Genomic DNA, 210,000 nt, shown 5'->3' on the forward strand with positions numbered 1-210,000 from the left:
AAATTAAGTTCTCTATAGAAATTATAATAACATTAAAATGCTTCCAATGCATATTAAGAAATATATTCGACAAAAACTAATTTTTGAAACCTTTGACCTAGGACAAGATATTTTCGGTGATTTTTTATTCCTTACTAATTATGCTAAGGGGAAGCTATTTGCCAATTTTCATTCAGCTATCTGAAATTCCCCAGATTGCTAATTTTTGTTGCCTAATTTTAAATTTTTCGATTTTTCGCACCTTTCATTGCAATTTGATGACAAACTTTTTCATTTTGATTTTGATGGATTAGAATTTTCCTGAAAACTAAAGTAAACAGATTAAGGCCCAAATAGACTACGCAAGCGGCTTATCAAACATACTTTTTTCATTCGCACACACACACTACACAAACATTGCACGTGCAAACACCGATTTTTTCACATTTTTGTGGACTTGCAAAGATTTTTCTTAGAAATAGAATAGGATTTTGTTAAAAAATTATTAAAAATTTCTTTTTAAGTTTATTTTTATAAGCTCAATATTTAAGCTGTACTTGCTTGGGTACAATGGGACTACCCATGCCTATTTTTTCATATATCTAAATTATCTTTAAAGGATGTTTATGTCCTTTTTGGTAAAGAATTAAGAAAAAAAAATAAAATCAGTTCACATTTAGATTTTTTCATTACTTTTCCAAATATTGCCAAGAAATTGATGAAAAAGGAATTGATAAATACTGTTAGTTACTGGAGGATCTACCAGACAACATTTTTGGCGAATGGAAATTGTATAACACTAGTGCCAGTGAAGAATACAACCCATTTGATGAATTTAAATTAATTAATTTTAGCACAAATATCAATAAATTGTCGGAAAAGTCCACTGAATACGGTAATTCACAGGAATTTCAATACATTTCATACTTAATCAAATGGAAAAATTCTCAATTCTAATTGTTCGATTTTTTATGTAGAAATTTACCAAAATATTAAAAAAAATATTCAAATTGGTTTTAAAATTGTTTTTATTTATTTGTATTTGTACCCATATTGTCCCGCTGTACCCATCCATTTCCAAAATTTAAAAATTTGTTGTTTTTAAATTTTATTTTAAACTAATCCATAATAAGATACATTTTGCAACAAATAATTTAAGTTAATTGATCTTAAGATGGCTGGGATCTAATGGGTTAAGAATATAAAAAAAGTTAGAACATAACTTTGATTTTAATTTCAAACATAATATTGTATTGTCATTAGCTGTACTCACGACACCCAAATTTCAGCAAATTCGGGCTATGCGAATTAGTTTTTATTTATTTATTTTTATTTAATTCAGTGAATACAAGCCTATAAGGCCTAATACAAAGAATAATAAGAAGTTGGACTATGACATTGTTTTACAACAATAACATTTCCTTCTCTTCACAGACGAGTTCTGTGTAAATTCAACACACTTGTGAGAACTCAATTCTCTCACAATACTTCAAAACTTTTTCGCGAAAATACCGGGATAATAGGACTTGAACGACGTTTTTTCACAAACATAACTATTTTTTAATTTTTACACAATTTTATCGCATTTAAAAATCCGAAATATTTTTATTTTTCACAAACTAAAAAAATATTTTTTTAATTTTTTGACAATTAATTTTTGTGTGTTGAAATTATAATTGACAAAACAAAGTTGTATATTTTGGTATTGAAAATGAAAAAATTATTTAAAATAAACTTATTTTTTTTTTGCAAAAAAAGAGATTTTAAGTCCGAAAAATATATTTATTAAATGTTTACTGATTAGATGTGGACAAAATAAATTAAAAAATCTGCGAATGTAGAAATTTAAATGTTATTTATTTTTCCTAAAATTTTTATGTACGATTTTATGCAAGTATGTATGTTTGGAAAGTGTGGTGAAAGTGGTTGGAGCTCCAATACTAATACAAAAATTCTACCAATACATACTTAGAGTTAGGTACCGAATGACAACTCCTTTACGTACCAACTGACAAGCCCCAATTTCTTTATATTCTTTGTATTAGGCCAAGTATGTATTGGTAGATTTTTTTTATTAGTATTGGAGCTCCAAACACTTTCACCACACTTTCCAAACATACATACTTGCATAAAATCGTACATAAAAATTTCAGGAAAAATAAATAACATTTAAATTTCTACATTCGCAGATTTTTTAATTTATTTTGCCCACATCTAATCAGTAAAAATTTAATAAATATATTTTTCGAACTTAAAATCTCTTTTTTTTTTTTTGCAAAAAAAATAAGTTTATTTTAAATAATTTTTTCATTTTCAATACCAAAATATACAACTTTGTTTTGTCAATTTTAATTTCAACACACAAAAATTAATTGTCAAAAAAATTAAAAAAATATTTTTTTAGTTAGTGAAAAATAAAAATATTTCGGATTGTTAAATGCGATAAAATTGTGTAAAAAATTAAAAAATAGTTATGTGTTTGTGAAAAAACGTCGTTCAAGTCCTATTATCCCGGTATTTTCGCGAAAAAGTTTTGAAGTATTGTGAGAGAATTGATTTCTCACAAGTGTGTTGAATTTACACAGAACTCGTCTGTGAAGAGAAGGAAATGTTATTGTTGTAAAACAATGTATAGTCCAACTTCTTATTATTCTTGTATTAGGCCTTATAGGCTTGTATTCACTGAATTAAATAAAAATAAATAAATAAAAACTAATTCGCATAGCCCGAATTTGCTGAAATTTGGGTGTCGTGAGTACAGCTAATGACAATACAATATTATGTTTGAAATTAAAATCAAAGTTATGTTCTAACTTTTTTTATATTCTTAACCCATTAGATCCCAGCCATCTTAAGATCAATTAACTTAAATTATTTGTTGCAAAATGTATCTTATTATGGATTAGTTTAAAATAAAATTTAAAAACAACAAATTTTAAATTTTGGAAATGGATGGGTACAGCGGACAATATGGGTACAAATACAAATAATAAAAACAATTTTAAAACCAATTTGAATATTTTTTTAATATTTTGGTAAATTTCTACATAAAAATCGAACATTAGAATTAGAATTTTTCCATTTGATTAAGTATGAAATGTATTGAAATTCCTGTGAATTACCAGCGTATTCAGTGGACTTTTCCGACAATTTATTGATATTTTGCTAAATTAATTAATTTAAATTCATCAAATGGTTGTATTCTTCACTGGCACTAGTGTTATACAATTTCCATTCGCCAAAAATGTTGTCTGGTAGATCCTCCAGTAACTAACAGTATTTATCAATTCCTTTTTCATCAATTTCTTGGCAATTTTGGAAAAGTAATGAAAAAATCTAAATGTGAACTGATTTTTTTTTTTTTCTTAATTCTTACCAAAAAGGACATAACATCCTTTAAAGATAATTTAGATATATGAAAAAATAGGCATGGGTAGTCCCATTGTACCCAAGCAAGTACAGCTTAAATATTGAGCTATAAAAATAAACTTAAAAAGAATTTTTAATAATTTTTTAACAAAATCCTATTCTATTCTAAGAAAAATCTTTGCAAGTCCACAAAAATGTGAAAAAATCGGTGTTTGGCACGTGCAATGTTTGTGTAGTGTGTGTGCGAATGAAAAAGTATGTTTGATAAGCCGCTTGCGTAGTCTATTTGGGCCTTATCTGTTTACTTTAGTTTTCAGAAAATTCTAATCCATCAAAATCAAAATGAAAAAGTTTGTCATCAAATTGCAATGAAAGGTGCGAAAAATCGAAAAATTTAAAATTAGGCACAAAAATTAGCAATCTGGGGAATTTCAGATAGCTGAATGAAAATTGGCAAATAGCTTCCCCTTAGCATAATTAGTAAGGAATAAAAAATCACGAAAATATCTTGTCCTAGGTCAAAGGTTTCAAAAATTAGTTTTGTCGAATATATTTCTTAATAGCATTGGAAGCATTTTAATGTTATTATAATTTCTATAGAGAACTTAATTTCCTTTTGGTTGAAGAATATTTTTGCGAATCATTAGTTGTTTTCGAGCTATAGTGCAATATTTTTCCATTGCACTAATATTTTCAATCTTAATATAGATTGTATTAATAACAAATTAGTCAACATTTTTTCGTTTATTCATAAGCAGTTATTCTATGCTTATACATTGTTACACGTTTTATCTCAAATTCGCTCTATCCATAATTTCAGATAGTATCACAGGTCATATTTACATTGGAAACAAATTAAGTCGGTTGTCTATATTAGAGCTAGTTTAGGTCGTATTCTGATTTCAATGAAATTTAGTGGAAGTATTTGCCTGACTTTGTAGTATTATGTCGACTAATTTTTTTTAATTCGGACAGACGGACATTGCACATTGGACCAGAGGGTGATGCTGTCTGTGATAATGGGATATAACTGAAATCAAATATGTATTTTTAAGATTGGAAAATGTCATTGCAATGAAAAAATTATGCACTATAGCTCGCAAACATTTTCGATGTTATGCGAAAATATTCATCAACCAAAATGTAGGAAATTCAGTTCTCTATAAAAAATATAATAACAATAAAACGCATAATGCATAATAAGCGAGATATTCGCTAAAAAGTGATTTTTTTAACCTTTGACCCCCAATATCTCGCTTAGCGACACACGATATTTTTCGGTGACTTTTAATCCTTACTAATTATGCTAAGGAGAAGCTATGTGCCAGGTTTTTATTTAGCTATCTAAAATTCCGCAGGAAAACCCTTGTTTTCCTGGGCTACAAATGTATATAAAATAATTAAATTTATGTAATCCCAATATCCCGGGATTGTTAATTTTCATTTTTTTCATTCTTCAAATGGTTATTTTAGAAAATTTCAATAATGTGGGAGGGAACATGTGAAATTAAAAGTACACAATGTATAAACTCCCATTCAATTAGGAGAGTTTATACCTTACATATTACTTTTTGAATTTTCTAGAGTATTAATCATAGAAACTTGGTCTTATATATTTTAGAAAGTCTTCGCTTTCAACTTCCGTTCTATAAATATTGCAAAAATTATACTTATTAAAAGGTATGTATTTTTAGTGATTATGGAATTAACAATGTGTGCTCATTGTGTCGCATTAAAAAGAGAAAATTGTTTAATACTTATGTTTTTCATTTTATTTAATTCATATTCGTCTGTTTAACAAGTTTTATATGTCTAACTAGCTGTTGGTATATGGGAAACATTTTCTAAAAATAAACAAGTAAGAGTGAATAGAGAATCTTGTGTGTATGTTTGTATGTTTGTTTGTATGTATGTATGTATGTATGTATGTATGTATGTATGTATGTATGTATGTATGTATGTATGTATGTATGTATGTATGTATGTATGTATGTATGTATGTATGTATGTATGTATGTATGTATGTATGTATGTATGTATGTATGTATGTATGTATGTATGTATGTATGTATGTATGTATGTATGTATGTATGTATGTATGTAAGTATGTATGAATGTATATATGTATGTACGTATGTATGTATGTATTTATGCAAAAATGTTAATATAAAAATAGCAAATTACCGTTACCGGCACACAGTGCTCCCTAAATGTGACAAAATAGAAGGAGATGTGCAAAATCGGCCCAAGGATAACGGTACCACCCAGATATCCTTAAAAAAGAAAATGTGATTAAAAATTTATAGTTGTCGACAATTTTCCTATTCTCTTTGAAAGGGCCTTACTATGTTCTCAAAATTTTGTCCTGGAGTCAATATTTTTTTTTCCTTTTCGAAATTTGATATGTTTTGTATTTTATTTAAATATATTTAATCCTAAATTTCGAAATTCGATATGTTTTGTATTTTATTTAAATATATTTAATCCTATTTTCTCGCGTTATTGTGCTAGCTATATTTATCTTTTTTGTTATGACTTTTTTGCAATTTTTGCAAATATCAAAAATACCATAGCAAGAGATTGTAGGGCGTGAACAGATGTTAAGGAATATGATGTTATTTTTTTCGCGATCGTGAAAAAAGTTCCCGCACCAAAGGCGATGAAGTTTTGTATAAATTTTACTTTTCTATATTTTTGTCAACATTTTTGTAAAGAGAACATTGTTCTTTAAATCCTTGTTTGAAAATTTTAACAAAATAACAAAGGAAAGCATTTTAGAAATTGCTTTCGGTGCGGGAAGTTTTTTGACCGAATTGACTTTAAAAATAGCTTTATATTATTAGGACAGTATTAGCTTTAAGGCAGTGCTATGGTATTTTGGCAAAAAAAGTTATAACCCTAATGTACATTAGAGTGCTCCAAGCTTGTATGAAGGAAAAATAAATTATATTATATATTATGTTATATTGTTCTATGGGTTGTATAACAGTGTCATTCAAATAATGAGGCTGACAGGATAACGTTACCAAGTGCCGCAACGGCTCTGAATTTTCCAAGTCAATTTACAGGGGAACAAAATCGATTTTTTACAGTTTTTGCTCACCACTTAATGAAAACTTTGCACCTTATTGTAAAGGAATCGCAATGTGCACAGAATAAGCATTTCAGAAAGATGTAAAACACAAAAAATGGTTGAAAATTTTTAAAGTTATTGCAAGTTCCCAGCACATAAATTCGAAGTGTGACAAAAAATGTACTTATTTTTGAGATATATACCCCCTTATTCACAGAAAAAAGTTTCAGCATAAATATTATGAACTGCTTTCATTGACTAAAGTTAATAATATTTAAGAATAAGTTCCTAAATTGTATGAATTTTTTAATTTTTATATTTTTAAACATAATCTAGAAGCCTTGACTTAAAATATTAAAAATTTTCTTTATATTTTTCTGTTTGTTAAAAAATGTTTGAAATTTTCTTTAGAAAATTTTTTATTTCTTTATGATTTTTAGATTAAAAACAATGAAATATGCGCGTAACATGCAGCATTTTCTGAAGAATGGATGTTTAGCTATATGCTGTTTTTTTTATTTCATATTTTGTTTTCCAGCATTTTTATTTATTTATCATAAAAATACGCTAATATGTGATTATTTTCTAAAAAATGGAAGTTATTTATTTATTGCATTTTTGATGAAAATCAAAGAAATGAACAAAAAAACAAAAAATCTTTCATGTACAAATTCATACATTTATGAACTTTTAATATTCTGAATGAAAGTGGTTTGGGAAAAAAAAAGTCATGTTCGATTCATTCAATTTATTTCAAAATTCATTCCAAATATGAATTATTTTTTTCTGTGTTCACAAACAAACGGTTTATAAATTAGATTTTGTATGGAAATTTTGTTTTATAAACCTTTTATAAAATAAAAATTTTGTTTGTGAATAAGGGGGTAAAAAACATTTTCTTACTTAAAATATATTTATAATTACTCGAAATATTAAAAAAATTAGAGTGTCCTATAGAATTTAATATGTTTTTGTAATATTAAGTGTAAACTCACATTAGGGGTATACATAAATTTTGGCCTTGGCACCATGTATTAGGCCACTGCTGTTAAAAAACAATTACTTTCTTATAAATAAATCATAATCTGTATAAAATTGTCTTTCTAAAAATATATAAAAATTCAAAACCGATGGCAAAAGTTTTGAGATATATGCGACCAAAAATTAAATTTTTATTCAATATATACTTGTAAAAAATGGGCGTGGCAGCAGTCTTATAGCGCTGATTATTATGTGGAGCGTTTGGCCAATTATGTGCTAACTTTAACTAAAATTAGAACTCAATATCACAAAGATTTGATTAATGTCGTTCTAAAAGTGCCAAATGTTTCTGTGCATAGCTGAGAACAAGTTTGCGTTATCGTAAGACACATTTCGATTTCATGTGCTGTGAGACACGTTAATGGTCTGGGGAATTTGCAATAACTTTAAAATTTTTCAACCAATATTTCGTCGCCCGGGGATTTAAGTGCACTATATGCCAAAAATGCATTTCGAGTAAATCGATGTTGAAGTTTAACATAATTTTTCTCATTTTGTGATTTTTTTTACCATATGTTTGTTTTGAAATGAAGATTCTGAGGGAAATTTTTTATCTCCCGATCTCATCTACAACGGTATATTTTTTAACGGTAAAAACAATGCACATTTTCTTGCAAATATTTACACGTAGAGCATTAGAAAAGCAATAAAATACACCTAAAATTTTAACAAAAAAAAATTTATTCATTTACAAAACTATTTATTTATTTACAAAACTATTTATAATGTTGTAGAATAAACTCAAAAATATTTAACGGTGTTGGTAATTGATTTCGGGGAACGTTTTTTTATTATATTTGCTGTTTGGAAAGTAGGCTGCAAAATTGAGCTTTTAAATTTTATTGTAAATAATTATTTTGGTTATATTGAAGAAGTTTTATTTTCTTAAATGGAAGAACCGAGAAATGTAATTGGTTAGATATCTTAGAAAAATTCATAAAATCTGAAAATTGCATTTCTACAATCTTAAGTTTAATCTTATTTGTTTTAAAATTTTTCAAATAATTAACGAGTGACAAAATACTATCAATTTCTAAACGTTTCAGATATTGTCTAAAGCACTGTCGACGCAATCGACTTTTTGGATTTGTAAATGACCAGGCTCAGAAAATTTTTGAATAATACTTTTGACCTGTAAATGGTCTGACAAAAATTGCCTTTTATTATCAGAACAGTTCAGTATTGGCTATAAGGTAGTGCTGTGGTATTTTGCCGTCCAAAAAAGTAATAACCCTTAAGACTTTTTTCGATTATGCTGATCTTGTAGTATATGAACGATATATATTTATTTAGTTTTATTTGTAAAATACAACAGTATTCTATACATAAATAATTACCAAATAATTACTTATAACAGAAGAATATATTGAAAAATATTAGTATTAAACAATTTTCATATTGAGCAAAATTTTCAGCACAAATCAATTTCAAGATTTGTATTGAAATTTTGCTCTATATGCCATTAATTGGCGTATAGAGCAAAATGACACAAAAAAGTTCTGTTTTGACGGATTGCAGATTTGAAAAATTTGGGGTCGAAAACCTATAGAAGCGTCCTTAACTCAAAATTGTCAAAATGGCGTATAGAGCACTTAAACAACCGGGCGACGATTTGTGTTTTATATCTTTCCGAAATGCTTATTATGTGTACATTGCGATTCCTTCACAATAAAGTGCAAACCGTTGTGGCACCTGTTAACGTTATCATATCAGCCTAATTTTTTTTATGACATAGTTTACAACCCATAGAACAATTCTAGAGAGGGGACGGGTAAAATTCGCAACTTAGTTTTTTTGGAGCACTTTAGGTAATGTACATCCGTATACGCAGTTTATTAGCTTTTCATTGTTATATAAAACGTGTTATAAAGTACTTTATGTTTCATTCTATTTTAGATAAAATTTTTCAGTTTAACCAAAATATGAACACAATTTATCCTAAGCATCAACTTTTTGTTTGCTTGCTTTGTTAATAACGATGTTTATTTTGTTGTTTACATTGTGTTGCAATATTTTGGTAGCGTACATAGGGGTCTATAAATTCATATAAACTTTTTGAAAAACGGAAAAAACCGTTTCCGTAGATTTTATTGTGGATTATTATGTATTAATTTTAACGAATTATATATATTAAAATCTGAAAATTTCCCGAAAAATTATAAAATTTCGTCTATTTTGGTTGTTACGAAAAATTTCTGATATGAAATTTAAAGCGTCACTCAAGGACCTTTCTAATGATACCAATATTTCATATCTTTCCTTTGGAAGAAATATGAAAAAAATCATAAAAACCCAAAAAAAAGGACCTTTTTATCCTTTGATCCAGCTCACCAAATATTAACGCCGGGACAAAAATTTTGAACCTCTGGATACATATATTTCAAATTTATAAATAGTCACCTGAAATGCAAAAAGGGCGTAACAACCAAAAAGTTTGATATTGACTTCTTGATCAAAATACATGTTGTCGCAAATTTTTAGAACTCTATACCGAATTTTTTGACATGAAATTCGAAAGGGCCTAACATCAAATTAGTGATTTCCACAAGCAGAAAGTCTTAAAAAGCAACATAATAGACATTGTCTGGCGGCACAGTTATATTCAAACGTGTTGGAATATAATACTTGTAAGAAAATTTCGTTTTTAGTACAATAATAGTTTTCATTTAAATTATGTTATTATTGTCTCTCCTATAAAATTTAAAAGTGCATTTCAGGTGACGAAATTTGAGTTACTAATTAAATTAACTCATTCGTTCCCACTGTATTCGCTTGGGTAAAAAACAACCAGTTTTATATTGCTAGATTATCCATATTACTGAGTTTTTAGTAAAATTTGATTTTTGGAATATTACTTTAGAATCGGTACATTTACCGAATTATAAAGTCATAAATACATAACGGTAAATTTTAAATAATTTTTTTGTCAACAGAGTTTTTAAATTTTTCTATTTTTCGCATCTTTCATTTCATATATTTGAATGAATAAGAATTTTACTGAAAACTAACGTAAACAAATCAGCCCATTAGGATTTTATTAAAAAATGATAAAAAAAATATCTTTTAAGTTTATTTTTATAAGCTTAAATATTGGTGTAGTAGCTTGGTTGGGTACAATGGGACCACCCATGCCTATTTTATACCCTTCACCTTCATGAGAAGGGTATATATAAGTTTGTCATTCCGTTTGTAATTTCCAAAATATAATTTTCCGACCCTATAAAGTATATCCGAGACAACCTCTGAAAATTTCATAAAAAATAAGCAACAACAACACTGCTTATTCATTGCGTTGTGTATTTTGTTTTTTGATTATTTCGTTTCGTATATTTGAATGGCTGTGTGTTTCATTGCCATGTGTATTTTGTTTTTGTTTCTTGGTGTATTCAGTTTCGTATGTTTGGATGTCTGTTGGTTTTACTGCCTTGTGTATTTTGTTTTTTGCGTGTTGTTGTTTATTTTGTTTAGCTATTGCTATAATAATGATATAGTCGGGAAAATGAAATAAATTTAAATTTTATAAAATTTATACTTTTTAAATAAACTATGGTGAAGGGTATATAAGATTCGCACAGCCGAATATAGCACTCTTACTTGTTCATATACATATCTAAATTATCTTTTAAGGATGTTTATATCTTTTTTGGTGAAAAATTTAGAAGGCTTGTAGGTGCTACTGATTATCTTTATAATAAAATCAGTTCACCTTGTGATTTTTTCATTATTTCCAAATATTGCCAAGAAATTGATGAAAAGGGAATTGATAAATACAGTTAATTAGGATCTACCAGACAACATTTTTGGTGAATGGACATTGCATAACTGTAGTGTTAGTGAAGAATACATCCCAGTTGATGAATTCGAATTATTTTATTTCAGTACAAATATCAATAAAGTGTCGAAAAAGTGCACTGAATACGGTAATTCACAGGAATTTCAATACATTTCATAACTAATCAAATGGAAAAATTCTCAATACTAATTGATTCGATTTGATGCATGTAGGGAAGTACCAAAATATTAAAAAATAATTAAAATTGGTTATAATTTTTTTTATTTATTTGTATTTGTACCCATATTGTCCCGCTGTACCCATCCGAGAACAGCCAAAAAAAACCAAAATTTAAAAATTTTTAGTTTTTAAATTTTAATTTAAATTAATCCATAATAAGATACATTTTGCAAAAAATAATGTAAATTTATTGATTTTAAGATGGTTGGGATCTAATTTTCTAATTTTTATTCTCCAATATTTAACGATATTTGCTAAATTTTGGAATATTTAAAGAACATACAAAAAGTCAGTTTTACCGAAAATCGCAAAGAATTGCCAGTTGGAATAAAATCCCACTATATCCCACAGACAGATTCTTATAGTTTCATACTGGAAAGAGGTAGGACTTTTTTAAAGCTTATATGAATTTGGCAATCGTAAAGATATAAGAAGTTATACCAAACATCCATGTTTTACGTCCCCCACATTCATAAAATTTTTCTGTTTTTCTGGAGGAACTGTAGGTTACTTTTTATTTCGAAATTTAATGAAGGCGAAGTAACACGCCCAAGTAGAAATAAATATTCTCAGAAATGCAAGCTTTTTGCTGTATACTATGTTTTTCACTACACAATTTACAATTGTATTTCAGAAATTTCCATTCGTATTTCAGAATTTTTCATTTCAATTTCAGAAATTTTACATGAAAATTCCATTAAAAATTTCTGAAATAGAAATGGAAAATTCTGAAATACAAATGGAAAGTTCTGAAAGAGAATTTGAAAGTTCTGAAATATAATTAGAAATTTCTGAAATATAATTAGAAATTACTGAAATTCAATTGGAAATGGTGTAGTAGCTTTTCACTACTTACTCATTGATATTTTAGCTCATTATTTTAATATGGTGATGTCATTGTAGACAAGTATTTACTGCGCACACTTACAAGGTTAGTCAAATGTTCTCTTACTAAACCACTGCTTGCGCGTCAAATAATGGTTTTTACATCGAATTTTTTTTTATAAAACACAATTCTAAACTCGCAATCAAATAAAATGTGCAAACAAAATGACAAAGTCATAAGTAAAACATTTCGATGTCCTTTAAAAAGGAGAAAAGATCAGAAAGTGGAAAACTGAGTACACAGTTTTTCTGTATACGATCTCAGCTTTCAAACATATTTGGTTTTGTTCAAGTCCAAAAAGTAATGTTCAGTATTTAACTAACATTGATTGGTTGCGGCTTATGTAATAAAGCTATACAACAAAATTTATGTACACAGCTCAACTAAATTATTGGCACAGTAATTACATTAAACTTCACAATTGATTAATTGACATTATTGCCAGCGTTGCCATATAAATTTCTACAAAATTCTTGAAATTAAACAAAAAAATCTTTTTTCGCTAAGAAAATCTTCATTTTAAACAAATTTGGATTATAAAACTTAATTAATAACTATTTCAAAAATCACACAAAAAGTAAATTTTGTGGAAAACTTTATTAAAAATCTCTTCTATATGACCAATAAAGCAAACAAATGTTTAATGTGCTTTCTGTGCCATTAATTTAGTTCGTCAGTGTATATGGTAAAGAATGAAAAAGAATGAAATTTTCAAAGGAAAAATAAAAAATAGTTTTAATTTCCGGAGATTGTCTTCTTTCATTTGATACCCATATTGAAAACTAATGGATATATGTAATATTTTAATAATTTCTGTATCCTTCAAACTTTAAAGTCCTTTAAAAAGAAGAAAAGATCAGAAAATTGAAAAAAATGAAAACGCAGTTTTACTTTATAATATAAAGTAAAACTGCGTTTTCAGTTTTACATATAAAGTTTATATGTATTCTAGTATCATGTGTATATGGTCTCGTTCAAGTTATAAAGTAATATGTAATACAATATAAATAATACTTACGCTTTGAATATAATGGCGGTTTACATCTTTCCACTGCATTAGCACCGCAGTCCGAATTTGTTTCAATAAAATTCCGTAGCAATATTGAACTGCTCGAGAAATTGTTATTGCCATTGATACCGTTCGAAGAAGTGGTGGACAATGATTTGAATATTAGGTTTGGCATTTTATTTTGTTTGTGATCAATGCGTTCGTACGCTTGAAAGAGGGTTTATATGTGGGAGTGGGTCCTGATCCTAATAAAATTTGGTGAATGGATTTATTTTTGTATAAATTATATTTGTTTTGAATTTTAACGCGAGGTAACGATTTTAAGTGAATTATAGACGTAAATCCATTTTCTGAGGGATATTTTGTATGGGCTAGGGTGGGAGAGATGTGTGTGCCAAATTTCATCAAGTTATCTGGATGGACAGACTCAGAAAGCAATTCTGAGCAGATACTTTAAGAGCCAATATGTTTGGACGTTACATTCAGCAGCACAAACGCATAATACCCTCACCAATGTGGTTTAGGTTAATAAAAAAATAAAACTATGTAAAATTTTATTTCATAGTTTTACAGATGGACCCTTGTATTTTGTTGTTAAATCGCACTATTTAGAAGTTATTTGAGTTACTGATTACCAGGGCAACCAAAAATATGCAATATCATATTTTTTGCTGCGCGTCGTATGGACACACGAGTTGGCTATTTATCCATTTCAGACAATTTAACGAATTTTGGCATCGATTTATAAGAGCATATTTTTGCATATTTTGTTCTTTACAGCATATTTTTGCATATTTTAAATTTTACAGCATATTTCCGCATATTTTACTCATAATCGCAATTTTTTATTGCATATTTCGTTCTTTACACCTAACTTTTTCAAATTTTTAAATAAAAACTTTCAACCTTTTTTTTGGGAAATTAATGAATAGAAAATGTTTTTAAATTTTTTATTATATTTTATTAGAAATTAAAAGTTTAAGGCCCATTATTATAACTTGGCAATAACTAAAGATAGGATTTTATTTTTTGATGACACAAGAATTAATCAAGTTTAAAATGGTTGAAATCGGTTTACTACCGTACCCCTCGAATTGGCTTCTCGAGCTCAAAATTATATTAAATGTTTCAGTATCTCTACAAAAATCGGCACAACTTAGTTGCGTATAAATATAAATGTTACTGACAATTGTCGTAATGATCGGGCCTCATTTCATCCTTGCCCCCATACAAAGTCCCCATCAGAAAAGGTCTTGAAAGTCAATAATTCACTAGTATCACGATAAAATTCTGCATAAATAACTTTAATATAAACCTAAATCCCTCATTTATAAGGATAGGCCCATATTTACCCTTGCCCCCGTCAACAAATTGTTTAAATATTAACCTACTCACTGGTGTAGGTTATAATAAGGTCGGTCATGCCCGACTATATATTTTTTACTTGTTTGTCTTTCAAATATAAAATTTTATTTTAGAAATTAACAGCCTGTTTTTCTAAAATGAAAATTTGTATTCGTTCTTAAAAATAGCGAACGAAATTGGCTTTACGTTTTTGTAACGAAAAAATATATTTTCATGTGAGTGGCAACGAAAGAGCTTTATTTTTCCATATATTTTTGGTTTTTAGAAAATGAATTCGTTCGCTATAAACGAATGAAAAGTCAGAAATAGACGATAGGCAAAGGCCTTTCGTTTGCCCATAAAACAACGAAAATTATACAAAAATACGAAATAATATGTGGCCACTTGAACCTGAATACAATTTGCAATACAAACCTTTAAATTTCTTGAGACATACAAGTTTCATGTTGTTTTCAAAAAAACATTTTTTATAATTTAAATTTTTTTTGTAAAATTATTTTATTTTTGTTTATTTTTTTGGGTTAACACCAAACACCTTATTGAAAAAATATTTAAAATTTCAGAAATGAAATACGTAGGCAATAATGTTCTGTTACGATAGAAAAAGCTAATTTCATTTTAGACATTTTTAAAAGAAAACTTTCAAATGTTTTATAAAAACCTAATTTTAAACTTGATCGTAATAAAATGAAATGTTCGTGTGAGAACTAAATTGTTTTAGAAAAACAGGCTGTAAATCAATAGAATGTAAAGCAAAAGAATTAAGCATCTAAATCCTTTCCTATAAAATTACACAGGTCGACAAAATTTGAAAGAGAAACCCAGAGACCAAAGTTTACTTTTCTGAATTATTGAGCATCGCTTAATCTGAATCCAATTTCTTTGTCACATCGTGTCCTAAAAACTGAAAAATCCTGTTTTGGCCATATTAAAAACCTTATAAAAGAGGGAAGACACCTTTATTTATAAAATCCGTTATGTGATTCGAAAGTTCAATCTGTCGGTTTTAACCCCCGTATTCAGTATTTCAGACGGACATTTTATTATTAAAATTTGTATGAAAATTACTCAGTTTTTAAATATTTTTGAGTGCTTTTCATATTAATATTGAAAATAAAATTTCCGTCCGTACGGGAGTAAAATAAAAGTTTAAAAAATTGAGACAAATAAGTTTGTCATAGAATAAAGGCAACATTGAGTTTTTGTAAGTTTATGGTTGTTCCAAGCTTTAGGTTTACATATCTCGAAGAAACATGGATATATGACAGAGGTTAAACATTTTTTTAAATCGACAGATTGGACTTTCAGATAACAAAAATGGTAAAAACGGTGTTTTCATTTGGAAAATGGGAAATTTTAAGTGCATATTTTGTATATTTTTAGAGCATATTTTTAGTTTATAAGAGCATTTTTATGCGCATAAAACTATTTTTTAGAGCATATTTTTGGTTGTCCTGCTGATTAAAAACATGCATTTCTTTTTGACAATTGATACTTTCGCAAAGAGTTAAGTCATATATTATACGTATAACTAAGCTGACCATATGCCTTTTTTAGAGGACAATCATCTATTTTAACTGGCTGTCATCTTTAAAATGTATGTTCTCTTTCTGTCATCTATTTCCATTATATGTCATCTTAATTTTTAAAACCTTTATGAATATTTATTTTTGTAAATTAACACAAATTTTATTTATTCATAAAAGTCAAATAGCTTAAAATACCTTTATTAAACCATTGACAAATATAAGATTTTTATTGTAGGCTAACCCTACTATAAGCCAACAATAAGTTTTCGTTAAAGGTTGATAGCGAAAACTAATTATGATTTCTTTTAAAATAAAATCTAAAATTTATAATTTTATCGTTTACAAATTTGTAAATAAAATCTCAGAAAATTTTTAAAAGGTTATATTTTGTGAAAAAGATTATAATCTAGGTTATATTATATTATATATATTTCAATTGGCCAGCACTATTTTTAGGCAATTTGGAAATGCCTCTCTGTCAACCAAATGATGGCCAAAATCATTTTATTTTCCTTTTTTCATAGTGTAAATGTATGATAAATATAATGCTATATTAGTTATACATATGTATATGTAGAATTTCATGTCAAGTGACCTATTAGTTAGTACTATTGGATAATAGATCAGACACAAATTTTCAGCTGTAACGGTTAAGAACTGCCGGACTTAGAGGGGGTCAAATTTGGACATTTTGGTCATACAGGGTTTTATTCAAATGAGTGTAACTTTTCACCTATTGGTCCTAGCAAAAATTGTCCAACGGAGTTCAGATAGCTATTTCTTCATTCTTCCCAAAAATTTTTCTTTTTAATTTTTTTTTTAATATTTTTTTAATTTTTTTTTCAAAATGGGCCCTTTTATTTTTTTTGGTTAAAAGAAAGCATTATACAATTTTTTTAAAGGGCTTTATAGTCCCATAATGGGATGCGAGTGGGATATCTATCAAAAAAAATATTTTTTAACTTAAAAATAAAATTTTTTCAATATTTGCCACTTAATTTTCCTCTATTTTTTCAAAATGGACGTTTTTTTATAGTTTTTTTTACTTAAAAGAAAGCTTAGACCATCATTGCCTTTGTGCTTTGTGATTACTTAGTGGGATATACAGTGAATCAACTAAGTTTTTTGCCTACCTTTTTTTAAGAGAATTTTGTTCTTTGTTCATAAATAAAATTTAAAAAAAAAACGGCTAAAAAGTAAATTTATGTTTTCCAATTGAAAATAGAGATTGTGTAGAATGGAAAAACCAAGAAAAAAAATATTAAAATAAAAATTTTGGTGCATTTGTTGTTGCATTTTATTATTTTTCGTCAGAATTTGCACGTCAATAAAGTATTTTGCATATTGAAAATTCCAGTAATTTTCAAAAATCATATCCTTATTGTGTGAAACTGTGTAGTTATTTGCGTTAAAAATGTTTAAAGGGAAATAATGAGGCAATTCCAATATAAAAAATTAGTTTAGATTTTTAAAACAAGTATAAATCAATGAAATTCAATTATGAGATGTTTAATCAATCATTAAAAAATATAAAATATAGAAATTGATGAAATAACACAAAGAATTATTTAAAAAATCGCAAAATCTTTAACTGCCAAACTGTATCCAAGCAAAAACCATTGAAGTCCTCATTTATCTTCTCCAAAGTACATATACGAACTTTAAAGAACACTATGTTAAAATTTAGACCTCTAAACAGGCCTTAGGTTGCTTGGAAACAATATAAAGTGAACTATCGTGTGGTACAGGAAAAATACTTAATTTAGATATTTACAAATAGAGGCTGTTCTCATCACCTAAGATCCACAAAAGCAATATTTTTCAGCTAATACATACACTTATATATAGTTAGAACCCAAATCAAGAATAACTATCCAAATCCAACTACGCCTACTGCATTTTATTCATAAAATAATGCATTCAAAATATCAAGATTCTAGCATGTAATAGTTCTATTGTGGTATACGGTGATATCCCCATACTTAGAGTGGCTAGGATGGTACCAAAGTAAATTAATAAAGTAGCATCACTTGAACAGCTGACTATTTTTTTTAAACTAGATAAATGAAGCAAGTTGTCAAAGTTTGTTTTGAAAATTGTTAACATTGTTTACGTCGGCATTTTTAAATTGTGTTTTGCTATTTGTTAAAATTTGTGAAAAGTTGAAAAAGTTAATTAAAAGTGGTTTTAAAGTTTAAAAGTATTATAAATTGTATAATATATAATAATATAATTAAATCGTTAATATTTTTAACTTAAAAGTAATATTTTTTATTTATGTTTTGTTCACATTGTTGTTAAAGGAAATTTTATTTTGACATAATCTTAAATTATTCCAAAAACAAAATACATGTGGTTGTTGTAGATGTTGTTGTACAACAAGAGATGTCGCTACTTTATTAATATACTTTGGATGATACTTAGTGACAGCTTTATTGAATAAGAATCAATATTATACAATTCTAAATAAAATTCACTCAGTACTCCCCAAATAGATGGGGTTTCCGTAGTGTAGTTTTTGCTTATCAATACAAAATGACCAAAAACCCAGATTATTTTTGTTAAAATCTATAGATTTATACCCCACTAAAATTTTTTTCTAGGTCGAAATCCATTGATTTCCTAATTTATCATGTATCCAATTCAAAATTACTTATTATTTTCAAAATTAAATCAAAGAAACGATAGATTTCATATTAAGTCAAATATTGAAAAATTCTTATAGGTATATAGGATAATAAATCGGTTAAAAAATGTCCAAACTTTGTCGTTACACTACTAAAATATCTATAAAATGTTATTCTAATATATAGGAGTAATAAAAATATTAAATTTTATAAAACAATGCCTTAAAAATTAACAATACGTTCACATTTTATCAAAAATCTCGTTAATTAATATCAGAATTTTACTTTTTAATGTAGAAAATTAATATATAAGATATTCTTTAAAAAATACAACAAACAAATTGCTTTATTTTGCTAAAAATAATTGTTCAGATAAAGTTTTTTCTTAAAATTTATAAAATTTTACATAGGCAAATTACTTAACTGTATATGTATATAAAAATATTTTAACTCCAAAAGCAAAGTTTTTGAGTTAAAATATATTTTTTTTTCACATATGCCCCTTGCATCATACAAAGCTCTTAAAGGAAATGTTCTAATCTTTCTTTTGAGTAAAAAAATACAACTAAAACGTCAGTTTTGAAAAAATATGGCAAAATTAAGTGAAAAAAAATAATTTTTTTGATGGATATCCCACTCGCAAACGAAAAACTCATAAAAAAAGCAAAAACAAAATACTCAACGCAATGAAACCAACAGCCATCCAAACATACGAAACTGAATGCACCAAGAAACAAAAACAATATACACAAGGCATTGAAACACACAGCCATCCAAACATATGAAACGAATACTCAATGAATAAGCGTGTTGTTGTTGTAGCTTATATCAAAGCATGAAAAAAATTGTCTTTTTTATGAAATTTTCAGAGGCTGTCTCGGATTTTTGCTCATATCTCTGTTATTTATTGCTGATTTTAAATAGCGATCTTCTCGAAAGCATGTCTAACAGAATTATTGAAGATTTGGATCTCGCAGATATCTGGGGTCCTCTTAAAACGGATTTTAACAAACACACAGACGGACAGACAGACAGACGGACATAGCTTAATCAACTCCGCTACCTATAAGGATCCAGAATATATATACTTTATGGGGTCGGAAAATTATATTATAGAAATTACAAACGGAATGACAAACTTATATATACCCTTCTCACGAAGGTGAAGGGTATAATAAAAAGGGCCCATTAAAAAAAAATTAAATAAAAATTTCAAAAAAATGTTTTTGTAAAGAATGAAGAAATGGCTTTCTGAACTCTTTTGGACAATTTTTGCTAGGACCAATAGGTGAAAAGTTACACTCATTTGAATAAAACCCTGTATGACCAAAATGTCCAACTTTGACCCCCTCTGACTCCAGCAGTTCTTGACCGATAGAGCTAAAATTTGTGTCCGGCCTACTATCCCATAGTACTAACCTTGCACGGTGGTAAATTCCGGCCAAAAATCGATAACTTCTTTATTTCTTTAAATAAATAGCTGAAAATTTTCACAAATATTTCTTACAGGTAAGGTTTGTTTGGTACTGACAAAGGGCAAAATCGGTTGAAGATTTCGCCTAGCCCCCATACAAGTGACCCCACAGAAAACTCATAAATACGTTAAATATAAAGCAATTTTCATGAAATTTAGCACAAGACAGTTTTATGCACCCAGAAATTTTATAGTATGGCGGATATCAGATCATATTTGACCTCGTATAAGGTTCTTAAATGCTGATAATAGGGTTAAAAATACTAGTAAAGCAATGAAATTTGACACAAAATATTTTTATAGGAACCTAAACCTCTGACCAAATTTTCTGACAATCGGTCCATAATTGACCCTAAATACCATATAAGGTCCCCTTCAGATAATTACTTTAACGCTCATTACTGGCTTAAAAATATCTGAATAGCAATGAAATTCGACACAAACAAGTTTTATAGGAACCTAAATATGACTATCAAAGTTTATGAGAATTGGTCCATAATTGACTCTCCCCTATACATATATAAACATAAATATCAACATAAACAAGTATTACAGGCGGTAAAATCCTTCTGTCAAATTTTATTTAGTTCTGTCCATAATTGTTCAGCATTTTTAATAGACGAAGTCATAAAAATGCTCTAGTTACTAGAGTCGCAGGAAGTTGCAGATGAAATTTATAATACTTACTCCTGATATATAACAGTAGTAGATACAAAGTTCACTCAACTTCTTATAGCCCCCTTTTCCTTTTGTATGGTCTTTCAAAATTTGTTAATTTTGTCGCAAAATATTCGTTATTCGGATACTTTTAATAATATTTTTAAGTTGTTATATGTACAAGATTAAAAAAAAAAAAGATATATCATTTAACGTAAAAATCTTTAATTAAAGGAATATTGTGATTATTTTTTCAAAATACATAGAGAACTGGAATTGGCTGTCAACAAAATTACTCGAAAATGTTCAGAAGTTTTCACATGGGAACTAAATACGTAATTTTCTCACTTTAATAAGATTCATCTAATTCATCTAACTTTAATAAATTTCTCTCTTAAAATCTTTAAATTTGGTTTGTTTATATTTTAACAAAACAAATGCATAAAAATGGTCATAATCTTTTTCTGTAAAATATGTAAAAAAATTTTAACTCAAAAAATTGTTTTACTCTTTTCTTTTTTTATGTCATCTATTTTCATTTCCAAAATCTGATCGCCTTAGTATAACGCATTCCGCAACAACATCGAAGAAGTCCAACTTTTTTATATTATTTTCCCGAAAGATTAGCTTATATACTAAGCTCACCCATTTGCAATCGCAACAATATTTAATGTCATATTTCATCCTACTAGATTTATTTTTGATAATTGATTCATCTCAGAGTTTAATATAATTCCGTTTACGTTCAGATAACCAATAAATAACATGGAGCCATGTTTGGTCCAAAAAAAAAAAAACAAATTTTAAACGACAAAGTTTGACACATTTCTTCCTATTGTATTAAAAGGTCCTATGTTTTTATAGAATCCAATAATTATCGTTACTAGCCTTTTTGGTCTCATGATATCCAAGGTAATCGGTTTTATGTCCCGATTAAGAATTTAATGCTTTATCGGATAAAAAACTATGACATTGGATTTCTTTTAAATATACAAACGAAAATGGAATACAACTCTCGAAGCCGGAGCTTCGAAGTCTATTTTGGAGCTACTCGACCGCGTACAGGAGAGGTCGAAGGTACTTATCGGTGACAGTAGGGTATCCAACTCTATTGATTCACTGAAGCACCGTCGCAACGTGGGGTGTATTTCACAGGTCTATCGATACTACAATGGAATGTGTTCCTTTGAAATAAGGGAACTTGTTCCCGATACCCGTATATTCTTGCGTAATACACGTCTTTCTTCAAGAACACATCCATTTATGGTAGATTGGCCAGTGGACCGCACAACACACTAAAGGGAAAATTTATTCTTCAGCCGCACTGTTCGTATGTGGAATAAACTTCCTGCAGAGGTATTCCCTACCACTCTCCTTCCCACAACCTATTTTCCTAGTTCCAACACAATGCTTCGCATAAGTAGGGGTCATCCCCTGAGTGCTGGTCCAATTAAAAACAATTTATTTTTGTTAATAAATAATAAATAATAAATAAATTTAAAAATAAAATTTTAAATTTTTAAGATTAAATTTTGAAAAAAGAAACTGGAAAGTATGCTACTAAAGCCAAATTATGTAAAATTATGTTCTTATGGGTAAAATATGCGGCACAAATCGATGCTTAGCACGTTTTCTTTTTCTGAATTTTTATTTTTTGCTGGACTTAGCACATTTTCTTATAACTTTATCCTTACGCACAGGTTCTATTTTGAAGATAATTTGATACAAATATTTTGCTGTGTACTTCGGACGAAGTGTATAAAATTTTGTTAGTGTAGGTTCACTATTTCTTATAGCCCTCATACAAGCGGCTGCTCGAAAAAGAGATTAAACAGAAATAAACATGTTGAGAAGCTAGTAATCGTCATCAAATTTGGAGCAAGTTATTTTTTTGTATTGAAAAATTATATAGTAAAGAATGGCGGATATCGGACTTTATTTGATCCTTGCCCCTATATAAGATCCCCTTCAGAAAGCTCTTTTTAACTCTCATAAATCCATTAAACCTATCAGTATAGCGGCGCAGTGTTATAAAGCCATAGGTAATAAAGCCATATGTCCTTATTTCTCAATGAAATGAGAAATATAACCATATGGCTTTATTGCCTACACCCAAGTGCAATATCACCATAAACTAAAAGTAACCAAAGTGGAAATAACGCCATAACAGTGAAATAGTTACGGTTACAAATTGCCAAAAGAATCAGTTGCCAATAATTCCTCAAAATTCAAAAATGAAATAAATCCCTAAAAATACTTTTGGGAAGTTATTTCATTATATTACTTTTATATCACGAAATAAAAAAAATATATGTTTGATAGCCGGCCTTCGGCCGGGCGCCAGGGTTTTCTCCTCTGAGATATATTGGACACCGGCTTCGCTAAAAATACACTTTCCGTGTAACAAGAGCGTTCGACCTTAGGCCGGCTATTTAGGAAATCTTTACTAAGCAAAGCCGGTGTTGGACATATCATAGAGAAGAATGTCCTTGCGCCCGGCCGTAGGCCGGCTATTTAGGAAATCTTTACTAAGCGAAGCCGGTGTTGGACATATTATAGAGTTGTAAATTCTTGCGTCCGGCCATAGGCCGGCTATTTAGGAAATCTTTACTAAGCGAAGCCGGTGTTGGACATACCATAGAGAAGAAAGTCCTTGCGCCCGGCCGTAGGCCGGCTATTTAGGAAATCTTTACTAAGCGAAGCCGGTGTTGGACATATTATAGAGTTGTAAATCCTTGCGTCCGGCCGTAGGCCGGCTATTTAGAAAATATTTATTAAGCGAAGCCGTTGTTGAAATGAAAAAAATTAAATGAGCAATAACACCATAATGGTTTTATTTCATTCCTTACATGGAAATAAAGTCATATGGCCTTATTTCTCAATGAAATGAGAAATATAACCATATGGCTTTATTACCTATAGCTTTGAAATTCTATATAGAGAAAACTTTAATGAACTTAAATTGCATATGTATTTGACCATAGCTCCCATATAAAGTACCCTTGAAAAAATTACTCTAACGCTTATAACTGTTTTTAAAATACCAGAATAGTGATGAAATCCGACAGAAACAAGTTTTATGGGACCCAAACACTATTTACAACATTTTATGAGGATAGGGCAATGTTTGACCCTACCCCAACGACTTTAAAGCACACAACTGGCTTAAAATAGCAGTATAGCGATGCAATTCAACGTTAACAAGTTTTATAGGAATCAAAATTTCTTTACTACTATGACATTCGGTCCATAACTTACGCTATTCTCTATATCATCCCTCTTAAAGAAAATCAGTTTACTGTCAATATTTACTTGTTTTACTTTATTTTAAAAAAGTATTCCATGATTTCTTACTCAATTGAAGACTTTACAAACTACACACTATTTCCTAGACGTTGATGTACAAAATGATTGATATTTCCTTTTACATGACTAATTAATGCGTTTATAATAGCAAATTTTAAGGACTTAGTTAGCACTCTTTCTTTGTATATTTTTATTGATTTGAGGACTTAGCACGTTTGCATACCGGATCAAAAGTACATGTTTAAAGTATAAAAAAGGTATTTTTTTGATTATATCATGTGTATTTCAAGTTATACTACCATTCCGCATTAAAATTTAAATTTCTATAAAAAGTGAACTTGTTACGTTCGAGTACTAAGCTAACGATAAGCAATATTGATTTTTGTTTGATACAATGTTATATTTGTGGAATGTTATATTTTTAGAAAGCTATAAAATGTCCTAACCAAATATGTAAAAGAAAAATTTAAATTTGTTCTTTTACATATTTGGTTAGGACATTTTATAGGATATTGTGGAATGTTATATTTTTAGAAAGCTATAAAATGCCCTAACCAAATATGTAAAAGAAAAATTTAAATTTGTTCTTTTTGATGAAGCTAGAGGGCGCTAATTTCAAAGAAATTTTACGTCATTTTGACGATTTTTTTTGTTAATTTAACCAAATTACGATTGACGATTTGTTCAATATTTAATAAAAAAGTAATTTTTATAGTTATTTTATTAATCACATTATTAAAATTAAGTTCGTCTCTCATTTATGTTTTTAACAAAATATAACAGGAGAATAATGAAAAAGTATGGGGTATTTGAGAATTAACACAAAAATCAATATCAGCTGGGGCCAATACCGTTCACCCAGCTCCATATAAAACTCTTTAACGCTAGGGAAAAAGTAATTTGTATATTTCGTTAATCTACTTTTTTATAATCTATATGGATACATATACAATTAGTCATAAACTAGTTCTGGATAGTATTAAATTCTTCTATCTAATATCGCCAACAGGAAGTTACTTCAACTTTCGTAATACAAATATTAGCATCCTGATGAAATTTTAGATATGCTCTTCAGATGAAAATCAACATAAATTATTTGATTTAATAAATTATAGGCCCTAATCAATTTTTTAGATTTCAATTCATATTTGATCAAAGTCTTCACAGAAAATACTGTGAACGTGTTTTGAATTTTTTTTAATTTAAAATACAATTTCTCATATATGGTTCACAAGTAAATTTAGATTTAAAACGGCCTTAAATCTTGTAGAAAATATGTATACCAATCACTTTTGTGTTGGACCTCTTTCATGTATGACTAATTGTGTGATTAAATTGTTATAGAATTTTGTGGTTACGTTTTTTATTTCTTTATTTATTAGAAATTTATAAATAAAAAACATGTAAAACCCTAGTGTAACCACAAAAAATCGATGTCGAAATTTTGTTCGTCTTAACCCCACAGAACGATTCCCCGATTGAAAATATCTTAATATCTTATCTAGCCTATAAGTAGACTAGACTATAGACCAAACTATCGATTAGCCTATAGACTATACTATAGACTAGTGTATAGTCTAGTCTATAGTCTAGTAAAACTTCCTAGATTTTTACGATCACCAACTTCAAATAAGCTTAAAAAATCGTCAGTCCGCTTCCCAGTATGAAATTTTCAGAAGCTATTTGCCGGAAATAGTGGGATTTTATGCCAAATGGTAATTTTTTGCGATTTTCGGGAAAACTGACTTTTTGTTATAAATGGTTATTTTCTTTAAATATTCCAAAATTTTGCAAATATGGTTAAATCTGGAAGATTAAAAATTTTATGTTTGGATAGTAATTTATATATATGAATATATGCTTTATTTAATTAACAACCCAAATATATATTTTTGGTAAATTTTTAACTTATCTAGAAGTTTAAAATAATTATTCCATATCGACCCTATATTCAAAAAGTGCTAAATCATTAAAGTCTAGTTTTCAGGAAAGCAAAAAAACTATTTAATTCGTGAAATATTGCACTAAAAGACAATATTTCTTCCATAATACGTTTTTAACATACTTACTAATTCTTACCTATAAAAAAATTTAATATTTTGCACATTTTAGCGACTTATTTAAGATAGCACTTTTTGGTCGACAAAAAATAAATATTTGTTCTAAGTTAGCATGTTTTGTTCAAAGAATAGAACAAAAATTTCTTCTAATAATATGCGTTATTTTATAATTTTATGAAATGTTTTTTTTTAAGGGATATAAGTCAAACCAGTAAGTCCAATAAGATGCATTTATACCATTTAAGTAGAAAAACTCATGGCATATCTGCTTGTTTATTATTCCTTATTCTCAGTATAAATATTTTAAATTATGATAAGTTTTTGAATATAAAAAGTACCAATATTTTTTGAATAATACTCCCTAATTTGCACATTTAAAGACTTTTTTATAATCAAAATTCTAAATTGCAACCATAGAATATTATAGATTTTAGTGTTATAAACGATTTCTGAAATAACTTTACATTTTTCGAAAAAACATTATTTAAAGTCTAAAACTGGCTTTATATACAAAAATATAAATTATCATATCTTAAAAACTATACATTAAATTTATTAATCTTCACCTGTTTTGTGTTCAGCATGTTCATCTTGTTAATATACAAAATAAATTTTAAATAAATTTGAAGTTTTAAAAAATTTTGTAAAATTTGTACTTATTTTCTTTAATAAAAATTTAACTTTGATATTAACAAAAATTGTTGTTAAAAGTGCAAAAATTACTTTTTTGGTTTCAAATTTATACCAGACGTGGATCATGTATTGAGGAATCCTTTTGCATCAAAAACTCACTTTGCCCAAAATTGAGTTCGCACTTTTTGAATATAGGGTCACGATATATTGCATTTCTGTAAAAAGTTAAATTTCTTAACTATGTAAATTACAAAACACAGAAAAATATTCAATAAAGACGTTATGTGGACCTATTCCGTAAGTAAAAATTTTCTAGTTAAAAATTATGTGTACCTAATTTAATATTGTCAGATGTATTATATCCAAAATGTACTTAAATAAGGCGGTAAACTTAACACGAGTTAAGTGTAAGGCAAGATTTCTCGGCAGTTAATCTAAGTTTTCTTTTGTTATTTCTTTCAGATTATTATTTTTGGTACATCTCCCTAAATTCTCCGGTAAATGCTACGAGTTTTATCAGCTATGATTGGTTTTGCAGTCACTCAAGTGTTTCTAAAAATATCGTGGAGTTTGCCTACATACACACTTATAATTAAAAGGTTATATTCAATAAAAACATAATAATTATGAAAAATATGAGAATTTTTATTGGGGATGTTTTTTCACAATTAAATAAAAAGATATCGCAATTCGAAGTTTGCATTGTCAATGAAGCGATTTTTGATGTCTTAAGAAAAAAGTCTTTTGAATTTACTTAAATTTTTGCTCATTTGTCGAAACTTAATTCTAAAATTGACATCCGGTCATTTCCAGGGTTCCATATTTGATATTTGCAACATATGTAAATGCATGTTTTTTGTAGTGCATCGTACGGACTCTTGTATAAAATATTTACTGGTTTCAGACCAATCTAAGAATTTTGAGCATATTTTTGCAAATTTAGCATAATTTTACATGATATGCTAAATTTGCATATATAGTTTTATATTATTATATTTTTTTTTTAAATTCAGTTTTAAAAAAAAACCTTTTCGTTTGTAGAGCTTGAAACAGCAAAAAACATTAGTGTCATGAAATCTTATGTTATAGTTTTTTATTCGATAAATCAAATTTTAAATCGGACATAAAACCGATAACATTGGATTTCATGAAACCAATGTAACGTTAAATATTGGATTCTATGCAAACAACGATTAAAACTTCAGTTAAGAAGCTATTAAAAGAAATGTGTAAACTTTGTCGATTGAAATTTGTTTTGTTGTGGACCAAACGTGGCTTCATGTTAATTATTGGTTATCTGAACGTAATACGAATTCCTACTGATCTAGTTCTTTAAACTCTGAGATGAATCAATTATCAAAAATAAATATAGTAGGATGAAATATGACATTAAATATTGTTGCGATTGCAGAGGGGTGAGCTGAGTATGTACTAAGCTAATTTTTCGGGAAAATAATATAAGAAAGTTGGACTTCTTCGATGTTGTTGCGGAATGCGTTATACGCATAATATAAGACTTGAACTCTTTGCGAAAGTACTGTGAATTTGGAACTTAAATTTGAATTTCAAATACCTACGATTATTTGACTATTTACGCCAAAACGCTATGGATTTTCGGATGTTAATTTAATAATCAAGTTAAAATCTGTATATCACGTCGAAATTAAATTTTTTTATTTAAAATTAACTGGTTTAACGTATTGAAGACGAATAAAGGGTCACCTCTGTTTCGGAAATATTTTTTTAGTCATTAAAAACGAGAACACTTTTGCTTAGAATTTGGCCTACCAGTGATACCAGTATCCCTTATTTAATTGTAAGGCAGAGTATATTCAGTACATATACAGGAAATAAAAATTTCAAATCACGTAATACTTTACTTTAATAAAGTGATACAATAAATGTGTGGGACCTAGCTTCGTTCTGGTAAACAACTGAAAAAATTAAATTCAAAAAGTCACCAAAAAATCTGGGATTATTGAACGAAAATTGGATATTTTAGTATTTATGAAAAATTTATATATTTTTATTATTTTTATTTTTTAACATATCGTTAACAAGTCCTATTTTGTAGATTTTATAAAAACTTCATAACTTTTCTTGTATTTCACATTTTTAAATTCTGTAAGCGCAGTTTTCTTCTTAGATTTCTCCTTTTTTAATATCAGTTGTGAAACAATTTAAAAATAATGCTGTTGAATACTTATGCCGGTTTCTTTAGGACTTATCACGTTTTCTTTTTCTGAATTTTTATTTTAGCTGGACCTAGCACATTTTCTTATAACTTTTTCCCTACATACAGGTTCTATTTTGAAGATAATTTGATATAATTTCACACAAATGTTTTGCTGTGTAGATTCACGATATTATATTTGACCCTACCCCAACGATTTTAAAGCGCACAACTGGCTTTAAATGGAAGTATAGCGATGCAACAACGTTAATAAGTTTTAAAGGAAACAAAATGTATTTACTAACTACTATGAGATTCGGTCCATAATTTACGCTATTCCCTATATCATCCCTATTAAATAAAATAAGTTTTTTGGCAAAATATTTAAAAAGTATTCCATGATTTCTTACTCAATCGAAGATTTTACAAACTACAACTATTTCCTAGACATTGATGCACAAACTCTTTAATATTTCTTTTTAAATGACTAATTAATGCGTTAATAATAGCAAATTGTAAGGACATAGTACTTTTTCTGTTTATATTTTTATTGTTTTGAGGACTTATCACTTTTGCATACCACAGCAAAAGTACACGTTTAAAGTAAAACTAAGGTAATTTTTTGATTGTAACATGTGTATTTCAAGTTATACTACCATTCTGTATTAAAATCTCAATTTCTATAAAAAGTGGACTTGTTACTTTTGTGTACTAAGCTAACGATATGTAAGTATATAAAAGTAGGATATTGTTTATTTAAGTTTTTTTCGTACGGACCACTAGGGGACCGCAGACCCCGCAGACCGTTGCTCTAGAGAATATAAATGGGCAATTTCGTGTCATGTGACTCAACTCAAAAAATCAAAATCAATTGAAATTTGCGCCAACGTTAGTACTATTGGATAGTAGGCCAGGCACAAATTTTCAGCTCTATCGAAAAATTACGATAGCGTCTATTAATTTTTTTATGGGCTTTTTGTCTAGCGCATGTAAAATTTGATATTTGCAACAAAAATAAAAAAGTCATAACCCTAGTATACATAATAAATTTATTTTATATATAAACAGATTTATCAGCTATTTTTTATCTTTTAAATAATCTACGCATTTTGAAATCAACGGGATTTAAAAGAAATTACGCCCCTTTAAGAAATAATAAACATATTTTAATGTACATATGTATGTTTGTACATGGTAATATACTAGAGGATTTTATTCTGCCTTTTAATAGAATGTATTTTAACGAAATTAAAAAGTTAGTCACATCAGCTTTGATTTTATTGAATCTTTTCTTTCACTTCACAACAATATATTAATGTTTATTTTTTATTTAGTTAATAAAAACAACTGCAGAAGAGCCCGATCTCAACGAATTCATAAAAAGCGTTATCGCGTGCAAACAACTCAACAATAGAAATTTAACTGAAGCAAAACATTGAACATAATATAATATAATAATAATAAATAGAAGAAATTAATAATGTAGCCAGATATGTGGATTTGTCCCCAATTTGGGAATTTGAATTCACACTCGAGGAGAGATCTTCACATAGAAAATTTTGTAGTTGATGTCAAAGAATAATAAGAAGTTGGACTAAGACATTGTTTTACAACAATAACATATCCCTCTCCACATAGATGAGTTCTGTGTGAATTCAACACACTGGTGAAAGTCCATTTCATTTACCTTCTTACACATACAACACATTTTTTTGCGCATTTTACACCGTTAAATAGCCCGAAATAGTTTTATTTTTTGTAAACCGAGAAATATATTTTTTTAATTTTTTGACAACTAATTTTTGAGGAATTTAAATAAAACTAGAAAACAAAGAATATAAAGAAATTGGGGCTTGTCAGTTGGTACGTAAAGGAGTTGTCATTCGGTACCTAACTCTAGGTATGTATTGGTAGAATTTTTGTATTAGTATTGGAGCTCCAACCACTTTCACCACTGATTCCAAACATAGTTGCGTAAAATCGTACTTAAAAATTTTAGGAAATATATATTACATTTAATTTTCTACTTTCGCAGATTTTTCAATTTATTTTGCTTACATCTGATCAGTAAATAGTTAGAAAATATATTTTACGGACTTTAAATCTCTTTTTTGGAAAAAAATAAGTTTATTTTAAATAATTTTTTCATTCCCAATACCAAAATTTACAACTTTGTTTTATCAATTTTAATTTCAACACACAAAAATTAATTGCCAAAAAAATTCAATTTTTTTTTTGGTTTGTGAAAAATAAAAACATTTCGGGTTTTTAAATGCGATAAAATTGTGTAAAAAAATAGAAAAACGTTATGTGTTTGTAAAAAAATGTCATTCAAGTCCTATTATCCCGGTATTTTCGCGACAAAGTTTTGAAGCATTGTGAGAGAATTGAGTTATCACAAGAGTGTTGAATTTACACAGAACTCGTCTGTGAAGAGAGGGAAATGTTATTGTTGTAAAACAATGTCGCAGTCCAACTTCTTTATATTCTTTGCTATAATACTTATACAAAAATTCTACCAATACATTCTTAGAGTTAAGTACCGAATGACAACTCTTTTAGGTACCAACTGACACGCCCCAATTGCTTTATATTCTTTGGTTGATGTTTATAAAATAAACAAAAAACATAATTTTGTAAATTAAAAAAATCTAATTATATATCAATGTACATATCAAAGAATAAATAAGAAATGAAACTGTTGTCAAAAGTACCTAAGTCTACTGTCATCCGGTACCTAACTCTAAGAATGTATTAGTAGAATTCTCAAGTCAACATAGTTGCAAAAAATAGTATTGAAAAATATTGAAAAAAATTATTACATTTCAATTTATACTTTGAAAGGTTATTAAGATATTTTGCACATATTTTATCTATAAACATTTTATAAACACGTCTATTTGTTTTTTAATCTATAATATTGAAAAAATAAATTATTTATTTGAAATATCTTTTTCGTTTACCATACGAAAATTTACAACATTGTTTTTTTTAGTTTTAATTTCAAACAACAAAAATTCAATGTCAAAAAACAAAAAATATTTTTTTTTCGTTTGTAAAAAATATATTATTTTCGGGCTATTAAATGTGTTTAAATTGTGCAAAAAAATTATAAAATATAATGTTAAGTGATAAAAAATATTTCAAAGTGCTATTATCCTCAAATTTTCGCGAAAAAGTTTTGAAGTTTGGAGAGAGAATAAAATTTTTACATATGTGTTGGATTTACACAGCACTCGTCTGTGAGAAGAGCGTAATGTTATTGTTGTAAAAAAATGACAGCGTTTCACTTCTTTTTATTCTTTGGTACATATGTTAAAGCTGCCTACACAATGAGAGAAGTCGTTAGATTTTTATTTCATACCAAAACACCAAAACAAAATAAAATGAAAATTGGTATGATTATCAAAAAAATCAAATAGAAAATATATTTTGCTTTTACACTATCAGATTTGAAATAAAATGAAACTTCAATTTGAAAACATTGAAAGAAAAAACGTAAATTTTCATTTTGTTTCTGTTTTTATTTGAAATTTGTTTATGTTTTTATTTTCTTTTTCTTTGTTTAAATAAAAATAAAACTCAAATAAAATGAAAAAATCCAATCGTTTTGAAATTTTTCAAAAAATTTAAAAAAATCATACGATTTTCAATTTTCCATCCGTATTTTCAGTAAGTTTTATTACATTTTGTATCTACACTATAATATTTATACCCTACATCACTTTAGTGGGGAGGGTATATTGGATTTGTGCTGATGTTTGTAACATACAAAAATATTCGTCCTAGATGTTTTGATGACCCTGCCAAATTTCATAAAGATCGGGACCCATTTGACCCTAGCTCCCATACAAAGTCGCCTTCAGAAAATTACTTGAATGTCCCAAATTAACTTATAAACACAAATATCGCGATGAAATTCAGCACAATAAAATATTATGTAAATATAAATATATTCTCAAAATTTTATCGGGCTTGGTCCATATTTGCCCCTAGCCCCCATATAAAGCCTCTTTCAGAAAATTAGTTTTTCATCCATAAATTGCTTAAATGTATCGGAACAAGGGAATGTTGAAGATAAATGCTTTATTATGAAAAATAAATCACATTTAATATTCATAACTGGTGTAGGGTATCATATGGTCGGCCACGCCCGACTATACTTTCTTACTTGTTTTAATTTTATTTGAAAATTTTGACATGTCGTTTTACTGAATACTATTCCGACTCTTCCACAGCAGTACCTAACTCTGTGTGTTAAGCGCCTTGGCGAGAAATCAAATTGTTTGACTCAAACGGTAAGTTTTTTTATTGTGTTAGTAAAAAAAACTCACACCCCATATATACATGTGAGTTTTTTCACTAACACAATCAAAAAACTTACCGTTTGAGTCAAACAAATTTGATGTGTGGCCGTGTCGCTTTAGTGAAAAAGTACATAACTGTAAATGTGTGTTCCCTGCCAGCAATTTTGTAGTCGACTACGAGAAAAATCCGTGTCGCTTTAGTGAAAAAGTACATAACTGTAAATGTGTGTTCCCTGCCAGCAATTTTGTAGTCGACTACGAGAAAAATTCACTTCTAGTTTACTTTTACAGACTGACTATAAGCTAACTACAATGTAATGCAGAGCTGTCCCGAAATTTTGTATTTGGCAACGTAAAGAACCGACTTTTAAATACTAACTACAAGCTAACTATAATGTAATGCAGAAGTGCCAACTTTAAGTTAGTTAATAAAGAGTTACCTTTAAGCTAATTTTTTAGTAACTAACTTTAAGCTAGTTGAAAAGTCATGCAGAGTCGGACAATTGACTACTGCGTAGGACATCGCCATGTTAAAATAGTCAGTTGGCTCCATTAAAAATAATCCAACCATAACTAGTTGATGAAAAAGTCGGCTTTTAATGCATTTAAAGTTAGTTGAGTTGCTGGCAGGGCAGACACACAGATAAAACACATAAAAATATACATATATTTTAATATTTGTTTGAATTTTCAATGTTTGTAACAAAGAATAATAAGAAGTTGGACTATGACATTGTTCTACAACAATAACATTTCCTTCTCTTCACAGACTAGTTCTGTGTAAATTCAACACACTTGTGAGAACTCAATTCTCTCACAATACTTCAAAACTTTTTCGCGAAAATACCGGGATAATAGGACTTGAACGACGTTTTTTCACAAACACATAACTATTTTTTAATTTTTTACACAATTTTATCGCATTTAACAATCCGAAATATTTTTATTTTTCACAAACTAAAAAAATATTTTTTTAATTTTTTTGACAATTAATTTTTGTGTGTTGAAATTAAAATTGACAAAACAAAGTTGTATATTTTGGTATTGAAAATGAAAAAATTATTTAAAATAAACTTTTTTTTGCAAAAAAAAAAAAAAGATTTTAAGTCCGAAAAATATATTTATTAAATGTTTACTGATTAGATGTGGGCAAAATAAATTAAAAAATCTGCGAATGTAGAAATTTAAATGTTATATATTTTTCCTAAAATTTTTATGTACGATTTTATGCAAGTATGTATGTTTGGAAAGTGTGGTGAAAGTGGTTGGAGCTCCAATACGAATACAAAAATTCTACCAATACATACTTAGAGTTAGGTACCAAATGACAACTCCTTTACGTACCAACTGACATGCCCCAATTTCTTTATATTCTTTGGTTTGTAAATTAAAATTCTATCACAAAAAAAAAAAGTAAAATGTCAAAAATTATTAAAAAAAATAATTTTTCCGGTTTAAACGAAATTCAAGCAATTTAAATGTGAAAAATCTGATAAATACAATATTAAAAAAAAATATTTTTTTGTGGATTACAGAAATTCCGCGTAAAAATTTGACGTTTTTATATTGCCCACCAAGGTGTTGAGTTCACACATCACCCTTAAACATGTGGTGTAATATCGTGTACGAGTGAGTCGGACTACTTATTATATGTACTTTGTTTTAAATATTAATGGATAAAGAAGAATAAGGGGAAAAAAGTATGGATGTTGCGAATGGCAGTTTAGCGAATGTGAATGCAAATAGTATAATCCAAGCTAATTTAAAAAAAAATAATGATTGCATAATTTCTTAGGTAAATTTTTATATACCTAATAAGCCAGAATGTAATATTGAAACCAGTAGAAACTACTTACTTTTGGGGAATAACTTCTTACTTTTGTTCGACGTTGTCCAAAAAATAGTAGTTACCTAAAACAACAAAATATCCAGAAACTCTGCGAATAATGGGTACCCAGCAAAAAATATGTAGTATTTTCATCACACTAGTTACCCGAAGTGCTTCAAATTCGGGTGGAAAACCTATGAATTTTACATTAGCATATCATTGGAGGGAGGTTGTTTATTATTGACAACTTTGAACTACATCTAATCTTATTTTTTGAAACAGTAAAAATACTATTTGGATGTCAAAAATAAACCACATTCGCTCAATGACACTCTTATGTAAATTTCATTGGTTTTTCACCAAAATTTTATGTTTTTTATGTATGGCGAAAAATATATAATCAAATTTTTAGATGTGATTAGAATCACAGAAGAAAATAAAAATTAATTTCAATTATGAAATTGCTCATATTAATTAAAAAAGTTTTGATTTTGCTCTAATCATCAAAATGATACTATTGATTAACTCAAAATTAAAAATGTTAATTGGAAAATAAGTGAAAAAAAATCAATTAAAGGAGTATTATTGTAATTAATTTATGTAATTGGATTCGGTAGCATAATTCAAAAAAATGTTTAATGTATTTGAATAATTTTGTAATTATTTTTATTTCAAATATCCCAATTCAAAATTTAACTAAATTGCGAATAACAATACTCATATTTTTCCATAATTATGTATTTATTGAATATAACATTCAAATTATAAGTAATATAAATAAAATGTGTGTATGTATGCAAACTCCACGATATTTTCAGATACACTTGAGTGAATGCGAAACCAATCATAGCTGATGAAAACTCCTAGAATTTACCGGAGAATTTAGGGACATGTACCAGGAAATAATAATCTGAAAGAAACAACAAAATAAAACTTAATCTGGCGAGAATTCTTGAACTACGCTTACCTCGTGTTATGTTCATCGCCTTATTCGAATGCATTTTGGAAATAATACATCTTAAAATAACTTCCACAGAATATCTTCCTGGGGGCATGTTACCATGGTGAAGTCTCCATCTTGGTGTTATTGCAATATTCCGGTGATAAGAGGTGCTACCAATACCTCTAGTCTGCCGGGACTATAAACTGGTGATGATCAAATGTATTCTCGACATTTCCTTGGAATGATTTGACATCAGGTCGAACCAGAGCAGCATACAATCTGGCACTACGGGTGGCCAGTTGCCCGCAGGACTTGTCCTGGCTGGTCAGTTGGTTGAGGTTCCTTCGGGATCCACGTAGTGGCTGTGGTTTAAGTTCAAATTCATGGGGAGAGAATGTTGGTTTAAGGTCTAATATACCCTATGCCATATATGTGCTGTTGTCATCTCAACAGATGTCACTGGGTGATGTGACAGAGCAACTTATGCTGGATTCCTGAACCAGTTGAGTATTTCTTACTCTTTGCGTAGTAGGATGCCAGTACCAGGTTACACTTGGTCAACTGTCATTCCGTAGATTGTTCTTTATGATCTGAGAATAGAACCTATGCCCGAAAGGAGACTAGTCCTGATTTAGTAGACCTTTTACTTCAGGGAAGTTCTCGGTGCTGCTGCCATCTCAACAGGATGCATATTGTTTGATGATATGCGATTTATGGTTGAGGTCCACCACTCAACTTGTCGAAGAAATTATTGGGTTCGAATTGACTTTGGAAATTCATACATCCTTTGTCACATTATCTGACATACGGAGGGATACTGATTTATTGGCTGGGTATTTCAGACTACCAAATACGTCTCTGTTGTTGCCGAATCAACAGCGCCATCCTAGTAGTGTGGTTGCGCGGGCTTTGAAAGGTTAAAGAATGCACTGGAATGGGTCATAGGTTATTTTAAATAATGTAATCCTTCCGGTAAATCGAAAGATTGATTTCACCTGATGTTGGGATTGTCTCCCCTTCTATTGACTTTAGACCGGCGATTGCTCTTTCCTTATCGGGGTTTGCATCGGTATTGATCTCATGCTGCCTGTCATTCCGCAACGGGACTACAGCCAAGTACAAAAATTGCCACCTGAGTTCTTCATAGAAGGATGTAAAAGACCACCGTGAAATAAGGTCGTCAAAGCAGGTGTTCACATTAAGCACATAGGCATTCCCACAGAAATTATGTACACATATTTTAAAACTGGAATATTTTTACTTACGGAATAGGTTCCCAAAACATACATAGATGTGTAAATTTCCTTCCATTTCGTTTTTAAATTAACCATATAACAAATTTTTAGATAAAATAATAAAAAATTCTGATAAAATAGTTTAAAAATATTTTTTCTTTCTTATTTAATTTTTTACAAATGTCAAAATTTTCCAAATTTCAAAAAGTCTAATATTCAATAACAAAAACTAATTATAATAATTAAATTTTGTATTAAATTAAATTTTAATATTAATTAAAGGGTTTATTGATTAAAATATATAGATTTTTATAAAATAATGTATTCAATTAAAAAAATTAATCATTTTAATTTAAAATATAATTAAATTAATATTTAATACTGATTAACATCTTTATTGAATATTTTTTTTCTGTGATACTCATATTCTGATCATAATTACAAGAATAAAGTTAAAATTTCTCCCAGCCGCGACTTTGAACCCAGGCGTTCAGTTATTGTCAGTGTTTCTTAATCCAGCTGTTTACTCAGCTGTTTTATTATAATTTTGTGAACAGTTTTACAAAAAATATAAAACAATGTCATTTCGAAAAAAAATATTGGAATCAAGCGGGGTTCGAACCACCAACCTCCTGTTTGTTAAATAGACGTGCTAGACAATTAGGATATTTCCAAATTACTTTGCTTTATATTCGTTAGTACAGATATAATAATCGGGGCCTTTTTAATCTCTGGATTTATTTTGGATTAATTTTGTTACAAGAAAAAACTTATCTTATGTGGCTGAAATTTACTTTTGGTCATCATTGTCTGAAAATACACTGTATAAGCTAATATAAAACCAAAGAAAAATTAATTTTAGTCCAATTTGGATTTTTTAAATCCAAAAAAATAGTTGGATTTAGCTAATTTCAATATGTTAGTGCTTTGGAATTTTTGAATTCATAAATCGTTAGCTTAGTACGCAAACGTAACAAGTCCTCTTTTGAAAATTTTACAGGAGAAGCAAAAAACTTCATAACTTCTCTTGTATTTCATGTTTTTAAAATCTGTAAACGTAGTTTTTTCCTTAGATTTCTCCTTTTATAATATCGGTAGTAAAACAATTTAAAAATAATGCTGTTGAATATTTATAGCGGTTTTTTTAGGACTTAGCACGTTTTCTTTTTCTGAATTTTAATTTTTTGCTGGACTTAGCACATTTTCTTATAACATTTTCCTTACGTACATGTTCTATATTGAAGATAATTTGATATAATTTGATACAAATATTTTGCTGTGTCCTTCGGACGAAGTGTATATATATTGAAAAATTATATAGTAAAGAATGGCGGACATCGGACTTTATTTGATCCTTGCCCCTATATAAAATCCCCTTCAGAAAGCTCTTTTTAAATCACATAAATCCATTAAACCTATCTGTATAGCTTTGAAATTCTATATAGAGAAAACTTTAATGGACTTAAATTGCATATGTATTTGACCATAGCTCCCATATAAAGTACCCTTGAAAAAATTACTCTAACGCTTATAACTGTTTTTAAAATACCAGAATAGTGATGAAATCTGACATAAACAAGTTTTATGAAACACTATTTACAACATTGTAGGGCAATGTTTGACCCTACCCCAACGACTTTAAAGCAAACAACTGGCTTAAAATAGCAGTATAGCGATGCAATTCAACGTTAACAAGTTTTATAGGAATCAAAATTTCTTTACTAACTACTATGACATTCGGTCCATAACTTACGCTATTCTCTATATCATCCGTCTTAAAGAAAATCAGTTTACTATCTATATTTACTTGTTTTACTTTATTTTAAAAAAGTATTCCATGATTTCTTACTCAATTGAAGACTTTACAAACTACACACTATTTCCTAGACGTTGATGTACAAAATTATTGATATTTCCTTTTACATGACTAATTAATGCGTTTATAATAGCAAATTGTAAGGATTTAGCCATATAGTAGCATATAGGCGAAAGGGATTGTCAAAGGCCTAAGTCCCCTGTCAAAAACCTAACTGGTGAGAATGTATTAGTAGAAGCACAGAAGTAAGCACAGTTGTTCAAAAGGTACTAAATAATAAATGTATTTTTAATACGTTATTTTTTGTATGTTATTACTAGGATTTCATATACTAGTGAATGAAAATATTAGTTAATTAATATTTTTCAGAAGATATTTCATCTTAAAACGTATTATAAACACGTCTTTTTGTTATTTTTTCTGCACTAATGGAAAAAGAAACAATGTATGTGAAATACTTTTTTCATTTTCAATACGAAAATTTACAACTTTTCTTTTTTCAGTTTTAATTAAAATGAATGTCAAAGAATAAAAAATATTTTTTTTTCGTTTGTAAAATATAAATTATTTTCGGGGTTTTAAATACATTAAAAGTGTGGCAAAAAATAATAAATATTAAGTTTAAGTGATAAGAAAAACTATTAAGTGCTAATATCCTCAGAATTTCACGAAGAAAATTTGAAGTTTTGTGAGTGCGTTTAGGTCTATAAAGTGTGTTTTATTCTCTTAGAACTCGTCTGTGTGAAGAGAATAAAAAATTTTGTTTGACAACCCCTTCAGTTTCGCCTATATCCCTACTATATGGACTTAGCACTCAAAGCTCGGAAAGAATGAATTCTATTTGGAATTAATTCCCCTATATTTTTAATTCGGCTTTAAATTTTTGAATGTACCATTCTTTAAAATCATTCTTTGAATTTAAATTCTAAAGCTGAATTCCTTGGCTTTATATTCCATTGAATTAATTCCTAATAGAATTCATTCTTTATAGGAATGAATTCAATTGAATGATCATTCATATTTGTTTAATTCCATCTGTTACAAATTGAATAAAAGAAAAAAAATTAATTAAACTTTTAATATACAGAATGCTTTTTATAAAACAAAACTTTCATTCAATCTATTTCAAATTGAATGGTTGAAAAATTTTTAAATTCAATTTGTAAAAGATTGAATTCAAACAAAATTTATATCATTCCGAGGGAATTTAAAAATCAATAGGAATTGTTGAAATTTATTTTAATTCAATTTGTAACAGATTGAATGCAAACAAAATTAATTCATTCAGAAGGAATTTAACATTCTATAGGAATTAATTCATTCGAGAATTAATTCAACTACATCGAAAGCTTTAAGAATTAATTGTAGGAATTAAATCAAAGGTAATGAGTTTGAAGAATTGTTAATACTTTAAAATATATATCAATTTGAAAAAAAGAATTAGGGAATGAATTCTTTTAGAGCTTTGTTAGCACTTTTTTTTGTATATTTTTATTGTTTTGAGGACTTAGCACGTTTGCATACCGGATCAAAAGTACATGTTTAAAGTATAAACAAGGTAATTTTGTGATTATATCATGTCTATTTCAAGTTATCCTACCATTCTGCATCATAATCTCAATTTCTATAAGAAGTGAACTTGTTACGTTTGCGTACTAAGCTAACGAAATGCTATTGCCCTAAACTAACACAAAAAAAAAACTAAAAACCATTCGGTTCAAAATTACATCATATATTTGGAAAAGAGTAGACCAATGTATGGCAAAATTTTTAAATTTAAATCTTCTAATGCCTATAACTCAGAAATTATAAGAGGTGTTTTTTAAGACCTAGCTGAACGCTTTCGAAAAATATAAAAATCTTTGATATCGGATGGGAAACCAAAAAATGGCACTCGATTACTTTGAGCCCCCATAAACAATGAATAATATTACCTGATAAAAATATTTTTGATGAATTCTTTTTTAAAATAAACAAGTAGGAAAGTATAGTCGTGCATGGACGACAATATATGATACCCTAGACCATGAGTATATTTTAAAAATTATTTATTTTTCATGAAGGAACTTTTATGATGAAATTTACCTTAATTCCTATGTATTTAAGCAATTTATTGATGAAAAACTAAATTTCTTTATATGGGAGTTAGGGTCAAATATGATCCGATCCTCAATAAATTGAGAGGAGGAATGTATTTTTATATAAAGGTTAGTTCTGCTGAATTTCATCGCGTTACTAATGGTTATAAGTCAATTTTTGGACGATTAAGATATGTTTTTTTGGGCTAGGGTCAAACGACGGCCGATCATTACCCCTCTCCACTATTGTAGTGTAGGGTATAAATACACTGTATTCAATATAAAACGTGGCATTATAATTGTCGCCACTCTATATGTACATATGTATACTTGAATCGAATAAGGCATTGTATCAGACTTTTCATCCATATGTTGTTTTGTATTATACGACCACTGATTTTGAATAATACATATTTATATCTATTATAATATATTTAATTAATATTTTATTAATTATTAAACTATTCTAAAATATGGGTAATTGGTTTTTTTACATGACTCTTAAATATTTAATAAAATGCTACTGAAATTATTTAAATCGGAATACTTTTTACAGCTTTTTGTTTAAAAATGTTATGAGACCTAAAAATAAAATATTCTTGTAAAGTGTAAACTTTCACAATGCTATAACAAATTATTTTAAAGTTGATATCAAACCTGAATGTTTGTGGGGTTAGTACATAAACACATACAGATATGTCGTACCAGTACATAAACACATACACATATGCCTGCATAAATTCAAAACAAGTCTTAAAATATGTTGGGTTGTTTCTGTTTGTCTGCTAACAATTTAACGTCTGTTTGGTTGGGTTGTCTTCTGTACGTCTGCTTGACTGTGACTGTTTGTTGGACTGCTCTTGGTTGTACGAGTTTTGCTGCTAAATAAATGAATGAATAAATGGATGTTGGCTGGAAGTTCAGTGAAAATTGTTGACGACTTTCAGTTGAACATTAACCGTTGTAGCTCTAAAGTGATAAAATTTAGCGGTAACAAACATATTGGTAACAGTTCGTCTGTCTCATTCAACTCAAAGTGAAACTATCAAAATTTTACAATTAACAATCCATCAATAGTAATACATACATATGTATATATGTATGTATAATAAGACAATAATACAACTAAAATATAAAATTTATTTGTTGTCAATTAAGAGCAAAAGTCCTGCCTAAAAGTGATATAAAGAAATAATATTAAATAAATTATATTTTATAACGTTTGTTGTTCTATCCCTTAAATAATAAAAAATGTTAATTAAAAAGAATTTTAAAAACAAAACCAACGTTCCAAACTAAAGATACCAATATAAACAAATACATTAAATACAAATAAAAAAATAAATTTTTGACAAATACAAAAGGTTTGTTTTCTAAAAATATGTATAAAAAATAAAAATCTTTTACTCTCATATGATATCTGAAGCATGTACCATTTAAAGTATCTTTACATTAGTATTTACTGTTACTATTACTCACTGTCACTGTCAGTGTCATTGTTATTTTTTCTTTTATTTGTGAAAGTTAAGTTCAAGGATGTTAAACAGAAATGATTTGCAGAAATCGACTGCAAACTGTTAATAAACGTGTTAGTATTACATACACATATACCAGCTTACTAATGTACAGTGTCGAACAAAACTAAAGCGCGAATTTAAATTCTTAAAAAAGTAAAATACCTATTAAAAAGGTATTATTCATAGTACAAATCTAATCCCTGCCATTTGGTGTGCTGATTCCGAGTATGGAAATAAATGCATTACGAACAAATTTAGCGTGAATGACCACTTTAACTGGTGGGACCACGGCTCTGAAGGGGAATACGAAGTTTTGGCATTAAATTTATGTATTTGGATTTTAACAGCAAATAATTATCGTTCTAATAAGATATAAACCACAAAAATTTGTTAAAAATTGTAAAAGTTAATAGAAATTCCTCCGATCATTTAGTGTCACAAAACACTTAAATTAGAAATATTACAAAATTTTAGGAAATATTCTAATAACGCCTTGACATAACATTAATATATTGGTGTTAATTTAGTTTGAGTTTTTATCCTCATTTAATAGCGTAAACCGAATTCGAGGTATAGTCATAAATGGGAAACCCTTCAGTTTTCTTAAGCAAATTTTAAGAAAATCTCCATTGGCGGTACCTGTGATTAAAATTTTGAGGATTTCGGAGAAAGGATTTTTTTTAAATTTTAAAAAAACAGGCTTTATTATTTACTGTTATCCATTTTATATATAACTTTTTAAGAATATACGTACAATACAAGATAATAAGAAACATATGTACATATGAAGCTTTAGTAAAATCGAATAATGTTAACCCATAAACTGTGAAGATCAAGCACAAGCTATGCAATATTGGGAAATTTTCTTGAAACTATAGTGAAATGTTATTTTGATTTCAACCGATTTAAATGAAACTTAGGAAAAATATATAATGAAGACTTGTATTTATGATGACATCGAAAAAAATTAAATTCGAAACGTCATATTCTGGTGGTATTTTTAATAGTTTTAAATTTTTTTCGAATATAACTTTGAATTTTCGAACATTGTCATCAGATAGCATTACTTTTAGCACAATATTAAATAATTTTAAATATTGACCCGATTAATTCAGATTTTATCTTTTTTTCACAAATTCTCAACATTATACACGCTTGGCACTAAATAGACATCAAAGTGTTTATAATTTTAATAACATCCGTTGTCAAAGTATGTACGGATAGTTGTCAAATCAACAACAAAAATATAAAAAATATACGACGTTATTAAATCAACAAAGAAATAATAAATAATATATGTCGTTGTCAAATCATAAACACAGATTCGATCAACTGGCGGCGACAAACGACGAAAATTTTTAGATTTTCGTAGTTAGCCGCGGTTGGAAAAATGACAACGAAAAAGTCTAAGCTTTGGGATACATTCCCCAAAAATAGGAAATTCCATAAAATAGTATACAAATACCGATATAACTCGAAATTTAGATATTTTAATAACGATACTTACCTACCTTTTTTTAAGAAATAAAGGACCGAGCTTTAGTTTTGCCCGACACTGTATGTATATGTATACATTCACACATTTTCAAGTGTATATAAATATATGAATTTCAGATGCAGTGTTTTGTCAAGGTGAAGGTTAAATAAGATGCAATGTGCAATTGCTTGTGTATATACATATGTATATATGTATGTACATTAGGGTGTCCAGAGGAACAACTTTTTAAGAATCTCAAGTAGGTATACCTCTCAATCGATGCGTTTTAATGTACTGAACACGAGAAAAATAAAAATTATACTACAGTATAATTTTGAAAAAAAAAGAAATTGACACAAAAATTTCATAATTTTGATCTGATTATGGGAAAAATAATTTTATAGTTTTTAGATTATTTTAGGTCCACAAAATGGTTTTTAGTGGGTTTGAGAGGCATTTTACTTTCGCTTTTTATCGAAATAGTTATAGTTTGGTCCCATTCAGATATTTTAAGATTATTTTGGAATATGTGTATTTCCTAGAAAAAATTAGTGCACGGGACCCCCTACATACATACAAGTCAGTCGTGCACAGAGGGAAAAGGAAATATACACGCCTGGTACCAAATTGACACCAAAGAGTTTATAATTTTTAAATAACATCCGTTGTCAAAATATATACATACGTACGACAACACTATGTAAAGCTCACTATTGGCAACGGATTGCTTGTCAACAGTGAGCTTACCACGTTTGTTAACATTTAGACAACGGATGTGTATAAAATTTAGATTTCGACAACGAATTGTTGCAATGTTGTCAACGTTGCGTTGTCAACATTACATAGTGTTGTCGTACGTATGTATATACTTTGACAACGGATGGTATTGAAAAATTATAAACAGTTTGATGTCAATTTGGTACCAGGCGTGTATATTTCTTTTTCCCTCTGTGTGATAGATGGATATTTGAAAAATCTCCACGCTGATTGAAACAAATCCCTTTTTCCCTATATAGGGCATAATCTAAAAATGGTAAAGATGATGAAATTTGGTATTGAAAATGGGAAATTTCTCCCAAAATAAATTTTTTAAGTTGAAAAACCCCTAAGCTTTTTTTTGAGTAAAAAATAAATACAACAAAAACGTCCATTTTGAAAAAATAGGGGACATTAAGTGCCAAATATTAAAAAAAAATTATTCTTGAGTTAAAAAATATTTTTTTTTATTTTTATTATTTATTATTCTTGAGTTAAAAAATATTTTTTTTGATAGATATCTCACTCGCACTATAAAGCCCTTCAAGGAAATAAACTTTCTTTTAAGCAAAAAAAAGGGCCCATTTTGAAAAAAGTAACTTAAATTTTTTTTTAATTTTTAAACAATTAAGAAAAACATTTTGAAAAGGATGAAGAAATAGCTTTCTGAAAATTTGTGTCTGGCCTACTATCCAGAGTACTAACCTTGGTAGAAATTTCATCCATATTGGAAGACATCGATTTTTAAAGTTGGGTCACTTGACACGAAATTCCCCATATACATCCTATTTTTTAAATTTCCTTATGAATCAGTAATTTTTCATAAACTGAGGACTATTCTTTATCATTTTCAATTAAATTTTCCCCATTATAATGCCCATATACCCAATTAAAATTTCATCATAACCTAAACTTGTGCGTCGACAGGAATTTCCATTATTTTTTCTCTTCCTTAAGTTTTTGGAGGGTTTTTAGTGTAAATATCTGCGTATGAAGCGTTTTTAATGATTTGTGAAAATGTATAAATACTTTTGAAAAGAAAATAATTTTTGAAAACTGAGATTGTTGACTTCTTTTTGGATTTTTACCAAGAGACACCACATTTTTGTCAGAAATGTTTTAACTAGCTCAATCTATACACTTTAAGGAATAGCATAGGAATGATTTTTTGTTGCAAAATTACAAATAAAGTATCGAAATTTGCTTTTAATTCGAAGCATACTTAAATTTTCAGTATGTCTAAATAATATGACTATGGCTGTATGTATGTATATTTGACACCCAGGTTTAAAGAACTATAACAGAACAAAGGCGAGGACTATCAGCGCATGTTAAAATAGTTATTGCAAATGTCATATATCAGAAAATATGCTGATAATTAAAAAAGTTATTTTAATTTTTTTTTTAATTTCTTTCCAAACCCAAAATTTTGAAAAAAAAAAAATTGAAAAAAATTTCCTAAAATTAGAAATGATTTTCAACGCAATGCAATATAAAATAACTTAATATCTCAGTAGGTTTGAAAGGAGCTTTCTCGTATATTTTTATATCGAATCAAAGTACAATTTTGAAAAACTTTTTTTTTGCAAATTTTTTTTTCCGCCGGATTTGAAAATATAATTTTTATTATGTGTCATTATCAAAGAAATCTAAATATGCAAATGCATGTTTTTTATGGTGCGTCGTATGGACTCATGGATAAGATATTTAGACGTTTCAGACCAATTTAAGAATTTTGGCATCGATTTGTTAGCGCATATTTTACCCATAAGAGCATAAATTTGCATTCGAATTTTTAGAGCATATTTTGTGCTTTATTTTTTCATTTTTGTACATTTTTTTAAATTTTTGTTCAAAACTTTTTAAAAAACATTTTCCTTTCTGGAGCTGTAAAACAGCAAAAAAACATTAGTGGCGTGAAATCCAATGTTATTGTTTTTAATTCAATAAAGCATTAAATTCTAAATCGGACATAAAACCGATAACTTTGGATTTCACGAGACCAATGCATTTTTTGTTGATTAAAAAACTAGTAACGATAATTATTGGTTTCTATGACAACACCGATTAAAATGTCAGTTTAGAAGCTATGAATACAATGTGTATCAAATCAAAACTTACCTTTGCCCTAGAAGATTTTTAGCAATATTAGCCACTTTTTATTTAACTCCAACTTAAGTTGTCCCAAGATTTTGTTTTTAATTTTCCCTACAGTAAATGGTTATTTCCAAAGGAAAATAATTTATTTTTTAGAATTTGATGTCAATACATGCTAAAAAGGATAATATCCTGCGATATCCTTCGAAAACACTTTTTCTCATCAAAAATGACCAATATACGTAAAAATAAAGTGTGTGGTGAAGTCATATCCATAAAAAGTCCAGCGGTTTAGTTTTGTTCGTGAAAGGGTTAACCAAAACCACAAGACACGTAATGCTGGTCTACACAAGGAAACTTTTTTGGGAAACTTTTGATTTTGTGTGTGAGAGAAATAAATATGATTCTAGTCTCAATATTACAGAAAATAAAAAAAAAAAACAAGTAAGAGTGCTATATTCGGCTATGCTGAATCTTAAATACCCTCCACCAGCAAGCTACTTTTTATTGAAACCCATCTAACTATCTAATTTTTAGATAACTCGCCAAAATTTTTGTCGAACTAATTTTGATTTGGTTCAGAAAAATTTAGAATGATTTATCTATACAAAGAACATACTTATGTCGAATTTTATCCGGATATAATAATTTAATAACGAATTAAGTGGTATTAAGTGATTTTCAAAAGTTAACCTTATATGGGAGCTAAGAAAACTTATGGACCTTGGGCAAAACATGTTTGTGTCGAATTTTATCAAGATAGCTTTATTTGATAATGAAATATGTGCTTTTAAGTGATTTTTGTAAGTGGGCCTTATATGGGAGTTATGACCAATAATGGACCGATCCGTAAAAAAATTTTGTAAAATGATTTGTACGTACACAAAACATATTCAAGTCCCTATAGCTTTAGAATTCAATGAAATATATGCGTTTAAGTGATTTTCGGAAGTGGACCTTATATGGGAGCTATGACCAATTATGGGCCTATCCAGAAAAAATTTCGTAGAATGATTCATGTTTAGGCAAAACATATTTGTGTCCAATTTTATCAAGATAGCTTTACTTGACATTGAAATATGTGCTTAAAAGTGATTTTCGGAAGTGGGCCTCATATGGGATCTATGACCAATAATGGACCGATCCGTAAAAAATTTTGAAGAAAAATTTGTATTTGTACAGATTGTGTCGAATTTTATCCCGATATCTTTATAATTCAATGAAATATATGCGTTTAAGTGATTTTCGGAATTCGACCTTATATGAGAACTATGACCAATTATGGGCCTATCCGGAAAATATTTCGTAGAGTGATTTATATTTAGACTAAACATATTTGTGTCGAATTTTATCAAAATAGCTTTATTTGACAATGAAATATGTGCGATTAGGTGATTTTCGGAAGTGGACCTTATATGGGAGCTATGACCAATTGTGGACCGACTGAGATCTACGTTGGTAGTATGATTTCTGTTCATATTATATTTGTATGTACAAAATTTGGTGTTGATACCGATATATTTGATTGAGTTATTAACGATAAACTAATTTCCGGTAATATATACCTTTGTATGGGGGCAATAGGAAATATTGGATCGATTGTAAAGATTTTTAACATAATTGATCACTGCCCTAAAAAAATAAAGTGTGACAAAATTCATCGCAATATCGTTGTTAGTTTCTGAGAAAACTTCAAAAGAATTAGGAAAAAAAACGTAATTTTTTCGAGGTAGTCATAACTTTTTACGTTGTGAACCGATTTTGCTGATTTTCAATACCAAACTGCTTAGGATAATAATAAATATTTTGGGTGAATTTGGTTGATTTTCTTTACTTAGTTTTAACGTGAGCGTGTTTTACACAGACAGACAGACGGACATAGCTAAATCGACTCAGAATTTCATAAGGACCCAGAATATATATACTTTGTTGTTGTTTGTTGAATATTTCTTGGTGTTACACACGGAACGACAAACTTATATATACCCGGAGGGTATAAAAACAGTTGAAGAACGCAAAAGTACCAGACAGTGCCTTTTTATAGATTTTCATTAAATCAGGATGACGCATGTTTAATTTTCAATCAGAAACCAAAAAAATCGCATACAGATTTTTATACAATCAGGAAGCTGCGTGTCCAGTTTTATGTTTTTACGTTCAATATTATAGAAAATTCGAAAAGAATTAGAAAAAGAACAAAAAAGGATACTCTGGTACCTTTTTAAATTTTCATTCAATTGTGTTTACATATGTTTATATATTCAATATTTTAGAAAGCTCAAAAAGTACCAGTTGAAGTACGAAATAGTACCAAAAGACCTATTTTATTTAATTTGATGTTTCTAAGTTCAACATTATAGAAAATTCCAAAAGTACCAGTTAAAGAAAAAGTACCAGAAAATATTCCAGTTTAAATTTTCATTCACTCAAGTCTCTGATTGCTTAGTTTTATGTTTCTAGGTTCATTATAATAGAAAACTCAAAAAGTACCAGTTGAAGAACGAAAAATTACTAAAGGGCCCCCTTTTATAGATTCTCATTAACTCCGGGATCCACATGCTTAAGTTCATGTTTCTAGGATCAATATTATAAAAAACACAAAGAGAACCTTTTGAAGAACGAAAAAGTACCCCTTTTATAGGTTATCACTTAATCCGAGCTCTATATTCTTAATTTCATGTTTCTAGGTTCAATATTATATCAAAAAGTACCAGTTGAAGTACGATAAAGTACCAAAAAGTACCCTTTTATAGATTTTTATTTATTCCAGGCTCTAAATGCTTAATTTCATGTTTCTAGGTTCAATATTATAGAAGACTCAAAAAGTAGCTTTTGAAGAAGAACATGTTTAATTTCATGTTTCTTGGTTCAATATTATAGAAAATTCTTAAAGTACCTTTTGAAGAATGTACCAAAAAGTCCCCTTTTTTAGGTTCCCACTTAATCCTGACTACATACTTAATTTCAAGTTTCAGGTTCAATATTATGCAAAAATTCATATTTCTAGGTATAATTTTAAAGAAAACTCAAAAAAGTACGTTTGTAGAACGAAAAAGTACCGAAAAGTCCCTTTATTATTAATTTCATGTTTCTATTTCAATATCATAGAAAACTCAAAAAGTACCAGTTGGAGAATGAAAAAGTACCAAAAATATCACGTGTTCCAAATAACACCCCATTAGCATATTTAGTGTTTCTAGATCTAAAAATTTTATATAATTGGATCATTGTGTTTGAATTAAATCAAATTTCCCATTTTTATCCCTTTTTGTACCTTTTTCCTCCTTAACGAATTAAAAATTCTGTTCCAAAAAGTTGCAAATCGTGTTGGGAGCCCGTTATTATGTATTCATATATATAGGTTAATAAACCAAAAACAATGTTTTATGAAAAAAGTACCAAAAATAGGTACAATTTTCACCCCTTAAACGTCCGAATATCCAAAAAGTACTAAATTCATATTAATATTTTTTCGTTAGGTTATGAAGGAGTCAAAAATATTTTTTGTATGTTCTCTGGTTTAAAAGTACACGGGGTGCAAAAAAACTCTAATAAAACACTTTTTTAAAACAAATATTATCATTTTTTATAAATTATAACTTCGTTGTACTATTTTTTACTAATACTTATTAAAAGAAATTTATTAAAATTAGTTTTTTCACAATTAACAATTTTTCTTGAAAGAAACGCGACAAACTAAAGTAAATTGTAGGAAAATCGGAAGCAAATGCATGTTAATGCAAAAACAATCATAAATAGGGAAGAGTTTAATGGAGATTGAGAGTAAAACTTAGTGCTTTTAGCACTATTTGCGGTGCTTTTTGATGTATCAAACGCGGTCAATTTTTCTCATGGTGCCCTTTTTCAAAAAGGCACTATTGTGGTGCTTTTCTAATTTTATGACAGTGCATTTAGTGCTTGTTATAATATTTTAAATCTTATTTTGTGATTTTCAGGAATTAATTAAGTTAATTAATCTTTAACATTTTCTCTATAAGGTTAAGAACTGATAATTTTTTCATCGCTTTATGTGTACAACTTTTTGTTGGATCAGTTTAATAGTCCAGTTTTAGAAACCTAACATAACTCTTTGACGTAAATGGCACACTGTTGTTCCATTTTTTTGCATTTATTTTAAGTTTACAGCAACATTAACTTGCTATTTTTGAACAAACTAGGTTCTAATTGAATTTGAATTGGATAGGATAAATATTCTTCAAAACCATAAAATAAATTGTTGAAAGTATTCAAAATACGATAAAATAAGCTATGTATATTACTCACTCAGATCATTGAAATTAAACATTTTTCAAGAACTTGAAAAATGTTAATATGTATTTGTTTGTATTTTTAAACATCAGGCCAGATTTTTTATACAGAGATGAACAGTAAATTTTGACTGGTTTGAAGTGGTTTTGTTTAAAGATATATAGACTTTGCAAAAAAAAAAAAAAAAAAATAATATTTCATAAGTTTTGTACAATTTTACAATTTGGGTGTGGATGCATCGGTAGGCCAGTTGGTAGTGTGGTCTGATAGGCTATATCATTTTGAATGTTTAATGACATTTTACTATTTAAAAAAAAAAGAAGTTTCGAGTATGCCAGTCTTGTAATAAATAAGCAATATGATGTGCAATTTTTATTAAAATAAACTTTATTTTACTAAAGAAAACTTTGGTGCTTTTTTGTCCCTTTTCAGTTAGAAAATAACGCTTTTTTACCCCTTTTTAATTTTTTTCGCGCGCGTTTTGCTTGACCATTGTTGGCAACACTGTTTGCAGGCTTTGGCAACAACAATAACTAGGAGAGTTTGTTTACATATTTTTTAAAAGAGAGTTTAATAAAAAGGTAAACAAAGGGCAAATAAATAGTGTGTAATTTGCAAAAACAATTCCCAGCGGTAAATGAAACAAAGTACTTAGATAATATTCGATGACATCACACAGTGGGGCAGAATCGAAATTTTTTGGAAATAAATCTGGCATTTCTAAACGGCTGATCCGATCGGTATAAAATTTGGCGTGAGCGTAGCCAAGGAGTATTCGAGTTTAAGTTTTGAAGATGAACCCCGCAGATGCCCCAGGGACGGCGCTGTGGCGGCTCAAAGTAGGGTACCTACGACATGTAAAATTTTTAAACTCGTGGCATTTTTTCATCCAAATACAAAGATTTTTATATTTTCTGAAAGCGCTCGACGAGGTCTTGAAAAAACATGCTTGGACATATTTCTTATCTCTTATAATATCCGAGTTATAGGCATTTAAAAATTTAGTGATACAAAATTTACCATACCTTGGTCCGCCTTTTTTTGAATACCGGGCGTAATTTTTTCTTGTTAGTTAGACAACAAAATTTCCAATAATATACAAAAAATTTCAGATCAATATCATTTACAGATCCAAAAATATACGTTTTTTAATTTAAAAATTCAAAAAATTTTAGATTTTTGCCGTTTTTTTTGCCAAAAATGTGTCTTAATTCTTTTATTAATAAAATAAAATTTTCTTTAAGAACATATAACAATTTTATAGTTTTCTAAAAGGTATCTTTACGCAGAACGCTTTGGCGTAAAAAACTTGTCCTATTTTTTGAATATGTTGCCACTGCGTCCTTCCGAATATGACCTATTTTTTATCGAAACTTCAACTTTGGGCGACATGTTCTAAAATCCCAAAGCTGGGATCAGAAAACTGAAAGCAGTTTTGGAAACCTCAATCTTTTCTATTTACTCCAAAAGTATTTTCCCAGCCCTGAAAGAAATGTGGACCCTATGGGCAAAAAAGTAAAAAATCCCACTTTTGGGATTTTCATTCCTATTTTTGGGAATTGCGGGATGCCCTTTGACCTTTTCAATTTTTTTTTGCATTTTCTTATTTGAAATGACAAATTTAACAGGCGTTGAAAATTTCATTGAGTTTTATTGTTTTATTTGTTTAATTTCTAAAACTATGATTTATATCAAAATTTTAATAGGGTCGCAGATAGTCCATATTTATCCCTTAATATCTTTTTTTAGTTAGATATGGAAATTCTCGATTCTTTACAAAAATTTTCAAGCCAATATCTCAATTACATTCAAAAATATGTTCATTTAAACCTGTATCCTTTAATTTAATATTTTTCATATTTTAGTATTAAATATTACAGAACATATTTAAATCTTATATTTACCTATTTTCTATTTGTTTGTTTATCCTTATAATTGAAAGGTCCTATTATGCTTAAATTTTCAGAAATTTATAACTATTTTTTACCTAAATTTTTTAGACAGATCATTTCGTTCTGTTTCGTTTATGATCATGTAGGTAAAAATATACAGGTAATGATAATTTCGATTCATTCACTAATAAGAAATATCAATGACTGAATTACAGGTTATAGTAATATAGTCCTAAATGTTAATAGGTAATTGGTATATAATAGGTAATTTGTATATAAGTAAACTTCTCAGATTTTAAGTACCATATTTAATAAATCTACAATGAAGATTACATTAAAGTACGAAGAGTTGTGTTCCGTTTTATGGAGTGTATCTTCAAAAGGGCCAGAAAGAATTGAAGACATTTCAAATTATATAAAAACTACATGTAGTAGAAAAGTAGACAAAACAGGCATATCAAAAATTGAAAACTTTTTAAAACTTTTTGATGTAAAAAGTAAGTCTGTGGATGGAAATCAAAAGAAATTTTTATTAAAATTTTGTAGTTGGATGGAAACTACTACGGAAATCTCAACTTACAACACATCAACAGGAGCGCCTTGCAAGTCATACGAAGACTTATGTTCAAGGTCAAAAAAAAAGAGGGTCACACAAAAACATTTTTCAATCTCAAATGAGGAAATTGCTGATACATTTAACGAAATGCTGAAAAAAGAAAACCAATCTATGGATGCCGTACATATTGTAACTATTCTTCCTAATGCATCACCAAAACGACTTAAGCGAATTGTGGAAAGTATACCAACTCCAACATCACAATAAAATTTTACTGAAGAGGAAGCAATAGCGCTTATGTTGGAACTGGATCTCAGTCGAAATAAGTACCAAATATTAAGGAAAGCTCTGCATGAAAAAGGACACAATATATTACCATCATACAAGGCGATCCAGGAAAAAAAACAAACTATCCTACCATCACCTATTGCTGTTAATGATGTGGAAGCTTGTATTGATATATCATCTTTGCTCGAAAACACAGCATCAAGAATTGTGTCAGACTTTTCAGAAGACCAACTAAGGAAAATTCATAACTGTTATATTGTCTTAATGTGTAATTGGTGATGTGACGGTTTATCAGCACTTCCAGAATACAAACAAGCTTGTGGAAGTCGGACATTAGCAGACTACAAAAGTGTATTTATGTCATCATTAGTGCCATTACGAATTCGTTCATATTCCCTTAATCCATCATCGTCAAGCATCGGAAATTCATTTGAAGATATATGGATCAATACAACTCCGGGTTCAAAAAATTTTTGTAGACCCATTGAATTTTAATATATAAAGGAGTCAAAGAAAACAACAAAAGATTTAGTGGAATATTATATAAAAGATGAAATAAATGCACTGGAGCCCATTTGCATAAAAATAAAGGAATTCTCTATTAACGTATCATATCAGCTAAGCTTAACAATGATTGATGGAAAGGTCAGCAATGCCATAACAGAAACTTCTTCCTTCTGGAGATGCTCAATATGTAATGAGAAAAAGTCGCAAAATAATAATGAAGAATTGAAATAATGAAGAATTGAAAGAACTGAGAGCTGCGGAAAAAAGCAGAATCCAAGAAGAATTTAAAGTTCAGATGGGATTAAACATCGACAAACCACTTCCAAGTTGCGGTAGTACAAATGACGGTAATACGGCGAGAAGGTTTTTTCGTGATTTTGAAATTACTTCAAAAATAACTGGAATCGACAAGTAGTTGCTTCGAAGAGTTAACACTATTTTAATGGCACTGAATAGTAAACATAAAATTAATGGAAATCGATTTGGGGAATATACATCTGAAATTTCTAAATTACTTGTATCTCTGTATCCATGGAGGGAACTAACACCAACAGTACACAAAATATTGGGTCATGGTCAAATAATAATTGAATCGAATATTCATCCACTTGGAGAGTTAACAGAAGAAGCCCAGGAAGCGAGGAATCGAGATTTTAAGCATGTTCAACTATTCAGCTCAAGAAAATGCTCCAGGCAATCACAGAATGAAGATATTTTTAATAGTTTACTTCTATCTTCTGATCCTGTTCTTTCAACTATGCGAAAAAGATGGATTTGTTATGAAACTCTATCATCTCAAAACAAGGAAGATTTAAAGGACTTATATTACCTTCTGGATATGTATACCGATATGACAGATTATTTTATAGAAAATAAGTAGTGTTAGGAATTAACTATATAAGTAGGTTGTAAGAATTAATTGTATTATGTTTAAGATAAACAGTTCAAATAAAAAAAGCTATTATACTAACTGATGATATTGTATTAAATTGTGTTTTATATTTCGATGGGCGGGAAAGGTGGTTTGTGTGGGGTGATTTAGGTGTTGTTGTGCGTGGCTCATAATAAAATTATAATTTTTTTTATTGTATATACAATGTTGTAGTCTTTAATAAAATAATTAACTAGTTAGTTAGTTAGTTTGAAAGGAGGATGTATATACATCAAATCCGAAGAAATACACCTAGGCGTCTATCGGGCCTGTTGTGCGCTCCTTAACCAGTGCCTCAGGTGGGAATCGAACCCACCACCTCCGGTCTACCAGTCTAGAACACTAACCACTAACCTACCGGAGGCCACTAAACTAAATAATTAACTAAATAATTTTTAAAAATTGTCCAAATATTTTATTCAACACCAATACTAAAATATTACTTAATACTAAAATATGAAAAAGATGAAATTAAAGGACACAGGTTTAAATGAACATATTTTTGAATGTAATTGAGATATTGGCTTGAAATTTTTTGTAAAGGGTCGAGAATTTCCATATCTAACTAAAAAATGATATTAAGGGATAAATATGGACTAAATTGTTGTAGCTATCTGCGACCCTATTAAAATTTTGATATAAATCATAGTTTTAGAAATCTTTATTTATGAACAAAACTCAATGAAATTTTCAACGCTTCTTAAATTTGTCATTTCAAATAAGAAAATGCAAAAACAAAAATTGAAAAGGTCAAAGGGCATCCCGCAATTCCCAAAAATAGGAATGAAAATCCCAAAAATGGTTTTTACATTTTTGCCCATAGGGTCTACATTTCTTTCAGGGCTGGGAAAATACTTTTGGAGTAAATATAAAACATATTGAGATTTCCAAAACTGCTTTCAGTTTTCTGATCCCAGCTTTGGGATTTTTGAACATGTCTCCCAAAGTTGAAGTTTTGATAAAAAATAGGTCATATTCGGAAGGACGCAGTGGCAACATTTTCAAAAAATAGGACAAGTTTTTTACGCCAAAGCGTTCTGCTTAAAGATACCTTTAGTTATATGTTCTTAAAGAAATTTTATTTTATTAATAAAAGAGTTAAGACACATTTTTGGCAAAAAAACGGCAAAAATCTAAAATTTTTTGAATTTTTAAATTAAAAAACGTATATTTTTGGATCTGTAAATGATATTGATCTGAAATTTTTTGTATATTATTGGAAATTTTGTTGTCTAACTAACATTGAGTCCATTTGGTCCAAAATTACGCCCGGTATTCAAAAAAAGGCGGACCAAGGTATGGTAAATTTTGTATCACTAAATTTTTAAATGCCTATAACTCGGATATTATAAGAGATAAGTAGTATGTCTTTGTATTTGGATGAAAAACAAAAAATGGCACGAGTTTAAAAATTTTACATGTCGTAGGTACCCTACTTTGAGCCGCCACAGCGCCGTCCCTGGGGCATCTGCGGGGTTTATCTTCAAAACTTAAACTCGAATACTCCTTGGCTACGCTCACGCCAAATTTTATAACGATCGGATCAGCCGTTTAGAAATGCCAGATTTATTTCCAAAAAATTTCGATTCTGCCCCACTGTGCATCAGTATGATGTTCTAAGCGAGCAATGTTTGTAACATACAAAAATATTCGTCCTATACCCACCTTAAAGTATACCCACCGGCTCGTTTTCTGAGTCGATTAAGCTATGTCCGTCCGTCTGGCTGGCTGTCCATGTAAACATTGTGCGCAAGTTACAGGTCGCAATTTTCAAGATAATTGGATACAATTTGGCATACTCGTTTTTTTCGGCCCAAGGACGAAGCCTATTGAAAATGGTTAAAATCGGTCCATTCTTTCACCTAGCCCCTATACAACAGAACCCCCCGAAAAGGGCTTCTGAGCTTATAATTATGTCAAATATACCTGTATATCGATAAAAAGCGGCTCAACTAAGTTTTATACAAGCTTTGATGACCTTGCCAAATTTCATATTGATGGCCTCATTTGACCCTAGCTCCCATACAAAGTCCCCTTCAGAAAATTACTTGAATGTCCGAAATTAATATACTAGCCCCTCATATAAAGCCTCTTTCAGAAAATTATTAAGTAAAAATATTAAGTAACAAATGTATAATTTGCGTGCTTTTGAGATTTTACCGATGCCGTTTTGTATATTAAATTTATTATATTAAATAAGTATAATAAGTATATAAAATAAAATTTAATTTTTTTTCAAATCTGTATTGTTTTGAATCCAGCTTGAAAAGAAAGCTACACTAGCGTAGCCATCAGGAGCATTAGACCCACATCCACCAACAATGAAATTAGTAACACCAACTAGTTGGTTGTTATAAACAGCTGGACCTCCAGAGTCGCCATTGCAAACACCATTGCCGTTAGTGTGGCCTAAACATAAAATAGATGTTGCAACATTTCCAATTCTATGCTTACATTCGGCATTACTAATCGAAGTTAATGTATTAAATTGAAGAATTTGTGGTGTATCACCTCCTGTTCGTAAACGACCCCAGCCACTTGTCACAACTTTCACACCTGATTTCGGATTTTGTGTTGCCAAGGCAATAGGATGTATGCTTCCACTTGATTCCAAAGATTTTGACAATTTTACGACTGCTATATCGTTGTTAAAATTTTTATAATCTGGATGCACAATAACTTTAGATACTCCAACAATTATCCCACCAGAGTTTACATCTCTACTTCCCGCTCGTATTGTCATTATGGACAGTGGTGTGCTAAAATATAAAATTTTTAAATCAAGGTTATTCTGATTAAATTAGTTCTTACTTCCTAATAGTGCTTCCGAAACCTGAGGTAACACAGTGAGCGGCAGTCACTACATAATTTTTCGATATAATAGATCCTCCGCAAATATGGTAATTATATAGTCGCAGAGAAATCTGGTATGGAAACTGATTGTCATTTGCATTTAGTCCTCCAACTATACGTGGCTGAGGGAAGTATGCTAATGGTTGCTGCGTTATAGGTATAAAGTTGAAATCATCACCCATGTCGAGTTGTTCTGCAACCGCATTGCAAATCCAAAGCACGAGAATAAAATATTTAACAGAAATAATTAATTTCATTTTTTTGCCTTTCATATGCAAAGGTTGAAGTGTATAATCTGAATACTGTTGACAAGATTTTTTCATTTTGCTTTTATATTTAACTCGTAACACTTAGTTTCTTAATTACTTACTACTTTATGTGTAATTAATCAAAATTCTACAACAACCTAAGGTAGATTGTGTATCATATACACAAGGGTGGATAATTGAAACTAATTACAATAAATAATTTACAATTTATTTTTGTTTCCGAAGTTTTTACAAAAAACTATCAAACACTCTAAAACGACAAATTATTAAAACATACATATGTACATTAGGAATATAACTGATTTTGGCGAAATTTTTGGCATAGCACCTCTAGAGTATTCAAAACACCGATTTGTTTCAAATTCGAAAAATTGCGTTTCAAAAAAACAGGTTTCAAGTGTAAAAAATTATGTATAAATTTTCATAAAATAACACAAAGGCATTTTCAAATGTAAGGCGTGTAGGATATATAGAAAATGATTAATTGGACTGAAAGTAAAATTAGCAGAAATTAAAAAGTCTTGTATAAGAATTTCTCTAGCGATATCGTCTACATATATACTTAGATACAATTATTAGGAAGTTATTAGGTTGTACCAGACAAATAGACGATAGATTTCTCCATTTGTCTGATAACAACAGTTTTTTAAGATTATATGAATATACACAACAATAATTTTGTGAAATTATATACAAATTTTATTTAAAACTTTTGTTTACATATTTTTCCTAAAAACAATATTCAGAATCGTATTAAAGAAAAAATCTATTTTCAATTTTTATATTATGTGGCTACACTTGAACGACAAAAGTCAAAACAAAAAAGTTGTTAAATTTTCGTGTTTTTTTTTATATATTCCAGTTCCATGTTGGAAAAATCCGATAAAATGTTTGCTCATGGAGAAATGCGACTCTAACTTTCAACTTTTAAAATTACATTTTTCTAGTTACTAATATGGGCAAAATAATAATAGCCCAGGAAAATAAGGATTTTGCTGCGGAATTTTAGATAGCTAAATTCCTTAGCATAATTAGTAAGAGATTAAAAGTCACCAAAATATCGTATACGCCGGAAGAGATATTGGTGGTGAAAGGTTACAAAAATCCGTTTTTAGCGAAACCTCGCTTATTATGCGTTTTACGCGTTTTGATGTTATTATAATTTCTATAGAGAATTGAATTTCCTACATTTTGGTTGAGGAATATTTTCGCATAACATTAGTTGTTTTCGAGCTAAAGTGCATTATTTTTTCATTAACATTTTCAAATCTTAATATTTTTAACTCCAATAGAGATAATGTCGCATATTTTCTTTCTAATATTAGCTAAAAGTACATAATTAATTTCTGTTACATCCCTTATCACAGCATCACTCTCTGGCCCATAGTGCAATGGGGTCACAAGTCACAATTATGAATATAATTTGAAAAAAATTAGTTGACATAATCTACAAAATCAGGAAAATATTTCCACTAGATTTCATTGAAATCAGACTACGACTTCAACTACCCCACACAAAATGTATAGCTTACAATACCGACTTTGTGTTACATATTTTGAATTCGAAAGTGCTTACTTTACACAGGGTATGGCCGCTTCAGAATGACACACTAACTGATATACTTGGTTTGCGATATTGTGTGTAGATTATACTTTTTTATAATATACTTGTGTGTGGAAAAGTAGCTATTCCTACATTCTTACCAATATACCTTGTAAGTAAAATTGTTTCTACAGCACCTTTCTAGCTGGAATACATATGTTAACAGATATGTTAATAACATTTCCAAAAATATAAAAAATATTTTGTTGCCACGCCTAGAAATACCGCCCTTTTTGTTTTTCATATATTACGCCGCCATTTTAAGTCCGATCGTAACATGTCATATATCAATATTTATGGCTTGACTGTAGCTATATTTCACTCTTAGAAAATTTTTTAATTCGACGTGATATTCTATGCGCGAATTCTGATATCTCGGATCCTTCCCCAAAATCTAAAATTGTGGATATACTGGAATAAAGTACATTGAATTATACTAACTATTAGCTTTTAAAATGCTCACTTTTATGCATAAACACCTATTTTGTAGATATTTAAAAATGTTCAAGTATTTATCAACCGTTCTCATAACAAACAATTAATTTGCCAGGAAAAACAGTCGAAATTTTTTTAAATGAACTATATAAAAAAGAAATCCTTTTAATTTTTTCAGTTACAAACCATTTCAGATCCTACTTTCTTTCAAAATAGCAGAAAGTTAACTATGTATGTATATCCTACAGCAATATAGTGCTTTAGCTAAGTATGTCCGTCCATGTAAACCTTGTAATCAAACTACAAGTCGCAATTTTCCAGATAATTTGATGAAAATAGGCTCAAATATTTCATTTTACCAAAGGACGAAGTTGTTTGAAAATGTATTAAATCGGATCTCTTAATTGTGGCTTGTCGTTATTTCCCTCTTAAACACTTCCATTATGATGAAATTCTGCATGACTAACTCCTATATGAACATAAATCCCTCCACCAAATTTTGATAGCATCGGTCTATAATTGATCCTAGCTCCCATATATAGGCTCTTTCAGAAAATCAGTTTTTCATCAATAAATTGCTTAAAAAGTAATAGTATAAATGCTTTAATCACATTTTAGATATACTCATAACTGGTATCATATGGTCGGCCATTCCCGACTAATATTTTTTTATTACTTTTTATTTCAAGAACTTCTTTAAAAATATATAACTATTTAAGAAAAGTTAATATATCATTAAATAAGTTTATTACATTAGTTCAAATTTATTACAAATTACAAAATTAGTATAAACACTGAAAATTGAAAGAAACATGCCAGTAATTGTATGGTAAAAACATGAAATATTTTTATAAAGCATAACTCTTTAATTTTGCATAGATTTTTATAAAATAAAATGTTTATTTTTTATGTACCTACATTAATAAAAATAAAAAAATTTAATAAAATTAAATGCTGATTATCTTTCTTGTGATAAGAAGGATCCGAGATATCGGAAGTCGCGCATAGAATATAACGTCGAATTAAAAAATGTCTAAGAGTGAAATTTAGCTACAGACAAGCCATAAATATTGATGTATTATATGTTACGATCGGACTTAAAATGGCCACGTTATATATAAAAAACAAAAAGGGTGGTATTTCTAGGCGTGGCAAAAAAAATATTTTTGGAAATGTTATTAACATATCTTTAATCGTAGGGGGTGACTGCCTCAACTTTTTTTTCGACCCACCCTAATGTGTATTAAGAAGTATCTAAATAAGTATATTTTTTTAAAAATGCATGTATCTACAAATTTATTCATAAGTATAAGGCCTTTCTAATTATCACTAGATCATGAAAATAATTTTTAGCGATAAATTTTGCTTAAAATTCATCCAAACATTGAAATTGACATTTGTAGGTGGATATTAGTGTGATCGACTCGGTTTTTCATCCGGTTTTTTCTGCTTTACCAGTTTCGGTTTTTCTAAATGTTGATTTTTCGAATATCGAATAACCCGGTTTTTTACTTTTTATAAACTGGTTTCGAATACTTTTATTTGTTTTGTATTCAAAGATTACTTAAAATTTGAAGTAAATAATAATACAGCCCGTATTTTAAAAATATTGGAACTAGAGTATATTTTTCTTACATACCTTTTATTAAACTTTTTGATTTTCCTAATTAATTGACAAATTTTATTTGTAAAATTTATTAGAATATGTATACTGTTTGATAAAATTTTATCAATCATAAGATTATATTCCAATTGTTGGAATGCCTATGAAAATTGTCTAAACAGGGATTTTAGAAAAGGTGTCCCACTTTTTTCCATTTTTTTTTTTACATTAAAGAAAAAATGTAAATTAAACGTCTAGATCTAAAATGATAATCTTTTAACCTGTTAGAAATCAGTTCGGGCCATGTTTTATAAATCAATTTTAAACATAAACGTTAATTTAAATAGATTTTGTTGTTAATAATGAAGAACCGTTTTTTTCTGAATTTGAAAAATGTCAACCTTTTTTTTAAACGTGAAAAAATCTTGAAATAGAATTTTTGTATACAAAACTAATATTTGTGCCAAATTTTGTATCAAAAACTTAATTTGGTAATGAGTAATGTGCGTCTAAGAGATTTTCGTAGGAGGACCTTGTTATGGCCAATTATGGTCCGATCGTAAAAAAATTCCACAGTAACAATAATGTATATAAAGACAAAATTTTGGCTAAATTCTGTATCTACATCATTATTTGGTAATGAATATTGTGCATATAAGTTATTTTCTGGAGGGGGCTTGTAAGGGAGCTATGACCAAATATGGACCGATCGAGCAATATTTGTGCTAAATGTATGGATATCAATGTTCGGTAATGTGTTATGTGCGTTTGAGTGATTTTCGGGAGAGAACCTTGTATGGGAATTATGACCAAATATGGACCGATCGTTAAAAAATTTTAAAATAACATTTCTGTGTACAAAAATAGTATTAATTTTTTATTTATTTATGGATATCACTATTTGGTAAGGAGTTATGTGCGTTTAAGTGTTTTCCTTGTACGGGAGCTATGACCAATTATGGATTGATAGGAAAAAAAAATACAGTAATATTTCTGTATATAAGAGCAATATTTGTACCAAATTTTATATGGATATCTTAATTATACCCTACACTACCATAGTGGGGAGGGTATTATACGTTTGTTCTAATGTTTGTAACGCACAAAAATATTGTTCCTACACCCACCTTAGAGTATACCGATCGACTCAGAATCACTTTCTGAGTCGATTAAGCCATGTCTGTCCGGCTGGCGGTCCATGTACGGTCCTTGTGCGCAAGGTATATGTCGCAATTTTCAAGATATTTTGATGAAATTTAGACTATACGTGTTTTTCGGTCCATTATTTCACCTAGCCCCCATACAACCCTAACCCCCGAAAAGGGCTTTTGAGTTCATAATTATGTTATATATTGCAGTATCTCTACAAAAATCGGCAAAACTTAGTTCTACATACGTCTTGCTAATACTACTGATATTCGTAATTATCGGACTTTATTTGATCCTAGCCTCCATACAAAGTCCCCTTCAGAAAATAACCTAAAGGTCAATAATTCACTTATAAACACTAGTATCACGATGAAATCCAGCATACATAACTCTAATGTAAACGTAAAGCCATGTACCAAAATTTATAAGGATAGGCCCATATTTACCCTTGCCCCCATATAACCCCTCTTTAGAAGATTACTTTTTTCAAGAAATTGTTAAAATATTTCGGAATTAAGGTAAACAACTTAAATGCTTTATTATTAAAAATAATCCACATTTTTAATATACTCAGTGGTGTAAGGATCATATGGTCGGCCCGACTATACTTTCCTACTTGTTTAGTAATGTTATGTGCTTTAAGTGTTTTTCTGAAGGAAAATCTAGATCTAGAAAATTTCTCTTTGAATTAATTGCATTGACATACAATTTTAATTTTTTTAATTTTGTGAAGATATCAACATTCTAACGGAAGTTATCAACAATAAACTCATTTTCCGGGAATGTGTACTTTTGTATGGGAGGTATATGAAATTGTGGACAGATTCCGCCAATTTTCAGCAGGAACCGAGCTCTTGTGTAGAAACGAATGTATGATGATTTTCATGGAATTATATTGCATAGTTTTCGTGAAATGAATGTGTAAAAATTATTATTTTTTTAGTTGTTTTAAATTTTGATTCATAACTTTTCCCGATGTGAACCGATTTTGGTAATTTTTAAAACCAAACTGCCTAGGACAATTTCAATAATTTATTTCACTTCGTTTTTACGTGAGCGTGTTTTACACAGACAGAAGGGCGAACAGACGAACATAGCTAAATCGTCTCAGAATTTTATAAGGACCAAGGGTCTCAGATGAATATTTCTGTGTTAGTGTTACACATGGAATGACAAACTTATATACATATACCCTTATATATATGGCCCTTATACTACATACATACATACATACATACATACATACATACATACATACATACATACATACATACATACATACATACATACATACATACATACATACATACATACATACATACATACATACATACATACATACATACATACATACATACATACATACATACATACATACATACATACATACATACATACATACATACATACATACATACATACATACATACATACATAAATACATACATACATACTAGGGATGCCAGTCCCGAAATCCCGATCCCGAAAATCCTGGGATTTTTCGGGATTAGAAAATCCCGAATCCCGGGAATTTTCAAAATGAATCCCGGTATTTGTTACTAAAAATTGTTTTTAAATTCTTTTTTGAGCCATAATTTCATTCAATTCGCTTAAAAATTACGATCTTAGATTATTTTTGACTTATGCAGAACAAAATTCAGCACAGCTAATCTTGTACATTTTGAACCTTTTATTTTTTATAGTGGTATGATACCATATATAGTACATACAAATTTATTTTTTCATTTCGTCGTAGACCCAAAAAGCATACACATTCTTTGTCTATAGTAGACTCAAATTTGGACAAAAATTAACACAAGAAATCCTAAAAGGACCTCCTCTGAAAATCAATTTGATGCCAATATTAATATCAATACATTACAAGCAGCTATTTGATATAATTCACTTTTAAAATAGAATCGATTTGAATCTACAAAAATAATCCAAAAATTGTGTAATATTCAATTTCTGTGGCTTTTCGTACAAATTATCATATTTTTTTAAATTGATTCTCTTAAATGGAAAGCATTTTGTTGTCTGCGTATTATTTTGCAAGAAAATAATAAACCATTCCTCGATCAATTCATCATACCTTTTCAAATCGATTGATTTCAAATCGTTCGAATGCCATCACATACCGGAATATTTATTTTATTTCGGCACAGTCAAATATAAAATTTATTTTTTAAATGATATCTAGAAGGTTTTGCATTTCAAGCTTTCTACAAATCTGAGTAATAACGGTAAAGGTAAATTAAATTGTTCTGAATGTAGATAACATTTTCCAAAGAAAAGGTTCATTTATGATCTAAATACAACAATAATTAGAATTATCTATCCCTGCATTAATATATTTTCGTTAATTTTCATTGCAAAAGCAAGAAACCAACGACAACACAACCTTCTTCAATGACAGCTCATATGAGACTGAATTGTGTTTTCTATGCGTGTGAGTAGTATGTGTAAATTTTGTAACTGCCAAAATACACTGTGTATAGGAGTTGCTGATCGTGGATCTAAATCAGTGTTGCTCAAACACATACTACCATAGAGTACCATAGTTTTATTTGTGTTGGTAAAGCAGCAGAGAACAGAATTCAATTCAAAATAAAAGTATACTAATAAAATGACTATAAACTATAAAGTATATGCTAACTGTCAAATGTTTATTATGGATTTTGACAGCCAGCGTATATCAAAGTCTATATATAAAAAACTAACAACTGTTCTCTCATGTTCTCCTACATTAATTCGGCTTTCTCAAAATTTTGTTGTTGTATTTCTGTGTGTATTTTAAAAACGTCGCGTACAGACCTTGCTTCGACAAGTGCTGATCAGCAACTGATTTGATTTTGTTTTTCAAGTTGAGAGCAAACCCACTGATATTGCTCATTATAAAAAGAAGAAGAATTAAACCTATAGTGTATGTGTATCAACTTAGCGTCAGCAGAATTTTCTTACCCTATCACGCGTGCTATGTAATGGCAATCTTGCGCTCCTCTGATCTAAATTGATATTCGAAGGATTGAACGTTATATTTATTATACGCTACACCACTACAGTTGGGAGGGTATTATACGTTTGTGCTGATGTTTGTAACGCATACAAATATTGGTCCTACACCCACCTTAAAGTATACCGATCAACTCAGAATCACTTTCTGAGTCTGCCGTCGTTTGACCCTAGCCCCCATACGAACCCTTAAACGTCCAACAACTTACTTATAACCATTAGTATCGCGATGACATTCAGCATAACTAACCTTTATATAAAATTATTACATCCCTTTTCCAAATTTTTTGAGGATCGGCCCATATTTGACCCTAGCTCCCACATAAAGCCTCTTTTAGAAATTTTGTTTTTTTAGCAATAAATTGCTTAAATACATCGGAATTAAGGTAAAATTCAACAAATTTATGAAAAATAAATAATTTTTAAAATATACCCCTGGTGTAGGGTATCATATAGTCGGCCATATCCGACTATACTTTCCTACTTGTTTTTATTTAGGAAGTATGTAGTTACCAAATTTCTGAAATTATGATATTCTGAAAATTTTTATTTAAGAATTGGAATTAATTGGATTGCTTTAATTTAAATTTATCTTCTGTCGATTAATTTCCACAAGATTAAACAATTTTTTTCACAAACATGAAGATTTAAGATTTTCGTGTATAAAATAATTAAATTTATGTAATCCCGAAATCCCGAAAAATCCCGGGATCCCGGGATTGCAATTTTCAAAATCCCGAATCCCGGGATTTGTAAAAGCCAGTCCCGTTTGGCATCCCTAATACATACATACATACATACCTTTTGAAATAAGGTACAATATGTTATTGTAAAGTAAATACTCGTATTTTTTTTAGATATAAACAATTTTAATTTGTTGGACATTACAATTGCGTTAAGGGAAATAATAACTTTAACTACAAGTCAGAATGATTTTTTATCCAGTTAACATGATAATAAACTTTGGCATACCCATCAGGGTATGAAGAGCCACAACCACTATATACAAAGCCTGCAATTCCAACTACTTCTCCATTATATAATGCGGGTCCTCCGGAATCGCCATTGCAGGCGCCGTTATTAGGTGGATGAGCCAAGCAAATTAGGGAATCTGAATCCATACCAATTTTTTCTTTACAATCGTTGCGAGAAATTGCAGTTAGTTCGTTCCACTGAAGTTTTTGGGGGGAATCACCACCTTGTTTAATGCGGCCCCAACCGGAAATTGTCACTATCCCACCAACAGGAACTTCAGTTGTAGCCAATGGTATCGGTTGAATGTTGTCAGAGAATATGATGGGTTCTTCGAGGCGTAGTAAGGCAACATCATTTAAGAAATTGCCGTAGTTTTCGTGGGTAATAACTTCAGCAATCCTCATTAAAACCCCACCTTGAAATCGATCTGTAGTACCAGCACGAACTGTAAAAACACTTGGATCGTACCTTAGGAAAAAAGTTGTATATGTATAAGATATAAACTTAAACATTTAAATATATCAATTCTTACGAATAATAATTTCCCTCGCTATCACTTGTGCCTACACAATGAGCTGCAGTTAAAATAAAATTCCTGGATATTATAGAACCACCACACGTGTGTGAACCATTACGCCTTAAAGAAACTTGATGAGGGAATTGTCCTTCATGTGCGTTTTGACCCCCAACTACACGATTAAGGGGATTAGCTTTGGAATAGCAAACAAAAATAATGTAAAAAAATGGTAAAATCGAAAATTTTGACATTTTTAAAATGTTGCTTTAACTGTTTTAACTCGTTTTTTAATGTTTACAAGTATTTATATACCTATTGTTCGCAATCAATATCAGTTTTTCAAACTTGTATATCTATATCTAATCTCTAACCGTAGGTTCTGAAATAAAACTAAAATAAAACAACGTGACGATCGAAAATAAAATTGTTTGAATTTATTTTATAGACAAATTAAATAGTATGTGGTAGTAGTAGTGGTAATACATATCTATCTACTTTAAAACATTTATGCTTCTTTCCACGAAAAGGAATTTGATTAATATAATTACAAATCTGAATGTTGTTTAATCCAATCAATGTGGTAAAATACTTTGGCGTAACCGTCAGGATTTTTAGTTCCACAACCACCCACAACGAATCCTGCAACACCAACCAATTCACCGTTAAATGTAGCAGGGCCTCCAGAGTCACCATTACAAGCGCCGTCACCTTCATTGTGCGCCAAGCAAATAAGAGCATCAGATGACATGAATATCGATGTAAAGCACTTCAATTTCGAAATTGACTCCAAAGTATTCCACTGCAATTTTACGGGGCTATCACCACCGGTCTTCAACCGTCCCCAGCCAGATATTACAACATTGCTTGCAACAGGAACTTCAGAAGATGCTAGAGCAATGGGTTGAATGTTGTCAGAAAAAACAAGACTTGAATCAAGTTTCAGTAATGCAACATCATTTATAAAGTTGCCATAGTTCTCATGTACAATAATTTTGGCAACTTGTTTGACAACACCACCCATTAAGCGATTTGTGGAACCTGCTCGAATGGTAAATAAACTGGGATCAAATACGTGGTACACTCCATTGTCATCTTCAGTGCCTACGCAATGTGCAGCGGTTAAAATATAATTACGGGTTATTATGGAACCGCCGCAAGTGTGAGATCCATTACGTCTGAGAGATATTTGATGTGGGAATTGACCTTCAACAGCATCTACTCCACCAACAATACGGCCAGTTGGCTGAGCTCTGCTCAAAACCAATATACTCAAAGTAAAACATGTAAATATTGTTATTTTGCCCATTTCGTTTAAATGTTCCCACACTTTTAAAAATCTTTCTTTATATAGAATTTCGATGGAATGACCATTGCCAATCTAATCTTGTGGAAATTCTAAATTGATTAAAAACTTGATTAGTTTGGTAATTCCGTAATACCCTTGTACTTTTACATGTCATCTAATATATAAATTAACAGTGACAGCGATTTCTTAGTCAACTTGCCATTTTCACTGTTATGTAACAAGGTACACAGTATTGAGCCGCAGCATAATATGATACATTAGGGTGCCCTCAAACAAAAGTTGTGTTGAAATTAAAATTTTAATTATTTAAAAAATTCCTCCTTATTTTACTTAACTTGTTTATAAGTTTGTATATAACCAGTTCGTGTATACGAAATTTGTTGAAATTTTGTATTCAAAAATATGTACATATGTACGTACATCTGACAACAATCAAATATTATAAATAAAATTCGAAAATTCGGAGTTATGTTCGAAAAATAACTATAGTTAATAATATTTATGAATAATTTCCAAATTGGTATGAATTTTTCCAAATTTATAAATTTTTTTATTTTTCTATTATTTTTAGATCCGTAGTTTATAGGATTTTATTAAGAATGGATGTTTAAATATGATTGATAATGTTAATTTTATTTCAGCATTTGTGTTTCAATTTTTTTTTAAATCTTGAAAACTTCAATGTATTGATATCATCAATACAATATAGAAATAGATTAATAGACATTTATTGCATTTTTTATGAAATATTTAAATAAACAGAAACCCAAATATTACGAACTCTTAATATTCTGAATGAAAATAGTTTGGGGAAATAGTCACGACCGACGTCTCTGGAATTGCAATTTTTATAAGCAGATATATGAGTAATTCCGTCGTATTAGTAAAAATGAAACAATAACTACAAGAAGGTTATGAAAAACATGCAACTTATCCCGTGGAACAGTAATTATGTAACATTCAATTTAATAAAAAGTATAAATAATTTTAACCTTAGCATCAATTAGTAGAGCATATTTTCAAAATAAAAAATCAGTTTTATTTCGACTTATATTTAAATGTCGAACTCATTCGACATGACGGGAAATTTTTTGGTGTAAATTATTTATTTTTTGAATTTTTAAAATCTAATAAATCATGATCTTTTTTCCAGTTCACTGCCATTGGCACAAGGACAAACATTTTGAAACCCGTTTCCTAAAAATTAATAAAATTGTTGGGATCCGTATGGAAAATAGTCAATTTCCATACGGGCCACTCTAATATATTTTATTTCAGATTAATCCCATAGATAATACACTTGAATTTACTACTACTATTAATCAAACGATTAGATATATTTCTTTGATTACTTATAACTAAATGTACATACATACATACATGCATACATACATATGTATGTATGTATGTATATTTCCGATTAAAAATAAATACAGTCATAGTTGCATAAATTTAGACATTGAACATTTACGTTTTTGCAATAAAAAACGTCTCCAATACATTCCTTAAAGTGTACAGATTGCGTTAAAGTTTTCTTTAAAAATGTTTGTCTTTTAATAAAACCATGAAACAAGTCCAAGTCTCAGTTTAAAAAATTATTTATAAAAATTGTTTTCCATTAAAAAGTAATTAAACATTTCCAAAAGTCATTAATGGCGCTTCAAACTTAAAAAAACATATGCTTTGGGAAGTAGTTAGCAACTTCTCATTCCCTTGACACAATTATTTAAACAAAAAAAATAAAAAAGAAAAGTCATAAGTCCTGCCGAAATTTAAATGGGTATGTTGGCATTATAACTGGTGTTTCTAAATGTATGTACATTAGGGTTATGACCTTTTTGGGCGGCAAAATACCATAGCACTGCCTTATAGACAATACTGTTCTGATAAGATAAGGCTATTTTTTAAATCAATGCGGTCAAAAAACTTCCCGCACCGAAAGCAATTTCGAAAATGCCTTTGTTCGTTAGTTTTCAAAAATTATTTTTATAATTTTCATATAAAAGTATTTTATTTTCTATAACATGCAATATTATCGCGATTTGTTAAGATTTCCATACCAAGGATTTAAAGAGCAATGTTATCTTTAAGATAATGTAATATAAATGCAAAAATGTTGGCCAAAATATTTATTTTTCTCATATAGAAAAAGTAAAATTTATACAAAACTTTATCGTTTTTGGTGCAGGATCTTTTTCACGACCGCGAAAAAATAATATCGTATTCCTTAACTTCTGTTAACGCCCTACAAGCTCTTGCTATGGTATTTTTGACATTTGCAAAAAGTCATTACCGTAATATACTTATGTATACGACTATGGCTGTAAGTATATTGCGTATAGTGTGTGTACAGAAATTATTATCTAAATATTTATGATCGGCAATAAATAAGTTCTTTTTATGAGATACTAATCTATAGACATAAGTAGAAGAAATATTTGTGATTTTCATTTTATTTAGTTTGAAGACGTCGAAACAACAATGTCTTATTGGACATTTTTATTGGTGTCAAGTGTGTTACTGGGAATTGTACGACCAAATCCAATAACCAGTCGTGTTGTAGGTGGTCATGATGCTATTTCAAAACAATTTCCTCATCAGATCTCGTTACGTCGACATCATAGCCATATATGTGGAGGTTCCATTATAAGTAATAGATACGTTTTAACCGCAGCTCATTGTGTAGTTGTTCAAGGAACTGAGCCGTAGGTTTAAATATTCAATGAAAACAATAAATAATAACGTGGGTAATTGGATATTTTTGATTTTTAGCTATCCGGCTGAACATTTCACTATTCGCGCTGGCACCATTAATCGAATTGCTGGAGGTGTTATCATACCCGTTAAAAGAGTTTTAGTACATCCCGGTTATGCTGTTTACAATGATTTGGCATTGTTGGAATTAAAAGAAGAACTAATATTTTCAGATTCAATACAATCCATAGAATTGTATGACAGTGAAGTTCCTGCAAATTCGGACGTCGTCATATCGGGTTGGGGATTAACGGAGCATGCTGGTGCAAATTTGCCCATTATTTTGCAATGGTATACCGTGACAGCCTTATCTAAAACAAGTTGTGCAACAAAAATGGGATTCTATACTGATGCTTTGATCTGCTTGAACCACCCAACTGGTTCTGGTGCATGTAATGGTGATTCCGGAGGACCTGCTACGTACAATGGCAAACTTGTCGGAGTTGCTGGTTTTGTAGTAATTAAATGTGGCTCATCTAGACCCGATGGATATGCAAAAGTTGCCTATAATATTGATTGGATTAGAGAAAATATGATTTAAATTGATTTTCTTTTATACATACATTCCTACATAAAATAAATACATTTTAGCCGTACGCTCTTGATACAGAGAGAGTGTATTCTTGGCGAAGCCGGTGTCCAATATACTCCAGATGATATAACCCTTGCGACCGGCCGAAGGCAATTAAACATATATTTTTTTTATTTAAAAGTAACATAATGAAATAACTCCTCAAAAATATTATAGGGATTTATTTATTTTTTTAATTTTGAGGAATTATTTCATAATGAAATAACTCCCCATTTTAAATTTGAAATAATGCCCCAAAAAGCGAATTAAATCCCCAAATTTCGTTGTTTTTGCTTTCTGACATACATTTTTTATTTCGCCTGATAAAAGTAATATAATGAAATAACTCCATATAAATATTTTTAGGGATTTATTTCATTTTTGAATTTTGAGGAATTATTTCATAATGAAATAACTCCCCATTTCAAATGTGAAATAATGCCCCAAAAAAACGAATAAAATCCCCAAATTGCGTTGTTTTTGTTTTCTGAACAAATTTTTAGGGAATTATTATTTGGGGAGTTAGTTCATGACGCCAAAAAACTCACACGCAATGGTTTGATGAAAATCAAAACACTTTGTGCCCTTCTACACTAGGAAACTTTTTTGGGAATCTACGTAGTTTATTGTAGTCGGAAACTGGTTGTGTTATTCTTCTCATTCGTACAAAAACAAATGAAGGCAATTAACAAGTGATTTGTGCCGGATCACACAGGGAAACTTTTTTGGGAAACTTTTGATTTTTGCGTGTGAGAGAAAGAGAATGAAATATCAACCGTATCTTTTTCTCACACACAAATGCGGTAAAAAATAAAAATGAAATCTATGATTCTTCTTCAATGATTGCTGGAATAAATTACTATATGCCTTGTTTAAAAGTTATTAAAATACGAAAGCATTGACAAAAAAATATCAGAAAAGGAATTAATAAAATGATAAATCACCTGTAGTATCATAGTCCTAAACTTTGCGCCACGGCATTGTTTGACCCAACAGCGCAAAACACCGTAAAAAGCCAAATGGTGACAAAAATCATTACAAATCAAGCAGAAGAAAATGAGAAGTGCTCCAGAAATATGCGACCCAAAATAAAAAACAACTGCCAAAATTCCTAGAAAAAGGTCATGGCAGAGCGAGGAGTCAAGCTAGCTCATAACAGATTACAACCAGTTACTTACAAAGGACGAGCAGCAAAACCTATATTATGTCAGTCACTTGAATAAATTTAAATAAGAATAAAATGAAAAAGACATTTATTATACTTGATTTTTTAAATACATAATTGTTTTCATTCTGAAAATTGATAACATAGAAAGGAAATTGGGTTTTTTTCACAATAGGTTCAATCTTCACTCTAAGGGGTATATAGTCACGGTTTTAGGGACATTGGCTTCATTATCTCGAATTTAGTACTACTAACAAATTTTTTATTTATTATCAATTTGATGTACTATACGGACAAATATGTCAAACCGTTCTAGAGATATGGGTCGGCAAAGTCGCCAATCTGCCAAAAAAATCGAGATTTTCAAAACTTTGAGGCCCCAGTGGCACGTGTTAACATCTTTCAATCGTGCTCAAACTTTGGCAATCTTAAAATCTAACAAAATGAACATTTTAGGGGGATGCCCCCTAAAGAAATCCGATATCGATTTTTTAAAACCACCCTAATGTACATATGTATATAAATATATGAAATATATCGTGAGCCAATATTCAAAAATTACTAACCCAATAAAGTGTAGTTTTAAAGAGAACAAAAAATAAACTTTTAATTCGGGAAATATTGCACAAAAAGTAAATGTTCCTTTCATAACAATATATGTATATGTAGTTTGCATGTTTTAGATAACCCATTTAAGATAGCAGTTTTTAGTCGACAAGTATTTTTGCTATTCACCGAATGGAAACAATTCTTTGTTATTTTATAATATAATAAATATATAAATAAAAATTTTTAAAAATAATGTATGGAATGAAATATTAAGGGATGAATTCAAAATTATTCTACAGAAAAGAATTCGGTCAAAATTAATGGTATATAACAAAACGAAACAGTTTTTTTTATCAATCTAAATGGTTAAGAAATTGGACGATTTAAAATATTAATTATTTAAAACTTTTTAATTGCATTAGAATTATACATATATGTATGTACGTCAAAATATATTATTAAACCAATTCGTTTGTAATCCAAGAGGCATAATGAACGACATTACTGAAAATATCTGGATAACGGGATCCGCAGGCACCCACAATGAAACTGCTAACACCAATTAATTTATTTTTATAGACAGCACCATTGCCAGCGTCACCGATACAACTTCCCTTCTTTAAATCATGCGCTAAGCAAATTGTAGAATTGTCCTTTCCACTAAAGGCATCCTCGCACACCTCCTCGGTGGCAATAGAGAATGTAATTGTGTGAAGTTTATGGGATGATACATCAGATGATTGATCACCCCATCCAGCCACCTTAACTAATTCACCGGCAGTAGGTTCATCTGTGGATGACGTAGCTATATTTATCAGAGCAATGCGATCCGTCCATTCTAAACTCAATTCTAATGTCAAAACTGCAATATCATTTTTAACACCGCCGTAATTAGGATGTACCGAGACGCCAGAAATATAATACAATTTACCACCAGAAAATTGGTTTGTACTTCCAACACGTACAGCCAAACGATTTGGAGAAACTCTAAAATAAAAAAGAATATGATATTAATGATATTCATACTTATGAGACTATTTATTTACGTTTTATTATTTTCAACGACACAATGGGCTGCCGTTAAAATTGATCTATTTCCAATAATTGAACCGCCACAAATATGTGCACCATCCAATCGCACGGAAGCCACAAATGCGAAACCATTTTTGGAAGCTTCTTCTCCACCCCAAATTCGAGAAGTAGGTTGGGCCAATGTAGAAATGACAAAAATTCCTATAAGTAAAAATACTAAACGTGCTGACCCCATCGTGTTTTATTTGCTACTAATTTTAAATTGGGTTCCAAGTCTTCTAAGTACAATTATATAATATATTGCCCATTTAAAAAATACCGATAATACAATTGCCCAATGTTTATAAATTAACTAATAACAAGTTGTAAATACGTATATACATAAGTATATTAGAGGTGCCCAAAAATATCGATTTTGTTTGGACGGATCTTGTTTTGTTCATTAGTGTCTAAAACTAACAGGTGTTAAATTTTACCTCAATTAGGTAACAGGAACCTGTGGCGTAAATCTATTGAAAAGTGTCAAATTTGGTAATAACAAAATGAGACCAACGCAAACAAAATCGATATTATTTGGGCACCTCTCTTATGTAAATATAGTGCTAAATATAGTGCTTACCATTCATTTGCAGTAACATGGTAATAACTCAAAAACAAACATCAGCACAAACCCAATATACCCTCCCCACTAAAGTGGTGTAGGGTATAAATACTCTTTGGAGAAGCTGGGATTAGAAATAATAGGGATTTAAATATAACTAACGTGATTAAATAGTTTTTAACTAAAACTGTATTTAAATAATAAAAGTGGGGTTTTAATGAAAATTAAAAATAACTGTTTTGCATTAAATGTGAAATTTCTTAATTTGAAGCAATTTTAAAGTCATTATTTTTTATTAACAGATTGAAAATGTTTCCTATTCACCTTTTATAAATTGGAATATGATAGATATTAAACTTAAGAAAAGTAAAGAAGAGTTTTATATTCGGCTGTGCCGAATCTTCCCTTCACCAATCAATATTATATGTTTTTTCATTATAAATTTCACCACTACACTGCTATTATTAAACCAGTTGTGACCGTTAAAGTAATTTTCTGAAGGGGATAGGATCAATTATGAACCGATTTTCAAACATTTGGTAGAGAGAATTTGGCTTGTAATAAACTTAGTTATGTCGATTTTTTTTCGCTGTACTACTATTTTTAAGACAGTAAGCGTTTAAGCAGTTTTTTGAAGGGAACCTTATATGGGGAAAAGGGTCAATTATGGACCTATACTCATAAAATTTGGCAGAGTGATTTTGTCTTATAAGAAACATATTTATGTATTTCTATACTCGTTATTTCTATACTCGTTTTTTAAGCCAGTAGAGCGTTAAAATTATTTGCTGAAGGGTGTGTTGCAAATGGAATGACAAAAACAATATACCCCCCATCTTTTTTGATAGTGGGTATAGAAAAATCAAAATTAGATTTTATCAATCGCAAATATAATATTCAATGCTCTTAAAAATAGTGCTAACATTTTAATTTATTGCATTCCGATTAGGAGTTATTATGTTAATAACTTTTACTTGTGGGTTAATAATTTCCCATCAAACAAATGTTTTTTTTCATCATCACCCCCAAATTTAATAAAACTCCACCAAATTAATGTTTCATATATAGAGTTGCAAAGTTTCAAATCTGAACATTTAAAGTATCATCAAATCTAAAGGGTTAATGATAGAATTTTTGTTTCTGCACAATTTTTGTCAGCAAAAGCATACTTTGATTATGCGCAAAGAAAAAATATTTTTGAAAAAAGAGCATCTTTGGATAATACAAAATCTACTTTTAAGCTCATTCATATTGATTTTTCCTATAAAATCAATTATTAAGGCATGATTTTCTATCAAATCTGCGGTTTCTGCTCTGTAAAAAATGTCATTCAAAATCAGTGGTTTCTGGCTCTGATATGCAGTTAAAAGTGTTGGAATTAAAAAAAAAAAAAGATTATAGCACTGTGATCACTGATACAAAATCCTTCTAAAAAGTTATGATATCATATAAACGGGAAAGATTTTGTTTTTTGAAACGAAGCCTAATAATATATGTATATTAGGATGTTCCGGGGACAACTTTTTTGGAGGAATACCACTCAAACGATGCGTATTAATGTACTAAATACGAGAAAAATAAAAAATAATTTTTTTGAAAACGCTCAGTTCCCTACCAGCAATTGAAAATCTTGATCACAGTACAATATGTTCAAAAAATATTTTCTGCAATCTCTTCGGAATAGGTCTCAAAAATTCCATAATTTTGAACTTATCGCGGGAAAAATAATTAAAATTTTTGTTAGACTATTCCTGGTCCGCAAAACTACTTTTGTGTGTAACACAAAATATTCAAGAATATTTTAAAGGATTGGACTAGGAAATAATAACCTCAAATTACTTGATCAAAATTAAGCAACAATTTGTAATAATATTATTTTTATTATATACATATTTATATTATTTTACTTAATTTACATAACAGTTACGGCAAAACTATGAGAGGTATTGAGGTTATTCTTTTTATAGTCATAAAATAAAGTTATTTGAGTTGTGACTATTGTGTTACAAATGAGTAATATGTCGATTAGTTTTTGAAAATATTTTCTATTAATCTTATCTTATCTATTTTTAAGTAGTGTATACATACATACTTATGTAGGTATGTAGGTACTAATGAAATATAGTGAAATTGTTGATGTCACAATATGAATGATTTATGATACAAGGATGAAATAATGTGCTGACTTATCGTGATTCCAACGACTCAGACTCGGGAACTATTGGATATAGCGTAACGAAATTTCAAATGGTAGGAGCTGAGATGTTTTCAAGTTAATGAACAGTTGTAGGAGATCCATCGTAGGTGGAATGGGGGCTAGTGGGCCCCTCAAAATAATATTGTCAGAAAACAGTAGGTAAGGATTTCATGTTATGTAATTTCTAAAAATAATGATGCAATATTGTTTGTCTCTTATTTTCCAATTTTGTATTTTCGTTTAAAGGGAATTCCCCTTTTCGATCTGTTCTAATTGTTGATGGTTGTTAAAAAATAATATAATTTTGCTTATGATCAGGGATAATAGAGATAATCACGGTTAAACGATGCAAAAAAATTTAAGTCAATCCAAAATAAAATTAAGTCGATGCAAAAAAATGTATTTTTCCATCCCGGATAATTGATGTTTCCGGATAATCGAATCATGAATAATCAAGGTCCTACTATATTATGATTTTTAACCTTTCGTAAATGGTGTTCTAAACCCTATAGTCATTTTATAATTACAACTTACAACTGCAATTAAAATAAAGTTCTGCGATAATAATGGAAAATTTTTGTTTAAATTCTCTTTTGGCTTCATTGTCATGTCAAGGCAATTAAGATTTCCACCAATACAATTTCCAAACTCCCCAAATAACGATGCCGTTATCACCAATTTTAACGGTTTTAAGTCTGTTCCAAATTACTTTTTCACTAAAATGATGAGACTTTTTCACTAACAAAAACCTTAAATTTCGTTGTTTCCACTAGTTTCTATTAAATGAGGAGACTTTCACTAAATGACGAGACTTTTTCACTAACAAAAACCTTAAAGATTCGTTGTTCTCATATTCCATAAGGCAATTCTCCAGTTTCCACTAAAATTTTTCGAAAAAAAATTGATAAGAAACTCAAGAATCTTTATGTGGATCGACCCATCATCGACCCGCTCTTTACTGACTTAAAAATACTAGTATTGCAATGAAATTTGACACAAAAAAGTCTCTTATGATCCAAAGCCTCTCTACCAAATTTTGTGTGGACCGGCCCATAATTTTCTCTACCCCCCATTTAAGGTCCCCTTCAGAAAGTGACTTTAAACTTTATGTGGAATGGTTCATAATTGACCCTATCCCCCATATAAGGTCCCCTTCGAAAAATGACTTTAATGGTCATTAAAAAATACCAGTTTAGCAATTAAATTTGACATAAGTAACTCTCTTATGATCCAAAACCTCTCTACCAAATTTTATGTAGATCGGCCCATAATTTACTCTACCCCCCATTTATGGTCCCCTTCAGAAAATGACTTTAACGCTCATTACTGGATTAAAAATACGAGTAATGCGAAGAAATTCGACCCAAGAAAGTTCCTTGCGAACCAAAATCTCTTAACCAAATTTTATGTGGATCTGTCCATAATTGACCTTACCCCACTATAAGATCCCCTTCAGATAATTAATTTAACGCTAATTACTGGCTTAAAAATACGAGTATAGAGATGAAATTCGACATACCTAGGTAAGTTTCTTACGAGCCAGAACCTCTCTAATAGGGATGCCAAACGGGAATTTCGCATTCCCAAAAATCCCGGGATTTTCGGGAATTGAAAATACCGAAAACCAGGATTTTTAAAAATTAAATCCCGGGGAATTTAAAAAACTCGAAGTTTAAGTGTTTTTCCGCCGAATTTATACATTACAAAATATTAAATAAGAGAATTTTAATAGGTTTTGATTAAAAAATAAGCAGGGTAGGGTCATAAAATCTTAAACATTTCGGCCTCTTTTTTAATCGCTTTACATTATTCATTAAGTAATTTTTTAGACTTAAGATGACTCTACTAACTTAAAAGCTGAAATGTCAAAAATAAAAAGGGCAATAAATAGGCATGATACTATCGGATACCTAAAAATAACAAGTAAGAAATTATGATTTAGTTTTCATAATAAAGCATTTGAGTTGATTTGTACCTCGCCTCCGATATATTTATGCAATTTATGGTTAAAAAACAAATTTTTTAAAATATGCTTTATATGGGGGGTTTACCCGAAGCCCCCATATGAGCCGATCCTCATAAAATTTGGAGGATGAATTTAAGGTTACATAAAATGTATTTATGCTGAATTTCACTATGGCACTAGTCTTTTTAAGCGAATTGTGGACATTAAAGTAATTTTTTGAAGGGGGCTTTGTATGGGGGCTAGGGTCAAAAGAGGCCCGAAATTCAACAGGGTCTTCAAGGCTAGTATAAAACTTGGTTGTGCCGTTTTTTGTCGAGATACGAGTATATTAAACATAATTATGAGCTCAAAAGCCCTACTCGGGACAAACCCAATATATCAGAATCTATACTGGCAGTTAACCTGTAAACTTGGAAACCATGCAAGACGCATGGGTCTTCATAAGTAGGTTTTTATTCTACTATTCAGTACCTGGGATGGAAATGTTATGAATTGATAAATTGACCGAGTATACCCTTGTACCGCTGTATCTAGAAAGCACTGTATTCAAATAACTATTTTATTATTCTTAGTACTTTGAATTAATATTGAATTGATATTGATAAATTGACCGAGTATACCCTTGTACCGCTGTATCTAGAAAGCACTGTATTCAAATAACTATTTTATTATTCTTAGTACTTTGAATTAATTTGCTTTCCAAAAATTTCACAAAATACTTATGGAAGGCTTTCTGTATTAGTAAACACATACTAAGTATATTCATATTGTAATATGAAATAGAAAATGTTATTTTTGTCGGCAATTTATTAAGATTTTTTGAAAATTTATTTATATTTTTCGAGAGTTAGAAATACCGATAATAATAATATGTATGGGTATATGAGATTAGGCACAGCCGAATATGACACTCTCACTTTTTCCAATTAATATGCAATTGTTTTGCTCTATTACATTATTAATTAATATTTAAAGATTTTCCCCTTATTCACAAACAACATTTTTATTTTTTCCATACAAAATCTAATTTATTAACTGTTTATAAAATAAAAATTTTGTTTTTGAATAAGGGGGTTTATATTTACAAATTTAATCAACATATTGCTTTTATGTTCTGCATTATTATAAAACAAAATAAGTGACGGGTGAATACTCACTTTTGGCGCCTTTTGAAGAACAAAAAAGTAAAAAAAAAAACAGTTTTATAAGTTTTCATTTACTCCGGGCTCGACATGCTTAATTGAATGCATTAAGGTTCAATATTAAAGAAAATTCAAAAAGTAAAGAAATTAATAAAATATAAATGTAAGAAAAATTAAATAAAAACACTATGATGAGAGTACATAAGATTCGGCACATCCCAATACACCACTCTTATGTATACTAGGATGGGTCGAAAATAAGCTTTTCTCTCGGATCAACTTCTAATAGCGAAATTATGTTGTTGTATATTAACGTAAAATGGAAGACTATAAAATATTATTCAATTATTTTCAGGGTAGGAACCCGCGCATCGCCGCCAAAATATACAAATGCGTTTATATGGGAAAAAATTTCCCTTTTAGATTTTCCTAAACAAAATTATTGGCACACTTACCAACTATCTTAAAAATTAATGGTCCTACAATTTTTTTTGGTGAAATTGCCATTATTTTTACTTCCTAAAATGAACAATTATCTCGTGTTAAAGTGAAATGGTTAGTGTTCCTAAAATGTTCATAGAATTAACCTATTTTTTTTTTAAATTTCTGAACACTAAAAGAATTCGCAGAGTTCCAGAGTAAAATGATTCTTTTTTTGCATTACCAAGGCATGGATATTTAAGAAATGCTAGATTGTACTAGATATGAAAAATAGATTATTTCATTCGGAGAGTCATGCTGCATTTCAATAAAGCATTTTTATTTGAAAATGCAAAACATTTAATTGGTCATAGATATTTAAACAGATGAGATTAGAGAATAACGGTTCGGAGCGCACTGCAAAAGGCCAAGTACAATTGTCGGGTTGCTATTGGTATTTATATTTAGCTTTCACACATAGAAAAGTTGATATGCATGTGAAACTAGAGTCCATTTAGACTCTAAATTTTAGATAAATTCTGCATACTATTTTAATAATCAGCTATTATATCCTCATAAAAGGACTTCAAAGTTTAAAGGACTTACAATTTCAAACGAATATTTTAAATATTTATACACTCCCGCTCACTTAAATAGGTTCACTGTTTTGTTTACATTCAAATTAATTTTTTGCAAAAAATAGTGGACTAATTGGTTATATTAAAATTTTAAATAATAGCATAATCTCTTATGTATCACTAAATAGACAAACATTAGTGCAATACTTAATAACCGATTTTTAATAATTTTTTTTCTAAAACACTACGTTTTTTAGCTATATTTTTGGCTCATTTGAATAGCTGTTTCCAGTATGGCATTACAATTATTATAATTCTTACTAGATGAAAGAAATTTAAGCTCACATGTTTCATAATACGAAATTGCCCCCCACTACATCTCACATCCTCCACAGCAATGCAAACGACTCAGGTAGAACTCTTCCTTTCAAAAATCATTATTAATTAATTTTTTAAGATTTCTAAAGCCTTGGCCCTTCTTACAATTAGTTTTTCTGTAGCTAGGCTTGCTGTAACCACCCACTTTTTCTCTAATTTTTGCTATAGAATCACTTGACTTAGAGGCAAATTTTATGAAATCTCTTCTGTCCGCTTTTGTTTTGATTCTATATGTAGTTCCATTTATGTTTTCTTAATATTCAAACTGTTTTCTTATAAAATTGCGAATAACATTCTGAATTTGCCCAATTTTTTGCCAAATTCCTGTGATTTTGGACAGTTTCCAAAAACGCTTGAATTTTGTCCTTAATTAATGGCTTTTGTCTTTAGTTAATGGCTTACCGCAACCTATTTGTTTAAAATTATATTGTCTATATTCACAGACACTAGAATATGAATGGATTTGACTCACTGCCAGCAGTAAACTGATTTTATTCTGATTGAACCTAATCATGTGAGCCAAAAAAATATAGCTTAAAAAACGTAGTATGGTGGAAAAAAAAAATTATTAAAAATCCGATATTAGGTATTGCTAGTCTCACTAGTGATACCCAAGACATCATGTTATTATTTAAAATTTTAATATTACTAATTAGTCCATTATTTTTTGCAAAAAATTAATTTGAATGTAAACAAAATAGTGAACCTATTTAAGTGAACGGGAGTGTATGTACTGTATAATACTAATATTAGTATAAATTGAAAGCTGGGAAGCTATCTATATTATTTGTTGAACTCAGACAAAACATCGATAAATAAATTAAAATTATAAATGCTCTCATTTTGGAAACAAAAACTTGAGCTAACTTTTTAAAACCCTTTGGGGATTTTAGTCTACTGATGGTCTGCTTTCATTTCCCGTTGGTCTCATTCGGGAAAGATTTTCTTGGTGCACAGTGTAATTAAGTTTGTCAGTGTATTAATTTTTGCACCATATTATAACAAAATCGTAATATCAAAACAAAATTGGTTAAAAAAGTTTTGAGTAATTAAATTTCCCCCGAGAATTCTGTAGTTCTGCAGACACATAAAAGTAAATATAAGAAAATTTAGTTTAGTTTTGAAAAATTTTACAAAAAAATATTATGTTTACGCTTATAAGATTCATAAATGTGCTCATACGAATTTTTGTTCAAATTGGATAACGCTTCCTTGGTTTAGTCTATGGTCAAAAAAGGGCCATTGTTTTAACAGCATCTCCAAAACTCCATTTTCAAATTTTAAACAATTTTGTTAAATAGTATTGCCGTACCTACGATGTGAAGTTGAAGGATTTCGGGAAAAAGGCAATTGTTGTCAATAATTAAGTAAAAAAGATATTAATACAAATTGTTGCTTAATTTTGATCTAGTAAATTGGGCTTTTTATCTCACAATTACATCAATTATACTAGTATATCTTCTAAAACGGCAAATTTTAGAAAATAGTTTTTCATCAATAAATTGCTTAAAAATAATAATTTAATGGCAATTTGTTTCCTAGTTTTTACCACTTATGAATTTAACAATTCAAATCAATATATTTCTGGTAAACAAAAGGTTTTCCCAAAAATGTCATATAAAACTAAGGGAAATAAGGGATTGAATATTCTGCGGAATTCCCTTAAAAAACACTAGTCATTAGTGCCGGTTCATAAATTTTTTTGGGTAATTTTGATTTTGTGTGTAAGAGAAAGAGATGGTTAATATTTTTTTCATTCACACACAAAATCAAAAGTTTCCCAAAACAAGTTTGACCTGGTCCACACTAGGAAACTTTTGTTGAGAAACTTTTTCTTAATTCTCTTTTGAAGTTTCCTTAGACCTGGTCCACACTAGGAAACTTTTGTTGAGAAACTTTTTCTTAATTCTCTTTTGAAGTTTCCTTAATGTCCACACATAGAAACTTTTGTTTCAGAAACTACGTATTAATTGCATTGATTTGTTGTTGTACGAATGAGAAGAAAAACAAAACAAGTTTCCGAGTAGTTTCCCAAAAAAAGTTTCCTAGTGTGGACCGGCAGTTAATGTTCACAAATAGAAACTTTTGTTTCAGAAACTACGTATTAATTGCATTGATTTGTTGTTGTACGAATGAGAAGAATAACAAAACAAAACAAGTTTCCGAGTACGAGAAACTCCGTACCGCGAGAGAGATGAATGATATTCATTCTCTTTCTCTCTCACGCAAAATCAAAAGTTTCCCAAAAAAGTTTCCTGTGTGAACCAGCATTTACCAAAAATTTAAGATAACGTTGCCAATTCAGCGCTTTTGACGCTAGCTTTAATAACCCACAAGTCGCATTTTTTTCTTAGCGCTTTTTACCATTTCATTTTTAAAGAAATTAAAATTTTTTTAATAATATAAAATTATTCTAGTGGAGTAATAAAGATAAACCAGAATGAATTTGGCAAGTACACTGCTATAAAAATTTTCTAGATAAAGTTTCTTTTTCTAAATCGTCTTTATTATAAATATTTTAAAGATCTTTTAGTTAGATCTTTAGTTATTTCAAAACTAAAATAAGAAATATTCACTCCCATCGTGAATTTATTCTGGGGAATTTTGCAAAAATCTCTTTGACTAGTTATTGAGATCTTGATTTTCGATGTTAGCAATGAATCATTGAACAAGAAAATCGAAAATATTTGTATTATTGGAATGTTTTTTTTATTTCATTCTCGAATCAAAATTCCAAATATCGTTTTTTTACGATTTTGCTACTAAAAAGAGAGAAAGTTAATACTCTTCTATTTTTTAGCGCAAAAAAGTCCCACGCATTTCCATTGACAAGCATTTTCGCGATCCCTTACCATAAAAATAAATACAACAGGTATATACATATATTTTAGTAACAGTAAAACTTTTTTATTTTGCGTTGTAACAAACACATTTATGCTATGACATTGTTAATCCATGAACGATAGTAAGAAATTTTGCTGGATACATCTGGATATTTAGTACCACAACTTCCGAAGGAAAAACTTGCAACTCCCACTAATTTATTACCAGTAACAACACCAGCTCCATCATCCCCTCGGCATATTCCAGCATTTTCAGTGTGGTTCAAACATATGACTGAATCATAGCCGTAACCAGCTTGAAGTTCACATTCTGGGCCACTCAAAACGGACATTGTGGCATATTGAAGTTTATATGGAGATGAACCGGTTTCTTGCAAGCCCCAACCAGTAACAAATACGGAAGTTCCCTCTTCGATTTCATCATCCGTAGTAAGCGAAATTTTATTTATTTTATCATTGAACACCAGAGATTGATCTAATTTTAAAAGAGCAATATCGTGCAAGAAGTTTCCGTAAGAAGGATAAATAACAATAGATCTAATTTTTACAATTTGCCCCCCAGCAAATTGATTAACACTGCCAACGCGGGCAGTGACGCGTGAGCTTTCAATACTAAAAATAAATAAGAAAAATTAAACTTAGACCCTTATTTTATTGGGAAGGGTAATTTTTTTTAAATTAACTGATGCAAAATTGTGAAATATGTATTTGCGTAACGCCTCGTACGAAAAACTGAGTGAAATTGGAGTAAACATTTATACTTATTTGACTTATTCGAAAATCTTGCTATTAAAGGCATTAATTCTTAATTAAAACCCAAACAACAACATTTTCTATGAAATCAAAATGTATTAGTATTTACCCAAATTACAATTTCAATCAATTTACAGAACGGGTTCTTATCCAAATGTCCTCCACATACATCAGTTTTAAAGGCCTATAATAAAAACAACTTTAAAAATCTTACGATGTGGCACCTAACGATGATACACAGTGTGCGGCAGTTACAATAAATTCCTCATTTATTATAGATCCTACACAAGCATGAGCACCATCTACACGTATAGAAGTTACCCATGGATATTGGCCAGATGAGGCATCGGTGCCGCCTAAAATCCTAGAACTTGGTACGGCTTGTGTACACACAATGGTAAAAAGACCGAGAAATGCCAAAAATGTACGTTTACTCGCCATTGCTTTTAAAATCGAACTGATTGAAAAACGTTTCGTAAATTGTTAAAATCGCCAGTAGTTCTACAGTAGTTAAAATTATTTAGTATAATCAGTAAATTTATTGGATTCATTGATATCATAGTCAATATAAATTTTGTGCGCGTGTGTGTATTGATTAAAATATAAAATTCTTAAAAATATCTTATAATACAATAAAGATTAGTTTATGATTAAGAATAGTGCACAAATGATTGATTTAAAATAATATCATACAATACGTACATCATACATACATACATACATTCGATTGCGGTATCTGACTCTAAAATCACACTTTTTTATCAATATAACCTTTTAATTTATCAATATAGCCAATATAAATTGATAGTAAACAAGTAAGAGTTCAATATTCGCCTTTACCGAATCATATATACCCTTCACCATAGTGTGCTTAAAATATGTTTAATTTTATAAGATTTCAATTTATTTTTTACTAGCTATACCCAGTGTGCTTTGCTACCCTAAAAGCAATATGTATAAATAAAAAACGCGATTTTGAAGATTCTAACTACAATAGTTTTCAAGATTTACAATATATTACATATGAGAAATGTCAAGCAAATTATTGCATGTTCGCCTGTTTCTATCTATCTATCTATGAAAAATTTGAAGAATATAAGAGTTTCCAAGATACACGAAATTTTGTGATCAATTCACCATTGAAAGTCCGCCCGTTATTCTCTAAATGTTCCCATGAATGTCAAAGTTCTTCATGTAAAATTTGAAGATTCCTCATTTGAAGAATTTAGTTCCATTAGTTTCCCAGATAAACGAATTTTTATATTTAATTAATATGGGAGGTGCCGCTCCCCTCATGGGTAGTCCGCCAATTTATTACCCAAAATGTTTAAATGGATGTTAAAGTTATTCGTGCGAAATTGTATTTAATTTATATGGGAGGTGAATCGCCCCCTAATGCTAGTCCGCCTACTTTTTGTCCTAAACAATCATATTGAAGAAAAAGTAACCCATTACCTATTCCAGACATGCAGGAATACGCAGTGAAAATTTGAAGAAAATCGGTTCAGTCGTTTAGTAGTCTATGACGTTCAAATATACAAACAAACACACATTCATTTTTATATATCTAGATACATTTTCCAAATCTACCGTTACTTTAGCAATAATATAACATACAACAACAATTAATAAAACCAACCAACAACAACAATTAATAAAACCAACCAAACCAACCAATAAGCGTATATTCTTATTATCTTTTAACAGAATTATTGAAGATTTGTATCCCGAATAGTGATGCCAATCGGGACTGATTCGGGATTTTTAAATCCAGAAAAATATAAAAAATTCAAAAAATCTTAATAATTTACCGACAAAAATAACATTTTCTATTTCCTATTGCAATATGAATACACTTAGTAGGTGTTTACTTTCCAATAAGCATTTTGTGAAAATAAAAACAAATTATTTCTAAGTACTTAGTATAAAAATCTTTCCATCCCAGGTACTGAATAGTAGAATAAAGCCTACTTCTGAACAAAAGTTTCTTATATCTTATAAATATAAAATAATACCCATGATATACAAATTTACAATGGTTTCCAAATTTACAATTTGATGAAACCTAATATTTAGATAGTATGTGTACTGAAGATCCATACGAGGCTACATAGAGCACCTGTACTGCACCTATGTACTCATGAGACCATCCGTCTTGAGCTGAATATCGGATATATGGTTTTTAATGGTCAGTAGGAAAATACTACAGAACTGGTTTCAATTAATTATAGCCATAGTAATTCCAGCTTTTGCCAAGGTACTAGCAATATTATATTTAGTTATATCCCTTGTTCTCTAACCTAAATAAACTAAATCACATTTTACTCTCATAACTGGTGTAGGGGGTTATATGGTCGGCCTCGCCCGCCTATAATTTCTTACCTGTTATGTTTATATATCCGATAGTATTTATGCCTATTTATTGCCCTTTTTATTTTTGATATTTCAGCTTATAAGTTAGTAGAGTCATCTTAAGTCCAAAAACTTTTAAAATTGTCTTCTTTAATACTTTATAATGTATAAAATAGCGAAAAACACTTAAAAATTCGGGATTTTAAAATCCCGAAATTCCCCGCGATTTTGTTTTTTAAAATCCCGGTTTTCGGTACTTTCAAATCCCGGGATTTTCGGGAATCTGGAATTCCCGTTTGGCATCCCAAATCCCGAAAATATCTGGGGTCTTCAACGAATGTATATCAAGACATGGCGTAATCGACTCTATCTGTAAGGATCCGAAAGGGTCGGAAATTTATATTGTGGAAATTACAAACGAAATGACAAATATATACATATGAGCAATTATGAAAGTTTTTTAATTTTAGAGTTAAAAAAATCAAAAAAATTTTTTGATGGCACATTTAAAATATTTTGTGTAAATATAAACAGACCCTAATACGTGATGAATCCGTTCGCGTTAATCATTTTCATCGAGGGGCGCAAAAGTTATAGCGGTTTTCACTTAAATATTTAAAAAAATTCTTAAAAATAGTATTTATATATGCAATATTTGAAAAAAAAAATTGCACATAATTGTTAAAAATAATTAAAATTTAGCGCATTAAATACATGCCATAAGATTTATTTTAAAAAACACAGTAAGAAATTTCATTTCAGTAATTTTTTAACTTGTTGCTTATAGTTTTTGAAAAATCGCGAATTAGTAAAATTTAAGAAAAAACTGTTAATATCTGAATTCTACGAGCTTGATTTATAAGGGAATGCAATTAAAAAATTATAGTTTGAAAAAATTAAATATTTATAGAGTGATGCTTTTTGATGCTAGGTACATTTTTTTTGGCCCACAAAAACTACAATTATTTAACTTTTTTGATGCGCCCCAGGTTTACATTAAAGTATTAAGAAAACTTGCAAATGGTGATAATTTTGACGAATTTTGAGCATCATCCATGATGTGCCTTGGCAAAATGTGTTTAGATAAAAGTGACGTCTTTGTAGCTTACATGGATATTTTAAATACATTTATGATACCAAACCATTGTGTTTGTCATTACCTTCATGTCTCTTCATGAAATGTTTGTATAAGTCGATGTTTGCTATATAAAACCGCAAAAATAAAAAAATGAAATTTTGCAAAATTTTTAAAAAGTTCATAAAATTTTTGCATTCGAATATCCTCCGATTTTATATTTCAAAATTGTACCTAAAATATATATAAATTTAATGTTTTTATTCGATATAAGTTAATTGTTTTTTTAGAGGAACAAAGTTTATACCATATATATACTATATATAAATTATTAAAAAGTATTACCTTTCCAACGATGTGTAATATCTCATTTATTCATCCATTGAGAAGGATTAAGGATTAAAAGTCATAAATTATTTAAAAGAAATTTCTCATAAAAATACAAATTTCATTGCACAAAAAACATCTAACACAATGCACTTCATGAGTAGAGGTCCAAAAAAGATAAATTCTGAAAATCCTTTGAGTTCGCTTTTACGTCAAATATTTAATCAATGGACATTCTACCTCTATTCTAAAACATTGTAATTTTTAATTTTATTAAGAGTTTCATTGAATATTCTAAACACATCGATTTACTTTCAAATTATAAATAGAATAATGATAAAATATGTGAAAATCAGTACAAAAATCTTGTTTTAAAAAATCGTCAAATTTAGTGTTAAAATCGTCTAATCGTCAACAGGTCATTTTTGACACTGAAAATCGTCAAAATGACGATAAATCGTCAAATCTGGCAACAGTGCTTGGAACTTTATGAAATGACGGCTTTAATAACATGTTTATTATGGGAAGTTTTGCGAAAGTCCATAATTATTGAGATCTTGATTTTGGATAGAAAAAGGCACAATATAAAATTTTTTCACTAGTTTTCTTGCTTTTCTTGCTTGTTTTGTTGTTGAGAAATTCATATTACGTGTCTATAAGTGAGAATAACACAATGACCGCAATTGCATGTTTGGCCACCGTTGATGTACATATATCATAGTTAGGCCTTTAGTTTATCATTCTTGCCTATGTACTACATTTTTTTTGACTTTGCATTTATGTAAATATAATATTTAGCGCGTTTCGAACAGAGTAAGAAGAGAGTTCAAATTAATTTCTCTCTCGAGAGATATTAATTCAAGTGAAATAACCCAGCGGTAAATGAAACAAAGTACTTAGATAATATTCGATGATATCAGTATGACGTTCTAAGCGAGCAATCTAAGTACTTAGAGTGCAATATATGCGTAATCCAACATATCATGCACTTTAATTATAACATAGATGACGATTTAAGCAGAGAGTTAGCTGCCTTTTTCATGTTGTTTTTTGTTTTTATTTCTTTAAAAAAAAACTTAACTAAAGTACCGTTTTATTTTTCTTTTGTATACTACATACATGAAAAGAAGAATATTTTTGTTTCAGTTTAAAGTTGATCTTTTGTAAGTGACGTTGTGTTTTGTTAAAAAAGTTATTTTATTGTAAAAATTTAAAATAATTGTGGTGATCTAAATGGCAGAAACGGACTTAAAAATTGGGGTAAATGTACTTCATATATTCTAGTTTTAATACTGACAATTTCCTCTTGATTATTTACAGGATCTCTAAGGAAGATTACCGAAAGTTTCAAAAGAAAATTAAGATTCATTTCATTTATCTTATCTTTTATTGTTTAATTATATTTTTATTGAATTAACTATAATACATGTTTATTATTTGATGATCATTTTTAAATAAACTTGCATAATTTTAAAATAAATATAAAAAATATATATTTTTTCTATAACATAATCGGAAGACATGGTACTTTAACTTACAAATGCAAATAGGATTGTAATCTACATACATTACATTCTTATTTGCAAGCGTTTATAGGCGTCTCATTAACTTCGCTTAGAACTCCACACATAATGTAAGTGAAATATTAATTTGTCTTAATGATATTGTGGCTTACATTATAAGCGAGAGCACATCGATGAGGCAGCCTAGGACACTTTTATGTTAATTCTAAGTGGAAGAATAAGTTAAAGCATCACCACTGACTGCCACGAAATATCACTTAGATAAGCGAGTACATAATGTGTATTTTTACCGCTGGGAAGTTGTTAACTTTGTCAATATTTCTTTTTTCTCCTCAGTTAAATAATACATTTCTGAAGAAATATTTAACTTTAAAGAGCGGAAAATTAATTTATCTCACGAATACAAATGAGTATTTCGTGACTTTTAAGCGACATGGCAAACATCAAATTTGTTGACGCACATCAATTTGTTGCACACCCAAATGCACATTTTTATCATAAAATTGTTGTTTTTACCACCGCCATAAAACCGCTTTTTGGACACACATTTTTTGTATGTGAATTTGATTAAAATTCTATTCATTTTGATATCTCTTGTGAGAGAAATTAAAATAACAAAATGCATAAATCTCGCTCATTAAGTGAACACAAAAAATGAAGAGTTGAATTAAAAAATTGTTGTGGTGAGTTTTAAAATAAATCTCATGAAAATGAGTTGTAAACGAGTAAAAATAAATAAAATAGTATTCACGAGTGCAAAAGTTACCTACTCTGGTTTTGAATGGATGGTAGGCCCTTTTTGGTATAAAATAGTTGACAACGGTAAATTGGACTTACCGTTTAGAAGTTACAGATTTGTTTCCCTCTATTTTTGTTACAATAAAATTTGTTGAAATGTTGAATTTTGTACCTTCATTGTATTACATATTTTATTATGGACCTTTTTTATTTCGTTTATTTTATTCTTGTATATTTTAAAAAACAAAAATGTATTGATTTTTTAATGAAAATGTACTTGCAAAATTCAATTCATGTCTATTTCATGGTATTCGTTATCGAACAAAGTTTTCTTATCATTTACTATAAAATATGAATTATTATTTGTTTTACAATACCTTGAGTTTTCCATCTTTTGGCTTATGGTTTAAATTTTAATGATTAGATAATTCGTCGTTTAATTTATACATTCTTCATTGGTTGATTACACGTTTTGATATAATTTTCATTTATAAGTACAGAAGTTATTTCCAAAAGTAGTTCAGTTTAAATTAGAATGGCTTTCAGTTTAAAATTATTTGTAGGAATTTTAGGATTTGTATCTTGTGCATGTGCTGTGCCTAGCGGCCGTGTTGTAGGTGGCGCAGATGCTGAGATTGGCCAATTTCCTCATCAAGTCTCATTACAGCGTTCAGATGGATCCCATACTTGCGGTGGATCTATTCTCAATGAACGTTATATTTTAACTGCTGCCCATTGTGTGGTAGTTGGAAATGGTGTGGAACCGTAAGTTTTTTAAATCGCCAACAATTCTAAATATTAATTATTTTAAAATTGAAATTGTTTATAGTTATCCTCCTCAATACTTTCAAGTACGAGTCGGAAGTGTCCAACGTACCATAGGTGGGAAGTTAGTGCAGTTAAAACGTATAATTGTTAACAAATCATATGGAAACTTTTTGAATGATGTTGCTTTATTGGAATTGGAAGAACCATTACTTTGGACAGAAAATATTAAACCAATAGAAATGGCTAACGCGGAAGTACCATCTGGTAAAGATGTTATTGTATCTGGTTGGGGACGTCTATATACAAACGGTCCAATTCCTCATCGCATGCAATGGAATACATTGAAATCATTAACAACTGAAGAATGTCAGAATGCTATACAATGGGGATACGACAGTTTAATATGTTTGGCTCACGAACAAAACAACGGTGTATGTAATGGTGACTCTGGTGGCCCAGCAACATATCAGGGAAAATTAGTCGGTGTCGCCGGTTTTGTTGTAGGTGGTTGTGGTACCAAAAATCCAGATGGTTATGCCAAAGTTTTTTACCATCGCCAATGGATCGAGAAAAATATGATTTTATGATTTAAATGTATATTATAAATGCATGTACTCCATATATGTATGTATACATACTTATACATATGTTCATATGTATATGTTTTTAACTTTTTAAAAATAAAGAAAATAATAATAGATAATTCATTAAAAACTCATTCATAGAGTTAACCCAGCAAAAACTCGGTAATGGGTTGTACTTGCATAACCACTTACTTTTCAATGACTAACTACTTTGCGTTTTTATTATTAAAAATAAAACAACTTACTCAACAACGATCTACCAAAACTAGAACCAAAAATTGTAATATCTATCAAATTTGCCATCTTATTAATAACTAGAACAACTTTAAAATAAAATTTCAATAAGGGATTGTTTTTTTTTGCCAATACTGTATGTCTATTCTTGAGTAAAACGCATCTTTGGTTTTAAAAAATCCAACCAACCAAATGTAGGAAATTCAATTCTCTATAGAAATTATAATTACATCAAAACGCGTATGACGCATAAAAAGCAAGACATTCACGACCCCCAATGTCTCTCTTATCGTACACGATATTTTCAGTGACTTTTAATCCCTTTACTAACTATGCTAAGGAGAAACTATGTGCCAATTTCCATTTAGGTATTTTAAATTCCCTAAATTGATAATTTTTTCCTATTTAGAGAATTTTTTTTAAAATTTGGTAAATTTTAAATTTTTTGAAAGAAATATAAAAATTAATAACACACGAATATTAAAAAATTATTTGTAATTATATTTTATTTATTTTTATACCCACCATCAAAAAAGATGGGGGTATATTGATTTTGTCATTCCGTTTGTAACACATCGAAATATAGGTCATAGACCCACAAAAGTATATATATTCTGGGTCCTCATTATATTCTAAGACGATCTAGCCATGTCTGTCCGTCCGTCTGTCTGTCTGTTGAAAGCACGATAGAGTCCGAATGGAAAGAGCTAGAGGGTTGAAATTTCACATAAATATTTCTTATAGGTATCGGTCTACGTTTTCGGATAGCCCCCATACAAGTGGCCCCTCGAAAAGCAGCTTTAACAGCCATAACTTGTTTAAAAATACGAATATAGCGATGAAATTCGACATAAGTAAGTTTCTTGTGATCCACAATCACTATGCAAAATTTTATGAGGATCGGTCCATACTTGACCCTACCCCCCATATAAGGTCCCCTTCAGAAAATGACTCATGACGCTCATTACTGGCTTAAAAATACTAGTATATAGATGAAATTCGACATAAGTAAGTTTCATATGAGTCAAAATCTATCTAAAAAAATTTATGTTGATCGGTCCATGATTGACCCTACCCCCCATATAAGGTCCCCTTCAAAAAATTACTGCAACGCTCATTACTGGCTTAAAAATACGAGTGTAGCGATGAAATTCGACACAAATAAATTTAATACGAACCAAATTCTGTCTACCAAATTTTATGAGGATCGACCCATAATTGACCCTACCTCCCTATATAAGGTCCCCTTCAGAAAATTACTTTAACGCTTATAACTGGCATAAAAATACGAGTATATAGATGAAATTCGACATAAGTTTCATTCGATTCAAACGAGGTTTGATGGTGGGTATATAAGATTCGGCATAGCCGAATATAACACTCTTACTTGTTTTATCATAAATTAGTTTTTAAAAGAGTTTGTTTGTTGTGAAAAATCATAACATAATGTGTCCTTCTTCTGGCGCATTACCAATCTTTGTTTATAAACAAAAACTTAAAATTTTTTTACAAATTGGCGTTCGCGTACTTTTTTGGATATTTTTTTGATTGAGAGTAAATTATCAAGTAGGAAAGAATAGTCGGACATGGCCGACTATATGATACCCTACACCATTTAAAAATTATTTTTCATAAAGAAACTTTTATGTTTAATTTTACCCTAATTCCAATGTATTTAAGCAATTCCATGATGAAAAACAAAATTTCTAAAAGAGGCTTTATATGGGAGTTAGGGTTAAATATGGGCCGATCCTCAACAAATTGGCAGGAGGGATGTATTTTTATATAAAGGTTAGTTATGCTGAATATCATCGATATACTAATGATTATAAGTCGGTTTTCAGACGTTTAAGTTATTTTTTAGAGGAGGTTTGTATGGGGGCTAGGGTCAACGACGGCCGATCATTATAATAATCGGCATGGTCATTTATGCCTATATAAAACTTAGTTGTGCCAATTTGGAGAGATAGTAATATATTTGACGTAGTTATGAGTTAAAAACCCCAAATCGGAAGGTCAGGTTGTATGGGGCTAGGTGAAATAATGGATCAATTGCAACCATTTTCAATACACGTCGTCCTTGTGCCGAAAAACACGTATGGTCTAAATTTTATCAAAATATCTTGAAAATTGTGACCTGTAGCTTGCACACAAGGTTTACATGAACAGCCAGCCGGACAGACGGACGTTATTATTCGACTCAGAAAGTGATTCTGAGTCTATCGGTATACTTTAAGGTGGGTGTAGGACCATTATTTTTGTGCGTTACAAACATCAGCACAAACGTATAATACCCTCCCCAATATAGTGATGTATAATTACTCTCTATCATAAAGTTACGCGAACACACCTATTGTTAGAAATAATTTGAATGATTTATACATAACAAGTAGTCCGACTCTTTAACAGGAGTACCTATCTCTAAGCATGTGTTAGTGAAAAAGTACCTAACTCTAAATATGTGTTAGTAACAAAAATGTATTTGTGTTGGTGCATTCTAAACACAGAGAGTTTTATAAAAAATTACAATTTTAAATTTGTTTAAATTTTCAATACCAAAAATTGAAACTCTGTAAAATAAAATTCAACAACAACAAAAATGAAATGTCAATAATTAAACAAAATTTTTTTTCCAGTTCAAGAAAATTAAACAAAATTCTAAATCAAAAGTGCGTTAAAACTATTGCAGTTTTTTGTGGATAACTGCAATTTCGCGTACGATCCTTGAAAGTGACAAAAAAGTAAGTTTAAAACTTGAGTGTTTTGACAAGTTTAAATTTCTCACAAGAGAGTCGAATTCACACGGCACTCGTAGATGTGAGAGTGTAATTTCCTATATGTGAGAGTCGGACTACTTGTTATAATTTGATTTATACGTTATGTTTAATGTAAATTCTATGTCATATTGTCACCTGAAATGCAAAAAGGCGTAACAACCAAAAATTTGAATTTGATTGAAAATGGTCCACCACATTGAAATACAAATTGTCGCAAATTTTTAGAACTTTATTGTCAAAAACACCAATTTTATTAATGTGAAATTTAAAAGGAAGTAACAACAAATTAGTAATTTTCACAAGTCAAAATGTTCTAAAAAGCATCACAATAGACAATGGCTGAATTGAACATAAAATGTTTTTTGGAAAACTGCATCTCGTATGCTCACTATTTGTTTGAACTTTCATGCCCAGAATGGACAAATGGTCAAAAGTATCTTTCTATAAAAGCCTAAATAAAATCGTTGATTTTACCGCGTCTTCTACTTGTAAACGTATTATTATTATCAAATTTATAAGCTCATGACTTAACCGCAATTTCTAAGACATTTTATAAAATTTGGCACATCTTGTTCCAAGGACGAAGCCTATTGAAAGCGATCCATTATTTCATCTATCCCTAATAATAATTAGTATCTATAAAATGGACATAATTTACACTATGCAACAAATTTAGGGTCATTGAATCTTTCCCGAATGAGACCAACGAGAAATGAAAGTAAACAATCAATATATTAAATTCCCAAAAGGGGTTTAAAAAGTTAGCTCGAATTGTCAATTTATTGCCATTTTAAGCAAAGCTATTTCCAGGAAAATTTTAAAATTTTTTATATTCCTTTTTGATAAATCAAATAAAATATGAAAATTTCTAGTAAAGTATCTACTAATAACAGCTATTAGAATGGAAAGAAAATTAAAGCCCACAAAGTATAAACATTAATAAATTTAAATATCTTAGGTCCTAAGTAGTCAATTATAATTGTGCAATTGCTAGCTAACTTTGTTAAACCCTTTGGGGATTTTAGTTTACTGATGGTCTACTTTCATTTCCTGTTAGTCTCAGTCGGAAAAGATTTTCTTGTTGCCTAGTGTTATAAGAAACAATCTATTTTAATATATAGTGGTGTAAGGTATTAAATGGTTGGCCATACCGACTATACATTATTACTGTTTTTTTCTTGCCGTAAAGCTGTATGGCCACATGTCAAAATTTGTTTATGTGTTAGTAAGTGCTGGTCTACACACGGAAACTTTAGTTGATTTTCTTAATTCTCTTTTAAAGTTTCCTTAATGTCTACATATAGAAACTTTTAATTCAGAAAAAACATGTTAATAGCCAAAGAATAAACAAGAAGAGAAACGCTGTCATTTTTTTACAACAATAACATTACGCTCTTCTCACAGACGAGTGCTGTGTAAATCCAACACATATGTAAAAATTTTATTCTCTCTCCAAACTTCAAAACTTTTTCGCGAAAATTTGAGGATAATAGCCCTTTGAAATATTTTTTATCACTTAACATTATATTTTATAATTTTTTTGCACAATTTAAACACATTTAATAGCCCGAAAAAAATATTTTTTATTTTTTGACATTGAATTTTTGTTGGTTGAAATTAAAACTAAAAAAACAATGTTGTAAATTTTCGTATGGTAAACGAAAAACATATTTCAAATAAATAATTTATTTTTTCAATATTATAGATTAAAAAACAAATAGACGTGTTTATGAAATGTTTGTAGATAAAATATGTGGAAAATATCTTAAGAAACCTTTCAAAGTATAAATTGAAATGTAATATTTTTTTTCAATATTTTTCAATACGATTTTTTGCAACTATGTTGACTTGAGAATTCTACTAATACATTCTTAGAGTTAGGTACCGGATGACAGTAGACTTAGGTACTTTTGACAACAGTCAGGGATGGAAAATGAGATTTTGTTTCAGTATCAAAAAATATTTCTGAGGGTACTTTTTTGGATCTCAGAGTACTAAAATAATTTTTTTGCTGAAAGTTGGTAATTTCTTAAATGCATTTACATATATTTAGGCATTTTTAAACAATAAACAAAGGAAGTAGAAAGGGCATAATATGTTGATATGATGAATATTTGTCTATCCCTCAATGTTAACCTTTTAGATATGATTTGATGAAATTTCTTGTCCAGGAAATGGGTACATGGTATCAAATAGATCCAATAAAAATATCATCCCGATATTGTACTTTGTAAATATTTAATATTTAAATTTAATGCAGTCATTTTGTTATATTATAATAAATCCGTTGTTATATTTTAATAAATATGGCCTTAATGAAATTCAGGCCACATTTAACCCTACACAAGAATAAATTTAGAAATTCAACTTAACGCTAATAATTGAGCTACAAGTATTAGTAACTATAGTTTATTGTCAATAAATCTCTTATTTATGTGTTATTAAATTAAAATATGTAGATGTTAATTTTTTAAAAATCGATTGCCATATCAAATTCTACACATTGCGCTCCATGACATGAGACCTTACATAGGATATTTCCTAGTACATCCGATTCTGAATATGGCAACAAACAATAATTTGCTTTAAAGTCCAAATATTTTTGACCAAATATTTCTTATATTATCTTTGATTGAATGCTTAATTTCAAAACATATCGTTTTATATTAAGGCCCAAATATATATATATATATATATATATATATATATATATATATATATATATATATATATATATATATATATATATATATATATATATAAAATATAAATTATTGTGAAAAAATTGTTATTAATGAATATAAACAATACAAACGGTTTGAAAAAAATTCAATATGTTTGTGTAAAAATCAATTTTTTTTAATTTTAATACGAACAAACAGCAAGCATTTGTACAAACACGAAACACTCTCATACACTACAGAACAGGCTTGCACAAACGTAAAATATTGGTATGTTTGTCAAGCCGCTTGTGTAGTCTATTTGGGCCTTAATATAAAACGATATAAATAAATCTCTTATTTATGTGTTATTAAATTAAAATATGTAGATGTTAATTTTTTAAAAATCGATTGCCATATCAAATTCTACACATTGCGCTCCATGACATGAGACCTTACATAGGATATTTCCTAGTACATCCGATTCTGAATATGGCAACAAACAATAATTTGCTTTAAAGTCCAAATATTTTTGACCAAATATTTCTTATATTATCTTTGATTGAATGCTTAATTTCAAAACATATCGTTTTATATTAAGGCCCAAATATATATATATATATATATATATATATATATATATATATATAAAATATAAATTATTGTGAAAAAATTGTTATTAATGAATATAAACAATACAAACGGTTTGAAAAAAATTCAATATGTTTGTGTAAAAATCAATTTTTTTTAATTTTAATACGAACAAACAGCAAGCATTTGTACAAACACGAAACACTCTCATACACTACAGAACAGGCTTGCACAAACGTAAAATATTGGTATGTTTGTCAAGCCGCTTGTGTAGTCTATTTGGGCCTTAATATAAAACGATATGTTTTGAAATTAAGCATTCAATCAAAGATAATATAAGAAATATTTGGTCAAAAATATTTGGACTTTAAAGCAAATTATTGTTTGTTGCCATATTCAGAATCGGATGTACTAGGAAATATCCTATGTAAGGTCTCATGTCATGGAGCGCAATGTGTAGAATTTGATATGGCAATCGATTTTTAAAAAATTAACATCTACATATTTTAATTTAATAACACATAAATAAGAGATTTATTTATATCGTTTTATATTAAGGCCCAAATAGACTACACAAGCGGCTTGACAAACATACCAATATTTTACGTTTGTGCAAGCCTGTTCTGTAGTGTATGAGAGTGTTTCGTGTTTGTACAAATGCTTGCTGTTTGTTCGTATTAAAATTAAAAAAAATTGATTTTTACACAAACATATTGAATTTTTTTCAAACCGTTTGTATTGTTTATATTCATTAATAACAATTTTTTCACAATAATTTATATTTTATATATATATATATATATATATATATATATATATATATATATATATATATATATATATATATATATTTTATATAGGGCTTCAATAGCTCTATAACTTGTCGGAAGAAGAAATTGAAAGATCTTAATGGCCCTAAAATATAAGTAGTTAAAGTGCGTGACGTGATGTGACAGAAATAGAAGTTGCTTATTTCTTTTTTGACAAAAATGTAAAAATCTGCGAGTTTCACCTGGCTATTTGGTTAAAACCTTTTTTATTGTAATTCGGAATATTTATTGATGGTTTTTCAGCTTTTAGAACTAAAAAATTGTTTTCAGATTTTTTTTGTACAAGCCGTTATGTGTGACGTGACAAAAATTTTCAATGATGAAATTTGCAATATTATTGAAAATTAATTAGTCCATAGATTTATTTTGGACGGACATTGTTGAAAGTTTTTGGAATCGGAGAAATATTTCGACTATTTAATAACATTTTAGTTGAAAATAGCTCCCGTATAAGAATAATATAAGAATTAACATTAATTAACATAAAACTTTTAAAAATGCTTATATCACCATAAAATTCAACACAAATAATTTTGACATACACAAAAATCGTTCATACTAATATTTTTAAAAATTGGTCAATGATTAAGCATAGCTTCCATACAAAGCCCACATTTGATATACCCATAAACTTGGATATATAACTAAAATTTCGCCATCCTGATAATACAAACACACAAAAAACTTTCAAATGTACAACTACTGACCCTTCTGATGATAATAAAAACCGATGATAATAAAAACCGAAAATCACTTTTTTTCCATACATTTCTTAAAAATATAATTTGTTGAATTTCTGTGCTTTTTCTTCCACTTATCAACTAAAAAATCATAACTATCACCTAATTGAATAAATTGCATAAATATCACATCTTTTTAAATAACAATATTTCACAATTCGAAGGTTGCACTTGAGAAAATTTATGTAATGTGACGTGACAGACTTTGAAATTCTATAAAAAATAACCCCGCTTAGAATTATTTTTGTTTTCTTTTAAATTGAGTTCTATATACTAAACTTGATTTAGATTCAAAGTTTTGAATACTTCTGAATGCCAACTAAAAAGTTATAGGGATAAATCCTGTTTCAACGTGACGAACGTGACATTTAAAAGTCTATGAAAGAAAACCGAAAATTTGCCTTTTAAGGATCTTTATCTTTTTATATTTGTATGTTTTAAGATAACTATTATTCCAACAAATATTTTCCGATAAAAGTCCATTTAAATATTAGCCTTTAAAATAATAAAAACTATTAAAAGTAAATGCTGCTAAAGGTGCAAAAATATGCCTGAAATATTATTGTAACTTTTAATTCCGATTTCTCATCATAGTGGTTAAGAAAAGCTTTGGGGTCTTTAATTTAATAAAATTTGAATCTTTTTCTATAATAATAGAAGTTGAAATTTTATTTTTGATGACTTTTAGTTTTTGAGCCACGGTGGACTTTTCGGTGGAAATGCCCATTTGTAAAAATTTTATTCTTTCTCCAAACTTCAAAACTTTTTCGCGAAAATTTGAGGATAATAGCACTTTGAAATATTTTTTATCACTTAACATTATATTTTATAATTTTTTTGCACAATTTAAACCAACGGTTCCCAAAAGGGGGTCCGCGGACCCCTAGTGGTCCGTAGCAAAATCCTAGGGGGTCCGCGAAGACGAACGAAAAAAATCATGAATAAAAAATATTCTCTATATGTTACAAAATATTAAAAATATCTCCAAATTTTTCATAAATACTAAAATACACAATTTTTATTCAATAATCCCAGATTTGTTGGTGACTCTTTGAATTTTATTGTTTCGGTCGTTTATCAGGATGAAGCTAGGCGCTACAAATTTATTGTTTCACTTTTATAAAGTAAAGTATTACGTGATTTGTAATTTTTATAAATATAAATGTTTTTATAGCAGACGGATAATGATTTGCCTTAGAATTAAATACTGATACTAGTATCCCGGAATATGAAGTTAGGTCACATTTCATAATATTTTTTTAAATTGTAAGCAAAAGTGTTAATCTAGTTAATTTTAAATATAAATATTCCATTCCAACGTGATACACAGATTTTAACTTCATTTTGTTGTCCAATATTATTAAATCAACATCAGAAAATTCATAGCGTTTTGCGTAAATAGTCAAAACCACGCAGTAAAATAATTCGTAGGTATTTTAAAATTCAAATTTAAGATCCAAATTCACAGTACATTCGCAAAGAGTTCAAGTCATATTTTATGTGGGTAACGCATTCCGCAACAACATCGAAGAAGTCTAACTTTCACATATTTTCCCGAAAATTTAGCTTACATACTCAGCTCACTCCTATGCAATCGCAAAAAAATTTAGAAACGTGACTCTTTAAGCACATGTCGACAATACTTGTTAAAGAAACCTTTTCTCTACCTTGACGAGAAATGAACATGAAAGCTCTCACGATCATAAAATTAAACATCATGTTAGAAGTCATTCTATATTTAAAACCATGAAATTGAAAACATCTCCGAAATACTAAATGTTCTCAATGTACGGGAATATTTTATAGGGTTTATGGACCAGGACTAAGACAATTTTCGAACAATTACACAGTGATACAGCAAAAAAATGCAGGGGTTCTCATATACCAATTCCATTTCGTTATAGTCCATAGAGTAGGAATTTATTTTTAATTTTTCCCGATCACTTCGTTTAGTTCCTTTTTAAGAGCAAAAGTTGTGAAAAAGAGCTATTTTTGAAGTTTTAACTTTAAAAAAATATATGTCTGGTAGTTTGCAACCGATTTTCAAATTGGATATTTTGTTTTAAAGATACAAGTGTTGTCTTCCAACCCAAAAAAATAAATCCAAAATTTATGATTAATGTCTTGGTTACGGCCATTTAAGTAAAAAAACTCACACTTTTTTCACAATTTTTAATTTTCATACTGCTCTACGTTGGCCATGAAGCAATAACTTTAGCTTTTATTACATTTGAAAAAAGCCACATTAAGTTGGGTTTCCAATGATGGTCAATTTATGATAATCGATGAAAAAGGTTATGAGTTGTGCTAAGTTTTATAAAAATATAGCATATTTCTTCCATACAAAAACGTTCATGTTTCTGGTTTTCTTTGTAACAAGTTTAAAAAATGTTTATAAACATTTTTATACAAAAATTAATTTGTATGGAGAAAACCAAAAATTCGAAAAACATGCTATTAGAAAAATTGGCATAAATTATCCAGTTTTTCATAGATTTTTATGAAATAACAAGTTTTAGAAACCTTCCTTTATGTGATTCTTCAGGAAAGTAATAAAAGATGAACTCACTGCCTCATGGTCAAAGTAGAGCATGATGAAAATGAAAATTTTTTAAAAAAGTGTGAGTTTTTTTACTTAAACGACCGTAACTCAGACATTTGACCATAAATTTTGGATTTCTTTTTTTGGATTAAAAGACACTTGTATCATTAAAAAAAAAAAAATCGGATTTGAAAATCGGATGAAAACTACTAAACTTATGATTTTTCAAATTTAAAACTTCAAAAATGGCTCTTTTTCGCATCTTTTGCTCTTAAAAAGTAAGTTAACGAAGTGATAGGGGAAAACTAAAAATATATTCGTACTCTATGGACTATAACGAAATAGAATTGGTATATGAGAACGCCTGCATTTTATTTTTCTTCACTTTTGTATCACAGTGTTATTTATAACAATAAGATATCAAAATATGTATGGGGGTCCGTGAAATTAAATAAATTCCTCAAGGGGTCCGCGAAGTAAAAAATGGTGGGAACCGCTGATTTAAACACATTTAATAGCCCGAAAATAATATATTTTTTACAAACGAAAAAAATATTTTTTATTTTTTGACATTGAATTTTTGTTGGTTGAAATTAAAACTAAAAAAAAAACAATGTTGTAAATTTTCGTATGGTAAACGAAAAACATATTTCAAATAAATAATTTATTTTTTCAATATTATAGATTAAAAAACAAATAGACGTGTTTATATAATGTTTGTAGATAAAATATGTGGAAAATATCTTAAGAAACCTTTCAAAGTATAAATTGAAATGTAATATTTTTTTTCAATATTTTTCAATACGGTTTTTTGCAACTATGTTGACTTGAGAATTCTACTAATACATTCTTAGAGTTAGGTACCGGATGACAGTAGACTTAGGTACTTTTGACAACAGTTTCATTTCTTATTTATTCTTTGATTGAAACCTTCGAGTTTCTGTCATTTGGAAATAATGAGTTTTAAAGTCAAACATTTTTTCAATATTGAAATTTTTGGTAATTTTCTCATAAAATATTAACAATGGAATTTTAATTAGATTAATATTCTTATAATGCCAATCAAGAAAAAATTCTAAATTCCATTTCGAAATGTGCTGCATTAGTGATTTGCAAACATACTTCTAAATAAGTGGCTTCTAAAATTTGATTTCTTTAATTCTGGTAATAGTGAAAATAATTCCATTACTCTATAATTTTATTCGCCGTTTTTTTTCTAGAACTTTTAGTTGATGCGTTTTTGATAATTTTATGTAGATATGTGCTAAAACATTCTAGGAATTTCAAATTTGAATAATAATTTGAAATTTTAAAGATGATTTGAGAGTATCAAATAATACTAGGGAGTATCACGGTATTTTTGAACATCAAAAAGTACCAAAAAAAGTACCATCGTACCAATTTTGCCATCCCTGACAACAGTTTCATTTCTTATTTATTCTTTGTTAATAGCATTGATTTGTTTTAAGAGTAACGTCTATCTCTTTCTCTCTCACGCAAAATCAAAAGTTTCCCAAAAAAAGTTTCCTAGTGTAGACGGGCACTATGTGTAGACATTAAGTCTACAGTGAAAACTTTTTTCCCAGTGTGAAAACATGCATTATCTCCCAACTCCGAAATATAATGCTCCTATTACGGTTTACAACTTAGTTTAGTTGAAATTGAAACAACTCAACTTTTTTTGGTATTATGACTTATAAGTGCCGGTTCACACAGGAAAACTTTTGATTTTATGTGTGGGAGAGAGAGATGGTTGATATTTCGATCTCTTTTTCTCACACACAAAATCAAAAGTTTTCCAAAAAAGTGTACCTGTGTGAACCGGCACCAAATAATAGTTGAAATTGTGTTCATGGTGTCAACCTAAATAAGTGCCGAATTTACAGGTGATTGCTTTATTGTTTTATAACACTATCCTTTGTTAAATAGGAAAAGTTGTAAAATGTATGCATATGTATGTAATTTTTTAATTTTTTTCTCATTATCTGTGATATTCATAAAAAAATTGAAAAAAAAACTAATCAGTGCCTGTGTTCTGTAACTTTCGATTCTACAAAAAAATTCGAAAAATTTATTATCGTCTTGTTTAACCCATTTACAGCCAATCAAAAAGTACAAGTTAAATTTTTGAAACTTCACGGTATATTTATTTTCAACAATGCAAAAAAGTAGAAACGAAAAAAAAAATATTAATAATTAGGACATTAGAGAGGATTTCCGTTTTTATGTAGCTCGCGTTTTTTAACGATTTACAGACGTCCCAGAAACTAGAAACAGAGTGAAATGGCAGACACGGGCACTACTATGTTATCAGATTATTTTTAGACCGTTTGTTTCAAATTAATAACTGTCATACTTTGTTTAAAAAATTATAACAAATTTATTTTATAACATGTTTTTAGTATATTTTTGTCCACTGAAGTTTAATAGATTATTACAACAATAACAATGAATTTAGTTAAATTGTTTGATTTAATATTTATTCTGAGCACTTTCCTCTACTCAATACTGAAAAAATAAATAAACCAGAGTTAACCGTTTTTTAATACAGTCTTAAAAATTAAGTGTTCCCAAATTGGCACAGCGACCGTAAATGGGTTAAAACAGGGTGAACACACATAATTTAAATATATTTTGGATAATTGTAATGTGCAGTATACATTAAACAGGTATATGCAATTGAACAGCTGATAATTTTTTTGTTTTCTTATTTGCATACCTTCTCTGTCAAAATTTGTTTTTGTTTATTTGAAGTTATTGTAACAAAATAAAATTTGAATAATTAAAAATTAAAAATGTTTAGTTTATAAAAAAATAATATTGTTTGCACAAAAAATACATTTCAACCATCATCCGCATTGCACCCTTTGTTAGGTCCGCTGTCTTTAGCCAAACTTCATCCGTTTGGAACACAACTTTATTGGCACAAATCAGGCCAATTCAGAAATCAATAACCTTTAGTATTGCGCCCGTTGACTGGTCCACTTTCTTTAGATAAACTTTGGTAGCGAAAGATATAAATTTAGTGGCACAAATCAGGTTATTCCAAAATCTTGCTTTTTGGGTCCATTGACAGGTCTCTGCCAAAAATACATGTTGTTTTTGTATTGTTGTAGTGATGCATATACCTGTTAAGTGTATCCTGGTAATGTGTTTTACGGGCACAGTTTCCATATTTTGTAGATAATAATCCTGTATTAGCGAATTTTGTATGATAAAGATATAAAAATATTGAAAAACAAAATCTGAAATAAGAAAACATCAGTATACATAGTTTAATATTAATTCCTCATAAAATCTCACAAATGACGCGCACATTTCATCGATTTTAATATAAAGATCACGAGAAATAAAAAATGTTCTGAAGAAAATGCCATACATTTTTTAACAAATACAAAAATAAAAGTTAAGATTAAAATATTTTACGACAAGCCTTCTAGATTCTGTTTGAAAAACTTGTTTTTAAATTTTATTAACTTTTGTCAATGAAAACAGTTCATAATATGTATTTATGCTAAAACTTTTTTTCTGTGTATTTCTTGTGAAAAATGAATTCTGTTGAGAAAGATCAATTATAAATCTACATCATTTGCTCCATTATCCAGTTATAATTGAAAGCCATACTAGTAAACACGTCTGGTAAGAAACTGCCACATTCACCCAATACAGATGCCGCTATTCCAATCAATTGATTGTGGTAAACAGCGGGAGAACCAAAATCGCCCTGGCATATTCCATTTTTTCGCGTATGCCCCAAACATATTACTTCATCATTGGTACTACCCATGGTTCTAAAACATTCGGAAGCATCAATTAAAGTAGCATCATTAATTTGAAGAGTACGATACATATCATTTTCTCCATGTTTTATTCGACCCCAACCGGAAATTTCTACTTCAGCACCGACAGGTGGATCAGTTTTAGACAAAGCAGTCGGTTGTATGTAATCGCTAAATATTAGAGGCTGAGAAAGTTTTAATAGAGCTATGCCTGTTGTAAGATCATTATAATTTGGATTGACAGTAATTTTTTCTAAAACAATACGTGAACCTCCATTATAAAGATCAGTAGTGCCGGCAGTAATCGTAAACATTTGTGGTGGCCATCTAAAATATTAAAAAAGAATAGGATTTTAAACTTCTTAAAACAAATGAAATAAAAAAAAATATCTATTTTACATATTCGAATATAGACCAATTTTTTGATCATGTACGATTGCAAATGTACGATTGCAAAAATACAGTAAATAAGAGTTTAGTGTACGATTAAAATATTAAAAAATTATTTTTTTAGCCCTATCATAAGCATTTCTCCGATACATTCAACAAACGAAAGAGCTATGCTTCCAATGCTCACTTAAAAATCAGCATTGTTTTTAGAAAATATTTATAATCTAAGACTGTGTTTCACACTGGTCGATCACAGTTAAATTTGTATTATATAAACCTCTAAACTGCAATAAAACATTTTAATTTTTATCGATAACTGTACTGTTACAAAGACTTTTGTAGAACTGAAATTGCTGTACACTTTCTTTTGACGTTCACAGTATATAAAAGAATTAAAAAAAATTAAAATATGTACATCTGCATCTACTCTTAAAATTTGTATTTATTTACGTATACATATGGGCATTTCCACCGAAAAGTCCACCGTGGCTCAAAAACTAAAAGTCATCAAAAATAAAATTCAAATTATAGAAAAAGATTCAAATTTTATTAAATTATAGACCCCACAGGTCTTCTTAACCACTATCGGAATCGAAAGTTACAATAAAATATAGGCATAATTTTCATCTTTATTAACATTTTCTCTTAATAGTTTTTATAATTTTAAAGGCTAATGGACTTTTATCGTAAAATATTTGTTGGAATAATAGTTATCTTAAAGCATAGAAATATAAAAAGATAAATATGCGTAAAAGGCAAATTTTCGATTTCCTTTTATAGATTTCTAAATTTCACGATTGTCACGTTGAAACAGGATATATCCCGATAACTTTTTAGTTGACATTCAGAAGTGTTCAAAACTTTGAATCGTAATCAAGTTTAGTATATGGAACTCAATTTAAACAAAAATAAATATAAGCTGGTTTATTTTTTATAGAATTTCAAAGTTTTTCAAGTGCAATCTTCGAATTGTGAAACATTGTTATTTAAAAATATGTATGTGATATTTATGCAATTTATTCAATTAGGTGATAGTTATGATTTTTTTAGCTGATAAGAGGAGAAAAATGCACAGAAATTCAACAAATGATCTTTTTAAGAAATGTATGAAAAAAAGTAATATGGGAGTTATGACCGATTATTGTATTATCATCAGAAGGGTCAGTAATGTGGTAGTTTTACATTTGAAAGTTTTTTTTTGCGTTATTGAAGTGAATATATCCATTTTTATGGGCTTTGTGTGGAAGTTATGCCTAATCCAATTAAAAAAAATTTGGTTGAGCGACTTTGTGTTTTATGGTGGATTTATATTACTTAATATTTTGCTTTCAGACAACTATAGCGCCATATGATTTGCGGAAATATTAGTGTCAAATGAAAGCTCTCTTTTTGCATTATGCCAAAATCCGGTGCGCATTAAAATATTTTAAGGATATACAATTTAACGACCTAGGTACGGATTTCATAACCTCAAAAATAAACTCAGATATATAGCAAAATTTTTAACAATTTGAACACATTTCACTATGAATTTATACATAATAACACATAATTAAAATTAAGTTTTCAAATCAGTCCAAAAAAAAATTAAAAAATGTACTTAGATTTGATATAAAAATCTACGAAAAAGCTACTTCAAATGGCTTTTGAAATAAATTGCAAAAAATAATTTTTTTAAATAACATTAACATTTTAGTATTTATTTATAATTTACCACTAAATGTGGTTTTTGTCAGAAGAATACAAATTTCGAAAAAAATTGTATCTAAAAGCTCTGATACACGGTTGTCAGATCTTACAACGTTGTCAGTAAAATATGCAGAAAATGTCGAACAATCGTGTGAACTTGCAATTTTTTTGTCAGAAAAAGCATTACTGACAATATTGCAAGATCAAGTTTGAAAATTGACACCGTTGTTAGACATTTTCTGCACATTTTACTGCCAACGTTGTAAGATCTAACAACCGTGTATACATAGCTTAATTCTTAAAAATTTTTGATTTTGCTCATATGTATGTACATATATTATCCTAATTTTTCACCTCTAAAACGTATGACCGGAACGTTCGTCACGATGGAAATGCCCATATTGTATTTATACCTCATGAGGACACAAACTTAATACATATTTTTAAATTATGAGCAGAATAACAAACTTATATATGTATACCCTTTTCACGAAGGTGAAAGGTATAAAAACATTATGGTTTATTTTGAAGGTTTGGGAATATGTCAATAACTTTGTTGCTTGTCCTCTGATATAAAGCACTGCTCAAAAATATAGCGCATTTTTTGTTTATTATTTTCTCTTTTTATACCATTAAAAAAGCTTTAGGTAATAATTTTTTTTGGCGGTAAATTAAAGCATACTTTATTAAAACAATATTGAAATTTATTTTAAAATAGCAAAATAACTGCGCTAGAAAATATTTTACGAAACAAGTCCTTAATTATTGATTCAAAATTATAGCGCATTTATAATCAAATTAGCAATAAAATATTCTTAAATGAAATGTTTATCAATATTGGATCTCGGGATGATAAAATACTTCTGCCCCTATATTTTAAGACCCATTTAGTCCCAGTTGGTATTTAGTTGCCTAAGTGTAGCGAACATTTTGGGTTTTTTTAACAAATTAATTTTTTAGCAATTTACAATCAATTTATGCAGCGATTTTAAATTCTGAAGACATGAATCGTTAATTAATCAATTATAATATAATTTATAAACATTTGATAACAATTTGGTCAATGTTATATGAGAATATTTCCTTGATAGATCCAAAATTTCTGAATTTAGCGCGATAGCATTGAGCATTTTTAATATTTCAACTAGGCCTATGTTTAAATAGGCCCAAAAATGTGATCATATTTTCTCCAAAAGGTTAAAATTTAGTGACTCTAGTATTTTCATATTCTAGCACATGCACATGTGCTAACTGAAACACCACCAAAAAATGTTTTTAAAATTCTTATAAATGGAAATTTTATTTTCAGTAAATGGAAATTTTAATTTCAAAAAATGGAAAATGGAGGTCAATTCGAATGAAAACTATTATTTTTATTTAATTAATATACATACAAGTTTATTATCAAATCGATGTAATACGATATTAGATATTAGTTCTTAATTTTTTTATATTACATGTGAGGTTTAGCTTACATAGAATTAAGCATATTCAGATCATAGTAATGATGTGTTATTATTCCATAGATAATTATTAAACATTAGAAGCAAGTTTTTTAAGGTTTCATGGTGAAATTTGATAAAATTATCATCACGATCTTAAATCTGTCAAAAAGTGACCCATGTTAGAGGGTCAGACTGTTGTTTACCTGGGAAAAAATTTTAAAATTTCATGTCAAAGTTATCTCCAATGTCACTAGATATAATTCTCATTAAAAAAATTGGACTATTGACCAATTAGAGGCATATTTTGACATAAAGTAATTTACTAGTACTATAAGACACATTTCAGCAAAAATAACCAAATACAACTGCTTAATATTTGTCACATCAAATTAAATTGCATTTAGAAGCATAGACAACTGTCCTTTCATAATAATTAGTTGCAATTTTTCAAAATTAATTAACATTTTTCAATATTGTTTCAACGTATTTCAAAGAGTGCGCTATAATTATGAAACAGTTTTTTTATGGTTAGTTTTGTATAAAAAGCCCTATTACCGTTATTTTGCCGACTTACACCGAATTTTGATACTTATTACATAAACTGGCCTTCGTTCTTGAATTTGCCATCAATCATGTTTTTCTAACTTAATTTATTGTAATAATATAAAAAGAATAAAAACCTAACAAAAGGTGTGCTATATTTCTCTAGAAGATATTCTAAGATTTGTTCGAAACAGAGACAGAAAATAATTATTATCTATGAAATTTTTGGTTAAAAAAATCAGTATGAAAGAATCGTCCTAGAAATGTTTTGAATGTACCAAAATATTTCCCAGACCTTTTTTTATCGATTTCTTCAATAAACTTTTTTTCTTGATTTTTATAATAAAAATTGAAAATAAAAATTATTTTTGATTTTAATTTTATTTGTTTCAATAAAAAATTATTTATGTTGTTTTTAATAATACTCATTCAGTAATTTTTATTTATTCAAACAAAAAATAGAAATCAATCAATAATTTTTATTTTTCAAAGCAAAGAATAAAAATCACCTAAAAAATATTAATTTTCCAATTTTCGAATCTAATTTCTGCACAATTTCTGCAAATTTGGTCGATGATATCAGTGGTAAAGAAATTTTACCAATTTTCTATTAATCTCTCTTTAAAAAATCATTGCCTGATTTTTATTTGTGCCTTATGGCTTAAAAATTATTTGTGTTTTTTATTATTGATTTTTATTTGAAAAAGTTCTCAGTAATTTTTACGAAAAATATAAAAAATTCAAATCAAAAGCAATTTGTATTTTCTGAGAAATAAAACACAAACCAAATAAAATTTGTAATTTTAATTTTTTTAAATAAAAATAATAACAATTACTGTCTCTGGTTCGAAATGTTAAGATAATATCATTTTCATTTACACTATTTTACACATTTTAATAGATTTCCGGCACGGGTTCCCGCATAAAAACAGGATATTTAGTTATGAAATTTGACATAAACAAGTTTAAAGATCGGTTCATAATTGACCCCATCCCCCATATAAAGTGACTTTAAAGCTTTTAATTTATTACAAAATTCCAATACAGAAACAAGACTTAACATAACAGGTTTCATATAAACAAAATCCTGCCTGTAAAATTTTATGGGGATGGCTCCAATGGCTTCAACGCTCATAATTTGCTATAAAATTCCAATATAGAAACGAAATTCCACATAAACAGTAGGATGTCCCGTGGACCACTTTTTTGAAGGATTACCTCTCAATCGATGCGTATTAATCAAACTATTAATAGTCGATCGGTTAATCGATCAATTTTTAACGATTAATCGCTCGAATAAATGAAAATTGCCAAATTTCAAATAACGAGCAAAAGAATAATTTATATCAATTAACCGACTAAGAAAACTAAGCAAAATTACTGTATATTTTATACAAAATTCAATATTTTTATAATAAATTTTCTTCCTTTATTAATTCCTTAATTATTTTTCTATAAAGAAGAATATTTATTTGATGATTTTTATAACAATACTTCTGAAATATTGTGAGAATTTGTTCTGATTTACCTACTTCTAGAATCGGTTCATACAGAAACCCAGAAACTTTCAGATTCCTAAAAAGAAATCTTCGAAATAATGACATCGCCTTTACTTCTACATCCAGTTTTGAAGAACAGTGTTGTGTTTCTTAAATATTTCAAATAAGTTCTTCAGCAATAGTTATACACTAGTTCATTGGAACGTATGAATTCTGGAACTCGTCGAAAAATCCCAAAAACATAAAATTATTTAACTTAATTTCTTTATATAGAAAAGGATTTCACATGAAAATAAATTATTTCTAATATTTGAGAAAAAACTTAACTAAAAAATTTACATATTCAATTTAAAGAAGTTGAAAATTATAATTGTGTTTTTATAGGAAGACAAATATTGCAAAAAAGAAATAATATTAATAACTCGATTAACCGAATAATTTTGAATTATCTGATTATTAACCGGCTAACTTAAAACATCAAATAATTATTTGTCGAATAAACCGAATAAGACAAAATCTCATTTCATTTTGCTATGGTATACACTTAATTTTAGACCCACAACATTGTTTTTTAAGTCTATTTTTTCCTCACACTGTATCACTGGCGGCCCATACAGGTAAAACCAAACTAGTTTCAAAATGTATTGGACAGACTTAAGATACCCCAAAACGAGGCTGTTTGCGTGCACTGGGTTGGAAAACTACTACCAGGTATCCTCAAAACAGAGCAGAAAGGGTTGCTGTTCTGGTATCACATGGGACTAAAGAACAACTCCTGGGCATTCCTGAAACTGACAGTAGCTCAGGGGAGGAATTGATTAATTCAATTTCGATGTAGGCGAGAAAACCCGTAAAATCGGTCCATCGGAGATAACAAATATGATCAACAAATAATTTTTTTATGGACTTTTTGATTTAGGGATGTAAAATAGTATATTTGTAAAAAATCAAAAAGTTCGGAGATGAGTGAGAAAAATATACTTCTAGGTAGAAATGCCCATATATAAATATTTTAATCTTAAATTAAAAAAATAAAAAATTAAAAAAAATGGTTTATATTAGAAATTGAGGTTGGTGCGTGATGTTTTTGATTTCAAATAACCTAAAAAAATGATTTTCAATAATTATACAACATTGGCCATCACGTGGTGGTATGCCAAAAATTTCGCAAAATTAGTTATATCCCTAATGTATATACTTTGACAACGGATGTTATTGAAAAATTGTAAACTCTGTGGTGTCAATTTGGTACCAGGCGTGTATATTTCCTTTTCCGTCTGTGTACTTACGTTTTTTATAGCATATAAAATATTATAAACAGTATCGCCAAAAAATCAAGATTTTCAAAACTTTGAGGCCCCAGTGGTAGGTGTTAACATCTTTTAATGGTGCTCAAACTTTGGCAACATTAAAATCTAACAAAATTGAACATATTAGAAGGGTGCTTGCCAAAAAATCTGACATAAATTTTTTTCATACATAAAATTTTTAAAAAGGTCGTTCCTCGGGACACTAATAAACCGGTATTATATGAACTAAAATTTCTCTGAAAAATTTTACGAGAATAGATTTAACACAAACAAGTTTTATAGATGCCAAAATAATAGAATATAAATAAATTTTATCCTTTTTTGGCCAAAATTAATTACAGCCAAACGGCTGGGTCGATTTAAATAAATCTTTTGGATTTTCGGGGCACTCGAATAAACCGGTATTATATGGTTATAAGGTTCCCCGATCTAGTTAGGTCCTAATTGATTAAATCTTAAATTTTGAACTTTGTTTTTAAGCTATGTTTTTTCATATTTCTTTACAGTGTACACAAAATTGTGAAAGTAACAGTAAATTTTGTTTAGTATGAAAAAGAGGCAATGAAAAAATTTTAATAAAAAGCTTGATATTTTTAGTATAAAAAATTTTTCCAGCAAGATAAAAATTTCATTCTTTATATTTTAAATATATTACGCCCTGAAAAATTAACTAAGCCATAAATTACGAAATTAAGTTTGATTTTCGTAGAAAAGGATTGAAAAATGTAATCATGTTTTAATTAAAATAATTGTTGGGGCCAATCCAAACGTTTAATACCGTGCTTCGCAAGTCTCTAGGTGTTTTGTTTATGGCCACCGTCTTGCATACTGATAGTTAAGTGTGGTTCACACCCTAAGACTATTTTCCTAAGGGTTCTTAACTTTTTTTCAGGGAACCAACCCAAAATCAATAGCAATCCCTGAAATCCTAAAGAAATACTAAAAATGCACTAAAGTTTTGGAGTAGGATTTTTATTGATATGTGGTGGTTTCATTGAGAACAGTTAGGAATCTTAAAAAAAAATAGAAGGAATATTGAAAACAATCCCCTATGTAGACACTTCAAGGGGTCAACACATCAAGGTCCTCAACAATAAACAAGGCGGAATCGAACCAAAAATGTTTCAAATAAGCACAAATATACCAAAATAAGGAGATTTCCAATGCCCCATTACCTAAAAAAGCATTAGGTGGCGATAAATGAAGAATAAACTAAAATTAACACATATTTTTAATCAAATTTTATTAAAAACATGCAAAAGAGTCTTAAACCTATCATTACAGCAAAAGTTCGCTACAATAAATGCTGATATATACATGCGGAAAAAGGGTTACAATAGTGTTCACAAAAACATGATTACATTTTTCACTCCTTTTCTACGAAAATCAAATTTAATATTATATTTTATGGCTTAGTTAATTTTTCAGGACGTAATATATTTAAAATATAAAGAATGAAATTTTTATCTTGCTGAAAAATTTTTTATACTAAAAATATTAAAATTTTGTGTTTATGTGAACAGTTGTGGAAGTCGCTGTAAATCATTACAAAGGAACATCATATTCCGAATCATCTTCATCACTTATTACATTTTATTGTATAATTTCAAATGCAATTTAAAAAAATATTTAAAAAAATTCTTAAAAATAGTATTTATGTTTATATCCCAGGAAAAACTTACATTGAAAAGTAATGAGTTAAAAAGCTAATAAAACCTCACTTTTTCATTAGCATTTTAAGTCATTATTTTAACACGGTGATGTCATTGGAGGCAAGAAGTACTTGCGCACGCTTACAAATAGGGAGTTAAAGAAGTACTTGCAATTTCTCTTATAAAAAAAAAAGAGCCAGCTAGAATACGAACCAGGGACTTTAATTTGTTAGTCAAATGTTCTACACACTGCACCACTGCTTAGCTATTTTATTGCGCGTCATATAATGGTTTTCACAAACAAAACTAATTTTGTTTTATTTTTTGTAAAACACAATTCTTAAAACGCAATTAAATAAAATGTGGAAACAAAATGACAAAGCCGAAAATAAAGTACTTCTATATCAGATTATAAGAAAGTCTTTACTAGAGTACTTCTAAGTAATGCAGACGATAAGTAGTAGTCGTTGAAAAGTAAGTGGTTATGGAAGTACAACCCATTACCGAGTTTGTGCTGGGATGTTATATTTGAAAAAATTGCACATCATTGTCAAAATAACTCAAATTCAGCGCATTAAATGCATACCATTAGATTTATTTTCAAAAATTTTTAAAATACACAGTAAGAAATTTCTTTTCAGTATTTTTTTTAACTTGTTGTTTATAGTTTTTGAAAAATCGCGAATTAGTAAAATTTAAGAAAAAACTGTTAATATCCGAATTCTACGAGCTTGATTTATAAGGGATTGCAAATAAAAAAATAATAGTTTGAAGGTATTAAATATTTATAGAGTGATGCTTTTTGATGCTAGGTACATTTTATTTGTCCCACAAAACCTACAATTATTTTACTTTTTTGATGCGCACCAGTTTTACATTAAAGTATTAAGAAATGGGGATAATTTCGACGAATTATAAGTCGATGTTTGATATATAAAACCGCAAAAATAAAAAAAATTAAATTTTGCAAAATTTTTAAAGAGTTCATAAAATTTTTGCATTCGAATATCCTCCGATTTTATAGTTCAAAATAACAAAAAACTAAATTTACGCAATAATTCAAATTATTTCCTATATAAGTGCGAATGTGCCGCGCCAAAAACTGATATTTTAAAAAAATTACGTTCAAGTTTTTCAACTTTTGTAGCTGTCGTACCCATCTCCAATTCAGGGCACTTTAACGAGATATATACCATACGATGTATAATTATATCAGCTAACCACTGTTGTCCCAATTTTTGTATTTTATTAAGGGGCGTCATCGCCCAGTCAAAAAAAAAAAACTTTAAAAAATTGGAAAAAACCTGGTGACAAATTTTAACATCCAAGTTCTAATCCACACGGTTAAGCTTGTAAAGAATTTAACTCCTAAGTGTCTTTAGTTAGTACAATATTAGTGTTCAAAAGTTGAAAGCTATGGACAAAAACATAAAAAGAAGACGGAGAAATTAGTTAGTGACACACTTTTTTTTTAATTTTGTAAACTTCCAAAACCGATTACGTTTAGAAATAAGATCTAGAGTTTTACAATTTTTAGGCTGGAAGTCTTGTTTATTTGACATTTTATTCTTACCAAAATTATTAACAATTTAGTTCAATTTCAAAGGTCTATTATTATACCCAACATCAAAAAAGATGGGGAGTATATTAATTTTGTCATTTCGTTTGTAACACATCGAAATATTGGTCATAGACCCACAAAAGTATATATATTCTGGGTCCTTATTAATTTCTAAAACTATCTAGTCATGTCCGTCCGTCTGTCTCTCTGTCGAAAGCACGATAGATCCGAACGGAACGAGCTAGAGGAAATTTTCCACAAATATTCTGTATAGGTAAGGTTTGTTTGGTATGGAAATTAGGCAATATCGGTCCACGTTTTCGGATAGCCCCCATACAACATAACCCCCCGAAAAGGGCTTCTGAGCTCATAATTATGTTAAATATACCTGTATATCGATAAAGTTGTATACAAGTCTTGATGACCTTGCCAAATTTCATAAAGATCGGGCCCCATTTGACCCTAGCTCCCATACAAAGTCCCCTTCAGAAAATTACTTGAATGCCTAAAATTAACTTATAAACACAAATATCGCGATGAAATTCAGCACAAATAAATATTATATAAATATAAATACATCCACAAAACTTTATCGAGCTTGGTTCATATTTGCCCCTAGCTCCCCACATAAAGCCTCTTTCAGAAAATTAGTTTTTCATCCATAAATTGCTTAAATGTATCGGAACAAGGGAATATTGAAGATAAATGTTTTATTATGAAAAATAAATCACATTTAATATTCATAACTGGTGTAGAGTACGTCACGCCCGACTATACTTTCTTACTTGTTTTTTAATTAAGAATATACCGTAGATCTACAAAAGAATACTATATATTCTGGGTCCGTTTTAGGATGATCTGTAAAACATTATAGGGCACAACCAGAGGAGCCTCTAGAAATTTCTATTGATTCAGTTTGCTTTTAATTGAAGGAAGGCAATAATGGTATCAGAGTTATTTTTATTCTTAGAAGGTTATATGCTACTATTTACCATAAAGTGAGGATGAGAATTGCACACGCCCTGCTTATGCCCTTAATATTATATGGTATTGAGATATATTACTTAACAAGCGATAATAACTTTTGCAGATTGAAGAAATGCTTTACAAGTATTGTGAGATATGTGTATCATCTTGGATCTCATGATCATGTAACAGCGCATGTAATTGATTTTTGTAAAGTTACTTACACTGTTTTATAAAACAATGAAATGTAACACACCTTCATATCTTGCATCAAGATTTGAATTTTTGAATTCGGCTAGGACATCCTCACTTAAAATACCAAGTTTTAATTTTTTGGTTATGAAAAGATCATTTCATTTGAGAGTGGCTCGATTATGGAATGCTATTATACCATATAGCGAAAGACATTTTTCCAAGTCCGTTAAACAATTTTCTAGTTTTGTAATGGATCATATTTAGACTATGTGTTTCATTGTTATCACCAACATGTAATTATTAACAATTACATTTAGAATATACCCAAATTTGTGTTAATTGTTATAATTAACATTTATATAAAATAATTATTAATACATATTAATATATAAGTTTGAATTGTGCTTACAATATATTTATCTAGTAATCAATTTGTAAGGAGGCTTTAGATTACTTTCAATAAATGGAAATAAATAAATAAATAACACTTTCAAAATAGCAGTAAGAGTAATCACTTTATAAAATTCTGTTGCCTTCGGTTCATAATAGTAAGTGTTAAGTAATTTAGTTAATCTTAATCCCCAATGAAGGGAACTTATAAATTTGAATTACTTTTCCAAATACTATTGTAAGACCCTATATTAGACTTTAACTCTGTCCAAACCGGTGTCCCAAGATTTATTTTACATTTTCCTCTATTTGGAGCGTAATTTTGAGTCCACGGCTACAGTAAATGATTATTTCTAAAGAAAAGTAAGTTATTTTTTAGAATTTGATGTCACTACATGCTAAAGAGGATAATATCCTGCGATATCCTTCGAAAACACTTTTTCCATGTTTCATCAAAAAGGATAAATATACGTCAAAATCAAGTGTGTAGAGAAGTCATATTCATAAAAACTCCAGTGGTTTAGTTTTGTGCGTGAAAGGGTTTATAGACCTTATTATTATGATTTGCTGACATTACTATAAGATTCGGTTCGTTTTTTTAATTTTTGTTAGTTTTAATAAATTTTTTATTAATAGCGATATAAATATCGAAATATTACTTTTATACCGGTGTACCGATACCGTTATAATTTAAATACTGTTACCGAAAACGAAATAATAAAAAATTTAATACCGATACCGTTACTCGTTTCGGTTGCCAACCTTGCAAAAAAGGTGTTTTCCATTTTCTGCATTCCTTTACCAAATATAGCTTATAGTGTCATGAGCAAAATATAAATAATTCACATCATTTTCATACAAAACTTTGAAAATAACACTGTGCAACAAGAAAATCTTTCCCAAATCAGTAGACTAAAATGCCCAAAGGGTTTGAAAAAATTAGCTCGAGTTTTTAATTTGTAGGCATTTAAAGTTTTGCAATTTTATGAAAAATTTTCCCATATATGTATGTAATATATGTAACAAATTCTTAATTATTATAAATTATAATTTGTAATAATTAAGAATTCGTTACAACCGAGTTTGACTGTATGTTAAATATACCTATATTTTTTCAAAAACAAAAATACAACGAAACACGTTTTATAGGCACCGATGTGTCTGCGATATTTCTCATTTAACCTCACTTATAAATACTAATAACGTGATGAAATTCAACATAAATAAATTCATTGTGCATAAATAAATCCAAATTTTATATGGGTCGGTACATATTTTCCCCAATACCACATTTGAAGCCTCTTTCACAAAAAACATAAATGATTTATTAAATTATTCTTACAACTGTAGAGTATCATATGTTCGGCCACACATAACTACATCTCTTTCCCCATTTTTAACTGTGTTTTCATTTGTAAGGATATGTTTGGTTTATAAAAGCGAAAAGTATGCAATCGCATTTTTAGATGTGATTAAGATGTCGTTTGTAAAGTATGACATCAATTATTTTTTGCTGGGTAATAGAAAAATATGTATATGATTTGGATAAGGAATATATACATATGTATGTGGCCTCCAAAAACTGATTTTTATAAACAGACGGACAGAAAAAATAATAACGTGGTTTTTAATTTTTTTTATTTTCTATTTGACTATGCTATGTCAACTTGCTTATTTGCAAAAATGTCAATAATTATATCCCTAAAATTCATTAGTTAACTTACGGTTTATCACTTCCGGCAGAACAAACACATTGCAATGATGTCAAAGCGTAGCGTTCGCTAAGTATTACTGCGCCACAGGTTGGTAAACCAGCTATAGAAAGAGCTGCTTGGTATGGTATTTGTCCCAATATCGCATCATCTCCACCCACAATACGACTCTGAGGAGCACATAAACATCCAGCTATTGTGGTAAATAAATAAGAAATCAAAGTAAATGCTTTCATTTTCCAATTGAAACTATAACATATTTGAAAAAAGACGTATATATAAACTAATTTAAAATCAAAAAAATCAATACAAATGCCACTTCACTTATCTCATAGCGATATTGAACTAAAAATAGAAAAACAAAAATACCAAAAATTGTGTGATAATTTAACAATATGTGAATTTATGCATATGTATGTACATTAGGGTTTAACCAAAATTAGACCTCATCACTATGTGGTAGCCAGTAGTGTTCTGAAAACAAAAATTATTTTTCTCGTGCCATTTACATAGGTGAAAATACTCGGGAAAAAGTGAACTACGTTTTTGACATACATACATACATACATACATACATACATACATACATACATACATACATACATACATACATACATACATACATACATACATACATACATACATACATACATACATACATACATACATACATACATACATACATACATACATACATACATACATACAAACACATACATACATACAAAAGTAGCACTAATTGAATTTTTTTACCTTCTGAGGAAGTGATGTTTAACGACTTCCGAAAAGTGGAAATAATTCTATTTTTTCAATGTTAAAGATATATTTTTTATTCTTACATTTTTATGAGATAATAAATATTATTTTTGGGCTTTTGTATTAAATATTTCTATTAACCTTAATAATGTTAATATTATTTAGGTCAAATTAATTGTATTCAATAATACTACAATATCACTTCCGAATAACTTCCAAAAAAGAACATACAAATTATTTCCTATCAGTGTTGCCACAACAAAATTTTTTCTCTAACCAAAATTCGAATAAAAAATAACCAAATTAAGAAAAAAGTAAAAAAAAAAATATTTTTATTTGTTTCATGTGAAATTCTAGAAATGTCTGAGGTTGTTAACAGCAGAACAATGAAGAAAAAACTATATAGTTCATCTTAGAATTATAAGGAAGTGCTTCAGTAGTTCTTGAGCAACATAAATAATAATGATGTCATAATAGAGGCACTACAACGTATGGAATTGTATAATAGAGTGCCGGAATCCATTGAGAAGCCAAAGGATTTTGCGATGGAAATCGAGCGTTTGCTTATTTATCCAGAGGAAAATCATCCGTTCAAAGCCATAAATATTCAAGGTGCGATTTTTTTTCATTTATCCAGGGGGAAATCATCCGTTCAACTAAAAAACTAAATTTACAATGAATCTTAATTTTTGTCCGATAACTGACTTATAAATTTAAGCATAAACGGGTATTGACGTACGAGGTAATAGTAGAAAATCGGGTTAGAAAACATATATCTAACTAATTTTATAGAAAACATTACCCTGAAAAAATACCCCAAATTTCAAGTCGATACGATATATAGATCTCGAGATATATCACTTCGAAAATTAAAAACATTACCCGGGTATGTGGCTTGTGGTATTGACATAACGGTTAAACTTTTGAGAACTAATTTGTCTGTTTATCCATTCAATTTTTTATTTTATAAAAGGTTTATAAAACAAAATTTCCATACAAAATCTAATTTATAAACCGTTTATAAAATAAAAAGTTTGTGAATAAGGGGGTAAATGTTTTGATACAATGCACATTGGGGTCTCCTTTAAGTAAACTTGGCATAAAGTAAATATTTAGAAATGAGTTTTTTGATAAAAATTTAATATGCCTGGAAAGCTAAGACTTTATTCTATATAACTCTATCATTAGTTTTCCCATTTTTATTGTATAGGCCTTTAGATGATGCAGCAAAGTTTATGTTTTTATTTTTTTATTTTATATTTTTCAAGAAATTTTTTTAATTTAATTTAATACCATAACATTTTTTGTACGAATCTACCATTTAATATAAAATTTCTTAAAATTTTCTTTTTCGATACCAAATATACCATTGATATGTATGAAAAGGTGTTGTTTTAAATCATCTTTACAGCCAGAGACTTAATTATTAACGCCTTCTTAAAATGCAATTTTTTATAGATATTTATTTTTTTTTCAATTTTTAAAAGTGAAAAAGTACAATTTGGCCACTGATGGCCTCTAAGCGACCATATGCTAAAGATACTCTGAAATCTTCTCAATAACACCAAAATAAAAATGTTTGCCTCTTTTTGTCTCTGCGGCATTTACGCTCTCTTTTCTAACACTCTATGCTTTGAAAATATTTATATTTTATTTAAAATCTAAATATTGAATGCGAAATGAATTGATTTAAGTAATAAGTAAAATAGTAGAAACTTCGTATAATTCAAACTATAAATCTTTACTTTACACCACAAACCTTACCGTTAGCAATACAAATCTTACTGTCAAACACGAACTACATCTTACAATGGCTGATGTGAAAATATGTAACACTCTTACTAATACAAATTACACCCAATCGTGTTTTATTTGTAAAGCTCGTGTTTTATTTGTAAAGATTTCAACAATATTGAGAAAATGTTAAATTTACCCACAGTATGGACTCTCTATTCTACATGCGTGGATCAAATGTTACGAATGTTTATTGCATCTAGCATATAGGCTTCAAAAAAACGACTGGCAAAAGGAGAGTGTAAAGTTAGTTTGGAGGCCAATAAAAATAGAATACAGGAGGAATTTAAAAAAGAGTGTGGTCTTCATATAGACAAACCCAAACCTGGGGCTGGAAACTATAACGATGGCAACACAGCTCGAAGATTTTTTCAAAATTATGAGATTACTGCACGAATTACCAAATTAGACGTCGACATTATTAAAAATATTTATATAATATTGGCTGTTCTTTCCGGAAAACATAAAATCAAAATTGAGGAATTTAAAGACTTTTGTACGAAAACCGCAAAATTGTTTGTAGAAAAATATAACTGGTTTTGGATGTCACCAACTTTACATAAAATTTTAATTCACAGCAGCAAAGTTGTACAAAATTCAAAATTAAGCGTAGCAGATATGTCAGAAGAAGCTCAAGAAGCCACGAACAAACTATTCAAAAAAAAAAACCGAGAACAGAATTCCCGTAAATGCAGACGAATACAAAATATGAAAGATATTTTCAATTTTTTATTAATTAATTCGGATCCCTTTATAACTGTAAAAAGAACTTTCCCTAAAAAAAAAATTCAGAAATCTTCCAGAAGATGCATTAAATTTAGTCTTTCGCGAAAGTAATTAGGATATTTATAAATGTAATAAAAATATTTCTTAAATAAAATTTTGGAAAATTTTGTTTTGAAAATTATGCAAAAAAATTGCATTAAGTGCAACTTTTTCTTTTTTAATTCGTATCTAGAGGACTTCCTCTATCCATCGATACCCATAATTTATACCAAAACATTGTAGTTTAGTTGATGCCAAGTTTTGTTCAGGGAGACCCCACTGTGCGATGCAATGTATTGAATTTTACTATTAAAATGTTTAATATTTTATAAACTTGTTTCTAAATACACAAAATACTATATTTTGTGTCTACTTTTCATGAAGAAATATGTTAATAATTTTTTTAAACATATTGTGTTTAAATTTAAGCATTTTCTATAATTTTACTAATTTTCGTATCTATATGATACGAAAATTAGGAACAATTTGTAAAAACTTTTTGTTATTAAACAGACCTTATATTTTAATAAACTTTTAACAACAAAAATAAAGAAGAAGCGGCTGGTAGCAGTAATTTATTTAGGCTTCAACATTGACCGTTTCGGTTTAAGTATGAATAAAGATCGTATTTCATCAGTACTAGATGCGCCAGTCTCTAAAAATGTGTCGAAGATTGAAGCGTTTGTGGTGATGCTGAATTTATAATTTGTGGTGGTTCCAGTAAAGTTACGTGATAAAGTTTTGCGACAATTGCATTATTCGCATTTTGGGATTGCGAACACCAAAATCTCTATCTCGGTCGTATGTAGACCGTGTAAGATGAGCCAACCAAGTCCTGAGAAAAGTCCATTAATGCCGTGGAGGCTACGGATTCTCCTTGGTCTCGGCTCCATATTGATATTGCAGGTCCTATTAAAGCTTTTAATTTTCTTTTAATTATGGGTTGAAATATTTAATACAAAAAGCAGATATTTTAGTAAGTGATACTGTGGAAGAGTTTTAGGTTTTTATAAAGGCGAACAATATTAAACTTATTTTGACGGCTCCGGACCATCCGGCTTCAAATGGCCAAGCCGAAAATTGTGTTAAAACTTTTAAAAATAGTATTTTTGACCAATTTACGAGAAGGTGAAAATCTAGTTGAGATTATAAACACATTTTTGTTTAATTATAGAACAACAAAACATCGTACTGCCGGTGAGACTCCGGCTTAATTATTGTTACGCAAGGAGATAAAGATCCGCTGGACTAACATCAAGAATCATAAAGGGGCACGAAGTATTAATTTTGATACCGGTAAAAAGGTTTTTGTTCAAAAATTGCTGTGGTATTGCGCTATCGAGGTGTGATTTACCTTACAAAACCCTCAACATATGATGCAAGTTGATCATCTGTCAATCTAGTTCTTAAGCGAATTATAGTTTGCTGATATTTGTAATTAATAGAAATATTGTCCGTTCATATAAGCCTTGCAATCAAACTACACTTTAAATGGTTGATAGGGATCCATTCAGGTCGGTCACACATTTCGATCGAAATGGTTTCAATTCCGTATTATTCCGATTGATTTTGTTTTAGCTTCTCCAAATTCCGAAATATGTAGTTAGTTCAGAAAAAATTAAAATTATATTGATTTTATTTAAAATTTATTCTGTTTAGCTTGCCAAAACCAGAATAGTATTGTAGTATAGTTCTTTTTATTGAAACTTTACGAAAAAACTTTAATTACATACAAATTTCAATTCCACTTTATAAACTGAAAGTGGTTTCATTCCGAAAGAAATTTGTATTCACATCTAAATATATTACACATTTCCGTAAAGAATATAAAAGTGTGTATACTTTTTAAAAAGGACAAAGGAAACTCTTTTCAAAACAGTTGAAAAATATTAAATCGGTTAAGAAAATTTTGAGATATAATTTTTTTGGTCTGTCTAGTCAACAAAAAGCGTTTTTTTTCAATATCTTCCGATTTTTAGTGTATATTGAAGATTCTTAAAATGGTACTGTAGTCTACTCTACTAGACCTACCAACTTCACTAGGTCTCGCGATGAGTGTATTGATTTTTTGTAATTTTGTCACACCGTGTAATTATATCAAATATATTAGTATCTCACAAAAAAACGTCAAATTCTAAAAAATCAGTTTTTCAGCAATAAATAGCTTAAAAAGCACCTTTTAATATATAAGTTCGGAATTAAACATTTCAAAACAGTATATCTATTGTGAACAAAATTTTTTGACAAAAATTTCACTTAATTATAAGGAAAATAATTACCGGGAATTCGGGATTAAAAATTCTGTGGAATTCCCGTAAAAAACACTACCTAAAACACTACATTTTTATCGCAAAATGTTATTGAATATTTTGTTCATATATTATACATTTTTTACATTTAACGATTAATTTCAATTTTGTTGATGTCATCATAAATAAGGGTCCTCATTATATATTTTTCCTAAGTTTCATTTAAATCGGTTGAAAACAAAATAATATTTCACTATGGTTTCAAGAAAATTTCCCGATATTGCATAGCTTGTTTTTGACCTTCACATTTTATGGGTAAACATTATTGTTTGAAATTTTATATTCTGAAAATGTTTTGTACAATATGCATATTTTTTGAAAATTTTACGAAAAATTTGTTTCTCCGAAATTCTCAAAATTCAAATCACAGATACAGCTAATCTGTAAGAAATATCCAGCAAATTTTTACGACTATTTTATTCCCTTTTTTGTTGTCCATAATTTACATGGAGATTTTCTCAAAATTTCTAAAATTTGCTTAACAAAATTGTTAAGATTTTGAAACTGAAGTTTCGAATCTTACAAATTTGGTTTACGTTACCCAATTTAAGTTAATACCAATATATTTAATGGTTTTATTATAATATTTACCAAAATTTTCGTAGTCCTATCGCCTGATTTTTTTCCAGAAGGCATTAAGGCTTAAATCTAGAGGTGTGTAGATGTGAATTTTATTTTGATAATTTTTCTGAAAATGACTTACATACTTTAGGATTTATGCTTTTATGAAAGCAACCGGTGTCCGGTTAATTTTTCTCAATGTAGAGCGTAATTTTGAGTTCACAGCTAAAGTAAATGGTTATTTCGATAGAAAACTAAGTTCTTTTTATAGAATTTGATGGCTCTGCGGAAAACACTTTTAAATTTTTCATCAAAAATTATCAATATAGTCAAAATAAAGTGTGTAGTGAACTCATATTTACAAAAAATCCAGCCGTTTAGTTTTGTGCGTGAAAGGGTTAATCCGTTAATTCATAGAAATTATTGGGTTTATTTTAAATTTGGCATTTATTCTAACAAAATTTATCAATTAATCGATCAACGATTGATCATTTGAATACCCCAGACACTTGTGCCGACATGATTTAAAAAATGTCCACTTCAGAAGATTTTGGATCTGCCTCATCTCTAATTCCCTCCGAAGTATTCCGAGTTACTGTACGTGTACCTCGTTTTTGGCGTCAAAATACCAAGCTATGGTTTCGCCAGCTGTAATCCTAATTTGTAACTTCCGGAATTACTGCAGATACAACAAAATACCACACATTGGTTGGATCGACCCAGAGCAACATCCTAAACCATGTTAGTCATATTGTGGAAGCGCCCCCGGCAGAAAACAAATATAAAACTTTTAAATGTTCCATATTAAATGAATTTATTGAATCGGAAGAGAAAAGTTTTCGTCCACTTCTGGAAAACGTAAGTGTTGGCGGTAAAAAAAACATCCACACTTCTAAGTGAAATGCGTGCGTTGACTTCTGGCAAAGTTTCTGAAGAATTGCTCAAGACATTATGGATTCAACGTCTTCCATCTACGACAAAGGTAAAACTATGTTTAATAGCCGATAATATCCATGACCAGTATGATTCGGCAACATCAGTCAGCGCAGTTTCTGCAGATAATGATGAAATATTTTCTAACCTTAAAAATACAATTCAAGATATATTTTCCAAATTAGATGCACTTTCAATAGGAAATCGTAGCCGCTTCGAGAAATTTGTCAAGAAATCGAACTCGCTCTCCTTCTGAAAAATCATTTTGTTGGATCTAGAGCTACAAAATGTCGCCCACCATGTTCAAGATTTCGCATATATGCTTGCCGGTAAGAAAATATTTTCTAAAATCGACTTGGTTAAAGCATATTTTCAAATACCAGTTGAAGAAAGCGACATTCCTAAAACGGCCATTATAACTCCATTTGGGTTATTTGAGTTTACTCGAATGACATTCGTTCTTTGTAATGCCGCACAAACGTTCCAGCGGTTCATTAACAAAGTTTTACGTGGTTTTTCATATATTGATGATATTTTGGTAGCATCAAAAGATTATGAAGAGCCTGCGGACCACTTACGGCAAATTATCAACAGACTACGAGAGTATGAAGTGACAATAAATTGTGATAAATGCGAATTTGGTAAACCTGCTTTAAAATTTTTGCGATATTTTATTACTCAAGAGGGGCTGAAACCAAATCCTGGCATCTGGAATCTATTTACCCAAAACGACTTAAGCCGAATTCTAGGAACTTTGAATTTTTACCGACGTGCATATGATCGCGAACTACTAGCAGATTACTTTGGACTCAAACATTTCCAAAACTTCATTGAAGGGCATCAGTTCTGCATCTATATTGACCATAAGCAATTGGTTTTAGCATGTAAACAGAGATATGAAAAGGCATCGTTTGTCAGATATTTTGCCAATAATTATGTTGGGTCTAAAGTCTTCGATTAACCATGATCGAAATATTTCCCCCGCTGTATCAGTATATGGCAAGGAACTTACATTACCAGGTGAACTTTTAATAGATTTCAAAATAAGGAACTTTAACAATGAATGGATTAAACAACTTAAAGAAGACATGGATAACATTAAAGCCAAAAAGATTGCAAGACATGGTCAAGCCCGAAAGAGTAGCGAAAATGTTACAACAATATGATTTCGTGTTTATACGATATGATGGAGTTCGTCCATCTCTCCAACCTCCTTATAAAAAACCATTCCCTGTTATATCAAAAACCGAAAAACATTTGTGGTTGATGTTAATAGTAAACATAAGGCAATATCTGTAGATCGATTGAAACCCGCTGTTATTTCAAAAAACGGGGAAGAATTACAACATCGAGTACTTCGATCTGGTAGAACCGTACGAATAAATACCTGACGTTGTCACTGGAGGAGTAGTGATTTGAAATTTTGTTTTCAGAAGTTCTTTTATTTTAATTTTTGTTTTTTGAATTTATGAAATTGTATATGTATCTTTTAAGGTCCTAATATGTTATTTATGATTTATATACTGAATAACAAACTTAAACCTTTCTCACGAAAGTGAAAGGAATAAAAATTAAAATCATTATGCAATGTGCCACTGGCTTGAAATCTACTAGTTTTGTATAAAGCACTTCAAGGTGATTTTTAAAAGTTATAACCTTAGACACTACGCATATTGCATAAATCAATGTATTAAAGGCCTGCCCAAGACAACAATTTATTAAAATTGTTTTGTACCAAAATTTGATGCCCTGTTATGTTATGATGACGCACACGACAGAAAAATAAATAAATATATATATAAATATATAATACATAAGTAATTAGATTTTAAAGAATTAATTATTAATTTCATTTTATTTTTAGTTTAATAAAGACCATAAATCATATAATAAAGCAAAATGTTCCGGCGGACGACAATCGTATCATTCCTGGTATTATATACCTGTTATAAATCGAGTGCTCAGAGTGAAGCAATTAGCCCAATAAATACGATGGAATTAAAAGCAACATTATCTGAACCTCGAGCTTATATACCAGATGCACAATACTTGGATTTCGTTTATCATAATCATGAGGAGCTAACTAGATTTTTAAGGTTAATACTAAAAATAACATGTAAAAAGCTTCTATTATTTATATTTATTTATTCTTGCAGATCAACTAGCGCTCGTTATCCTAATTTAACAGCATTATATTCAATTGGCAAATCCATACAAGGCAAAGATCTTTGGGTATTAGTTGTTTCATCATCTCCTTACGAGCACATGGTTGGTAAGCCTGATGTGAAATACGTGGGTAATATTCATGGCAACGAGCCTGTCGGTCGCGAATTACTGCTACATTTAATTCAATATTTAGTAACAAGTTATGAAACTGATCAATATGTGAAATGGTTGCTTGACAATACTCGAATTCATATATTTCCCTCAATGAATCCTGACGGTTTTGCAGTTTCAAAGGAAGGTACTTGTGATGGAGGTCAAGGGAGGTATGAGAATAAAAAAATTGTACATTTATTTTTTTAAGTTATCAGTTTATACGCTCGTCTAAGTACGTAATACTTATTTCATAAATAATTTATATTGATTAGTTTAACCTGTCTATATTAAAATAACTTCAATAAATCAATGACAACTAGAAAATTTTTTTTGTAGGCAGGGTACGGATAGTAAATCGAATACAATTCGCTCACGAATGAATCTAAAATTTAAGTTTAAAAATTAAATTCGCGATAAGAGCAAAAACTTTAAAAAATCGGCTGAAATCTAATTTTTAAAAACTTCTTAAAACTTCAGTGCCGTTGCTTCACCTGTTAACGTTATCCTATCAGCATAATTTTATTTTGCTTAATATAATTAGTTTTGCAAAATTAATTTTTGTGGAGCCCTCTAATTTTGTATATCATTCAACCAAATTTGTTGTAGTTATAAATTTGTTAGGCTTAATTTTGCTTAATTTTGATTTTATATTTACGCTATATCCGATTTTTTTGTCGCTTACGTCTTTTTTGCCAAGACAAATTTTTATGATATAAACAACGTTGAAAAAAAATATTTTTTGGTGTATATCTTTTTATAATTCTCTTTTTAATTTAGATTTTGGGGTTAAAAAAAATTATGAATTTTTTGTTAAGAGCACATCACCGATATTTTGTTTGGGCATTGTCTAACATCTCAGAAGTACAATTATCTTCTCGTGAATAATTTTTAGCAAAACCCGCCAAAGTTATAGCGGTTTAAAGTTAACAGTTTAAAAAATTCCCAAAATTACGTTTTTACCTGAAACTCGAAATAACCCACAACGAAAGACCCAAAATACAAATAAATTTAACCCAAATATTTTAAATATTCGTGGATAAATTCGCTTTTTAAGAGTTTTTTCCAACCTCTTCAAAAAATATTATAATAAAACTAAGTACACAGTTTTTTATAAACTATTTAACATGATGAATTAATACATTCATTTACAATCATTAACTAAAAAATTATGCATTTATGTTTGGTAGATTAAAAATTATGAGGTTTTAATTTGTTTATGCGTATATTCGAATGCATTTTTTTAAAAATTGCATTAAATCCAGTTTGTATTTTTTCGAACGGCTTATAGATTTTGCTATAGACCTCATTAATAGCAACCTAAACGAATAAAATTTTACAGTTATTTTCGTTTATAGTCATCATTGTTATAATCACATTAGTGACATTGTCAATTTTATTAGATTTAAATGTCTCTATCGATCAATTTCATATAAAAATATTACATTATAGTCCATTTTTGATATAAGCACTTTTCACTATCCACTACTACAAAAAAATTTATCGTAAATTAACTAGTAACGGTCCAAATGAAGAAGTTTTTGTTAAAGAAAAACGATATTCGATTAAAGAAATTTTAAATTCAAATCCTCTAGCTAAAACATACTAAAATTATTGATTTTTTGAAGAATGTAAACAATATATGTATGTTTAATGTAATTTCTTTAATACCTAAACATGAATTTTAATTTTTTTTTTTTTCACAAAAAATTAATATACATATAAGATTTTCTTTATAAGATCATTGTGGCATATACAAAAAATTTTGTTTATAATCAATTTAGCGATATAGTCCTCAATTTGTGTGCAATTAAGGGTTGTGACTATAAGCGAAAAGTACTGTATTAATTTTAATTAGCGGAAAGAGTGTGCTTCACTATTTTTTCTTAAAAGAAAAACACTGCGTTTTCTGCACAAGAGAAACTTTTATGCAAATATTTTTGTGGTTAGCCAATAACTGCTTGTTTATAATTATCTTCTGCTTCCATTTCTGAATTTAAATGAGTATATAATACATATAAAAACCGTTAAAATGAAAATCTATATAAAGTTCGGAAATAAATTTAATACACATAGCCGAACTTTTTTCAATGCATTTAATGCATCATTGTCAGCTACCGATTAATGTTAAGTGTTACCAATTTTAATTAGTGGTTTAGGTGTGCTTCGTCGAATTGTCTTGTAACACAAGAAACATCGCGTTTTCAGCGAAAGAGAAATTTTGATGAAATTTCTTTTGCAGTTAACATATCCCAGCTTATTTACAATTAACTGCTTTTATCATTTTTAAATTTAAATGATGAATTAAATATTAGATATAAAAATTGCAATAAAAATAAGAAAATGTGTAATTGTTATGTTAATTTTGTGGCAAAATATTCGTTATTCTGATACTTTTAATAATAATTTAAAATTACATGTTATGTGTACAAGTTTAAAAAAAATATATACATATCTTTTAAAGTAAAAATATTTAATTAAATCTTTAATTATTTTCAAAATACATAGAGAACAGGAATTGGTTGTCAATTTTATAATTTTAATAAGAAAACAAATCATTCATCTAACTTTAATAAATTTCATTCTTAAAATCTTTAAATTTGATTTGTTTGAACTATAGTACAGTTGGCCCCAGAATATAGTTAAACCATTAATAAATATATTGTTTATGTAGCAATTGCTATAAAAATTCGCAGAAGTCAGTTTTATATACCTGTAAATTATGTTGGGAAGTATGACAGTTGTCAGGCAATATTTGACCCTATCCTCCATATATGGATCATTTAAGAAAATTACTTTATCACCATAGCTGACATAAAAATATCAGTATAGCAACGAAATTTGATGATGTTTTAGGATGGGTTCATATGCCCCTCATACAAAAATTAAGTTTACAGTTAATAAATCTTTCAAAAATTATGAAAGTATGATAACATTCTACAAAAATGAGATGTTTTCGAAACCAATCATTCGGTTAAATTCTATAGACCTCGGTCCACAATTGACCAAATCCCCCGTTAAAGGCCGTATTCTGAAAATCACACAGATGTCCATATTAATATATATACATGGTAGTACAATTCGCCATATATCGAATAAATAAGTAAATTCTGGTTGTATCGATTCATTAAGAGTCCATATATAGGTATATATATATATATATATATATATATATATATATATATATATATATATATATATATATATATATATATATATATATATATATATATATATATATATATATATAACAATTATACTCAGATATGTGGCATTTCATTCACAAACAAATTTAATACGTTAATTTGTTCAAAATTTTTCTATAAATTAAATATATTTTAAAAGAAAATTTAGACGTAACCGACACCTTGCTATTACAAAATTCATAAACAGAAAATAAATGTGTATGTACTTACATACGTCTTTTTTCTTTTTCTTTTAAAGTTGAAACTGATGGATCTATAGCTACGAAATTTTCAGTGATGATGCTTGTAGACCTAAATTATCGATTTCTATAAAAAACGAAAATCGAAAATCATGTCGCTTACGTCTATTTTGCAAAAAGGTATAAAATTCTATCGTAACTGGCTGACTGACTGATTCATCAACGGAAATTCGAATGTTTAGGGGGTACAAAAGGATAAAAACGGGTAAATTCGGTAACCTCATATCTCCTCAACTAGAAAATATTCAAAAACAGTATCTTTTAAACCAGTGAACATTAAAAAAATATTTTTGACTCCTTCATAACTTAACGAAAAATAAAACTATGAATTTAGTACTTTTTGGATATTCGGACGTTTAAGGGATGAAATTTGTACCTATTTTTGGTATTTTTTTTTTTTTCATAAAACATTGTTTTTGCTTTATTAGTTTACTAGCTATATCCAGTGTGCTTTGCTAACCTAAAAGCAACATGCATAAATAAAAAAACCACTTAACAATTTGGCAGATTCTAAATACAACAATTTTCCAGATTTATAATATGTTACATATGAGAGATGTCAAGCAAATTATTGCAAGTTCGCCAATTTCTATCTGTCGCTAATTTCTATCTATGTATCTATGAAAAATTTTAATAATATAAGAGTTTCCAAGAAATTTTATATTTAATTCATATATGTTGTGCCAAGACACCCATTGAAAGTCCGCCCGTTATTCTCTAAATGTTCAAATGAATATCAAAGTTCTTCATGTAAAATTTGAAGATTCTAGCTCTAATAGTTTCTCAGATATACGATTTTTATACCCTACACCACTTTAGTGGGGAGGGTATATTGGATTTGTGCTGATGTTTGTAACATACAAAAAAAATATTCGTCCTACCTTAAAGTATACCAATCGGCTTAGAATCGTTTTCTGAGTCGATTAAGCTATGTCCGTCCGTCCGTCCGTCTGGCTGGCTGTCCTTGTGCGCAAGGTACAGGTCGCAATTTTCAAGATAATTGGATGAAATTTGGCACGCACGCCTATTGAAAATGGTTAAAATCGGTCCATTATTTCACCTAGCACGCATAGAACAGAACCCCCCGAAAAGGGCTTCTGAGCTCATAATTATGTTAAATATACAGATATATCGATAAAATACGGCACAACTAAGTTTTATAGAAGTCTTGATGACCCTGCCAAATTTCATAAAGATCGGGCCCCATTTGACCCTAGCTCCCATACAAAGTCCCCTTCAGGAAATTACTTGAATGTCCCAAATTAACTTATAAACACAAATATCGCGATGAAATTCAGCACAATAAAATATTATGAAAATATAAATATATTCACAAAATGTTATCGGGCTTGGTCCATATTTGCCCCTAGCCCCCACATAAAGCTTCTTTCAGAAAATTAGTTTTTCATCCATAAATTGCTTAAATGGAACAAGGGAATATTGAAGATAAATGCTTTATTATGAAAAATAAATCACATTTAATATTCATAACTGGTGTAGGGTATCATATGGTCGGCCACGCCCGACTATACTTTCTTACTTGTTTCTATTTGATTCATGTGGGGCCTTCAAGCTCCCCAGATGAAAGTCCGCATTTTTTCCTCCAAAATATTCAGATGAATATTAAAGTAATTTGTGCAAAATTTTAAGAATCAAGTTCTATTAGTTTCCCAGATAAACTAAATTTTATATTTAATTCATATGAGAGGTGCAAAGTTCCCCATTGAAAGTCCGCCCGTTATACTCTAAATATTCAGATGAATGTCAATATTCTTCAAGTAAAACTTTAAGATTCTAGCTCTAATAGTTTCTCGGATATACGAATTTTTCTATTTAATTCATAAGGGGGCTTTAAGCCCCCCAGATTAAAGTCCGCTTTTTTTCCTCCAAAATGTTCAGATGAATATTTAATTATTTCATGAAAATTTTGAAGAATTTAGTTCCATTAATTTCCCAGATAAACGAATTTTTGTATTTAATTAATATGGGAGGTGCCGCTCCCCTCATGGATAGTCAATTTATTACCCAAAATGTTTAAATGGATGTTGAAGTTATTCGTACAAAATTTTAAGATTCTAACTGTAACAGTTTCCAAGATAATGTCCTAAATAATCATATTGGCACTAAAGTGGCCAATGACTCTAACTGTTATATTATCTCAAATATACAGGTTTAATATTTACTTAATATGAGCGTGGCTCCTCGCCCACTTTGAATTTCGAAATAAAAATTAGCCTATTACCTATTCCAGACATACAGGAATAAGCAGTGAAAATTTGAAGAAAATCGGTTCAGCCGTTTAGTAGTCTATAACGTTCAAACATGCAAACAGATAAACATACAAACAAACACACATTCATTTTTACATATATAGAAGATAGATACCCAGCAAAAAATTTTCCAAAAAGTAATCGAGTAAAGCAATTAAGCATTTTTAAAGAATTGGTTACCATTTGCATTACCTAATCGATTCTTTTTACAAGGCATGAGACTAAAGTAAGGTGTTTATAGGAACCGATTATAATTTTGACATGTATAAGGGATTCTAGCTGCTTTTTATAGAAATAGTTTTATTTTTATTTTCAAGAACTAGTTATTTTAATAAAAAAAGAATTGATTGTTATCGGCATTATAAGAACCAGTTCTGGATACCTTGTGTAGAATTAGTTTTATTTTTATTTTCAAGAACTAGTTATTTTAATAAAATATATAATTGATTCCTTTCTGAGTAAGAAGAATTACTTCTAAATAAATTTTAATAATTAGTTTTTTTATCAAATAGAACTACTTCCCGCTTAAAAATAATAATTAATTATTTTGATAATTAAAAAACAAATATTTTATTTAATTCATTGTAAAAAAGAAAACATTAACGATATTTACATATATAAATGTTCAGAAATAGAAATGTAGTTTTTATATAATTAATATAATTATATAATTAAATATAACATCAATAAAATGAGGAAGTTTTTATGAAATAAATTAAAAGTCGTCGTATGCTAAAGTTAATTTGAAGAATCTGTTTCATTGTCGAGTTTTTTACGTTTTAAGCATTCAAATTTAAAATGTTTATTTTTCGCTGCTTTAAAGGCTTTGCGAAGTTCCCCATAAAATTCTATCTCAGTACCACCTTCGGATGACGTTGCCACTAGAAAAGAATAAATATTTCAAAACATATAATTAATTAAACTAGTAAAATATTACCGTAAAACTACTTACGAAATAAAATATTGATAACCTTTTTAAAATCCAATAGCCGCTTTTTGCCTTGTATACCCCGAACATTATAATTTATGATTATATCCTTTGAAAATATGTTTGATATTCCTTTTTGTAGCCCTTTGGTACCCAAGACTCGCTTTACTGAAGATACCTATAGAAATAAAAAATAAATAAATATATACATATGTGGGTAAGTAAATAGGGACTCACAATTTCACTTTTATTCTCTGAATTTATCATTTTCTCAAAATTGTTTAATTCATCGTCAGATGATAATGGGAAAATTGTAGTAAATTTTGGTTCTTCAAAGTGGGACTTAAATGACGAGTTAAGAGCCACTATTTGTTTCGAAAGCACCTCACTTAAAACATTGTTTTGGTTGATTATTATATCTGAAATTATTAAAATAATGTTATAACTACAAACTTATTTTTATATGTATATGTATGTAAATATTTACCTTTCAATTCAGTAATTCCCCCAAATATGTTTATACTGATCGTATTCTGTTGTTGTAGTAATTCCAATATTTTGGTATTTTGCTCATTTTGCTGTTGTATCATATCTGAAGGAGACAATAAGATAATTAAAAAATTATTTTTCATTTCATTTACATAACATGATTTTAATACTTACTTTTTAATTCTACAAACATTTCTAATTCATCCCCTTGTTTTTGTGGCTTAGATTTGTTTTTAGCTGTGAAAAAGAAAATATTAATTTTGTTTAAATTTCATGTAAAGGTGTGCAGTAAAGGAATTAACACAAGTTTGTTTTCGAAAGGCAATCCTACAAGTTTTGAAGAAATATTTGAAATATTATATGTTTCTTCTGCACCCAATTCATTTAAACTTACTAGACAAATTCCTATTTCTAAAGAATTTATTGGATAATGAAAAAAATTTTTTGGATTTAAAAATGGTTTTCCTTTAAAAGAAGAATCGCCATAACTTAAGTTTTTCTTTTATGTTTAATTTAGTTTTTTTTTCTGACACACTAAAATTACTATTTAAAACTTCATTACTACCACTTCCTTCTATTCTATTTGTTACCGTCAAATTAAATAGTTTTTTTAACTTTTCTTTTTCTTTTTTAATGTTTTTATAAAATTGCGACTTACTCGACATATTATTTTTTTTATTTTTTTTCACTATTTAATTTAAACACTTTAATTTGTACACTTTTCTATCTGCTCACTTCAAAGAACGGCTTGTTTTTGATCAAAACAAGAAAAATGTGTATACATATTTACCAAAAAGATCCGTTAGAAATACTCTCACATAGTACAAGCATAAATTTGTTTTTGTTAAAAGAAGAATTAAATAACAGAGAACAATTTTATATTATTAGATTTCAACTTGAATTATTTTATATAAAGATGTAATCGAGATGATTTAAACGCATCTTATTTTAGATTACCCCGCAGCTTCTATTTTTGCTTGGAAGAAAGTGAGGGAGAAAATAAATAAAATAAAATGCAGAATTATTTCGGCTTTGCATTACATCAGAAAATATTACACATTAACTTAAGCAATGCCATTTTATTTCCGAATTAAGGTTTTAATTCTTTTTGTATTAAAAAGGAATCGAGTTAAACGAAACACTATTTATTTCAAATTGCCATCAACATTACCTGTTTCGTCAAGGGGAAGCGAATTTACAATATATTTTTTTTTTTTAAAACCAGTTATGCTTTTTAAATCTGTTTTACTTCTTAAGATAATATTCCGATTCAATTTTTGATTATTATAAGTGATAAAGTAAATAGGAATTTCAATAAAAATTATATAATTGGTACTAAATAAATTTAAGAATATATTTAGATACATATAGAATTAATGGAAAAATTAAATAAATATTTTTGCAAAAGAAGTAGTTACATTGCCGTCAAAAATAATCATAGTGGTAATCTATGAAATATATATCGAAATTTTTTCAATAGTAATCATGCATGATGTAATTGGTTATTTGGAATGTGTTCTCTTTTAAACTAGCTAGAAAGACGCATGTAATTAATTACATAGTGAAAATAAGAACACATTCTTAATTTCCCTTTAGAAACTAGTTATATATATGGTAATTTTTTTCATTGTTCATTGTAATGCAAATGGTAATGCAGAAATATAATTTGGCAAGCAGAAATGTAATGCATTAAATGGCAATGAGTTCTAAATGTAAGGCCCAATTTTTTGCTGGGTAGATATAGATATGAGTGTGGCTCCTCGCCCACTTTGAATTTCAAAATAAAAAGTAGACCAAGGAGTAAATGAGAACATATAAAAGGGGACTTTTTGGAACCACATTAAAAGCAAAAATAAATTACATAAATATTCAATCAGCTGTTCGAAACAGTGATGGTTATTGAGAGGCACTTTCTTTAAAATGGTTAAGTAGAAAAAGTACCAAAATTAAAAAATATATATGTATAAGTAATAGCGTTTAACTCATCAAGCGTTTTTTTCCTGTTATTTTTAAAATTATTTTCAACTTTTTTTTGAAAGTATTGAAAAATTTAAAGCTACTAGCACTTGCAAAATTGAAAGTATCGAGCTATATAAATTGCATTAAATACAAATCAATGATTTTAAAAATATACATTTCTAAACTAACGTCTGTATTTAATGAGATGGAGCTCTCAAATTTATACCATTAGAAAACCCAAATTGTTGTCTACAAAATTTTATGTAATATGAAGTAACGTTATATCGATATATTTTTCAGAAAATAGAGATAACGCCTGGTTCTATAATTATAATAAGAAAGTATTTTAAACAGTTTAACTTTGATCTGTTGGAGTTTGATACGTTATTAACGTGTTTTCTATAAAATTTTATGTATACACATTACTAACATCACATATGCATCCTAAGAATTTAAAAGGTAAACAATTTATTAAATTTAAGCATAATAATATAAAAATTCAAATTTGTGCATACAAATAAAAAAAGTATGAAAAAAGGAAATTTGTACCACAGTTCTAATCTACATACAAAAGTGCCATCACTGTTCTACAAATGTCACGTAAAAACGTTATAAAATTCTATTTTATACAGATTGAAACGTTACGGCTACATTTCGGTAAGCATTTTCATTGTCTTTTCTTAATCAAAAACGATCAGCTGACACGTTTTCTTACAGTTATAGTACGTTGCGCTTGGGTAATTCTACCTTAAATACTTTATTAAACACATTATTATTAAATACAATCAGTGTTGCCACAACAAAATTTTTTTCTAACCAAAATTTGAATAAAAAATAACCAAATTAAGAAAAAAGTAAACAAAATTATTTTTATTTTTTTCATGTTTACATTTGGACATTAAAATAACAAATTCATTTTCTGAAGTGGAACTTGTAACTATGTTAAATTTCGTCGCTAAACTGGTATTATGAAGACAGTTATGAGCGTTAATGTAATTTTCTGTACGGTCAATTATGGACCAATTCTCATAAAATCTGACAGAGATATTTTAGTTCCTTTAAAACTTGATTATGTTGAATATTGTTGCTATATTGAGCTTTAAAGCAATTTTCTGAGGAGACTCTTTATGAGGGATAGAGTCAATTATGTACCGATCCTCATAAACTTTGACAAATACATTTCCAATAAAACTTTTTATATTGAATTTCATCGCTATCGCTGCTTTTTTAAGCAATATAGTAATTTTCTGAATAGGGCATAATATGGGGGCTAAGTGAAATCGTTGACCGATATTTCGCATTTTCAATACCAATCAAACTGGGTCAATTAAAAATATTTTGGCAAAATATTTCAGTTTTCTATCTTGTTTCTTTTCGACTCTATCGTGTTTTCAACAATAAATATATGTCTCTTCGCGGATTCGTTATCAAATGTAATTAATATTTATTTTAAAAAATAACTGAGTTTTTAACGCGTTTTAGCGCAATTCAAAAATACTCCACATATGACTTTTTGGAAAACAATTTTAAATTATAAAATTCTTCCCATTTTATGTACAGATTTGGAGAGTTCGTTCGAAATTTGGGTTTAAATTATAATACCTGTTAGCATTACATTCATAACTTCAGCAATATTTGTAAACGTAATCTATCCAAATTATCCGACAAATTGACCAAAATTTAGAATTCAAGACGGTAAAATAAAAACTAGTGTACAACATCATCTAGAAAATGTAAATAAAGAACTAAAAGTCATGGTGAGATAGTAGAAGTCAAAGGTCATGAGTATCAAATCTTTGCATATATCGCGATTATTGTTCGTCGTACGAGTTTAGATGTTATTACAACTTTTGTATACAATACAATATCATTTTCCTTAGCTATGTTACTTAAAAATATCAGTTGATTGATACTTTAAAGATATTGTGATACAAGTCTACTAAGTACGTAGACTATTCCCACCAAATTCCATTAAAATCGAAATGCGAAATACAGCCTACTTCGTTTTTTCATATAAGTATCGCGAGTTCTTTACATAAAAAGTTCCTATAGAAATATTAAAGGAAGGACGGACGAGTTTGAATCGACCCAAGAAGTGATTTTAAGTTCATGGATGCACCAAAAGTAGAGAGAGGATTCATTATTCACGGTGTTAGATTGACTAGTGTAAATAAAATAATATTACGGTGTTGTTATGATTTAAATCAACTCATTTAATATGTGGAAAACTCATAGGTACTTTTGCTAAATCCTAACCAATTAAGATATCGAAAAATACCTTTGTGCACATCATAAGTATAACCAGTAGATGTTCAAATTGCAGTAATAAAAAAATTTCGAATAGTAAAAAAAAAAAATTCCACATATTACCAAAATTCAAAACAGCACGATATGTATATTTACATAGATGATTTAAAACTAGAGATAAAAGAAGTTTTTTTAATTTTATTTTTAGAATAAAAGCAAACAGCATTTAGTTCAATTGTTTGCAAAAAATAACCAAAACGAAAAAATAATTCACATGTACACATGGAAAATAAAAATAACCAATTTTGGTTAATAATAACCAAAGTGGCAACACTGAATACAATATTCAAATTTCTGACATAATCACTGGTGTATGGTATCATATCGTCCATAATATTCTTACTCGTTTTTCTATAATATTGAGGAATTTCTGCATCACCCTGATTTAATGAAAATCTATACTTTTTCGTTCTTCAACTGTTTTTGATTGCCTGTAATATTGAGACTAAAATCTTTTGATATTGCACATATACATATATATATATTTACAATAATGATATGTATTTTATTCCATTACTATCAGGGTAGCGAAGCACACTTGGTTTAGCTAGTTTTTAATAAAATCGCTAATTTGGGTCAGAATCAAGGAAAAGGCCGATATTTAATTTTTTTTAGTAAGGGGTGTTTGTGCTTTTGGGTGACGATATGTGCTACTTCACATAGAAATACTAAAATATAGTTGAAGTTTGTATAATTATTATTATTTTCGGTTTTCATTTTTTAATACAGATATAATGCCAGAGGTTTTGATTTGAATCGCAATTTTCCTGATTATTTTAAACAAAATAATAAAAGAGGACAACCGGAAACAGATGCTGTGAAAGATTGGATTTCTAAAATACAATTTGTTTTAAGCGGCAGTTTGCACGGTGGTGCTTTAGTAGCAAGTTATCCTTATGACAACACTCCAAATGCTAGTAAGTATATTTAGTGTTAATTGTTCCTACCTTCCAATGTTACCAATTTAACTATTTCATGGCTAAATTTAGCACATTTCAATCTCGTTTAATTAATTTTGCCATTAGATATTAAATATTCACAGAAAAGCTAAAATTTGTCGTTTTTTAAAGACTAGGTACCGAACCTAGGGTTCCATAGCTTAAAGCTACTTTCACAATGATAGAGTACTCCCGTCTGGAGTGAATTAAAAAGAGATAGTCAAATTTAAAATAACAAAAAGACTTTTATAACAAAATCGAAATTTCTTAAATAATTTTAAATTAACCTTTTACTTATAAAATATTTAAATAAATAGATATACATACATATTGTCACCTGAAATGCAAAAGGGCGTAACAACACTTTTAAAAATTTTACAGGAGAGACAAATAACTAAATAAAATGAAAATTATTGTTGTTAAAAAATCGAGTTTGGAGTTTATGAACTGGAGTGACACACCTTTTATTAAACTTTTTTGTTTTTCCTAATTAATTAACAAACACATAAACTTTAGTTGAGAAACTTTTTCTTAATTCTCTTTTAAAGTTTCCTTAGACCTCGTTCACACTGGGAATCTTTTTTTGGGAAATTTTTGATATTTGTGTGTGAGAGAAAGAAAAAGAAATAGCAACCATCTCTTTCTCTCACACACAAAATCAAAAGTTTCCCAGTGTGAACCAGGTCTTTATGTCCACACATAGAAATTTTTGTTTCAGAAAGTGCCCGTCTACACTAGAAATTTTTTTGGGAAACTCTTTTTACCCGTATTACGCCCTAAGTATTTCTAAAACTTTAAACATTTACATAAATAATAAATTTTTATCCTTGAACAAACAATAATCTATATAAATATAAGACAAACAATACAAATTTCGCCCCAGTTTTTCTCCTTTTCCCCCATTTTTTGGAAAGATTTTGCCAAAATATGTTCCAAATTTGAAGAAAATCGGTCCAGCCGCTTAGGCGTGATTGCGGAACAAACAGACTTACAGAGAGATTTTTATAAAATATATATTAGGATTTAAACATAAATGTTTTTTTTTTTTTTCAAATTGAAATAGATTTTGTTATTTAAAATGAAACCCCAGTTAACCGGTTTTTTCTGAATTTGAAAACCGGTTTTTTGAAAATGTCGAATAATCGATTACCCTAATTATGTCCTAACATTAATAAAGAACGTGTTTTCATGCAGTAGACAATTATCAATCAAAAAGTTGATTTTTAATTTTTTCGTTGTTACTCCTTTTTGCATTTCAGGTGGCGATATATTTTATAAATAGATAATTGAATAAACACTTAGTCGCAAAACTCTACATACGACTAGATCTTTAAAATAAAACCTAACATTTTATTGAAACGCCGCGAAATTGTTAAAAAAAATTTACTAAAGAAGGTAAAAAAGGTTTTTTTCTAAAACTAATTAACGTAAACTTAAAAATCATAATTCATTTATTTTAACTATGTTTATTGAAAATAATCATAAAATTCAGTCTTTTTTCTTACAGCAAAAGTTAACATTCGATATTATGGAGGACGTTGTGAGATTTTTATACATCTTTAATAGCTTGAATGTCCTCCTTTTGCATCAAAAACTTCTTCTTTTTGGCATCGAAAAAAATTTTCCCATTCTTCCTTTAGAATCTTTTAACTGAGAAATAGACTACGCGCGCCTATTTTTAAGTTTTTGCTTCAAATGAGCCTATAAATCCTCGATGACATTAAGGTCTGACCATTCTCTAACAAGTCCCGAGATTTAATATTTTAACACTAGACATAAAATCGTGTTTGTGAATGTCAATATAGCCATGACTATTCATGACTATTCATAATTCACCCCCCACACCATAACGGAACCACCACCATGTTTTACTGTATTGTATACGTTCTAAGGCATACCCGCTTTCTTCATTCTCTGGCTCGACCTTCGTTTCCAAAAAGGTTAAATTTACACTCATCCTTAAAAATGACTCTTTCCCAAAACGTAGAGTCATTCAAATGAACGACTTTGTACTGAACGGCATAGTCGAAATGCTTCTTTTTATTAATAGGTCTAATGTAAGGCTCTTTTTTGGCTATGTATGAATTCAGTCCTACTTTTTTTTAAGTAGCGACGTACTGTATCAGCATGGACATCAATTCCATAATCATTTTTGATATCTTTTCTCAATTCTACACTACTTTTTAAGATTTTCAATAACATTTTTCGCCTTAGTCTTTCATCAAGCTTTAATGGACGTCCTGTTCGTGGCAAACTTTCATAGCTTCCCGATCTACAGTCGCGTATAACGAATTCTCGGTTATTACGAACAATTTTTCAAGTCCCGATATTTTGGCAACTATTTTCACACAAAAAACATCCTATACAACGAACTCGATTATTACGAATCCTCGGATAAAACGAACTACTTTTTCAGTCCCTGAAGTACAATTTCTTACAATTTTCCTTCTTTCTTCTTATGTGTTTAAATCATAAAAAAATATTTAGCTTTGATGGATAATAACTTAAATTTGTTAAGAAATATATGAACAAATAATTTCAATGGTTTTTTGTAAAGAATATTAAATAAATTTATAATTCATATTAGTTTAGTTACGTAAAATGTCATTTTATTTTTTTGTAAAACACAATTCTTAACACGCAATTAAATAAAATGTGCAAACAAAATGACAAAGCCGAAAATAAAGTACTTCTATACCAGATTATAAGAAAGTCATTACTAGAGTACTGCTAAGTAATGTAGACGATAGGTAGTAGTCATTGAAAAGTAAGGGTTGTGGAAGTACACCCATTACCGAGTTTTTGCTGGTTTACGCTCCAGTACACAGAGGGACAAATAAATATACACGCCTGGTACCAAATTGACACCAAAGTATAGTATATACATATGTACGAAAACCCATTAAAAAGTGATGTCGTACGTATGTATATAGTTGACAACGGATGTTATTAAAAAATTTGGTGTCGATTTGGAAGCAGGCGTGTATATATTTTTTTTCTCTGTGTAGTTATAATTAAACTAAATGAATTCAAATCATTGATTTAACAGGCTTACCATAACAATATTTACATACGATTTTATGTACACTTTTGTACACATTCTAATAAGCTACTTAGTGAAAAAATAACTTTTTTTTCCAATTCTATTAATCTATTAATCGTAAGATATGAAGAATGTTATTTAAACCAAAGTTGGCAACCGTTTCGAAATGATGATAAGGTAGCGATATCGGTATTTTGACTTATTTCGGTTTTGATATTTTAGCGTTAATTGAATTTTGGCTTAATTCGGTAACGGTATCTTAGTGTTATCGGTATTTTTATTTATTTCAGTATTGGTATTTGGTATCGCTATTTTATCGGTAACAGTAGTACTGCTGAAAAGGTATTTTAGCGGTAACGATAGCTTAGCGATAACGGTTCCCAACCTTGATTTAAACATTAAAAACAAAAAAAATTAAAAAAAATTATAAAAAATATAAAAATTTATGGACAATTTAACGAAATTAGCATGTCGTATGTAGAGTTTTGGGACTCGTTCTCTCGAACTCGTTGAACTTCAATAAATAAAATTATTGAAGACGAAGTTTTGGTATTTGCAATATTTTTTTAAATGTTTCTGTGTATTTAAGGCTATTCATATTTTTATATATACTTATATGGGGAATTTCATGTCAAGTGACCCAACTCAAAAAATCAAAGAGAAGTTTGACATTTTGGTTCCACAAGGTTTTTATTGAAATAAGTGTAATTTTTCACCTATTGGTCCTAGCAAAATTGTCCAAAGGAGTTCAGACAGCTATTTCTTCATTTTTTTAATTTAAAAAAATTCATTTTTTTTTTTAAATGGGCCCTTTTTATTTTTTTTTCGCTTAAAAGAAAGCTTATACAATTTCCTTAAAGGACTTTATTTTCTAACTCAAGAATAAATTTTTTTTCAATATTTGGCATTTAATTTTCCCCTATTTTTTTCAAAATGAACGTTTCTGTTGTATTTTTTTTTTTGCTCAAAAGAAAGCTTAGACCATTGCCTTTAAGAACTTTGTGATTACTTAGTGGGGTGCGAGTGGTATAAATATGGGCATTTCCACCGAAAAGTCCACCGTGGCTCAAAAACTAAAAGTAATCAAAAATAAAATTTCAACTTCTTTTATTACAGAAAAAGATTCAAATTTTATTAAATTAAAGACCCCAAAGCTTTTCTTAGCCACTATGATGAGAAATCGGAATTAAAAGTTACAATAATATTTCAGGCATATTTTTGCACCTTTAGTAGCATTTTCTTTTAATAGTTTTTATTATTTTAAAGGCTAATATTTAAATGGACTTTTATCGGAAAATATTAGTTGGAATAATAGTTATCTTAAAACATACAAATATGAAAAGATAAAGATCCTTAAAAGGAAAATTTTCGGTTTTCTTTCATAGACTTTTAAATGTCACGTTCGTCACGTTGAAACAGGATTTATCCCGATAACTTTTTAGTTGGCATTCAGAAGTATTCAAAACTTTGAATCTAAATCAAGTTTAGTATATAGAACTCAATTTGAAAGAAAAAAAAATAATTCTATGCGGGGTTATTTTTTTATAGAATTTCAAAGTCTGTCACGTCACTTCACATTACATAAATTTTCTCAAGTGCAACCTTCGAATTGTGAAATATTGTTATTTAAAAAGATGTGATATTTATGCAATTTATTCAGTTAGGTGATAGTTATGATTTTTTAGTTAATAAGTGGAAGAAAAAGCACAGAAATTCAACAAATGATATTTTTAAGAAATGTATGGAAAAAAAGTGATTTTCGGATATCGGCTTTATATGGGCGTTATGACCGATTATTGTATTATCATCAGAAGGGTCAGTAGTTGTACATTTGAAAGTTTTTTGTGTGTTTGTATTATCAGGATGGCGAAATTTTAGTTATATATCCAAGTTTATGGGTATATCAAATGTGGGCTTTGTATGGAAGCTATGCTAATCATGGACCAATTTTTAAAAAAATTAGGGTGAACGATTTTTGTGTATGTCAAAAATATTTGTGTTGAATTTTATGGTGATATAAGCATTTCTAAAAGTTTTATGTTAATTAATTTTAATTCTTATATTATTCTTATATGGGAGCTATTTTCAACTAAAATGTTATTAAACAGTCGAAATATATCTCCGATTCCAAAAACTTTCAACAATGTCCGTCCAAAATAAATCTATGGACTAATTAATTTTCAATAATATTGCAAATTTCATCATTGGAAATTTTTGTCACATCACGTCATGTCACGTCACACATAACGGCTTGTACAAAAAATCTGAAGACAATTTTTTAGTTCTAAAAGCTGAAAAACAATCAATAAATATTCCAAATTACAATAAAAAAGGTTTTAACCAAATAGCCAGGTGAAACTCGCAGATTTTTACATTTTTGTCAAAAAAGAAATAAGCAACTTCTATTTCTGTCACATCACGTCACGCACTTTAACTACTTATATCTTAGGGCCATTAAGATCTTTCAATTTCTTCTTCCGACCAGTTATAGAGCTATTGAAGCCCTATATAAAAATACAAGAATTTTTAAAAAATATATATGTATATATATATATATATTTTTCATCTTTTTAAAACGTACGACCGTCACGTTCGTCACGATGGAAATGCCCATATATAAAATATATTTTAACTCCAAAAGCAAAATTATTGAGTTAAAATATTATTATTTTTTTCATAAATGCCCCTTGCATAGAAAAGGTATACATAGAACTGAAACTGAGTATGACAAAACCTAAGTCTGCTGTCAAAAACCTAAGTCGTGAGAATGTATTAGTTGAAAAATATGTAACCCATCAAACACAAACTCTTTCGTTTAAAAAGTTTTTATATTTTTGTTTGATATTATATTTCGATATTTTATGAAATAATGTTTTGAATTGGCCATTTTTATTCAACATCAGTTGACCAATGTAAGAAAGATCTTCATTAAAAATTATTTTTAATTTTAAATAAACTCTTTGTGGTTGCTGGGTTGAGTCAATATTGACATTTGAAAATAATATTAAAAAAATAAAACCGATTGAAAAATTTGTTTTTTTTCTGAAAATGTTTTCAATAATTTTATGGGAAAACATAACTTTTAGCAGTGTTTATTGCAGCAGCAGGGGCTATTTTGCCAAAGGAATTGTGCTAATGCTAAAATTAACGCTTGATATGAACGATTATTGTTAATTTCAAAGCAGCCCAAATCCAGTCAAAATACACCCTACACCACACTAATGGGAACGGTATTTTGTTTATGTCTTAAAGTTTGTAACACCTGCGTCGATGTAATGATGTAATCCTCCCATAAATTAGCCTATTGAACTTTTTTGTAAGCGGTACATGCTATACAAGAATAGGGTATTTATAAAATTCGACTCAACAAATTTTATATATACGAAAATTTGACTATATATTGTTATAATGAGTAGTACATTCATTAATTAAGCAAACATCAATCTCTTGAATATAACTTCTACATTAAAAAATACTAAATAACTTATTGCTACTTACTTGCAATGTGGTAGAGTATGATGTATTCGGATACATTTTGTACTTTCATATTTTTGTTATTTTATGTAAACAAAAACAAAAATACTCATACAATTGTATTAAATTCACACAGAACCTGTACATGTGAGAGAGTAATATTTCTTATTCTCAGTCTCAGTTCTATTTATTTTTCTATGGCCCCTTGTCCCACTAAGTGACTACGAAGCTCTTAAAGGAAATGGCCTAAGCTTTCTTTTGAGTAAAAAAAAAATTCAACAAAAACGTCCATTTTGAAAAAATAGGGAAAAATTAAGTGCCAAATATTGAAAAAAATTTATTCTTGAGTTTAAAAATATTTTTTTGATGGATAACCCACTCGCATCCCATTATGGAACTATAAAGCCCTTTAAGGAAATTGTATAATACCTCATTTACACATACACAAAATCTAGTACTTATGAGATTTCGAGCCAAATCTAGTTAATTTTAACTAGATTTCCCATACAAAACAAAATCTATTTCGTTAAAATCTACTCAGAATCTAATAGTTTTTAGTGATGCAAAAAAAAAAATAAATAAAAAAATGTTTAATGAAAGAATGAAGAAATAGCTATCTGAACTCCTTTGGACAATTTTTGCTAGGACCAATAGGTGAAAAGTTACACACATTTGAATAAAACCCTGTATGACCAAAATATCCCCTCTGACTCCGGCAGTTCTTGACCGATAGAGCTGAAAATTTGTGTCCGGCCTACTATCCCATAGTACTAACCTTGGTGCATTTACCTAACCTTTATCCAAATCGGAAGACATCGATTTTTAAAGTTGGATCACTTGACACGAAATTCTCCATATATATATAGTATATTAGAGTGCTCCAAAAAAACGAAGTTGTGAATTTTGCGCCCCCCTCTAGAATTGTTCTATGTATTATAAAACTATGCCATACAAAAAATTAGGCTGATAGGATAACGTTAACAGGTGCCGCAACGGCTCTGAAGTTTCCAAGTGCATTTTGCCATTTAATAATAAACTTTGCAATTTAGTGTGAAGGCATCGTAATGTGCACAGAATAACCATTCCAGAAAGATATAAAACACAAACAGCGGTTGAAAAATTTAAAAGTTATTGCAAATTCCCCAGACCATTAACGTGTCTCACAGCACATGAATTCGAAATGTGACAAAAAATTAACATTTTTTAGGATATATTATAAAAACACCACCTTGTTACTTAAAACATATCTATAATAACTTGAATATTAGCTTTGTCTTTACGCAAACTTGTTCTCAACTATGGTTAAAAAAGTTTGAATTTTTCATTTTTTCAAAAATTACTGGAATTTATCGTATCCGATATTTAAAGGGTAATTTAACACTTTAAGGCACTTGGGAACAATTTAACACCAAAGTTCAAAATTAGAAAAAGCAATATAATTGGAGAAATAGGTAGATTTTCGACATAATATGTCTAAAAATACAAACTTATGTGTTCAAAAAGGGTTAATTCCAGAGTAAGTAATTTTTGCACTCCTGAATATTATCGTATATATAATTTTTTGTTTTATTTCTGTTATTCCTCTAATTATATAGAGCATTATTCAAATGGATAGTGTTTTTACGAGAGCATTACTCAAATGGATAGTGTTTTTACTGGAAATTCACAAATATTGCAAAATTTTGACTTTGACCTCCACATTATATGGTTTAAGATTGTCCGATTTATATAAAACTTGGAATATATTTTATATTACCTAGTCTATAATACCCTGAAATATATATACAACAGTAAAGAATTATATATAACAGTAAAGATTTAGTACGTATTCTCTAAAATATTACAAAAAAATGCGATTTTCCCGAAATCCGCCGAGTTCAAATCGCAGGTACAGATAAACTGTAAGAATTATTCGAGTAATTTTAGATATATTTTAAGTAACAAAATGTTTTTTTAGAATATATCCCAAAAAAAATCGACATAGTTTTACAACCCAAAGAACAACCTGACGGACAAATTTTTTTCCTTCATACAAGCTTGGAGCACTATAATGTATGTATGTGTGTATATACTCAGAACGATTAAAGCTATTCATTATCTAATGTTACCAGTATTATAAAGTCATGTTACAATTTTTTACTTACTTTAATCCAATATGACGATTGAAAGGAATATGTAGATCATCGGCTTTATGTGCGAGTGAGTAACTAAAACTTTAATAACGTATCACTAGGAAGAATGCATTCCAAAACGGATTGAAAACTAGTATCATTTAAAATAAAGCAAATCTAATTTCAATGAAATTTACCACATACTGAAATGTAGTGGATCCGCTCGTTATATAGTAAGTGATTGTGATTATTTTTATAAATACCAAATCACTCAGAATAACAGTTATAAAATGATTTTTTGTTTTTTATGCTTTGGAACGACTTGAATATTTAATAAAATAAATATTCTTTGCTTTTACTACCTTTTGTTATTAATGATTGCAGTAATACACAAACAATTTCTTTTGTGGTTGATCTGTATTACATCGAAATACTTTCTCTTGTATTTGGACTATGCATTTCCGTAGTTAATTTTCAACTAATCTTAGAAAAATTGTTAATTTAGTACTGTTGTTCCTTAAGGTATTTTCAGACTACAAAACACAATACAATTTTCTATTGTAAACATAATTTTTAATTTGATTTTAAAAAATATTACTGATATTTTTGACATACGGTGGGTATTTATAAATTTTTTAAAACAATTCAAAAACTTTCTTTTCAATCGTATTCGGTATGTATTTTATAAATACAATAAAAACAAACAAAAAGTGTAGAATATATTAAAAATAAGAACGAAAAGTACATAAACAATTGTGTAAACATAAAATGTATTTTTCGGATTGATTATTTTTAATCCGAATTATTTTCATAATATTTATAATTCGAAGTGTGTTAATACTCAGTATTGTAGTCTGAAAATACCTTTAAGGAAAGTGTGTCGAGAAACAAACATTACTTATTTACTTTAATATTAATTGTTATGATTCAAACGATTTTTTCTGATTTATTTTTAAAGTATGTTAAGACTTTAAAGTATGTTTATTATGTATATCAAAAATGTGGATATAAACCAAAGTGGACGAGTTATTTTCGGTCTGTGGTTTTTCGTCAGTTGCTCCAAAATTTCCGAACCAGGTAAAATTCAAAATACACTCGTATGGAGTAAATCAAGTTGTTCACTGTGTACTTTTGAATTATTGTTTCGAAAAAAATTAGTGATTAGATGTCCTCAGTAGTCATTCTGATACCTACATTTACTGTCAGACAAACCACAGATGATATAAAAACACCGATATAATTTTACAGTTGCCTTTCAGTATCCGTTGAACAAAATTTCCTATATTAAGGGTGAAAATGAATCCAAATCATTGTACATTTCCTTAAAGACATCCAATATTGTTAAAAAATAAACATTTAAGTTAATTAATATAGAATTTTAAAGATTATATTAATTTGGTTATTTTCACTACACTGAAAACAATCCATGCTTAACTTTACGAAATTTCGTAATATTTACAAAAATTTCGTGTATAATACGGAATATAATTTAATAAAGCCCTTTTCTAATTTTACGAAAGTACGAAAACCTTTCGTAGTATTTTTTTTGTAAATTTAAGCGAAATTAAACATAATGATATTTGTTCAATTCACAATCAAGTTGTATATTTTACCTACTAAAGTGTAGTAACAGTGATTGTGAAATAAACAATTGACAACACTTAACATTCTTACAACATTCGAAAAACATATGAAAAATTGTCGTAAGAGTTGTATGGAGCTTTTGCATAGAAAATACCAACAACATTGCACATTGGTTTAAAATTCGATTTTTTTTGGCCAAAATGTAATTTTTTAATACTCTTTTTTGGCAAATTTTTATGAGATCGATATAAAAAACATTTCAAATTATTAAAAAATTAATTTTGTTTCTAAACCTCGTTACTTCATGTAACTCAACTGGTGCTCAAACATTGAACTTTTTAGTATTGTTGAAAAATCTAGTGCATTTATTATAACTTAAGTATTTAATTAAATGATTCTGTAGCTTAAAAATAAAAACATTTGAATAAATTTTTTTATGAATTGTAAAACTGATGGTATGTATTTATTAAATGTAATATAATAAATTTCAAATAATAAACAGATATAGAAAAAACGATCTTTTCTGATGCATATTGGCAAATTTATTTTTTAATTTTATTTTTCGATAAATTTAAACTTTTAAAAAAATGTCAAAATTTGTCCAGCGAAAAAAGAAAATTCAAAAATAAAACGTAGTCTGTTAAATCAGAATGTGTTATTTTTTCTGCAGTAACATGCAATATCTGAAAATATAAATATGTATGTATATACATACGGTGAATCAATTAGTAATTTGCCTATGTAAAATTTTATAAATTTCAAGAAAAAACTTTTTCTGAACAATTATTTTTTTCAAAGTTAAGCAACTTGTTTGTTGTGTTTTTTAAAGAATATCTTATGTTTCAATTTTCTATCAAAAAAGTAAAATCGTGATATTAACTAACGAGATTTTTATTTTGCTTTTTAGGTTTTTTGTTTACTTTTTTAATATTGCTGTATAATTTTATCCAATTTTACATTTTTATTACTCCTGTATATTAAAATAAAATTTTATAGATATTTAAGTAGTGGTACGACTAAATTTGGAAATTTCTTTAACCGATTTATTATCTCATATACCTATAAGAATTTATCAATATTTGACTTAACATGAAATTTATCGTTTCTTTGATTTTATTTCGAAAATAATAAGTAATTTTGAAAAGGATACATGATATACTAGAAAATCAGTGGATTTGGACCTTAAGAAATGTTTAGTGGGGTATAAAATTACATCTTATAACAAAATTATCTGGGTTTTTGGTCATTTTATATTGATAAACAAAAACTACATTACGGAAACCCCATTTATTTGGGGAGTACTGTGTGAATTTTATTTAGAATTGTATTATATTGATTCTTATTTAATAAAGCTAACACTAAGTACCATCCTAGCCACTCTAAGTATGGGGATATCTCCGTATACCACTATAGAACTATTACATGCTAAAATCTTGATTTTCTACCTCATATTTTGAATGCTTTATTTTATGAATAAAATACAGTAGGCGTATTTGGATCTTGATAGTTATTCTTGATTTGGGTTCTAACTATATATAAGTTTATGTATTAGCTGAAAAATATTGCTTTTGTGGACCGTCTCTATTTGTAAATATCTAAATTAAGTATTTTTCCTGTACCACACGATAGTTCACTTTATATTGTTTCCATGCAACCTAAGCTCTGTTTAGAGGTCTAAATTTAAACATAGTGTTCGTTTAAGTTCGTATATGGACTTTGGAGAAGATAAATGAGGACTTCAATGGTTTTTGCTTGGATACAAGTCGCTCTCCTTTGGCAGTTAAAGATTTTGAAAGACAACTCAGTGCGATTTTTTAAATAATTCTTTGTGTTATTTCATCAATTTCTATATTTTATATTTTTTATGATTGATTAAACATCTCATAATTGAATTTCATTGATTTATACTTGTTTTAAAAATCTAAACAAATTTTTTATATTGGAATTGCCTCATTATTTCCCTTTAAACATTTTAAACGCAAATAACTACACAGTTTCACGCAATGAGGATATGATTTTTGAAAATTACAATTGAAAAATACTTAACACGTTAGTTAGTATGATGGTACATATTCTGAGCGGACACACAGGACTACGAGCACATCTATGCAAAATTGGACGTTCGGATTCAGACGAATGTAGAGCATGTGGAGAGGACAGTGAAACTCTGGAGCACTTTCTTTGCCACTGCCAGGCATTCGTCGAAATTAGATCCAAGTGTCTTGGAAGTGATGTTATTCCGGAAATAACATTCCTGACTAACACTGACTGGAAGATTCTTAGGAATTACGTTCAGGAAACTGAGTTTCTGAACACTGAAAAATAATTCTTTCAGTTTTTTTTTCATGATAAGGAGCGCACAACAGGCCCGATAGTGGCCTAGGATTTGATGTAGTATACATCCTCCTATCGACCTACCTACAATTGAAAAATACTTAACACGTGTCCTTTTAACAATAAATTCCAAAAAGCAATTAAAAAATAATTTGAAAAACCCAACGAAATTAACTGGAATTTTCAATATGCAAAATACTTTATTGACGTGCAAATTCTGATGAAAAATAATAAAATGCAACAACAAATGCACCAAAATTTGTATTTTAATATTTTTTTCTTGGTTTTCAAATTTTACACAATCTCTATTTTCAATTGGGAAACATAAATTGACTTTATACAAGTTTTTTTGAATTTTATTTATAAACAAAAAACAAAATTCTCTTAAAAAAAGGTAGGCAAAAAACTTAGTTGATTCACTGTACATATATTTCGACACAACCTCTGCCTCAAAAATTGTGATTTCGTGCAATTTTTGCTGTAAAAAAACATTAAGAAGTAGAATGAGGCTATTATTTTGCAATTAGACCTATCTATATCCATAAATTAGAACTAGTTCTGTATTAAAAATGTTAAAAAATATATATATTTATTATTCAAATTTAATTTTTTATCAAAATTTCAAAAAGTGTAAAATTTTTAATGATTTTGTGCTTAATAAAAGCATTCAAAGTCAATATTTACATTATTTTTTTAAATATTTTAAAGTTACAATAAATAAAATTATAAATATAACACGTATTTTTTAAATATTCGTATATAACTAAAACAAAGACGTAACTTTCTCACAAAAATTTGGCTATATATAATCTATATACATATACATGTATTTATATATACATATATACATACGTATATAAAAGAGTAGCGTTACTGACTGACTGATTCATCATCGCACAGCCCAAACGGCTGATCCTAGAATCATGAAATTTTGACAGTAGATGTGTTTTTAGTTACATAGATCCACTAAGGAGGGATTTTTGGAAATTTGTACATTTAGGGGTAAAACCGGGTAAAACAGGTTTTCTTAATTATCTTACACAATATTAGTGATACAAGAAAAAATTTAAATACACCTGTATCTACTCTTTAAATGAGCAGAGGCTGTCTGGTACTTTTTTGAAATTCGTACTTTTAAGGGGTGAAAATGTGTAACAAAGGTGATTTCGGTACCTTTTTTGGCCCTTTATAACTTTTTAACAAACAAACTTAATAAAATTTTTGTAAATATTTTGGATATATCTTCCAAAATTATGAGACACCTATTTCGTACATTTTTAAAATTCAGTCCTTTATGGGTGTAAAAGGGAAAAAACTGTAATTTTGGTACATTTTTTTAGCACACTAAGAAAATTTTTTCGACTTATTGCCGTATACCTATTAAATTATGTACTAATTCTGTAATATTTATTGAAACAAAATATTTGCTATTTCACTGGGGAAAAAAGTACCAAAAAGTTGAAAACGGGAATTTTTTTATTCAATTTGATCCAATTTTTATAAAATTTAAAGAAATAGAAATACTCTCACAAAGTATGGTATTGGTGTATTATTTTGGAATTCGGGTACTAAGGTCTATATATATGTGTTAGCCATTTTCAATAATATTGAATTTTCTATAATATTGAACCTAGAAACATGAAATTTAGCATGTAGGGCCTTGATAAGAGGGGACTTTTTGGTACTCTTTCTTTCTTCAAAAGGTACATTTTATATTTCTATAATATTGAACCCAGAAACATGAAATTAATTATGTAGAGCCTGGATTAAATACAAGCAAATACATATTAATATTTTTCAAGTTCTTGAAAAATGTTTAATTAAACTGATCTGAGTGAGTAATATACATAGCTTATTTTAACGTATTTTGAATATTTTCCACAATTTATTTTATTACTATTATTTACTTAAAATAAATGCAAAAAAAAAAAATGAACAACAGTCAAAGAGTTATGTTAGGTTTCTAAAATTTAAAACAGCTTTTCAATTAAAATTTAGTCCCTTAGTATGGACTATTAAACTGATCCAACAAAAAGTTGTACATATAAAGTAATGAAAAATTATCAGTTTTCTTAACCTCATAGAGAAAATGTTAAAGATTAATTAACTTAATTAACTCCTGAAAATCACAAAATAAGATTTAAAAAGCACTAAATGCACTGTCATAAAATTAGAAAAGCACCACCATGAGAAAAATTGTCCGCGTTTGGCACATCGAAAAGCACCGCAAATAGTGCTAAAAGCACTAAGTTGGAAACACTGGAGTCGGTCTAATATACATAAAAGATAAAACATTTTGGATTCATAACACAGTGAGACAAAATAAACCGAAATTGAAATACATGGGAAGTGACACTATTTTTCTGAAAGGTGGATCCGAGTAGAATAGGAAACAATTTTTGAAATTTGCCAAACAACTCCAATATCTTAAGATAAGGGTCAAAAACTGATTTTTCGTACCTTTAAAAGTCAGTAACTTAGTTGAATCTCAACCTATATTAAATTTCTCAACGGATTTAGAAAGAAGTTGCTGAGGTCTTTATAATGGCATATATGATGATTAAGTAACCTGGAGAAATACATACATACATATGTGTGCATTTCATCGCCAAACATATTTTTGATTTTAGTTTTGCACCGTTTTTCAAGTTTAGAGATGTTTTTTCAAAGTATTTTATATATGAACCCCACTATTTATTAATTGATTAGAAAAACATGCCTGTTTTTTAAAAATTCGTTAGCAATTGACGACGTTGTTGATCTTTTTCTTAATACAAAATTGTTCAAAAACTGACTTTCTAAAGGTTGCATTATGTGGATATAGGGTTAAATATAGGCCCATCCTTATAAAATTTGTTGGAAGTGTTTAGGTTTATATAAAAGTTATTTATGCTGAATTTCATAGTGATAGAATGAGTCATTTTTAAAATTGTCAAAATAGGAATTTTTACACTGTTTCCTAGAAATAAATTTTTTTTTTTATTTAATTTTGTTTAAATGGGTTTTTTTCTCAGAAGTAAGCTTATACAATTTCCTTTATGGGCTTTATAGTCGCTTAATGGGATGCGAGTGAAATATCAGAATTATGAACGCTATTCACTTGCCTTTTCACAGTAAAGTTTTTCATGTCTGATCCTCTAATATTGTGTTCAGACCCATCGGAATAGTGACCTAATGGGGAAATATTCTGTTCTCCGATGAATCTGAACTTAATATGAATGTATCAGTCATAAACAACTCTATTGTGAAAAATTTATTAAGGAGCGGTGATAATTCTCAGTATTGCATAGGTACATGGAGGTATAGAGGAGCTTCAGTCTTGATTTGGAATAACGTTTTTGACTCTGATATTGGACTCATTTGACAAATAACAGAAAACATGGACCAAACATTTTGGATAAAAGTATAAAAGTATATGTGGTGATATGTAGGAGCCATCAAATGTTCAAATTTTTCATCGAATAACTAACTCAATCTCCTGAACGAAACCCCAATTTTATAATTTTGGATCATTGGATCGGTTCACATAATGAAATAGAAAAACCTAAAAGACTATACCTTTGATTGCATAAAATACCCATGGAACAGCATTTCAAAGGATCAAGTAATACTCCTGACTCCATGACTCCCAGATGTGCTCCTGCTATAAAAAATATGGATATGCTATAAATTATTATATTAAAAATTAATCTAAAAAATGTTTATGAAGAAGCTGCTTTAGTTTTTGCCAATTCAAATCTAGTATGCATTTTTTTCTGTGTATTTAAATCATGTTACGAAAAAAATTTTGGAAATTTTTGTATTATTTTTTAGTTAGTAATATACAATACTTAAAACAAAAAACAATTTTAAAATATCTTCGGCGTGGAAAATGTTATAACCGATTCCACATAAATGTAATATCAGTTGCTTTAGTTTCAGCCACTAGTGTATAAACTACTGTCACCTCTAAGAGTTTTCCATTTAAAAGTTATTGAGTATTATTTACACACTTTCTAGAATTAACGTTTAAAAATAACGATAAAATATAGATTCTACAAAAAAAAATTTAAAAATGTTTTGAAACAATGACTTTGACTGCGTGCAGTGGAACAGTGTTTAGCATTTCGCAAAAATCAATTGCGAATTTGAATATATTGGTGTATAGGTAATAGGATGATATCAAAAAATTAATTATATTCACTGTTCCAAAATTTGAATTTCGCACAGGAAAACTGGTAGTTTGAACCGTAGTGCATAGTCGTACAAAAGCAATCTTGTGCTATTGCTGCATATTTAAAGGCTGATTTCAAATTAATGGACTTCTGATTACGATGAGCGAGTGTGGTAAAATTCATTGAAATTGGTTATATTAGATCTACCTCTTTCCGCTTTGATACGAATTCTTCCATTAGCTTAATAATAGTTATAAGATCAATATGTAGTTATTGCAACATAAATGTTATAGTTACTATATATGTATGTACAGTGTCTCTCATAAGTATTTGAATTTATGTAAACTATGAAAAGAAACCAAATTTAATAATATATTTTGTGTGGAAAATAAATAAATAAATTTGTTATATTGTCTAGATAGTCCTTAGTTTTGATATCACGCCCCTTAAAAATTGGAAACTTTACATTTACTTAAATTAGTTGTGCTTTTTTAAAAAAAGTCCATGAAACTACTTCACAAAAGTATGCGAATTTTTCCTGTATTTCATATTTGATCATATTATACGATACACAAATTTTAGAATCGCATGGTTTTATGCTTAATATGGCTTTAAGGGGTTACTATCAACCGCATGGATATATTTTTGACCCATTTGGTCCACAATTTTGGGGGATTTGTACCCTCTTTTCATTTTTGGCTATATTTGTAATGTTTTCACCCTTTTTCCAGAAATAAAACTAAAATTTAATATTGGAATTTAATAGAACCCATAGGGTATCTAAAAATAATATTTTTTGTTATAAGGATCTGTACTTAAACGTTCCAAGATGTATTTTTGGTATCGTTTTTCAGTTTCTAATTGAATTATCTGGATCATAAGTCCCTTTTCGTACCTCTAGGGACGATATTTTTCGACAAAGTTGTCTAGTGTATATTCATGTACATATTGGCACTAATGTATTTTAAATTTTCAATATATTATAGCGGTATACAACCCCAAAACATGCCTTAACAAAACGTCATCCTATATAGTAGATTTCAGTTTTTACTACTCGTAACTTTCACGCTTATGTTGCCCGTTACAATAACACTGTAAGTCCTAAATTTTGGTTTCAATTTGATCATAGTAAATAATATTTAAACACATATCAACATTTTTGATGTGATCATAATGATATCGTGCCATGCAGCATGGAGTCCAGTGGTATATAAAAATAATGATTTTACTATTTTGAATGGTGTTTCTTCGAGGCATGTTTTGGAGTTGTACACTTTCACAACACATTGAAAACTTAAAATGTATAAAAGCTGATATCTAAAAGAATATATACCAGAAAACTTTTCCCGAAAATAGTTGATCCTAGTATTATAAAAATGGACTTAAGTTCCAATATATTGAATTAGCGAAAGAAGAATGATCCGAATAATTTATCTTGGAACGTTTAAATACAGATTCTTGTAACAAAAGATATTATTTTTAGATACCCCAAAGGGTCTTTTAAGTCCCAATATCAAATTTTTGTTTTATCTCTGGAAAAAAGGAGAAAAATTTACAATTATGGCCAAAAATCGCTATTTTAATGATATTACATGAAAAGAGGGTACAAATTCCGCAAAATTGTGGACCAAATGGGCCAAAAATATATCCTTTCCGTGGATAGTAACCCCTTAAAACAATATTACGCATAAAAACCATTCGATTCTAAAATTTGTGTTGCGTATAATATGATCAAATATGAAATACAGGAAAAATTCGTATACTTTTATGAGGCAATTTCATGGACTTTTTTTTAAAAAAGCACAATTAATTTAAATCAATGCAAATTTTTCAAGTTTTAAAAAGCGTGATATCAAACATAAGGACTATCTAGACAATATAACAAATTAATTTATTTATTTTGCACACAAAATATATTATTAAATTTGGTTTCTTTTTATAGTTTACCCAAATTCGAATAATTATGAGAGACACTGTATGTATGTATGTATGTATGCTGTTGACTTTAAGATAGCTGAATGAAAATTGGCACAGCTTCCCCTTACCATTATTAATAAAGTATAATCTAATTTTTTTAGGAATATCTCACTTATTATAATTTCTATAGAGAATAAACTTTACTACATTGCAATGATATTTTCAAATATTAATATTTTTATATATGAAAATATAAAAAATATATATATATATATATATGTATGTACCTGGGAAGTGATAATATTTTTTTACATTAAGAATCTGTTTTTGAAATTTGCCAAACACCTCTATATGAGTAAAACACATCTTTTCGTACCTTTAAAAGTGCTTTAAATCTGTAACTTAGTTGAACCTCGATAGATTTTAAATTTCTTAACTAACTTAGTGCCGGTCTACACAGGAAAACGTTTTTTGGAAAACTTTTGATTTTGTGTTTTAGAGAAAGACATATCAGTCATCACAAAAAAATATTAACCATCCCAAAAACAAGTAGATTTGGGAAATATTTTGTATTATTTTTATTTTATACCAAAGAATAATAAGAAGTTGGACTATGACATTGTTTTACAACAATAACATTTCCTTCTCTTCACAGACGAGTTCTGTGTAAATTCAACACACTTGTGAGAACTCAATTCTCTCACAATACTTCAAAACTTTTTCGCGAAAATACCGGGATAATAGGACTTGAACGACGTTTTTTCACAAACACATAACTATTTTTTAATTTTTTACACAATTTTATCGCATTTAACAATCCGAAATATTTTTGTTTTTCACAAACTAAAAAAATATTTTTTTAATTTTTTTGACAATTAATTTTTGTGTGTTGAAATTAAAATTGACAAAACAAAGTTGAATATTTTGGTATTGAAAATGAAAAAATTATTTAAAATAAACTTATTTTTTTGCAAAAAAAGAGATTTTAAGTCCGAAAAATATATTTATTAAATGTTTACTTATTAGATGTGGACAAAATAAATTAAAAAATCTGCGAATCTAGAAATTTAAATGTTATTTATTTTTCCTAAAATTTTTATGTACGATTTTATGCAAGTATGTATGTTTGGAAAGTGTGGTGAAAGTGGTTGGAGCTCCAATACTAATACAAAAATTCTACCAATACATACTTAGAGTTAGGTACCGAATGACAACTCCTTTACGTACCAACTGACAAGCCCCAATTTCTTTATATTCTTTGTTTTATACTGTCAAGATAAAAAGATGTCAAAAATGACTTTTAAAATTTTTATCCTTTAATATCTACATATGTACATATTTAGGTTTTCAATATTATTTTTTCCAAACATTTTTGAAGGACATTTTTTACATCTTCTGATAGCAACAGAATAAAATCAAAATAACGCAAAATATTATTCAACTCTTCTTGTTCGCAGTTTTTCTAAATCTATAGTTTCAAAAAAATAAGATGATAAAACAATTTATTTCGAATACCTATGATGGACTCGGTAACATTTGAACCAAAATAATTGTTCAATTCACAATCAAGTTGTATATTGTACCTACTAAAGTGTAGTAACAGTGATTGTGAACAGATCTTTGCAGCAAGTCATAAGTTTGTGTTCTCAATGAAAAAAAAAAAACAATCAAAACAAATATAGATAACAATGTCAAAAGATAAAAAAATCAAAAAATATTAAATTAATTAAACATGCGAAATAAACCAAATTAATTTCTTTGAATTTTCAATTATTTTATTTTCTTTATTCCACATTTTAAATTAATAAATAAACTCTTTTTAATAAAATTTTAGTTTTTTTGTTTTGGTAAACAGCTGTTTGTTTTTGATTTCAGTGTTACCACTTTATTGTTTTTTGTGCTAAAATCGTTTGAATTTTTTGTTTATATGTTGAAATAAACAACTGGCAACACTAAACTTTATTACAACATTCGAAAAACATATGAAAAATTGTCGTAGGAGTTGTATAGAGCTTTTGCATAGAAAATACCAACAACATTGTTATGACTATTGTAGCAGCTGCTGACATACAACGCATACAGCGCTACAACATCGATTGTGAATTGAACAATTGTTATGACTATTGTAGCAGCTGCTGACATACAACGCTACAACATCGATTGTGAATTGAACAAATGTAATAAACATTTTTTAAAATATAATATAGAAAAGTTTTTGCAGCGAAGAAACAATTATATCCCGATTTCATCAGAAATTTTAAAAGCATAGGCAAATTTCTTTTATGTCAATATAATAGTTAAACGTTTTTTAATAAATCAGAGTATGTATGTATGTATTTAATATACTTATCCGGACAACTCGATAATCCGAATGTGCCTAAAACTATATGTGTCCGGATTGTCGAAGTTTTACTGTATTAAGTATCATCATAATACAATTAATAAGGTAGTCTCGTCTGCACAGCTGATCATCAGCTGTTACAATCTAGGTCAATAGTGATTAAATGTCTTTGTTGTCCTCCTTCCTTGATAAAATAAGAAAATCTTTTGCTCCGGCATACGTTCCAAATCAATTTCTACAATTTCAATTTCTCTTACTCTAGCCCCCATACAAAATATCCTACAGAAAATGGCATTAACGTCCAAAATTTACATAAAAACATTACCACACGATAAAATTCACAATAAATAAATTTATACGAATACACACCCATTCAACCAAATTTGTTGAAATATAACGAAATTAAAGCAAAATTCAACATAAGTAAATCATATTTTCAATACATTTGCATATCGTAATTGCCGTATAGTATCATATGTTCGGCCATGCCTGACTAAACTTCCTTGTTGTAATTCACACATGTTCATTGTTTGAATGTTATGTAAAACATTAGAAAAATTATTACATTACACTTTTTAATCGATTTCCAGCACGGGTTATCGTTATCCGATTTGACTTCAATTTAACACCAGTATGTTTTGGACACTAATAAACAAAATAAAAGCTTTCATGAATTTAAAAATACATATTGTCTTTTTTTAAGTAAAGGGATATTACAAATTCAAAAGTTTCCCAAAAAAAGTTTCCCTGTGTAGACCGCCACTAACCCCTATGTGGCGGTCCACACTAGGAAACTTTTTCTTAATTCTCTTTTAAATTTTCCTTAATGCCTACTCATATTGCCGGTTCACACAAGGAAACTTTTTTTCTGCCAACATTGTAAGATCTGACAACCGTGTATCATAGCTTTATCCAACTTTCAGAAATTAAATTCTACTATTTAAAGATGTCCCTTAGATTTTATAATTATAATCATTCCCGAAATCGTGGTTTCGAGTATTAGAGTACATAAAGCGATAGCTATATCATCAATGTACATATTTGCTGTCAAAGAGTATAAATATGTACATTAGGGTGGCCCCGTTTGTATGGAGGAGGATTATAAGATAGCGTTTCTAAAATTTTTGTCCTGGGGTCAATATTTGGCGAGCTGGATCAAAGGATAAAAACGAGGGTTGAGGGTTTTATGTTTTTTCATATTTCTTCCAAAGGAAAGATATACAATTTTGGTATCATAAGAAAGGTCTTTGAGAGACGCTTTCAATGTGTAACAGTAAAAGTAATCGAAATTTTCTAATTTTTCGTAAAATTTTCAGATTTTTTACATTTTAACATAGATGAATTTAATATAATTCGTTGAAATTAATACACAATAATCCATAATCAATAAAATGTACCGAAAAGATTTTTTTCGTTTTTCAAAATTCAATATGTACGCTACCAAAACATTTCGGAATAATGTAAACATAACATAGAAACCGTTATTTACAAAGCAAGCATAACAAATAAGTAGGTTTGGGATAAATTGTGTTAATATTTTAGTTAAACTGAAAAATTTTATTGATAATAGAATGAACCCATAAAGTGTTATATATACTAATGAAATTACGCGTATGCTTATGAACATACATATTAAGTATGTTGGATGAATATAGCTAGCAAAAACCTGAGACAAAATAGAGTTTCAAATATTAAAATAAAATACAAAATACATATAACGAATTTCGAAAAACAAAAAACCATTTCGGTGAAATTGTATGAGGTTTATAATGTATTATTTTGAATTAATTGCATTATATAATTCTATGTAAAAATTTGAAAAACTTAAAAATTTTCCGAAAAATACGACATTTGTAATAATATTGGAGTTGTATACAAATTAGTACTATATCATTGAAATCGTCTCTCAAAAAACTTTCATAGCTAAATTTTCATTTTCGGTGGGAACATCGGCAACTTCCATTTTGGGGCCACCCTAATGTACATTAGAGTGTCCCGAGGAACAGCCTTTTTAAGAATTTCATGTAGGAACAAAAACAAAATTATGACAAAGTTGTTATACTAGTAATTTATATTAAGATTTGAAAATATCAGTGCAATGTAAAAATAATGCACTAATGCTCGAAAACAACTAATGTATGCCAAAAATGTAGGAAAAATGCAAAACGTAGGAAATTTAATAGTTTACAGAAATGTAGTAATATCTGAAATTGTAGTAATCACAATAAGCGAGATATTTGTAAAAAAAATCATTTTTGTAACATTTGACCCTCAATATCTCGCTAAACATACATTTGATTAATGGTGACTTTTAGCCCTTAATTAAGATCCTAAGACGAAGCCCTGTACCAACTTTCATTTATCTACCTTAAATTACCCATTTTTCTAATTCTTCGACTAATTTGGGCTATATTGGAAATAAGTTTTTAAAACATTTTCATTATTTTACATTTACATGTCCTTTGGGTGCAGTGTTTCAAACATACTCCGCAGCCCCTTCCCTAACACCTGACGATGATGTGTTTAAACATCTTTCATTGGTGTATGCTAAAAATCACGCCAAGATGTCTAGAGGAGTGGCTTGTAAGTCCGCAACACCAGCCTTTGAAAATGGCATTACAAATGGAGCTGCATGGTATCCTTTAACAGGGGGTATGCAAGATTATCAATACGTTTGGTATGGATGTATGGAAGTTACATTAGAAATATCATGCTGTAAATATCCTCCGTCATACGAATTGAAGAAATATTGGGAAGATAATCAATTGGTAAAGTAAAAAAAAATATTTTGAAATAATATAATTATTTTTTTCACCCGCCATCATAAAATATGGTCCCCCCGAATATAGTTTTCAGAGCCATAAATATGTAAGTCAATAATAACGGTTTAAGAAATAAACGAGAAATTATATTGTAAAGTGTGACGGACATCGGACCGATTTGGTTATTGTCCTATATAAGGTCCCCTTGATATAATAACCGGCTTTAAATACAAGTACAGCGATGAAATTAAACATAAATAAGAACCAACAACAAATTTCATTCCTCATCAAATTTGATCCTAATTAACCCTACCCCCATATAAGATCCCCCTCAGAACGCCCATATCTGACTTCAGTGTAGTGACAAAATTCGGCATAAACAAGTTTTATAAGAACAAAAATCTCTCTATGGAATTTGATAAGGATCGGCTCACAATTGACCCTATCCTCCATATAGGCCCCGAAAATAATCTTAACGTTCATAACTGATCTCATGATAACAGAATAGCGATTAAATATACCTAAACAAGAAAAGTCGAAATATTTTTATAAGAACTGAAATTTCCCAAACAAATTTTATGAAGACCGATAAAATTATTTATTTTAAAAAAATTTCCACTCTTTATAATTCTATAAAGCTCGGTCCTTTGATGATGGGTATATAATATTCGGCATCGCCGATTATAACACTTTACTTGGTAAAGTTTAATAATTTTTTCTTCTGTAGTCCTTAATAAAGTTTTTGGCCGAGGCACATAGAGGAGTACAAGGTTTTGTGCTAGATCCAAATAATGCACCTGTGGAGAGAGCATCATTAAAAATAAAAGGTAGAGATGTAGGATTCCAGACAACCAAACATGGAGAATTCTGGAGAATTTTGCTGCCTGGATACTATAAATTAGAGGTACATATCATAATGTAAATGAATCCACTGCCAAAAGTCCTAAAATAATGAATTATTTTTTTAACAGATTTTTGCTGAAGGATTTAATCCGAGAGAAGTTGAATTTGTGGTTGTTGAACAACATCCAACGCTATTAAATGTCACTTTACAGCCATCAACGGTAAGAAGATATTTTGGAATACAAAAATTCATATCGTTCATTTACTACAATCCTGGTATAATTACGGTGACCATATTTATTTAAGCAAAATACAGAACAGAAGAAAATAACACTAACCACCACAATCAGGTTATTTTTAACCGTCAAAATTTGAATTGTCAATAAAGTTTTAAACATTATTATATTGATTGTTCACAGAACAAAGTTTCAGCATAAATATTATTAACTGCTTTCATTGACAAAAGTTAATTATATTTAAAAATAAGTTCCTAAATGGTATGAGTCATGATAAAAATATGAAGGTAGTGTCATTCCGCTCTCACAAAAAAATTTTTTGAAGTTTGTTGGTATTTTCTGAAATTTGTTTTTTGTAAACATAAAAAAGTCGTTGCCACATACGTTAAAGGGGAAACAATTTTAAGGCTTTTGTATTTTTTATGTGTAATTTATAGATATTAAATTAGTGTATAAAATTTTCTCATTCCGTTTGTAACACATGGAATGATTCATCTAAAACTCACAAAAGTATAAATTAGCAATTTCGTGTCATGTGACCCAACTTTTAAAATCGATGTCTTCCGATTTGGATGACATTTGCACCAAGTTACTATTGAATAATAGGCCAGACACACATTCTCAGCTCTATCGGTCAAGAACTGCCGGTCTTATAGGGGGTCAAAGTTGGACATTTTGGTCATACAGGGTTTTATTCAAATGAGTGTAACTTATCAACTATTGGCGCGCAGATGAAAGCTTATACAATTTCCTTTAAGGGCTTATAGTCCCATAATGGACAGTTCTTGACCGATAGAGCAGAAAATTTGTGTCTGGGCTACCATCCGATAGTACTAACCTTGGTGCTTTGAAATTCATTCAAATCGATTTTTTGGGTCCTTACAAGATTCTAAGACAGACATGTCCGTATGTCTGTGGACCATGTCGTTATAAAAAAAACTACTAAACGGATCATGTACTCCAAATGTATTCCAATAATTTTTGAAGGTATTACATACTACATACACAGATACTTATATACATATTGGTTATAAGGGGCTCCTGAAGTGCAACAGATTTCACTAGACTTAAAACTTAAATTCTTCAGAATTCTGATACAACTGGAAACAGTTCTCCGCAGGCCAGTGTACTGTGATTACGGGCAAAATTATATATTTAAGTGATGCGGCTTAGCGGCTTCGGTCGATAAATGTGTTGGCATGTTGATAGCTGGCCCATAAAACTGGTAATTACATTAAGCACTAGTCTCTTGTAGCTTTAAATCATTTTGGTGGCCTTGGCATTGTAAATCATCGTAGATTTTTAGCGCTAGCTTTTTTTCTTTTTTTAATATCATTTAATTCCTTTGATTTTATTTTTTATATTTTCAAAAAATTCTGTGAGAAATTATTTTACATTTGATTTTTCAATAAACAAAATATGTAGTATTTTTGGAATGAGTATGGTAGCTCGGTTTTATAAAATACCAGCAAACGTCAGAAGGTTAATATGGCGACAAAAAGAGAGAATGACACTACCTTGATATTTTTACCATGGTATGAGTTTTTTAAACATAATCTAGAAGCCTTGACTTTCAAATTTATTTTTATTTTACTATTTGTTAAAAATGTTTGAAATTAATGGACTTTTATGAATTATTCAAAAAATTACCGTCATGTGTAAGTTTATACATCTTATGAACTTTTAATATTCTGAATGAAAATGGTTTGGGAAAAAAAGTCATGTTCGATTCATACAATTTATTACCCCACAGAAAATTTTCAGAGTATGTACTCGGAATTGTAACCAATGTTTTTTAATAAAATTTTTTTTGCATTACTATACTTGTGGTAAACATTGTTTATGAGAACAGAAAATTAAAATATAAAAAATCAATTTAATCAACAAAATTTTTTTCATTTATTAAAAAATATTTTTGGATCAACATTTTTTCAATGTTTAGATGAATTTTAAGCGTGTAAACACGAAAAATATAAATCAAACGACTTTTATTCTCTTTATTGTCATACGGATGGATTTTCATTTTAGTTTTTCATTAGACTTGTCGTAAGTGTGATCGTCTGAAGGGTCCTTAAGTGTGTAGGAATAGCTACTTTTCCACACAAAAGTGTATTATAAAAAAAGTATAATCTACACACAATATCGCTAACCAAGTATATCAGTTAGTGTGTCATTTTAAAGCGACCATACCCTGTGTAAAGTAAGCCAGGGATACGAATACAAAATAAGCAACACAATATCGATGTAGCAATCTGTACATTTTCTGTGGGGTACTAAATTCATTTTTTCTGTGAAGTTGAAAAAAACTGTATTACCTAAATTTGTGTCAGAATTTTTTAATATTTTTGTATTTCTTATGCGTTTTTATGTAAAACTGAAAAAATAACGAAATACTGAACAAATGCAGAACACTAAATAAAATACAGAACATCATGTTCTGTATAATCCAAAAATCCGTTTTTTAACAAATTATGCGCCATACTATAGTCTTTCATAGAGATTTATCAAATTTTAAATATATCCATTATTTTCGGTGTGAGATCGATTTTTTTATTGTAATGTTAAATATTAAAACTCATGTTTTCTCGACTATTAGATAAATAAAAATTTAATTTCAATTTAGATGCGAAACATATTGAACTCTACTATCTCAATCTGGCATTTTTTTAAATCCTTTGATTTGTTTAAAAGTTATTTAAAAAGTACATAGTAAAATGTCATTAAAAATTTAAAGCCATTTTCTTCGAAACGATTTTTTTGGATTATACCAGTTTTGAAGAAAATGAGCAATATGTACATACATATATTAAACAAGTAAGAGCAGTGTTGCCATTTTAGCACTATTAGTGCTAGATTTAGCATTTTGCATCGTGAAATGCATTGAAGTTTTTTAAATTATGCTAAATGCTTTTCAGCACAATTTGCTTTATAAAAAATTTAAAAATATTTCTATACTTTCTATAAAAAACTATGTATAGTTTAACTAATAAAAATGTTATTGAAGATCAGTTAAATTAAGTAAAAACTTCCAAAAAGTTGTGTAAACTATGTCTGTTCAAACATCGCAATATTTCAAAGCTAGAGCTAATTAATTTCTGTGAGACACGTCAATGCTCGGGAAATTTTCAATAACTTTTAAATTTTTCAATCAATATTTGTGTTTTATATCTTTCTGAAATGCTTATTGTGTGTACATTACGATTCCTTCACAATAAAGTGCAAGGTTTATTATTAAAAGGCAAAATTTGAGTAAATGATTCTCGTTCTACTCGGACCCGCCTTTCAGAAAAATATTTAGTATCACTTCCCAGGTATTTATTTTTGACGCATAGTGTAATACATGAAGTTGTCAAATCATAAACGCAGATTCGATCTACGGCTGGCGGCGGCTAAGGGCACTGGCACACGTTCAATATATATTGATCAATATGAATCACGACCCATTTTAATAGTTTGATGAATACCTCGATATGATACACGTTCAATATTTATCGCGTCAGTATTTTCATTATTTCGTGCTACACGGGTCGTACGATGATAACAAGAATGCCGCGAAAACTCCAAATTCATACAAATTTAGAAAAAATTTATTATCTTTTATATTTTTTATTAACATTTAACTGCCCTAAGGGCAGTGTCACACGTTCAATATATATCGTGATATTTGCTGTATTGTGATATGTATTGAACGTGTAGCATGTAATATTGACGGATCGTGTTCCATATCACAGAAAACCCCAATTTTCTGAAATCCAAAATTTGTATCAACATTTATAATGGATTACGTGATAAATATTGAACGTGTAGCATGTTTTGTGATATCAATCACGATACATTTGTAAAATTCGGAAAAATAAATAAAATAAAAAAAACAAAGTCAAATATTTTTTTAAATGTTAATAAAAAATATAAAAGATAATAAATTTTTTCTAAATTTGTATGAATTTGGAGTTTTCGCGGCATTCTTGTTATCATCGTACGACCCCTGTAGCACGAAATAATGAAAATACTGACGCGATAAATATTGAACGTGTAGCATACTGAGGTATTCATCAAACTATTAAAATGGGTCGTGATTCATATTGATCAATATATATTGAACGTGTGCCAGTGCCCTAACACGAAACTTTTAAAATGTTTCTACATATATAATACTTTCTATAGAAAGATTTTCATTCAATCAGGGCGCTACGAATTTAATTCTATGGTTTATTAAATTAATATTAAAACTAAATACATATTAAATAAAAAGTACAAATTGAAAAACGAAAAAGTACAAAAAATTTACTCTTAAAAATTACCAGAAACACCCCTTTTATAAATTTTTATTCAATCGCTATGGTGTTCAATTTTTCTTCGGATTTTCATTTACGTAGGACTGTTTAATTTTATGTTTTTGGTTCAATCTATATATAAAAATGAATCTGTGTTTGTATGTTTGTTTGTTTGGACTCTATAGACAGCTAAACCGACCTGGACCGATTTTTCTGAAATTTTCACAGTGTCTACCTGTATGTCTGGAAGGAACTATAGGCTACTTTTTACTTCGAAATATCAAGTGGGCAACTTGCCACTCCCAAATGCAAAATTAGTTTTAGAAGTGGCATATCTCAGCAACTGCAAGAGCTATGGTCCTCGAATTTTGTGTGGACAACTTTGACATCCATATGTATACATGGGAATAAAAGCATATTTAGGTGAAAAATGGGCGGACTTTCAAAAGGGGGTCTTGGTACCTCCCATACGGATTGAATATAAAAATTCGTAGATCTGAGAAACTATTAGAGCTAAAATTTTACACTAACTACTTTGACATCCATGTGAACATTTGCGTAACAAATTGGCAGACTAGATTTTAGGGGTGGTACCTTCCATATAAATTACATTAAAAATTCTTTTATCTAGGAAACTATTGGAGTTAAAATCTTAAAATTTTGCCCGAAGAACTTTAACATCCATGTGAACATTTTGCGAAAGAATATCCGGACTTTCATTAGGGGAGCTTGGCACCTCCCATATGAATTAAGTACAAAAATTCGTGTATCTGGGAAACTATTAGTGCTAGAATCTTAAATTTTGCATGTGAACATTTGCGTATAAATTGGCGGACTTTCAAATAGGTGCTTGACACCTCCCATATGAATTAATTACAAAAATTCGTATATCGGGGAATCTGTTAGAGTTAGAATCTTCAAAAATCGTAAAGTGTGTTTTTATTTATATTGACTTTAGGGCAGCAAAGCACACTGGGTATAGCTAGTATTATAGAAAATTCAAGAAATACCTTTTGAAGAAAAAGGTATTTTTCAATTTTTATGTTTTCAGGTTTAACATCATAGAAAATTCAAAAAGTACCTTTTGAAGAACGAAACAGTGCCAAAATGTCCCCTTTTTTAACGTCCTCAGGAAGAATCATTAATTACAATTCATGCCAACCAAGGAGTGTAATAATGAATACTGCAAACAACTTTTTAACCAGGGTCCTTTACATTAGTGCCAAATCATTTCGTGATGACAACATTGGAAAAATTAAAAATATTCTTACAAGAAATGATTTCCCGAAAATCATTATTGAAAGTTTAATACGGAATTATAAGAGGAAAATCCAGTAGAACGTAAGGATAATACGATAATAAATAAATCAATGACCTATGTGCCTAATATTGCGGATTAAGAATGCTACAATTTACGATAAGGAAACAACTTTTCTCAAACACAAAATGTAAACTTGACAAAATGGACAATACTAACCTAATATATAAGATTGGATGTAAGGATAATGACAAAGACGTTGGCACCACGAAAAATAAAATATCAACACAGAAAACTGCACTTCCTATGCGGAGAGAGGCCACAAGCCAAACTTTGATAATGTGGAGATATTACAAAGAGAGAATAAATATAATAAACGGTATACTCTAGAAAAGCTCCATGTATGTAATTAAAATACCGAAAGAGAAAAGAATAAATTATTATTAATTAACAGACCCGGAAAAACTTCACTAATAGCTACAGACACACAATAAACAAGAAAATTAAATAATATAAGTTAAGGCGCCCGTACACAACACCAGCATGGTGGCACAATCAAGTGATTGTGCAAGCCGATTAAACATGTATGGGGTTGTGGTACGATTGTGCCATCTGATTGTGTGATATCAAAATTAATTTGATATTATTGTGATTGTGCCAGCATGCTTGTAGTGTGTATGGGAAAATTTGCTCATTCAAATACATTTTTTTTAGCAATAATCATAATTTGTCTATGAAATCTAAAAGAAAAATATTTTGGGGATAATTGTTATATGCCTACAGATCGGTTTCACGCTTGCGGTAAACAAATTTGGAAATATTTGTATTATTCGCAACGACCTTTACCACACAAAATTTCTAAGAAATGAATATTGTACAAGCATGCTGGTGTTATATGTGGTCCGAACCAGAAAATGACAAAAGTAATACATATTCATAAAGTATTGCAACCAAACGTGTATGTGTATGTATCGCCAAACACAAAGCGCACAAGCATATTCATCTTGATCATACCAACTTGAACACGAATAAATATACGTATGGTCGGCATTTGGTTGTGTTGTATATTCATACATATTTCTTTCCTACACACAGAAAAAAGATCGATAGGAAATCGGTTTCCATTACAAATATTTAGTAAAGTTAACTAAAATTCTATCGCCGCTATTAAAAAACTATACATTTAAGTGATTTTCTATATTTAGAACTGAAAATCTATGATTATAATCAAATTATGGTTTTAACAATTTTCAAATTATTATATGAACCAATTTAGTCTTTCATATAATGTTTTTACTAATTCGGTAAATACAACCGAATTAAATTATGTAATTATTTCAAATATTAGTATTTGTAACCGAAAAATAGGTTGAAGCTACAATTTTTTAGTTAAATAAACATTATTCCGTCATCACAACCAATTATCAGTTGAAAAAGTTAAAGAGTCTAAATAAATTCGAAATTTCCAACCGATTATTTGGTAGTTTTTTTGACGTCTACAAAAATATTTATTAAAAAAAATTGTGATTTACAAATATTTGGAAAAGATAAATGGAATTGCTGTTGCGGCTTGATGTTTAATGATACAGGCGAATAAAATAGAAAAAGGTAATGTTCAATCAAAAATCCATTTTGTGGTTGCTTTTAAGAGATTTCATTGCGTTTGCAGGAATTAAAGCAAGTAACTTAAATCTACAAGAAATGCAAACCGTTCAACGTAGAATATTTCGCTAAAAACTGAAAGAAAAGTCGCTCCAACCAAAGGTCAAACATGTACATAATATTCGCCTAAATGAGATGCAAGAAGTATTTAAAATGTGTGTATCTAAAAGCAATTTTACATATTTTATAAAATTTTATTGTTTATAAATAAAATCCACAAATAAATGCATAATAATTAATATTTCAGTTGTAAATACTTATAGTTTCAATTCTCATTACCGAATTATTTTTTAAAATAATTCGGAGTTTCATGTATTCGGAAATACTAATCGAATTTTTCAATTACTGCAATAGAATTATGTGGTAGTTGTTAGAACCGACTAAATTCGATTGGAAACAAATACGGTTACTCCAACGAATCTGTTTTCTCTGTGTACACAACTGGTTGGAAGTAATGAATACATTCGTTTTATTCAATTATCATACTTATATCTTCTTTGCAAAATGAATATAAATATACATAAGTATCTTTTGAGTATACGTATACGTATTTCACCAATGCAATAGGAAATAATAAAACAAAAATTAATGAAATACATATGTATGTATATGCCAACTTGTTTTTTCTCTTATTAGGCAAGATATTAAAATAACCTAAATATTACTAATTTCAATAAAAATTAAATACAAAAATCTATCTAATTCACGTTTCCTTTTAAGTACATAAAAATATTCTTAAAAATGAGTTCGCATATTTTTATTAAGGGTAAAAATATGTTGTTTCGTTAAATTTTTAAGACCTTTTTACCTGTTAGTTTTTGAATTGTATTTGTCAATCATCTTTTATTGCTATTTCTAAATATAAAAAACGATCGTAATAAATTTCAAATTCTTAGAATTTACATATGATGCACCACGTGTTAACTTTACTTTCCAAAAGAACAGGCTCATTACATCGCATTTTCTCCATATTTATATTTTTATTTACACGTCATTGTGAATTTTCTCACGCAAATACTTAAAATACACGGTGTAAAGCATCATATCCTCAATACTCGTTCTTTCCAACATATTCTTTGTTTTTCATTCATTTGAGATAACACCAGGGTAGGTAAAAATATCGCTCGCGATCGCTATTTTATTTATATCGCTCGTTTTAAAATTCAAAATCGTGAGTTTTATTTTTCAACACGCGAGCACAATTTTAATTAAGTTTTATGTGTTTGTTGTTTGTTTTCAATATATTTATAAGAATATATGTATGTATGTATGTATGTATGTATGTATGTATGTATGTATGTATGTATGTATGTATGTATGTATGTATGTATGTATGTATGTATGTATGTATGTATGTATTTATGTATGTATGTATACATACATAATTACATTATGACATTATATTTATGTATGTATGTATACATACATAATTACATTATGACATTATATTTAACCAACAAACTATGAAAAAGCAAATAAAATGATTTTGGCCATCATTTGGTTGGCAGACGGGCATTTCCAAATTGCATAAAAATAATGCTGGCCAATTGGAATATTATCAAATACCCAGCAAAAATTTTCATTACCTAGTAATCTAGAAAGTAATATTGGAATCTCGTGGAAACTAATTACTTTTGGGGTGAATTACTAATTATTTTTGTTCGACGAGGTTCAAATAATATGTACCTACCTTAAACAAATTAATAAATGGTTACTAATTTGATTACAAAAACTTTGCGAAATAACTAGTTACAAATAAACCTACAAATATGTTATGTGATAGCTAGTTATTTTGGGCCGACTTTGTATGTAGAAAACAAAAAATAAAAATATAAAATTCTCGGCCGGGATTTGAACCCAGGCATTCAGTTGTTTTCTGTGTTTCTCACTCCAGCCGCTTACTCGATGCTCCATTAACATGTTGCTTTTTGTAATTTTGAGAACGGCATTTTACAAAAATATATAAATGAATGTCATTTTGAAAAAAAATAAACAGTATCCAGCAGGGCTCGAACCACGAACCCCCTGTTTGTTAAATAAACGACCTAGACAATTGAGCCATAACAAATCCAAATTGTTTTGTTCTTTACCAGTAATAACCTATTCAGCTAAATAAAATAATGTGGATGATAATGAACACTCATTACCAAGTAATGTATGAAATAACTACTGGCTATTACCAAAAATTTCAGATTTTTTGCTGGGTATTCATCTATTAATCCAATAATGCCTAGATTTGAGTTTTTTTTCCAAAATATAATCATTCAAAATTTTTCTGAAATTTTATTTACAAACGTAAACGTTAAAATTATAATTTTTGCTTATAATATTTGCTTATCTGAGAAAAACATTTTTAATAATCAGCTTAAAGTAGAGTCGAGCCTACAATAAAATTCTTATATTTGTCAATGGTTTATTGAAGGTATTTGAAGCTATTTGACGTTAATGAATACAATTTTCACAAATTTTGCATAAAATTGGCTAATAAACTAAAAATAAATTTTTATGATTACAGCCGTTAATTTCTAGGTTCAATATAATAGAAAATTCCAAAAATACCTTTTGAAGAATGAAAAAGTACCAAAAAGTACACTTTTTTAAGTTCTGATTTCATCCGGGCTTCACATGCTTCATCTTATGTTTCTAGGTTAAATATTGCAAAAAATTTAAAAAGTACCTTTTGAAGAAAGAAAAAGTACCAAAATGCCCAGTTTATGGGTTTTCATTTACTCCGGGCACTACATGCCTAATTTAATATTATAAAATATTCAAAAAGTACCTTTTGAAGAATGAAAAGTACCATAATTTAGCGTCCTAGACGCTAAATTTTGTGTTTCTAGGTTCAATTTTATAGAAAACTCGATATTACCTATTATGCTGTTTGTGTTGTTAATTACTCTAGTTTTCAGCGATTTTGCTTATGCCCAATTTGCACGACGATTTTTTTCATGTTTGCCCAGACTGTCTGTTTTCATGTTGCCGATGATTGGTGGTGAGCGGGGTAGAGAAGAATGGGGGGTAAAAAAACAAACATGATTAGGAATTTTCATGATTGTTTTTGAGATTCCCCTTTACTCTCATTCGTATTGTTTATATTATACTCATGTAAAAAATAATTACGTGTTTTTTTTTAATGAAAACATTAAAATTTGCATTAAAAATATACTATTTATTATTTATAATCAAACTAAATTATTTTTATGTTAAAAAAAACAGACGTCTGAAAAGTAGAGTTGCCAGGTTAGCCTTTTTATTTATCATTTAGACCAGTCACGAGCAAAACTGAAATTCTAATGCACGCGTGCATAGGCCAAGAAATTCTGCTGACGCTTTGTTGACACACCTACACTATAAGCTTGTGTGTATTAGTGTGTCTGTGTTTTACTAAAATGACCACTTGTTTGTTGCTTTGTTACGATCTCAGAGATCAAAATCAAATCAGTTGCTGTTCAGCTTTTGTAGAAGCAAGATCACGTTGCGGATTTTTTTATGCTTATGATTTTTTCTCTTTTATTACACCTAGCAAAATGTTTGATATAAATTGGGAAAATGATTTCTTTTTAATAGAAAACATAGACGGTGAGGCACAATGCGTCGTATGTTATAAAATTATATGTAGAAAAGCTTTATTTTTTTTAAAAAGGCATTATGAAACTTGCCATGGACCCTTAAATGACCTTAGGGGACATGACAGAAAAGTAAAGTTGTTGCAATTAAAAGGTTAACCGATCAACACATTGGTGACTTATTGCGTATTAAGGAATATAAAGGAAACATTGATTTGGATAGATTAGTTGAACTTTAAATTAAGTTCAGTTAATATCTCGGTAATATCCCTTAAAAGTTCGAAATCGAATAGAAAGTCGTGATTTTCTTAATGATATTTCAGTAGTTTTATTTAATACTACTTTTTAAAAATACTACTACTTTTCTTAAATAAAAAACTCTTTCCCTTTATTCCATTTTTGTTTAAAATGCCCAAAAGTTCATGAGTTTTTCTCGTCGTAAAAAGTATTTGCAATAGAAAACAAATTTCAAAACTTTTCTCAGTGTACCACCATTTTGTTATAACGTGCAGTCATCTCTCTGCTGCTTAACGCACACAAATATACACATGGTGGTATGTGTTTGCCCATGACTGATTTAGACTCAAAATTTATGTTTTAGCTACTGCCTTTTTCTAGCCATTTTTCCGCTTTCTTATTTAGCCTTAAAAGGCTAAAATTTTAGAATCATCAGTACATATTTAAGAATTTATAATGAGAACATTTACAAAAACATTTAGATTTAAAAGTTTTTGTTTTGAATATTGGATTTTGATTACAATTAGAGTAAAGGTGTTTGCTTCAGTTGTCAGATGAGCTACAATTTTAGAAAAATTTAATTTAGATTCTTATGAACAAAATAAGACCAATCCAAAAAAGTCGATATTTTTAGTACATACATTTTATTAGAGCATATTATGCTCTTTTGTAACAACAAGAACGAATGTGTATAGTCGTGATTGACCGAATATGATACTTTAATGCAGTCATAAGTATAAGTAATTTAATAAAGTTTTTTTTGTTTCCGATACATTTCAACAATTTATTGATGAAAAATATTTTTTTGAGAGAAGCTTTATATGGGGTCTAGGGCAAATATGGACCGATCTCCATAAAATTTGGCGAATTTTGTCGCGATATTATTGTTTATAAGTAAATTGATATTCTAGTAATTTTCTGAAGGGGATTTATATGATGGCTTATAAAAAACTAAAAAATTAGTTGTGATTTTTCCGAGATGCAGGTATATTTTACATAATTAGGAGCTCAAAGGCCCTTTTAGGGGGGTTCAGTTGAATGGGGTCTAGATGAAATCATATACCGATTTTAATCTTTTCCAAGCCTATGGAAAATGTCTTATTGAAATATAACATATGTGAGCAATTTTTAAAAATAATCTTATTGGCCATTCAGCCAATATCATTATTATCACTTTATTATCATCCCTAATAAAGTGAATTTTGTTGTAAAAAGAAGCATTTTAATTATGCAAAAACTACTCGTTTAGATCTTTACCCAATCTTAGGACTCTCGAAAATCATTGGTTTATGGTCGGGAATTATTTGTCACTTGTTTTAATACATATTTTAAGGTATACAAATTTAGCCTTTTTCTAGCCTTATTTTTTATAACTTTGGAAAAAATTTAATGTTTAGAGATTTAGTTATTTTTTATATAAAAAATTTTATTGGTTTTCCTTACATACAACACCATTACGATGATATTCATGTCACAAAAATATTGAAAATTCCGTAAGGTTTAGCCGTCATACTTGGAAATTTTATATTAATGATTTTTGTCTGTGTTGATTATTAGGTTCCCAAAAAAGGCGCAAGCACACCGAAATCAATACTCGTTTCTAAATATTTTACCATCACTCCTGAAGGATGATGCAAATGAAAACCTCTTTATTTCAAAATTTTGTCGTATTATAAAAACATACAAATTTTAATTATTTGCATAGCCCTTTCCAAAAATAGGTTTCATTCCAAATCTAAATTTTTGATAAAATTTTTACAGGTTGTCCCGAATTGTTCTCATATCTCCATTATTTATGGACCGAAATTGATTTAAACACATATACATATATATAGACGGACATAATTTAATCGACTCCGCTATGTATAATAACTCGGAATAAATATACTTTATAGGGTCGGAATATTATATTATAGAAATTACAAACGGAATGACAAACTTAAGCTGACTACACACCATAATATTCAGTAAAACGAATGAGAATATAATATATGAACTATGAGGGATAAATTCAGATCCGTAAGTTTGTAATTCAGGAATAATATGTCAATAAATTTTTCAAAATTTATTATTTTTTGATTTCTAAAAAAGTGTATAAAAAATTACTAAAAATCGAGCCAAATGAAGACCCGAATTTTATACTATTGAATTTTTTTCTAAGTTGATTGTTAGGTTCCCAAAACAGGCACAAGCACCCAAAAAATCAGTATCATTTTCAAATATTTTTCCAGCACTACTGAAGGAAGTTGGTAAATGAAAACCACTTTATCTCAAAATTTCGACGTATAGGAAAAATAATAAAAAATGTTAATTAGCCACCGGACCTATTCAAAAATATATGCTTCATTCCATGAGCAAACAAAAAATAATATTCTGTAACTTGTGTAATCATAGCAATTTTAATTTTATTTTGTTTTTTCAGTATGAAATAAAAATCTAACGACTTCTCTCATAGTGTATAGGCAGCATTTATATATACCCTTTTCATGAAGGTGACGGGTATAAAAATGCATTATTAAAAAGATGTATGATGATGCGCTTTACCTAAGGTATTCCATTTCTCTTTTTTATGTCTTTAAATATTTTCACTATTTCACTATTTTCTATTATGTTTTACATACATTTTCCAAAGTTTTCTATTTCTTCTATTGGAACTGCAATAAGGACTAATCATTAAAAATCATACAATTATGGATATATTCCCATAAACATTGATACACATATTTAGGTTTATTTAAAACATGTTTGTGTCGAATTTCATTACTAAACAGATATTTTTAAGACAGTAATGAGCGTTAATGTAATTTTTTGAAGGGAACCTAACATGGGAGGTAGGGTCATTTATTGACCAATTCTTTTAAATGTTTGTAGTAAAATTTAGGTTCCTATAAAACTTGTTTGTGTCGAATTTCATTACTATACAGTAGGGCATTAAAGTAATTACCTAAAGGTAGGTAGGGTCAATTATGGACCGATTGTCAGAAATTTTGGTCAAGAAATTTAGGTTTCTATACAAATATTTTGTGTCAAATTTCCTTGCTTTACTAGTATTTTTAACACAATTATCAGTATTTATACGGAGACTTGGGTCAAATATGACCCAATGTTCATGCATATAATTGACTTGTGCTAAATTTCATGGAAATTGCTTCATATTTAAAATATTTTTAAGTATTTAAGAAACTTTCTGGGGGGTCACTTCTATGGGGGCTAGACGAAATCTTTAACCGATATTGCCCTTTGTCAGTACCAAATAAACTTTACCTATAAGAAATATTTGCGAAAATTACATCTATTTATTTAAAGTAATAAATAAGTTATAGATTTCTGGCCATTTACCACCGTGCATAGTGTTAAATTTAAGAATTTATTAATTTTTTCTTTATTTTTTCCAAAAAATTCTCATTTTGCTCATAAATACTTAAATACAAGCGAACACAACGTCCTCACAAACAAACACAATGTGAGCGTTGTTGTTGTTTTCATGTGTCTGCATACAAAAAATACTAATTTTTTACGAAATTCTCAGAGATTGTCTCGGGTTTTTTTCTAATATCTTCGTTATTTATGGATTTTGCTGATTAAAAATAGAAAGCTTTTCTCGAAAGCATTTTAGATAGATTTATTGAAATATTTTAACAATTTGTAAATAAAAAAGGGATTTTTTAAATGAGGGGTTATATGGTACTATCCTTATAACTTTTGGTAGGGGTCATGATATTAGTGTTTATAAGTGAATTTTGACCATCAAGTCATTTTCTGAAGGGCACTTTGTATGGGGGATAGGGTCAAATGAGGCCCGATCATTACGAAAATCAACAATATTATTAATACTTATATAAAACTAAGTTTTGCCGATTTTTTAAGTAATACAAGAACATTTAACATATTTATTCGGGGGGTACGGTTGTATGGGGGTCATACGAAATAATGTACTGATTTTAACCATTTTCAATAGGCTTCGTCCTTGGGTCTAAAGAAAAGTATGTGCCAAATTTCATCTATGGTTTGCATGGATACACAGACGGACAGATGGACACAGCTAAATCGACTCAGAAAGAAAGTGATTCTTGATGGTCAAAGTGAATTTTGACCATCAAGTCATTTTCTGAAGGGCACTTTGTATGGGGGATAGGGTCAAATGAGGCCCGATCATTACGAAAATCAACAATATTATTAATACTTATGTATATAAAACTAAGTTTTGCCGATTTTTTAAGTAATACAAGAACATTTAACATATTTATTCGGGGGGTACGGTTGTATGGGGGCCATACGAAATAATGGACTGACTTTAACCGTTTTCAATAGGCTTCGTCCTTGGGTCTAAAGAAAAGTATGTGCCAAATTTCATCAATGGTTTCCATGGATACACAGACGGACACAGCTAAATCGACTCAGAAAGTGATTCTGAGCCGATTAAGGTGGGTGAATGACCAATATCTTTGGGTGTTACAAACATCAGCACAAACGCATAATACCCTCCCAACTATAGTAGTGTAGGGTATAAAAACGAACAGTTTGAGTAACACAGCTCTCACTTTGCAATATGACCCAATGTTGTGCAAGTGAAAAGTGATAGGTTTTAGTCCGCGGTGATGATACTGACTGACTTTCACATATTTCATTATTTTCTTACATTTGAAGTGCCTTTTACTTGTAAAATTTAATCTTAATATTTTTTTTATTTTCAGCGTACCGACACGATTCCAATATCTCAATTATATCGGCCACTTCCCGGGCCATCTCAAAATCATCACTATCGTCCCGGACAATCTTATAGTGATTCTGGAATTTTTTCTTCTATTACTAATGGCCTGAATAACTTATATTCTAATATATTTGGCTGATCGTTTCAATCGGAGCTTTTCTCTATTCGACAAAAAAGTTTCTGAAATTGAATTAGTTGAATAAAATTGGTATAAGATTATTATTAAGATAAAAAGTTGATAAGTAAAATAAAAAACGTTTTTTTTTCCTTATTCCACACATTTCACAATGTGTTAAATTAATTCCTATAAGATTATTATTAAGGTAAAAAGTTGATAAGTAGAATAAAATTTTTTTTCCTTATTCTTCACATTTCACAATATGTATGTGTTTAATTTTTTTTTTTTGTAAATTATAATAAATTATGATATCGATACATAATTGTGTTGTATTTATTTTTTAAACCAACGTCTATAATAAACGTCGTTATAATGCAAGTTGACGAGTTTTCAGATAGGGAAAATAAATCGCGCTTAAAAAGGGAGATTATAATATCATATATTATTATTGAAAACGATATTTCAATATCGTTTTGAGATTCAAAAAAGTTTTTAAGTTTTATTCCAACACAGAGAAAACAGATTCGTTGCCACAATCGAATTTGGTCGGTCCTACGAACTATCGTGTAAATCGATTGCAATTGCCGAATATTTCGTTTGCTCACACATACATATTTTTAGAACAAACATTGGTTGTTATTACTGAATTTTCGATAATATTAACTGTACTTTGTATAAAATTGGTACACGCAACTACATATTTATAAAATAATAAAATAATAAAACTTTTATTACAGGGACCAACTAAAATTTTTAATTTATTTCCATAATTTTTTAATTATTAACAACAACAAAATTACAATATCACAAAAGTGTATTAAGTTATAATTTCAAAATCAAAATCACTAAAAATCGATGTATATTTCAAATTACATTGACATTGGGGCGGATCTTACTAACAATAAAAGTTAGTAAGTTTTAGAAGTGCAGGATTACAGCTGCAAATATTAATACAATAACCCAATCATATATACACATGTGCGAAATATTCTGCAGACATAATTGATATCTATTCACATAAATTTCCGAAAGTAAAAGAATATTATTCTAATGTATTTTTTAAACGAAAACATATTTAACATATGTTTATTGCTCCTTATGTATTAGTTATTGCCCTTTTTAGATATTTATTGCCCCTTTTGTTTGCAAATTGAAAAATTTTCTTGATTTGTATTTCTTTATTTCTATTTTAGAACTATTAATTTTAAAATGTCAAGAACAATTTACAATTTGTTCATGTATTCGGAAATACCGAATTAAACTTTTAAGTTATTACAGTAATCGAAACTTCAAATTTTTCGGTTGAAAATACCGAATAAAGCTTTATTGTATTAAATATAATCAATATTTCCATACGGTTTACGAAAGTATTTAAAATCCAAGTTTTGGCTAAAAAATACTGATTTGAACAATTTTTTGATTATAAGAACAGAAATGTTCCATTGTATTGAATAATTAAAACTTTAAATTGGTTGTAGATATTGAAATAACAAATAAAAATTTTAAAAAGTACAAATTGGTTATAATAATCATATTAATAGTTACTTTATCCTTATTTCAGTTAGAATTGTGTTTTTTCTGTTCTAATTATAGAAAATATGTTGAATTTACAGTATTTTAATAACTACAATCAATATTAATTTTTAAGTATTGAATATTAGTAATTGTAAACATTTTCTGATCGATCTTTTTTCTGTGTGAATAAAAAAGTTTATGAAAATTTATAAAATTTTTCATTTTATTTATTCAATAAATAAGTTTAAATAAAAAAACTCTTTTTAACATCCCAGCAGTTCGACAAAGAGTCAATGCATACGTAAAAGACAGTCATTTACACTAATGTGTAACCACATGGTTGACCCTAATTTATATACATACATATATTGGCTTATTCGTTACCAACGCACTGTTCGTAAACGAGAGGGAGGACAGTCGTCACTTTAGGTACCCTAGGTAAACGAGTGAGGGGACACTTAAAAATTCTAACCTCCTGGTCGTCATTCTTCACGAATGTACTCTTTGTAATCGAGAGCGAAGACAGTCGTCACTTTACTGTACACCAAGTAAGCAAGAAAGTGGCAGTCGTCACTTAACTTTCTCCCGAGTAAACGAGAGAGGGGACACTTGAAAAAACTTAAGAATTGATGGTGAAGAGAAGAAGAATAAACATGATCAGTTTTGTCTGAATGCAAAGACAATGAACAGTTATACTATTTCATCACTTTTTAAGTTATTTGATTTTTATATTAGTTGACTTTAATAAGTTGTTTAAGACAGTTCTCGCTAAAAATTTTGTTGTGTGAATTAAAAAAAAAATGTTTTTTAACTTGATTAAAAAATAGTAAAATTTAAATAAGAAATATTTACAATTTGGAAGAGTGAATTCCTTTAAGATGAGTTAAAACAAAAAACTTTAGCAGAGATTACGGAAAAAATAATCTTTCTTAAATATAACAAATTCTATTCTTTCAGAGTCATTTATGTGTATTAATGAATTCCAAAGTTTAAAAGTCCGGTATTACTGAAGATACAAATGAGTAGCAATATTAAAAATATTTATTTCAATATCTATTTAATATAGAAATAAAAGTATTGTTTTTTGTCATAAGTTTTTAGAGTTATACTTCGACGGACCGGTTATTTAACCCTACTGCAATACCTGTCCATTGGAGAAGCTTGGGAACACATGGCTTTCCCCTAGGATACGTCAATAGCTAGTAAAGTAACTACTAAAAGAGCTAGTAATGTGACTGACTCCCAAGAACCCATTTGGAGATTACCATCCATTGACTACTTTTGACTACCCCTTGACAGTCTCATTGTAGAGTGACGATTGACTTCCTCGTAGGACAAGCCCATGTTAAAATGGTTGGTCACCTGGGTAGTCGGCTGGCTAGGGGCCACCATAAGTGGTATGTCAGTTGGTTAGTTCGGGATTGTCCCGTCGAACTTCTGGGATTAATAAAATAATATTTTATACCCTTAATATGGGATATATTCCTAAAAACTGTAAACATTGACCGGTACTGATGACCTTTAATCTCTTAGATTAAGTTTTATTCCAATAAAATACATAAAAAGTTTGTTTATTGAAAAGTTTTTTTTTATTAAAAAAAAGTTTTCTTCAAAATATATATGGCAACACTGCTTACACGCTTAATTCTTGTTTCTAGGCAATAACTACACACAGCTTCATTCGTAACGTGTTGTACTTGCTCTGATTTGTTTTTATAAACAAGCAAAATCTTCATATGCTGATGCTGTTTGTTTTTGTCTAAGCATGCACAATAAATCTAAATTTTTGATGAAATTTTCAGAGATTGTCTCGGATTTTAGCTCATATCTTCGTTATATATGTCTGATAAAATTATTGAAGATTCGGATCTCGCAGATATCTGGTAGATATATACCCTTCCCACAAAAGTAAAGGATGTAAAAATCAAATCAACCCAAGAAAAATACATAGAAACCCTCAAAAACATTATGACAAAATGCAACAACAACATCAAATCCATAATGTCACAATAACAAAATAAACGCCAACACCAAAAAACTCATTAAGTGAAAAAGCATCAAGACCCCCCAAAACAAAATGCAAAAACTGTAACAAAACAAAAAACGCAGAAATGCATTTCATAAACATGCCTGCAGGCTTGTTTTGACAACCAACAACAAAATTAGATGGCCTCATGGAATGCAAAACCTTTGAAACAATAACAATTCAAGCCTCAAATAAACTTAAACTGAAACAGTTGTAAAGAAATTACAACGATAATAATACTTAAGAAAAAATCACATTAATATTCATAACTTTCTTACTTTTTTTATAATTGATTACTTCACGAGATAGTGTTGGCGGCAGTATGTTCCTTAAAAAATACACTTTAACACTTTTTTGTCATTTGCACTTGTTAATCACTTTATTAATACTTTAAATTTCTTTAATTTTTAATAAATTATTATGAAGAACATAATTTTAAAATGCGTCTTCATAAATTTTGTCAAATTTTCAACCGCTTAGTTTAATGATTAAAAGAGAACTAATAAAAAGTAGAATATGCAAATGAAAGGGAATAGCTAAAATGGAGACAAAACTATATTTTGTTTATAAAAACAAATAATGTAGCCTATCTTAAGGCTGATTTAAAGATAATTTTGTAAAAATGCTTAGTTATTATTGCCATTTGCACAATGCTGTCAATATTTGTTCAAAATCTAAAGTCGACAGATTCTAAGCATAGCTTAAGGAGGTTAATAAATGAATAAAAAGCATCTATTACATTTTAAGTTTTCTCTTTCATCTCTTTACTTTTTTTGTTAGTTCTCCTTTATTCTTTAAACTGAGAGGATGCAAATTTGTTAAAATTTATGAAGACGCAAGTAAAAATTTAGTTTTTTTTTATAATTTATTGAAAACAGTGTTAATTAAGTGAAAATGATAAAGAAATATGTAATTAAGAAATTAATTAGTTTCTGATTGCTGCCGCCACCCACTATTATTTCGAACAGGCAACCTCAAATTCATACAAAGGTAAGTTTGTTTTTGTAAAATTTAAAACGAAATATACATACATATGTATGTATGTATGTATTATTGTTGTTTTTTATTATTATTGTTGTTTTTCTCCTTCTCAATATTAGTTGTTATATCTACATAGTAATTTTATTGCTTCAAAGGTTTTGCATGGTATCAGGCCGTGACTTGTTAAAACCTGCAGCCGTAGTTGTTGTTTATGAAATTTGTTTGTGCGTTTGTTTTGTTATTGTGACATCAATATTATTTATTATTGCCATTTGTTTCATAATTGTATGATTGATACAAAACTAAATTATTTGTTAGGATTTAGTATACAAAACTTTCTGATCATTGTTGTTGTTTTCTTCTCTCCCAATATTTGTTGTTATACATAGCATTGTTATTGTTTCAAAGGTTTTGTGGCATCATTCCGTGACTTGTTAAAATCTGCACACGTAGTTGTTATTTATGAAATGAGTTATTGCCATTTGTTTGTGTATATGTAGTTGGCTTTTGATCAGGTCACACTGATTGCATTGTAAAAGCAATTCTACAATAAAACACTTTGGTACAAAAACAACGTGCAATTAGTTTTGTGTTGCTTTTGTAAAATTTGCCCGTTGTTTTTGTTCTGCTTAAGGTGGAAAAACACAACATGCGTTGAGGCGGCAACGCGTTTTACGCTTTTCAAACTTTTCGCGCTTTACAAGCTGCAAGTTACACACCACGCCTCATTTTGATCTTTCTTCTAAAGTTTTTTTTTTAAACAATTACTTTTTTAAAAAACTAAATTTTAAGTTTTTGTTTATTTTTAATTTTTTTTATTGTTGATGAAATTTATTTCATATTTGAGGGTGTTTCGTGTTTGTACAAATGCTTGCTGTTCGTTTGTACAAAAATTAAAAAAATTGATTTTTACACAAACATATTGAATTTTTGTCAAACCGTTTGTATTGTTTATATTCATTAACAACAAAATTTTCACAAAATTTCCATTTCTAAGAAAAATTGACATCTGTATCTTTGCAAGTCCACAAAAACGTGAAAAAAATCGGTGTTTGTACGAGCAATGTTTGTGTAGTGTGTGTGCGAATGAAAAAAGTATGTTTGATAACCCGCTTGTGTAGTCTATTTGGGCCTTTATTCTACACAAAACAAAATAAAGCTGCCGACGGGTCGAAAGTTGCTGAAATTTTCGCGACAGACGCGTCACAAACTACAGTGTGTAACTTGTTAAATGTACTTCCACCTTTAGGTTTATTATATAAAGTAAAGAAGAAAGAGAATAGATGTATTTTTATTAGTTTTTAAAACTCTTATACCCCTTTCACATGATGCAATTATACGTCATTCATGGTCTCATTCGTCATTCAACCCCCCAATTACAAACTGAATTACATACAAGATTGGTCATACAAAATTCCAGTTACGAATTACACAAGCTGTACGTAATACAGTTTAAATTACCTACGAATTTCGAATAAATGAGTGCCATCTCTAATTGTTATCGGGTATTTATCATAATCAGCTGTTTGTTCTCATTTGTTGTAGACAAATAAAAAATAAAATTACAAAAAAATACAAATAAATAGAAAATATATTACTTAATTTGTTAAAATATTTTAACAAACGTATTTTTGTTTCATACACACATCATCGCCATGATGTTTTTTTTTTCATTCATTATTTAATTACGAATGTGTAGTGGAAACGGGTTAATTGGCTATTGTAATTCAGAGGCCGAATTAAGTAATTCAACTGTCCGTGTGAACTTGATATTAAGGTATGTTAAGGATTTTGCGTGTTATTATATATATATATATATATCTAAGTAATTAAACAAGTAATTTGCACAATGCACATAGGGGCACCGACATTTAAATTACCTACGAATTTCGAATAAATGAGTGCCATCTCTAATTGTTATAAGGTATGTTAAGGATTTTGCGTGTTACTATATATATATATATATATATATATATATATATCTAAGTAATTAAACAAGTAATTTGCACAATGCACATAGGGGCACCGACATTTAAATTACCTACGAATTTCGAATAAATGAGTGCCATCTCTAATTGTTATCGGGTATTTATCATAATCAGCTGTTTGTTCTCATTTGTTGTAGACAAATAAAAAATAAAATTAAAAAAAAATACAAATAAATAGAAAATATATTACTTAATTTGTTAAAATATTTTAACAAACGTATTTTTGTTTCATACACACATCATCGCCATGATGTTTTTTTTTTTTCATTCATTATTTAATTACGAATGTGTAGTGGAAACGGGTTAATTGGCTATTGTAATTCAGAGGCCGAATTAAGTAATTCAACTGTCCGTATGAACTTGATATTAAGGTATGTTAAGGATTTTGCGTGTTATTTAATTAAACAAGTAATTTGCACAATGCACATAGGGGCACCGACATATTAAAAACGGCGATAAATCAACCACTGGCTTTTGGTACAAGTGAGTGATATCATGTTTCTAGGTAGGTAGGTCGATAGGAGGATGTATACTACATCAAATCCGAAGAAATACACCTAGGCCACCATCGGGCCTGTTGTGCGCTCCTTATCATGAAAAAAAAAAATTATTTTTCAGTGTTCAGAAACTCAGTTTCCTGAACGTAATTCCTAAAAATCATCCAATCAGTGTTAGTCAGGAATGTTATTTCCGGAATAACATCACTTTCAAAATACTTGGATCTAACTTCGACGAATGCCTGGCAGTGGCAAAGAAAGTGCTCCAGAGTTTCACTGTCCTCTCCACATGCTCTACATTCGTCTGAATCCGCACGGCCAATTTTGCATAGATGTGCTCGTAGTCCTGTGTGTCCACTCAGAATACGTACCATCATACTAACTTCAGACTTGCTCATTTTGAAGAGATTTTTCGTCTTGCTCTCATCAGGGTCACCCCATAGGATCTTCGTGGTTCTACCCACTGTTTCATTATTCCAAGAGGCCTTATGGGATTATCTCACCCATATTTTTAGTTCAGCTTTTGTTGCGTCGAATGGTTTTGCGTTTGTCAGGTTAACTGCCTCGAGCTCCCTTCCCTTTAAAGCTATTACATTCGCCCTTACGTTACCGACTACTCCCGAGTGGGCTGGTACCCATATGATGTGAACCTTACCTCTGGGAGATTATTCAGTTAAAGCTTTCTTACAATCCAATACAGTCTTAGATTTAGTTCTATCGCCTGATATCGCCCTAATTGCCTTCTGGCTATCGGTAAATATATTAAGCGCTGTGGGCGCCATATTTATTCTAATCCAATTTACGCATTCCGTTATTGCTCGTACTTCTGCCTGGAAGCTTGTGTTATGATTTGCTAAACGGTGGTATATTTCTGTTTCTGGGTCTTCAATATAGAAACCCAGCCCCACTTTGTCCCCCAATTTAGAGCCATCCGTGTAACAACGGATTCCTAATGGTATTTGCTCTAATGTTCCGCTTGACCAAGACATTCTATCTGGGATCAGCGTTTCAAAGTTTCCGACATATTCTGTGTCTGGTATACGATCAGGCACGTCCGATGATTGTGTATAACCTTCAAACGTGTCCAGTATACATTGATGACGTGTTCTATAACCGCTTTTGGCCAGTTCGCCTAAAGTAAAGAGCCGTTCGGCTGTAAGCGCCGCCTCATATCTTAAATATGTTTCAATGGGTGGAATATCTACCAACGTTTCCAGAGCCACGATTAATAGGAGGCTATTAATCGTGGTAACCCAGGCGCCTTCGATGTCAATGCATACCGCCAGTGTATACAGTTTGCTATCTAAGGATGCACCTATGTAGTGCACCTATGTAGTGGACAACTTCCGATCGTCCCTTTACATAAGCATGCTGCTTAAATTTTAGGTCTTTGTCGGGTATACTGCTTTTCACCATACTATCAACTATCCGTTCCAAAGTTTTATGTAGAAAGGACGTCGATAAGACTTAGGTGTCGAATAGCTAGGTTTCCCTGGTTTAGGTATAAATATTACCCTTGCATCCTGCCATTTAATGGGGGTATATGTGAATTTCAAGCATGCAGTGAATATTTGAGACAGATGTACGGAAACCAGTCCCGCCTCCATCTGTAAGAGTGCCCGGAGAATGCCATCCGCCCTGCAGCTTTATAGGGAGCGAAGCTCTTGATTGCCCCTTTAACCATATCAGATGTAATTACAATTTCCGTGTTAGCCTCCCCTTCCTCCAATATCGGGTTATCTATGTTATTCGATATACCGGGTGGAAAATGAGAGTCCATTAGGAGTTTCATTGTCTCCTCCATATCCTCCAGCCTCCTGCCCGTATCAACGACCATAGATTCTGGTTGGACATGAGTTTTGGATAGGAATTTTTTTATCTTCGATACGTCATTTACGCTGTCTACCTGTTCACAGAAAAGTTTCCAGGAGTCTCGTTTGGCTTTACGAACAATTTTCTTATATTCACCAAGTTTACTACGATACTCATCCCAGTATACTGTGGTCTTTTTACGCCGTGCCCGGTTAAATAGTTTGCGAAGTGTCTTACTAAGGTTCCGGATCTCCCCGGTTACCCAGGGTTTCTCCTGGGCAGATCTCCGCTCTCGCAGAGGGCAGCTGTCATCGAACGATTCAACCAAGGCACTTGTGAGCATTTCTACTTTGGCGTCTATGTCCTCTTTATTTCGACATTGAAAAGTGTTCTGACATAAACGGTTCTTTAGTAAGGAACCGAACATTGTGCAATTAGTTTTAGACTTATTCCGAAACTTTATCGGCTTTGGTGGCGGCCGTAGTATTTTGAATCTTATGTACCGATGGTCAGAAAAGGAGTGCTCGTCCGAAATTCTCCAATCCTGAATTTCGTTTATAAGCTCTTCTGAACATATAGTTATATCTAATACTTCTTCTCTGATTCTATTGACGAAGGTAGCTTTATTATCTAAGTTCGATGTGATCAAGTCTTTAGTATTAAGGAAATCCATAAGGGCTTGTCCCCTGCAATTGGTGTTTGTACTACCCCAAGCTACATGGTGGGAGTTGGCATCACAACCTATTACAATTTTCTTATTTTGCCTTTGTGCCTCTTCGACCAGCTTCATCAGCTCCGACGTTGGTGGTAGTGTCGGAGAATCGAAAGGCAGGTAAACAGATGCAAGGTATATGTTGCCACGACCTTGCTTCAGTACCGTTTCATCCGATGTGGATAATCCTGTTGAGAGGAGAAAACATAAATTCTTGTGACATAAGATACATGTTCTCGGTCGAGACCCTGTATCAGCGTAGAAAAGTTGGAAATTTACGTGATTTAATCCAGAAACCTTGTTATGAATCGTCCAAGGTTCCTGGATTAAAGCTATATGTATCTTACCTGTGTTAATTTTAGCCATCAGAGCGTTGGTAGCTGTCTCGCGCCGATGGAGGTTTATTTGGATAACCTCAATCATTGTCATCCATTTAAACTGTCTTCCAGCGAGCTAGTGATCACATCCCCGCTCGTTGGATTTGACTCCTCCGGGTAACCTGAAGTGGCTATTGATGCAGTGGGTACCATTGATGGCACTGCGGTGTCCTTATCAGGCATAGGAAGAGCAGTCTTTTTAATCGACACTTTCCCAATTTTGGACAGCACTGCTGTTAGACAACACTGTCTTCTGGCGAGTGAGGGATTTCCTCATCGCTTTTAGGATTTGACTCCTCAAAATTACCAGTACTTGCTAATGATGCTTTGGGTACCGTCTTAGGTGTTTTGGTGTCCTTATCGGGGCCGGTTTTGACATCCCTTTCAATCGGCACCTTCCCAATTTTGGAAAGGGCAGCTGCACCTTCTTTTGGCGAGTTAGTGGTATCTTCCTCGCTTTTAGGATTTGACACCTTAACGTTATCAGTAGTTGCTACTGATGCTGTGGTCTTAGGTATTCATGTTTCATGTTTCTATGTTCAATATTATATTAAATTCAAAAATACCTTTTGAAGAACGAAAATGTACCTTATATAGTACCTTTTGAAGACAGAAAAAGTACCAAAAAAAGTACCCCTTTTTAGGCTAATCACTTAATCCGGACTCTATATACTTAATTTCATATTTCTAAAGCCCCCTTCATACGTGCATACTAGTAATATGATCTGTCAATATTTTGTGTAGAAGAGAACGAATGGGATCGGCTAAACGCAATATGTAACGAAATCATCACACATTGAGAGAAAATACGGATAGAAAATTTGACAGTCGTATGGCTCTCTTCATTTTTTGAAATGATTTAAAAAACAAGCAAGTCGCATTAATTAGATCAGGGATGTATTTTTATGTGATTGTCTGAAGGGCCTTAAACAATAACAACACACACAAAGACCAAATAAAATGTTTTTTTAAGAAAAAAAATAAAATTATATTAACATATATTCAAAAAATAAATATGTAAAATAAAACTTAGTTAAAATAATTGTATACTCGTTAAATATGGTGGTAAAATATAGAATTTTAAAATGAAAAAAAAACAGAGCCTTGGAGAAGACATGAATCGGGGTACCGAAAGACTGGAAGTAGCCCAGGACTAGTTCTTTCCAAAACTATATAGCTTATATGCAATTCCAGCTCTGGATAATTTTGACGATTTTTTGAAAAAACATCAAATTTTGCCAAAAATATTGGAATTTTCAAGTGGATCCAACGGGCATTTAGAGAAGACATGAATCGGGGTACCGAAAGACTGGAAGTAGCCCAGGACTAGTTCTTTCCAAACTATATAGCTCATATGCAATTCCAGCTCTGGATAATTTTGACGATTTTTTGAAAAAACATAAAATTTTGCCAAAAATAGTGAAATTTTTAAGTGAATCCATCGGGCATTTGGAGAAGACATGAATCGGGGTACCGAAAAACTGGAAGTAGCTCAGGACCAGTTCTTTCCAAAAATATATAGTTTATATGCAATTCCAGCTCTGGATAATTTTGACGATTTTTGGAAAAAACATCAAATTTTGCGAAAAATTTAAAAATTGAAAACTGGCATTTGGAGAAGACATGAATCGGGGTACCGAAAGACTGGAAGTAGCCCAGGACTAGTTCTTTCCAAAAATATATAGTTTATACGCAATTCCAGCTCTGAATTATTTGGACAATTTTTTGAAAAAGCATACAATTTTGCGAAAAAAGTAGGTAGTTTCAGGTCGATACTATTATTCATATGTATTATGAAAAACATTTCAAAAATCAACTTCTGTTGTTCAATATTTGATATTTGATTTGAATTTTCGTTAACAGTTTTTACGTGTAAATAAAATACTTTCAATAAAAAATAAACATTTCTTTCATATCGTTTTTCATTTTTGTTAATATTAAATATCACTCAATGAACTCTTTTTAAAGAATTATATTGACGGTAGTTTATAATTTTATTTTGTGAATAAATGATGAGAGTGATGGAGGTAGCAAAATATTGTTGTAAGTTTTCCATGAAAATTATATTTTATTGCTTCGCTGCTAATAGGTTTTATCGTTTTGGGCGCTGTTAATTTGTTGTTGGGATCGCCGTTTTTTATATATGATTTCTGTAATTTGTTTATGACAGCAAAATGTCATACCCAGTTGTCTTTCCTTTTGTGAAACCTTTGATTTTTAGGACATATTTCTAATTTTTTCAATGACTTTATCTTGAAAGTCAAATGAATAGTGAAATTCAATTGAATTTTTAGAAATTAAAAATTTTAAAAGATTTCATAAAAACACTAGTAAGGGAGAAATATTTTGTAATTCTTTGCGAATATTGGGAAATGTCTTAATGTTGAGGATTGAGAGGGAATTTTTGTACGTATGTATGAATGTATTTTATGATTTTGTGTAATATATGCTTTTTATGTTTTTTTCAAAAAATCGTCAAAATAATCCAGAGCTGGAATTGGATATAAACTATATATTTTTCGAAAGAACTAGTCCTAGGCTACTTCCAACCTTTCGGTACCCCGATTCATGTCTTCTCCAAATGCCTGTTGGATCCACTTGAAAATTCCACTATTTTTGGCAAAATTTGATGTTTTTTCAAAAAATCGTCAAAATTATTCAGAGCTGGAATTGCATATAAGCTATATATTTTTGGAAGGAACTAGTCCTGGGCTACTTCCAGTTTTTCGGTACCCCGATTCATGTTTTCTCCAAATGCCCTTTTGATCCACTTGAAAATTCCTCTATTTTTGGCAAAATTTGATGATTTTTCAAAAAATCGTCAAAATTATCCAGAGCTGGAATTGCATATAAACTATGTATTTTTGGAAAGAACTAGTCCTGGGCTACTTCCAGTCTTTCGGTACCCCGATTCATGTCTTCTCCAAGGCTCTGTTTTTTTCATTTGAAAATTCTATATTTTACCACCATATTTAACGAGTATACAATTATTTTAACTAAGTTTTATTTTACATATTTATTTTTTAAACATATTTTAATATAATTTTACTTTTTTTTTCTTAAAAAACATTTTATTTGGTCTTTGTTTTATTAAAAAATAATTTGAAAACGAATTTTACAGAATGTGGAACGTATTTACATTATGTAGTGTGGGACGTATTTGGCAGACGAATTTAACTTCACACCCTTATGATTATGTGTGTTTTGAAGAAATTTTCAGAGGTTGTCTTGTATTATGGACCGATTTTGCTGATTTTAAATAGGTAACTTCTCGAAAGCGTGTTTGAGAGAATTTTTGAAGATTTGGGTCGCGAAGATATCTGGGGTCTTCAGAAAATTGTGTCAACAAACGTACAGACGGACATAGTTTAATCGACTCAGTTATCTATAAGGACTCGCAATATACATATGTACATAGTTTATAGGGTTAAAAATTTTATATTATATAATATTATAGAAATGACAAACAAAGTTTCGTTGTAATAACCGAATTTGTTGACAATCGAATTTGGTCGGTTGCGATAACTATCGTATAAATCGATTATTTCAATAGAGTAAGCGAAAATATTAGTTAACACAACTGCAAATTTTATTTTATACTACGATTGTATCATGCAGGATTTAAAAAATTATATATATACATATATATTTTTTTTACTTTATTTTAGCGCATACTGTTACATACAAATGTATTTAATATTTAACAATAATTTTTTCAAAAGAATATCCCAATTTGCTCCAGCTCTAACGTCTTCTTGATGACAAATTTTGGATCCTTAGATATTTAGAAAATAGTGACTAATGCTCTTCAATTCCTGTTTAATGCACAGAATATTTTAAGGATGATCACTAACATTTTGTTGTTGACAGAAGTAAAAGGGGTTTGCGTTTAACAAAATACTGTTTAAAATATTTAATTTATTTCTATAAAAAGGATAACGGCTAATTTCACAAATGTATTTTCTTACATTTTGCACCTCTTTCTTCTTTGACTTTTAAAACGACTTTAAACATTAAGGCCCATTATTACAACTGCCAATCTAATGTACATAATATGTACATTAGGAATATAACTAATTTAGAAAAATTTTTGGCATACCACCACGTGATGGCCAATGTATAAGTAATGAATATAATTTGTTTGGGAAAATTAGGCAAAAAATTAGCAATCTGGGGAATTTCAGATAGCTAATTAAAAATTGGCATATACCCAGCAAAATCTTTACCTACCCGGTAAGTAGGCAAGTAATATTGGAGCAAAGTGTAAGTACTTCCTTTTTGGGTGAATAACTACTTATTTTTGTTTGACGATGACCAAAAAATAACTGGTTACAAATGTGCTTACCCGTCTTTTCCGGATTTAAAACCGACCTTACAGTAATTTTCTGTGTTTATTAGTATATTCTATTACCCAATGCCCCATTAACAAATTGTTTTATCGTGCTATTAGGAATAGTTTTTACATGAAGGTACAAATCAATATTTCTTAAAAAATATTCTAATATCGACTAGGCTTAAAACCATTAACCAATTCCTTATTAGACATACGCTCTATACATCTGGCAACAAATCCTACCCAAAAAAAATTAAATAATTTTATTAATAAAGACCACTCATTACCAAGTAATGTGTGAAATAACTACATTACCTACAATACTCATTACCAAAATTTGAAAATATTTTACTGGGTAGCTTCCCCTTGAGCGCTATGCGAGATATTGGAGGTCAAAGGTTAGAAAAATTAGTTTATGTCAAATAACTTGCTTAACATCCGTCGTATGCATTTTAATGTGATTATAATTACTATAGAGAATTGAATTCCTACATTTTGATTGATGAATATTTTTGCGTATCATTAGTTGTTTTCGAACTATAGTGCATTATTTTTCCATTGCATTAATATTTTCAAGGCAAGTAATATTGGAGCAAAGTGTAAGTACTTCCTCTTTGGGTGAATAACTACTTATTTTTGTTTGACGATGACTAAAAAATAACTGGTTACAAATGTGCTTACCCGACTTTTCCGGATTTAAAACCGACCTTACAGTAATTTTCTGTGTTTATTAGTATATTCTATTACCCAATGCCCCATTAACAAATTGTTTTATAGTGCTATTAGGAATAGTTTTTACATGAAGGTACAAATCAATATTTCTTAAAAAATATTCTAATATCGACTAGGCTTAAAACCATTAACCAATTCCTTATTAGACATACGCTCTATACATCTGGCAACAAATCCTACCCAAAAAAAAATTAAATAATTTTATTAATAAAGACCACTCTTCACCAAGTAATGTGTGAAATAACTACATTACCTACAATACTCATTACCAAAATTTGAAAATATTTTACTGGGTAGCTTCCCCTTGAGCGCTATGCGAGATATTGGAGGTCAAAGGTTAGAAAAATTAGTTTATGTCAAATAACTTGCTTAACATGCGTCGTACGCATTTTAATGTGTTTATAATTACTATAGAGAATTGAATTTCCTACATTTTGATTGATGAATATTTTTGCGTATCATTAGTTGTTTTCGAACTATAGTGCATTATTTTTCCATTGCATTAATATTTTCAAATCTTAATATAGATTGTACTAATAAAAAATTTCTCATAAGATTTACGTTATTATGCTTCTACATTGTTACACGTTTTATCTCAAATTCACTCTATGACCCATATTGCAATGTCTGTCTATCCATAATTTCTGATAGTATCATCGTCATATTTATGATCAGAATTATAAAAAAATCACAATCCAAATATTTAGGGTAATAATCCCACCAAATTTTATTAAAATCTGACTTTATTTATAAATATTTTGTAACAATTTTTGAATTTTCAAAAGAGTAAAAACACTATGGTATACATTAATATTGGAAACAAATAAAAGTCGGTTGTCTATACTAGAGCTAGTTGAAGTCGTAGTCTGATTTCAAAGAAATTTAGTGGAAATGTTTTCCTGATTTTGCAGATTATGTCGACTAATTTTTTTAAAATTATATTCATAATTGTGACCTGTGACCTCATCGTTAATTTCGGATAGGCGGACATTGCACTATGGGCCATAGAGAGATGTTGTGATAAGGGATCTAATATAAATTAATTATGTACGTTAAGTTAATATTAGAAAGAAAAAATGCAACATTTTCAGTATTGGAGTTAAAAATATTAAGATTTGAAAATGTCAAATCAATTTTTCAAATTTTTGTGCACTACCGATAACACTAAAATATCAATACCGAAATAAGTCAAAATACCGATACCGCTACCTTATCACCGTTTCGAAACGGTTGCCAACCTTAGTTAAAATATAAAAAATCTGAAAATTTCCCGAAAATTTTCGATTATTTTTGCTGTTACACGAAAATTTCTGATATGCCATTGAAAGCGACTCTCAAGACTTCTTATGATACCAAAATTTCATATCTTGAGAGACGCTTTAAATCAGAAATTTGTGTGTATCAGCAAAAGTAACAGAAATTTTCTGTTTTCTTGAAATTTTCAGATTTTTTACATTTTAACACAGCTGAATTTAAAAATTAATATATAATAATCCTCAATAAAATCTACGGAAATGGGTTTTTCCGTTTTTCAAAATTCAATCTAGATTAAATTCTATTTAAATTTATCGAAGCCTATGTACGCTGATGTACATATTAACTACGTTAGATAAATATAGCTAGCAGAAACCCTAGGACAATAGAGTTTAAAATATTAAAATCAAATACAAAATATAACGAATTTCGAAAAACAGAAAAAAACCATTTCGGCGAAACTGTATGAGGTTTATGATGTAATAATTTAAATTAATTACATTATATAATTCTATGTAAACATTTGAAAAACTTAAACATTTGTAATAATTTTGGAGTCGTATACAAATTTGTGTTATGTCATTGAAATCGTCTCTCAAAGACCTTTGCTATGATGCTAAATCTGCATATGATTTATTTGCTAGAAATGTGAAAAAATCATATAAACCTTAAAAAAGGACCTTTTTATCCTTTGATCCAGCTCGCCAAATATTGACGTCAGGACAACAATTTTTATAAATGGTATCTTAGAATGAACTAAATTTTCATTTTCGGAGGGAACATCAGCAACTTGCATTTTGGGGCATATGGGCGTACATAAATACACGTTGTCTCAAATTTTTAGAGCACTTATAGCTGAGGGGACACCAACGTGCGACACGAGCTTGTAGGCAAAGGGGGTAAAGAAAGGGAAGTAGCAAAAGACGCACGAATCGTAGTTTGAGGATTTTTTTGATGTCTGTTTTATTATGTATTTGCTTTAATTTTTACACCCAATTTACACGATGATTTTTTTCATGTTGCCCAGACGTCTGTTTTCATGTTTGTCGATGATTGGTGGTGAGCGGGGTAGAGAAGAATGTTACCCCCCCCAAACAAACATGATTTGGGATTTTCATGATTGATTTTGAGATTCCTATTTATCCTCATTCGTACTGTTGATATTATACTCATTTAAAAATATAATAACTTATTTTTTTAATGAAAACACTAAAATTATTTTTAATCAAACTAAATTGTTTTTATGTTAAAAATTTAATTTTATTTACACTAAACATTCGTACAGTTGATTATTGATACTTATTTAAAAATATAATAACGTATTTTTTAATGAAAACATTAAAATTTGCATTAAAAAATACTATTAATTATTTTTAATCAAACTAAATTGTTTTTATGTTAAAAATCTAATTTTATTTACACTAAACATCCAAATAGACATGAAAAGTTGCTCATGATTTTTTGGAAGATTCTCAAAAGAGAATAGGAAAAACAGACGTCTGAAAAGACTTCATGTAAATTGCGCCAAAGAGTGAAAGTCGTTTGCATTCACTAGAATGCATGAATCAGTGTTGCCATTTGCAATATTTTAAATTTTATTTACATTACATTTAATCCAAAAATAATAAATATTTTAAATATTTGCTTGTTAAATTTTAGTCACTTTTATAAAAAATATAAATAATTAAATAAATAAATAACTATAAAAATAACGATCTCAGTTAAACTCATATTTTAATAATCAATTGGGTGTTATTTAGCCAAATTTGTATAAATTATTAAAGTATATTTATTAAACATATTTAATAGCCTATTCAGACCGAGTCGAAATCAAGTAATTTGAGCTCGAAATTATAAATGAAATCTTACCTGCTCAGACCAGTGTTATTGACACTTGAACCGATTTCGCTTGCAAGCAAAAAACCATTCCTCCGTATAAAATTGAACTTTTTTAATTATTATCGTCACCTAAAACGTAAAACGTATCAGTTTTTATGATAGCTGACAATGGCGTATATAAAAATGTATAAATTGGACTTTTTACGTTTAATATTGAAATGTTATTGTATATAGGGCATTTTTTGTCAATAAAATCGCTAATTTTGGTCGGAGGAGTCCAATTTTATGTGGACATTTGTTTTGATGCAGTACATCAGAATCAACAATAAAATCGATTTTGACTTTTTGGTTAGTTAGGGCCGTTTACGTTTCAGGTGACGATATTTTAATAACCAATTTTATTGTGTTTTTAAATACATAATAGAAAATGTCTGGCGGCATTTATATGTATTTAACCATGTTTATTGATGTTGGGATATAATACATGTAAGAAAATATCATTTTTATAACAACAATAGTTTTCATTTTATTTAGTTTTTTTTGTCTCAACTACGTATATTTTTATAATTTTTAATAAAATACAGAATAAATATAAAGCAAATGAGCATTTAATAATTTGAAACGAGTTAAGGAAAACTAATTTGTTCGAATAATTTGGAGGTAGTATAAGTTCATTAACATATGTATTTAGAATAGTGTATAATAATTAAGCTTCATTTAAAAAAATGTTTCCCTATTTGAAGATATCATACCTTTATAGAAGGTTTTTGTATCAGTATCACAATGCTATTTTTTAAAAAAATTCCATCTCTTTTATCTGCATATCTGTGGCTAAATCCAACAATTTTGAGTGAAACGGAAGATGAAGGAGTTGCAATTTTAACAAAATGATTTAAGCTTAAAATGGAATCTAATTTATCTTAAAAGATTGCTTTATTTCTAAAAAAACATTGTTGTGTAAAAATTTAGTTCTTCGAACAATGTGACAGGAAATATTGTGTATTTCTGAACATAATTTTGAGCTTTCACTGTTAAAAAAATCATTATTTTTTTTAAAACATATTTAACTAATTTTAAAAGCATATTTTTTGACTTCTTATACATATTTAATACGTATAAAACACTTTTTAAAAGCATATTTTTGATTTCACTATTATTACTGATCCAAAAACGTTCATAAATGGTACAATTTCAAAAATGTCGTGTTAAGCCTATTTAACATATTTTTTACTATATATAAATTATTTTTTCCTATATTAAAAAAAAAAGTAGTGCTATTATGTGCATTTATGAAGAACATTCTGTACACATCGGCTTATTTCCTTCAACAGCAAATGTAGAGGCAGTTATCGGATTTCCACATTTCTTAAAAAATAAAATGAATTATATACTGGGACCCGATTATTTAACATTACATACATACCTTACACTTAAAACAATCTCTGTGCCATTTGGCATCTAAAGCAACGATCGCATTTTCTGTAATGGGCTTAAAACATCCGGCACATCTGGCGGCGAACAATGCTTCAAAGTCATGTTTACAGTACGCCTTTCCATCTCGTTCGTAAAAAGAGGTACCAACCAAAGGCTTATTACATGGTCCCCCACAACAGAAGCAGTCTTCATGCCACGTAAGGCCCAGAGCCTTAATTGTACGCTTTAAATAAAATTATAATTTTTATTTACAATTAAGATAAAATAAGTTATAAACAAGTAAAAGTGCTATTTTCGGATATGACTTTCACCACGGAAGCTACATATTGTCATCTTAAATGCAAAAGGGCGTAACACTGCATCACAATACATGTTGTCACAAATTTTTAGAATTCTATTGTCAAAACTTTTAGTTTTTTGTCTCTCCTGTAACATTTTTAAAAGTACTATATATTTTTTTGATAGATATCCCATCCGCATCCCATTATGGAACTAACATATCATTCATCTCTCTCGCGGTACGGAGTTTCTCGTACTCGGAAACTCGTTTTGTTTTGTTATTCTTCTCATTCGAAGATATCCAAGCACAATTATTCCAGGTTTACGAAATTATTAGCATGAGATCAATAACTGATTCTTAAGTTCAGTTTTGTCCCAAAACAAGTTTAATTCTATCTTTTAGATTGAATTTGGATCTAACAAATAAAAGTAAGTTAAGGAAATAGCTGGAAATTAAAGTTGTTGGAAAACTAAAATCCATCAACAAATGTTGATGAAAAATCTGTCACCTACCATAGTCACGTACGATATTCAATAATGCTCAGAATATAATTATAATAATTTTTATTATTTAAAAATTATGGATTACGAATAAAAATATCCCATAGTGTAAGAAATTAAAACAAAAAAGATACACCTACAGAATTAGATGATTTTCGTAAATATTTACATATGGGCAATTTCATATCAAGTGACCCAACTCAAAAAATTGATTTTGACGAAATTTGCACCAAGGTTAGTACTATTGGATAGTGGAGTGTGGAGTATTCCAGCATTGTAAACGTAGATTTATACGTTTTGATATCGATACCTTATATTCAAAAAGTGTCAATCAATAGCGTCTAGCTTTCAGGAGAGCAAAAATACTATTTAATTGCAATAAAAGATAATGTTTCTTAACAATCTTTTTAATTCCTCTTTAAAAAAAATTTAAATATTTTGCATATTTTAACGATTTTTATAAGATATCACTTTTTGGTCGACAAAAAACAAGTATTTGTTCTTAGTTAGCATGTTTTGTTCAAAGAATAGAATAAAAATTCTTTGTACACAGAAAAAAGTTGCAGCATAAATATTATGAACTGCTTTCATTGACAAAAGTTAATAATATTTAAGAATAAGTTCCTAAATGGTATGAATTTTTTTAATTTAAAATTTTTTTATTTCAAATTTATTTTTATTTTTCTATTTGTTAAAAAAATGTATGCAATTTCTTTGGAAATTGTTTATTTCTTTATGATTTTTAGATTAAATTCGATGAAATTTGCGCGTAATTTGCGGGCCTTGTTGAAGAATGGATGTTAACTATGTTTGCTGATGATTTCCTGTTTTAGATTTTGTTTTTCAACATTTAAATTTCTATTTTTTATGCGTTATTTTAAAATTTTATTAAATGTTTTGTTTAAAAGAGATATATGTATCTAAGTTAATCCAGTAATTCCATTAAGATGCATTTAGACTATTTAAGTAGGAAAGCAGTGCTCACATAGTACATATTTCTTATTCTCAATACAAATATTTAATGTAGTACCCAGCAAAAAAAGAACTTCCAAAGAAGCTAGAAAGACCTGATGAAATGATGATTTTTTCACAGGCTTGTCATAGGAGGGATGTCCTTTTTATTTGATTCTAAATTCACTACTTCCGAAGTCATTCTTAAGAAGTAATTTTTCTGCTTTTTTTGGAAGTTATTCGGAAGTGAAATTGTATTATTATGGAATACAACTAATTTGCCTTAAATAATATTAACATTCATAACACAGAAAAAACTGAAAAACGATTTCAATTACCAAAACCTCGTTTTCAATTATTTTATTTTTTGAAGTTCAACCTATAACAAAAATTGTATATTCAATTACTATTTATAATTGATTTCGTACACAAAATTTTTATATTTTTCTATTTTTGTTGTTGTTAAATACGTATTTGATTATACATTTTTATGAATCAAATACAAAATGAATTGAACCCTTTCAAAATTTTTAATTAATCGTTTAACTGAAAATTTTTTAAAATTAATTTTTTCTGTGAAGGTTAATATATACATTTAAAACAGAAGCACAAAAATAAAATTTCTAATCTCACAGAAATGTAAGAACAAAAAAAAATATCTTCAGCATTGAAAAAATAGAACTATTTTCGCTTCTTCGGAAATCATTAAACATCACTTCCACAGAAGGTAAAAAAATTCCCTAATTGCTACTTTTAAAGTGGTGATAAATGTTATTCTTTTGGAAGTACTTCGCTTTATTTTTGCTGGGTAGCTATACCCAGTGTACTTTGCTACCCTAAAAGCAATATAAATAAAAACCTCACTTACCAGATTCTTACCACAATAGTTTTCCAGATTTACAATATGTTACATATGAGAGATGCCACGCAAATTATTGCAAGTTCGCCAATTTTTAATCCATGAAAAATTTGAATAATCTAAAAGCTTCCAAGATATACGAAATTTTGTATTTAATTCTCATTGAAAGTCCGCCCGTTATTCTCTGAATGTTCGCATGAATGTCAAAGTTCTTCATGTAAAATATGAAAATTTGATTCTAGCTCTAATAGTTTCTCAGATCTACAAATCTTCTTATATAATTCATGTGGGATCTTAATAAGATAAAAGTCTCCAAAATTTTCAGATGAATATTAAAGTAATTCGTGCAAAATTTGAAGAATCTAGTTCTATTAGTTTCCCAGATAAACGAAATCTTGTATTTAATTCATATGGGAGGTGCCAAGTCACCCGTCCGTTACACTCTAAATGTTCAAATGAATGGCAAAGTTCTTCATGTAAAATTTAAAGATTCTAGCTGTAAAAGTTTCTCAGATATACGATTTTTTTTATTTAATTATATGCGGGCTCCAAGACCCACCAGATGAAGGTGCCGCTCCCCTTATGGGTAGTCCGCCAATTTATTACCCAAAATGTTAACATGGATGTTTAAGTTCTTCGTGCAAAAAGTAGCATATAACCTCTTCCAGACATACACAGGAATACGCTGTGAAAATCGGTTCAGCCGTTTAGTAGTCTATAAACTTCAAACCAAATTATAACTTTGTTATATACGTTATACTTTGCTTCAAACATACATATTTCTAGACTTTTTTATGATGAAAATTCAAAATGGAATATTATAGATCTTAATTTATAAACGATTTGTAAAATTACTTAAATTTTTTTTTTGAAAAACATTATTTAAAGTCTAAAACTACCTATATATCGTCACCTGTTACGCAAACGGCCCTAACTAATCAAAAATTCAAAATCGATTTTATTGTTGATTCTAATACATTACATCAAAGCAAATGTTCCACAACAAAAATTGGACTCCTCCGACAAAAATTATCGATTTTATTGACAAAAAACAAAAGGCCCTATCTACAAAAACATTTAAATATTAAAGGTGAAAAGTCCAATTTATCCATTTTTATATACGCCATTGTCAACTATCATAACAAACGATAGGTTTCACTATTATACAATTTGTTTATTTACTACAAATAAATCGCGTTGATAGAAACAAACTTTTCAATTTAAATAGTTTTTTGCTTCTCCTGTAAAATTTTAAAAATGTTAGATAGGGCCGTTTGCGTTTTAGGTGACCATATACACGTATGTATATAAATGGTCATATCTTAAAATCTATCTAACATTTAATGTCTTTATCTTTGCCAGTTTTGTGTTCAGCATGTTCATCTTGTTAATATACAAAATAAATTTTAAATAAATTTATAAAAATTTTACAAAATTTGTATGGAAGTTAATACTTATTTTCTTTAATAAATATTCGCTTGTATTTATGAAAAAATCTTATTTTGCTTTTAATGCACTCAATAGTTAAAGCACACTTTAGCCTTAAAAACCATTAATAAAATTATGATATTCATAAACCAATAATAAACGACTAATTTTAATGCCGGCGAATATATTTTGCATTAGTATAACACTAATCAATATAATTTACATGGTTAATTACTTTATGGCATTATATTTAACCAACAAACTTTGAAAAAGCCAAATTAAATGATTTTATCCATCATTTGGTTGACAGACGGGCATTTCCAAATTGCCTAAAAATAGTGCTGGACAATTGGAATATTGTCAAATATTCATGCATTAATCCAATAATGCCTAGATTTGAGTTTTTTCCTCAAAATATAATCGTTTAAAAATTTTCTGGGATTTTATTTACAAATTTGTAAACGTTAAAATTAGAATTTTTAGATTTTATTTTAAAAGAAACCATAATTACTTTTCGCAATCAACCTAAAATTACCGGAAAAATCTTTATCTGAGAAAAAATTGTTAAAAATCAAGTTATTGTTGGCTTAAAGAAGGGTCGAGCCTACAATAAAATTTTTCTAATTGTCAATGGTTTATTGAAGGTGTTTTAAGCTATTTCACGTTTATAAATACGATTTTCCTGAATTTTGCCTAAAATTGTTTAATAAACCTAAAATAAGTTTTTATAAATACAGCCGATTAACATTAACATTCAATAAAAATTTAACTTTGAGATCGCAACGTGGAATCCTTTGGCATCAAAAACTCAATTTGTCCCAAGTTTGATTTAGCACTTATTGAATAAAGGGTAACGATATTATATACATATACGAAGTTATGTAAGGGACCTTACATGAGTAGTATGGTCAATTATGGTTCCCATGAAGCATGTGTATGTCTAATATACATAAATAGATAGATAGATAGAATTATGGACTGATTGTCATACAATTTGTTTAGATAGATAGATAGATAGATAGATAAATCAAGTTATTGTTGGCTTAAAGAAGGGTCGAGCCTACAATAAAATTTTTCTAATTGTCAATGGTTTATTGAAGGTGTTTTAAGCTATTTCACGTTTATAAATACGATTTTCCTGAATTTTGCCTAAAATTGTTTAATAAACCTAAAATAAGTTTTTATAAATACAGCCGATTAACATTAACATTCAATAAAAATTTAACTTTGAGATCGCAACGTGGAATCCTTTGGCATCAAAAACTCAATTTGTCCCAAGTTTGATTTAGCACTTATTGAATAAAGGGTAACGATATTATATACATATACGAAGTTATGTAAGGGACCTTACATGAGTAGTATGGTCAATTATGGTTCCCATGAAGCATGTGTATGTCTAATATACATAAATAGATAGATAGATAGAATTATGGACTGATTGTCATACAATTTGTTTAGATAGATAGATAGATAGATAGATAGATAGATAGATAGATAGATAGATAGATAGCTAGATAGATAGATAGATAGATAGATAGATCGATGATATCTAGCTAGATAGATAGCTCTAGCTCGCTCGCTAGATCGCTCGCTCGCTCGCTCCTCGCTCGATCTCAGATCGCTAGCTGCTAGATCTCGCTAGATAGATCGATAGCTCGATCGATCTCGCTCGCTAATAGCTCGATAGCTCGATCTCGCTGATCGATCGCCGCTCGCTCGCTAGATCGCTCGATCGATAGAGCTCGCTAGATAGCTAGTAGATAGATAGATAGCAGATAGATAGAAGATAGATAGATAGATAGATCGATAGATAGATAGATAGATAGATAGAGATACTACATACATCCATCCTCATACATACATCCTACATACATACATACATACATACATACATACATACATACATCATCATACATACATACATACCTCTACATACATACATACATACATACATACATACATACATACATACATACATACATACATACATACATACATACATACATACTACATCATACATACATACATACATACATACATACACTACATACATACATACATACATACATACTACTACGTCATACATACATACATACATACATACATACATACATACATACATACATACATACATACATACATACATACATACATACATACATCATACATACATACATACATACATACATACATACATACATACATACATACATACATACATACATACATACATCATACATACATACATACATACATACATACATACTACATACATACTCATACATACATACATAACATACATACATACATACATACATACATACATACATACATAACATTAATAGGAAATACAAACCTCTAATATAGGGTTTTTACAGCCATGGCACGTTCCGGAATAATTATTCATAAAACACTTTGAACATACCGGTTCTCCATCTTGAATGTTAAATGTAGCCTCCTCAATAGGTAATTGACAATCTTTACAGGAAAAATGTTCTGGATGCCATGTCTTTCCCAATGCAGTAATAATGCGATGTGTAATTACCTCCTTACATTTATAACAAATTGATTCTGACTAAAAATGACCATATATAATGTTGGTTAATTAGTAGTAATATAAATGCAATGTATAACCAAGGCAACCAAAAATATGCTATATATTATTTTTTTTTTTTTTTGCTGTGGGTCGTATGAACACGTGAGTTTGCTATTTATCCCTTTCAGACAATTTAACGAATTTTGGCATCGATTTGTTATTTTTTTTTTACAGCATATTTTCGCATATTTTTATTACATATTTCGTTCTTTACATTAAATTTTTTCATATTTTTTTATAATTTTGATTGAACCAGGA

The 210,000-nt window shown here is 29.1% G+C and overlaps 11 protein-coding genes across 21 annotated transcripts in view; 3 read left to right on the forward strand and 8 right to left on the reverse strand.

The window, feature by feature from the left end:
* The first annotated feature begins 42,359 nt into the window (after positions 1-42,359).
* On the forward strand, positions 42,360-183,944 carry LOC119608024 (carboxypeptidase M). 6 transcript variants are annotated; one of them, XR_005231781.1, is made up of 10 exons: positions 42,360-42,764; positions 130,216-130,447; positions 130,508-130,840; positions 142,795-142,982; positions 151,678-151,719; positions 166,434-166,729; positions 167,451-167,627; positions 167,695-167,787; positions 181,222-181,348; positions 183,494-183,709. XR_005231781.1 is itself a non-coding variant. In XM_037962243.1 (9 exons), exons 2-9 carry the CDS (start codon positions 130,251-130,253, stop codon positions 183,647-183,649), a joined length of 1,482 nt encoding a protein of 493 aa, XP_037818171.1. In that variant the 5' UTR covers positions 42,360-42,764; positions 130,216-130,250; the 3' UTR covers positions 183,650-183,944. The 6 variants fall into 6 exon arrangements, 5 of the variants coding, with proteins under 5 accessions (XP_037818171.1, XP_037818174.1, XP_037818175.1 ...); XM_037962243.1 differs by lacking the exon at positions 181,222-181,348 and having other exon boundaries at positions 183,494-183,944; XM_037962246.1 differs by lacking the exon at positions 181,222-181,348 and having other exon boundaries at positions 151,690-151,719; positions 183,494-183,944.
* LOC119608021 (serine protease SP24D-like) lies at positions 57,825-58,866 on the reverse strand. The gene is made up of 2 exons (XM_037962236.1): positions 58,502-58,866; positions 57,825-58,449 (listed from the first exon to the last, which is right to left on the reverse strand). The coding sequence occupies exons 1-2, from the start codon at positions 58,864-58,866 to the stop codon at positions 57,915-57,917; spliced, it is 900 nt and encodes a 299-aa protein (XP_037818164.1). The 3' UTR covers positions 57,825-57,914.
* Positions 67,462-68,413, reverse strand: LOC119608025 (serine protease SP24D-like). The gene is made up of 2 exons (XM_037962249.1): positions 68,122-68,413; positions 67,462-68,057 (listed from the first exon to the last, which is right to left on the reverse strand). Exons 1-2 carry the CDS (start codon positions 68,355-68,357, stop codon positions 67,532-67,534), a joined length of 762 nt encoding a protein of 253 aa, XP_037818177.1. The 5' UTR covers positions 68,358-68,413; the 3' UTR covers positions 67,462-67,531.
* On the reverse strand, positions 68,513-69,512 carry LOC119608026 (serine protease SP24D-like). Its single transcript, XM_037962250.1, has one exon. It carries the CDS (start codon positions 69,410-69,412, stop codon positions 68,651-68,653), a length of 762 nt encoding a protein of 253 aa, XP_037818178.1. The 5' UTR covers positions 69,413-69,512; the 3' UTR covers positions 68,513-68,650.
* On the forward strand, positions 71,818-72,858 carry LOC119608031 (serine protease SP24D-like). The gene is made up of 2 exons (XM_037962256.1): positions 71,818-72,117; positions 72,185-72,858. Exons 1-2 carry the CDS (start codon positions 71,894-71,896, stop codon positions 72,705-72,707), a joined length of 747 nt encoding a protein of 248 aa, XP_037818184.1. The 5' UTR covers positions 71,818-71,893; the 3' UTR covers positions 72,708-72,858.
* LOC119608030 (trypsin beta) lies at positions 74,796-75,759 on the reverse strand. The gene is made up of 2 exons (XM_037962255.1): positions 75,498-75,759; positions 74,796-75,438 (listed from the first exon to the last, which is right to left on the reverse strand). The coding sequence occupies exons 1-2, from the start codon at positions 75,716-75,718 to the stop codon at positions 74,910-74,912; spliced, it is 750 nt and encodes a 249-aa protein (XP_037818183.1). The 5' UTR covers positions 75,719-75,759; the 3' UTR covers positions 74,796-74,909.
* Positions 85,643-86,842, reverse strand: LOC119608028 (trypsin beta). Its single transcript, XM_037962252.1, has 2 exons — positions 86,576-86,842; positions 85,643-86,220 (listed from the first exon to the last, which is right to left on the reverse strand). Exons 1-2 carry the CDS (start codon positions 86,800-86,802, stop codon positions 85,698-85,700), a joined length of 750 nt encoding a protein of 249 aa, XP_037818180.1. The 5' UTR covers positions 86,803-86,842; the 3' UTR covers positions 85,643-85,697.
* Positions 92,863-93,785, forward strand: LOC119608027 (serine protease SP24D-like). Its single transcript, XM_037962251.1, has 2 exons — positions 92,863-93,141; positions 93,206-93,785. Exons 1-2 carry the CDS (start codon positions 92,912-92,914, stop codon positions 93,729-93,731), a joined length of 756 nt encoding a protein of 251 aa, XP_037818179.1. The 5' UTR covers positions 92,863-92,911; the 3' UTR covers positions 93,732-93,785.
* LOC119608029 (serine protease SP24D) lies at positions 107,509-121,546 on the reverse strand. The gene is made up of 2 exons (XM_037962254.1): positions 121,246-121,546; positions 107,509-108,208 (listed from the first exon to the last, which is right to left on the reverse strand). The coding sequence occupies exons 1-2, from the start codon at positions 121,467-121,469 to the stop codon at positions 107,683-107,685; spliced, it is 750 nt and encodes a 249-aa protein (XP_037818182.1). The 5' UTR covers positions 121,470-121,546; the 3' UTR covers positions 107,509-107,682.
* Positions 136,978-187,661, reverse strand: LOC119608032. Of its 2 annotated transcripts, none has more exons than XM_037962258.1 (6): positions 187,448-187,661; positions 137,974-138,036; positions 137,798-137,902; positions 137,548-137,729; positions 137,335-137,488; positions 136,978-137,263 (listed from the first exon to the last, which is right to left on the reverse strand). In XM_037962258.1, the coding sequence occupies exons 2-6, from the start codon at positions 137,990-137,992 to the stop codon at positions 137,121-137,123; spliced, it is 603 nt and encodes a 200-aa protein (XP_037818186.1). In that variant the 5' UTR covers positions 137,993-138,036; positions 187,448-187,661; the 3' UTR covers positions 136,978-137,120. The 2 variants fall into 2 exon arrangements, with proteins under 2 accessions (XP_037818186.1, XP_037818185.1); XM_037962257.1 differs by lacking the exon at positions 187,448-187,661 and adding an exon at positions 138,458-138,594.
* A 14,562-nt stretch (positions 187,662-202,223) lies between these two features.
* The window catches only part of LOC119608022 (transforming growth factor beta-1-induced transcript 1 protein), a 12,825-nt gene continuing 5,048 nt past the window's right edge, over positions 202,224-210,000 (reverse strand). For 3 of the 5 annotated variants that reach the window (XM_037962237.1, XM_037962240.1, XM_037962238.1), the window contains exons 3-5: positions 209,503-209,721; positions 203,118-203,351; positions 202,224-203,059 (exon numbers count right to left, since the gene is read on the reverse strand). In XM_037962237.1, coding sequence (XP_037818165.1) covers positions 202,982-203,059; positions 203,118-203,351; positions 209,503-209,721 — 531 coding nt within the window. In that variant the 3' untranslated portion in view covers positions 202,224-202,981. The remainder of the gene's footprint in view (positions 203,060-203,117; positions 203,352-209,502; positions 209,722-210,000) is intronic. The other 2 variants (XM_037962241.1, XM_037962242.1) reach the window with 1 other exon arrangement.

The sequence above is a fragment of the Lucilia sericata genome, unplaced genomic scaffold, assembly GCF_015586225.1.
Source record: "Lucilia sericata isolate MDLA Ls3-8-SP2 unplaced genomic scaffold, ASM1558622v1 Contig000776F_arrow, whole genome shotgun sequence".
NCBI lineage: Eukaryota > Metazoa > Arthropoda > Insecta > Diptera > Calliphoridae > Lucilia > Lucilia sericata.

Bases quoted from the DNA above. Each gene is read 5' to 3' on its own strand.
- LOC119608032 (XM_037962257.1), bottom strand. The intron at 137,730-137,797 runs GTAAATATTTAC...TAATAATTTCAG, and splicing joins GGGAATTACTGAATTGAAAG to ATATAATAATCAACCAAAAC. The intron at 137,489-137,547 runs GTGAGTCCCTAT...TTATTTCTATAG, and splicing joins CAGAGAATAAAAGTGAAATT to GTATCTTCAGTAAAGCGAGT.
- LOC119608026 (XM_037962250.1), bottom strand. From the start codon at position 69,412: ATGGGCAAAATAACAATATTTACATGTTTTACTTTGAGTATATTGGTT.
- LOC119608029 (XM_037962254.1), bottom strand. From the start codon at position 121,469: ATGAAAGCATTTACTTTGATTTCTTATTTATTTACCACAATAGCTGGA. The intron at 108,209-121,245 runs GTAAGTTAACTA...TTAATATTTTAG, and splicing joins TCTGCCGGAAGTGATAAACC to ATGGCCACCACAAATGTTTA.
- LOC119608031 (XM_037962256.1), top strand. From the start codon at position 71,894: ATGTCTTATTGGACATTTTTATTGGTGTCAAGTGTGTTACTGGGAATT. The intron at 72,118-72,184 runs GTAGGTTTAAAT...TTTGATTTTTAG, and splicing joins GTTGTTCAAGGAACTGAGCC to CTATCCGGCTGAACATTTCA.
- LOC119608027 (XM_037962251.1), top strand. From the start codon at position 92,912: ATGGCTTTCAGTTTAAAATTATTTGTAGGAATTTTAGGATTTGTATCT. The intron at 93,142-93,205 runs GTAAGTTTTTTA...AATTGTTTATAG, and splicing joins GTTGGAAATGGTGTGGAACC to TTATCCTCCTCAATACTTTC.
- LOC119608025 (XM_037962249.1), bottom strand. From the start codon at position 68,357: ATGTCAAAATTTTCGATTTTACCATTTTTTTACATTATTTTTGTTTGC. The intron at 68,058-68,121 runs GTAAGAATTGAT...TTTTTTCCTAAG, and splicing joins AGCGAGGGAAATTATTATTC to GTACGATCCAAGTGTTTTTA.
- LOC119608024 (XM_037962243.1), top strand. From the start codon at position 130,251: ATGTTCCGGCGGACGACAATCGTATCATTCCTGGTATTATATACCTGT. The intron at 130,841-142,794 runs GTATGAGAATAA...TTTTTAATACAG, and splicing joins TGTGATGGAGGTCAAGGGAG to ATATAATGCCAGAGGTTTTG. The intron at 151,720-166,433 runs GTGAGTAACTAA...CTTTGGGTGCAG, and splicing joins ATCATCGGCTTTATGTGCGA to TGTTTCAAACATACTCCGCA.
- LOC119608028 (XM_037962252.1), bottom strand. From the start codon at position 86,802: ATGGCGAGTAAACGTACATTTTTGGCATTTCTCGGTCTTTTTACCATT. The intron at 86,221-86,575 runs GTAAGATTTTTA...ATTTATTTTTAG, and splicing joins TCATCGTTAGGTGCCACATC to TATTGAAAGCTCACGCGTCA.
- LOC119608030 (XM_037962255.1), bottom strand. From the start codon at position 75,718: ATGGGGTCAGCACGTTTAGTATTTTTACTTATAGGAATTTTTGTCATT. The intron at 75,439-75,497 runs GTAAATAAATAG...TTTTTATTTTAG, and splicing joins GTCGTTGAAAATAATAAAAC to AGTTTCTCCAAATCGTTTGG.
- LOC119608021 (XM_037962236.1), bottom strand. From the start codon at position 58,866: ATGAAAAAATCTTGTCAACAGTATTCAGATTATACACTTCAACCTTTG. The intron at 58,450-58,501 runs GTAAGAACTAAT...TTTATATTTTAG, and splicing joins TTCGGAAGCACTATTAGGAA to CACACCACTGTCCATAATGA.